The 288,358-nt window shown below is 40.4% G+C and overlaps 1 protein-coding gene and 1 long non-coding RNA gene across 2 annotated transcripts; one reads left to right on the plus strand and one right to left on the minus strand.

Moving 5' to 3' along the window:
* Positions 1-35,412: 35,412 nt before the first annotated feature.
* LOC103185964 (myelin transcription factor 1-like protein) lies at positions 35,413-214,208 on the minus strand. Its single transcript, XM_042333467.1, has 22 exons — positions 214,109-214,208; positions 183,503-183,557; positions 183,288-183,321; positions 182,934-182,996; positions 154,522-154,823; positions 151,504-152,481; positions 147,628-147,762; positions 140,556-140,646; positions 139,121-139,228; positions 111,753-111,964; positions 98,570-98,820; positions 89,676-89,924; positions 78,898-79,022; positions 78,467-78,529; positions 77,756-77,824; positions 75,825-75,887; positions 62,295-62,378; positions 58,497-58,718; positions 57,016-57,107; positions 47,919-48,022; positions 46,648-46,791; positions 35,413-35,680 (listed from the first exon to the last, which is right to left on the minus strand). The coding sequence occupies exons 2-22, from the start codon at positions 183,555-183,557 to the stop codon at positions 35,540-35,542; spliced, it is 3,585 nt and encodes a 1,194-aa protein (XP_042189401.1). The 5' UTR covers positions 214,109-214,208; the 3' UTR covers positions 35,413-35,539.
* Positions 77,799-89,730, plus strand: LOC103185963. Its single transcript, XR_488698.2, has 3 exons — positions 77,799-77,848; positions 78,993-79,040; positions 89,670-89,730. It is a non-coding gene; the product is annotated as an uncharacterized LOC103185963 (long non-coding RNA).
* Positions 214,209-288,358: the final 74,150 nt, after the last annotated feature.

Below are 288,358 nucleotides of genomic sequence, written 5' to 3' on the forward strand. Positions count from 1 at the left end.
TTCTGAGTATGATTTTTGAAATTAGGATTCCATGTAAATTATGTAGACATTAAAGGACAGAAACAGGCCATCCCCACCTAATCCATGCCGGTGTTTTTACTCCACATGAGCCTCCACCCCTTCTTAACCCTCCCATAACCTTCTCTTTCCTTCTCTGTCAGATATGAGGGGAATTAATTCTTTGTTTGTTTTTAAAACATAAATATATTTCTTTTGCCTGTAAATTATCTAAAGGACTTGTGTATGTTTGTTCTTTTTGATTGTTCTTCATCTTTGACCAGAAGTGGTCCATTGATGTCATTGGTTGAAGTTCCCCTTAACATAAAATGCACCATTTCCTGAATGGAAAAAAAGCAAATATTTTCTCACATTTCAACGGGAAGTGCTTCACTCATTCACAGAGATGCCAGGAATGTGCACTTGGAGCAAGCATTTCACATAGTATAAGTGGGAAGGTCAGCAGTTCTGGAATCATATGCCTGAAATGGAATTTTGTTAAATTGGGATATGTATTCCAAGGATTTAAGATATGTACAGAAAAAGAGATTGGACTCTGCATGAGGTTGAAATTTTGTGCAAATGTTGGTAGCAATTTGAATCTAATTTTGCAGATATCTTTGAGGAGGGGGTGGAATGCAATGCAAAAATACTTAGATGCTATTTATTTTTAAATGAATGGCTCACTGTTAGTGTACAAACCCATTGCTAGCTGGTATATACCAGTTATTAATTTCCAGTTCTTTGTATAGACTCTCAATTCTATAATAATCCTTAATAAAGCATCTGATATAACCTTTCACATCAGTGTGAACATCTCAAATGCACTTCATGGGATTTACAGGCCCGCTGTACAACTTACAAACTTGTAAATGGTAAATGTTGTTTCAGTGATTTATAATAAAACATCATTGCATTGCATGAAATGTTTTGTTTCATTATCGGGGTGTTTGGGTGGGTTGGTGTGAGCTTCTTTGTATCGTGCTCCCATTTAATGATATTGCAGCCACTCAATGACTAAGGGAAGGGAAGATTATTAAGGAATTTCTTTACACATAGGCTGGTGAGAATGTGGAACTCGCTGCCAGAAACTGTGGCTAAAGCAGAAAGCATCATTGCATTTATGAGAAAATTGATGCATACATAAGAGAGAAGAGAAAACAGTGGAAAAGGAGAGAGGATTAGGAGTGGAGGCTCATCTGGAGTATGAACAACAGCATGACTAGTTAGTTCGAATGGCCTGTTTCTGTCCTGTTCTATGCATCTCTAAATACTCTGTAATTGGGAAACAGTCAGGAAACTACAAATTCTTCGATATCCTGGGCTAGAGGTAGAAGAATTTGACAGTATTCCCACTTGATTGCAATCCAAACACATTAGCTAGAGATGCACATGCGGGACTTCAAGTGAAAGCAGGAATTGGCTCAGTTGTGATATCTCCTCCAGTTGAGTAGCTAACACTCACAGCAAAGGTTCACATGTGAATAATTACTGGAAGATACCAGTGGACAGTGGAAGAAACAAGTAATCCTTTGGAATATTAACTATTGTCTTCCCATTGCAGTATAAAGCCTATTACTTGGTTGAATTCATTGTTCTGGGCTAAACTACTCTTCCTGGGAATCTGTTCCAGCTGTTGTTAGCACTGTAAAATGAACACTTCTTGGTGTCTCTTCCAAACTTGCTCTTCACAACTTGCTCATGTCTCATTGCTTTGGTGCCTCCCTTATATTGTGGTGTACAAGACTCTATGTAGTAGTCCAGGTGTGACCTGACCATAGTGCTATAAAGCTTCAGCATGATGACTCCTTGGTAAGTTACCTCAACAACAACAACAACAAGATTCCATTTATAAAGCGCCTTTCACGTCAGGAGAACATCCCAAGGCGCTGAAATCACCTCAGTGATTTGGCAATGCAACCCAACAGGCTATTTGTTTTGTTTATTGTTGCTTCGCACTGTTTGGATGAGTCAACTAATGCTCTCTTTGAATTTCCCCTGTGGTAAATTCTATGCCCCCTATTTGTACTTCCAGTGTGCAGTAACCATGTCAGAGCATGATTTAGACTAAATGTCTTAAAGTGTAAGGAACTGTTCCTTCCCCAAAAAAATCTGTATTACGCATTTTGCAAACCACCAGCATAGTTTTGCTGTTAAACTATTTAATTTTAAATTATTTGCATTTGCCTATCATCTGGAAAAATAATGCTTTAATTAGGCACATCACGCCCCTGTGTTTGTAGAATTCAAGCTCTAACACTGCTTTACACAGAAATGCAACAGACACATTGTGATTGGTATGTTGGCTGTTTGTTCAAGCTGGTCTCCAGAGAATATCCTTGCTCAAGATGTTTGTTTGTCTATGGATATACACAGGAATGCCAGGAAAATACCTGCAAGGAAGATTGGTGAATATAAGGAAGTGGGGAAAGGAAGGACAAGAGGGCCACCCCATCCTTCTCTCACTTTAATCTGAAAGATGTAGGAGGCTAGAGTGGCCACCATTCTAGGTGGGCCTTCAGCCTCTCTGCCCCCACCCTCTTGAACTGCATCCCACAGTCCCTCCGTCTTGCTCCCTCCCTTGCCTCCTTTAAGACCCGTCTCAAGAATTTGTACTGCTTCCTCTTCTTCCGTGCCTTTGGTCACTCTCCTACCCCTACCCTCCCTGCCTTCCACCTCTCCTGATCCCAACCACCAGATTGGGTGCAGATCCCTGACTGTCCAATGCCTTGGGACACACTCCTGATGTAAAAGGTGCAATACAAATGCGATAAAAGGTGAAAGGTGTGGATTGCATGCAAGAGGAAAATGGCTAACCTTGTGATACCTTTCTCCAGGTTTTATACCTTCAAAGTCTGTCTCTCTCAAGGCTGATGCTGATGCCCACTCCCTTTCATTTACCAGTTTTCTGTGGATGCCATTGCTAAACACAGTTCGATAAACAATTTTTTTTTGAGATTTTGAGAACAAGACACCACTAAGTACAACAAGTCACATACCTTGATGGAATCAGATCCAAAGTTGTATGTAGTCGGGCCTGTTTCAGCAAGTTCCCTCTACATATATAGCCAAGCAAAGGATTTCATTTAAATAAATACTTGTTCTGTGCACTGCAGAGTAATCCATCGTTAAATCATATACTTTTTTTTAAAAAAGCACAACATGTAAGCAAGGCTGTTCAATGTAATTACCTGCATTGCCATAAAAATAACATGTGAGAAAATTGTTGTAGCTTACTTTATTTAAAATATTTATATGCTGTAATATGCAGGAACAAGCTGATACATTGCCAATTCATGCTAAAACTTCAATACATGCTAAGGTAATTAGATCATAACATATAGCGCCCCTGGTGTTACCATTTGATGTTTCTGTCCCCTGTTGCTAAGTAAATCATGCCATAAATGGTCTTCATTCTCTCACTAAATGCAATGGGTGTGATGTTTGGAATAACACACATTTGGTTATTGTGGTAACATTTATTATTTTTACCTAAATGGATTTGGAAGCTATGCTACTTGCAAACAACAACAACTTGCATTTATAAAGCACCCTTCACATTAGGATAACATCTCAATGGCTTCACAGGACCAGGACAAAACAAAAGAAAACAAATAAGTTCAGCTCAGGCGGACCATAAACATCTAATACCATTGTTTCTACTGTCCTGGATTCTAAAGGTGTATTGAAGTTCTTATATCATTAGTGAGGTAACTACAGCCAAATACAGTAAACTCCTGATATAGCAACACTCAAAGGGGAAATAGCTCAGTGATTCAATATTCGGGGTAACTATGTAGGCATGAGTCCTCTAGGACCACCAGAGGAGGCTGTGGCCAAGAGGACTTACACCAACACACAGTGTGCAGTTTTTATGCTGCACTCAGTTATCAAATACCAGGTAGCACATGCAATAAATACAACAACAACTTGCACATATATAGCGCCTGCCACACAGGGTCACGCTTCAGAGTCTTTAACAATGGTGGAGCCTGACTCCAAACCGAGGGGGGGCAGGGGGGCGGAGGTGACCGTAAGGATGGTTGAAAATGAAAGTTTTAAGACGGACAATGGGAGAGTGGGAGGAAGGCGGAGGGTTTGAGGGAGAGTGTTCCAAAGTTTTGGGGCGTAGTGGCTGAAAGCGTGACATCTAATGGTGAAGCAGAGGGTGCGAGGGATGAGTAGGAGGCCGGTGCTAGTCGAGCTGAGGCACAGAGTGGTGGATTGGGGAGTGAGGAGATTGGAGAGGTAGGGAGGTGCCAGGGAGTGAAGGGATTTGAAGATCTTAAAATCGATTTGTTCGGTGATGAGGAGCCAGAGGAGCCTGGTCAGAACTAGTGAGATGTGGGTACGGGGTTAGGTCCGGGTCATTATGTAGGCAGCAGAGTTCTGAATGAGTTGGATTTTTTTTGAATAGTGGAGCTGGGGAGACTGGCGACGAGTGTGTTTGAGTACTCCAGGTGGGAGGTGACAAATGCATGCATGAGGGTTTCGGCTACATTTGGGGTAAGGTACGGTCAGAGGCAGGCAATGTGGCGGAGGTGGAAGAAGGCGGCCCTGGTCAGGGACTGGATGTGGAGGAAGAAGGACAGCTGGGGGTCGAACCGGGTCGAAGCCTAGATTGCGAACTGGTTTGGTGAGTCTGAGGGAGAGCCCAGGAAGATTGAGGAGTTTAGATCCACAGGAGTGAAGACGTTGACGGGAGCCAAAGAGTATGGCTTCTATCTTGTCCGCGTTCACCTGCAGGAAGTTTACACTCATCCAGGCCTTGATGTCTGCCAGACAAGCTGATAGAACATTGGCGGACCTGGAATCAATACTGGAGGAGACAAAGTAGATTTGTGTGTTATCTGCATACATGTGGAAGTTTACCCCATGTTAACACTTGCCATTTCATTCTATGTTTGTCACAGATTTAGATTTTATCTCACTTCCTTCTGGAGACTTATGACTAGGACTTTGTCATGGTGGAAAAAATGTCACAGATATCACAATTTTTTCTCTGTCCATGACAAAACCCATTATCCCATATGTTTCCCTCAAATAACTTGAGACATTTTGCATGAGAAGCGGTCAGGATACTGATGGCATGTTGATATAAGCCATGTGATGATATAAGCCAATGTTTTATTATCAACAGTTCACTGTACTTGCAGACACTTCCATAGGATTAGTATCCTCAAGCTGTTAGAATAAAATGCTGGGGCAGGGATTCTTCCCACTCAGCTCCTGGTATCTCTGCATGTCAAAGCTCTTAAAGGTTGTGTGGTCCTAGCTAGACAAGCAATGGTGATCTCATCAGACAGTGCTCTTTCAAGCTAGGTGGTTTTATGTGATTAAACTCCAGAAATACGCCAACCACATTCTGCGGTCAGCAAACTTGATTGAAGGGTCAAATATTTTAGTCTAGGACACGGACAAGTTTGAACATAATAGGAAAGAAGACAAAATAAATCATTCAAGATTTTATCTTTAAACAAATCATGTGTCATTGATGGAATTTATCTCACTTTCAGTGCTATTACCACTTCACAAATCTCGATTTGAGCTGAACTGTCTTTCAAGTTACTACTGTTTTGCCCAGAAGTAGCCTCTGAGTAATTGAGTACTTAATGTATGTCTATTGTTGCATACCTAAATTCATCACTGTACGTGTTGTAATTCATTTGCTGTTCAAAAAATTTTCTGGCAAATTCATAATAAAATTGCATTAATGCAGTGTCAGCCTGGCTCATTTGGAAGCAATCTGGGTCAGAAGATTTTTGCTTCAAGCCCCAGATCAGGAGCTCATAGTCTATGTTGACACTCCAATCTAGTGCTGGGGGAATGCACATTGACAGAGGTGCTGTTCTTTATGCGAGTCTTTAAACTGAGATCCCATCATCTGCTCAAGTGCATGTTACAGGTTCCATGAAACAAATTGTTTTAAAACCTAGTCTGCCCTTTTGCATCTAGACTGAGAGCGCCCAGTTACCTTGATAGTTGTATCCGCTCATTACTGGTAACATCCCAGTAAATCTACACTGCGCTCCCCCAAAATGCTACAAAATCTTGCTTTGTTTGCATGTTACTCAGAATGTGTGTCTTCTTGAAATATATAAGTTTTAATTGCAGCAGTACAGGAACGAAATGCATGCTCGTGCAAATGGTTCTTCAAGAAATTAGTTTTAAAAATGATGCTGCACTTGAAAATTAGCGTGAGAAAATAAAAATGAAAACCTTGGGGTGTATTGTCTAAACATTTTATGTTTGAAAAAGATAACAAAACATAACAATTGACAAAGAAAGCAAAGTTGTTGGAAACTTTTCTTCTGTCGTATAATGCAAAATGTTTGAATTCTGATTGAACTCGAGTCATTCTGTGCACTGTGTCATTTAAAAGGAATTTGTTCCAATTACAGGCAAATACTTCTGGAAGATTAATCTCAAGGGACAAAAGTAATGTAAAACCTAATGCTGTGTTTAAACTAATTGGAAGATGAATGAACTTAATTAATGAAGTCACTGTACTGGTATGTCAATTGGAAAGTTAGAATGCTGATTAAGGCTAATTGAGAAACACACAAAAGAGCAAAATAAGAGAAACAAATTCTGAGATATGATCTTAACGCCTTGGGGCGACCTCCCGACGTGAAATGTGCTATACAAATGTTATTTTGTATTGTATTAATACCTCCAATTATTGTAATTACACCTTTTTCAAATTAAGAATACCAAACACCTAAAGATAGTAATGTGGAAATATCTGGTGATCACAAGATTAGTTTAGATAAAGAAGGCCCTTCAGCCCGTTTTATTTTAACCCTCCAGAAAACCCACACCACCATTCTCCCATCACAGCATCAAACTGCTTTTTGAATGAATCCAATGTCCTGGCCTTAACCACCCTTCCTGACAGTCATTAATTGGCCTTTGAGTAAAGAAAACATTCCTGGTAGCTGTCTGAAATTACCCTTTGCACCTCAAATCTACGTCCTTTTATATTCTGCTATGTTGCAAAATATTGTTCTGGGTTCACTTTCTTTTAAAAAATACACCGTTTCCACTGGTTGAGGATTCCATATCCAGGTGCACAAGTCTACGAAAGAGAAACTTGGGGGAATTGTTTTGCGCAGAGGGTAGTGAGATTGTGGAACTCACTGCCTGGAACAGAGGTACAAACAGATAGTTTAGAAGATTTAAGAGGAAGCTACACCTTCACATGAGGGAGTGGGGAATAGAAGGAAATGGGAGGGAGTAAGGAGTGGGTGAAGACTCATGAGACACATTTTGAGTATAAACACTATCCCTCTTAGGTTCAGAGAGAGAGAGGGAGATTGTGAAAAAAGAAATAATAATAATCCTTGCCTTTGATAAAGCACCTTATCATGTTTTCAAGACAACAACGACTTGCATTATGTAGCACCCTTCACGCCTGACCGCTTCCCAGAGTGTTTAAAGACATCTCAAAGCACTGCACAGAAGATACTGTAAAGTGAATTGACTGTATAATTTGTGAGAGAAACACAGCAGCCAATGGTGCACAGCAGTGTCCCACAAACGCCCGAGATTGGGCCCGAAAATGGGCCCGAGGGCGTGCCCGAGGGCAACTCATCAAGAGAAAAAAAGCGTTTAAGGCCAATGAAGGAAAACGGCACAGAGTTTCATCAGATTCAATACCAGAAGACATACCAGGACTGTTGAAAAAAATAGGAATCAGAATGGCATAGAAAACTTTGAATTGAACATGGCAAGAGATGTGAAGGACAATAACAAAAAGTTTTTCAGTACTTCAAAAGAAAAAGAAAACAAATAATGGAATATGGTCACTGAAGGTGGAACCATAAAAGGACATGGCAAATATTGCTGCACAGGCTCCAATAGAGCACAATAAGTTCTTTGTTTCTGTTTTTACTGAGGAGCAGACAGGTAATCAATCTGATCTGGTAAGCGAACTCAAAGTTATCACAGAGCAAAGTTGCAATGCTATTCTTATCACTAACAGCATGGCTGCCAAACAGCCATACAAACTTAAAGTTGATACATCTCAAGGGCCAGATAAATTGCATCCAAGAATCCTTAAGGAACTGAGGGAGTAAGATGCAGAAACGCTGGTACAAATCCCTGATCACTGGAGCATGCCGAGAGACTGGAAAAAGGCAGATGTTACTCCTATTTTTAAGAAAGGTAACAAAAGTGACCCAGGATATAAGACCAGTAAATTTGACATCCACTGTGCGTATAATTATGGAGACTCTTATTAAGGCCTAAAATCAAAGAGCTGTTTAACATCTCACACAAAGGACACCACCCACAGCACTGCATTGAATGTCAGGCTCCATGGCTTCCACGACCCAATGTGTGGATTCAACTCACAATCTTAAGACCCAGAGGTGCAAGTGGTACCAACTGAGCCAGCCTGACACACAATGCCAATGTAACGCATTCATTGTGATATCTTATTGCTGTGACAATTTAGATCACATTTAAGAATCACCAATATCATTCTAGAATATAAGCAAGGATCTCAAATCATTCTTACTTCTTGTTCCTCATGGTGCTGCACACATACTGTATATAAGTCAAATATACTTGTGCCAGGGTCCATACCTACTCTCTAAACAGAGGCACACTTCAAAAAGCATTCCAACCCTCTCACACCATAGACCTAGCCAAAGATCTGTTTAAGACTATAACAGTACAAATAAATTGACAGTTACTTTCCAACGAGAGGGATAGAGTTTAGCAGAAAGTCAACACAATAGATTCCCAAAGTGGAGACACCTCCTAATTTGCGGAGCAACACTGCCCCCTGTTGAGTACTTGAAGGCAAATGTTGCTAAAGTATTTGGCACAGATGAGAGAGATTGAAATATCTTAATGACTGGCAACATAAAAATCAGTTGCAAGCTAAAAATTCAATAAGGCTATTCAACAACAACAACTTGCATTTGTATAGCATCCTTCATGCATATAGACATACAAAGTTTTCTATGTCATTCTGATTCCCTTTTCTTTACAGTCCTGGCATGTCTTCTGGTATTGAATCTGACGTAACTCTGTGCCATTTTCCTTCATTGGCCTTAAATGCTTTTTCCTTTTGATGAGTTGCTCTGTAGCCCCATCCAACCAGGCAGGAGTGCCTTTAATCATGATACTTTTGCTTCCCATGTGCACACATTGTTCCATTACCTTCAGAATGTCCTGACCCCAGGAGAAACTCCCTTGTCTTTTTCAGGTTGTGGCAAACAGGCAGATTGGACCTCAATTGAACGTCTCATTCAAGAATGCAAAACACTTGCACCACTGCACTGGAGTATTATCTTAGACTATGTGAGTTCAAGTCCCGGCAAGGGAGATCTCAGTTTGTGAGATCAAGTCCCTTGCCGGGACTTGAACTTACAAGCTTCTGAATCAGAGGCAAGAGTGCTACCAACTGAGCCAGCCTGACACACAGTTATGGGGACTCTTATTAAAGATTGAGGTTGATTTTAGCAAGGGAGCTCTACCTCTGCACATCCAGCTTCTCCAGACTTTCCTCTCATACGCCCAAGCCCCCAGCTTTATACTGGCACTAATTATCCATGAGAGCTGGTGCCCAATTATCACAAAACTTGTTAGCTCCCTTTAACATAGGTTGATCATCAATGACCATAAAAGACAGTGACAGGGTTTATCCTCCTATCACACTGTCATTTATTGGGCTATTTTCGTACAGATAATCTTCCAGTACGCTTTAATGCATTTTGCATTTAAGATCAGACCAATATGTCTATAGTTGACAGATATACCTTTTACAGCTCTCTTGGAATGAAACATCCACATTTACTTGATTCCAGTCTATTGGTTGAAATTCTGGTGGACAAATATTGAAATAATTATTGTCATTTAGTTTTTGTTTTCCTGCCAGATCAGTTGCATTCACAATGTCCGTAGAACCATCTAGCAATTGGTAATTGGTGCAGCTAATCACAGCCTGGCAAGCTCAAACCCGTTCACAACAACTACTTGTATTTATATAATACCCTTCATATGGGATAGCACCTTGGAGTGTTTTGGAGAAACGTTTGCATAGTTAGTAGCCCAATCGCGGAACGAGGGAAATGATCGTAGATATGGTCGAAGAGAAAGGTCTTTAAGGTAGTTAGGGAAGTCAACAATGTCAAAAATTTCAAAGTACTGTTTTTGATGAGATGAGCTGACTTTGACTGTAAAGCAGGTAAGCTGATCTCGACCCAAAGCCAATTTTCTTAAAAATGGCCTGCACAATCACTTGTCAGCTATAAATCAGCGTTGATCTTAACTGGTGAACCAAGGTGAGGATCAGGAATAGGAGGCAGTTTGGGAGGCAAGGGGATCAAGGGCGTTGAGTGTGGTGGAGATGGTGCTGTGGAGGAGAGTAAATGCAGAGGATGGGTTGGTGAGGGAGGTGAGCCAGAAGGGGACAAGTTCAGAGGACTCCAGCTCAGCGTAGAGGGATTGCAGGGAGATCTTCTTCCAGGGACGGTAGGAGATGGTGGTAAGTTTGGAGGCAGTGGGGAGAGGGATTTAGGAGTTGAAGGAGATGAAATGGTGGTCAGAGATGGCCTTGTCGGTGATGGTGACATCCAAGACGTTGAGGCCCCGGGTGATCATCAGGTCGAGCAGGTGGTCGTGAACATGGGTAGCAAAGTGGATGTGGAGGGAAAGGTTGAGAGAAGAGAGGAGAACGGAGAGGTCTGAGGAGGTAGAGCAAGAGGGGGTGAAGTGGAGTTTGAAGTCGCCTAAGATGATGAGGCGGTCAGAGGAGAGGCAAAGGGCAGCTAGAAGGGTGGAAATGACAGAGGTGAAGGTGGGGGAGGATTTCGGGGGGGCGGTAAATTAGGAGGATTTTTAATGAGAGATGGGAGGGATGGCAGAGGATAAGGTGTTCAAAGAAGGGGAATGAGCCAGTGGAGTAGGGGGATAGGGCAAGTGATGCCCTGGAGATGAGGGCCACCCTACCGCCATGACGGTTGGGGCGTGGGGCATGGTGGTAGGTGTAGCCGGGTGGTGAGGCCTCGGTGAGGGGCAGTGTGTCACCTGGGGTGATCCAGGTTTCCGTGAAAGCCATAATATCAACGTTCTCATCAAGGATGAGAACATTGACGGCCAGGGTTTTATTGCAGATGGTTTTATTGCGAACGTTTTGAAGGCCGATGCGGAGTGGACAGTTGGCAGGGGGATGTGTGGGATGGGAGGGAGTAGTGGATTGGTTGGCAGGGAGGGTGGTGGCAAACGCTGAGTGCCACGATGAGCCTGGCAAAGGATTCCCAGGCTGGAGCAGAGGGAGGCAGTGGAGGGGGGGGTCGAAATAATAATAATAATCCTGCATTTGATATAGCGCTTTTCACATCTTTCAGACGTCTCAAAGCGCTTCACAGAATATGCCGTAAAGTGAATATTTGTGGGCGAAACGCGGCAGCCAATTGCGCACACCAGTGTCCCACGAACAGTCGTTGATTGAAAATGACCAATTTATTGTTAGTTTTGTCTTTGGAGGGATTATCATAAGATGTGTGGAGTAAGGAAACTTGCCCAAGGTTTCCCTGTCTGGAATTGAACCCAGGTGTCTTGCCTGCAAAGTGAGTGCTCTAACCACTGAGCTACAGGACTCCATAGAGAGAGGGTCAAGCAGAGATAGGAGGCGAGGATGGCGGAGGGAGAGCAGGACGAAGCGGGAGAGTTGCAGGGAGGGGGTCATTTTGAGGGAGGGCCAGCTCAGGTGGGGGGGGGGGCAGCCAAGATGCATACTCTGGGACGAGAGGCAGCGGATTAGTGGGACATTGTCAGCCTGCAGGAGACTGCAGGGGCTAGAGGTGGTGCAGAGGTGGGAGGGCGCTCATTGTGGTTAGCAATGAGCAGCCTGCAGTGGAAGGACAGGCGAGGGAGACACAGAGGATGGGAGGGAGGGAGACACTGGTATAAGTTATACTGTACCTGCTACCAGGGTTTCAAACCTGGCGGGCGGAAGTGACATCAGGCAGAATGGCGGGGCAATCTGAAAGTTCAAAATGGCGTCTCCCCCTAACCAGGTACCAGCGGCCACTCGATCCCCGAGACCTCGGCCCCGAGGCACCCACCCCACCTCAGGGTCCACGAGATCCCGGCCCAGCCTGCAGCTACTGGCCGGCCCGTGCCTCTGGCTAATGGCGGTCCCGATCCCCAGGACCCCGATCCCTGCCTCGAGCTATTGCCGGCCCCAATCCCCGAGACACTGGCCCTAGCGGAGCTGTTGCCGACCCAGCCCCCCCCTCTGGCTGCCTCCGGTCCCGATCCCCGGGAAATCAGCTCTATGACTCCCTGCTGCTGCCTGACTTAACTTCTGTGAGTCCTGCTCGGTTTACATGGGTTTTCGCTGGCTCGTAAACACCGTTGCTACTAAAAGTAGCAACGCAGGTTAATAAAGCCATAAAAAGGCAAACCAGGCATTGGGGTTCATTTCTAGAGGGATAGAAATGAAAAGCAGGGAATTTACAGGAAACTTCTATAGAACCTTGGTTAGACCACACTTAGATACTGTGCGCAGTTCTGGTCCCCACATAATAGAAGGGATGTAGAGATGCTGGAGAGGATGCAAAGGAGATTCACAAGGATGATCCCAGAACTGAGAGGTTACACCTATCAGGAAAGGTTGAACATGCTTGGACTCTTTTCTCTTGAAAAAGGAGGGTAAGGGATGACCTGAAAAAGGTCTTTAAAATGATGAAAGGTTTTGATAGGGTAGACATAGGGAAGATGTCTCCACTTGTGGAGGAGACCAAAACCAGGGGCCATCAATATAAAATAGTCACAAATAGATTAAAATAGGTAAGTTAGAAGAAATGTCTTTACACAAAGAGAAGTGGGAATGTGGAATATGCTACCACAAGTAGTTGTTGAGGTAAATAGCATAGATGTATTTAAGGGGAAGCTACATAGTTACCTGAGGTAGAAAGGAATAGAAGGTTATGCTTGAAGGCTTAGTTGAGGAAGGGCAGGAGGACGCTCATGTGGAGCATAAACACCGCATAGACCATTTGGGCTGAATGGTCTGTTTCTGTGCTGTATATTTTAATGTATTCTAATTGCTTTCTGTAATAAACTCTCTCATTCCTGGCATAAGGCCATGTCATGCAATAAAACCTTCTGGAATAAGTCAACCCTACAGCAAAGACAGCCAGGGTGCTATTAGCGGGGAGGGGAAATTGGGGATTTATGACCATCCAGGGAAGCCATGTGGGGTTGCAGCTATTTTATTGGTGCTTTCCTGATTTCAGGTAAGTTTCCAGTGAATATCTTATCGTTATTGGGAGGTGGGGATAGTAATGGATTTATCAATGTGTATGTGTGTATATGTGTTATGGGAGTGGTGTAAGTGTGTAAGTTGTGTTTAAAAAAAGAAAGGAGGAAAATATGCAACAAACTTAACTTAAAATTAAGGTCAAGGAGCAGTCATTGATCTGGGAGTTGCCCTATTTAAATGCAGAAGTGAAATTGTAGATTAGAAAGAGTATGTTTGAGGCCTAAATAAATAAGGAACCAAAGGCTTTGGCCATACACCACCACAATCACCATAATTGAAATGCAGCACCACGGAACTGTACAGATCGACATTGGGTATTGCTTTGCCCAAACTGGCTGCTGCATTTGCCTAAAAATACTACACGTTACAGTATATCCTGTGACGTGCTCTGACGTGAAAGGCCAGTATATCAAATGCAAGTATTATTATTGTTATTTCTTATTATTATTAAAAGCTATTGGGCCCTTCGCAGCTGGTGCTCTGAAAGCAAATCCGCTGTCTTTCCTCATGGTTCTGAATTAGACAGAGGAATGGATGTGTATGTTTGGGCCTTTTCTCGACCAAGAAAGCCCTATAGCCACAATACTAATCAAGCTTAAATTTGATGTAGTGCCGTTTACATTGGGAAGATGCTTCACAGGATTTAATGTCAAGTGTAGTGACTGTATTTTGTAAGCGGTAGCCAATTTGTGCACATCAATGCCCCACAAATAACAACAATCGACATTTATATAGCTCCCTTCATGCAGGGTAGCGTCCCGGAGCACTTGACAATGGCAGAGTCTGACACCGAGCTGGGGGAGAGAGAAGGGGGAGGTGACCGTGAGCACGATCAAAGAGGGAGGTCTTTAGGCGGGATTTGAAAGTGTGGAGGGGACAAGGGTGAAGGATTGAGGGAGAGAGCAGGTCGGATAAGTAGGGAGATGCGAAGGCATTTGAAAGCAAGTGAAAAAATCTTGAAGTTGATCCGTTTGGAAATTGGGAGCCAGTGGAGCCTGGTAACGACTGGTGTGATCGGGGTACGAAGTTTTGTGCGGGTGAGTATCCGGGTGGCAGAGTTTTGAATTAATTTAATTTTGTGTATGGTGGGGCAGAGGTGACAGTGTGAGGGCATTGGATTAGTACAGCAGGGAGGTGACGAAGGCACGGATGAGGGTTTCGGCTGCGCTCGTTGTGAGGTTCGGATAGAGGTGGACTCTGTGACGGAGGTGGAACAAAGTGGTCCTGGTCAGGGAACGGATGTTTGGTAGAAAGAAAAGCTGGGGATCGAACCTGACGCCTAAGTTGCACATGGATTCGGTGAGTCTGAGGGAGAGCCCGGGGATGTTGAGGAGTTCAGACCCGTAGGAGAGAAGATGGTGACGGGAGCCAAAGACTATGGCTTCCATCTTGCTGACATTCAGCTGTAGGAAATGTGTGCTCATCCAGGCCTTGATGTCTGTCAAACAAGCTGACAGCTCACCAGCGGATTGGGATTCACGGCTGGAGGCAAAGAAGTAGATTTGGATGTCATCTTGCATACATATGGAAGTTGACCCCTTGTCTGCGGATGACATTGCCAAGAGGGAGCATGTAGATAAGGAAAAGAATGGGGCCAAGGATGGAGCCTTGGGGAACCCCACAGGTGACTGGGCGTAGGGAGAAAACATTTGCAGAAATGTACTGTTGCCTGTTTGTTAAGTAGGACTCAAACCATGAGAGTGTGTGGTCCCACTGAGGTGGATAAGGGAGGAGAGATGTGGAGTAGGATGGGTTGATCAACTGTGTTGAACGCGGTGGAGAGGTCCAGAAGAACAAGGAGGCAGGGGAGCCATGGTCATCGAGAGAGGGGACATTATTTGTCATTTTGATGAGCGCTGTCTCTGTACTGTGGGTTGGGCGAAAACCAAACTGGAGGGGTTTGAGTAGGGAGTGGAGGGAGAAGTTGATTGGCAACGCTGCATTTCAAAACTTTGGCCAGGAAGAGTAGGTTTGAGATGGATCTGATGTTTGTGAGATTAGAAGGATTGAGGTTACTTTTTTTTAAGAAGAGAAGTGATGACAACAACAACAAATTACACTTGTATAGTGGGAGGGGGGTGGTGAGTTGTAGGGATTGCGGGATAGAGTTACAGAGTTTGGAGGGAGAGATGCTGAATGCCCGACCACCAATGGTGGGGTTATAAGTGCGGTGAACCTGAAGCAGGCCAGTGTCCACCAAGCGGAGTGAGCAGACAGGCTGATATGGGGTTATGAGGTCGGAGAGATAGGGGGGAGCAAGACTATGGAGGGCCTTGAAGGAAAGAAGGTTTTGTACTTGATTCTCTGAGGAATGAAACCAGTGAAGTCAGGGAAGAACAGGGGTGATAGGTTCCCGGAACTTGGGGCGGGAGAGGACATGAGCTGCGGAGTTTTGAATAATTTGTTGGCGTAGTCAAGCCGAGACATGATGAAAGCATGGATCAGGGTCCTGAGGGATGTAAGGATGACCGAAAGGGAATTGTTTAGAAGGGTGACTGAGGAGGGTAGGTCATTGCAGGAGGAGGGCCAGATGGGTAGGAGTTCAGATGCCTCCAGGGCAGCGGAAGGCATGGAGGGGGATTTTTCTGCAGGTGTGATAGGAAATGCACTTGGAGTAGGTGGCAGGGAGGGTTAACCAAGGAGTTAAGGGAGATGAAATAGTGATCTAAAATGTCATTGTCAGTGATGGTGACATCAGACGGTAAAGCCCCAGGTGATTACCAGGTTTAGTGGGTGATCATGGATGTGAGTGGTGGGGTTTTGACAGTGGTTTTGAATGGGAATGGGACAGAGACTGAGGAGAGGGACTAGTTGATTGTGTCAGACAGCAGTGGGCAGAGAAGGGAGAGTTGGATGACCAGAAGTTGGGTGGAGTGTGTTGAGGCAACAGTTGGTGGGCTTCATCTGGGAGATGGTGGGGGAAAGGGAAGAGGAAGACTTGGGAGCAATGGAGTGTAGTATGGGGCCATGATATGAGCCGTGGTTGGAATGGTGGTAGGAGGATAGGGAGATGGAAGGCATGGGGCGGGGTGGTAGGTGACATGGGTGGGGGGGAAGTAGGAGGAGGCAGCTAGGCGGATGTTCTCTGTTGTAGTGATAAAGTCCAGGACCTCTTCACACTTGGCATCAGAAGTGAGGATCGAGGTTGCTTGGGAGCGGATGTGGATGAGGTGGTGGATTGTGGACAACAAGATTTGGGGGTTTGTTTTTGGCCTTGACAATGACCTGTGAGTAGAAAGCGATTTTAGCTTGAGAGAGGGTGCTGTTGTAGGTATGAAGATGCTTGAGCCACGGTTGGTGGTGACTGTGAGGCCAGTTTTACACCATCTGCGCTCGGGTTGACTGTTGCACCAGGAAAAGCGGGTAGGCTTAGAGGTGAACCATTTGGTTACCACTTGGTATATTTCTTTTTCTCCCAAATTGTAGCACGTCTCACACTATTCGGTCTTAATTTTCATCCATTGTCTTTCTACCCAATGCAGAAACCTAGTTGTGCTGATCTTATTGTTCAGTTCCACTGTTACACAGCTTATCACAAGAGACCACTTAGTAGTTTTATATATCTGTTTGAAACACTTGGAAGATGAACTCTGTGTGAATACCAAGATAACATTCTTCAAAATGTGTTGTAGACGTTTCCTGAATTGTCATTATAATAATAGTAATAATAATTTTATATAGAGCCTGATCACATCTTTGAGACATCTCAAAGCGCTTCACACAATATATACGGTAAAGTGAATTTACTGTATATTTTGTGGGTGAAACGCAGCAGCATTGACTTGTGACTTCACATACAGACTCCTTTCTCATTCGACTCATTTTAAAGTTGCTTTATCTGCCTTGACAATCGAGCATCCAAATCAAAATAAATTTCCCTTCTATTATTATTATTATTATTTGCAGTTTACATTGAAAGTTTAATAAGCATTTTGCATTGTGCCAGCTGCACTCAACTTTGTGAAGGTTAAATTAAAGAATTCTACAGGACTGCAAATGGTCTTTGTGTTGTGTATCTGTAATAACACTCGAGGGAAACCACAGCTTGTTGTTTATTGCAACATATTCAATGGATATCTGACTAAAAGGAATAAATGTGTATTAACTTGTGGTTTACAATAGTCATAGTTATTCAATGTTTCCACAGCAGATGTAGGGCTCCTCAATTCTGAAGTGGTTTACCTTTGGACTTTACTCAGTGCTGCCAGTTGGAATGTTAAAATACTGGGAACACATACAGTCTGTTTGTGTCGTTATTAGCTCACCAGCATCAATAGAAATCCTCCAAAAATTCCAGGAAGCATGTGCAATACCAAATCACTAAATCTCAAAAGCTGGTGAAGGAACACCACAATACGTAAAAACTCCCGCATCAGTAATTGTTCTGCTAGGTCACAGCTTTCTCGGTGATCACAAGTGGCTTGGATTACAACAGCGGTTAAGCCATAAAGCCATTTTAAGCAAAAATATTTTAAGGAAGTCTTTCATTTTAATCCTGCCACACTGTGGGTCTATTTATAAATTATTTGGGGGGGGGAGGGGTCAGCCAGGTGTCTGACACATGCGGAAACCCATCACCATGCTTGGAAGTATCCAAGCCAAGCTGAGACTCCATGTATCCCACCTACACATAGAAATTTCAGAGATAGATTGTTGGAATGGAATACGTACTCTCTCCCTGGAGGGAGGCATCATGCTTACCCAATTCTGGAAAGTATTAGGCGTAGGTTGGCAAGAGCCAAGGCTTGGGGATCACAGAGTGTGTGTTGGGGTAAATGCTGGAGCCTAACCAACTAAAACCACATAGCTTGCCATTGATATTGTTATCTGGCGAGGTTTCCTGTTGCTTGTTCAGCTTGGACCACTCTACCCGTTAGGGCTTTGGCTTGCAGGGGTAACAGGATGACTCCCTGCCCCCAGTGACTGGTCTACCCTTCCAGGTCCTGCTGATGATAATAATCATAATAATAATAATCCTTGCCTGTGATATAGCGCCTTATCATGCCTTCGAGACGTCTCAAAGGGCTTCACAGAATTGAATGTAAAGTAAATTGACGCTAATTGCACATCTCAGTGTCCCACAAACAGTCATGGATTGAGTGACCAAATTATTATTTTATTTGTTTTGAAGCGATCTGCCAATCGACTAACAACCGGGTTTCTACTTACTGCTAGGTAAACCAAGGTATGTGAAGCAGAGGAATTTGCCCAATGTTTTGCCCTCCCTGGAAATTCGCCAACCCAGGGCCTCCCACTTGTCAGATGAGTGCTCTAACCACGAAGCTACAGGACTCCACAATGAGGCAGGCTGACTGCGCTGTCATCATCTATTTACATTTCATGCAGGAGCTTCACACAGCAAAATACAGTGTTAAGTTGTTCAGTAACTTCCAGAAATGTTCTTTGATCCTGCTAACAGCAATTTAATGATACAGTATAGTACAAAATTTACATTTATATAAGCATCTTTGATATGGGGAGAATGTTCCAAGACACTTTGACAGTTCTGGCTTGGCACTGGAGCTTGGGGTGGGAGCTGAGAGGCGGTGGGGAAGGGAAAAATGAATGAGGACACGGTCAAAGAGGAAGGCCTTAAGACAGACTTTGAACCCATTACTTTCTGGTGGGTGAGGGAGGGTGTGAGTCAGAGGGCCTTTGGGATAGAGTTCCAGAGAGTGAGATCAGGATATGATGAAAAAGCATAGTTGGCATAATTCTTGTTTGGGATGTCGCCTTAAACAAAAGTCTGTAGTTAATAAGACAAGATTGATACCTTCTGCAACTGTGTTGACTGTCATTTATTAGGTTATTTCCACTGCTAGTAATCTTCCATTTCCTTCTGATGATGCTTCTATCAGTTACCAAAAAGGTGTTGGCCATGCTTGGTTCGTATCGCTCTCGTTTCTGAGTCAGAAGGTGGTTGGTTCAAGTCCCATGTGGGGCCTTTGAGTTCCCAAGTTTAGGATAACAACAACAACAACAACAACAACAACAAGATTCCATTTATAGAGCGCCTTTCACGTCAGGAGGACGTCCCAAGGCGCTGCACAGTTGGGTCATGACCCGAGCAGGGGGGAAATGGTCAGGGTGAGGGAAGGGAGGGAGTAGGGAGGGGGGAAATGGTCAGGGTGAGGGGAAGGAAGGGAGGAGCGAGGAGGGGGAAATGGTCAGGGTGAGGGGAGGGAAGGGAGGGAGCGAGGAGGGGGTAGAGAGTTGAGAGGGGAGCTGAAGGCACGGTCAAAGAGAAAGGTTTTGAGACACAATGCTTTATCAGAGTTGCTGTTCTTCAGATGAAATGTTAAACCAAGGTTCCGTCCACCTGTTCACATGGATCTTAAAGATACCGTAGCACTATTCAAAAAGAGTTCTGGCCATCAATCATCCAAATACAATTGGTCATTTACTTCATGGCTGTTTGTGGGGCATTGCTGCGCGGAAATGATTACTATGTCGCCTACAAATACACAATCACCGAACTTCACTGAAATCCTTTGAAGTGCTTTGAGTCGTTTCAGTGAAGTAATAAGGCAGTATATTAAATGCAAGGAATATTAATTATTAAATAAAACACACTGAAATCTAAATTTTCTATTGCTTCATAATCTCAAACACTTCTGTTAAGTCTTGTTGGGAAAAGAGGGAGAAGAGGCAAGCTCGCTCTGTTCATTCTTTAAAGAGAAGCTACCAGACAGACAGGAAGCCCTTCCTACTTTCACTGTGCCACTCCCTTTCCTATCTTTCCCCTTAAATCCCAACAGACTCTCACTCCTTCAGACTTTTGAGAAAATAAAAGTTTTCAGCTTGTTACAAACTGCATCTGCTGCTAGCTCTATTGTGTTGTGAATGGCAAATCAGTTCTGAGTGCACATCAGGGTTAGTTGGTTGATTGTAGGAATGAATCCTCACCCATGCTGAGACATTGAAAACTTGCAAAGTCCCCATTTCAATCCCCACCTTGTGTTCAGGTGGCTGATCTCAAATAGCAACAAGTCCTGTTTCGGTTTCTGAGCTCTATATACTGCCCCTTATTAAGAGTGCAAGTGAAAACCGGCTCACTGTACACTCAGGGGTTCAAGCCTGTGTCGGGACTTTAAACTCATATGGCCTAGGCTGACACTCCAATGCAGTGTGGAGGGAGTATTGTATTGTTGGAGATGTTGTCCTTTGTTTCAGATACTAAATAAAAAGAGGTCCCATCTGCCACTTCAGGTGGATATTGAAAAATCCCAATGCATTATTTAAAAAGAAAAGAGAGTTTCTCCCAGTGTTCTGGCCCTACCAACCTGCCCACTCCTGCTGTTCAGCGGGCTCCGGCCTGCTCCATGTCTCCCGCCCGACCCGCCCTACCATCGGTCACCATCGGAGTCCTGTAGCTCAGTGGTTAGAGCACTCACTTTGCAAGTGAAAGACCTGAGTTCAATTCCAGGCAGGGCGAAACCTTGGGCAAGTTTCCTTACTCCACACGCCTAATAATAATCCCTCCAAAAAACCAAAAACAATAATTAAATTGGTCATTTTCAATCTACGACTGTTTGTGGGACATTGCTGTGCGCAATTGGCTGCCGCGTTCGCCCACAAATATACAGTCAATTCACTTTACAGTGTGTTCTGTGAAGCGCTTTGGGACGTCCTCCTGACGTGAAAAGCGCTATATCAAATGCAAGGATTATTATTATTATTATTATTACCTCACTTCCACCCTTGCCTCCTTCAAGGCTGATCTCAAGACCCTCCTCTTTGATCGTGGTTTCGGTCGTCCTCCCACGTCTCTGCCTTCCCTCTCCCCTACCCCACTTCTTCCCCATGCTTGGGTCCTGACTCCTGATTGTCCAAAACCTTGGGACGTCCTCCTGACCTGAAAGGCGCTCTATAAATGTAATTTTGTTGTTGTTGTACATTCTCCTAGATAAAATTGGTCATTCACATCATGGCTGTTTTGTGGGATATTTATCTGCACAAATTGATGGCTGCGTTCATCTACAAAATACACATTCATTACACTTCATAGTAAATACTGGGAACGAATTTGAGACATCTTCCCAATGTGAAAAAGGCGACATCAAATGCAAGAATTATTAAAATGAATAATGATCTTCATTGCTATTCAATTTCTATTTTTCTCCAGTTTCAGTGTCGATCCAGGAAGTATATACAGAATACGGAATTGTGAACCAGAATGTATCTTTCTCTTTTAAGAGTCCCAAAGGTACAATGGAAATAGTCTGAAATTTTGGTGATGACAAGATCGTGGACTGATCAGATCTGTCCAAAGAGCCTGTATATTATCAGCCGCATAGAGGAAGAACTGCGAGTAACAAAAACACTTTATCAATCAATGAGTTAAGGAAAGAAAATGCAGGTACTTACACACTGGTATACACATTTGATGATGGCAATATTGAAGAAAATAAATACAACCTAATGATACCTGGTAAGTTATTGTTTTCTAGATAACCTGCCTCTTCTTTCTAATAATTTGCTTTTCTTTTCTGATAACCTGCTCCTTGGAAATTAACCAGCGCTGATCGTGAAAATTACTGGTCAAGAAAATTACATTGTAAATGATTCCTTGCCTACAAAAGTAGATTGGAGGTAAAAAAGTGCTGAGGTGTGCTGCATTGTCAGAAGCGCCGTCCTTCAGGTAAGACGTTAAACTGAGATGCTGTCCATTTGTTCAAGTGGATATTAAAGATCTCATGGCACTGCTCAAAAGGAGATGGGAGTTTGTCCTAGTGTCCTGGCCATTCACTTCATGTGTGTTTGTGAGACATTGCTGTGTGTAAATTAGCTGCTGTATTAGCCAAAAATCAGACACTACTTTTACAGTAAACCCTGTGAAAAGAGGATTTGATGATGATGAGGTATAGGGTTCCTGACATTTCTGCTCAGTTAACCTCAAAGCCAGTCTCAGTGACCATATGCCTTTTCAAAGTTGGGGAGTGAAACAAAAGATTGTTAGTCTCTGTGATATCTTATGGAAGCCAGTTTTCTTACACAACTTCTTAAGATTAAGTCTTTCCTTACAGTCCTTAATTTCACTTACCTTATAAAGGTGTCATATCAAATGCAGGGATTATTATAGTATTGTTCTTAATACGTGGTTAAAACAGATTTGTTTCTGGGATTTTTGTTTTGCAGACCCACTTTCAAAACCAAAGATTACGTGCAGCGGGAGTCTTTCTGTTGTTTATATGATTTGCAACAAAAATGTTACTTCAAATGAAGACTTAGATAAAATCAAGTGGATATACAATAGCATGCTACAGGACAATGATCCCGTTACTGACCATTTACTGGTAGTAAAAGATCTCCTAAATAACAAGGGAGCGTATGTTTGTATTTTAAACCAACCAGGAAATAGTGAAGAAAGTGATCCTTTTCAAATGGAGGATTGTTGAAGGTGAGTTTTTTTCGTACAATTGATTATTTATCTATATGAGCTCAAACCCTGTCCTGCTTTCACTCTTTCAATCTTTTTGATCTTTTACATTTTGCAAAGCAGTACACAAGACTATTATGAAGAAATATGCTTCCCTGAAGAAGGCTGATTTGCTTCTGAATGTTGCACAACCTGACAAACTTCAGACCCACCTCAAACAACAACAACAACAACAAGATTTCATTTATAGAGCGCCTTTCACGTCGGGAGGACATCCCAAGGCTCTGTACAGTTGGGTCAGGACCCGAGCAGTGGGGAAATGGTCAGGGTGAGGGGAGGGGAGGGAGCGAGGAGGGAGTAGAGAGTCGAGAGGGGAGCTGAAGGCACGGTTGAAGAGAAAGGTCTTGAGACCGGCCTTGAAGGAGGAAAGGGAGGAAGCGGCAAAGGCACTGGGGGATAGAGTTCCAGAGCCTGGGGGCTGAGAGGCTGAAGGCCCGACCACCGATGGTAGGGTGGTTGGGGCGGGGGACGTGGAGCAGACCGGAGCCAGAGGAACGGAGGGTACGTGCAGGTAAGTAGGGGGATAGTAGGTCGGAGAGGTAGGAGGGAGCAAGGCCGTGAATGGCCTTGTAGGTGAGGATGAGGATCTTGAATTCGATCCTCTGGGGATGGGGAGCCAGTGGAGGCGAGCGAGGGTGGGAGTGATGTGGTCCCGAAGCCTGGTGCGGGACAGTACACGAGCTGCAGAGTCCTGAATGACCCGCAGCTTGTGGAGGGAGGTGGCGGGAAGGCCGACAAGGAGAGAGTTCCCATAGTCCAGCCTTGAGGTGATAAAGGCGTGGACCAGAGCTTCAGCCGCGTGAGGGGTGAGGTAGTGCCGTAGTCTGGCGATATTTCAGAGGTGATGGAAGGCAGTGCCAGTTGTGGCGCTGATATGAAGAAGAAAGGACAGCTCAGGGTCGAACAGAACGCCGAGGGTCCTGACTGGCTTTGAGAGGTGGAGAGTGCAGTCTTAGATGCTGATGCTGTCAGCGCCTGAGGAGCGGAGACGCTGACGCGAGCCAATCAGGAGGGCTCAGTTTATCGCACGTTGAGCTGAAGAAAGTTGTCTCTCATCCAGGAGCCTGCTGTTCCTGGCCAAAGTTTTATAACGCGATGTTGGAAATCAACTTCACCTCCACCTCTCCCTTCACTCCCTACTCAAACCCCTCCAGTCTGGTTTTGCCCTGCCCACAGAACAGAGACAGCGCTCGACAAAGTAACAAATGACATCCTCTCTCTGTGACCTGGGCTCCTTGTCCTCCTAGACCAGGGGTAGGCAAAAGACGGCCCTCGGGCCATATCTGGCCCGCCAAATGATTCTATCCGGCCCGTCATTGTGTCCAGCAATAGAAAAAATTATAGTTTGTTCAGTCCCAGAAAGTCGCACAGATTTCACATTTGAATCAGATTGGGAACATCAGCCAATCAGACTGCTCAGTTGTGCGCACGCTCCCTTAAGTGTTGAATCAGGCTGACGTCATAAATGTACGGAACGGCAAATTTTCAAACACTTGCGTGGCAATACTTTTCACTGTAGAGGACGTTAATTCGAAATGAGTTTATCAAAGAAGCGGAAAGTGGACGTTGAAGCCTCAATATTCCACAAAGAATGGACTTCTAAATATGTTTTTACCAGTGTGGGTGGAAAATAAAACAAATAAAATGAATACAATAAGAATAAATTAAAAAATAAAATCAATAAAGGAAATAAAAACAGTGTGCAGTTACAAAATAAAGTAAGCAATTTTGCATGTTTTTCACTGGCACTCGATGAGAATTGCGATGTCAAAGACACAGCCCAGTTGATAATTTTTATTCGAGGTATCACCAAACATTTTGAGCTCATAGAAGAATTGACATCAATGCAGTCAATGAAAGATACGACAACTGGAAAAGACTTTGGAGGCCGTAAATAAGTGTGTCTTAAAATTAGGAGTGGAGTGGAAAAAATTGGTGAATGTGACAACTGATGGAAACCTGAATCTGACAGGCAAAAATGTTGGGTTACTGAAAAGAATTCAAGATCAAGTCAAAGAAACAAATCCAGAACAGAATATTGTTTTTCTACACTGCATTATCTACCAAGAAGTGCTCTGTAAGAGTGTTCTAAAACTAAGCAATGTCGTGGACACAGTTACGAAATTGGTCAACTACATACGAGCAAGAGGATTAAACCACAGGCAATTTGTAGCTCTGCTTGATGAATTGGAATCCGAACACACGGATATTCTGTATCACACGAATGTAAGATGGCTTGGTTTAGGAAAGGTCTTGAAAAGAGTGTGGGAACTGAGAACAGAGAACAGAGATTGATTCATTTTTGGACATGACATGTGGAGTCCTGTGGCTCAGTGGTTAGAGCACTCGCTTTGCAAGTGAGAGACCTGAGTTCAATTCCAGGCAGGTCGAAACCTTGGTCATAAAAATTGGTCTTTTTTAATCCATATGACTGTTTGTGGGACATTGCTCTGCGCAATTGGCTGCCGCGTTCGCCCACAAATATGCAGTCAATTCACTTTAGAGTGTATTCTGTGAAGCGCTTTGGGACGTTCTCGCGACGTGAAAAGCGCTATATCAAATGCAAGGATTATTATTATTATTATTATGAAACAAAAAGATTCGGATTTCCCACAGCTAAATGATGCGAATGGGCTCTCTGATTTCGCATTTGGCGTTGATACCATGGGCCACATGAATGAACTGAATTTAAAACTGCAACGGAAGGGGGCCTTTATGCACGATTTGTATTGCAGCGTCAAGTCATTTATGACAAAACCATTTCTTTTATCGCGTCAGATAGAAAACAGGCTGTTCGCCCACTTTCCAACTTTGCAGCAGATTACTGTTTGCAATGAAAGCCTTAAAAATTATATTTTGTCTCTATTTGACTTACATGCCGAATTTTCTCGCCGATTCCAGGATTTCAATTTGATTGATTTTTGGTATGTGGTCTCTTCACCTTTCTCATTTGATGTTGATAAAGCCCCATTTGACCTCCAACTCTAGCTTATTGACACTCATTGTGATCCATTGCTCGCAGAGCAATTCAAATCAGTTCTGCTTCCCAGTTTTTACGCTCTCTTAATGAATATACCTTTCCAAAAATAAAGGCTCATGCCTGGAGGATGCTTGTGCTGTTTGGATCAACATACATATGCGAGGAGACATTTTCTGTGATGAAATTCAATAAATCAACACATAGATCTGTGATGACTGATGACCATCTTGCAGCAGTGCTCTGCATTGCAACAACGGAGACAATACCTGACTTCAATTGTCTGGTTAACACACATCAGCACTTTCGCTCTTACCATTGAGTGAGCTTCTCACATTCTCATCAAAATGTGAATAAATGAATAAATGTCGAATAAATGTCTGCTCAATGAGTTGTTTATATTTAACCTAATTTTAATGAATGTCAATTATATAGACTTTATTTTATGTATATACAAGTGTAAGACTTGATTTTGAGCTATTATTAAGCATTTAGGGAAGCTTAGCTATGAGGACAGGCTGGAAAAGTTAGGACTTTTTACATTAGAGTAGAGAAGGTTACGCGGGGACCTGATAGAGGTCTTCAAGATCATGAAAGGTTTCGACAGGCTAGATAGGGAAAAGCTGTTTCCGCTGGTAGGTGTGTCTGTGACTTGTGGTCACAGTCTTAAGATATCTACCAAAAGAAGCAGAGGGGAGGTTAGAAGAAATTTGTTCACTCAGCGAGTTGTTCGAATTTGGAATGATCTGCCCGAAAGGGCCGTGAAGTCCGATTCGATAACAGCTTTTAAGAGAGAACTGGATAGGTATCTGGAGAAGACAGGTTTGCAGGGCTATGGGGAGAAAGCTGGTGAGTGGGGTTAATAAAAGTCAGTGGCTCTGTGAAAGAGCCGACACAGACTTGATGGGCCGAATGGACTCCTTCTGTGCCGTAACATTCTATGATTCTATGATTCTATGATTTGCATCTATATTAAGTATGTGGCCCGCGAAGCTTATCAAAATTCGTGAAGTGGCCCGCGAGCCAAAATAATTGCCCACCCCTGTCCTAGACTGCTCTGCTGTGTTCGACACAATCGATCGCACCATCCTCCTCCACTGTCTCTTCCCTCATCCACCTTAATGGAACTGCACTCGTATGGTTCGAGTCCAACTTAACAAACCACCAACAATACATCTCGGCAAATGATTTTTCCTCCCACCCCCACCGAGTCACCTGCAGGGTACCCTAGGCGCCATCCTAGCCCCCTTTTCCTTATCTACATGTTCCCTCTCGGCGATGTCATCTGCAGACATGCTGTCAACTTCCACATGTATGCGGATGATGCCCAAATCTATTTCTCCTCCTCCAGCTGCGACTCCCAGTCCGCTGATGCATTATCAGCTTGTTTGACAGACATCAAGGCCTGGATGAGCGCAAATTTCCTGCAGATGAATATTGGCTATACTCTTTGGCTCCTGTCAACATCTTCTCTCCTGAGGGTCTAAACTCCTCAACCTCCCCGGGCTCTCCGTCAGATTCACCAAACCCGCGTGCAACGTAGACGTCAGATTCGATCCCCAGCTTTCCTTTCTACCACACATGCGTTCCCTTACCAGGATCTGCTTTTTTCCACCTCCGTCTCATTGCCCGCCTCTGTCCATACCTCACAACCAATGCAGCTGAAACCCTCGTCCACACCTTCGTCACTTCCCAGCTGGACTATTCGAATGCCTTCATTGTTGGTCTCCCCAGTTCCACCATTCACAAAATTAAACTATTTCAAAATTCTCCTGTTGCTTGCTTCACCTGCACAAAACTCTATACCCCCACCACACCAGTCCTTGCCAGGCTCCACTAGTTCCATATTATTGATCGGATCAATTTCAAGATCCTCTCACTCGTTTTTAAACCACTTCATTCCCTCGCACCTCCCTAACTATCACTTTTCCGGGGGTGATAATTCCTTCAAAAAAATAATAATAATGTGATCGCTCGATCCACGACCGTTTTTGGGACACTGCTATTTGCAATTGGCTGCCGAGTTTCGGCCACAAAAATACACAGTCAATTCACTTTACAGTATATTCTGTGAAGTGCTTTGAGACGTCTCAAAGACGTTATAAGGCGCTATATCAAATGCAAGGTATTATTATTACATCCTATTCTACCACACGCTGCCTCGGCTCAGCTGGCTCTGGCCTCCTGTTTGTTCCTCGTCCCCATTTAATTGTGTTAACCATCCTTCCTATAAAGGCTTTGTCTTCTTGAAAAAGTTCCTCCTCTGTTATCTACATACTCAATTTCCTCTCGCACAAACAATTTTCTAAATTAGTCATTGAAGTTGATTGTGCTGCTCATTCTTTCCACAGTCTCAGATACATGCCATCAGACTGGTCAAGAATAACAACTTCCTGTTTTTCACAATATTCGTCTCTCTAACCTTAGTGGCGCAATCATTAGTTTAACCCTAAGGATATTAAGCCTATTTAACTCTGGAACTCCTTTCTATTCAGCACTCTGGGGCATATCCTGTTGAAATTGAATGAGGTGGACGTGTTCAGCAAACAAACATGTACTTAAATAGAATTCCATTCCATTGGTCCTTAAAATCCCACATTAAACCTCACCCTTAAAACCAATGTCTCAACAGAATTTTGAACCTTTCTTCAATTCAATCTTAAATTTCAGCACTCAGTTAACAAACACTTCTTTGACTGCATCTTCAAGTCATCTCCCTCCGATTTCCATCTCTTACCCTGCTCAGCTTCTCATTATGTCTCTGTAAAGCACTCTGTAGAGTTTAACTATGTGAAAGGTGCTACATAAATGTAACTTGTAGGCGTAATTGGAAACCAATTCTTTTTAAGATGTCAAGCCTCTTGTCTGTTCAAGAAATTTACAGGTTCCACTCAATGGCACAGTGTATGTTCAGGAAAACTATTTGTATTTTATTCATAACTGCTTCAGTCTTTGTTTGCAGAAACCCATTCACTACCCTCTACAGTATATTCTGCGAAACGCTTTGAGACTTTTCGACAATGTGATAAGGCGCAGTATCAAATCCATGGATTGTTATTATTATTATAATTTTATTCTAACAAAAGTACACCCTGACCGCCTTTAGCCAGTTAAATAATCTGATTTGTTCATCCACAGCAATTATAATATAATTATTACATTTAGTATAGTGTTTATCACATTGAAACATCTCAAATCAATTCACACAGTTTTTTGTAAAGTTCAGTGACTGAATATTAGTAGGTGAGAAAGCAGCTGCCAATTTGAGCACAGCAAAGTACTACAAATAGCCACAAAGTGACTGAAGGAATGTTGGCCAGGAATGTGGGAGAAATAGTGCCACAGGACCTTTAACGACCACCTGAACAGCCAGTCAGAGCTCTTGGTTCAATGTCTGATCTGAAGGGCAATGCAGTATTCCCCAGCATTGCACTGGTGTCAGCCGAGGCTGAGCTCAGTGTCCCAATGTGGGCTTAAACTGACAATCTTCTGATTCAAGGGTGAGAGTCCTACCAACTGAGCCAGGCGGTCACATTTAGCACATACTTTTTTCATTTATGCACAGCAAGCCAAAAAGTATTCTGGAAGATGATCTGCAAGAAAAGTCCTAATATAAAGTCCTAGAAAAACCTAAAATGAGGAATGTGAAGTATAGACGTTACTCTGGTCAAAAGCACTGTGCAGTATAAGGTGATAGCCTAGACGCAGTCCATTTAGCTTGGTTACTTAAAAGTAACATCTGGTTTAGCTTATTACTGTACTACTTGCTTGTCGCCGCCATCTAGTGGGTACAATTTTGTTTCAGAATGTTTTGGGGTGTCATTTGCTACCATCTAGTGGTGACTTTGTTCATAGTACTACATTGGTGTACATCTTAAATCGTGTTAAATCGTCACTGGGAAATCCAGCTGGAATCAAAATATCCAAAAAGCTACTTAGATATATCAGATATTAGAGTGCTTTTTTCGACCCCTGATGACACATTATGACTTTAAAGTTAGTACCTTGAAAGCAAATAGGATGCTTGGCTGTACTGAATTGCCAAATCAATTGAGTTCAGATGCCTCAAAGTCATGCTCAAGTTGTACAGTGCTCTGATGAGGCCAAACCTAGAGTCATGCATAAAGTCTGATTGCTGTGACATAAGGGAACTAGCCAGGCTCTCGTGGCAGTGTGGAGGATAATCCCCAATTTTGCATAAATGAGCTATGAGTAACGATGAGACAAGTTAGGGTTCTTCATCCTTGAAAAGAGATGTCTCAGAGGGGACCTTGACTGTATATAATATTGTAAATAAGATTCAGAAAGTAAACTCAGGACAATACTTTCAGATATTAGTCAAGGCAACAGAACAAGAGACATAGGTTCAGGTTTGCCAAAAGCAGTTTCCGGATAGACTCCAGGAAATATTTCTTTACTCAGAGGGTAATTAACAGCTGGAATGTGGAATAGAAGGGTATGGGAGGGAATATAAAATGGGTGGAGATTCATGTGGAGTATAAACACCGGCACAGACTGGGGCGAGTGGCCTGTTTCCGTGGTGTACATTGTTTGTAAATCTTTAGTAAACTGTTCGTCATCTAAGCTGACATGTCTTTTCTTTCTGGCATCACACTTCAGTTCATTGGTGACAGCAGTCAAAATGAGCAGGAAAACACACCCAAAAAAAACAAAAAAAATTGAAGCTGTCCAGATCTGAGAGATTAACAAGGGAATGGGAAAAGTAGGTGGAGATTAGAGAGAGCTCTATGCCTGGAGTGAACATACATTGAAAGAGTGTGGAAGATTATGTCAAAGGTAATTAAACATTCTCCCTTGTGGCTACCTGTGGGAATATACAGTGGATAAAATCGCTGTTGTGATTCCTCAAAAAAAACAGTGACTACATTTCCCAGTACTTAGTTTAAAGCACTTTGATATAAAAACTTTGATATAAAATCTTTCATATAAAAAGGTCCTTGGGACATTCTCCTGACGTGAAAGGCGCTATACAAATGTAATTTTGTTGTTATTGTTGTTTGAGATTCTTCAACATCATGAAATACCATAAAAATGGTAGTTCAAAAACAAAAAGAATTTGCATTTCACATGCATTCAAGTAGAGAGAAAGTCTGAAAGCGTTTTGGAAAAACCAAGCAAGAGCCTACCATGGGATGAAATTCCTTCTTTAATGAAGTAATACAATTATGTTGTTTACTTAAAGGTGATCATACTTATAAAAAAAATGGTCCAATTGATACTACATCAGTTCCTCCTCTATGGCCCTTATACCTTTCTCTAAATCTCCACTGATTCCTTCCTCAACCCACTTGGAATCATATAGTCTAAGCTGACACTCCAGTGCAATGCTGAGAATAATAATAAAACTAAGAATAATTCTTGCATTTGATATAGATTTTTATTATGTATTCGAGATGTCTCAAAGCGCTACACAGATTATATTATTGAGTTAATTGACTGTATATTTTGTGGGCGAAACACAGCAGCCAATTGCGCCCAGCAGTGTTCCAAAAACAGTCATGGATTGAGTGACTAAATTATTATTATTATTTAGTTATTTCTTTATTTTTGAAGGGATTATTACCCCCGGAAAAGCGATCCGTCAATCGACCAAGAACTGGTTTCCTACTTACTGATAGGTAAACAGAAGATTGTGGCGTAAGCAAACTTGCCTAAGGTTTCGCCCAGCCCGGGAATCAAACTAGCGTCCTCTCACTTGCCAAGCGAGTACTCTACCCATTATGCTACAGGACTCCAGGGATGTATTGATTGTCAGAGATGCCGTCCTTCAGATGAGATATCAAAACAAGGTCCTATCAAACTGTTCAGGTGGACATTAACGATTTCAGGGCACTATTGGAAAAGAGAAGGGAGACTCTCCCAGTGGCTGTTCGTGGGACATTGCTGTGTGTAACTGGCTACCGCGTTTCGCCTATAAAATATACAGTCACTCCATCTTACAGTATACCCTGTGAAACATTTTGACATGTCTCGACAAATGACAAGTCGCTATTTCAAATTCAAAGATTATTATTATTATCATCATGCCACCATCTGTTACAAAGCCATTGATAGCTGTTATTCTTGGCTGTGTATAAGAGTAAATATCTACTGGCAATACTGGCAGTCTGGGTATCTGACATATGACATCCACAGAAATCTATCATCATACTTAAGAATCTCCAAATCAACCGGATGAGAGTTCCACATGTTGCTTCCATTCACCCGGAAAGAGCAGAAGAAGAGGGAAGTTTTAAGATGGTAATTGAAAATGGGGAAAGAGGTGGCAAGTGGAGGGAGAATGGGCAGAATCGCTGAAAACTCACCTACTGTTGGTGGAATGGATAAAACGAGGGATTGCTTGCTGAACAGAAGGAATGCCCAGAGCAATAGGGTCACAAAGAGATCGCAGAGAGAGGGTGTGTCAAGGGGCAAGGCTCTGGAGGGAATTAAACATGAGGAAAAGGATCTTGGATTCAATCCGCTGGGGAATGCGGAGCCAGTGAAGTCGAGTGAGGATGTGAATGATAGGCTGGCAGAGTCCTGTGAGAGAGAGGAAACTGGCTGCAGAGTTCTGGATGGTCGGAAAGTTTGTGTAGGGAGGAGCTGGGCAGTCTGGCGAGTAGGGCATTCGAATTGTCGAGGCAGTACATTATAAGATCCTCCTTCATGAAGAACTCAATAACTATAAAAGTGTCAACTGTGATTTGCAACTAACATCATCACTTTCTGTTCAATATCCAGGATGATCTGAATCTCAATAGGTCCCAGTTGAGAGGATGGATTCTCGAGAAGTTGTCCGCACACCTTTGACCAGATAGTTAACAACGTTAGTTTGGGTGAGTCACTTTGTGCATTACAGGCATAACAACACATGGCTCTGGTAAGTCAATAGACAAATACAAATAAAAACCTTGCAGGTTCAACAGTGAAAAGTTAAAAGACAGAAGCCATATAGACATCAGTAGCCATTTAACAATGGGTTCGGTCACATACGCAAAGCTTCACAGACTGAGTCCAATATTTGACATCTTGAAGTTTTCTTCGGAGTATATCACATATTAACTCCAGTAATCTCTTTATAGATCGATAAATAAATAATTAAACACAACATTATTTTCATCAAACAAATGTTGACTTGAGATAAATTTATAAAATGAGAATATTTAGCATTTTCTTTGGTACTGGCCGACTACAGTTCAGGACACACACACACACACACACACAAAAAGACAAAGCTGGACTCAGGGCTATGTCCGTACTATAATATGAAGCAATTATATGATGTGCTGGACACTAAAGCCACCTGCTGAGTCAGCAGGAGAGCAGCTACTTACTGGGAGATTTATTTAATTGAATTTTTGCCTGAAAGAGAGGTTACTGTCAAGCCAAATTAGATCATTTCCATTGTAGCGTTTGCTGTTTTTCTTACAATTTAAAGTGTTACAGCCTGCCACCGATTTCTGTGTCCTTGTACCTTGAGCTTTGTCAAGGGCACAATTCTCCAAAAGACTGAAGTGCCTATGGCATGGCCCAACATGACACAAATGCATGCATAAATGAAGTTCATGCCTGCTAAGACCTGCCATGCAAATGTACGACAATAAAAGGGCAGAGTTCGTGAAACGCTTATTATATTAGCTGAATATTTATTTGCCACAGCTGCCAGTACATACAATAAAGTTAAAATGTTAACACTGATCAGAGAACCACTGTGCTACAAATGTGGCAACACGATTTTATTTATAGTAAGATGTGTCAACATCCAGCATGACAAAATTGTACAAAGTTCACAATTTAAAAATGAATCATCACAGCAACTTTGTGATTTCACACATTTATAGCAAAATTAAAATGTCAACAAATCCATGCTGTGTCGTACAAAAATAAATCAAAATTCAGTCCACAGAGATCACAATAAATAGTTTATACAAAATCCTGTCTTAATAAATGAATATCACTTAAATTAACTTAGAAATGAATATGAACAATAAGTTAATATAAATAAACTCTGATGAATCTGCAATAATCCTTATGAAATGTTAGCATTCTAATATGTGACACGTCTGTGTTCACTAATGTAATAGTCACAGGTACATTTTGATTTGATATTATGTACCAACATTGGATGAGCAGCAGATTTGTGCTTAAAATCCCTTTTCCATTTACATAGGTGAGAACAGTAATAATCCAAAAGTCAAACTAGCTCTTACTCTATTAAAAGCATTACTATATTGGCATAGAAGCTGCAGACACAATGCAGTGGAAAAAAGGCATATGCAGTCATGAAGAACAAAGCCCTAAAAGAGGCTAGGGCAAGTATATATGTATATATATGGCATAAGGTGAAAGACAAGCACCTTGCTTTAGCTCTCAAAAGGCAATTCTGAACATGGCGGCTACAACTATTAGCACAACAGAAAGTGGGCACTGTGCTGGCTCAATGGCACACAGTCCCAGAGTAATTACAGAATCTTTTCCCAGCTAGTTAAGAATTTGTCCATTGGGAAAACTTTGCAAGTTTTGCACAACGACTATGAATAAAGTGCTGCTGGGATTACGTATCAACGTTGAACATTGATTCACGTTTCCTGTTATGACACCATTGTTTCATTGTAGCTCTCATCGGAACAGTAGCCACGGTGGCTTTCGTGTTTCACTTGTTCAGACCGACGCATCTCATGTCAAGTGACCAATGACGTCAGCAATTGCACACCTTATTACATTGTGGATATAGGACAAGGTAAGTGCAAAATAGAACTGGCAGGTTATAGGGACAGCGACCCTGTAATTTCCAGTCAGATGAAATTATTAATAAGGTATAAAACCCAGACTTCATCTACAGAGACTCATAGTACAGATATGCGTGTACTGTAAACTGCAAGACACGTTAACTTTACAGAAGGTGTGCTGTGGCGTTCAACTGCCATCCTATGTTCAATGAAATGCATTGCAGTAAGCATCCTTATGGCCTAGAAGGCTGCTGAAGTCACAGCACCAGTCAGTGCAGTGTGTAAGTTATCCCTTCTGTTAAGTTACCTTGTCTTGGAGTCTAGCCCTTGGCCCTCACTGGGTTACTTATTTCACCACAAACCCCATTATTGTTTAGAAGTGATGCAGGATAGTGAGGGCGAGGGCTATTCGCCAAACCTTAACTAAAACAATCGTAAAGCTACTCATATTTCATTCACGTTCTAAAATCCCGAAACAATAATTTCATTTGAGTGTCCCCACCTAATCGCATCATTTTAAAACTAAAGCACATAATATTTTAAAGCGTTGTTCAAAACTAGAGCATTTTCGCTACCAACCCTTGTCTAGTAAACAATGTGCACATAAATCTTTCGTCTTTTTTTAAATTCTGTAAAACGCAATCTCTCATGAGACACAAAATCAGTGTCCAAGTGGTAGCTATACACAGTACTGTAACATCACAGCTCACATGCTCCCAATCTTTCAATATCCATCGAATTCAATTGCTAATATTAAATCCTTCCTTTTGTAAAGCATCTAAAAGAATTCAGTTCCTATTCATTTTGTTCCGTCAACCATTCAAGAGTATACACTCAAAAAATGTGCATACATCGGTAGCTATAAACATTACATGGCATATTACACTATGTCATCTCATATGAAAACGTACAAAATGTGAATGTTTTTAAAAACTATATATTAAATGCAATTACTATTTTCAAAGCAGGACATAAAATCATTATGAAGTCTCCTAAGCATAACACTTTTTTGTAACAGAAATAAAGTTTCGATATTTAACACTGTCTGGTAAATTAGAGCAGCAAGACGTGAGGCATCCCAGCAAAATCTCTCTAAAAGTGGACGCAGGCCTTTAGACCTGAATCCCTTTTACAGCTTGCTTTATGTTTTCCAGCAAGGCTTTGTTTTCTGGGCTCTGATAGCGATCTTGATTTGTATACATGTCCGTTAAAGTCGTCACGTAGGCATCAAAGTTCTGTTCGTTTATTGGATCCTGGACAATAAAAAGTATACAGTGTTAGGCACTTATACGAAAAAGTATTGTTTAGCATTTTTGTTACACACAAACTATATCATAATAACAATGCAATATAGAACATATGGACAGGTACACGCAATATCATCATAATAATAATAATTATAATAATAATTACCATAAAGATAGACACTCCAGCTTTTAAAGTTTTCAATCTATTTTGTTATATTTTTTCTCCATATTAAAACCTTTACATCCCACATATCTGTCTATACACCTCCGTTTTACCAACAGCAATTGCATCTATACCAGTTATCACTTCCCGAAGCAGTGAAATCCACAAACTCACAACACTTTGTGTGAAGAAATGTTTTCTGGTTTCATTTTTAATCAGTTTGGCCCTAACTTTAACATTACATAACCTTGTTCTAGATTAATTTGCAGGAACAAAGGTTAATTCCCTATCTACCCTGGTTATCTCACTTTATTACTTGAAACACCCTCAATTCTCAAATCCAGAAAATATAATTTATTTACCCAGCCAATCATCGTAACTATTCTAAATTCCTTCTTCCTGGTGAATTGGTACGAGATTTTCTCGAAGGCTGGTGTCCCTCCTAGGTAATGTTTTCCACACTCTTTATAACCTTAGTGGTACATATTGCTTTTATATTCTAGATCTTTTATGATAAAACCAAGCATTCCATTAGCATTCTGGTTATATTCTGTACCTAAAATTAGCTTGTTGTGATTTATATCTAAATCTCTTTGCTAATCTCCCTCACTTGTGCTTCCATATATAGGGTGCATTCTTGTGTATATCTTGACTGACTTCGTAATTAAAAAGTCAGAGTGGGGACTACTTTTGATAACCGGAAGTGTGTCTCACACATGTGTCCAATGCAAGGGAATTAGTTGATTTGGAGGTGCATTTTTATGAATCTGTATCACACATTTTTTGGATTTCTTTATTGTGAAATATCCCCAAATCTGTCTTTTAGAATGTCTTTCCATTTCTCATTCTTGTGCCCAAAGTGTACTATCATGCCCTACACCCTTTTGACAAGTCTTGTTCTCTTCACAGTTTTACTGTCGGTCTTAGATTAATATTATCTGAAAACTATGACACATTCCCTTTTAATCCCATGTCCAAGTTATTTATCTACCAAATGAAGAGCTGGTCTCTGGTGACAATCTCTGGAGATACCATTTGTCACTGCCCATCACTCAGATGAAGACTGCCCCTTTTAATCTGACTTTCTACTTCCCAAATTTAAACAGCTGTCCCAGATATACTACCAAGTTGTCTCCAATTCCATGCACCTTGTGCAGGTATTCTGTTGTCTGAAATCTTATCAATGGTTTATGAAACTCCATGTACAAGACAGCCATTCATTCTCTGTTATCTACTCCATCAGCATTTCTGTTAAATAATTCTATTAATTTAGTTAGATTAGAACCAAAAAAGACTCTGACATTTGAATCTATCAATTCTTGCAATAAAGATACTAAGATTACTGGGGTGTAGGAGTAAAAATGCTACGTGTGATGTGCTAATTATTACTGGTAATAATTATAACATGGTCAAAAAACTTAGTCCAGTTTCTGGACACTGCTGTGCACAGTTGACTGTACGTTTCGCCCACAAAATACGCATTCAATTCACTTCACAATATATTATGTGAAGCACTTTGAGATGTCTCAAAGATGTGATAAGGCATCAAATGCAAGGATTATTATCAAATGCGAGGATATTATTATTGAATTGAGTGGAAATCTGATTGTACCTCCCTGTAGTTAAGGGAATCTCAAATATCAAGTTAAGAATTACTGTATCATTCACCAGTCTGGCTGATAACAGATCACAATCATACCTACCTTGCTCTCATATGACAGATTATACCTACCTGTGCATGATGTTTATGTTAAAATAAATGATCTGCCATGGACAGCTTGTCTTGCTCTTATTGTTATACAACAATCTCTTCCATTGTCCATTCCCAAAGTCTTAATTCATTATTCTCTTTAGTCAAAATACTTAGCCAAAGAAGGTATTCTGTTATCTGAAATCTTATTTTGGCGTTTGGCATTTAGTCAAATATATATGTCAGCCTAGCTCAGTGGTAGCACTCTCGGCTCTGAGTCAGCAGATTGTGGGTTCAAGACCCACGTTGGGACTTGGAATCACATAGTCTAAGCTGACACTCTAATGCAGTACTGGGGGAGTGTTGCATTGTCGGAGGTGCCGTCCTTCAGAGATGTTAAACTGAGGTCCAGTTTGCATGTTCACGTGAACGGTAAAGATCCCATGGCAATATTCAAAAAGAGAAGGAAGTTTCTCTCTCCTGGTGTCCTGGCCAACAATCCCCCAAATAAAATTGGTCACTCACTCCATGGCTGTGCGCAACTGGCTACCGCATTTCACCCACAAAATACACAGTCACTCCACTTTACTGTATATCCTGCAAACCGTTTTGAGATGTCTTGATGACGTGATAAGGCGCTACATCAAATGCAAGGATTATTATTATGAATAAATATATGTAATAGAAAAAACAATGACAAAGATGGTAGTTTCAAATAATTTATTGCTGTATTGCAATGTCAGCTTGTGTTCCTGACATGTATATTAAGTGACCATCATCCAGTGACCTTCACCCACAAAACACATATCACTCCACTTTATAGTATATCCTCTGAAGCTCTTTGAGACGTCTCGATGACGTTAGGCAAGGATTATTATTATTGTTATTATGAAACCTGATGAGGCCCTCTCTCTATTTTTCTGCTGACAACAGGTGTCTCAGCAATTAAAGGCTTTTAGATTGTTCTTCAGGGGACACAGTCTCACTGGTTGATGCATTTTTGATCAATGTGGTCATGATGCTTCATTCCTGGAACTCTGATGCTTTTTAATGCAATCCCAGTGCTGTTGCTATTCCATCCATTGAGGACTGCAGGGCAACTAAACATTTCCAAAACATTATCAATGTTAAAAACGGAGGAACGCAACTTGAAGATCACTTCTGAACCAGATGTCCCCCATTCATAATAATAATCCTTGCATTTGATATTGGCCCTTTTCACGTCATTGAGACATCTCAAAGTGCTTCACAGGATATACTGTAAAATGGATTTACTATGTAATTTGTGGGCAAACCGTAGCAGCCACTTGTGCTCAACAATGTCCCACAAACAGCCATGGAGTGAGTGACCAAATTGATTTGGGAGATTGTTGGTTAGAACACTGAGAATAACCCCTTTTTCTATTCGAATAGTCCCATAGGATCTTTAACATCCACCTGAACAGGCAGACAGTACTTTGGTTTAATGTCTCATCCGAAGGACGGCACCTACGACAATGCAACACCCCCCAGCACTGCATTGGAGTGTCAGCTTAGACTATTTGATTCCAAGACCTGATGTGGGGCTTGAACCCGCAACCTTCTGAATCAGAATTGAGAGTGCTACCATTGAGCCAGGCTGATACACTCGTCTCATCTCTGTCCTCTTTACTGTAGTATGCATGATAATCATGTCATTGTGTATATGTTGCTGGTGTTCAAACGACCTTACTTTGAAGGCAATTCACTGCACTCCGCACATCCGCCAGGCGTCCGCCTGGCTCAGTTGTTTTTTGGGGTCATCTGGGTATCTGACACATGTGGAAACTCATTACTATGCTCAAGAGTATCCAAACCAGATAGAGTTCCAAATATGTAGACTACCTAACACATTGAAACTTCCCTGTGTTGGTATGTAATGTACACGCTCTCCCCAGAGGGACACATCTGGCCAAGGGTGACAAGACCCAAGGCTTGGGGAACCCAGAGTGCATTGAGGTTCTGGATGGAGTTTAACCAATTAAACCATTTCAAGCACTGTCTAGCAAGCTTCTTGCTACTTGTCCAGCTAGGTCCACCCAAGCTATTAGGGCTTTGGTTTGCAGGTTTAACAGGAGCTGATTGGGAAAAAATTCCTACCTTCAGTGACTCTTCCAAATCCTGCTGACGAGACCAAACTGTCTGGCCTGTCAGCACCAGTGACCTGGAGTACTGTGGAACTGCCAGGCCTCAGGAACTAGACTACCAAGACTGCCACAGAGGACAGTCATTCCATTACCATTCAATTGGTAGCACTCTCGCCTCTGAATCAGAAGATTGTGGGTTCAAACCCCACATCAGGACTTGGAATCACATAGTCTAAGCTGGGGATGTGTTGCATTGTCGGAGGTGTCATCCTTCGGATAGGACATTAAACTAAGGTCCTGTCTAGCTATTCTGGTGAATATTAAGAACCTATGGCACTACTCAAAAAGAGGTGGGAGGTTTCTCCCAATGTCCTGGCCAACATTTCTCCTGATAAAATTGCTCATTTACCGCATGGGTGTTTGTAGGACAATGCTGTGCGCAAATGGGCTGCTTTGTTCGCCTACAAATACAGTCACTACAAATCCTATGAAGCACTTTGAGACATCCTCCTGACACGAATGGCGCTGCAACAAATACAAGGATTAGTATTTTTAACACTTCTTGTGTGTGGGACTTTGGTCTTGGGTGGCTGTGATTCTTCATTAGCCTCTCCAAAGCACCCTTAATCTGCAGAAGTACTATTTTCTCCATGCTGGGTACGTGTTCCTTGGCTAGTAATTCACCAACAAGTGTACGTACAGGTGGGTTGACTGGTACCTACTCCAGTAATGGTAGTACTGTAAGTGACTTGTGCAACAGTGTTGGTTTAAGCTATTCTGTGGAGAAAGAAAAGGATAGATATTATTAGGGTATTGTGGGATATCACAGTGCAAAGTATTCCACGTGTTTAATGTGGAAACTTGTATACAAAATACATGTATAATGGGAGTCTATATGTAGTATATCATAACAGGATAATGAATGCAATTAGAAATCTTGTCATTCTGTGGGAATGTCACGCCAGAAGTGGATTGTGTGGTCCCAAAATGCTGCAGATACTGGACGTAGATTGTGTGGAGTTGGGTTCTCCCGTTTAGTATTGTATTTTGCCCACAAATATACAGTCACTACATTTTACAGTATACTGTGAAGCGCTTTGAGATGTCTTGAAGATGTGATAAGGCACTATATCAAATGCAAGGATTATTATCATTATTTAAGCCCTCAAGGACATTACCCTGCATGAAGGGCACTACATTAATGCAAGTTATTATTGTTATTGTTGATGTGTTTTTGCATGATTTAGATTTGTTATTGAGGAATCCCATTAAGAATGAGCATAATTTAGATCCACTGTTATTTATGAAAGAAGCAACCATAGGTGACAACACCTTTTTCTAATTCTCATCCAGACCACAATTCCTATCTATTAAGGACCATAGTACAACATAATATAGAAGAGAAGAAACTTACCAGAGTCATTGCTTGTCGTTTTGACTTCTGTCACCCTCTCCAGACTTCACAGGCCAAACACTTCTATAGTTGCGTCTCCAGAGGTGTCAGCACACCAATCCTGTGGCCAACCATACAGTCTAATGTGCTTGGTAATTAAAAGCTTGTCTCTTTTCTTGGCATTTTGAAAACATTTACAAATCTCCTGCTAGGTGTTATAGGTGGAAGATTTGGGATTTATGCTTGCTCTGGTTTATTTCCAAATCTGCTTACTGATATTTGTATCAGGGGACTTGTTGCCTGCCCCCAAAATGGCATTGCTCCTGGAAATCAAGCATGCTTTTCTTGTAGATTTATTTAACACTAATACAAGGTTTCCAATCAGTAAATCAGTACTGGCAATTGAGTTTTTTTTGTTATGCTGGGATCAAGTAGCTCATTCCATGCTTGTTAACATTCTGCACTGCAAAAATAATGTGTCTATTCTGATCAATTCACTAAAATGTGCAGGCTGTGAGCATTTGAGAGAAATCTGCACTATTCTCATTCATTAGTATGCTCTTTACAGTGCTTGACCAATTGCTCTGTTCAACACTTAACAAATTACACCCAGAAGCTCATCTCGCTCCCCTGGCTCATGCTAGCTATTATTCATTGAACTACAATGGATTTTGCACATTATATATGTTAAGATTCTTTCCTAAGTTATGTTTATACACAGTCAATTCACTTTACAGTATATTTTGTGAAGTGCTTTGAGATGTCTCAACAATGTGCTAAGGTGCTATATCAAATGCAAGTGTTACTATTATTTCTGTATTTCTCCCAGATTTGTGTCTATCATAGTGTGCCTAGTAACCATGACATTGATGGTATCCTTTAGGTGGTCCAACACACTCACTTTTAAAGAAAATCTACCAGCCTTCATTCTTTCCTGTGTCCAATTTGAGTTTATAAGGTCAAGGATGCCTGTGGACTTCTCCAATGGTCAACAATGGACATTGTACACCCTGTGTGGGTTGGTGAGCTTTGGTTATATCTAGTTATTCACTAACTTGTTGAGGTGCAGGTAGCTCTGTATCTGTGCTGCTGCCAGGAATATTGATGACAGTTGTGTATAATCGCTGGTACATTGGTTTATCTGTGGAGAGAAAAAGTAATGTAGGTACCATAGAAGTGGTATGTATTATGTATTATTTATATGTAGGTATCGAAAAGCAAATATTGTTGTATATAAAGCAGGTAATGAAAGGTAATATCACGGGCTATGTTTTATATCAGTTAATATGTGGAGCCAAAATCAATTGGGAGGGAAACACTTACCAGATTCATGGAAGATATATTCATTTCCACTGAGGTCAGACTCTCAAAGACAAAGATTTCCACCAGAGGTTTCTATAGATCTGCTAACTAAGTCCTGTAGCCTTCTACTGGTGGGATTTACGGCATTTGTAGTTGAAGTTTTTGTTGGTCTTCTTAACTGCACAGAGTTGATCCATCACCTCTTGCCCAGATCTTCAGTTGATGGAAATGGCATTCAAGTGCTTCGTCATTTCTTCCCAGACAAGCTTCCTGGGTATTAAAGAGGTGCACTCACATGACAAAGATCAGCGCCCTGGACAAGATCCCTTGGTCCACAAAGGATACTCCGATGTCCATAAGACATATCTTTTCTTGGGTTCAAAACCACAGTTAGCAAATTTCTCAAACTGCGCATCTGGATCAGTGGATAGATTGTGCATTATGATGGTCACGAGACTGATTTTCTGCTTATTAATCTGTGAATTGTGACTATCCGTAGCTAATCTGAGTATTTAATTTTATGCAAATGGTTATATGCTGCTGCCTGGTAATGTGATCATAAATTGCGCACCAACTATTTCTTCTCAGCTGCCTGTACTTCCTCCAAAAACCCTTGACTCCCTCATCCTCACTTCTTCATCTGTTTTCATCTTCATATTGCTGCCTCCATCTGACTCTCATCTCTCTGCTTTCTCATTTATTGCATCAATCTAATTTCCTGCTCCTTTTAACTCCCACTTGGTCCAGTCATTGAATAAGTCCAGTTTTATTTTCCCCGCATTGTTTATCTCTATCCCTACCTCTGCGCAATTGGCTGCCAATTGGCTTCCATGTTTCGCCTACAAAATGCACAGTCAATCCACTTTACAATATATTCTATGAAGTGCTTTGAGATAGTTCAATGATATTCAAGTGTATCAAATGTAGGAATATTATTATAACCTCATCATTAATGTAGCCAAAGTCCTCAACCATGATTTTGTCATTTCCATGTACATTTCTCCAATACCTTCCTTGCTGCTCTTCTCAACTCTCCATTAATTACAGATCCTCTTCAATATCTACACGCTCCCTCTTGGTGACATTATCCGCAGACATGGGGTCAACTTCCATATGTATGCGGGTGACACCCAACTCTATCTCTCTGCCTCCATCCTCGACTCCAGAACCACTGATGCCTGACAGAATGTCTGTTGGACATCAAGTCCTGGATGAGAGCTAACTTTCTCCTGTTGAAAGTCAACAAGGCCAAGGCTCTCCTGATTGGCTCCCGTGAGTGTCTTCACACCTCAGGCACTGGCAGCATCACCATCCATGGATGCACACTCCATCTTACGAAGCCAATCCGGAACTTTGGGGTCTTGTTTGACCCTCAACTGTTGTTTCCACTACACATCCGTGCCATGACCCGGCTCCCCCACTGCCTCACCCCACAGGCCACTGAAACCTCATTCATGCATTGATCACATCTGACTCGACTATGGCAACTCCCTGCTTGTCGGTCTTGTGAAATCTTCCCTCCAAAGGCTGCAGATCATCCAGAGCTCTGCAGCTCGTGTCCTCTCCCACTCCGTGACCCCTTCATCCCCACCCTCGCCCAGCTCCCCTGGCTCCCCATCCCCCAGAGGATAGAGTTTAAAATCCTCTTCCTCGCCTTCAAGGTCCCCCACAGCCTAGTTGCTTCGTACCTCTGGGACCAGCTGAACCCCATATCAACTTGTCTGCTCCCTTCACTCAGCAGGCTCCAGCCTGCTCCACATCCCTCGCCTGGCCTGCCCCAACATCTGCGGTTGGATCTTCAGCCTCTCTGCCCCCACCCTGTCCAGCGTCTTGGGACGTCCCCTCAACGTGAAAGGTGCTATACAAATGTAATTTTGTATTGTATCATCCAGAACTCCACAAGCCATATTGTTTGTGCTAATGTCTTCCATGAGCACATCATCCAGATCGTCACCAGGCTCCAAAGGCTCCCAATTCTACAATAGGCTGATCCTAAGATCCTCAAACTAACTTTACAATGCCTCCATGCCTCTGACTCTCCCCAGAATACCGTTTGCCCTTTTATGTAGTTCTTACCTTCTTGCATTTAACAAACTATGCATTTGTACATCCTGATCCCTATGTTTCACCACTTCATTGAGAGTTCTACTACACAGGGTCATAATTTCCCTCCCTATTATTTATTTCAAAATGAGCCACTTCACATTTTCTACATTGAATTTGCTACATAAATTTGCCCTTTCCACTTCTATGGTTAAGATGGCAACTCACTAACCAATTCAGTTTATGAGCTAAAAATCCAACATAGTTTCTTGTCTTAAAAACTGAGAATGAGATGGTCAACTCTGGATTTAGTTTCCTACTTCAATGAAATTTGGTTGCCCCAATGATGGCATGCTGATGTACCCTATTAGAATATCAACATGTGGTGTCATAACAGTATGTATGTGTTCACTGAGTAGGACAGCCAGTTTCAGCTTTCCTTTAATACTCAATCACCAATCTCAATCATTTTGTTCCGTCAAGTGGAAGGCAGGCAGTCACATTTTCACAGTGGAGAGGAAAAATCAGAGGGAGCCGCGAGCTCTTTGCCCTTCTCACGGACTTCCTATCTGCTGATTTCAAAATCAAGATTACAGAAGGGTTATGAGCATGTTGCCCACCTCGCCGTCTCCATCAAGGGTCTAAGGTGACGAAAAACATAATGAAGCCAACATCATATAATGGTTGTAGGGATACTGCATATGTGGTGCTTACTATTGGATGGTGTAATAATATTTTTGTTGAGTGACCGTGTATTTGTATTGGCCCACAAAATACACAGTCAATTCACTGTACAATATATTCTGTGAAGCGCTTCAAGATATGTCAACGATATAAGGCGCTATATCAAATGCAAGGAATATTATTATCTGTTCCAGCTATAGCTGCGTCCAGCTTCACTTGTTCTGTTATTTAATATAAAGAAGTTGCCAGTGCAGTACTTATGTCAATTCACACACTGTTATTTGTAAATCTTGATCTTAATCTGATGGTGCAAATGCTTTCCTCTTACCCACTCGTTAAACTGGCTGTACACAGAATGTTCCTAACTAAAGTGTGGATGATCAGGCAGGATAGATGTAAAGAATACAATAAACATTTCATGCTAAGAAATGTTTCATGCTAAGAAATCAACATACAGTGCAATCAAGTTAAATTTCCTCTCATTTGCAATAAATAGCTTATTAGACTAGACACCTTGGTATCTAATTTGACTAGTATGTCTTTAATAAAAATGTGGAATTATTGATTTTTTAAAACATTAAATGTGCTGAAGAATGCTTTTAGTAATCAACACATTCAGTGTTTTAGAAATTTGATAATTACAAATTTCTTAAAAGGGACCCTTATAAAATATCACAATTTAGTACAGACACACACACACACCTTCCTGACAACGCCATCTCAAATGCAACTATGATTTAAGTGGGTGAATATATAAAGGGACAGCCACTTTGGCTGCTATAAGCTTGTTTGTTGGAGGGCTCACAAAGATCATTAGGAGCAAAGATGCTTATGAAGCATCTTTGCTCCTTTGTTGGATTTTATCCACAAATTGGTGTATGATACATTAAAAATAGCAATCATTTTCATTATGGCTAACACATAATTTTATTAACCCTGAAAAGATGAAGAGTTGAGTGGATCAGCCAAGATTTAAACCAAAATGCTTCCCATCTGATGCTCAGTTGACTGAACTAGGGGCGTGATATTAGCTGATGTACTCAGAAGTAAGAAAGATTGTGATAGATTTTTAGGTTACAAGAAGTAGGTAGACACACAGCAATATCATCTTTCATAGTTACTGATTGTGTAAGTCCTCAAAAATCATTTACATTGGAAACATTTATTTGTAAATAGCTTTATGTCCAATTTGTTCATTTGGACTGAAGTAGTTAAGATGATGCAGAGGTTACAGAGCAGCAATTTAGGAGAAGGTAAGGAAGGAATACGAAATGCAGTACAGGGCAGCACATTGGAGTTACTCACTCTGATTAGACTAAAATCAAATCTTTTTCTAGTTTTAGAAATATCTGAGAGAATCTGCCAAGGTCAATTTTTTCTGACAAAAAGCATTTTCTTTGACAACTAAGAATTTGTTTTAAGATGGCCTCGATGTATTAGTTTGTAGAATTTAAATAGATTTAAAGAAATATGGCACAAGAATGCATCCTGATACTTTATTATATATGTACATTTGTAAACTTACTGTAGCTTTCTTATTGTCATAATTTTGATAATTCATGATAGAAACCACATTTTTAATTTAGACCTTACCATATGTGGTAATTGGATGTTAGCCAAGCTATGGATAAGGGACTGACTGAGGTTAGCCAACTCGTGCAGAAGGGACTCGTTCTGTTGTTCAATTGCTTTGTTTTCTTCTTCTATCGTTTTTAGGTTATTCTCCATTGTTGTAATCTGAGCAACAAAGCATACAATATCAATTAGTTACCTACACCACAAAACATACAACATCAATCGGAGTACAGCAACATGAATTCATACAGACAGAAATTAGAGACAAATATCAAATCAAGTCGAGAACCCAAAGTGATCCATTAACTGGGCAATTTGAAGTTAATTCATGAATTCTTGCCTTTTGCCCATTTGGCTTTGACTGACCTCTCACTTAAAAATTGGCCCATGTATTTATGCACCATTTGTGTGCATGTGGCCATCAGTTTTCCGTGATAATAGTGCTTAACAGGGTAGCGTTTACTGTATTCGGCTCAGTTAATGGAGGGCATTCATTTCTGATAGCCTAGTATTGGAATCTAATCAGTGGCAGCCATACAAATCAACCTGTCCCATTCAAGGTTATTTAGTGGTCAGTATGCATTCACATCCTCTGGCTATGTTGACAATCTGATCAGTCACGGGATGTCTGGAGCTAGACCCTGATCCTTTATAGAGGTGTTTTGCATGTTTTCTGTTAACAGTATAGCAAAGGTCATCGGCGAGTAAGGACAGAAAGACGAATGTTCCTCACTATTCCTAGCTAGTCTAGAAAGTATCACACCTTGCCAAATAGAATTATCCTGGACAATAACCTTGTAAATAAAGACTTGGAAATACAGTCATATAACATTTTTATTTTACTTTAGCAAATTTTGTAATACATATAAGAATATTTATTAGATTAGCTGGTGACACTGTGGGCTGGTTTCTAAATGCATCGAATGAGAGGACGTGGGTTGATACCCCGTGTGGCAGCTTCTTGATCTCACCCAGAGGAACTAAGGGAAACTGCTGAGCTGAGAGCATAAGCTTCCTCAAAGGGTCAGAGAGAAAATCATCAGGCAAGTCAGCCTGGGACACTCTGAAACAGCTTCAAGAAGCCTGTTACAAAGTGGCAAAGGCAGCAAATATCACCTACTCACCCTTTCAGTCAGGGAATGCTGCATGGTTTGGGGGACCTAAGGGAGGGGAGAAATATAAATAAATAAATGTCCTCTATGATCTTGAGGAATATCTAATGTGCCAGAAGAACTTTATAATAGAGAATTTCAGCTGAAGAATACTGTGAGACTTAAAGGAAACACCACCTGGGTTCTAAGCTTGATCATGTCCGCTTCCATCTGGGAATTCGATTCATTTAATTCCTTAATTTCTTCATCAAGCTGCTTGATTTCTTCATCGTTCTCTATCCCTACGGAAGAAAATGGAAGTTGAAATCCAAGGATAATTGACGATTCCTCCTTGGCACACAGTAGGCTCTATTTGGAATTCAAATTTTACTCAGAAAGATATTAGCTGCGGATGTAATCCATCATTTCGATGTTTTGCCTTTGTTTTAAATAAATTAAAATATCAGCCTGATGTTTTGCTCTTTATTCACAGCACTGCACTGGTTTAGATTTGTGCTTATAAAAATGTTAATATTGGCTAAACTTCAACAGACATTCATGGCTTGAGGAAATTACTGATAGATTAGTGTTAGCTTTGGTATTGAATTTGCATACATTTTTTAACATATTCAGTTTTGGTCACATAATATACCTGTATGATCCTGGTATTATCGATTAAAAGGAAACCGTGCTATTAGATTTTGAGATATATTCATGAAAAGAAATTGTGTGGGAAATTGGATGTGAGATGGACCAATGGTCTTTCACTATATCTGAAATTGGTATTAAGTTATTATTCAAAAAATGACAGAAGAGAAAGTGTGAAAATTAGAATTAACAGCTTGGACATTGGTTTATTTTAACTGTTTTATTTCCTATGTTTTTTTTTAACATTATCCTTTCTTGCAGTATCCTCTATAGGACTGGACATGCATTTCAATGGGCATCAACACAGAATTATCTCCTGCCTCTTTTCTTCTAGTTTACTCCCATTCATGCTCTATTTGAACTGCACAGTTAGCATTAATTGAGCACTGTCCTTGCATTAATTCAATGCTAAAAGTGCAATAACAATCAGGTTTAAAACTGAGTCATTTAGATTCTAAGCCTTGCTCCCAAAGCCACCTCTGGAGGCAATTTCAAGAATTAATAATAATAATCCTTGCATTTGATATAGCGCTTTTCACGTCGGGAGGACATCCCAAAGCGCTTCACAGAATAGACTGTAAAGTGAATTGACTGTATATTTGTGGGCGAACGCGGCAGCCAATTGCGCACAGCAATGCCCCACAAACAGTCGTAGATTGAAAATGACCAATTTATTATTGTTTTGTTTTGGAGGGATTATTATTAGGCGTGTGGAGTAAGGAAACTTGCCCAAGGTTTCGCCCTGCCTGGAATTGAACTCAGGTCTCTCACTTGCAAAGCGAGTGCTCTAACCACTGAGCTACAGGACTCCACGAATTGAATCAATTAGTTAGTTGCCTGCAGTATAAATCAGATCTGTATTGCAGTCAACCTTAAAATAGGGTTAAAAATGTTGGATCGTTTGGTGGACCACTGTCAAGCTTTCTAATATCATTAAGATTTGATTGCACTCCAGGATCATTAATGGCATTAAACACATTAACTTTTTTGGTGCATGTACTTAGTCGCTTGAAGATAACAGCAATTTTTCAGTGAGAAATACAAATCGTATTTCCCGCTCTGAACAACCTCTAGCTGCAAAAATGAGGCATTCGATGCTTTGTAGATGTATCTTTTCAAATTTCCTAGCTCATCTTCTTTAGCAATAGAAAAATAAAGCCTCTGGGAAAACTGTAAACATCTCTGCTCCATCTGAGTTGAACACAGCGCATGCGGAAAGTCAGAAATAGGAAATTAGCCATAAAGTGTTCAAGGATGATACAGTGATAATAATCTTTCCATTTGCTATAGCGCTTTTCATGTTGAGAGGGCAACAACAACAAATGGTGCCTATATAGCACCTTTAACATCAGGAGGACATCCCAAGGTGCTGGACAGTCACGGGTTCGCACCCAAGCTAGGGTTTGGATTTGGGGGAGGGGAGGGGGCAGCGCCAAATTCGGGTGTGGGTGTCGGGGAAAGATGACCAAAGGCACGGTCAAAGATGAAGGTCTTGAGATGGACCTTGAAGAAGGCGAGGGAAGGGGCCAGGCGAAGGGACTCCAGGATGGAGTTCCAGAATCACGTTGTAACTGTGCAGTTGAAATTAAGTATGAAACTGATGTCAGTAAATTGGAGGAAAAGAGCCAGGCACAGGATTCTGCGTTACCCATTAAAGTGCATGTCTAGTCCTAAAAGAGAATACTGCAAGAAAGGATAATGTTAATTAAAAAAACACATAGGCAATAAAGCAGCTGTAACTAAAAAATAAAGGTGTGAAAGAGAGTCTCGCCTAGGTAATATCTGAATAAAAATTGTAATTCATATATACATGACATATATTTGGTTCTTTCTCCTTTTCTCTACAGGTAGATTACTCGGTTTATCTTTTACACATCTGTTCTCTCAAAGCACTTAAGAGGAACATGGATCTAGTCTCATAGAAGTATGGCAGCAGGTAAAACAGCTTTGCCAAACTGCAATTCCGTGTTTTGAGTCAAATGCAAAAATGACTACACATTACTATCCATTAAATGTCCCTGAATCCTATAAGTTTAAAACTACTGTGGATACTACTCTTGTACCATAGATCTTAGCTCCACTAGGACATTCTATCTTGCCAGCTGCTAACTAAAATATAGATTACTAACCAACAAGCTATTGGTGACAGACTGATCAAAATTCTTAATAATCCTTGCATTTGATAATAATAATTCTTGCATTTGATATAACACGTTATCACATCTTCAATACGTCTCAACGCTTCACAGAATATACTGTAAAGTGTAGTGATTGTGTAGTTTGTGGGTGAAACGCGGCAGCCAATTGCACACAGCAGTGTCCCACAAACAGTCGTGGATTGAGTGACCAAATAATAATATTTTTTCGAGGGATTATTACTCCCGGAAAGCGATACACCAATCAACAACCAGTAGGTATTTTTTTATCGCTTTGGTATGTATAATAACAACTAAACTTTCTCATAATGTTGTCCATGCCTCATTTTTAGCCCTCCTTCCTTTCATTGATGACCTTTGGCAGCCTTGATGCTTCAGTGCTTTTGTAATCTCTAATCACGAGCTGCCTAGCACTGAGTTCATGTCAAGCCTGGGATTCCACCTTTCCTTTCCTTCTCTGCTGCCAAGTAAATGAAAACAAAGACATTCTATTTAGAGACAAAGTTACCAAAGATAAGATGAACGTGCTCTATTAAAACTAATAGGGCATGTAGTCTTAATGGAACTAGTTATATATTATCCTTCCTGCACAAAAACTGATTGTCTTCCGGGACATTAGGTTGTCGCTGATGTGTGCGGAGAAAGCCACCAGCTTCACAACACACACCCTAACCAACTCACTCCAGTAAATTTGGTTGAACACAGCAACAATACACACCTAACATGCTTGAAACCGGTTAGGTTATGTATGGTATGTAACCAAACCTACTACCACGAGCTGGTTATGTTATGTTATGCAGTGACACAACATACTTGCAGTGCAGGACGTCCCCAATGCACCTGTCTTCTAAGCACACGAGTACTACAAACAAAGCACTTTATAATGGAGGTGCAATCCAATTGCATTGTTGATCTCTTTTTGGAATTGTAGTTTTCNTTTTTACATATATTAATTTGCTTCACAACAGATGCAGACATAAATGACTGTGATATGACCAGATATCACACAATACTGACTGTGGTACCTGCAAGGCATAGAAAGACCTAATAATAATAATAATAATAATCCTTGCATTTAATATAGCACCTTATCACATTGTTGAGACTTCACAGAATATAGTGTAGAGTGAATTGACTGTATTGACATGGAGAAATTGTCTTGGGTTACTAACAGATAACAGATTTGTGACAGTTTAATGCATGGTTCAGCAACTCTGATTGAATGGTTAAAACGTGTGTACATGAAGCACATTCACAGATGTCAACACTGTATGGGATAGAGTTCCAAAAGTAGAAAAAGTAATGTGTGAAATTTGCCTGCTGGCATGCTATGTCAACCCATTTGACTGGCAAAGAATGTTGCTGTTGAGCTACAGAAGCTCTTTTGTGCCTGGCACAAACATTAAGGTGTGGATTAAATGTTAGCAACATTTGCTCACAAAATATACAGTCAATTCTCTTTACAATATATTCAATGAAGTGTTTTGAGATGTCTCCAGGTCTGGCCTTCTCCTTGTCCCCCGAGTCTTCCGCTCCACCCTCGGCAGCCTTGCCTTCAGCCACTACGCCCCGAGGCTCTGGAACTCCCTTCTTCACTCCCTTCGCCTCGCCCCCTCTCTTCCTATTTTCAGGTCTCTGCTGAAGACCTTTCTTTTTGACCGCACCTTTGGTCACCTTCCTCCCCCTCCCCCTGGGTCGGCCCCGGGATCCGTTACTGTGAAGCGCCCGGCGTGGAGGGCGCTATATAAATCCAAGTTGTTCTTGTTGTCTCAACTACATGATAAGGCGCTATATCAAATGCAAGTATTATTATTATAACTCTTCTAGTGTAGTTGCATGATATAATTATGCATAAGTCTCACAAACCAGTAATGTAGTTTCATGTTTGAAGAGAATGGATCCTGGCAAGGAGCAGGACATCCTCCTCATGTTCACTGATCTTTAATAGTTTTGGACCTTACTCAATAAGATGCAACAAAAGTGTTTTGTCTGATTGCAAAGCCATAATTCATCAAATGTTATCAGGGTAACTTCATAGTCGATTACGGAGACACATTTTGTGCAGTTGGTGTAGATTTGAATTTTTAGGAATGACCGAATGACCTAAATCGGCAATTTGAGGAATGTTTTGGATTGGTACGCATATACACATTGAAGTCAGCCTGGATGGCGCTGGATGGAGGCAACGGGCATGTGAAGCCTGATGTGGGAAAGAATACAAGTACAGAGTTAAAGATAAGCTGCATGTTTGAGCAATCAGGCTAGCTCTTGAGCTCGTCACGAGTGCACCCAAAACTGACTGAAGTAAGGGTACAGAAGGACACTTGAGATGTAACCAAAGAGTGTCCCGAAAATGTATTACGGTAAACATGTGCGGGTCGGTGCACATCGGGGCACTCCCGAAAGTGGCAAGTGCGCCTTATCAGGGTATGTGCGGGCGTACACATGGATGTGGTGTACACAGGGGCGAGACTCCCCACTGTGTTAAAGGGAGCGTCCAGAAAACTGTGTGCACAACCTTCGTGCGGGGAAGGAATGTACCGTAAACAACGGAATGTTTTTTGTATTGAGAAAAGGAGGAAAAATTGTAACAAAAGATGTTTGTTTTTGTGTTTGGGATTCCTGTTGTACTAAATATTATATTTATAAATAACATTTTCAAAAAAAATGTCAGCTCAGCTTTGTCACTTCTAGGTCAGAAAACAAGACCCACATTAAGCTTATTGTGTGATAAATGAATAATTCAGATGTACAGTATTATATAGTATTAAACAAGATCATCCTGCCTCAGTCTAGGAGGATTAACCATTGCAACACCGTAGTTACCATGGCTTTTCATAGAATCATAGAAATATACGGCAATGAAGGAGGCCATTCAGCCCATCATGTCTGTGCTGACTCTTTGAGAAGAGCTACCCAAATCAATTGCACTCCCCCGCTCTCTCCCCATAGCCCTGTAAACTTGTCCTCCCCAAATAGTTATTTTCTTCTCTCTTAAAAGTTGTTATCGAGTCAGTTTCCACCACTCTTTCTGGCAATGCATTCCAGATCCGAACAACTTGCTGTGTGAAAAAAATTCTCCTCACCTCCCCTCTGTTACTTTTAACAACTATTTTACATCAGTGTCCTCGGGTTACCGACCCACCCGCCAGTGGAAATAATTTCTCCTTGTTCACCCTTTCGAATCCCCTCATAATTTTGAAAACTTCTATTAAATTTCCTCTTAACCTTCTCTGCTCCAAGGAGAATAATCCTAGCTTCTCTAGCCTCTTCTGATAACTGAAGTCCCTCATTCCTGGTACCATCCTGGTAAATCTCCTTTACAAGCTCTCCAATGCCTTGGCATCCTTCCTAAAGTGTGGTGCCCAGAACTTTTTATTACTACCATAATAGGATTTTACTATTTGCAGAATAAAATATTTTCTGTAGCATACCTAGTGCTACTTCATATAAATATTGTTGAATACCATGCATTTTAATAAACTCCTCCACCGTTTAGTTATTTTCTTCCTGCTAGAAGGTCATCGAGACCATAACAGATCAGGTTAAATGGTATGCATTAGACTTGCTTGTGTACCACCTAATATTGGCGTTTAAATGTTTACTCGGGAGATGTGTTAAGCCTGTAAACTGGTGATTTTTGCTACATGTGCTTTGTGCTCACACTTAGTGTATTCTGACAAAAAAGAAAAGTACACCTGCAGCCACCTCCCTGCTCATCTCATGCGGCCAGTGACCTCGAGCAGGCTGTTATTCCATGAGAAAAAGGATTGATAAAAAGAGAGAAGCTTTGAAGGATTTGGTCCGCAGCCTGCGTGTTTTTCAGACTTGAGAAAGGGGAATATTATGCTATCAGACACAGATGTCATTTAGAAGCACGATTGTCACAGGGGTCTTGATAAGGGGTTCAAAAGGTAAAACAGAGATAAAGAACCAGCATGAACTGGTCATGAGCAGTTTCTGTAACAAAGCAAGACAAGATCTGAGGCTGGCATGAGATTACAGTTTAAAAGTGTTGAACACAATACACCAATAAGGAGAGCAAGATGTCACCACTGAATGAGAAAGATTATCCATCTACACAGGATCAACGTATGCTAAAGCGGTCACCATCTCTCAAACTACACATCTCGGTTTTATGTACAGAATAACATCTTATCGATGTCACTTTGATCGAATAAAATACTGACATCATTTTGCGATCCTGCTGGTTAGTCTCACTGTATTACATTGTGAGGAACTCTAAAACTTATAACCTGATGGAAGGGGAGGAGTAAAAAATAAATAAGAAAGAAGTAACTGAGTTATTGGAGGAGGAAGTGACCTCCTCTTAGTCTCCTCTCTCCAGATCCTCAAGCTAAAATTAGGAAGTTGGTGTTTGGCAGAGCGAGGGGAGGGAGGAGGGGGAAGAGGAAATCCATTCTTTACTATTTGGTAGCACATTGGTCGGCCAGCGTGTTTGTGGAGTCCTGTAGCAAAGTGGTTAGTGCGCTCGCCTCGCAAGTGAGAGGACCTGGGTTCATTTCCCGGGCCGGGTGAAGCCTTAAGCAAGTTTCCTTACTCCACAAGCCTCTGTTTACCTAGCAGTGGGTAGGAACCCGATCAGTAGTCGATTGGTGGATTGCTTTCCCGGGGAAATAATCCCTGCAAAAATAAATAAATAAATAAATTTGGTCACTAAATCCACGACTGTCTGTGGGACACTGCTATGTACAACAGGCTGCCACATTTTGCCCACAAAGTACACAGTCAATCCATTTTACAATATATTCTATGAAGTGTTTTGAGATGTCTCAACGACGTAATAAGGTACTATATCAAATGCAAGGATTACTATTATTATTATGTGCCAATGAGCCACTATTTTTCATTTAATATATGAATTATTCAGACCTCTGAAGCCTGAAACATGCTGTGAGGAAGTCGGTTGCTGAAAGATGAAAGGTATTCATAAGATTCATAGAAGTTTGATCTGCTTTCACTCATTCCAGTCAAAATTGAGTTAGTGCCTTCAAATCTTACAGTGCTCTACTGGATTATTTACTTATTATTTTCCATTTTCTTTTGATGTTACCACCTAACTCAATTTGATGCCCTTTCTATTAGCTTACAGTGCAATGCCTCTTTCAATGGATAGTTGATGTGATCTGTTACTTATTGCTGAATCTATTATACCCAATTACCCTATTGCCTTAGTAATGTTGCTAAATCCAATGTTGTTTTTCACAGTTGTCTCAACACTTACAAAATACACTATACCCACACTTGGAACTCAGTGCAACCTGAGCTCACAGTAGGCTAAAATCCAATGTAGTGCTGAGGAGCATTACATTGTCAGAGGTACAGTCTTTCTGATGAGACGTTAAACCAAGGTCCCATCTGCCTGTTCAGGTGGATATTAAAGATTACATGACACAATTCCAAAATGAAGGGAGGTTCTCCGAGTTGCCTTGATCAATAATTACCCAGATTAATTTGCCATTCGCCTCGTGGCTGTTTCCAAATAGACTGCCAGATTTGACTACACAGTAACTACACTTGGCAGGAATTACTTTGGAAGCACTTAGAGAAGTTTTGACATTATAGGTCCTATTTATTGGATTATTCATAAGGAATCTTCTTATAGCCTTTTGAAGATTGATTTCAGATGGCACGCAAGATGTGTGTGGAATCATACAGAATACACAATAGATCACAGAGATAACTTAACATTTAGTGCATTTCTAAATGAATTTCACCATTTTGCTCTGATTAATTCAGAGATAGTCACATTCTTTCTCTGCTGAAATATTTTTTTACAACAATAATAATCTTCTCTTCATCGGTGAGACATCTCAAAGTGCTTCACAGGTCAATTGACTTTGTATTTTATGGGTGAAACACAGCAGCCAGTTTGCGCACAGCAATGTCACGCAAAAAACAAGGAGTGAGTGACAAATTTTATTTGGGGAATCATACCCAATGCAGCTGAAACCCTCATCTACTCCTTCGTCACCTCACGGAGACATCCTTACCTCTTCCCAAGAGGAGCTTTTTCCCCCATTAAACATTGTACTCCTTTATTCATCTCAAAAAAAGGTGACGAAAATACTTGGAATTTCAACTTAAAAAACTTTTGGATATTGTGTGCGATGTGAACCAACTGAGTTTCCAGGATATTTTTCTGTTATTGCTAGAATGCACCCAGTCCAAACTAAACAACTTACTACCTGTAAGATTCCTAAAACGGACTACTCTGTCCATCAGGACTAGCGCTCTGGGACGCTACCCTGCATGAGGGGTGCTATATAAATGCAAGTTGCTATTGTTGTTGACTTTCATGGTTGTCAAGTGTACATTGTTCACAAGGTTTTGCCTACAAGTGCACAGTCACCACACTTTACAGTGGAATCCTGTGAAGAGTTTTGAGATGTTTCGACAATGTGATAAGGGGCCCCATCAAATGTAACAAATATTATTATTTCTTATTAAGGTAAGTAAAGTGGGTTTACCATTACTGGCCCGCTGCTTTATTGTTAACATCTCTTCTCCTGATAACCTTGCCTTCTTCATCGCAGAAGTAGCTCTCGGGCATCCTGACAAGCTGAGACCATGAAAATGTAGAAAAATTAAATTAATCCGATTAGCCAAATGATATTAGTGGGGACTGAAATACTTTTTGCAGCGCAAATGTTTGTACAAATCCAAGTGTTAAAAATTTAATTTGTCATGATTTAACAATACGCTGACATATCATAATGCATAAAATCTATGATAATTGCCACAGATCATTATTTCTTAACATCATAAAACACAACAATTAAAATAATCATGATGGACATTTCTGCTAAATTCTGATATTACTGTTAATGATTTATTAAAGGCTAGATAAGTTTTACTAATAATATTGGGAACAAAACATGTAATTATTGTACATTATTATATATATTAAAATAGTTACTACCCAATATCTGTCACATAAGATGAAACTGTTGATGACATTGGTCAGTTGACATACTATATCACACATTTTAACCTCACACAACTACATGACAAGAATGCCTTGAATAAAGAATATCACCCAACCTGGTCCCCTTTAAATAAGTGCAAGTTGCTGACCTCAGATACTTCCTGGTGACTTGTTCCAGCTGTTGATTACCATATATATCAATAAATATATCCTGGTGCCTGTCCTAAAGTGGCCCTTAAAAACCGTAAACCTGTGAGCTCTTGTCCTGCCTACCTAGCCTGTCACACTGCGCTCCAGTTATTGTTAGTGTGAATGTGATTCTTATGTCAAACTGCTTCCTGTACCAATATCAACAACATAATCCCATCAGCCTCGTGAATAGGTTCTGAGTTAATAATGATTGCATGACCAAATTTTTAAAAATTACACTGCAATATTCCAAAACATGCTACTCTCATCCACATAGTCACAAATTTCACTCGTATGGATTAAGTAAATGCCTAGATAGAAATCACTTTTGGCTGAATATTTTCTTTCTTCTACGTGTGAAAACTGGATGCATACCGTCTTTATCTATGAGAACACAGACCATTGTAACTAGCTCCTAGGCACAAAAAAAGCAGCGTGGAGCGACCACAGAGAACCTCTAATGTTCCTCTCTCTGGAGTGGAAGTGCTGGCCTCCGCTCTGTGCTCCATCTCACCCTGACAACCTGGCTGAGTTTCAAAATGTCCCAGAATTGTACTACTGGGCAGTTGGAACCCACAAATACCAGTAAACTTCATAAAGTTTGCATTTTCTTTGTCAACACCCGGCACATCAAGAATTTCAAGCCCCCACCCCCACCCAGTCAGTGTCACCCGGAGAGGAAAAAACAATGAAAAAGGGGAAGAAAACAGGCTCACAGTAATTCAAGCCTTTCTGTATGCTTCATTGATAACATCTTTGGAATCAGAATCTCCGTAACCATTGCAGCCTTAACTTCGAGATAGTAGTTTCAAGAACGGTCCCCTAATTTCTTACCTGCGATGGGTAAGAAAACTGCCGCTTACATGTCCTGAGCCATCACACCCTGGGGTTGGGCAAGTCATTCCTTCTGTTTTCCCACACTTCCATGAGAACTGGGAGCCATTGAGGTAACCGTCCTTTTGCCTCTTTGCAGCGAGAGGGCACCCTGATGCACTGCGATGTGATGCGTACTTTCCAGTCACATGTCCTTGACCGTCACACCCAGGAACCGGACATCTTAAATAAAAAGAAACACTCCTCTGTTTAACTAGAAATAAGTAGTAATAGAACAACAAGATTACATTTGTACAGCACCTTTCATGTCGGGAGGACGTCCCAAGGAGCTGGACAGTGTACAGCATTTCAGACCCAAGCTGGAGTCAGGGGGGAGAAGGGAGAAGAGGGGAAGGGGGGTGACCAATGGCATGGTCGAAGAGGAGGGTCTTGAGGCGGGACTTGAAGGAGGCTAAGGAAGGGCGAGGCAGAGTGATTGGGGGATGGAATTCCAGAGGTTGGGGACAGAATGGCTGAAGGCTCTCCCGCCAATGGTGGGGCGGGTGGGTCGGGGGACGTGGAGCAGCCAGAGCCGGCTGAGCGGAGGGAGTGGGCGGGTTGGTAGGGGATTAGGAGGTTGCAGAGGTAGGGTGGGGCGAGGCCGTGGAGGGCTTTGTAGGTGAGGACCAGAATCTTGAACTGGATCATCTGAAGGATAGGGAGCCATTGAAGTTGGGCGAAAGTGGGGGAGATGGGGTCATGGAGTTTGGTGCAGGAGAGGACGCGGGCTGCAGAGTTTTGGATTATCTGCAGCCTGTGGAGGGAGGAGTTGGGAAGGCCGACAAGTTTGCATAGTCGAGCCTGGGTTGTTAATACGGTTGTTAGTCATTTGGCGTCTCGCTTTCTGGGAGTAATTATCCCTCAAAAAAAATATTTAAGTCACTCAATCCACGACTGTTTGTGGGACACTGCTGTGCACAAGTGGTTTCCATGTTTTGCCCCAAAAAGCAGTCAATTCACTTTACAGTATATTCTGTGAAGTGCTTTGAAACATCTCAATGACGTGATATATAAATGCAAGTATAGGAAAAGAAACTAACCCATGGAATATGAAAGGATGTTTCAATTACAATTGTTACTGTGATTTTAAAAACAATATCCCAAATGTCTGATGGATTTTTGCCTTTATCTGAGAAGGTAATATTTGTTTCCTAAACCGATGTTTAACTTTTATGTGTTTTCATGAACAAGGCTGGTTATGAATTAATATGTTTGTGTAAAACGAAATAAATGTTTGAACCTCACTATTTGAAGATCTTATGTAAAAATTGTTTGGTGCTGAGTCAACCCACCTCCCAGTTGATGTTGACCACAGCTCAAAACTATTCAAATTGAAACTCTTTTGTCGGTATCACTCAGATACCTCACCAAGAATGTTTGCTTTGGAAAATGGGAAAGAATCATTCTAAAGGCCTGGTTATCCAGGCAGGGCGAAACCTTGGGCAAGTTTCCTTACTCCACACGCCTAATAATAATCCCTCCAAAACCAAAAACAATAATAAATTGGTCATTTTCAATCTACGACTGTTTGTGGGACATTGCTGTGCGCAATTGGCTGCCGCGTTCGCCCACAAATATACAGTCAATTTACTTTACAGTATGTTCTGTGAAGCGCTTTGGGACGTCCTCCCGACGTGAAAAGCGCTATATCAAATGCAAGGATTATTATTATTATCACTCCGAGTCATTATGCTACATAAAGGACCCTATATGAATGCCGGTGTTTGTTCGGGCAGATTAATAAAAATAATCATCCTTGCATTTGATATATGCCTTATCACATTATCAAGATTGAGGTCGAATATGGGGTTATTTCTAAAAGGATTGCTTACTAAGGAAACAGGAAGAGCTTCATGCCATTCTCAAGGAATGTCTGCTCCAATGCAATCTACTTTAAGTGCTCTGGGATGCTGCCCTGTGTGAAGAGCGCTATATAAATGCAAGTTGTTGTACTTTCAGATTATAGTTCCCCCCCATAGGGAAGGAGGGAATGACAGGAGAGTGCAAATAACTGACAACAGAAACCAGGTCAAATTAATCCAAAAAAGAGAAAGAAGAGTACAATAAATATATAAGATTAGAAAACTAATGATTACAAATAATTGGAAGCGTGGACAGGAAGAACAGGAGTCATCGTGCTCAGCTGAACAATTAATTGACTAGACCAGGGGTTCTCCGTAACATCTGGGACTGCGACAGAAATGTGAAGCCATATCCTGACCACGCACAGTATAGCTGGCAGCACTCGGAGTCCCAGTGTCCCATCTAGACCTCAGTAAGATTGATGACTGAGGTAGGTGCACCTCATCTGACTATAATTGGGAACCCCCAGGGCAGAGCAAAAGAAAGCTAGCTTTGCCAAGATTGCCTGTTACTGATTTCTGGGTGACCAAATTCTATTCCATTGCTCAGTGTTACCTTTCCACCTTGATCTGCAGAGGTTTTTTTTTCGAAATATCACAGAAACGACCTGGTGAAAAGTGTAATTTTTCTGTGGAAAATTATTTATGTTTGAAAATAGGCTCACTTGTTTTTTAAAAAAAAGAAATTCTCTCTAACTGAGCTATTACTTTCTAAACACGTTCCAGGTTTGTGAGGTAAATCAACCTGAGAGTAGTTTGGCATGACATTCATAATGAGGGCAATATTGCCTGTTATGTTACCAGCAATATCCTCTGACACATTATCAAGAAATAAATACTCCGGCTGATTACAGTGAATCCCAGTACTTGCAGGTCGCCTACGTATCTATTTGCATACTGCTCTGTGACCTCTGTGATCTGCTAACCCCATACCGGCCTGTTCACTCCCTCCATTTGGCAGACTCTTGCCTGCTCCACATCCCGTGCCCTGGCCACCCCACAATCAGCAGTCAGCCTTTCTGCCTCCACCCTTTGGAACTCTATCCCACACTCTTTGCCTTGCCCCCTCCCTTCCCTCCTTCAAGGCCCATCTCAATACCTTTCTCTTCGACCGGGCCTTCGGTCACCCTCCTACTCCAACCTTCCCTGCCCTCCACCCCTCCTGATCCCAACCCCCAGCTCGGGTGCACATCCTTGACTGGGGAGCGCTTTGGGATGTCCTCCCAACGTAAAAAGAGTTTCACAAATGTAATTTGTTGTTGCTGTTGTTATTGCTGTTCTTTTGCTGGTGTCTTATGAGTACAGTGATGAGCAGATATGTTCTCGCAGATGATGGATTCCACTCTCCTGGAGCAGTCTCCCTTTTTGTGGTGCAAGGGATAGGGCCCGGTTGTGACATTTCAAGCTGACCTTTGATTATGTGTACCTAGGTTTCTGGTGATATTGCTCTTTTGAATTAACAATGTAAATTTTGTTATGACTAAATAGCATTGAGGCAAGAGATTATAATTTGCACCCCGTTCTTCTGTGCTGTGTTTATTTTACAGCTTGACTTGGGTTGTGTTTGTGTTTGGCCAGGAACTCCTATGAAGCTTAGCCAGGACATTGTCTATTAATATCTTCACTAAATAAATAGCAATCTCTAATACCATTTCACAACAAACAGGCCTAGCTTTTACTGTGTTTGCTGAAATTATTAGAAAATTATATTTACAGCGAATCACTATAAATGCACATGAATGCAATATTTTGGTTGACGTGTTCTGTTCAACAATATTGTATTCTAGGTCAGGTTCTTTTTCTTACTTACAACTAACACATGATCCATCATATTTCTTTTTTAATTAAATATTTCTGTGCTGAATTTGCTGTTAACGTGAAGAGTACCTGTACTTACTTGATAGGTTCTTGATCTTCTTTGTCATCCTTGCTTTGAGCTATTTTGATTCCACTTTTCTTTGCTCGGGGGCAGCCTGAAAGGCTATAGAAATATATATATTTAAACTATGGTCATTGCTCTTTTTCGCTCCCATATATGTCAATTTGGGGGTCAAATCTGTGGTATCACTTCTCAGATTTCTTAAAAAGAAATAGGTACTTATGACATTCTAAAACATGGAATGTGCATTTGATGTCTCAGAAAATAAGAATGACACATTTCTTATGAACAAATCTGATAAGAAATATTGCAAATTAGACCGCAGTATGAAATAAAATAATAAATAAAGCTACATGCACCACCACAAATATGTCAAACAATCACTCATGTGAATTTAGAACTTTCATATCACGTTTTTTTCGTTAATTTACCCTTATTCCTGACTCCAACATTAAAGATACCAGCAGGTTTTTTTCACTTGAATAGTCAAGTATTAGATTTTTCCACAGCTCTATGAGGTCCCCTCTTCTCTCAAGACTGAAGAGCCCTAGCTTGTCTAATCATTTGCCAAAGCGCACAACATTTTCAAGAAGGATGAGCTGTGGTTCGCAATGAGGGCTTTCCTCACTCTTGACTTTCTCTAGCGTCCTTAACAAAATACTTTAATGATCTGCACATTGGCTGGGTTACACTTGCAGACCAGTGTTCACACAAAGCAGAAAGATTAAGTGCGTTTCTCATGTAGCCAGCAGGTGGTGCTGAAAACAAAGTAAAACTAGAAAATTGTCCCAAGGACACCATTTCCCCAGAATCACAGCAGGAGCTGGTATTTAAACATCCATTTAGTGAACAAGAAATATTTGGGATGGGTAGACATTTCGTAGGTATTTTCCCCCAAATCTCGTCAGACACAGAGCTTAAATATTTTCATTCTCTGAATAAAATTTTAGTTTTTTTTGGAATTGATAAAAAATACTTGATCATGAATTATTGTATGTAATTAATAGGCATTTTCCCCTTAAAAAAAACTCAAACATTCCAGCTTTCTTTGTTTTCTGTTTGTTTATTCTATATGTATTTCTCTCCCCCTCTTTAGACAGCCCTTTAACATTTCCTCACTGGTGAAGCGCTTTGAGGCGTCCTCCCAACATGAAAGTGCAATGTAAATATAAATTTCCCTTTTGAGTTGTTGTAAATAGGCAGCTCCTACACCCTAGCAATGCCACTGTAGATTTTTTTCTGCACGGGAACAGTCAGTGCCTTTTTCCTACATGACACAAATGGGGTCGAGAACCCAACACATAAGGAATATGAAATACACTGCACTTTAGAAAGTGCAAGAGTGAGAAAGAATATTGCAGTCCATCTGGCTGAAACCTCAAAGTCAAAAGCTATATTGCATCAAGGCAGAGCTATCAGGCAGGGCAGTTTAATAAGTTCAAGTAAACAGTGATCTCCGAATAAGATCATTGGCAATTTGTTTAGCTTCAAGGCTGATTAGGAAACATTTTTTTTAGAAAAGCCCCTTTGTCGGTGTTGTCAGTTCACAGCATTTTCTTTTGAAAGTGTGAGTGGGCTCTTTCAGCTGTTCTCCTGAACTCCGAAAGAGGATGCAAGAAAATAGTTGTCGTCTGACAGATGATCCTTCTCTCATCTCTGGCTCTCAACCTCTTTCTCCTTCAAACCTTTCTTCTCTTTCTGTATCAATAAAATATGAATTTGTGTCTCTTGTTTCTCCTTATCTTCATATATTCTGAACTTTGCAACTCTTCCTCCCATTCTCACGATGACCCCACACTCTTACTTTAATGTAGTATCGGGTCACGAGGATGTTACCAGAGATTAAATAATAATAATAATAATAATCCTTGCATTCGATATAGCACCTTATCACATCTTCAGTATGTCTCAAAGTGCTTCACAGATTGTACGGTAAAGTGGAAAACACGACACCCAATTGCACACAGTGGTGTCCCACAAAGAGTCATGGATTGAGTGACCAAATTATAATTTATTTTTTAAAAATTCAGACAGAGCAAATGAGAGCTATAAGGAGAGGCTGGAGAGGTTTGGAATCTTTTCGTAGGAACAGAGAAAGTTCATATGATAGAGGTGTCTAAGATAATGGAAATACTATGTATTATTTACTTGAAGTGATACTGTATGCAAAGGCCTTTAGATTGGAAAGACGTCTCCTTCCTGTGATGCTGGCATATTTCGCCTCTGTTTCCTTGAGCTGTATCGTACTGAATAACCAGAAGCCCTGCTGGCTCTAGTGTGAGATAAAGAAATCATCATCATCATCATCATCATCTGTCTTGGCGTCATGGGAAGGTAAGTGGTGACCCTAAAGCAGAAGATCGAAATGTAAGAAGTCTCTGGTAACTTCATGCCTTTCTTCGCAACAATCATGGTCCCCTTCTTCTTAATCACATGATAGGGAGTTATGAACTTGTGCGGTTGTAGATTGTTTGCAAGCAGAGTATCCCCAACTTGAGGTGAGAGTCCTTTGACACTCTTGTGTCCATTGGGGTATCTTTTCATCTTCTCTTCTGCAGTTCCTCTGTCACTCTGATAGATCTCTCTTCTCCCTTTGGGCGGAGTGTGAATTCTATTAAACAATGTCATTGCTGATGGAGCACCAGTACACTGCTCTGTGAAGTCATTTGGTAGTTTCTCAGAAACATATAATTTCTGACAGAGAGCTTTCACTTCTACCGAAGTGTAAAGAACTTTGTTCAATTTTTTTCATCAATTTCTACTCAAGATGATAAGAGAGATTGGGATCAAATAGGGCCAAATACTCACTTAATTTCTTCTTTCCAGATAACCCACCCTTATATCATCCCATAGTGGTATTAAGTGTCTTCGCCTCAATCATTCTTCCCAGTAACCTATCCCAGCTGTTGATTACCCTGTGGAAAAGATGTAAACTCATAAAGAAAAACTTTATTTTGTTTGTTTGTCCTAAAATGCAAACTTTTGACCATCCAGCGTCTTGGGATGAAGTCCCGATATGAAAGGCACTATATAAATGCAATTTGTTGTTGTTGTAAAATTGCCCTTCAGCACCCTGAACCCATTCCTTCTTGTCCTGCTTGTCTTGGTGTAGCCCAAACTATTATTCCGTGTTTCCTTTCTTGACTTTGCCATTGCCTGCGACCAATGCTGAATTATCTTACTATCCTCGAAACAGAGCAGTCAGCAAACAAGGCAAGCAGGTGCCCATTGCAAGGTGAGCCGTTAGCACTTTTATCGATCATTGGAATGACTTGCGCTGACCAAAGGATTTTATGGAGTTCTTTCATGACAGGAGTAGCTGAGACTGTTGTCTGTGTCTTAAGTTCTGGAAAGCTCAACTATTCATCGATTGGAAAGTATCCACTAATAGTGAGGCCACAGAAATTGATAGTCAGTTGTAGTTCTATCTCCTGTAGTTCTGGTTTGCAATAGTCAATCATTAGAGGTTGGCAGGGGAGATACTTCTAACTTTTACATAGCTGTCAGCATTGAGGAACCATAATTACCTGGATTTAACTACATCTTGGGATCCTTTATGGGCTGGGGCAATGGTGCAGCAAGTATAACCTCTTTGAAATTGTCAGTTTGCTGCCACATAGGAATAAGTCACTCCATTCAGGTGCAGTTGGCTTGTCTTTCACACAATAAAATGCATGTTTTGATGCTATATTTTCTGAAAACATCTGTGGTGCTTGTTTTAATAACTGCATCTAAAGTCTATCTCAGACTTTTTGTAGTACTACCTGGAGACAGAGTTGTGTTCATTAACGCATCCAATCTGTTAAGGTACAATGTCATTTCCAGTCACTAACTAAAGACTAGCCGTGGACGTGAAACCTTTCCCCATACTGCGTTCAGAACAATGCTTGGTCCCAAAGCCGATCAGAACATTTTTGTTGCTAAAGCCACCCATGGTCACTTGTGGAATGTCATTTAAGTGCCGTAAATTCCGGCATCAACTTGGTCTTCCAGGGGATTTGCTTGAATTACATTAGTATTGTATGCTAAGCCTTGGTTTGACACCTTAGCTGCTCAAGCTGATCATGGAATAAAGGATGTGTGTTGTCATTATCTGAGTGATGCATGAAAAGTATTATACATTTGCTGACCCATATAATCAAGTGTGGAATGTTTTGTAGTCAAGTTTTTCAGATCAATGGCTCCAGGTTGGATTTCCAATCTCAATGGTCTTTTCTCACTGTGGTTTGAATGGTGATTCTCAAAAGCAGCAAATGAAAGCAGGTCATAAGAGTCATTGTCAGACCTGATTCTAATGGAACACTTTTCTTTTAATCTTGCATTCTCTTTCTCTGCTGGCTGTGTTTTGCCTGAGTTCACCAGACTATTTTTTCTTTCTTTTGCTCGTTGGCTTTGTGATGTGGTCTCAGTTGCTAAGGTGCTACATCTCAGGAGTCTTTTCTCATCGACTTTATGATCTCTTAGTCTGTATAAGAAAACTACGTGAGGGCTTTAAGCTTTGAAGGATACATTCTTTACTCCCTGCATCCACACTCTTAATCTCCTCTGTATATTGCTGGAAGCGACTCATTAGAGCAATTCAGAGAGGGAGGCCTGATTTATGTTTGCTGCACCAAAATCACATTGGTCAAGAGAGGGGGTGGAAGGTGAATACCTCTGGGGAGCTCTGAACATTAGCAGCAAAGCACATATGCAGAGTGTCATTAACCTGTGTGTCAAATGACAAATCTGGTATGTGACTGGCCCTTTAATAATATGTAAAACAATCCCTTAAATTGTTGTTTTAAGGCACCATTTTTGAGCAGGAGCCAAATTGATTTGCACCTCCTGCATGTACACTGCAAATCATTGTCCAGACTAAAACACCTCTGAAATTGTATTGCAGTCGACCTCTAGTGCAAAATGTCTCGAGTGTGACTTTATACCGTGTTTTTCCAACAATTAGGCACAACTTTCATATGGAATCAACATGTAAATTGAAGTATAAGAAAATTGAGGCAGTCAAAGGCAGATAATCTCCTGTAATGTACATTCCTAACTGCATCCACATTTAAGTTGGAAAAACTATTGCAGAATTTTAAAGCAACAGTACCAATATGCCAGGCATTTACTCTCATCATTCCCAAGGCATTCCAAGGCACTGGTACTTTCAGTTTTCAAATTCTGCTTCAAGTCAGAAATGCACAAAGTGTCATAAATTGATGTTATAATTCTATTTATTGTTGTTTCACACAAAGTACAAAGCAAATACATTTTGAAATAGCAGCATTTAAATATGTCATGTGTATTAACAAACTTCAGAAATACTGCACAACTAATAACAAAATCCAACACTACGAATGCAAAAAACTTTTGATTTCAGACATAAGCTGTTCATCCTGTATTTCTTCATTGAAATATATTTTTGAACAACTGCAAGTTATGGAGATATAAGGATATCTGATTGAGAACTCGAGTCTCCACAAGTTGTTCATTTGAATTAAAATGACACAGAAATCGAATATTAGATTTTAAATAAGAAACCCTGTTTTGTCACTAGAATCTATCTGCGTGAAATAGAAATAAACCATGGTGAAAAACGTTATAATAATAATCCTTGTCTTTGATATAGCGCCTTTTCACGTCCACGAGACATCCCAAATCACTTCACAGGAAAAAGTGAAATGATTGTACATTTTGTGGGCAAAACGCAACAGCCAAATGCACACAGCGGTATTCCACAAACAGTTGTGGATTGAGTGACCAAATTATTGTTATTTTTATATTTATTTTTTTGAAGGATTTATTATCCCCGGAAAAGCGATCTGCCAATCGACTAACACCCCGAGTTGCTACTTACTGCTTAGTAAACAAGGGGTAAGTGTGGAGTAAGGAAACTTGTCTAAGGCTTTCCCCCGTTACTAGGTTAAAGAGAAAACTTTGCTGACATTTGGACAGAAATTCCCACCTGGGTCTAGATTTACTCCATTAACATAGCATTTCAGAGCATTTGTCAAATTCTTAAATGCAGTCTAATTTTGAAGGCAGTTTTCTGCAAATTATTTTCACAACAATAGAAAATAGACTTCAAAGCTAAACTGAATTTAACAATTTACCAAATTCTGCATATTCTAAACAGCTACATTAATTGAGTAAATAATTGCTTAGGCAGTGGTTGGATAGCACTTTTGCTGTCATGCAAAAGTATTATTGGTGGTTTACAAAGATTAAGGATGAGAGTGATTCAAACTGCAAAGAATCAAAGTACTGAATTGCATCTCAAGGGCATTTGACAATAAACTAAAAGAAGTTATTCCAGCCGCATATAGTTCTCTAGTGAGACCATATTTGGAAGTGGATTCCTGTAGCTCAGTGGTTAAGAGCACTCGCCTCGCAAGCAAGAGACATGGGTTCCATTCCTGGCAGGGCAAAACCTTGGGCAAGTTTCCTTACTCCACATGCCTGATAATAATCCCTCAAGAAAAAAAACAATAATAAATTGGTAACTTCGATCCACGAACGTTTGTGGGACACTGCTGTGCACAATTGGATGTTGTGTTTCTCCCACAAATACGCAGTTAATTTCCTTCACAATGTATTTTGTGATGTACTTTGAGACATCTAGAAGACGTGAAAAGCGCTATATCAAATGCTAGGATTATTACTATTAAGGTTCAATTTGAACCCATGTTCAAAATAGCCAGCTTGTGTTAACCATGGTCAATACATGGGCAGAGGTGCCATCTTTCAGATGAGATGTTAAACTGAGGTTCCGTCTGCCTGCTCAAGTGGCCCATAAAGATCCCATGGCACTATATGAAAAGAGAAAAAAATCTAGAAAGTACATGATCAGTCTTCGAAACAATGAATGTTTTGAAGAATAGATGATGTGGAGGCTATTTAACTTGGATTGTCAATGTAGAAAAAGGGGACGTGACTATAAAAGTAATACATCATTGAGAATGATGAATATTTGGAGCAGGCTCTTGGCAAAAGCTTTTAATAATATTCCTTGTATTTGATATAGCATCTTATCATAGTGTCAAAACATCTCAAAGTGCATCACAGGATTTACTGTGAACTGCTGTAACTGTATATTTTGCAGGCGAACAAAGTATATTAACTCTTTCAAAATATTAATTCGATAAATATCTGGTTGGAATAGGATGAAAGGTTACAGAGATGTATTTGATTAAATCAATCTATCTTTGAATACAATATTCATGTGCTGCTATGGGTAGCTGAGTGGAATCTGTGCAAAGAAACAGCCAACATTGATTATTAGAGATGTAGTGATATCTAAATATTATAGATTTTGCTTCATTATAATAGTCACTACACTTTACAGGATATTCTGTGAAGCGCTTTGAGACATCTTGCCAACCTGCGCCCAATACCCTTCAGAATTAGATAAGCAGGAATGCTTCCCTCCATGGAGAGAGTACGCATTCCATTCCATTAAGTAACTGTGGGATTTCCATGTGTAGGTGGAATGCTATCCAGAACCTCATCAAATGCAAGGATGCACTACACCAAATGCAAGGATTGTTATTATTATTTTCTTGGGGAGAAGGGAAAGTGGGAAGTCAGGCAGAAATTTGCAGAACTTTACAACGGAAATTAAGTAATATGGGATAGAATTTATATTTTGGTAGGTTTATGGCCTTTCCTTATTCCATGCTTTCCTATGTTCTTAAAGTGATGAAAATTTATGAAAAGTAAAACTACGACTGTTCAGCTGATTTCAACCAGGGCAGGAATTGAGATGCTAAAATTGGATCCCATGCAGCTCCTGTTAACTTTGCAAGCCAGAGCCCTAACCGGTAAGGTGGTTCGAGCTAGACAAGTATAGGGAAATGCTTTCAATAATAAACAATAGTGTAAACTTTTACAATACAAAATACAATTCAAAATTGCAGTTGTAGAACACCTTTCACGTCGGTAGGACGTCCCAAGGGCCCGATCTGCCCTACCATCGGTGGCCGGGCTTTCAGCCTCTCTGCCCCCACATTCTGGAACATCCCATGATCCCTTTGCCTCGCTTCCTCCCTTGCCTCTTTCAAGGCTGGTCTCAAGACCCTTCTCCTCGATTGTGCCTTTGGTCGCCCTCCCACCTGTCTGCCTTCCCTCAACCCTACACCACTCTTCCCCCATGCTCGGGCCCCGACACCTGACTGATCAGCTCTTTGGGACGTCCTCCCGACGTGAAAGGCGCTCTATAAATGTAATTTTGTTGTTGTTTAGCTGGTTAGACTCCAGCAGTACCCCAACGCACACTTTGGGATCTGCAAGCCTTGGCTCTTGCCAACCTGTGCCCAATACCCTCCAGAATTAGCTAAGCAGGAATGCTTCCCTCCATGGAGAGAGTGAGCATTCCATTCCATTAAGTAACTGTGGGATTTCCATGTGTAGATGGGATGCTATCCAGAAAATCACACAAGAACATGAGTCTTGGCTGCAATGCTGCTCCCCTTTCCCTTCCCCCCATGGCTTACTGGTGAATGATCTTATTAGTCACCTCTCACTTTCATTTCAAGAGAAATAAATTACCCACTGACGCTGTTGCTGAAGGTCATCGGGGAAGATATTGGTACAGGATGTTGAAATCTGGTGCTAATATTATATCCGATGACTTCTCTAGAACAATAAATCCTTTTGCAAATATATACCAGCTAAGTTTTATTACTAGTCATCTATGAAATACAGCAAATCTGAGCCAGACCTTATATATAAAAATATGGGTGAGCAGGTGTCTAACACATAATGAAATCCACCATGCTTAAGAGTATTCAAACCAGCCTGAGAATTCCACATATGTATGCCACCTACCCATGGAAATTTCTCTGTGCCTGGAATGGTGTGCACGCTCTCACCCTATCAGGATGCAACCTGCTTACCTAATTCCAGAGAGTATTAGGCACAGGTTGGCAAGAGCCAACACTTGGGGACCCCAAAATATGCGTTCAGATGCTGCTGGAGTTTAACGACCAAAAACCCTACAACGTTGATATTGTTATCCGGCAAGCTTTCCCGCTATTTTTACTTTGAAGGCTCTTTCGTCAGAGATTGAACAGTTGATGAGAATTGTCTGCTGATAGTGTGGCAGGTGAGTCCTACCTGCTGGTGCTGGAAGAGCCCTAACTAGCAGCAGTTGTCCAACTATGCCAAGAGTTGGACAAGCCTTGTGCTATTTGCAATCCTTCTTCCCTTCACCTGTAGCTCTCAGCAGGCTTGCTGTTCTTTGTGTTTCTAAACGTCTATTCATGTCTTGTCTATTCATTCATCTCCATTTATGTCTTGTTTAAGTGCTCTGAGACGCTACCCTGCATGGAGGGTGGTATATAAGTGCAAGTTGTTGTTGTCTATTGTCAAATATTAACAGAACTGAAATTCAGCGCTGTACTCTCTGATTTCCTTGCTCGACAACAAAAGAGGTCAAAAGGGGAAGGCAAGCCTATGGAGGCTTGGCTATGTGTGCAGTGTATTGAAGCTTTCCTGAGTCTGGCTATTAAAAAAGGCATTGGTGGCATTTGTGGCATTCAACAAAAACTTGTGAGTAATTTGTTACTGTTTTAAGAGGATTGTCACTCTCTTAAGAGATGGTGGAATCTCTTTCTGAGGAGCATGGTGGGACATGATAAAATATAAAAATAATCCTTGCATTTGATATATAACACCTTATCACGTCTTCAGATGTGTCAAAATGCTTCTCAACACATACTGTAAGGTGAATTGACTATATTTTGTAGACAAAACTCAGCAGCCAATTGCACACCGCAGTGTCCCACAAACAGTTGTGGATTGAGTGACCAAATTATTATTATTATTTATTCATTTTGAAGGGATTATTACCCCCATAAAAGCGATCCGCCAATCAACTAATAATCAAGTTCCTACTCACTGCAAGGTGAACAGGGGCGTGTGGAGTAAGGAAACTGGCCCAACTTTTCGTCCTACCCGGGAATCAAACTCAGGTCTTCTCGCTTACGAGTGCTCTAACTACTGAACTACAGGACTCATACAGGATATGATTAGACTCTACACTGAGACAAGCCACTGTGGAGATGGAAAGGATCCATTCTCCTTTCGAGTTCGAGGAACATCAGACATGTGCCTCTTTGCCTGGTACTTGTGAATGCTTGTGTGCAGGCTTCCCCACGGTCTGCTCCCCTTAATTCTTGAAATGAAATACCAAGACCCTAATGCACATGTGAGGGCTCTATTCAAATCTTCTCCTTTGTGGTCACTCAGAGTTTTGCTCATGCAGTGTCTTCTGGTGAAGTTTTATCTCCACAAGGCACCATTCTGTTTGTTCCATTGTAGTCTTGCAGGACATGTTGATGGAGGAAGTCATGGCTCTCTGTGGATAAGACCCAATTAACTATTACTATATAGTCAAGTGACATTCATTACAATCATCTAATAGCACATAAGAAACAGGAAGCTGGAGTACTAAATTGGGCACTGTTTGCCCTAGGTCCTGGCCAACTAACCTAAAGTTTGTTATTGCACCAGAATTCTGCTGAAGGATTTGGCATGTGGTTCCTTTATTATAGATACAATGGCAAAGTGTAACCATTATTACCATGGGATTTATAGCATTTCATAATGTGATATCACATCTAACCCATTACAAAATCCTGCACATTTCATGCCAATATAAATAATTCTTGCCAATTTAAAACATTAATGCTTAGAGAAGTATACTTGAAATTTTTCAAACCACTGTAAATAGTTTACAGAAATACTGGAGAAAAACACCATGAATATGTCTATTCTGTTTGACCTAATGAAAACACTGGATCATGAAGTAGCATTGTAAACAACAGAACGAAAGCTTACCATTTCATGCATTTCCAGATGTGCCTTTGCCTCCCACATCCAGTTCTCTCAGGCTAGTTACATCTTTCAGGACAAACAGCTGGGAGGATATCTTCTGTCTTCATTAACTTCTCCACCTGAGGAACCTTCTCCTTCTGAGAACCCCTTTATTCTGTCCAGTTTATCTGACACTGATTCCAATTCCCTTTGTAGTCTGAGGTTACAATGTACATTTAGATCATGTCTTATCATGCCTGCTCAGCTTTCTATGAGGATGGAATATTCTTTTGTTGCCCAAACCTTATATTTTTATATACCACAATAACTCTCCCAAGTCAACTTGGTATGCACTTGATGAAATGCTTCTTTCTCTTTCTATTCCTTTTGCACTTCACATAACTACACAGCACAGTGCACATATATTACAATCAGTCTCATTTCAAACTTATGTTGTGGCACATTTGCAAAAATTTCTGATAGACAGCATCAATTTCCCCAAATGAAAATCAGACACAACCATCAAACAACACAAGAGGAATGTTCATATGACATTGCACACACACACACACACACACACACACTGGAGGAGACGAGACCAGAGACACTTGTCAGATTGTTCAAGGAAAAGGTTGTACAATGCTTGATTACATCTTTGATTTGCTTTCTCAGAATTCCTGTTGGTTAAAAATTACTCACTGAATTAAAACGTTGATACTTATAAGAAACTTCAGGGATGAGAAAAGGTCATTGAGCCCTCTGAAGGTTATCTCTGCATGGCAATAGCTCTCCTGTCAGGCACCTTACTGTATTTTGAAATAAGCTCCATGTTTTTGACTTTGTCACCTTGCATTGTACGTTATTTTAAATTATGTTCTTCCTGATATCTGTTTTAAATTTACTTTTGAATAATTTACTTTCTCAGCTTAATTTGAAGTGCCTGATTTAATATTTCATATATCTGAATGCAATTCCTTCCCTCTTAAATGCCTTTTTAAGATTGTTCAATTTAAGCTTCTCCAACTGTTTTCAAAGTTCATCCTTTCATAATTAGGCAAAAAATCTTTCAGAAAATGCTTTGTATATCTTCCTTTTTTTTCTTCAGTTCCCTTTTTATTTTCCTATTGATCCATTTTGATATATTTTTGGTTACTTTGCATCTGCTGCATCCCCTTTGTTCCCCAATTTTTTTTTACAGGTTGATCCATTTACCTTAAATTGATTTATCCTTAAGTAATGTCTCCCAGTCTATGTCTTTCAGCTCAGCCTTCATAACCCTGAAGTTGGCCCACCTAAAGTTGTAAACAAGAGTGTGCTTATGCTGTTTCCCAAGTCAAATTGAATGTTATTAAGCTACGGTCACTGTCACCTCATTGAAATATGTGCATTCAGATATGTACGAGGTATATGGAAAATCGGGATATTTCCTGAATGCCCCGTGAATGCTTCCCGATGCTTACTATCCAGTGTAGCCTAGTTCAGAAGTTCCATTTAAGCCCCACAAAGTTTTTAAACACCACATTTACGCTACAAATGTTTTATGTTATGAATCAACTCTTCCTCATGAGTTATTGCCTCCACTGTACATGCCAATTCCGAGCCCTTTTGGAAAGTCAATCTGCCACTGGATATGTGAAATATCAACTGCTCCCTGAATAGCTTGGGTCACTGACACAGTATTGCACTACATTTACAAGCTCAGAGTCCTTCCCACTTGGCCATTCCCAGTTTATGTTGGGATGATTGAAGTGCTCCATGGGATCTTTCTGTTACACAACTTGGTAGAGAAATATGAAATTAAAATCTGTCAATCAAGCCTCCTTCAAAGACTCTTGGGAGTTGGAGTATGTTTGCAGTAGGTGTTGTTTTGAGGCAAATGAGCACGGACCCAGTACTGACCGTGTAAACATCTCCTTCACTGTGTAAAAGAATACATCCACCTGGGAATTCACTTCGTAGTTGTTTTCTGCATATTCATAGTTTTGATTATGGCTACTCTAATCATCAAGTTTTAACAGCAGTAATCTGTGCCCTGGCACACTGTCATACTGGTGCATGGTATTTGAGTCCCGTTGAAACATAATTCCATTTGAAGTTCATTCTATTTATGGTTTAACAGACGGTGGCCTGAGAGGAGTCAGGCAAACACTAGGTCTTGCTACCAGGTAACGTGTCTTGTTTTTACCAGTTACACAACAGATCAGATGTGGTCTGGTTTACATACAACACAAGCAACAAGCTGTTTCTTGACGTCAGTACTCTATTCATGTAGCACACTGCTGTTTAAGCTGACATTGAGCACAAAATGTACTCGATCATTTATCCGGCTGACAATCATATGTTGAGCTACAACCATGTTTCACTGTGTGCTTGATACTGGTGACATGACTAAAAATAGTCAACAGATGTTTGTGTTTTTCTCTGTGGAAGTTCAGCATTAATTTAGATAAAAGTGACACGAGATGCAAAATTGATCTTTTTTTAGCTGGAAGAAAATCCTACCTGGTGGAAGCTCTGGATGTTCTGAGACCATTTATATACAGTTTGCCAGTGCAGAACTGATGCTGTTCCACAAGTTAATATTGTCAACAACATGTGTATTTGTCAATGAAATAACACAAGTTCAGAAATTCAAAGACAAAGAAAAATACCAAAATAGACAATTTACTGTCCCTGCATCTATCACAAAAGAAAGCACATTCATTGTTAATGAAAGGAAATGATGACTATAGTGAATAGTTACCCGCCTACCTCCTATGAGAAGCATAGTTTCCAGTAATATGCCCAGATCCATCACACCCAGGGGTCGGACACCTGTCAATGGAAATGCAGTACATTGATTAGAAATGCCAAAGAACAAACATTTTACAAATCAAATTATACAGAATCACATAGAATGATATAGTACGGAAACAAGTCATTCAGCCCAACTGTGTCCGTGCTGGTGTGTGTGCACCTCAGGAGCCTTCACCCCTCTTAATCCACTCTCCTATAGCCCTCTATTACCTTCTCACTTGTGTTTGCATCAAGTTTCCTCTTAAATATGTTCTTTATTTTTTGCTTCAACTCACAGTAGTGAGTTGCACATTTTCACCGACCTGTGTGCGAGAGACCTGAGTTCAATTCCAGGCAGGGCGAAACCTTGGGCAAGTTTCCTTACTCTACACACAGCTTAATAATAATCCCTCCAAAACCAAAAACAATAATAAATTGGTCATTTTCAATCTACGACTGTTTGTGGGACATTGCTGTGCGCAATTGGCTGCCACATTCGCCCACAAATATACAGTCAATTCACTTTACAGTGTGTTCTGTGAAGTGCTTTGGGACATCCTCCCGACATGAAAAGTGCTATATCAAATGCAAGGATTATTATTACTATTATTATTAAAAGAAGTTCCTCCGAAATTCCCTTTTAGATGGTGAACAGAAGATTGAAAGAGTCACTTCGATACCTAATTACTATATGCAAACTTTCAGAATTATTTTCTACAAGATTAAACCTTACATTGGGTGTTTTTTTTCTTACATGCATAACAGATATTGTATTTAATTGAGATGACCAAATATATGTAATTATTTTTTAAAACAAGAAGTTTAAAATTAATTAAGCAAACCAGGCTAGTCAGCAGGTAGAATTTGGATTCAGACACCTCCCTTTAATATATGGAAGACTTATTCATCAGCAAAACCAATCTGTGAATTTAGCTGCAAATATTAAAGTGATATAATTGCAATAACTGTATTTATAACAAAGAAAACTTATATCAAACTCTCCCATCATGTTCTTTGGAGCTAACAGGATAAAACATTTCCTTCAGAGAGCAAGGACAGACATTATGAGTGAACGTCCTCTTGTGTTGTAAATTTCTATAATAGCTTTATATGGTTCCTTTAATTAACAGTATCTCTCTTTAGAACCACTGCTATTTCGCCCACAAAATACACAATCAATCCACTTTTCAATACATTCTGTGATGCGCTTTGAGACGTCTCAAAGATGTGATAAGACACCATATCAAATTCAAAGATTATTATTATTATCTTGTTTCCTTTGGGTCGGGAGTGTGAGCAGATGAGCTTTAGAAGACACTACCTGCGTGAAGGGTGCTATGTACATTTAAGTTGATGTAGAAAGGATTCTTATACCAGTGTCCCTTTTGAAAGGAAGAAAGAAACAAAGAAAGAAACAAAGGAAGAAATCTAAGGATTGTAAACATCGTTGTATTTTGAGAAGATGTTTAGTTGGAGTGTTGTTCATGAAAGCAGGCTGGATATTGTACATAAAATAATAAAGTAATTCACAATCTTGAAGGAAATCCTGCAGAACCACTCATCTAATGTCACACACAAACAATTAACACCATTTAAACACCGCACAGCAGCAAAATAGTTTCCGTAAAATTGTGGCGGCAAAACCTAGTTGAAAGAAAATGAAATTACTACCACCGCAGAAGTGTGGTGATATTGACACCAAATTGGAACCACACATGTCAATGAAACACGCCACATTAATGCATCAGGTTTCAATGCACATGTGAGTCACTGCACACTGCATGTGAAACAGTGTATCAGCACATCTCACACGTTACATAAGCAGAAAAAATGCAAACAAAAGTACAAATGGAGTCAATGACGGAACATAAACTTCAGCACACATAATAATGCCTTCTCATTCTTACTTGAGTTCTTGAGAGCTGGTAGCCATCATACTTCGAATACTTTTGTCAGCCAGTGGACAGCCGGAGAGACTGTAAGATATGCAAGGCACCCAAGTAAGTTCATGGCAATTCAATCCAAACTCTCATATACACATTTGACACAACCCGACAAAAGCAGAGAAGTAATAGATTCAGTGCTGAATTGACAATTATTTCATGCTAATTGTTAAGCTTTGAATATTTAAGGTCCATTTTTTTCGCTCAACTAACGTAGCTATGATAGCTTATTGCTTATGCATTGCTCTACCTTTTTTTGTGGGGTATTATTTTACCATAAAAAGCTATTTAGGCCAGAAACAAATTTCTACATTACAAAAGAAGCACAAACTTTTTTGGGCAGCACAATCTCAGCCATTTTGCACGGCTTAAACATTGAAACGTCTCATCACTAAATACAACACAGTGGGAAATGTTTACGATTTGTCCATAGAAAATTAACAGCAAGTAAATATTATTTATTTTCTATAGTACTCTTACTCTTCATTGCATTCACCGGCAATATTTTACTTGTTTATCATAAAGAATTATGTGGCACACATGCTGCAAAATGTCAGTTCTGAAAGGGTTAACATAAGGATTTTTGGGGGGCATTTCACTTGACAGCATTTGTTCAGGTAAGCTGAAAACAATAAATTGCAAAGATAGTATCCAGCATGAAAAAGGAAGTCACACCTTCTATGTGAGGCGTAATTACCCGTGACATGACCACTCGCATCACACCCTGGTGTTGGACATCTGTCACCAAACAAAAAAACAGCCAAAAATAGTAATTATGTTTTTGAAAACTTTTGATTTGATATTTCATTGTTTCCAGTTTAGCTTCACTGCCTTGCAACGGCTGGCTAAAGCATCCGAAGGAAAGACTGCAAAGTGAAGCAATTAAACAAAATGGCTTTTACTTATTTTAAAATCCAACATAGTTCAATCCCGAAACTTTCATTCGTTAACAGAGCAAACAATTCCGTGGGGGAAAACGGAGATTACAAAAAATTAAATGTTGCGTATGTAGCATGCTCGAAAATGTATAAAGGGAGCACGCATATTCAGAAGAAACAAAATTAACAACGTTTCAATAAGTAGCTCACACCACACTACTTGCTTACGTTATCAGATCTTTTTTGTTGTTGTCCTTGCATTGCCCATATTTAAGCTTGGGACTGGGTATTGTGACCTCACCGGGATACCTTCGTTCTTCCAGGCTTTCCTGAAATGGATCCATGTCATCCGGCTGTGGGAAAATGCAGAGGTATTTCTACATGTCATTTTAGGGTTTTGTTTGTTTCACGCACTGCTCTTATCAGTCGAGTTTATCAACAACAACAACAACTTGACCTTACATAGCACGCTTCACGCGGGTTGGGTCTCGGAGTGCTTATCAGCAACACTTAAACATTACATAAAGGACCATATGTCAAGCACTGAATGACTGATTGATGTATGAAGTCCATCATTTTGTGAATGGAAAACCTTTGCACTGTAAGTGCAAGGTGTTATCTGACCTCTGTTCCAGGCCAGTGCCCTCTGGCTTCCACAGCGCTCAATGCTCCAGATAAATCTACATACATTCGTACTCATTACCATCTATTTCACCCATAAAATATACCATGTTGAAGACAGAGGAGGAGGTGACAGATTCAAAGGTGTGGAAAGAGGGATGAGTAACTGTCGGATGGGTAATTGTGTGGGGTGGGGGTAGGGAGGAGGTGGAAGTTGGGAGGGCAGTGGCAGCTGAAGTCCCTCATTTCTGGTACCATCCTGGTAAATCGCCTTTGCACCCTCTCCAAAGCCTTGACATCCTTAATAAAGTGTGGTGCAGAATTGAACACAGTACTCTATCTGAGGCCTAACCACTGTTTTATAAAGAAAGGTTCATCATAACTTCCTGACTTTTGTATTCAATGCCCCTATTTATAAAGCCTAGTACCTGTATACTTTTCTAACAGCATTATCTACCTGTCCTGCCACCTTCAAAGATTTACTTATACGAACACCCAGATCTCTCTGTTCCTTCACCCCTTTAAGACTGTACCATTATATTGCCTCTCTTCATTCTTCCTCCCAAAATTCATCATTTCGCATTTCTCCACATAAAACTTCATCTGCCACGTGTCTGCCCATTTTACTGGTCTGTTCTATGTCCCCTTGCATTCTGCTACTATCTTCCTCACTGTTTATTACTTTTTCTAGCTTCGTTTCACCCGCAAACTTGGAAATTGTACTCCCTATAAATTGTACTCCCTAAGTCCTATAATTTCCCGTTTACTGCTCTATTTTTGCAAACTATGAATGCTGCAGCCTAGGAGATGTTTCTGATTCCACTGACCGCACTGTAGACAAAACATTAGCGCACCACTGAAGTAACACCACTAGACCGTGAATAAGCATTTGTAACATCTTTTAAATCTTCAATCAAGGAAGAAATTTTCCAGAAGACATGCCTCACAGACAACCTGATATTGCAAGGCATTGATGCATGTGTACATTTTCTGATCTACTGACTTACCACAGGAAATAGAAAAGAAAAAATAATTGTTGTGAGAACAAGGCACCTCCTATCACACACCGTATCTGCAAGATTCATTATACGGCAGGATGGAGCTGTAGGCTCTTTCACTCTAATCGCACCAACCACCAGCTTAAGGATTTCAGACCTAAATGTGTGCCAAGCTTAGGCAGACCACAGAAACTGTGGTCAAAAATTAAATGCAACTGCATGGCAAGAACACATCACAATTGTACTGATCAGGCTACAGAACATGAAACAAGCAGCACCCTTCGGCAGGACTGAGCATCAGATTGGAACGTCATTTCATCCACAAAATATACAGTCAATTCCCTTTATAGTATATTCTATGAAGCACTTTGAGACGTCTCGAAGACGTGATAAGTTGATATATTTAATGCAAGGATTATTATTATTATTAAGCAGAAACTTCAAGGATTTTTCCAAGACAAATGCTTTCATAACTGACATACTTTAAACATATGAAATGTAAATTGAAAAAGAAAATCAAACTACATATTTCTTCTTGTGATATTGTTTTTGTGCTGAAAACAACAGTTTTGAAGAACTTTAGGTATCAACCTGGCTCAGATGGCAGCAGTTTCATCATTGAGTCAGAAGGTTGTAAGTGCAAGGCCCACATTAGGAATTTGACCTCATTGTGTAACCTGACATTACAAACCACAATAAAAAATTACATTTGTAAAGTGCCTTTCATGTTGGGAGGATATTCTAATGTAGTGCTGGGACAGTGCTGTATTGTTGAAGGTGCCGTTCTTTGGATAAGATGCTGAACTGTCTGCCTGTTCAGGTGGATATTAAAGATCCCATGGAACTATTCGAAAAGAGAATTAAATTATCTTGGTCATCCTGACTAATAATTGTTCAGATAGAATTGGTCGTCCATTACATGGCTGTTTGTGGGACATCGCGTTTGCCTGCAAAATGTAGGCACCAAACTGTTTTCTGGTGTCCTGTGAAATGCTTTAAGAAATCTTCCTGACATCAAATGCAATAATTGTTTACTATTCTTTATTAATGAGAGATGGAAAACCTGATTAATTCCATCCTATTCTGCAATGGAGAGCTAACTTGCCATTTATATTTATTGGCTAAATGCCAGGAGAGGCTGATAGAAGTATTGTACTTTAGAAAAAGGCCATATTGCAGGGAACTTATTGCCTTGTTAAATATATGTGCCCCACGAGCAAGTCATGAATACTATCTTCATATGGAAGGAACAGTGCTCTTTGGAGGAAACTTTAACTGTGTTTTGTTCCCACCCACCATAGAGATAAACAGTACAGAGGTAAAAATAAATTGAATCACTCGCTAAGGAAACGTCAAGAACTATGTTGAATCATATTGTTTGGCTTATAAGATTTGCGACGAATACATTCCACAGGTTTTGAATTGTCTTCATTCTCATAAATGACATAAAACTCATCCAGTGTTAATAAATAAAATAACAATGGTTATATTTGGTGTACAGTAGGGAGGACATCCAAAGCGCTTCACATCACATACTGTAGAGTGACTGTGTGTTCAGTGGGCAAACATAGTGTAGTGTCATAGAATGTAGAAGTCCTGGTACGTCCATGCTTTTTCCCCATGTAGAAGACCTACACAACTTAGCTTGCAACATGACACATTTCCCATTTCTACGGGGTGAATGAAATGGCTCTCCATGGAAAATAAAGCATAGAAATTTAAAACACAGAAGGCCATTCGGCCATTGTATCTGTGCTGCCTCTTTTAAGGAGCAATCCAGTCAGTCCCATTTAATTGCCTTTTCCCAGTACTTCTAGTAGCATTGCTCGAAACAGTACGGGTTGGTAAGCGCCAAGGCTTGGGCACACCAGAGTGTGGGTTAGAGGTCAGAAAGGCAAAGTTTTCACCAGGATTCACTAACAGCAATTTAGAATTGGTCATGGGGAGTCTTGTGAAGCACTTTGGTCAGACATTCTCCCAATATCAAACTCCCTTCGTAAAAGGTGCATTATATACTGTATATCTTGTAATGTATTTGTTAATCTCTTTTTTGTTATTTCCTGACTAATATTTGTGAAACGCTTTTCTCTCACTCTTCATCCTACTGCTGTGCGCAATTGGCTGCCGCGTTTCGCCCACAAAATGCACAGTCAATCGATTTTACAGTATATTCTGTGAAGCGCTTTCACACGTCTCATTGACATGATTAGGCGCTATATCAAATGCAAGGATTATTATTATTATTACTCACACGCAAAAAGAAACTACTAGTTTTTGAATTGTGCAACACTTTCTCAGTAGTTCAGGGAGGGGATTCAGTGTACAATATAGCAATGTGTTGAACGCTGATACCATTTTAGAGAGATGTGATGGAAAAGGACAAGAAAGGAAAGTGTGCTATGAGGGACCCAAAGGGACAGATGGCCTGGAAAGAAGGGTCTATTGAGAGAGATCTGCACTATGGCAAGAGGTGGTGGCGTATGTAGGCATTTTAAAACAAAAATTGTACAATTATGAATTTTGAGTTGGTTGAGCCTTATGGAAATGGGTTCAATTTATAAACTTTCTATTTAAGAGTTTGAGAAATCTACACACCTTCATCCGGTAGTTTAGTCGATTGGCAGATCGATTTTCCAGGGGTAAAAATCCCTTAAAAATAAATTAAATAAATAGTAATAATAATTTGGTTACTCAATCCACAACTGTTTGTGGGACACTCTGTGCGCAATTGACAGCTGTGTTTTGCCCCCAAAATATACATTCAATTCACTTTACAGAATATTCTGTGAAGCGCTTTGAAATGTTTCAACAACATCATAAGGCACTGTATCAAATGCAAGGATTATTATTATTATGATCATCGACCGAGAATGCAAATGAGGATGAGGATTCATTGCAATAGGTCATAGGCAAGTTGCAAGAAAGCATCAATGAGCAATAAACTGTAAATAAAGCTAAATCAGTGGGTGGATACTTGTGAGCACATTATACTGCCTGCATTGAGTTGCCACTTAATCCACGCTCAGTAGATCTGGATCCACTTGGAACAAATTGCAATCATTTTTATCTGCTCATTGAGTAATCAAGGAGGAAGCTTTGCTATATACTGTATGAATCATTTGACAAGGAAATACATAATAATAATAATAATAATAATAATACTTGATATAGTGCATTATCAGATCATTGAGACATCTGAAAGCGCTTCACAAAATTTATTGTAAAGTGGAATGACTGTATATTTTTGTGGGCGACATGTGACAGCCAATTGCGCACAGCAGGGTCCCACAAAGTCTTGTGGATTGAGTGACCAATTTTTTTTTTGGAGTGATTATTACCCCCGGAAACCAATCCGCGAATCGTCTAACAACCGGGTTCGTACTTGCTGTTAGGTAAGCAGAGGCATGTGGAGTAAGGAAACTTGAATTTTGCTCCACCTGGGAATCGAACCCAGGTCCTCTCATTTGTAAGGCGAGCGCATTAACTACTGCACCACGAGACTCCACATTGACCTCTGTTGTAGCTGAGTCATAGTCTGGACCAGACTCAATAAGGGAATTGAGTAGAATGCAGGAGTCATGGACCAGCGCATCTCTGATGATATACCAGGAAAGGGTACCAGATGCANTTTTTTCCTGATTGGGCTGTCTTCCAAAGCATTCAAACCCAGACAGATTGTGATGGTAGTTCTGTCATTTGTGAGAAAGGCATTATAGCACCCCACAAAGCACAAGGGAATGAGTGTAATTGATTTTAACCCCAGCTCAGAAGCTTTGTTAAGCGCTTTGACATGTCCCCCTGATGCGCAATGCACTATATAAATGTAAATTGTTTTGTTAAGTGGGGAGGGAGAGGTAAATGTATACAGAAATTGGTAGGAAGTAAACTAAAAGTAATTGTCATATGCTACATTTGTTAGTTTTTTGTGCTATCAATATAAGGAAATAAGACTCAACAATAATAATATAATAATAATCGTTGCATTTGATATAGCGCTTTATCATGTCATTGAGACATCTCAAAGCACTTCGCAGAACATACTGTAAAGTGGATTGACTGTATTTTATGGGTGAAATACGGCATCCAATTGCACACAACAGTGTCCCACAAACAGTTGCTACGTTATCAGTGTGCTAGTCCATTAAACAACGTTATTGATCATTATTTGTGTGCTTTTGTGGATTTTTACTTTTATTCACAAGGGACTTTTACATGCTTCTCTTGGTGATGGATGGCACTGTAAATGAAACCGTTATATTGCAACCTGCTAGCACAAAGTACTCGTAACTTTCATGCTATTTACCCAGCTAGGATAAGCTATCAATAGGGCTTTGGCTCATCAAGTGGAGGTCATGCTTGCAAACATAACATAACATGTAGGAGCAGGAGTAGGCCATTCGGCCCTTCGAGCCTGCCCCGCCATTCAATCATGGCTGATCTTCTAATCTAACTCCAGCTAATAACCTGACCCTGCCTTATCCCCATATCCCTTAATCCCTTTTGCAATAAGAAATCTATCTATCTCAGTCTTGAATATGTTCAAGGACTGAGCGCCAACAACCCTTTGGGGTAGTGAGTTCCATACATTCACCACCTTTTGAGTGGAGAAGTTCTTCCTCAACTCAGTGCTGAGAGGACTGGCCTCTGATTTTAAGGTTGTGACCCCTGGTTTTAGTTTCTCCAACCCGGGGAAACAATCTCCCACTATCTACTCTATCATGCCCTTTGATGATCTTATAGGTTTCTATAAGATCCACTCTAATTCTTCTATATTCTAGAGATTGTAGGCCCAAATTGGTCAGCCTGTCTTCGTAACTCAACCCCTTCATCCCTGATACTAACCTAATAAATCTACGCTGCACCTCCTCCAAGGCAAGTACATCCTTCCTTAAATGAGGAGACCAAAACTGGACACAGTTTTCCAGGTGTGGTCTCACCAGGGCCCTATACAGTTGCAGCAAGACTTCCCTACTCTTATACTCTAATCCTTTCATAATAAATGGTAACGTACCGTTTGCCTTCCTAATTGCTGCTGCACCTGCAGACTAACTTTCTGTGATTGGTGTACAAGGACACCCAAGTCCCTCTGGACGCTAACACATTCCAATCTCTCCCCTTCTAAAAAATAACCCACTCTACTGTTTTTGCTACCTAGGTGGATGACTTCGCACTTCCCCACATTATACTTCATCTGCCACCTACCTGCCCAATTTTTTACTTTCTCCTAGTTTTGTGTCATCTGCAAATTTAGATATATTAATTTTGATGTCCTCATCTAGATCGTTGATGTAGATGGTAAATAGCTGAGGCGCAAGGACTGATCCTTGTGGCACTCCACTAGTCACATCCCGCCAATCTGAAAAGGACCCATTTATCCCTACTCTTTGTTTCCTACCCGTTAACCATTCCCCGATCCACGTTAATATGCTCCCCCCAATTCCATGGGCCCTTATCTTTTGGACTAACCTTTAATCAGCAGCTTATCGAATGGCTTCTGGAAGTCCAAATAGACCACGTCCACTGATTCACCCTTATCTAGTTTACTGGAAATATCCTCAGAAAACTCTATGAGATTCTTCAAACATGACTTCCCTTTTGTAAAGCCATGTTGACTTGGCCTAATTATATTGTGCTACCACCGCACTACCACATCCTTATTCAATGATTCTAAAAGCCTTGCAAGCCTTATCAATAAGCCAGACAAGTTGTTCCAACAAGTCTCAGATGAAGAAAACACTTCAGCCCATTTAATATTATCTTTCCAGAAAACGCAACCTATTATTCTTTTCTTACTGTATCAAGCCAGTGTCCAGACCTCAATCACCCTCACAGTGGCCTTTGTGGAAAGAAATATTTATTGTGATCTGTCTTAAATTTGCTTTTCGCATCCCTGAACAAGTTCCTGCTGCTGTACCATATCTGAAAAATTGTGCTGGGCTTATTCTCTCTATCCTACCAGAATCCTGTCTGCCTGTTCAGGTGGGATATAAAGAACCAATGACACTATTTGAAAAGAGAAGAAAAGTTCTCATAGTATCCTGGTCAATTAATACCCCAAATAAAATTGGTCATTTTCTTAATGAGTGTTTGTGGGACACTGCTGTGTACAAATTAGCTGCTGTGTTCACCTACAAAATACACAGTCAGTCTTCTTTACAGTATATTGCGTGAAGCGCTTTGAGACGTATTCCTGATGTGAAAGGCACTATATAAATGCAAGGATTTTTTAAATTTAATATCTTGGCTTCTCAAATCAAACCATCTCAAGTGCTTTCCCACCACCTTCCCTCTTGTGTCTGACCGAATCCGAGATACTACTCTACGAATAGGAACTTTTATGAAGACAAGTTGTTGTTGCTGTTTATGCAATGAGTTACTTTGCTATTCAGTGACAATTATCTAGGCAGTCGCAGCAGTTAATCTGCACCAGCAAAGTCCCACAAACTGAAATCAAATAACAATTAATATGTGGTTTTGTAAATTTGGTTGAGAGTGGGAATTACATTTACTGGGATAAGCAACTCTACATTGAAAAATTTTCATTGTTTTTTAACTATTGTCTGAACTACCAGACAATCAGATGGGACCTCAGTTTAACGTCTCATCCAAAGGACACTCCAGGGCAATATCTAGCGAGCACTGCATTGCCTCCAGCACTGCAGTGCTTCTGGGTACCGCACTAGAGTGTCAGCCTGGATTATAGCTCAGTGACAAAACTAATCATATTACAGGTCTTGCAATGATATATTTTTCCAGCTGCAACAGGAAATTATGCAGCAATTCCTCTCTACATTCCTAACCTACTCCAATGTGTGATATTGAGGATGATGCTAAAGAAATGACTGAATTATTGAATATCAGATTCTTCAGGATGATTCATATCTATTTTTCTGCTATAATCCTTCCCACACTAAGATCCAGTGTCAGAGTTTTAGTGTGGGGAAAAAAGAGAAAAGTTAAAGAGTTAAAGATTTCAACTATTTTTAGAATGAGCACTGGTGGGGGAGGGGGCTCAATGACTCCTCTTAGTTAGTTCTCCGATTCTGTTCCTAAAACAACAACAACAAGATTACATTTGTATAGCGCCTTTCACATCGGGAGGATGTCCCAAGGCCTTGGACAGAGAACAGCATTTCAGACCTGAGCTGGGATTGGGGGGTGAAGGGACGGGAGGGGAAGGGGAATGGCCGATGGAATTCCAGAGGCTGGGGGCAGAGTGGCTGAAGACTCTTCCGCCAATGGTGGGGCGGGTGGGTCGGGGGATGTGGAGCAGGCCAGAGGCAGCTGAGTGGAGGGAACCGGCAGGTTCAATACTTATATAAATCATTTTTACAAACAAAAATAATAATAATCGTTGCACATGATTTAGCGCTGTGTCATGTCGTTAAGACATCTCAAAGCACTTCATTGAATATATCGTAAAGTGGATTGACTGTGTATCTTGTGGACAAAACTTACCCCCTAATTGTGTGCACCATAAACAGTTGTGGATTGAGTGACCAATTTCTTTTTGAGGGATGGAAAGCCATCCACCAATTGACTAACAACTGGGTTCCTAATTACTGCGAGGTAAACAGAGATGTGTTTATGTGTTTGTTTGTTTGCTTGTTTGTTTAATGAAAAACAAATACCGAAAGAATGCCCAAATAAAATATTTTGGAGCCGTTTAAAATTCTTAAATTCTTCTTCGTGACCACATCACTCCCACCCGCGCTCGCCTCCACTGGCTTCCCATCCGCCAGAGGATCGAATTCAAGATTCTCATCCTCACCTACAAGGCCATTCACGGCCTCGCTCCCTCCTACCTCTCCGATCTACTATCCCCCTAGCTACCTGCCCGAACCCTCCGTTCCTCTGGCTCCGGTCTACTCCACATTCCCCCGCCCCAACTGCCCTACCATCGGTGGTCAGGTCTTCAGCCTCTCAGCCCCCAGGCTCTGGAACTCTATCCCCCAGTGCCTTCGCCGCCTCCTCCCTTTCCTCCTTCAAGGCCGGTCTCAAGACCTTTCTCTTTGACCGTGCCTTCAGCTCCCCTCTCAACTCTCTACCCCCTCCTCGTCCCCTCCCTTCCCTCCCCTCACCCTGACCATTTCCCCCTTCCTCGCACCCTCCCTTCCCTCCCCTCACCCTGACCATTTCCCCCCTGCTCGGGTCCTGACCCAACTGTCCAGTGCTTTGGGACGTCCTCCCGACGTGAAAGGCACTCTATAAATGAAATCTTGTTGTTGTTGTTGTTGTTGTTTTGAACAGCATGAGTGAAGATTTATTCAGGTTATTAATTTTACCATTAAAGATTCTCAAAGACCATTAAATAATCCATAAAATTAAATTAAATAAGCGTGGAGTCCTGTAGCTCAGTGGTTAGAGCACTCACTTTGCAAGCAAGAGACCTGAGTTCAATTCCAGGCAGAGGGCGAAACCTTGGGCAAGTTTGATTACTCCACACAGAGCCTAATAATAATCCCTCCAAAACCAAAGACAATAATAAATTGGTCATTTTTAATCTACGACTGTTTGTGGGACATTGCTGTGCGCAATTGGCTGCCGCGTTTGCCCACAAGTATACAGTCAATTCACTTTACAGTGTGTTCTGTGAAGCGCTTTGGGACGTCCTCCCGACGTGAAAAGCGCTATATCAAATGCAAGGATTATTATTATTATTATTATTATAAATATTCTGACTCATCAGAAGTCATGGGCATGTCAAGAATATGATAGTGAGGAGCTACTATATGTGTCTTTTTTGACATAGAATTACATAGAATCTGTAACACTGAAACAGGCCTTTCAGCCCAGCTAGTGTGTGCTAATTTTTATATTCCATATGAGCCCTCCACTCCTCCTAATCCCTCTCTCCCCAGCCTCTATTCCCTTCTCCCTCATGTATGGTAATTCAGTTTCCTCATACAGTGGGGCTCAGCGACTCCAACTGACGGCCTGCAGGCCGTATCCAGCCCGGGGATAATTTCATCCAGTCCACCCACTCCCTCCGTAACCTGTAAATGTTATGTTTCTGGAAGTGAAACACACAAATATTGCTTATGCAACCCATTTCTCAAACAGGGTATCCGGTCCTCAGCAGACAAAAGGTTGGACCGTCCCCCGAGTCTAAGCCATTCCCCCAATTTATTTCACTAGAATCCAACACTTGAATAATCTTTTTTAAATGAAGAAATTACAGAAAGATTTGCCCCACTCCAAAAAAAAGCTGTCCAAATGTTCTTAATTCATTGCAAGTGTTTCATTTTTTTTTAGAAAAGGAGCTCTGATGGTGAAACCCTCTCCTTAAATTCCTCATTTGAACCACATGAATATGCACATTCAATATAACTCAGATGCTATTCCTTCTACTTGCTAATGCCTTTTAACTCTGCCTTTCAGGAATACCTCTTTGAGATCCTCCTCGTCCATCGTCCGAGGTTTCATTCTGGTGTAGTCTACCGGCAAGTCCCAGCAATCACTCTCGTTCATTGGATAGCACTTGTTGACCATCATGTTCTGCCGTTGTGGGGACATTGGTTCTAATGGAGTCAGCAAACCAGTACTGCTGTTGCTGCCACAGCTGCCATCCATGTGCCTCTGTTTGTTCATGCTCAGATCTAGGGTTCCATTCTCATCCACCTCGATCTCAGGGTTCTGCATAATAAAGATCATCCCTTTTAAACTGTCTTTGCACTGCATACCAGCTGCTTGTATTTCCAGTTTCATACATTACGTTGAGGCCTCAGCAATTTTATACAAACAGGGTTAAACCTCCAAAGCTGCGTGAAACACTCTGACAGAGGTGGGGGACTTTGAGAGGCTTCAGAAACTCTGATATACTGCAACCTTACTGAAAATCATCAGTTCTGTATTATTTTTGATTGAAAACCTTGCCTTTTATTAGGTCCAGAAGCTTCAATCTTTCTTTGACTGGCACACAGTGAGGTGGGTGGGAAAAGCAATAAAAATACACAGAGAGCATTCCCTTCTCATATCCCAGCCCCAGAACCAAACGTAACATACTTTCTATATTTGATTTCTGAAGGCAAGGGAATCGCCTTTTGTGATTTTTCCCAATTAGCTTTTTACCTCGGGCAAAATTCATGTATCAATAAGACGTTATGAGAATGTGGGAGAAATTGGAAAGCAGATGTTGAAACTTTGATTTTTTTTATATAGGAGGGGAGAGGGGGTCCATTTTAAAGTGATCTAAGTCTGGTCTCACAACTGATGATCTCATCGTTAAATTAATGTGTAATTATAGAATGGGCACGCCATACGCAGAAGTTATGCAGTTTTCAATGAATGGTGAATTTCTCACGTTTCACACATTGTAACACACCCTACATCCAACGGTACTGTTTAAAGACATCACTTGCTGAATTATGTTAATGCTGTACCACAAGACAAAATCAAAAGCAGAGGTGAACAGACGCTAGGAGGTATTTCTTTATATGCATTTTAATAAGTAACTGGAATGGGTTACCAAGAAGGTGGATTAAACCAGAATTCTTAATAAACAGCTTGATGCCATAATGGGAAGATGGAAGGGTCGGTATTCAGAAATGATGAGGGCAAATGGATTGAAGAGCTTTCTTTATCCTAATCGCTCATGTAGTCTTGTGGGGAAAAAAATCTCAGAAAGCAACTTCAGCTCATCAGTGTCACAGAAAACTGGAGAATTTAATTTTCAGCCACTGCTCCTAGTGAGGCTGACTGCTGGGATGACTGGGAACCAAGTTGATACTAATCGATTCTATGACAAATGATCCATCATTGTCCGATATTGTTTCTTTCTCTTTCAAACTTTCCAAGACTCAGATGTCTCAGGTATATTCATCTCTCCCTGCCCACCATGGACTCTATGACCCAGATGGCAACAGCTGATTTCCTCAATGAACAATCTACATTGGGCCTTCCGCCACTCTGAATCCACCCTCTGGAACTCCATCCCGCAGTCCCTCCGTCTAGCCCCCTCCCTTACCACTTTCAAGACCCACCTTAAGACCCTCCTCTTTGACCATACTTTCGATCTCCCTGCATCCCCCCTGCCGTTTCCCCTCCCCCACCCCGACCCTCAACTCGGGTCCATAACTCTGTCTGTCCAGCGCCTTGGGACATCCTCCCTCGTGAAAGGCACTATACAAATGTAATTTTGTTGTTGCTGTTGTTGTACATCAATTTCAACACTAGCTTTTCATATATTTTCCAACATTCGCCTACAAAAATTATACTTTCACTGCACTTGATAGTAAAATCCTGTGAAATGCTTTGAGACCTTCTCCCAATGTGAAAGGCGCTACGTCAACTGCATGCATTATTATTATTAATTGTATCTGCCAACAAATGATTTAAGTCTTTTTAAATTCTGTCTCCTTTCCTTTTTTACTGCTTCCCTCCAATTGATATTCCAGTGCTGTATTCTTCCTTAAACAGATATCACAACTCTCTGGTTAACACATCCAGGACAATTCGATGTTGCATATCTGATATATCAAAGCTTCTTGTCTATACATTCATGCCTTGCTTAAATCCATCCTTAGTTAAAATTAATTTGTAATTGTTTTTGTATTTTTTTCCAATTGTCACAGTGACATCAGTGAACCTACTGAGGCAAACAGAAGTTGCTGGTAAGGGATTAAGACAAGCGGGCGTTAAATCTGAGAGACATTGTTATAGGGTCCATCATAGCACCACTGTTGAGCCAGAAATAAAGGCTAAAATGAAACAAATTCAAGGCCAGAAAGATGAAGAAAGCTTCAGCAGAGAGGTAAAAGGCGTTGAGTCTCAATTGATAGCCAATGCTACAGCTGAGTACACCTGAAATCAAGGCCTAGAAAGTTGAGCTCAAACCTCGATGGGAAAGCAAAATCAATTAGAGAAGTCAGACAAAAGTGAGGGAGGGAATAACACTGGAGAGTTTTAATAGCTGTTCAATTCCAAAGTTTCAGATGGTGTCGATAGTGTGTACTTTTCATCCAAAGCAATCTACTCGATTTCTTCTTTGTGACTTTAGAGGGATCTAATTTTCATTATTTCTCAATGGAATTCCTTAATAATGAACCAAGTTGCACAAATGAGGGTTTCTTCCAATGACTGATCATTGTCATGCTGCTCCAAGGAAACTCTGTTGGGTTGGCAGAAATTCTAACAGGATTCCTTATTAAAGAATCAAGGAGAGATGCCATGACCTCAATCTTTGCTTGTTTTGGATTCTTTTCCTTCAAATATTACTCCAGTGTGACTCGTCTTTGCCTGCTCTCCTGTCAGAGGAAATGAATGGCGACACTGGCAATTGCTCTAGTACTTCACTCAAGTGGACCTTCACCTTAAGTGTGACAGTAACCTCTTTAAAAACTTTAGTTCATGGTGTTTTTAATCCAATCACTGGAGATTTTTGAATGTGTCCCAATGTAACCTGTCCTTTTTCACTCTTCTCGGTTGGGAGAAGGTGACGTGGAGTCCTATAGCTCAGTGGTTACGAACCCTGGTCTCTCGCCTCACAAGTGAGACACCAAGATTTGTTTCCCTGCAGGGCGAAATGTTGGGCAAGTTTCCTTACTCCACATGCCTGTTTACCTAACAGTAAGTAGGAACCCGGTTATTAGTCACTTTTCTGGGGGTAATAATTCCTTCAAAAAATATAATAAATTGGTCACTTAAACCATGACTGTTTGTGGGACACTGCTGTGCGCAATTGGCTGCCATGTTTCTCCCACAAAATATACAATCAATTCACTTTACAGTATATTCTGTGAAGCGCTTTGAGACGTCTCGAAGACGTGATAAGCCGCTACATCAAATGCAAGGATTGCTATTATTATTATTCACCACATGTGCACCTACACGATGGTCCATTTTCCCCCTCACTCTAAAATAAGGACCCGAATCCCAGCTTCCTCGATTTGCCACATGCCCACTATCATCACTGACTTTGCATTGGGGCTTTCAGCACATGATCTAGGCCAATGGTGGCCAATCCATGGCCTACAGGCAGAAAGTTGCCCATGGGGGCCATCAACAAGTGGCCCGCCAAACATTTGTGCAAGTCTATGTAAGTTTGTTTGAAATCAATGTTTTGTTTCCATTTTTTTCTTGATTTATGGCATAAGTGAGCAGTGTTCACTCCAAGAACATGAGTTTAGCAGCTGGAATCAAATAGCATCTCGTATTGATGCTAATGGAATCAAGTCAAACTAAACGTAGAGCTTGGGACTGTGTAAGAGCTGAACTTTAATAATAATAACAATAATCCTTGCAGTTGATATAGCACCTTATCATGTCATTGAGATGTCTCAAACACTTCACAGAATATACACTAAAGTGAATTGACTGTATATGTTGTGGGCAAAATGAGTTTGATTAGCGATTGTAGAATGATGGAAAACAACAAACTAAAGAAGAAAGTATTTCAGAGAGAACTGTGAATGTTTTAATTCAATGGTCTGAACAATAGGTCCCAATGTTCCACTTATTTGTAGCATCTTTCAAATGGTTTTGAATTAATACCTAGACATCAAGTACCTGCTTCACTTCTGCAGTGAAATATTTGACTGTAGAGTCCATTATAACTAAACTGATCCTCATTTGAAGCTCCAATTTGCTGGTGATCTTAGTCTTAAAATCGAAGCATGCGCAAAAATTTGGAAAAATTCTTAAATTAGCTCTTAATTTAGAAGCTTATTTTCCGTAATTTTTCTTTCAGCAAATCTCACAATCCGATATTCTCAAACCCAAGTCACAATTAACATAACATATCCAATTTGCAATTATTTCTCATTAAATCTCAATGGGCTTTAAGTGGTTTGAGTACTCCACAGGACTTGTTAGTAAGCCAGTTGTGCGCCTGAGCAGTTAATGTGACTATGTTATAACTGAAATTGCACAATAATGAAGCTCTTATGCAGTCTACATGTTATTCTGCTTGATTCCATTGGCCCTTCACATAGGATAAGCTCTCAGAGTGCTGAAGTGATGTCAGTGGTGATCTGATATCCCAGAAGTCACCCACTTTTTAACACCGATTAACGCAGAGTGTGAACAACTAGACTCAGTCAACTATGCTATAATAACGTTCCTCTGCCCTATGTTTTTTCCACATTCCTGCCCCTTTTAAATTTTTATAAATGTCATCACTCTTGTGTCTCCCCCTTGCCTGCTCCATGTTTCCGTCTCTTCTCCATCACATGTTCTATCTGTGTCCATTGTTCATTTGCTCCCTCCCTCTCCTTCATACTAATTACTGTGATTACTGCCCTTGTGTTCCTGCCCAGTGACATACACATATCGTCCAAACCTTCGCAAAGCACTCAAGTGATCTCCGATCCATCGCAAAGCTGTTTCAATTTTCAACTGTGCAGGCTTCCGCCAGATTGAGCTTCCTGTCACTCGGTCCATCTGCATAGAATAAGACCCAATTCCCACAGGTTCCATTGATTCCATTGGAGCCTCAAGGGGAAAGTCACACTCTACCCACACATGGGCACCCCAGCGAAAAAATGTTTAATTCCCACCAACTGACTCACACGGTGGAGAGATTCAAGCAGACATCTGTTGGACTTATTTTAAATGGATTTTGTAGTGACCAGACTCTGACCCTGGCTCTGACTCAATCCTACCCTCTTGGGACTCCAATAAAATTGGCCCCTCACGTTTAACTCCTGCTCAAACTCAACAAAGCATTTCATCATCATCTAAACTTCTTTTTATCACATTTTCGAGATGTCTCAAAGTGCTTCACGGAATATACTGTAAAGTGAAAGGACTGTATTTTGTGGGCGAAAGATGAACTCATTCAGACAGTAATTACCATCTGAAAAATTACTTTAAATAAAATCCTCTACATCAAGGTTTATATGCATTTTAATGTACTTTTTATACTACCAAGAAAAAATTGCTCCACATAGTAGCAGTGTGCAGCAGTAAATATGATTTATCTTTCCACTTCATGACCTGAAAAAACTAATGCCTCAATTTTCACGTACTTCACATGGCAATTTGGCAAATGCACAAAACACTGACTATTCACCTGGGTCTAGATTTATTCTATTTACGTAGCATTTCAAACCAGACCTTCCAGAATTAGCAAATTGTTGAATTCAGTCTTAACTTTGAAGTCAGTTTTCTGTAGTTTCTTAAAATAATTTACAGGAAAATGGGCCTCCAAATAAGTGTGTAATAAGAATAAGCCAGAATCTGCACACGTTAAAATAATAGCTAAACTTGCATTTGATATAGCACCTTATCATGTCTTCTTCAATCACATTGATGACGTTCTGGCTCGAGCTTGGTAAGCTGCCAATTGGCTGAACTATAAGCTATGAATGTATCACTTGGGAGTGAGCTCAGATGGTGTCTGGACCAGGGTTCCAGTGTGATTCACACTGCCTCAGCACACCCTTTATACCACACACTTGGCAATGACTCATCACAACTTTAGTGTGCAACATAAAGTAGCCTGATAGCATGCCTCTCTATATATAAATTATTTATATATCCTATATTACCACAATACAGAACATATGGCATCAACAAGATGACAAGACTGGAATTACGCCAAAAACAAAATTCTGTCGGTCCTACATAGTTCATTCACCCTTTTGAATCGTATCTCACTCCTGAGCTGTCTATTTTGTGGTAGTCAACTGGTTTTCACATATGCTCCTCGTATCTTTTTCTTCCTTAATATCTTCAGCTTTTTTCATTTTAGCACATCTCTACTTTAAACCCTGTCTTTAAACCCAGAGAATGCACAGACATTTTCCAATTATGAAGTCTAATATGCGACAATTTCGAAGAAGATTCTTCAGTAAACAACAACTTTGGTTTATAGAATGCCCTTCACGCAGGATAGTGTCTCGGAGCACTGCACAGTGGCGGAGTTGGATACTGACTGAGCGAGGGATAAGGAGGAGATGAAGATGACCATAGGTACAGGTCAAAGAAGTAGGTGTTCAGGTGGGATAATTAATTAATTAATTGACTCCTCATCTATTTGTTATTTGGCGATGCTCTGTGCTAGCCTATATAACTTTCACTTTCATTTCTAACTAATTTTAACTTGTGAAGTGTTTTGAGATCTCTATTTTACTTGAAAGATGCTATATGAATGCAAGTTATTATGCCTCTATCCCTTTGCCTCAAGTTACCTCAATGAGCTCCTACAATTTAATAACCCCCTTTCCCACCACCACCACACACACTCTTGACAACTCAGATCTGCTTTACTAACCATGGGTTACCTTTGAATCATTTTCCCTTGCCCTCTGGAACTGTCTCCCCAAATCGTACTGCCTCATACTCCTTTCGAAACCCTTCTACCTTTTTGACTGCATGTTCAGTGATCACCTTCTTGTCCCCACTAACCCCCACTCATCCACTATCTCCCACCCTGTTTGGAATCCCACTCGGACTCATAGACATTTGCCTATGTGAAAGGCATTGTATAAGTGCGAGCAGTTGTGAAACAAAGATATCGGAACTGCATCATACCATCCAGCAAAATCTATGCCCCTCTGTGATCTCTCTCAGGGGAATATTGTGCGAGTTAGAGTTGGAGTGATGTGCATGTCATATTTCCAGTTACTAGAAAGAGTCCTCACTCACATTCCTTATTAAAAAATCCAATGAAAATTGCCACCATATTAGACCCCAATGTTATTTTACAAAGGGGAGATAGCTAATATGAACTCATAAGTTACAAGGATGCCTGAGGAGGATTATTAAATATGAAAGTTTCAGGGAGACTAGATGGTGCAACGGGTTTGCAGATTTCTACCTTATCTAGGAGCTGGCTTTTATTTTCATCAGCCCAGATTGATGTAATGAAAGTCTCTCTCTGCTGACTGGAAGGGTCCTGAGTGACCAAAGCTATATTGCTTCCAACAGTAGGGCAATGCAGAGGGGAAAGCCTGTATTATTCTTCCCACTCCTTGTCACAATGACTCAAAGCTGTTAAAAAATAAATGCAACTTGATTTTAAAGTTTTACTGTAAACTGGAGTGACTGTGTATTTTATAGGTGAACGCAGCAGCCAACTTTGCTCCCAGGAAATGCTCCAGAACCAGCTAAAGTTTAAAATATTGCATACACGCTGATTTGCAACGCAAGTCTCAAAACCGGATTCCAGTTTTACAATGCTATCGAAGAGCCGGTCACTTTAAATAAGAATGAAAAATGGTCCCTTTAAAGTTTGTGGACTAATCACATGAGATCAGAGATGCAATCTATTCACACCCACTGTGCTTAAGCAACAACTCAGCTGAGTAAATTGCTCATGGTTGTTTGTGATGGGTACTACAGTGAGCAAAATTGGGTACTGGGTTCACCTATAAAACATACAGTCACTACAATTTACAGTAAATCGTATGAAACGCTTTGAGACTTCCTCTTAATGTGAATTAAATTTCCTTTTAAATCAGCCCCGATTTATACTGCAGCTTTCATCAAGACTATCTGCCACAAGTGCAATTGAAACAGCTTAAGAGATTTTCATCTTGATGCGCATCAGAAACATAAGTTTAAGAGAGAAATTTAAAATCTCATGATTACCTGCAGCTCCTGGGATCTGAACAGCAGTATTTCTTACCTGACTTGCTTGTGCTTATGCTTGTCTGCCTAAGAAATGCGTACCTTTTCAATTTCTGGAAACATCGAATGTGCTAAAAGGAATGGATTCGTCAGCACATTCGACGTTTTAGAAATTTAATTTGAATTTAAAATTTGAATTTAAAATTTGGTTTCATTCCCTTCAAAGTAACAGCATGAATTAGATCCCAAAAGCAAACAGAAATGAAGGATGGATGGTTGGTCCTGTGATGAATAAATAAACGGTTTCAAAATCCTATTAAAATAAAGGACTATTTTTTTAAAAAATCTGATAAAATACAAGATGATGGGGATAATTCAAACAATAGCACATGGTTTGTCTTACTGAATTTCAATAATCTAAGCAGCGACAATGGGTCAGTCTTTCTCGGGTGTTCCTTCTGCTTAGGCCTGTACACATGAAACAACAACAACTTGCATTTATATAGTGCCCTTCACGTGGAATAGCACCCGGATCGCTTGACAGTGGCAGAGTCTAATCCCGATACAGGGGGAGAGGGAGGGTGGGGGGGGAGGTGACCATAATCAAAAAGGAAGGTCTTTAGGCAGGATTTGAAAGTGAGGAGGGAAGAAGGGAGTGAAGGGGCAAAGTGGAGGGCACTCATCAGTGAAATGTTAAAACCAAAAGTCTTGTCATTTATGCTTGCAAATCAATATGAACTTAAAAGGAGGGGAGGAGGAATATCACTTACTCTAGCACATATATCCTGAGGTTTTGTTGAGAGGTTTTGGGGCATCTCTCGGCACCTGGTGGACAGATTGAGAATGGCCGTGGCTGCCATGTGAGCCGCCTCCATGTCGTGTGTGTAGTCGAAGCTGCTCTTGCTAGAGGTGCTGCTGGCACTGCTGCCTCCCCCGCAGCTGATGCTGCTGCTGCTGCTGCTGGGGGCGTAACTGCTCGTGGTGCTGCTGGCCGAACTGGAGTTCTTGCAAAAGCGCTTCGCTGCAAGGACAAGCAAGAAGAATACATGAGCACTCGGCACAACACAACTTGCATTGATATCGCGCCCTTCACGAGGAGTAGAGTCCCGGAGAGCTCCATTAACCGAAGATCAGCTGCAAGTTTTGTTGGCGTTTTTTTTAAGAGAAAAAAAATCGCAAACAGATCTCTGCATCGTGGTAAAATTGTAACCCTGTGATAACAAACTATTGCAAGTGGAGTTTAAAGTGTGTGTGTTTGTTTGTGTGTGGTGTGTCTCTTTCTGTAATATCTCACGTAGAAAGAGTGATGTCCAAAGAGTGGCTCCACATAGTCAAAGGGCACAGAAGTATTCTGTACACACTGTATTGTCTTACCCTACATTCAGAAGAGGCAATCCTATTTGACAGCCTGTAAAGCTATAGCAGTCTCAAAATAGGAATTCCTTGAACATATTCAAGACTGGGATAGATAGATTTCTTATTGCAAAAGGGATTAAGGGATATGGGGATAAGGCAGGGTCAGGTTATTAGCTGGAGTTAGATTAGAAGATCAGCCATGATTGAATGGCGGGGCAGGCTCGAAGGGCCGAATGGCCTACTCCTGCTCCTACATGTTATGTTAGTACAGAAGGAGGCCATTCAGCCCGTTGAGTGCTAACTCCTTCACGGGAGCTTAGTACTCTAAGCCCATTTATGTTGTTCGTTTCTGTAAAGATGTTATTGATTTGAAGCATTAAGTCATCAGTTTATTCAATTTCTTTTTATGTAAGAAATGGTACAATCCCAATGAATAAGTCTCTTGAACTGAACAATGAAGTATATAGTTGACATTTCCTACTTAGAATGCAGTGGAAGCACATTTCCTTTTCCCCCGGCAGAGGGAGCTATTTGCCTCCGACAATTATTGATTTCCCCCTCTCAGGGATACCAATCTTTATTCAAAAGAAACATTTATATTTTGCTGCCTCTCCGTAAGTGGTGGTTGCTACTGCTCAGAATCTACAATCATTGCCATATCAACTTCTTTCTCAGTTCTCCGCCCCACCTCTCCACTACCACCATCATGGAATCAGGAAGCCATTGATAACCTCTTTGAGAAAAGTAACTTAATAACAACGTGCTATATATCTTTATATAGCGCCCTTGATATAGGATTATGTCTATGCTTCACAGTGGCAGTGCCAGACAGGGAGAAGGAGAAGGTGATCATAGGTGCTATGAAAGAGGTGGGTTTTAAAGCGGGATTTAAAGAAAAATAAAAAGATGTTGAGGTGGAGAGGTAGATGAAGGGAGTTCCAGGAATTAGTGGCATACTAACTGAAGGCTCACGCCCCCTAACCCCTCCCCCCGCAATGGCGACACACAGAAGGCCTTAGTTAGCCTAGCAGAGAGTGTGAAAGGGAAGTGAAGTAGAAGAACATCAGAGAGGTGTTCAGGCTTGAAGGAAGTTATAGGTGAGGGTGAGGACCTTGAAGTTAGACAACACACAAATGTCACTGTTCCTTATTAGCTGTTCCAATTTGATAGTCTTATTGTCCAGAGATGAATATATTCCTTCAAATATTACTGCGGCAGAAGAGACTTAGAATCAGGCCTGAAATTCCTCATGCTCTTAACTTTAGTTCTAAAATAAAAAAGAGATGTTAAACCGGGGTCCTAGCTGCCTGGTCAGGAGGACGTTAAAGTTTGAAGAGAAGTGTCCTGTATGAATTAAAATTGAATTCAAGAGTTTTTTCAAAATTATGCTAAACTTAACATTTTAAGACAATGGTCTAAAGCCTAATTTCTTAACTAAGACGTCCATTAAGATTATAAGAAAAGAATAATCCGAGAGGATCTGGAATGCATGGCCTGAAAGGGTGTTGGAAGCTGATTCGATAACAACTTTTAAGAGAGAAGTAGACAATTATTTGGGGAGGACAAGTTTGCAGGGCTATGGGGAGAAAGCGGGATTGATTTGGATACCTCTTTTCAAAGAGCCGGCACAGAAACAATGGGCTGAATGGCCTCCTTCTGTGCTGTATAATTCTATGATTGTATGATTCTATGATTACTGCAAAATGTTTTTTTTATTTCTGTCAGTTTGAATTTGACCACCATTTGATAGCAAAGGTGCCCTCCACAATGACAAGTTCCTCTCACTCCTCCTCACACAACAGCAGTAACTTGTATACCAGCCACAACTCTCAGTGACACTCAGCACCATCTCTACAGTGTGTCCCACAAATGTTAGCAGGAATGGGAAGAAAGGTTCGGTTGCAAAGGTTAAGAACATGAGATATTCCAAGTCTTGGGAGGATTGAATTATTGTTACAATGTCATCAACAATAATATTAAAATGGTTCAAACCAGGCACTCAATACAGAAGGTTCCACTGTAACTTTTATCCCAATGTCTTCCCTAATCACTGAAGTTTGAATGAAGACAAACAAGACTTATTTGATGCACAGGACCCAGCATTCAGTAGCTGAAAGGATGCTATCTGACTATTGATGGGGAAAGGGCCCAACTGAATGATTGACATCCTCAGGCACAATTCTTTTTTTTAAACCGACACATAGAGATAAGAAACACACAGCATAATCTTTCAATAAACATTCTTAAACCATTATTTTATTGTAATTTTTGAATTTCAAAATTTTATAATAATAATCCTTGCCTTTGGTATAATGTCTTCCATGTCAGGAGGACGTCTCAAAGCACTTCACAGGATTGTCTGTAAAGTGTAGTGACTGAGGATTTTGTAGGTATCTTTCTTTGTTTGAATTATTTTAGTAGGGTACTGGAAGGATGAGATCAAGTGGGACAAAGGGACTCCTTCATCTGTACCTATCGTATCATTTTTGGTCTTTTGCAGTCTGTCTGATTGATTTTTCACTGTCTTGTTCATTTGTTTTTCCTCAATTGTTTTCAGTAACTCTCTGGGGGTCAATTTACAAGTATTTCTTAATGGGTGATTTGATAAAAAAATGCAAGTGAGTATCCTTCCGGAAATTCTTTCCAGATTGTGCACGTGACTCCAACTCAAGGGAACTCTACTCTGAAAATAGATTGAGTTGGAGTGATGTTTGGTGGAATCAGCATCAGAAGCTGTCCTATTTCTTAATTATGAAATCTGTTCATACCACAAATCAAATCTTACAGTTCTCTCTTTTCTCTCTCACAGTTTGAATTGTCATCAGCCTTGCTCTATGTCAGAAGATTACGGGTTCAAACCCCACGCTGGGACTTTGAGCGCACAATCTAACAGGTGCTGGAGATGCACTGCATTGTTGGAGGTGCCATCCTTCAAATGTGATGGTATGTTAAAGGTCCTGTCTGCCTTTTCAGGACATTAAAGTTCACATGCACTATTTGAAAAGAGAAGGGAATCCCTTCCAGTATACTGGCAAACAATTCTCCAGATAAAATTGGTTACTCACTTCATGGCTCTTTAGGGGACACTGATGTTTGAAAATTAGCTGCCTCATTTGCCTGCAAAATATATAGTCACTACACTTTATAATATATCTTGTGAAGCACTTTGAGACTTTTCACTTTTCAGAAACTTTGAGATGATCTTAGATGCAGGTGCTATTTCAAATGCAAGGTTTATCAGTAGTATTATTATTTGACCCTAATTCGAAAATCCTCCCCCCACCCCCCCAACCACCATCACCCTCTCATACATAAGGAGTGATTTGTACAGTGTTTTCCACTAAAGTTATCAGGATTGGGTAAAAAAGGTCGGCATAGACTGACTTGGGATTGCACCACCATCAATTTTATGTGGTTCATTAATTTTTGTCGTCCGGGTGTCTGCCACACGCGGAAACCTATCACTACATTTACAATAATCCAAATCAGGCTGAGAGTTCCACATAGGTGTGCCAACTACACATGAAATTTTCCCTGTGTGGAATTGAATGCAAACTCTCTCTCTGGAGGGTCGTACCCTGCCTATCTAATTCCAGAGAGTATTAGACACAAGTTGGCAAGAGCCAAGTCTTGGGATACAGCTGGAGTTTAACCAGCTAAAACTGTATCGTTTGCCATTGAAAATACTGTCTGGCAAGCTTCTCACTGCTTGTCCACCTTGGGGCACCGTACCCAATATGTTTTTGGCTTGCAAGGGTTAATGTGAATTGAGTGGGAAGAATCTCACTTTGGCTGCCATTGTGAAGAGAACAGGCACTGATCTAACACTGGCTTTTAGTTTAAATCCTACCACAAAATCCGAGGAGATATTAGGAAACACGATTGTGGGAATGGGAGTTGAGGCAATATTGTTCACTGTCTTGCAGAATATTTTACTGCTAGGCTGCTCTTGTCTTGACTTACCACTGAGGCACACCATTTTTCTACGTATACTCAGCATCATAATGCTGTCCATGGCACATTGCTGCTTTCCGCTTTGCTGTTTCTCTGCTTTTAATATTATCAGTAGGGTGCCGATAGCATGACCCACATTCTCCAAGAAGATCAATCCCCAAATTGATTCCTGCTCCCATTCCTAAAGTTATTGGTACAGAAGTGTCACATACTGAGTTCAGTGAAACTATTGGATCTGAAGTGTGCAGCGGTCAGTATTCAGCCCACTGACTAAATGGGTGACCTATCTAATTTTGAGGGACACAATTCTTTTTTTTTCACTCTGGACATAATCAGAATACATCAAATGAAACTGTATTGTTGTTTTCACTTGGGTTCCTTGGTGGCAGCTTAGTTATTTCCCTGTTGCTTGAACAATAAAAACAAATTATATTTGTATGGCATATTGGGAGGACATCCCAAGGTGCTGGACAGTCAAGGATTTGCACCCCAGCTGGGAGTTGGGATCAGCAGAGGTGGAGGGCAGGGAAGGTGAGGGTAAGAGGGTAACCGATGGCGCAGTCGAAGCAGAATGTCTTGAGATGGGCCTTGAAGGAGGTAAGGGAGGGGGCAAGGTGAAGGGACTGTGGGATGGAGTTCAAAACGGTGAGGGCAGGGGACGTGGAGGCAGCCGGAGTCCACCGAGTGGAGACACAAGAGCTTTTTCATCTCCTTTAGGTAGAAATGTTTGAGTGGGTTGAAAGTTTGAATCAGAAGTTTCATTTGAATAGTCCAAGTATAGATAGTGCAGTCATCACCTATGACCCTTCCCACATTCATGAGTTTTTTTTAAAGTTTATTTCGGCTTTTGTTGCATTGGGGTTCATTTGCAAAGTCATCCTGGACTAAAGAGGGAGTCAGTTCCACACACAGTCTTTAGGAATGGATAGAAAAATGTTTTGTTTCAAAACAGATTCAAAGTGATAACTCTATAATTCCGTCAAAAAAAGTAATAATAAATTGGTCGCTCAATCCACGACTTTTTGTGGGACACTGCTTTATGCAATTGGCTGCTGCATTTCTCCCACAAAATATACAATCAATTCACTTTATAAGATATTCTTTGAGACGTCTCGAAGACGTGATAAGGCGCTATGTCAAATGCAAGGATTATTATTATTATTATATGATAGCTATCACAGAATGTTTTATGAAATGTCCCACTTTTCACCCCAAAAGTATCAGTGAATAGGTGCTCCGATCAACAGTGAGCTCTGCGTTGCACATAAATACATCCACTGAATGCACTTTACTTTTAACAGCCTGTTAAAATTTCTGAATAAAACATTATAAAAATGCCAAAGCTTCAAATGAATAGCATATCCGGCCAGCACATACTTAATTAATCTCCGGCATCCTGTGTTTTCTACAGTGGAGTAATTCTGACAGTCCAGGAGTATTATTTCTTCGTTCAAATGTGTAATTTTGGCAGCAACAGGATAGCGAGCAAACTCCAGGGACTGTGAGATGCTTAATTGTGATATTCTCTTCTCCAGACATGGCCAGAAGAAAACGTCCTCAAAGACTGCCAGGATGGCTTGCCCTGAGTTCAGTGACAATGATTGCCAGTTCAGTTTAATTGAAGGTTCTCATAATTATCTCAATCTATATCATCATTGTCAGAAATATGTGTTCTGACAAAGCTTCAGGTGCATTTCCTAAATTAGCCCCCATTAATATTGATTCCCCCTCCCTTCTCTATTATTTGGACGTAATAATAATAATAAAGCTTGCATTTGATATAACGCCTTATCACATCTTTGAGATGCCTCAAAGTGCTTCACAGAATATACTATAAAGTGAATTGACTGTATATTTTGTGGGTGAAACACAGCAGCCAATTGCGAACAGCAGTGTCCCACAAATAGTCATGGATTGAGTGTCCAAATTATTTTTTACTTATTGTGAAGGAATTATTACTCCGGAAAAGCGATCCGCTAATCAACTAACAACCAGGCTCCTACGTACTGCTAGGTAAACAGAGACGTATCGAGTAAGGAACGTTTCACCCTGCCAGGAATCAAACCCAGGTTCTCCCACTTGCAAGGCGAGTGCTCTAACCACTAAGCTACAGGACTCCACGCATACAAATAGTAGAGGAAAATGTGCTATATGATGTGAGATTTATCATTAGTAGTGGCAATTCTTAGCAGCGCTAGTTATCATATTGCCAAACATTATGAAGTGAAACCGTCTTCAATTATTTACTAGAGCCAGATTAAAAGGTCAAGTTTTTAAAAATGCTGAGGAAAGTAAGTGGGGTCGATTTGGGGCTAAGATGTCTCCAAGGTAACATGCCTGGTGATGGAATATCTGAATCAAGTTGATGCTCTGTGGCGTACTCTCAGTAGTTGAGTTCCTGAACCAGGATGGTCTGCAGCATTCCGAGATCCTGTTGATGATGGATCAGACAACCAGACTTGTTGACAGGACCCAGAGGAACATACCAGTTACAGGAATTCATCCAATTTGGTTCCTGTTAGTCCTTCAAGAAAAACTCAAATGATTCGCGAGGCTTGCTTGTCAGGGTTGCTTGTCAGGGCAAGCTGCAGTTCTAGTTGATTAAACTCCAGCAATTAACAAAAGCATATTCCAAGTCACAATTCTTGGCTCTTCCGAAACAACTCCTAATATTTTCTAAGATAAGGTAGCCAGTCGTGTATTTTCTGGGTGAAACACAGCAGCCAGTTTGCGCACAGAAATGTCCCATAAAGAGCCAAGTACTGAGGGACCAATTTTATTGAGGGATTGTTGGCCACGAACTGGGAGAAACTCCCTTCTCTTTTCAGATAGTGCTATGGAATCTATAACAAACACAGAACAGGCAGACACAACTTTGGTTTAACGTTTCATCCAAAGGACGGCACCTCCAACAATGTAACACACCCCTGCACTGCACTGGAGTGTCAGCTTAGACTATATAATTCCAAGTCCAGCCATGGGGCTTGCTGATTCAGAGGCAAGAGACGTGAAAGGTGCTATACAAATGTAATTTTGTTGTTCTGGCATTGAGGCAGGTTGAAACATGGATGATACCAGGGATAAGAGGTTATACTTATGATGCCAGGCTTAAAAAAAAGGTCTATTTCCACTGGAACAGCAAAGGTTATGTGGGCATTACACAAAAGTCAGCAAAATTCAGAAACATTTTGAGAGGATACAGAGTGAAAGATTATTCTTACGGCCAGTGAATCGGTAACAAGGGAGCATAAGATCTCCCATAATATGAGTGGAATGGATCAGGAAGTTGGACAAAACTTTTTCACACAGAGGGTTGCTTAACTACAGAATGATTCACCGCAAATAGTTGTTGAGCTTGAGACCATGTAGCGTTTAAAATGAAATTGAACACATTTTGGAAGGCAAACAATATAAAAAGGAATGGGAAAGTAGAAGGGAATTGATATTAGAGTGTTTAGCTCTAGTGGAGTATCTACCATCAAGAGAGGTTCAAAGGGCCAAATGTTTTTCTTCTGTGCTGCAATTTCTATGATTTTATGTTTCAGGAGATGAAAGGTACTCTGGAAAATACTGCATGAAAGGTGCTGTATAAATTGTCACTGGCTGTCAGATGTGGACCACAGCATTAATAGTCCAAAGATGTAGAAGCCAACAAAGTCTACTTGAATAAGATAGAACTTAGCGTTTTAATTTTTTAAGGAAAATGCATTTTGTATTGAACCAATTTGCATATGAAATCAGAGTTAATTAACATACTTAATTCTTATGCTCATTTCAATGCCATGAATACATCCTTTAACCACCCAAAAGACAGGACTTATGAAGTACTATATTTGGATTGCAGGTGAAAATCTGTCTATTAATTAACCTGATGTTCTTATGGAAATTACACCAAATTGACAATAATATGTTCTTGTTTTAATATAATTAGTATACCTCCAATGTATTAAGGTAAATAGAGATTTGTGAGAAAAGTTTATTTACTAATTATCCTATTTACCATTGCTAATAGTGCGAAATGGTGTAATTTATTTACTATATTTGATTATCATTGTGATTATATTCTCCATGTTATGTGAAGGAATGGACCTAAACTATGGACTTCTTACTTATAAGCTGCTAACATCAAGAATACAATTTCTTATTCTGTGCATTGCCATACAGCTTAGACACAGAGAAAAAGATTTTCATCGTAAAGTGGGACTGAACTTACTATCTCAAAATGCCAGCAATCTAATTTTAGGATAAGCCAAGTTCCGATCCAAATTGGAATGAACTTCCACAAATGAGAAATGCATTTAAAAGGGTTTTGGTGCAGCTGTAGAGTGCCTGGGATGTATAAGAAGGGAATGTGATTTTAGGTGCCTTAAAGTGGCAATTATGAGAGATGCAGTTTTGGAGGCAAAGTTTGCAATGTTGTGCTGTGTTAATTAACCTATGTCACTATACTGGAGGTGAGGGTTAGGTTTTAAGTTGCTGGGATATTTTAACACGACTTGTGTTACTGGTGCTTCCAGATACTGCTGCTGTAATTTACCTTTGACTACTACTACTGAACATAGTCTTGAAATAATAATAATATTAAGCCTTGCATTTGATATAACACCTTATCATATCTTTGAGATGTCTCAAAGTGCTTCACAGAATATACTGTAAAGTGAATTGACTATATATTTTGTGGGTAAAATGCAGCAGCCAATTGCGGATAGCAGTGTCCTACAAACAGTCAAGGATCAAGTGACCAAATTATTATTTTTTTTAAGAGATTATTAACCCCAGAAAAGATAACTGCCAATCAATTGACACCTAGGTTCCTACTTACTGCTAGCTAAACAACAGCGTGTGGAGTAAGGAAACTTGCCCAACCTTTTACCTGGGAATTGAACCCAGGTCCTTTCGCTTGTGAGGCGAGTGTTCTCACCACTAAGCTACAAGATCAGTTGTATTGAAGGTTTTTAAAAGAAAATTTAGATTTTAATTTGCTTAGGGCAGCAAAAACTTTTAATTTCATTTAGATTAAGTGGCTTGAGGATTCCTAAGTATTGTGTGTGGCACAGGATTACCAGGTAGCAAGACACCAGCTTTACTAAACAACATTGGTGACCAAATTAGTTTTCAGGTTATGAAACTCTAAATGCTACTACCTCAACGGAGACTAAATTGGGTCTCACCTTCTGCTTGGCTGCTCTGTTGCTGTCATAGGGTCACTGATTCAAACTAGCCTGAGTGCATGTTCTGGAGAAACTCGTTTGAAAGAAGTGGAGGACATAAATGTTGATCCAAGCTATGGGATATCATAGGTTGACTGGGGATACAGAGTACCCAACTTATAGTGTAGTTTCCTGGGATTCTTATGGATCTCGATTAGATCACAGGTGGGTTTGATGTAGCCCCATTTGTTTTGGAGCAACTCTGCGTCATGAATCCAATTAAAAACTGAATTTAGCACTTCGAGCTTTTAAACAAATCAAAATGATCCAAGTTGTGTTACACGGGTGTTAAAAAAAATTGGCCATTCTTCTACAAAATACAGTTATTATTGTACACCACCCTGCAATAAATCCTGTGAAATACTTTGAGATGTTTCGACACTGTAAGAAGGTGCAATATCAAATATTACATTTGGCCATCTCAAGTCACAGAAAACATGTGACTACACTGAACATCTCCATCCACTAATCTATCAGCTCACATAGCATTTTTTTCTTAAGTCCACCATTTGCACAAAAGAAAGCTTTAAAATATGCTCCTGAATCTATGGAGCCTCTTCTTAAAACAATTGTATCCACAAATAGATATTTTTCACAAAGAGCATTTTTGGAAACATACATCATTCAAAACAGTAGAATTGTGAAAGTGGCAGTCAGCCACAGGTTTTATTGCTTGTTGATATTAAAGATTCACCTGAAACATTTTAATGTGATATCGTATTCACTAAACCTCGGGGGATCTGCAAATTGCAACCTGGTGAACATTTCAGCTGCAGAAACCTTTGAAGCTGCAGTTATTTAGCTGAAGCCATTACCGTGTTGCACTGAAGCAGATTAATTTCTTAAACTCTGACACTTCTTCCCTCAGCAGCCACCGGGCAACATTGATCACGAACAAGTGAGACCCCTGGTGCAGAGATGGTGACATGTCCCAGAGTAACTTTCCACATTTGGATGGGAGCCTGACTCATTGGGAGGTGCATGTTTAATAAGCATGCAGTGTGGGGGATCCCAACCATTTAGCCATCATGTCATGTCGTGTGTGACAGATGTTCTCAGGCGAGCGTATCTCAATATAAGGGTAGTGAGTGACAGCAACAAGCTGACATGACTTCAATTAAACAGCAGGCTTTTCAAACGTCTTGAATCCTATTGTTTGCGCATATGTGGCTCCCAGATCGCTTTTCCCTAATTAGGACACGTGTCAGAAAATAAGTTCCAGATACCTTGTGCTGTCATGTATGAGAATCATCTCTCCATTCTCACTTGTAATATGAGGGACAAGGAGTTCTTGACCTTCAGCCATTATTTGGGGATATCTTCAGGGCAGGTGTTTTGTTTTTCCTGCCCTTGCTGACCTGGCCACAGTTACACCATCTTTTCCTTTATACGCCACGTTAAACTACCGGCTTGATAGTGGGGTCTAAAATGTGGCGATTTCAAACATGATTCCTTAATTAAGCAATCAATCCAGAAGAACTCACTTGTGGGAGCGCTGCCCGAAGCAAGCTACTTTTGGAGCAGAGTTGGCGTGACGTACTTTCAGCTATTGGAAGAACTCTCCCACTTGCATTCATTAATTGAGGAATTATTATAAAATTGATGTGTTTTGGACCCCATTGACTTTGGGGCCACTTGTTTGTGTTAATTGAGGAAGGTGATTGTCCAAATTTTATACCACTTTTCCCATCCAAATGGCCATAGTCAAACCATTAGACCTGGAGCTGCTGGGCTCAAACATTTATATTTCATGTTCAAATGCATTTTATTTATCTGCTGTAATAATAATAATCCTTGTATTTGATATAGCGCCTTATCACGTCTTCGAGACATCTCAAAGTGCTTCACAATATATAATGTGAAGTTAATTCACTGTATATTTTGTGGGTGAAACACGGCAGCCAATTGCACACAGCAATGTCCCACAAACAGTCGTGGAATGAGTGACCAAATTATCATTATTATTATTTTTTGAAGAAATTATTACCCCCGGAAAAGCAATCTGCCAAGTACCCCAAGAGTGCAACACAGCACTGTTGAAAGTAGCAAATGAAAGACCATAGAAGTGTTTCCACAAGCAGAGCCAGTCAACTCTCATGCACTAAAGCATACACAAGCCAAGATCAAAGCGGGTAAAAAGTACAGCTTCGTTAGTTTGCAGGCTCCTGTCCTTTGGCTAACCATCCTTCCCACTGCAGTTTGGCACTTAATAACAGGGGTGTCTTTGTAACAACGCAAGCATTTTTCACAGTACTGTATATAACGTTCACAATGTAATGCTGTGATGCTGATGTTCATATCATAATTCAGAAAATTACCAAAAGAGCAAAGAAAGAGATTAAGAAATGGAACGTGGAATGCCCTATCCTGAGGCAGAATTCATAGTAGTTATAGGAGGGAATTAGATAAACATCTGAAAAGGAGAAATATTAAATTGGGAGAAAGGCAGGAAACGGGACTAAATGGATAGCTCTTTCAGGGAGTCAGGAAAGACATGACAGACCATATGGCCTCCTTTTGTGCTGTACAGTTCTATGGTTCTATGTGAAATGCAATGTCGGAAAAAGAACAGCAAGATTTTTAAGTGCACATCTTTGTAAATGTAAATGACATCAACAACAAGATTCCATTTATAGAGCGCCTTTCACGTCGGGAGAACGTCCCAAGGCGCTGAAATGATTGAATGTAAACAAAATGTAACATTGGGACCAACAACGCACCATCCATAAACTAGAAGTCCATTGTGAACTAGGCTGCGACCAAAATTAGTGATTCACCAACGAATTCAATGAAAATCATGTGATCCCAATTGAAGGTTTCCTGATCAGAGTGGATCTCAATATCAAATGCAAGGATTATTATCTCAGTGATCCTCAGTTTTCAATCGGGCCAAAGAAATTGCTGACTTAGAGTTTCTTTGCCAAACGCTGGCCATAAGACATTTTAGAAGTAAAATATTGAAGCTCATAAACTGTTCTAGCAATCTAGGATTCAAAACCTCAACTCTTGCGTAAACATTCTCACGAGACTTGCTGGCCATATTGACTGAGTGACACCCAAGAGAAAAATCCTTGATCTGAAGTTAAGAGTTGTTCAGTCTCAAACATCGAGTGAAACACAGTTTATAAAGCACAGTTTTAACCACAATTTCATGCCATTCCTTAAATACTGACAGCAATAATTAAAGAACATTAATTGCTAATTTAGCAATTCTGTCTTTCTACTGTGATGTTGTATAGAACTCTCAGTTGCCATTGTGTTTGGTCAACCAGATCCCTGTTATCTGCAGCTGCCCAAGTTTGGTATCAAGCTAATTTAGCTATAGCTTGCTTTATGTCCCCAATCCATAGTGGCATTCCATTAGACATGGCTTTTTTTACAACTATATTTTACAAGTATCGCATAATGTTAGTAAAAGCACAACGTCTCTCACCATCATATCCTTTGGGAGATGCCTCCCTGGTCTGTACTTTGGGGGCAATGGCGCGTTTTCCAAAAACATGGTTGTCATAGTTGTTGTATTCGAATGTTGTCTTGGAATATTTCTCCAGCTCTTTGGCCAAGTTAGAACGAGGTGTGGTGGTGGACACATTGTGCCTGTAGCCATACTGTGGGATCTCGAGCTGCTTAACAAAACACATAGGCCTAAAATGAAAGAGAGATTCATAAATTAGTAGATCTGTGTCTCTTACACAAAATAAAAATAAATAAATAATGAATCTGGCACTTCGTACAGTTCCTTTTACATTATAAAGACACTTTACAGGATTTACTGTAAGTTGAGGAAAAGGAGAGGGCGGACAGGGTCGAGGATAAAGCCACCAGTTACTCCGTAGGCGACCATCTGAGGCGGGGGAATAAGAGGTAAGGTAAGATCAGCTCTTCACTGGTGACTGTTGGAAAGTACCTGTGGATGTTGGATGGGGTCAGTATCAGCTCGGAGAGGGTAAAACTGAACAACACACAGTTGTGGAAGCCAACTGGGGAAGAAGTCAGAAGACTGGCCCTCTCTGGAGCAAATCCAGCCTCTCTACCTCCAGGAAAAGAAGACAGAGAATTGGAGGGTGGGTCTCATGTAATCGTGCCAGCTCGGGTGGAAACCCTGGCCTATCCAGCACCTTGGGATGTCCTTCCGATGTGAAAGGTGCTATTTAAATGTCAATTTCTACTGTTTTGATACCTAAAAATAAGTACAGAGGTAATTGAGCCTCTGGCCAATACTATTCCATGAACAATAGAACTGTACCAGAATACACCAAATGGTATCCTTTTGTTCCAAAAAAAAGAGTGAGCCATGAACCTGAGGCGAAAATTGTTTGAGAGGATTATATGGATGCTATCAATTCCCAAATAGTAGCTGAATTGCATTGACTGACTAACTGATTAACACCTTCAAAAAAAGAACTAATTAAACATCTGCTTAGAACAGTTTGTAGGTTACAGGTTATGTGCAGACTGAAACAAACTAGTACTCCACAGGACATGTTTGCGTCTGTAATGTTGGGAGGGCTGAATATGTTAAATGCAGATTTTGTTTGACTCCCTTTTGGGGATCTTGAAATATCGACTAAGAACAATTCATCATGACATGATCAGATAGAAGTACTTGCATCTGGTAGAACACCTTATCATGACAAAAAAAACATCTTAAAGCACTTCAAACTATGAGTTGGTCTGATGTGACTGCTGTTTACAGTGAGCTAATGTGCACCAGGAACAGTCCACAAACATAAAAAGACCTATGACCAGTAGGTCTATTCATACGGTGAATTTGGATGAATGGCTAAAATACTGATTGAACCGTCCACACACCCCTTCCCTTTGAAGTCGGATTTTTAACATCAACCTGAAGTTCCAGAAGCTTTAAGGAACACTATCTTCTTACTGGTGAGGGTATGAATCTCTTAAGAATCATGGGAATTTGGACCCTATTGTTTGAATTTGCAAAATTACTGCATGACAAATAAACTGAATTTGACAACTGACAAAATCCATGGCACCTTCTTCATGAATATGTTAACAGCAAGATCCAGAGCAACTATCTTCTATACTAATAAAACAACAATGTCTGTCTGTCTGTCTGCACTTCAAGAAGGATCTCAATAACTGATTGACATAGAGACATGATTTATACCTCATCGGAAATGTCTTGCACCTGAGAGTGACATGTGCATATTTATTTTCAGGTATCTCTTACTGTTCATGAGTTATGACCTAAAATGTATTTCAGTTTTGCGTTTTTCGCTGCAGTTACAACTGGTGGCTATGCTGGCTGACCGTGGAGTTGTGGCATCCTGTGTCACAGAGCACGCACGTAGCCAAGCGATGGTGGGAACAAAATAAAGAACACACACGAAGCTAAGCCGCGGCAAAAACAACAAAATTGTTTTTTTAAAGCGCCTTTCACTTCAGGAGTATGTGCCAGTGAATATAAATTATACATTACATTGATCATTATAAAGGTGCCTAAGCGAAAATCAAACCTTTCAAGGATAAGTTAGTGTGCCTGTCTGTGTGTCAATCTACATTCCATATTGGATCCTCTGGTTGCATGCGTAGCTGCAATGGGTACAGCTAGTATGATATAAAAGCATATGATGAAAGAGGACTGAAATTGAAAGTGGGTTGGCAGCTTCAGTGGTGGCATTGGCACAGCCCAAGTACAATGGGCCGAATGGCCTTCTTCTGTACTGAAACGGTTATAAATATTTGTAGAAGAATGTTTTGGAAACCATGAGGTTTTCATCCAAATACACAGTCTACCAATATAGTCACTATACTTCACACTTCACACAAAATTCCATGAAGCACTTTGAAATGTTTTGATGACATGATCAGGTGCTATAACTAATGCAAGGATTATTCTAACTGGGTAATGCTGTAGACTATTCAATCTCTATATGCAATGCAAGTAGAAGAACTGCATGGGAGGAAGCGATGAAACAAGTCAAGTGACTAGATTAACATTATCAATTAAATAAATAATGCTTTCTTATTTTCTAACATAATGTTCATCTGAAAATACACAGCCATTATGCCATATCAAATACAAGGATTATTTTTATGTAGTTTACTTCATTCGATAAATACAAATAAAAAGGTGAAACAAAAATGTAGAACATGTCTGCATTGATGTTATTGAGTCAGTCTTGTTGACTTGTGTGAACATATACAATATACATGAAACTCAACCCTGGCTTAACTTGTCACTACCCCTTAGGTCATCATGCTGTCAATATCCTGGCTGCTGTTATTTATGTATTTACATGCCACTCCGGATAACTCGTCACTGAGGTTATTTCTCTTGGAATAACAAGTTTTCAGGAGTTTACTGTATGCTACAATAGAAGATAAATAATGGTGTTCTGCACAAATGATGTTGAGCAAATTTTCATGTTGTAAATTGAAATATATGTACTATTTTTATTTACAGATATATTAAGAGACTGGTTACCAAGATTTGTGAGGACCCATAGCTCAAAGATTCCTCCATGCATTAAGAATTAGAGTCATAAAGAATTGGATCCTGAATCCAGAAGGTCAAAGGAACGCTGAATGGCAAGTTGCTAAAGCTTTAAAGAGATATTCCATTGACTTCTGACTAAACTTGTAGGCTGATTGATGAATGAGCCATCCGGTTTTGTCAATATGTCTAGGCGAATGCATGGACATGTCACTATCGTATCTTACTATATAGAGACCGTACAGTAGCACAGATGTATTGCACTGGTTTGTGAAGCAAGCAAACAAATGATCTCCTGCTGCCTACCATGTGTTTGTTGCTGGGATCTTGCAGATATAGCACCTGTCAACTGCAAATGATCTTTTGTTGTAAGGCACAATTTAGATAAAGTCTTTTGGAAATTTGAGCCACCAGGCTTCACCAAACTCCCAATCAATCTCTGAAAGTCTAAAATACCATTCTCAATGCACTCAGTGTAAAGAAAAGTGCCTATTTAGTCTATTAAACTGACAAAGCTAAGGGTTTGCATTGCAAGCAGTCTGCCTAACGACTGAACAAATACCCTTTCACTCCAGTGACAATCAATTACGATAGCGCATTTCATGTGGGTACCGGTTGAAAGGGACACATAATTTCTTTTTGTTTATAGAAAACTAAAATGTTTAGAAACAAGTTCTACACAGATGCATTTCCATATTTATCCACATCAGGGCTGTAACACTGGCAAAAACAACTGGAGAACCCCATCATAATCTCAGTGCGCAAATGACTCTAGCAGCAACCTGATGACCCAAAGGTTGGTCATTCTGTAGCACTTGGAAGGCAACTAGTCAAGAACCAGAAATATCCTGTGCTTCCAGTTATTGCAGCTCCGCAGCATAGGAAACCCCCCATTCTTAGTGAGGCAGTGCTTTATATCGAAGATCTTTTTAAAAAAATTGTCGATCTGGAGAAAAAGGAGTGACAAATGTGGATTGTGTTTCTGATAATTATAAATCTTCAATGTTGAATCTTCAAGAGTTTCAAGAAAAACATAGGGTGTGTTCCTCCCCAAAGTATTGCTAAGGAAAAGTTTTAACTGCATTTTCTACCCTTAAGGTAATTATCACCAGTAACAACGATAATAATATAATAATAATCCTTACCACATCTTTGAGACGTCTCAAAGCGCTTCACAGAATATACTGTAAAGTGAATTGACTGTATATTCACTACACATACTGCTTCCCTCTCCTTATACATTACATTCAAAAGGAAAGCCACTTCCACATCCTCCCCCAAAGAAAATGTTCAGGACATCCCAATCTCTTATTAGTTCTGAAATTTAACCCAAAGAGGGAACTGTGAGAAGAAAAATAGAGTCAAAGCTTCCTGTCTTATGTTTTTAGACATTCTTTTTACATTAAAAAAACACACAGATGTAATAATATCCAGTACCTGCTTCTAAATATCTCTGCATTTGCACATTATTTTTTATCCTCCGGGACTGTCTGACTCCAGAAAAAAAACTCTTGACTGGCTGAGTGCTGCTGTGCACTCAACCGCACAAGTCTTCTCAGGGGTGGGTGACTCTTGATCAGCCCAAACCAGTCTGAAGTGCCGACTCCCATTAAAGTCAATGAAACAGCTCTAGGATGTGCACATGCCTTCCCTCTAAGCTGCCACATTGGAAACAGCTCTGAAGGGAAGGCTGAAATGTCAGTTCCACAAGAGTAAAAATTATATATGAATATATGTATAATAATAATCCTTGCATTTGATATAGCGCCTTATCACGTCTTCTAGACATTTCAAAGCGCTTTACAGAATATACTGTAAAGTGAATGGACTATATTTGTGGGCGAAACATGGCGCTAATTGTGCACAGCAGAGGTCCACATACAGTCATGGATTGAGTGACCAAATTCTTCTTATTCTTATTTATAACCAAATATTAGATACTATTTTATTTTAAATGTTCTGGATAGCGAAACAGCTTCAGACCCAAACTAAAAAAAGAATACCATCCCACTGTTTCCAGTAAAAAAAGGTGATTTCTGCAGCTCTATTCATATTGTACCTTCCTTGCCTTTCAAAGAGATGAGAAATTAATAAGATAATAACCAGTATTTACACAAATCCTATGGTTAATAGAACTGACACAGACTCTCCCGATATTACTTTTTAAAAGCTGTTAATGGGTTTAAAGACACAGGAACACCCAGAGTTGTCAGGGGCTATCCTTGGGGAGCCCTCCCTTAAGCTACAGTGGGTTAAAGTAACCTTTCTGGTGATAACAAGCATTCAGAAGTCAGTAGTTAGACACGTTCTGGTAATCCTCCATGACCAAGTAACCATGAACAAAGCAATTCCCATTTGACATTGTCAAAAGTTTCTGTTTCTGCAACCATTAGTCAATGTTATCTGCATGTTATCTGAAGCCAGTTCCCAACAAAATACAATATAATTTACATTTATCGATCGCCTTTCTCTTCGGGTGTCAAAGAGCTTGGTACTGCTGGCTGGGCACCCAAAGAGCGTAGAGAGGGAAAGCTGTCTGAAAGCGCAATCAGAGAGATACATCTTGAGGCATGCCTTGAATATGAAATCTTGTACAGATAGCGTTACAATGCACTCCAACCAAAAATTGTACAAAAATTAGTGCTTATTAAAGCGATGGGTCTGCGGCTTCCAAACCCTTTATCTTATAATACCAATAATAATCCTTGCATTTGATATAGCGATTTTCAAGTCTTCTTTCACCTTCCATTGAAAGGAAACTATTAAAGAGTAAATCTTTCCACTGACAACTTTTATGTACTCTCGATAGGAATGATATATCAAACAAACATTTCTTTCATAAGACCCAGCACGAAACAACAAAAAACAAGAAGCCCGGGAAATGGGGTGTGAAGATCTAACAGCGCTCAACATATTATTTCAATTCCTTTGTTCTCAAAACATGGAAACTCTGGTCTATGAAAAAAAATCTTACAAATAGATTCTCAAAAAAATTATTCTTACTTTACAATATATTCTGTGAAACACTTTGTCATGTCTGAATGACGTAATAAAGCACTGTATCAATTATTATTATTTTGAAGAAAAACAAAGCTTGTTTTAAAACTTTCTAAATTTTTTATTATGTCTCTAGGTTTTGTGGTAACTGATCTGTTTTATTTTCTAATTCCTAGAATAAGTCACCTCTAATCATCCTCACGGCATTCACTAAAGCATATCTATCCATGCTTTAATTGTCAAACCTTTGAGACTAGGTATTGCAAATTCTGGTTGTGAGAACGTCTATTTGAGAATCAGAGAGAAATTTTACCCATTTATGAATTTAAACGGCTGGTATACTGAGCCAGTGATATCAAAATTAAGAAAAAATCGGATTCTCAAAAATTTATACAAGATTTGGAGGGGCAAACGATTCTTCCCACTCAGCTGCTCTTAACCCTGCAAGACAAAGCCCTAATGGGTAGGGTAGACCTAGCTGGGCAAACAGCAGGAAGCTTGCCATACAGTGCTTTGAATGACAAGCGATGTGTTTTTTGCTGTTTAGATTCAAGCAATACCCAAACACTCTGGGGTCCTCAAGCCTTGAGTCTTGCCAACTTACATCTAATGCTGTCTTGAATTAGGTAAGCAAGATGCATCCCTGCAGAGAGAGAGTATGCATTCCATTCCAGACACAGATATTTCCATCTGTATATGGTACACATGGAAATCCCCAGTCAGATAGATAATGGGTTTCCACACGTATCAGATACCTGACTGACCAAATAAATACAAGACATTGATTAGGGTCATCTGGAATACTGCATGCAGTTATAGATGTAGATTTCAGGATCAGAGCCATAGAATGAATACATCTTAGATTCACACAGATTCAGAGAAACTAGTTGTGAATATAAGATTGAATATCGAAAGCTAATTTAGAAGTTGGTGAAGTTAGAAGGGTAACAGGGAGCTTCAAAATTCTGAAAATTTTAAGGGGAAAAACAACAAAAGACTTTACTTCTGTTGGTTGATAAACTGGTAACAAAAGAGCATAAACTCAGGATCATCTCAAAGATTTTTTTTCACAAGGAAAGTTAGAACATTGGAAAGCTTTGTCACAAGTGGCTACTGAAGCCAAGAATATAACAATATTGATGAGGGAACATTTGAAGAAGTGCAATAATAAAAGGTACAAGGAGAGAACAGACAACTGGGATTCGAATACAATTGTGTCATGCGATGTGTTAATCAACACTGGCCATATTTAACATTGGTGTCATTTCTTGTGTCAATAACTAAGGGCACTGACTAGTCTGCATCCCTCCCAATCCTATCATGGTTATTGGACTAGAAGCCAACCTATGGAGAGTGATTAAATTAGAGTATCGGTTTATGGGATACCGGCATTACATTGATTTTCTTGTTCAGTAAAGTTGATATGACACAAAGTAGTGTGTAATGCTACAATGGGGCAAGTTCACTCAGCTTTGCAGGTCAGCTTTAGATCCAATAACTGAGAGGTAGTTGGGTGGGGAGGAGATGGGAGGGGAAACACATACCCATATACCATCCAATGTCTTTAGTTATTGACAAGGTGGATTTTTTCAAACATGTGATAATTAACTGCTATGCTAAATCGCATAATACAGATCACAGTTTTCACCACAACAGCTAAACCGGAGGACCTTACACTAGTATCGGCTCAATGGAAAAATGTCTTTCTTCTTTATAGAAGAAAGTCTCATTTTATATGATTCAAAGACTATCCACTGAGTAAACAAGTTAAAAACAAGCACCTCCATTGAGTACGTGCGTACAGTGCTCTGAGACGCTGTCCTCCGCGAAGGACACTATAAAAAGTTAAGTTGTTGTTTTTAGCACTGTGAAAATTAATCAATAAAATGAACTATTCATATAACCAGACTAAACATAAGAGAGCTCGAGCCGCATGGCTCCACCAATCAGATGTGTCCTCACTCGCACATAGCTGGCCAACTGACCAAATCGCCAGCAACTTCTCTGGGGAGTGAGGCGAGGGGGCGAGGGGGAAGGAGGAGAGGATGCCAATGACAATCATGTTGTATTGCAGAAGGTGGTGATTTGGGATGATGTGCTTATCTGGACTCAGATTAATTGGTTTTATATGAACGGTCATGGGGAAAATTATTAAATAAACTAAATTATTCATATATCTAGTAATCAATTAACCGATCTATATTCTTAGATAAGGCGCGCAAATAGTTTGGGATTTCTAAATTCTGTTCAATAAACTGAACGATTCAAAAATCCGATATTCAATTACTCGAATTTCACTGTACAACTGCTCCCTTTGTCTAAGAATGATAAAGAGGACAAGTATGGGTTGATTTCTAAAGATAATCCGCAATAAGGAATCTAAATGGGACCATCGCACAACATTTCACACTTACATCTTAGGAGAACATCCCAAGATGTAAGTGTATGTCCAAAGAGGTAGGTTAGGTCTTCAGGTGGGATTTAAAAGTAGAGAAAGAGAGAGCGAGAGGGAGGTGGGTAAAGAGGGTAAAGCAGAGAGTTCCAGAGGGAGGGGGCAAAGTGGTTGAATACTCGCCCACCTATAGTGGGGTGAAGCAGGCCGGAGATGGAGGATCAGAAGGAGAGGCCGGAGGAATAAGGTCACAGGAATTATAGAATTGCAGAGAATTAAATAGAATGTTACAAGCCATTCGGCCAAATTAGTCCGTGCTGGTGTTTATACTCCACACGACCCTTCACCCCACCTAATTTCCTCTCTTGCTTTCTCCCTCATGTATGGATGATAGGGTCATGCAAGGCAATGAGGGCATTTAAAGTGAGGACATGGATCTTAACCCTCCATCACGCCCCCTACCAAGACCCTCCTCTTCAACCTTGCCTTCTTTCACCCAGCTTCCCCCCTTGCCCTACACCCTCCCCGAACCCCAACCCCCAGGTTGGGTCCGAAACTCTGTCTGTCCAGCGCCTTGGGATGTCCTCCCAACATGAAAAGTGCTATACAAATGTAATTTTGTTGTTGTTGTTAACATTGATCCACTAACAGATAAGGAGTCAGTGGAGTTGGGAGAGGATATTAGATGCATATCAGACTCCAACCAGGACAAAGTATGAAATATTAAGTTGGGATTTTATCTAATGCTGCCACGTAATAAACATGGAGAATGAAGTTAAAGTAGGTATGACTTAATCTACTACATCTTAAATCCAAATACTGAACTCCCTGTTGGAGTCTCAAGCCTCATCATTGAGATTAAAGTTCTAGTTCAGCTCCCAGATGGATTTGAACACAAAGCTATTTTGGTTGTTTGCATTTTTTAAAATAAAATATCCCATTAGTGTTTGTGCAGCAGTTATTATTATTTATTATAAACTGACCTATGGGGCTCAGAAATCAGCTTAACCTGTCATTAACATTAGATGTGACACAAAATGCAAATCTGTGCCATACTATTGAATAATAATTAAATGTCATGGTCTCCGACTGTTTTTACCACTGCCATCTACCCAGTGCCAAACGAAACCCACACTTATTGGGTGTCTAATGACCAACTAGTCACTGTCACTTAGTATAGATCCCTCCAGGGAGAGCGTGTGCATTCCATTCCAGATACAGAGAATTTTCCATGTAGATGACATGCATATGTGGTAGACTCTGTCTGGTTTTCACACTCTTAAGCACAGTGATGAATTTCTACATGTGTCAGAAACACAGATCACCAAAGAAAAATTAGCACTGTTTTGAAAGTGCTGGTGGAATTTAGATGATCAAAGTATATATTTTTCATGAATGTAATCCGCAGCAATGAAACTAGATGAGGATTAGTTCACATTGAAAAAAGGTGACAATCACAATGGAAGTTTAATATACTGTCGCAATATGATAGGATTATTTTCATTACAGAGTAGTTAGGATATGGAATGAAAGTGTTGGTTAAGGCAGAATCCATATTAGCTTTCAAAGGGGAACTAGATAGATATCGAGGAAGGAGTAAATTGCAGGAAAAGACAGGTAAATGGGACTGAAGGGATTTCTGTTTGGAAAAGCCAGGACAGATATGATGGATCAAATGGCCTTCTTCTGGGTTGTACATATCTATGGTTCTAAGATGGAGAAGAAGACTGATAAGAAGTTTTCACATGTAGACATGTGATAAACAGGTGTTGGAGACCATCTTACTGAATTAGGATGCAACATTAGACCCACAAACATACCTTGACTCTAAAAACCAAAATGAATATTTGATTAAGTCAAATCATAAAATAATAATAAATAAATAAATAATTCTTGCATTTGATATAGCACCTTTCATGTAGGGAGGATGTCTCAAAATGCTTCACAGGATTTACTGTAAAATGGAGTGACTTTGTATTTTGTGGGGAAATCATAGAATGTTGCAGCACAGAGATAAGTCATTTGGCCCATCAAGTCTGGTCTGTTTTTCATCACATGAGCCACCTAGTTTAATGTCACTCTATCAAGTCGCTCCCTGTAACCTTCAACGATCTTCTCATTCTCTATCCAATTCTCTTTAGAAAGAATTCATGAACTCTACTCCAAATCAACAAATTCTGCTCATCAGCTACTGAAAGAGCCTGTTGGATATCCTCAAACACAATGTTTTCTTTATGATGGTACCACCAGCCATCAACACTAGGAAAAGAAAGACACGCTACCACCTAATATCTGCACACCCACGAGGAGAGGCAATGGGTAAATAAATGGACTGCCACCTTCAGTCTTGATGCATATTGTGAACGTTTGATTATATTTGTTGATGTACCTTAATATGTTGCTATTTCCTTCAAAAAGGAAAGCATAAATATACTGCACTGACTCGTAGGAACTTTGGTCCAATGCAAACTTCTTTCAGAGCAAATTTTCCAAAGGTCAGAATGCTGTGCTTCTACTTAATAGACCAATTCCATTAGAAATTGATAGTTATTGGGATTGGGCATTTGGCAACGGCACCTATGGCAATAGTTGGGATCCTACCTTACCAATATAAAAGGTCACCTTCCCTACCCCAAGTCTTTAGCAAGGGGGAGAGAGATAAAGAGAACTGGCGGAAGAATATCAATAACTGTGTGTCTTGGACATAACAGCCATGGCTACATATACGGCCCTATTCTTGCTCATCCACTTCCAGTCTATAGAGATAACTCGTTCTTCAGTTTGCAAGCGTTCATCTCCTTGTCTTGGTAATCAGAACATTGCTGAAGCAAATAAGTGGTGCGATTGCTCGGTTGGTGTTAAGGGTCATAATTGAACCGTGTTTGGGTAGTTTCAATCCATTTCCCTGTGGGAGTCACCTTACAGTATAAACAGTATAGCACAGCCATAATTTGCCACTAATTGGCAGTTCCACTCAGAGAGGTCATGATGGAGTCTCGTGCTGGAATTGCAAATGTCAATTTGGTATAGTAGCCTAATTCATGTTTTATCTGTGATCCTGGCACTGACATTAGTTGCAAAACAGACCTATGAAAAGAAAGTTGTGGCAAACAAATTTATTGGAATTCTCTGGATATGTAACAAGGTCAGTAGATGAGGATAAGGTGGCAGCTACATATATTATGACATCCAGAAAGCATTCGATAAACTGCCTCAGCTAAGAAAAGAGACAGCTCCAAGATTAAGTTGTAAATTAGATTATTAATTGTCTTGGTAATATGAAACTGCAAGGAGCTCTACCTCATGCAGTCTCCAGAGATCTGTCCTGGGACCCATGCTGTTCAAATTTATTAATGACCTTAGTGAAGGTGCTCCAAATAAAATGTTAAATGTATAAATTATGCAGCAAACTAGATTGGTCTGAGTAGAGGGATGTCAATAATGTTGCCTTTATACTGCTGGGAGCAATTGGCCTGGCAGCATAGTGATGTGCAGCAGAAAACCCAATTTATATATACATCTTTTGAGCATGTATAGAACAGAAAAATCAGGTATTCAATGTTAACATCAACTCGGAATCCTATTTGCCTATTCAGGTAGATGGTAAATATCCTATGACATGATTCAAAAAGGGAAAGGAGCAACTTGGGAGATGTTGTCTACAAATACATAGTCACTACATTTTACAGTATACTCTGTGAAGCATTTTGAGCTCCTGGTGTGAAACATGCTATAATAATAATAAAAACAATAAACCATGCATTTGATATAGCACTTTATCAAGTCATCAAGACTCTCAAAGGGCTTCACAGGATATACCATAAAATGGTTTTGACTGTGTATTTTGGTGGGCGAAACATAGCCCAGCCATTTGTGCATATGGAGCTGTCAATTTGTGTACAGCTAATAAACAGTTATGAAGCGAATAAACAATTTTAGCTAGGGAATTGTTGGCCAGGATACCAAGGGGTTGGTTATCCTATTAGTTAAACATGGAAAGTATTAACACAGTGCATAGCACCGTTCTCAAGTTGTATGAGGGAGTGGGAATGCACCTAGTCATCTCCCTCTTCCCCATCTTCTTCCTTTGTTCAGTGTCGACATTTTGTGAACCCTAACCCTAAGCCAAGACATTATCCGAAATGACGGGTACTATATACATTCAAAATATTGTTCTAAAATTAGACCCAAAGAGAATGATATTCTGTGTGCCAGAATATGTTGTAACTTTGAAAATACTGTAGATGATAATAATGAGAAATCTTAATAATTGCAAACATCATCAAAATGCACTAAACCTACTGGCACACGGATCATTACCCCCATTAAGTTGACACCAAGGTAGGTTAGGGATAGAAATGAACTGTGCAGTTCTTGAATATGAATCTTAGATAGAGAAGATATGTTCTAAGGAGTCAGTCTATACGGGGAGAGGGTGAACCGTTGGAAGGTCAGAAAATATAAGACACAGTCTTCCTTTAGGAAGTACATTGAACAAGGTTCGGCATAACAAACTTATATAAGATGAAACGGGCTTGATCCATTCAACCTGTGAGGTCTTCCCAAAAATAGTCAACCTTCTCAATAAATCTTCCATTTATGATGAACTATACAACTCTGTTCTATTTATGATGAACAATTCTACTGCACAAAATATATTGTAAATAGGGCTTTGTGGGCTGTATATTTTACCCACAAAACACACAGTCAATAAACTTTGCAATATAATCTGTGAAGCACTTTGAGACGATTCAACGATGTGATAAAGGGCTATATTAAATGCAAGGATTATTATTACTCTCACAATAATGGCTGATTCTTCTTGGAGGTTTAAACTCAATTCAATATATGAAATGGACATTCCAAAAACATTACTTAAATTTAATATGTACAATTATTTCTCTAATTTTCTCCCCATTGGCATATCTCTCTCTATCCCTGTTCCCCAGGTTTTATTTTGTTGGGGGTAGATTCCACAAGCACTGATAGCCATAAACCATCTAAGAGGGCATTTTCTATGTATATGCCACTAAACGTGTACACCTTTAGGCTACATACTAGGAATTATTGCTTCATATAGGGTTTAATCAATGCTTAGTTGGATTACTGGGAAAGTTAGTGGATGTCTGCATAGTAGTTCAATTAAGAAACAGCTGAAAGTTATAATGAGAAGATGCAATGGTTTGTATTTTGGAAAGATGAGAACAGATGGGCTGAAGGGCCTGCTTCATCCAAAGCTCTCTGTGATCTATGATTAACAGTTGTAGATTTTGGCACAGTCAGTGATCTGCTTGCCTATCTCAAACACTGCACATTTAGTTTTTATTGTCTTGGACAGCTCCGAAGTCTTCAACAGAGTTTGTCATTGTGTACTTCCAAAGAAGTTTTAATGTTGTCTTCTTCCAATGTTCATGGCTATGTAGCTTCCACTCAAATGACTGTATCTGCAATCCTTATCATCTGACTTTTTAATCTTTGAGCTCAGAGTTTCCCAAGGCATTGTTCTCTTGTCCACTTTGTTTTCTCTTCACATCAGTGCCTCCATCCAATCATCGTGCAGCCGCATTCACCCTCTTGCTGATGATTCCAATCTACATTCATCAACTTCATGATAATGAGCACAGTCCTTCCAGCTATTCTCCACTGGCACAGGCACCGGTGACTCAACAAATCCCTTCTATATGACGTGTAGCTTGTAGAACTCATCGGCAAACAGCTGCCTTTTCTCCTGCAAGCAAACTGCAATCATCTTGCTTTTGGATAGATGTTTTTTTTTTGGATAGATAGAAAAGAAAAAGAAAAACCCTTCACGTGCTGTGCATGCACTGCTGGCTCTTTGGTCGGGTGGGGGCAGGAGGATGGAGGAGGGCCTCCAGTTCCACATCAACAACATCTAGCACTTATATAGATTGTCTCGTGTTTTGAAGTTCTAAACAGCTATGATTGAGTACCGAACAGGGAAAGTTAGGAGGTTGCCTAAAAGCACAGGCATTAAAATACGATGTTTTGGGAGGGTTTTGCAACAGTCCCATTAGAAATTCATCGGTCATGTACTTGTGCCATTCACTGATGGTTTATTTACCTTGTCATTGATCCCACAACTGGCCCTGTCAAGATGGTTTTGAGACAATTAGGCTGGGCTAATAATCATGGGATCTATTATGGAAGTGACACAAACTCACAAAACAATTATTCTGGGATAACATTGGTTATGCCTTAGCTAGATTGGTCCCCATTCCAGTCCAATATTCAGTTCTGGGCACCACACTTTAGGAAGGATGGCATTGGAGAGGGTGCAAAGGAGATTTACCAGGTTGATACCAGGAATGAGGGACTTCAGTTATCAGGAGAAGCTAGAAAAGCTAGGATTATTCTCCTTGGACCAGAGAAGGTTAAGAGGAGACTTAATAGAAGTTTTCCAAATTATGAGGGGATTCGATAGGGTGAACAAGGAGAAATTATTTCCACTGGCATTTGGTCGGTAACCTGAGGACACCGACTTAAAATAGTTATTAAAAGAAACAGAGCAGAGCTGAGGAGAAATTTTTTCACTCAGCGAGTTGTTCGGATCTGGAATGCATTACCTGAAAGGGTGGTGTAAGCTAATTCGATAACAACTTTTAAGAGAGAAGTAGATAATTATTTGGAGAGGACAATTTTGAAGGGCTTTGGGAAGAGAGCGGAGGAGTGGAATTGAATAGCTCTTTTTTCAAAGATTTGGCACAGGCATGATGGGCCGAATGGCCTCCTTCTGTGCTGTATAATGCTGTATAACTCTGGTTTCCATTTGAAAATAATAAAAATACAATGGGAGCTGACTTTAACCAGACATAAATTAATCCCGGACACCAGGTAAATCGGACAAGGGGGCAGAATAATGGGGAAGAAACAAGGGATGGAATGGGAGGAGTCAAATCGCGACTGATTGACAGTTGGAGCAGCTTGTGAATGGGTGGAGCCCCCAACCATTCACAAGTGGTTTCAGGCTGTCAATCAGCTGGGAGCCAACGCTAATTGGTCCCCCTCCCAGTCCAATATGAACAGCAATGGGAGGGAGAAGCCACTGCCGTTCCTCAGTTGGGTGGAAAGAGGTAAGAGAAGTTTGGTGAACCTCGGACACCACTTAAGCTGGATAACACTCCTGGCCTCGAAGTGGCCGGCTTAACCGGCTTCCACTGTGATCTTTGCATTTGATATTGTCACGTCAAGAGAATTTCTCATAGTGCTTCACAGGATTCATCACAAAGCATAGTGACTGTATTTTTTGTAGGCAAATGCAGCAGCCCATTTCCACATAACAAAGTCCCGTGAACAGCCATGAAGTGAATGCACAATTTTATTTGGGGGCCAGGATACCCAGAAAAAACTCCCTTGTCTTTTCAATTAGCGCCATGGGATCTTTAACATTCATCAGGCTGACAGGACTGCAATTCAACATCTCAACCAGAGAAAAACACTTCCAAAAAATCCATTGCACCCCGGCAATGTACTGAAGTGTCAATTTAGACTGTGAGTTTAAAGTCCCAATGTGGAGCTTGAACTCACCTGAGTCATGCTGACATCTAAATTATGTTTAAATTATCCTGACACCTAATGTTATTTGATATGAATCTGGAATATGCCTTTTCAAACATTATCTGTCTGCATTCTACATTCATGGCAAAATTAATTTTTACAAGCAAAAGGTCAAAGATACTCAACATAGCTCTCATGCCCATATTACCATTTAACAAACAAAATATTAACAGAAAATAAAATAAGTGGTGTTTCATAAAGTATTCCTTATCACAAGAAACAAGTTTTGAAATGCCACGTATGAAATGAGTTTTGCAAATCTGTCTTAGAAAGGAATTGTTTTTGTAACAGATGTCTGCATGCGCCAGTGAAAGATATTGAACTGTGTGAAATTCGTGGTGTTTTATACAATTTAATTCTTAGAAACAAGCAAACATTATGAGACATCACTGATTTCATATTTCTCACTTATAAATCTCATTCTATCCCAACTCAACTTCCTTTAGATGCCTGTCGCCACTCTGTTTCACGAATGTCAGTACAATCTTTGATTTTCTCGCTTTTGTTTTGCTGAAATATGTTAAATTTGAGCAAATTTGAGTTTAACAGTAGAGTAAACCGATTTGATTTTTTTAAAACAAAACAAACTTTGCCTTTGATATAGCACCTTTCATGTCAGGAGGACGTCTCAATCGCTCCAAAGGATTTACAGTGTAATGTAAGTATAATGACTCTGTATTTTTCTAGGCTAGCATGACAGCCAATTTGAACACAGCAATGTCCCATAAACAGCCATGAAGTGAATGTCCAATTTTATTTCTCACCAGGACACCAAGAGAAACAGTAGGGATCCACTTCTGCTGCACTCAATGCTGATATTTGGCAATTTTTGAAAACAGCGATACCCTTGAACATAATTGCTACATTGTGCCAAGGTCAGCAAGGGAAAAATTTGTGGGAATTCATCCCTCAAATTCAGGCTCCAGGGAGTGGCAAATACAAACAAGGGGAGACAATTCACAGTGTCTTTCAGAAGATTGGGTGCCAATAACAATAGACCAAGTTGTTCTCTCTACTTCAGCATCACTTTTCCAACTACTGTAGTAGTTTCACTGTTGTCTCATCAAAGGTATTGATAAAAAGAATCATTTTACTTTAAGGCGAACAATCAATTCAGTCATCTGATGCTGAATGGATAAAAATATTAGCAACAACAACTTGCATTTATACAGCTATCCTCATGCAGGCTAGTGTCCCAAAGAGTTTGGCAGTGACCGACCACAATGCCAAGCCGGGGGGAAGGGGGATGACTGTAGATACAATTTAATAGGAAGGTCTTCAGGCACTATCTGAAGATGGGTAAGGAAGGGGCAAGGCAGAGGTATCGAAGAAGAGTGTTCAAGAGTTTTGGAGCGTAGTATCATGTGAAGAGAACTTCACATAAATGCACCCAGTCAGAGAGATCTTGGGTTCAGTATTTGTGCAGAGTTATCAGGGTAGTAGTATATTATCCCAATTGCCCAGGATCCTCAGGCTCAGAAGATTGGCCAGAGTTCATGTTCCTGATCATTCTTCACTGGATCACTTCACTTCACCTCCGATGGGAAAGGCGCTATATAAATGTAATTTTGTTGTTGTTGTTGTTGGATGTTCACATGTAAAGATGTAGTTTCAGGACATGGTTGGCTGTCTTGATCCCATGGTCCACTATCTCCCTGACAAGCATCATATATGAAGAATAGTCACTTGGGCAATGTAACAAAGAACTTGTACATTGCATATGAAACTGAAATTATATATTTATGTGATACCACAGGATGTGATGTGTACTCCAATATGAGTTGCTATTTTGGGAGAGGGGTTAGAGCCAAGGGCAAAAAAGGAGGTAGGAAATGATTTAGTTTTTTTTATTTTTGGTCAGCAAGGTGTGTGACACATACAGAAACTCATTGCTATCTCCAAACTAGTTTCAGGGTTTCACCTATACATGGACGTTTCTGGGTCTGGAATGGAATGTGCACCGTCTCCCTGGAGGTACACATTTTGCATTCCTAATTACAGAAAGTAATAGATGGAGATTGGCAAGAACCAAAGCTTGGGACCCCAGAGCTGGGTTACTGCTGGAAGTTTGATGAGCTAAAACTCTTGGCTATCATGGAAAGCACTTCTGGCAAGCTTCCTGCTGCTTGTCCAGCTTGGACCACCCTACCCATTGTTTTGCAGTTAAAAAGATCTGAGTGAGAAGAATACTTGCCCCCAAGTGACCTGTCTGATTTTACAATTGCTGGTGACAAGCCTGGTTGGCTGCCTTATCATCAACAGAGCCTTGACGAGTTTTCTGGCTCCGTTACAGGACGATCTGCAACGCCACAGAGAGTTGACTCAATTCTGATATTCCGTTGCCAAGCTTGTCACCTTGGAGTCAGTTCAGATGCAAGGAGATCCTGCTAACCACTCCCCCACCCCCACACATTATGGCCATTTGACATCCAAGAAGTACAGGTTTGAGCCCTCATTAGCAGGATCGCAGTTCCCAGGAACTCCCTGCGAGCTTCCTGTTGAGCAGCAGAACTCAGCACGAAATGTGTGAAGGCATTGCTATCGTCCTCCTGCCCACAGCTCGGACACACATCCGAGAAAAAACAAGGAGAATTATTTTATAAAGCTATAAGGAGCTGGGCCTCAAAGGAAGAAAATAATCAAATAGCCCAAAAGATCATTAATTTCATTAGGTTTATCAATCATTTAAATTTTCTTCTAGAGCTCGAGGAGGTTTAAATCATTAAGAAAGCAATCTTTAACGTACCTTCAGGCAAGTCTTATTGTGAATTATAAAGCAATTCATAAAAAGCTGTGAGCTAAGCATTACTTTCCTCAGTTTCATCTAGTTTCTTAATTACATAGATTAATTTGATCATCCTTTTTAATGGTGTGAGTCAATGGCTTGCTACCTTTTTCAGTATGTTCCAAGTACAACGTTATTCTAACCTGGTAGAGATCACTGATGAGGTTACACTTGGAATACATTGCAGCTGTACACTTGAATGCCATTGGTGCATTAGAAAGTGTTCAGAGAAGAGAGACAAGCATCATTCCAGGATGAAAGTGCTTTGAGGAGACTTCCAGTGCTCAACCTTTTTTAAGGTACACTTTTTTTTAAAATACTGAGGTACATAACAGGCAATTTCAGTGACACTGTTTATATTGTGCTACTCACTCCAAATCTCAGTATTATTTTCACTTCTATTTACCATGTCAGAGACGGTATGAATTGCAGTTGCAAAGCACAGTTTGGAAATATTCCAGGTTGGACCCTTGCTGCTGCAGTGATAGCTCTCGAGAAAGCTTTCTCAATTTGCAGTTACTGCAACATAAAAGCGGTGGGTGATAACAAATAATGGCCATGCTCTGAAATAGTTCCTTAAAACATTCTTCGGTGGTACACTGAAAGTGGTCAATTATGTGAAAAGCTTTGACAAGTTTTGATGTAATAAGGCGCTATACCAAACACAAATATTTTTGTTATGACGACTTTAAAGCTGGCGTAGGCACCCATAACCATTTGCCCAAATATTGATGGTTTCAATTTGTTATTTTACATCCCTGCCATTTTTATTATTATTATTTTTAGTAACCTTTTTTTCTGTTCTGAGGAATACAAATTTAGTTTCCCAATCCATACTACATTTGCTACATCTAGAGAGTCACATCACTAACTTTTTGAGTGTCGCTTATTTAGAAATAAGACTGTGGCTCTCCTGAATAATTGCCCCCTCCCTATCAATCAATCTAATGGAGTTTCCAGCAGATTTAACAAGTAAATCATGATCATGTGACTTGAAGAGAATAACCCAAAGCAAATATCACAGACATAGACTTCAACTCACTTACTCTTACTGCAGCCAAAAAAACTTCCATATACTTGAATGATCAAATGATGTATTAACTACATACTTTTTTTTGCATGGAGCAAAAAATGGCACTCTGTTTCACTAGCCACCATACTCATAGCATTGGGTTACATCCATATATTTTTTCCAATAACTACTACAAAGAATAACAGGGAAAGGGAACAGGACCCTCGGTCTGAGATTTTAATTATTTATGGGCTTGGATCCCGAAATTCCTGTCCTAATCTGCTCTCCTCATTTTTTCCCCATTTAGAACATGTTCCCATTCAATATTCATCAAATATTTTATTGTGTTAAAATGTAATCTGCCTCGTTCCACCCATTCGTTTAATCTTTCTATATCCTCTTGCAATTTTCTGTTGTCCCTTTTCACAAATTACGATATCTCCCAGTTAACGCAACACACTTAGAATATCCACATATATTCCTATACCCTCATCATTTATACATTGGGTGAAAAGCTGGGGCCCTGGCACTGATCCCTGGGGAACACCACTCGTCACTGCCTGCCGATCAAAGAATGTCCCTTTTATCCCAACCCTGCTTGCTGTCTCACAACTAATTTCCTGTCCATATCACACTATCACCCTCAATTCCACATGCTTTCATTTTGGTTTGTAATCTCTTATGTGCCACTTTATCAAATGCCTTCTGAAAATCCATATAAATGATATATATCAATCTTCCTTTATCTATCAACTCAGTAATTCTGTCAAAGTATTCCATTAGGTTGGTAAGACACGATCCTACCGTTCAGGAAATTACGCTGTTTTCTCTCAGATTTGAACATGTTTATCCAGATGCTCAGTTACCTTGTCCCCGATGATGGAGTCCAGTAATTTGCCCACAACTGGTGTTAAACTGACAGGCTTAAAGTTTCTTGGTTTGTCCCTTCCTCGCTGCTCGAATAATGGCCTGACAATCACTACCTTCCTATCATCTGATGTAATTCCCAAATCCAGTGAACTGTGAAGGATTATAACTACAATTATGATCAAATCTGTAGCCAGTTTTGTGTAGAACCAAAAAAAACCTTTCACTCTCAATTCCTCCAATCCAGGGCAAATACTGAGGCTACATTTTTATAGTGGAAGCTCAGTATGTTACATTGAACAGTTGGCAGAGGTTATTAATAATATATTAGACTCACACTAATCCTGTTTATTCTGGCTCCAGAATGCTGGGAGGACTTTTCTTCATGTCCTTGCCTGGCCTTTTAGCTAAAATGTTATCAGCAGCATTATGTAAAGACTTCAGTTGATAGGCTTCCCATGTAACTTTTGTGATGACTGAACACTGTATTAAAATCCTCTCCAGACAGTGGAGAAAATGTGAACACAAATAATTTTGATACAGAGGATACAGTTCATGATCCTGGTCCTCACGTTCAAAGCCCTCCAAGGCCTTGCTCTCGCCTTCCTCTGCAACCTCCTAACCCCCTACCAACCTACCCACTCACTACGCTCAGCGGGCTCCAGCCTGCTTCACGTCCCCCGCCTTGCATGTCCCCCACCTCGCCCACCCCACCATTGACGGGCGGGTCTTCGCCCCCTCTGCCCCCACCCTCTGGAACTCCATCCTGCAGTTCTTCTGCATCACTTCCTCCCTTGCCTCCTTCAAGACCCATCTCAAGACTCTCCTCTTCGACCGTGCCTTCAGTCTCCTTCCTACCCCCCTGTCCTCCACCCACCCGATCCCAACCCCCAGCTCGGGTCCAAAACAATGAATGTTCAGCACCTTGGGACGTTCTCCCAACATGAAAGACGCTGTACAAATGTAATTTTTTTTTGCTGTTGTTGATTACTCAGATAAAAATATTATAAAACTTAAACGGAAACCATTTGGATTTTGAGAACTTTAGAGTGAATATTTTTTCAGGGAGCTTCTGTCATATCAACCAAAGAGGATCGTAAATCAGTCAACGAGGTCTGAGGTAGAAGAACAGAGTTAAGGTAGAAACACTAACAACAACTTAAGCGTATTTCACATAGCATGAATGTCACAATGCGCTTCACAAAGACAATGAAGATTATCAAGCAGAGAGGAAAAGAGGGGGATCTTGAGGTCACCGATCAAGGGACAATCAAAGAGATTTTTTTTAAAGACAGAAAGAGAAGGTACGAGTCATAGAGATTTGAGGAGAACAGTCCAGACAGCAGGGTATATTTTCTAAAGGCTCAGCCACCGATGATAAAGAGGGAAGGAGAAATAAGCAGTAGTTCAGAGTCGGAAGAATGAAGGGTAGCAATAGATCACCTCCAGCTCAGCACACCAGAATTCAAATGCATGTGCTATCTGAATACTAAGTATCACCCCACATATTGCATTTACCCATTGAGCTAGTGAGAGCCTAATTTTAACAAAATAACATTTTAAAAGGTTAAAAGGGAAACAGACAGATTCAAAGCCAAATGCAACTGCCACCTTAAGGTAGTAAAATGACACTACACATAGACCATCTTAAGATGTAGCAGTTTGCACCTCTGTCGCGGTAAATTCTGAACACCTGGGAGAGAATGAAATGTTAATAAAAAATGTTTTATTTTTGAGAGTGTTTTGTATCTATTGTTCCAGATGTTCTAATAATAATAAATCGTTGATATAGTTGATATAATTGATATAGTTCCTTATCACGTTGTCTCAAAATGCTTCACAGAATATACTGTAAAATGAATTGACTGTATATTTTGTAGGCGAAATGCGGCAGCGCACAGCAGTGTCCCATAAACAGTAAACATGAGCATGTAACTAATCTCCAGTGTCTTGCAGATTTTCTTTCCCATTCAAACCATGTCTCTTGTTAATTTCCTATTCTGGCTGTATATGTGAGCTTAGAATCGGATCCCCCAAAACACTGCCTGTAAAAATTCATGTATAAAAGTCATTCTGAAGTGTTGCATGGTCTACACACATGGCTACTGTATTTGTGGATTACAATAATCCTGGATTCATCCATTTCAAATATCTTCCTTTTAAGATGTCCATGAATAGAAATGAATCTTGCATAGATTTAATACGAATAGTTTTTAAAACCTGTCTCTTAAACCTCACAAGAGGGATCCTGTTCATTTGGAATTACTCTCTAATGCACTGTGCTGTGTGGGGTTTTTTTGCAGTTCAATGAATGGAATAACCAGCCCTGCAAAATAGTACAGCAAAGCACACAGCAGATTTAGACACAAAATACATTAGGCCTGGTCATACCCAGAGGAATCCCTACATTACCTTCCACGTGTGAGGCTTGGGATTGTGCGCGTTTATTTCAGTGAGTGGGGAATGCCAGAGACGTGCCTAGCAACCATTTTCCAATAAGCTACCTCCGTGTTGCTTGGCAAGGTCTGAGTAGCAATAACAGTATCTGGACCTGATGCATCACACTGTGCCTGGGGAAGTTCCAAGTCGCACAACACTTAATCTCTCTCTCTAATACTCCCTGTATGTGTTGTGGCTTCTTGCTCAAGCTTTCAATGTTGAAGACATTGGTGGTTATTTTACACTGATCACTAAGAATAGCAATCTTTTTGCTACTGAGTCGTGATAATAGGAATTCCTATTATAAAAACGTAGTGACAAGATTGCTATTTTTAGCAACCAGCAGGGATAGAAACCATTATATAACCGTGGTGCACACAGCATAGTAATCTTATAATCAGAAGTCACGTTTTGCAACAATAGTCACTAGTTAACTTTGCACGTATCATAGAAGCATAGAAATTACAGAGCAGAAATAGAGACTATTTGGCCCATTGAGCTTACGCATAGCTTATACATATGCACCACCTTTCATGTTGAGAGGACATCTCAAAGCACTTCACACAGATGACTAGGATTCCAGGGAGAAGGGGAAAAGAGCTCAAGGCCACAGCTTGCACATTGGCAGGACTTGGAAGGGCAGACCAGTCATTGTGGGCAGGGAATCCTCTCATGCAGCTCCTGTTAACCCTACCAGCCCTAACAGTTAGGATGGTCCCAGATTGACAAGCAGCAGGAAACCTTGCCCAACAGAAGAGCTCAAAGGGGTGGACGGGGAAGGAAAGCTGACTGAAAATGTGGGCAAAATGACAGTTCTTAATCCGAGTTTTAAAGATTGGTGGGGGGTGGGAGGAGGGGGCGATGAGGCAGAGGGATTCAGTTCCAGTGAGGAGCAGCAGAATGGCTGAAATCTCAGCCTCCGGTGGTGGGAACACGAAGCAGGCTACGACAATTGTATTTTTCTTGATTTTATGCTTCACATAATAAACATAACAAGCAACCATTGCTCATATTCATATTGAGGGAATAATATTTGGTGCGTGAAATGATATTTAATCACAAGGATAGAAAAGGTGATCAAAATGCCGACCTCTTTGCTTTTAGTTAGCGTGCATTTTGAAAGTGTTTATTAACTTTTAATTTTATCCTTCAATCTTAATTTCTAGACAATTATTTGGTGAATCAGAGTTAAATCGCTGACCCAACCCCCAGTCAGAAATAATTTCTGCCCCTGATTTCGTCCTTTTGCTAAAACTCAATGGGGATCTTAGGGGATCTCATTTTTGCCTTTAGAAAATAGTCACTACACTAAACCGTAAGTACTATAAAGCTCTTTGAGCATTTCGACCTGATAGGGCATTATAAACATGCAAGTTCTTTATTTCTATTGTATTTAAGTTAGTAATAATAGCAACTGCAAGATGATTATTTTGCGGTTGACGGCAATGCTGGTTATCATCAGATTAAGATAAATTAGGGAGCTAGAGGCAGCTCGATGGAATTATCCATTTGCTCCAAATCTTCAGTATTTTCCCCCAATGTTAATTGTGCAAAGCCCAGTCAGAACCTGGATGATTTGCATTAAATTCTCCACAACCACAAGAAGGACAGAGGTTGACCTTAACATCACAAAATATTTTATTTTTTTCCAGGACTTCACTCTGACAAAGCTGGACTCTTAAAAGATACATTACTGAAAATACAAATAATTAGATACAGCTACGGGAGAAGCATAGAACAGAAAAGAATAAACCAGTGTAGACAAGAAGGGAGGTAATGGAGGGGTAAAGTAAAATAATATACAGTATATGTATGTATATGTATATATATATATATAACCTCAAATCTAGAACAGAAAACAAAGAGGATTATAAGCGTAAAGTAAATGGGGGCAAGAGATAGATTAAGATTAAGGGAATACGAGAAGGGAAGAGCAGGGAATATAGAAGGCTTTTATAAAATATCTATGGTAAACAGATATTAAGGAAACATGGGGACCCCAATGGTTCTCCAAAGGTGTTGTTACATGGCTAATATCAGATTCCAGATATGATTGAAGTGAATTCTTTGTATCTGTGTTCATGGAGGAAAATTGCCTTCCCACGGTAAAAGTGGAATTTCCAGGACATGAGAAAGACATTCTTAAAATGATACATATTTTGGACAAAATAGGTGACTGACATAATAATAATAGAATAATCCTTGGGTTTGATATATCATGTCATTGAGACGTCTCAAAGTGCTTTCCAGAATATACTGTGAAGTGTAGTGACTGTGTATTTTGTGGGTGAAACATGGCAGCCAGTTGCATACAGCAATGTCCCAAACACAGTCGTGAAGTGAATGACTAATTATTTTGGGGGGAGTTGTTGGCCAGGACACCAGGAAAAACTCTCTTCCCTTTTCGAATAGCGCCATCGGATCTATAATATCCACCTGAACAGCAGGTGGGACCTCAGTTTAATGTCTCATCCGAAATACAGCACCTCTGACAATCAACACATCCCCAGCACTGCATTGGAGTGTCAGCTTAGGCTTTGTGATTTCAAGTCCCGACACAGGGCTTAAATTTACAACCTTCTGACTCAGAGGCGAGAGTGCTACGTCTGCGCCAGGCTGACATGTTAAAGATATGGAAGGTCAGGGCACCAGGTGTGTAAAATTCTGCACTGTATTAGCCTATAAGACCATTTTGTCTAACAAGGTAATATTGAACAGAATCCTTTAACAACTGTGGAAAACTTTTGTAAATTAAGTCTGAATTTAAGAATTTTCAACAATTTTGCACCATCTAAAACCAAGACTGAGAGGTCATTGGTGGAACTGTACTTAACAGGGAACAGACTGAACAAACACAAATCTGGGTAAATAAGAGTGTTGGGCTGTTAAGTGATGAATGCAATTGAATGTAAGTAATAATAATAATAATAATCCTTGTATTTGATAAAGCACCTTATCACATCGTCCAGATGTCATAAAGAGCTTCACAGGATTTTACTGTGAAGTGAGTGACTGTGTATTTGTAGGCTATTTGTAGATAAATGAGACGGGAAAAGAATAAACAGTGAGAATATTGGGAATTGGATTATTAATTAAAAATTTGCAGGGCTATGGGATGAAAGCAGGAGATTGGGATAAGTTGATAGCTTTGGCACAGACACAATGGGCCGAATGGCCTCCTTCTGAGCTGTAAGATTCTATGAATATAAGCTGGATAGCATTATTCCACAGGATATGAGATATAAGAGAGATTTGGCAGTCCTGTGGCTCAGTGGTTAGAGCACTCGCTTTGCAAGTGAGAGACCTGAGTTCAATTCCAGGCAGGACGAAACCTTGGGCAAGTTTCCTTACTCCACACGCCTAACAATAATCCCTCCAAAACAAAACAATAATAAATTGGTCATTTTCAATCCATATGACTGTTTGTGGGACATTGCTGTGTGCAATTAGCTGCCGCGTTCGCCCACAAATGTACAGTCAATTCACTTTACAGTGTGTTCTGTGAAGCGCTTTGGGACATCCTCCCGACGTGAAAAGCGCTATATCAAATGCAAGGATTATTATTATTATTATTATTATTACTAATGGATAGATGACTTGAACCATCAGTGCAGCGGTACAGCAGCAACAAAAAAAGCAAACAGGATCTTGGGGTTTACATCTAAAGAGATAATGTATAATCTCAGGAAGTTTATACAGAACTTGTTAACTGGTCTGACTTCAACATAGAGGGTATTGTACAATTCTGTTTGCCATATTACAGTAAGAATATCTAATCATTGAAGGAGATGAAGTGAAAGGCAACTTGATGCTTAACTAAAGATGAGACAGGCTCAGGAGAGATCTTACTGAAGGAATTAAGATGCTGATAGACTAAGCCCTTAAAATATATTTGATATGGCCAACAAATCTAGAACTAGGGGACATGAGCTCAAGCTGGAAAGAATTGAGGCAGTTCAGAATTGAATTATTTTACACAGAGAATGGTGAATATAATAACAATACTTTGCATTTGATGTAACGCTTCACAATATATATTGTAAAGTAAATTGACTGTATATTTTGTGGGTGTGAGTGAGTTAAATATTCACTGAAACTGATGCAGTTGAATGTCAATGTGACTTACGAGAAACGTTGGAAACATCCTGAGGATAGAGCAAATTAACATAACCGTCTTACTTCAAATCACTGTTCAACTTTGCTGGACTAAATATAAAAATCTAGTGTATTTAGGCACTGCAGTAAATATATCGCGCAGATTTTCCCCTTACCTTAATACACGGTCTGACCCCTGGTTGGATTTTGCTGCTTCATTGCTGTGATGCTTTTCTTGAGCCTTAGCCAGCTTCTCTGCGGCAGCGATGGGACATCCAGAGAGACTGCAGGAACAGATAAGCAATTAAATACTCATGCAGCAGTCAGAATGGTACCACGAGACCAAGCAATATGGAATCAGAGGCACACGGCTCATTGCTCTTAAGCTGTAACAAACATCAGGAAAGAAGCACGTAAAGCACTGACACTATGTTGTTTTGTGGGCAAAATAACAATAAGCCTTTGGTCCACACAAATAAAATCAATGCACTCATTTACACATTTACTTTTGTGCCTGATTTTTATTACTTTTATCGAAAAACTTTGTTCAATTGGAGGGAGGAGAGGATTAACAGATTTTTCTTTAAAGATAATTTGCAATATAGTTTCCTTATGTACTTTACAGAGTTTTGGTAAAAATCCTGACCCTTAAATTTCTGTGACGAAACAGCCTAAATAGCATTGCTTTAAATGTTACTATTTTATTCAACATCGAGAAATTGCAAAATAAAGGTTCATGAAAAGTCTCAGGCAACCTCTGGGAACCGATCAACAGGAAAAAACGTGAGGAGAAAAAGAAAAGGAGAGCAGTAAGATCCAAGAAGATAAGAGTTGTTTTACAGTGCAAGCAGAGGAATTTTTACTATAATGCGCAAACTAAAGCATGGGATGAACAGAAATTTTCTATACAGAGAATCTTTGCAAGAAAACTGATACTCTTTAAAGCAGGATTAAGATGAAGACAGAGATAAATGGGAATTGGAACATTTTCCACTTTGTATTTTAGGACAGTACTAAAGCACTTTGGTAGAGTTTGTAGCACAAAACAGCAGATATGTTGAGATCAAAAGAAAAATTGTTGGTGAAAGGTCACACCCCAATCTTTAGATTTTTATTCATCCGATTCTGCTTAACCGGCTGAGTTCCTGCTTTTCTTACAACAGGAAATGTTTGCGTGTTTTCTTTAAAGATTGTACATCATCCTGGAATTTAGGACAACTCCCATTCTCTCTGTTTCCCTTCCCTCTCATGCACATAAGCTCTGCACCAGGATCATTACATCTATTCACCACACTGTCAGCCATGTGTCTCTGAGCACTGAGGCTACTGGATTAAATATTGATTGCAAAGGAGGGGAGAAGGAAGAGGAGTTGGATGTTTGGGAGTTGAATCCAGAATAATATATACTTCAATTGACAGAATACTCAACTGAAATTCCCTCACTTGTCTTATCACCTTTACAACTATAAGCAAACTGACTTCAGTAAAGTGCCTTTGTTATTTGTGTTATTGTTGATTGAGCCATGAATGGCATATCGCTAGTCTTTCAAACCATGAATGTAGCCTTTCTACTTTTATGTCCTTACTATAGTAGAGTAAATCCTTGCTTACCTTCTGTGAGAATTCCTGTTGCTATTTACATGGCCTCTCCCAGTGCAGCCTGGTGTAGGACACTTAAGCACATTTTCATGCATGGCAAGAACTTGACAGAAAAAAGAGTGGAAGCTATTAGTAAAGAATGACCACAGGTAAAACAGGTAAGGAAAGGAATGAGTTCAGTAAGAGATGTAGTAATTGTATTACATTTGTTCTAAATTAGGTGCCGCCCATTTTGTAGTTTTGCAAGAAATACTTTATTTACCATTGAATAACATCAGCCTGAAATAGTAATGAAGTCAGAAGGTTATTATCATTCATGCTTGGAATTTATTATCCTTAATAATTTAAGTAAAATGTATTGTGTTAATTTTGCAATGCAACTATATTAGGATTGCAATATAACTATATTAGAAAACATGCAATACCTTTTAAAAAAAAATGTTCCATGAAAATTATTGGGCTTTCCAATTGGCTGCTTGAGAGCTTTCAAGGGATCATAAGGAGCAGAGCTATTTTACACTTGCGGTGTTTATACATCAACAATGCAAATTTCAACCTGAAACTTATTGTATGTTATAAGTATCAACCTTCTCTAGACTTGGTTTTATAACCATTGACAAACTTAATCAGTACCAACACATTGGTCGTCTTCAATGTCAAAGGAGTTGGATTACCCACATCAGAAGTAACCTTATTAGATATCTGCTCACTGTCAGTTGATAATGAGTCAGTCTATATCCTAGTTTGAAGCATATTGTTTCAGAAATGACCTCAATGTCCAAGTGGAAGATATCCACTGGACTACTAGGATTGAAAATTGACCAGTTAAACCTGAAGAATTATTTCCAGGTATTATGATGCTTCTGGCTTGTTTCCTTCCCACTTCCCACAAGGAGATGACCTTCTGGGTTCAAGAAGGCTCAGACAGGCCCTGCATATGTTATGTTTCAATGATAGACAGAATAGGCATTGGAAACTTCCATTGAAGGAGGTGAAAGCGTATTTGCTCACAGTACATTATTTGAATCAGGAAGGCAAATACATTTTTCAAAAAAAATCGAACTATCTTGACAACAGGGATTACAATTGAATAAACCCAGGAGGAGCACATATTTTTTATATAGTGTTGAGGACTGAAGTGCAACATAACATGCAAGATTTATTTGAAATGGTCTTCAAAGTGAGGATACTCCTTCAAACATTTTGGTGTCTTGCAATCAGTGGGTTTTAATCTAACTAGGCTGCAGGATTAGTGTGAAAACAACGGTCTCTGCCACACTATATCACGTAAAATCAGCAAGGTGCTTATTTGGCTGTTTGGCTTTATTTGGTCAATAGTCAATTTAATTTATAGGATCTGGCAGGTCACTTTGAGTCTCCAGTCCGAGAATAAAGTTTAACAGGAATACCTTTCATTTATTATGATAGCGTTCAAAACAAAGTATATCTCTAAATATGATATTTTTTGGGGGTCAGCCGGGTGTCTGACACATGCGGAAACCCATCACTGTGCTTAAGAGTATCCAAACCAAGCTGAGAATTCCATGCATCCCACCTACACATGGAAATCTCAGAGATAAAATTGTTGGAATCGAATGAGCACTAACTGAACAGAAATCAAAGTTGATCAGCAATTAAAAACCTAAATGATACTCTCCAATTAACTGAGCGCTGTGCACGGCACAAAAATTAACTGAATTTTTGGATCAATCAGGTGGGTAGAGATTTATTTCAGTTTCACTGCACCGAAAAAATCATCAGAATTTTTTATATCAATTTTTAAATGACAAAATCTATATACTTCATACAAAATATTTTTTAAGTTGTTGTGTTAGGGCACAATTTCTTGTATGTTATCTGCCGCATTATGTTCTGTATATGGTGAGGAATATTGTGGGATAGAAAAATGCTTCATAAATGTTTTATTTTCAAAACTGATGACAGATTGAAATATGGAGCTAGATTGCAACCAGTAAGAATCCCTTTTAAAAGTCAGTTTTAAAAAAGTGACAAACTTACATAATCCTTTTCATGCTCATTTCTTTTGAAATTTAAAAAATGCTTTTTGGTTGAACAAAATGCGAGCACTAGTGGCTGGTGAGATAAACTGGTTCAAAGGAACCACGGAGCTCGATAGAGCAAGGGAGCTGCATTAGCATACATCCAACTAAAATGGCATGATTACTGAAGCACCCAGGGTTAATGACTGTAATCTAGTGATATTAATGAAGTTCCTTCATACTGCCAGTGCTCTGTAACTCATCCAAGCAAGTTCCCTATGATGCCATCAGCACTTACATGTTTTTTAATTTAAAATAAATTGATCCTCCCTCGATGGCTCAGCTGATAAAGCCGCTACATAATGTGCAACTGAGAGTCACAGGTTTGATCCTGGTCTATGCTGAGTCAGCTGGGACAGCTATGGGATTCCTGCAATTGATCTTAGTGATTCAAGGTTAGGAAAGGGGAGGCAAATCAGCCAGGATTCCTTCCCATAATCGCTATCCAGCGACGTTGACTGAATACAGGATTAGGCTCAGCTGTGGTGCCACTCACGGATGAATAGCTTGCCAACACTCACTGTCCAAGCTCACACATGAAGAATGTGCACTTGGACAGGTACCAAAAGCAAGCTCTCGACAATAAATCTGTATCCAAGCTCAAGCCAGCATCTTTTGCTAGAGAGAAGAGATTTTAAATAAAACATTTTTTTTGTCATTGATTTTTAAAGGGGATTTTGGTGGCATGTTTTCCTCTTCCGGAATAAGCATAGTTCCAAAGGCTGAAAATATCAAAATGCCACACAATGCAATTTATTCTTTCCATGAACAATAACATCAACAGCAAATTGCATTTTTATATAGAATCTTTTGGACGATGTCCCAAGGTGCTGGAGAGTCAAGGATTTACACCCAAGCTGGGGTTTAGAAATTGGTTGGGGTAGAGACCAAGGAGATGGGGTTGGGAAGATGACCAATTTTGTGGTCAAAGAGGAAGGTCTTGAGATGGACCTTGAAGAAGGCGTGGGAAGGAGTGAGGTGAAGGGACTGCGAGATGGAGTTCCAGATAGTGGGCGCAGAGAGGGTGAAATCTCAACCTCTGATGGCAAGGTGGTGCCGAGTGGAGGGAGCGGGCGGGTTGGTAGGGTTTTAGAAGGTCACACAGATAAGGTGGGGCAAGACCATGTAGGGATTTAAACGTGTGAAGATCTTGAACTCAATCCTCTGGGGGATGGGGAGCCAGGGGTGCCGGGCAAGAATGGAGGTGACAGGCATCATAATTTTCATGCAGCGAGTTGTTCGTCTGGAATACATTGCCTGAAAAGGTGATCGAGGCCGATTCGCTAACTATGTTTAAAAACGCGGTGGACGGTATTTGAGGAGGACGGGTTTGCAGGGCTATGGGGAAAGGCTGGGGAGTGGGATTGACTGCTCTATTCAAAGAGCTGGCACAAACTTGATGGGCCGAATGGCCTCTTTTTGTGCTGTACAATTCTATGATCCTATGATTCTATGCTCTAGTGCAGGAGAGGGCACGAGCTGCAGAGTGCTGAATGGTCTACAGCCTGTGGAGGGAAAAGTTGGGAAGTCTAGCAAGTAGTTGTGCATTGATCATCAATATTTTAACTATATTAGAATCCTGACTAGCCAGATTAAGTGAAATGCTGAGTCAGCTGGGACATTTACCGTTTTTTTTTCGCTGCTGGCTTTTTTCAGTGCTCAAAAATGATGGTAAATGCTGGTACCAGTATTGTAATTGGTTGAATCCCGCAAGCAGAAGATAGCAAATAAATTATCTTCTGTTCGCGAGATTCAAGCTCAATAAAAGTCAAGATCACTGGCTACTGAAGGCTAGCAAGGATGGTGAGGTGGGGTAGTGTTCTAGGAAAGCAGGAATCTACATGAGGAAATTTTCAGAATTTTTTCCATTTCGGCCCCTCGTTCAGCTAGGTCCAAATTACGGATACCTAGAGTCTGGTAAGCCAGGGGTTTACTGTATATCTTTTTTGTTTTTAAACTCATTCACTCAGTTTTACTGTTACTAAATCTTGCATCTCTGTATGGAATCTAAAATGCAAGTGGGGTTTATTGCCCACGGGCTATTTATGTTCAAGTACAATGCAAGAATCCTTAACTATAAATAATTACCAATAGAAATGATTACAAGAGGTTGTGTAATGCTTTTGCTACATTATTTATTCGATCTCAGTTCAATTCACATCTCAGAACCCAAGGATTGACTTATGGTTTTATTTTCAGCCCTGTTGCCTTTTTGGTTTTGTACTTTTGCAGAGGTAACATTGTTTATTTCTGTCTCGCACCAGCCACCAAATGCACTTAACAAGGTGGCCACCTTTCTCTTGATGTCCCTCTGAAGGTGAACACTGCCTCTTGTACTTGTACCAGAATTGCCCAAAGATGCCTCTTCCTGTGAGGAAGATCTAGCTTCCACTATGAATCTCCACACTGTATAAAGTGGGCTCCAACATTCCATGGCTAGTGCATTGGTGTATTAATACTGGGGCTTAACTCAGTTGGTTGAACACTTATCTTAGGACCAGAAATTTTAGTAAGTCCATTCAGCTTCCTCAAGATCACTAAAATAAGTATCGCATCTAATATATCTTTGCAGTGTAAAGATAGCCAGGTATCCTTGGAATAAAACAGGGCACTGTTGAGCAGGTTTTCAGGTTAATTATCGAGAAGGGAGAAGTGATATATATGATTCTGATCAGAGAAAAACAGCAGTCTTTTGCACTATCGTTATAATAGACAATCTATCACAAAGACATAACAAAAACATCACTGTTTTTCAGCAATAACTGTAAGATAAGCACTTTGGAATGTAGACATGTCATTAATGCAGCCAAAGCCCGAATAATAATCCTTGCATTTGATACTAAGCTTTTCATGTCAACATGAGACCTCAAAGCGCTTTAAATCACAGGATTTACTGTAAAGTGTAGTAACTGTATTTTGTAGGCAAACGCGATAGCCAATATGTGCACAGTGGTGTCCCACAAACAGCCACAAAGTGAATGATTGATTTTATATGGGGTATGGATGGCCAGAACACTGGGATAAAGTTTCTTTTCTGCTCAAGTATTGCCATGAGATCTTCAATATCCACTTAAATAGGCAGGAGGACGTCGCTTTTAACATAGGAAGAAACATAGAAACAGGAGTAGGTCATTCAGCCCCTCAAGTCTGTTCCGCCATTCTGTAAGATCATGACTGATCTGTACCTCATGTCCAATTACCCGTCCTTGCCCTGTGTCCCTTAAATCCCTGATCTCACAAATATCTATCCACCTCAGTCTTAAAGATGTGAATGGATCCAGCATCCACAGCCTTTCAGTGGAAAGAGTTCCAGATTTCAATATCTCATCAAAAAGACAATGCAGCATACCTCCAGGACTTTATTGCAATGTCAACCTGGACTGTAAATTCAAAGACCCAATGTGGAGCTTAAACCCACAACTTTCTAATTCAGAGGTGAGAGTGCTGCCAACTGAGCCAGACGAAAACCTAACAGGTAGAAAAACCCAAATGGACAATTACCATGACACTTAACAGTCATCTGTAGTGGCACACTGCACGGTTACCACAGTTCTGTGTCAACTCATTATTTTTATATTAACCTGTCTCTTGATTCGGATTTTAGCTTTATACCTCTCTTACTACTTCTCCTTGTTCCTTTCATTTCTACTCTTTCCTCTGTTTTTCTTCCCCTCAATTCTTCCCCATTTGTTTTTGAAATGACTGACAATTTTACTGGGTTTGTGTTCTCTGTGCCTAAATAAGGTGAACGAAGACACAAACGTCCCATAAATAATCTCGCAACATCACTGATGGCAGAGCTGATTATAAATTGGCAACCAGTGCTGATACATTCTGTTACTCTAGACTCTCAGAGCAGGAGGTGGACCTTGTGGTGTAGGAGACCACTGCCAGATGGGCAAACAATGTTGTCACTGGAATTAATCCACCAGATCCAAGGAGCAGGAGGGAAACTTGGGAGGAGGTTGCTTGCCAGTTGAATGCAATCTGCCACAATGAAAGAGCTTGGCATCAAGTCCACAACATTTTAATGAGGTTAAGGAAACCAGGAAAGAAAAAAAAATCAGGTTGCGCCAAATAAGCAAGGAGAATAAGTGGGGGAGGGTACAAGGAAGATCAAGTGCTGTTGAGTCTGCACGGAGCCCAGAAACCCATTTTTACAGTTTTAAAAACTTGTATGAGGGCTGAAAAAGTTGAGGCACAAGCCTCTATAACAGGCTTGGCAAATCCTCCTCAGTGTATGTGGCTCTTTGTAGAAATGATATTAAACGTACATTGATTCTGTGTTAATATAATAATAATCCTTGCATTTGATATAGCGCCTTATCACGTCGTTGGGACGTCTCAAAGCGCTTCACAGATTATTGTAAAGTGGATTGACTGTCTATTTTGTGGTAATATGAGATTAACATGGGACAAAAGCACAGACAATTCATGTTTTGCCTCATTAGCTTCCTGTTAGCTTGATAGCTGATATGATTATAAAGGTGTTGTGATGAACTCTTAATTCACTACTTTTCTTTGCTCTTCAGACTGTCTAGAGTTGAGCAGGTAACAGCATGAGAAATGCAACACATGCACAAGTCCCATTCTGACAAGTACCATTGCAGAGGTTATGAAACGTGAGGCAATGAAAGTACAAACACTGACACTTGTGGAGGAAAACAGACTGGAGGAATCAACTTTAGGCCAAAGGCTGCACGCCCGAAGAACAGGTAGAGATGGCAATTAGTAGATATGGCCTCAAAAAATGCCTGTGTTTTATGTTGTAAAGTATAACACAGTCCAGGGGTCTATCAGATTCTACTTGCAAAAACTAGCCAACATTTTATCATATTTAGAATAGGATTTTTCCATTAGATATACATATGGAAAGTATCACTGGTGTGATAGACCCCTTTGTATATTGAGATTTGATGAGTGGGAATAAAACCAGCCAGAAAATATTAGGAAACGACAGTCCATTAACAGCACCTTGCAAAAGTTACGACAAGTTGGTAGTGTAAATCAGTTGTTTCACTTACTTTCTGGGGGAACCCTGTCTTTGTGTGGGCAGCCTGACAAGCTGCGATGGTGGGGATAAAGGCCAGTGACGTGACCAGTTCCATCACACCCAGGTGTCGGACACTTGCTTTCTTTCTTTTCAGGCCTTGACGAGTCTGTAAAATTCAGTGAATTTTCTTTTGTCAGGTTACGGTTAAGTAAACTAACACAACAAAATATTACTACAGTACAGACAACAGGATCTAATATGTGACAGTTTTTAACCAATATTCCCTAGTAAGGAATCCAGGTGGAGAGAACTTCAGGTAACTAGAAGTACATCAGCCATTATCACGCCGACTCTCAGGAACTCTACTCCAAGATTAGATGATGGAGGAACAGAATTCGTTGGCTTGACGTATTTCCAATTCCCTTGTTAAAGAATGGTGTTAAGAAATTGTAGCATATTAGACTCTATACCTATTAAAGTCATATCTCATTTGGTTGTAACAGTGGACTAGAAAATCAGACTGAACTGTTTTGGATGAAGAAAATAATACATGACATGAGAAAATGAACCAAATCTGAGTGTCACTAATTACACTTAAAATTGCTTGAATGAACAGACTTTTAATTAAATGAAACTTGAGTGTATAGTATGTATTGCTGTACACAGAAAGTTTCACCCAAAGTAACACCTCCTAGTACTGCTTGGTATTGAAAGTATTTTCATGTAATTAAATGTGTAGTATTACACGTCGTCAATGCAAGCTGGAGGCAAGCAAGTTGCCAGCATAAACATTAGAAAAAAAGAGCTAATTCTGTTGCTAACCTTTAAACACGTTTACTGACAGCAAACAGACAATAATACCGTATGAGCATTGTTCCCAAGTAGTAAGAGTGGTCAATGTCCCTTGAGACTAGGTTTAAATGTGTAATACGGCCTGCGAGTGAAGTGGGGATAAATTCTGAACAAATCTGTGGAAACACTACTTCAGTGAGCAAGTAGTAAACGTATGGAACAGGCTTCTTAAGGAGATGGTGGAAGCAGAAAGTGTTGATTCATTCAAGAATAAATTAGATAGATTTCTGTTAGGAAATAATATCTCAGAATACAGCATATAGTTTGGGACATGGCTCGTGACTGCCAGGATGGTGGAAGGCGAACTGGATGGACCTTGGTCTTCTTTCGCCTAGCAAATTCTTATGTTCTTATTAATAGAGGAAAAACTAGGAGTCTGCTGTAATGTAATAACAAAGAGGTTCAGATGCCATTCACTCTCAGTCTATGAACACCATCTGAGCCCCAAGAGTGAGTTGTGTCCTTTGAACATATTTTCCAATTTTTTCTCTTTTTAAATAATTGACGCAGGTTTTCCCATTTATTTCACGAGCAAGTTCTTCTGCTTAAGTTTTGCCAAGAGAGTTTATTGTTTTCCATGAGTATGGCTATTTTTTTTCCTTACCATCATTAACTGCTACCATTACAACCAACACATTTTTGCCAGGCAGCTTCATGTTCTTCGACAGAAAGGGTTGAGTTTAGCAGGTTTATGAAGCTAGATCAAGGTTATAATACCGCAAGAGTTTTACTGAAAAAGAATACATACTCTTACTGGTTCAGAATACTCACAGACAAGTTGCATATCTTTAAATGGTGAAGTTTGTGAGTTGGTACAATGTTACTTTTTGAAACTTTTTTCGGGCAGATTATTCATAACAAAGGTCAGTTACGTTTTTATGGTAAAGGAAGTGCTAAACAGGTCAAAAAAAGCTGCTTATGGTTCAGTTATCTAATGATAGGGAGATAATGCGACACCTGATGTAATTATCACATCACGTCACATTTTTTCGCCCCTTAGATGCAAATAAATATTTATAAGTACAATATAATTCACATTTGATTCTTGTTTGTTTCATTGCCAGAATATATTTTATCTGTTTAATTTATTTTCCACTATCATCTGTCTTGTTTTGAAGGAGCTGGTCATGTTGTTTCGAATCTATGAGGTCCATCAACATTGCCTATTAATCCTTCCTGCACCACGACTGAATTATCTTGCCTGGGTGTGATTTTTCTGCCAGTGCTACAGATCAGTTAACTGATGGTTCAAAACACATCAAAGATCAATCTGGCCACAAAGTTGACCTAACCAGATACATTTTTGCAGTTCTGTTACCCAATGGTAGTAAAACTGGCCTTGAGTGACATTTTTTATATAATCAGAGGATATTAGTTTGCAAATTATTGCCAGCTCAAAAACCTGGGGAAAATAAGACAAGGGAAGGGCTTTGAAGCTATATTTTTAACTGCAGAAAAGGCGAGGTGTGTTTTTCACTATAAAAATAAAATTAAAATAATGAAAACAATAGACAGAAAGGGAAAGCAAAATGGAGTGGTGGAAAAATGAAAGACATGGTGAGCACAAGTAACGTGTTTATTTTTATTTAAGTATTTAATTTGCTTTTGCAGGATTAATATTAAAGTAATGACTGTTTACTCTGTTTTTGTTTCAATCTCGCTCTTATCCCACTAATCAGCCAATGCCTTGTGTGGGCCAGCTTGTGGCACAACAATTAAAAGTGTTGTTGGGTTAGTGTCTACCGCCAGCACAGCAGGACTTGTCCATGTGTCAATTATCACAAGGTTGCTTTTTCAAATCCTGTTAATTATACCAGTGGTGCGAATTTACATCTTGTACAGTTCCATTTTTTTTACCTTAAAGTTTCAAAATTAGAATATGTAACATTTGATATAGCACCTGATCATATCAAAGTGTCTAAAAGTGCTTTACAGATCTTTCTATTAAGTGTAGTGACTGTGCAATTGTAGGCAAACTTGACAGATGATTTCCACACATCGATGCCCCACAGCCACAAAGTGAATGACCAATTTTTTCTCTGGAGGATTGTTGGCTGGTTCATCAGAATCGTATCAAGGGATATTTAATGTCCACATTTCCAGACTGATGGAGCCTTGGTTTAATATCTCAACCAAAGGAGGATAATTAACAACTGGAACAGGTTGCCAGGAAGGGATAGGGGTGAGGCCGGGACACAGTTTGATTCTGTGATGGGAGGTGGGTATTTGGAAGGATGAGATCAGATGGGCCAAAGGGCCTTCTTCATCTGAGCCAATCCTGTGTTAGCATCTCCAACAATACAGTGCTCCCCCAGAGTGTCAGCATAGACTTTTAGCTGAAAGTCCATATGTGAGGGTTGAGCTCACAAATGTCTGACTCTGAGGCAAGGCGGACTGAGCCAGGCTGACACAGAATACAGAGATATTTAAATTTTAGAAATGAACAATCCTTTGGGATGCTGTTTTGGTTGAATCTGTATAATAGGAGCTATCAAGTCCATGTTCCTAATGACATTTTGGCAAAATTATCCTTTATCATAGATGACATCTTGTGTGACTCTGTCAGATATGTTCTTCCAACAAACAAATGGTGAGCAAGTAAATACCAAAGGGAAAAAATATATAATAGCAAATTAAGTGCAAAACAAAACAATATTAATGCAACAATTAACACAATAAAATGATAGTACAAAAATTGTGATATTTTTTGGCAGCAATTTCTGTATTGTTTAGTAACTATTATAACCAAATGTTTCTTTCCCACCCTCTTTTGCATGTGTCTTCACTGTGAATCTGCAAAGGATGAAGTGGAATGGGAATTAAAAAGAGATAGTTATTGATTTAGCCCCAGTCCGTTTATACCTTGCTTGGTAGATGGTTTCCATTCCCTCACCTTGTTAACATAATTAATGTGCAGTCAAGGTTCCTTTCTTTTGTTATCGGTCATTCTCATACTGTTCAATTGCTATCTGGCAACTTAAACATTTAAACACAAGGGAGTTTCATCAATAACTGCCATCCATTGATTATTTTATACACTTTTTTTTTAAAGTACCTTTAGGATAGTATGGCTTTTTAACATGACCATCAGAAGATCTAGATTTCTTCTCATCTCCAACATGATGCCTTGGAATCTGATCTGAATTGTCTCTCTTTGCAGCTTCCATTGCCATTTTGTCTCTCATTGCCTTTGCCCTTTCAGTTTCCAGTGCAATTGCCTTTTCTAATAGCGTCAAGTTTCCTTTTGTCATATCAAACACTTCCTCAGAACGGTCAGACTTGACCGAGGCCGTGTCGTCATCTCTGTCACGAGAGTCTTCTTCCTTAACGCCAGAAGCAAAGGCTCGGGACCGAGGACTAAGTTGTTCCTCAAGCTTCATCAAGTTCACCATATCTGAATAGTTCCGATCTGACATTTTTCTTGTAATGTCATCATCAGGTCTGTTCTGTTGACAATCGCTAAAATGATGTTGCTGATTTCTTTCTTCATGCTGACTTTCACTTAGCTTCCTGGCCAAGTCAAAACATTGGTTCCTTAAGCACTCCAAACTGCTCAGGCAAACAGCCTCGTCACTCTCATCAGCATGTTTTTCTACACCATCAATGGTGGATTTGCATGATCCTAAGGTCGCATTTCTACCTTCATTCTGTATTAACCCATCTACATAGCCCCTAACATTTGTGTTATCTGAAAGTACCACCCCATGTCCTTGTGCGAGTAATTTAAGGGAGTCCACTGTTTCCCTAACAACATCACTGTCCACATCCAAACTCAACTGGCTGGAATCACCTTTATTTGCTTTTCTACCCCTGCTCCCATTATTGTCACTTTCGTCCTCCAGGTCACGTGCTGTACTGTCACTCATTTCAGACTCAGTCATAGCCCTGAAGGCAGCATCTTCAGCTATCTTGCCCAGGTTTAACAATGACTTTGCAACAAGCTCATCATAATTGTCATATTCATCATTGTTGTTATCATCTTTCTCATTGTCCTGGTTTCTCCTGATATTGTCAGGTACGTCTTGAAGGTCTTCTAATAGAAAACAAGAAAGAAAATGTTCATTATTTTTGTCTCCCGATTGTCTTTCAGATTCTTTTTCTCAATGGTGATGATATTTCTTTCTCCAAGTTCTCCCTTTTTTCTCTTACAAACAGTAAAAACTTGCAGTACGATTCCATAGACATTGGCAGCTCTTCCGTCCCTCACACAAATTGCCGTTCTCCTAGTGTGAGTTTAGACAATGAATACATTGGAAGCTATTTAACTTTATGTATGTGCACATGGGGTGCATCATTTGTTCTTGCCCTTAGCTGATATCTGTACATGCACATCTTCTAGGATTGAAATTATAATACAAAGATTAAGGATGTATATCCTGGCACAGAGAAACCAATGTCAGTTCTATTGTGTCCACTGGTATCCTGGCTAAGATCAACCAACACATCACAAACTAGGGACTGAATCTGGAATCTGTATAATCTATAACACTCAATACCACACTACACACCCAATCCTTCATGAAAAGAATCTCAATAGTTATGTTATAAATGCAAGCATATCACCAGCTCTTACTTCATATCTAACACCCTGAGAAGCTCAGTTGGTTGAGTTGCATACTTTAATCGAATACTTCTTTGTTTGTATCGTCATGCTCAATTCAACTCTTTCCCCCCTTTTGAGATCAATAAAATGAACCTTATCTCTTACAAAAAATCCTCCTTCAGTGGAATGTAAGCAGGTTCTCTTCAAAGTTGAACTGATTCCAAGAAGATAAAACTGACAGAGACAGGTACTGTGGGTTCAAAATAATCTAAGGCATCGTTGACCAGTTACCAGAAGTTCTCTCTTTTATGTTATAAACTCCTTCAGGAAAAAAATGATTATTCACAAAACATTGCTACGTAATTGAATTTTAATAGTAAGAACATTAATAATGCATGGTTCCCACATTCTGATCAGTACCCACTTGCCCATCATCCCTGTCCTCACCAGCCTCCACTGGCTTCCTGCAAATCGAATTCAAGGTCCTCACCCTCATCCACAAATCCATCTACCCTCTGGCAACCCCTTATCTAACCAATCTCTTCCTACGCAACTCTGCCATTCACCCACTCCGCTCAGTAATCTTGGGCTTCCAGCATGTCTCCTGCCCTCTCCGTACCTTCAGTTGCTATCCTCCAATCTCTGGAACTCCCTTCCTCTTACACTCCGTCTCACCCCTCTCTCCTACATCTTTGAATGTGCCTTCGGTCACCTCCCAGTGCCCCCTCCCTTTCTTGGTGACCAACCCCATCTCTGTAATGCACTCCTGGATATTACCCCACTGAAGGGTGCTATATAAATGCAAGTTGTTGTTGTTTAGTGGAGTGGTGGCTTTTTTTTAATTGAGTTACTGTCAGGAAAAATATTCAAAATATCTTTGCTTCGACCACAAATAATGTACTAAGCATTCAAGAGTCAAACAAATCAAATGCAAAGTCATGTGCTGAATGTTTCTAATTATTGTAAATTTGAATAATACACTTGCTTAACTCACATTCTAACCATCATAATTCCAATATTAACGTTCATGAACAAGTTCTGGTATAAACAGTAATTATTATTGTTTCTAAGTCATTATTCAGATTTAATTGGAGTTCACCTGGGTGACAAGTCTTGGAAATGACTAGCATTTGGTCTGTGATGGTACAGAGGTGTGTGGGATTTGCTAGTACGATTGTCAAGTTGGAATACTGGGGCAATTTCTTGTTAAATGTTCTGATGGATTTGTGCGATCAGTTGATCTGAATTAATTGTTGTATTTGAATGAAATAATATGGTTTATGTTGCAAGCAAACATCATAGGGTTATATTTAATATAATTTAAAATAAGAACAAGCTGCAATTGTTTCACTTAGCCCCATGAACAGATATATTTCCATCCCAAATGTTACTCCATGCCAACACTAATACGATGCTGGGTTTAAGAATCATAAATCAAAAGTGAAGATAGCCTCGTGGGTAAAATTTCTTTACACTGTTGTTAAAATGTCCAACATAATTTTTAGGTCATCCTTATGTAACATTTTGTACCTTGTTCATTACTTTGATCTTCTTCGTCCTCTTCGTCCTCCTCTTCTTCCTCTTCGAGCTCTTCTTCATCCTCCTCTTCTGCTTCCACATCCTCCTCCTCTTCCTCATCTTCCTCACGCTCGTCATTGTCATCAGAGTATTCCTCATCATTCTCATCCAACTCTTCAGTCCCATCGGTCTCACAGCACTCGTCTACAGAGGAATTGTCCGTTCTCACCAGGAACGGTTTTCTCTTGGGGGCCGGTTCACTTGGTTGCCTGTCTTGTATTTTTCGTTTTTTAGCCAATGGACAACCATAGACACTAAAACAGGGAAGGAGAAATATTCATGTGGTAGGAAGAATTATTGCAGAAAGAGAATATCATTTGGGATATCTCAAAGACATGATAAGGCGCTATATCAAATGCAAGGATTACTATTATATATTATAATTTAGAATGGAAAAATGTGGAGCTCTGATTTGTGGTATTTTTTAATTGTATTCCTTAACAGGGAATAACTTTAGAGTTCCCATCGACTCCTGGGACTATACTCAAGAGGTAGATCACATCAAAGTGGACTTTCCCTAGGTTGTTGTGATATACCTCCAATTACCAGAAGTAATGCACATTTGTGCCACTCAAATTCCTTATTGAGGTGTCTGGTTAAGAAATACCGCATATTGAATCACACAAATTTGGACTGGGATAGAGTATGCCCTGATCACAGTCAAAACTAACACAGAACAATCACTTTAGGTATTTATTATTTCTTGCTGGAATGTCACACAGTGACGTTTTGCAATTTAGCAATGCAAAGGTATTTTCATTCCCTTTGTACCAATACATTGAAATGTCTGCAAATGCAATTTTGGATGCCCAAAAGTTAAACTCCATTGCCAATATGTTACAAGGTTATGTGTTCGTACTATAATAAATGCTTTATGCAAAGAAGATTCAATTTCCAATTTGCTCCCACATGTTTTAATTTTCGACTTTATTTGTTTATGAAAACTTTCAAGTGAGGATTTTCAACAATTGTAGAATGAGATGTTGATGAACAGAAGATATAGGAAAAAAACATCCAGATGAAAGACGTACAAATTTAGTTGTTTGTATAAAACTGACTAAATGCTCCACACCACTTACTTTGGATACTAATTTAAAGATTTTTGGGGGTCACTCAAGTGTCTGACACATTGGGAAAACCACCACCATGCTTAAGAATATCTAAACCAAACCGAGAGTTTAGTCAGCTAGAATTGTATAACTTGTCACTGACAGCACTATCTCACTGCCTGTCCAGCTAGGACCTTCCTCACTCTTTTTTTCTGGGGGGTGGGTGTGGGGGGGAGGTGGGCAGCCGGGTGTCTGACACATGCGGAGACCCATCACCATGCTTAAGAGTATCCAAACTGAACTGAGAATTCCATGGATCCCATCCACCAATGGAAATTCCAGAGATATTTATTCGAATGGAATGCGCACTCGCTCCTTGGTTTCTATTAACAACTATTTTAAATCGGTGTCCTCAGGTTACCGACCCATCCACCAGTGGAAATAGTTTCTCCTTGTTCACCCTATCGAATCCCCTCATAATTTTGAAAACTTGTATTTAGTCTCCTTTTAATCTTCTCTGCTCCAAGGAGAATAATCCTAGCTTCTCTAGCCTCTCCTGATAACGGAAGTCCCTCATTCCTGGTACCATCCTGGTGAATCTCCTTTGCACCCTCTCCAATGCCTTGACATCCTTCCTAAAGTGTGGTGCCTAGAACTGAACACAGTCTCTCGCTGAGGTCCAACCAGTGTTTTATAAAGGTTCATCGTAACTTCCTGACTTTTGTATTCTAGGCCCTTATTTATAATGCCTAGTATCCTGTAAACTTTTTTTAAACAGCTTTATCTACCTGTCCTGCCACCTTCAAAGATTTACTTATATGAACCCCAGGTCTCTCTGCTCCTTCACCCCCTTTAAGATTGTACCATCAGCTTATATTGCCTCTCCTCATTCTTCCTCCCAAAATGAATCACTTTGCATTTATCCACATTAAACTTCATCTGCCACGTGTCTGCCCAATTTATCAGTCTGTCTATGTCTTCTTGCAGTCTGCTACTATCCTCCTCACTGTTTACTATATTTTTCTAAGTGAAAATCTATTTTGTCCCAAATTATAATCTCCAGAAATTTCCCCACTACTGACATTATGGTAACTGGCCTGTAGTTGATCCTTCTGCCCCTTTTTATACAGTGAAATAACATTTGCAACCCTCCAGTCCTCTGGCACCACCCCGGTGTCCAAGGAGGATTGAAGGATTGTGGTCACAGCCTCCATTATTTCCACTCTTACTTCCCTCAGTAACTTAGGATGGATTCCATCTGGGCCGGTTGATTTATCTACCTTGAGCACCGACAACCTTTTTAGTATCTCCTCTTGATTTATTCGTGTCTTATCCAATTTCTCTATCCTCTCCTCCGATACTGTGGCATTGGCTGCAACCTCTTCTTTTGTGAAGACAGATGCAAAGTACTTATTCAGTATGTCAGCCATGCCCTCTGCCTCCACAAGAAGATTTCCTCTTTGATCCCTAATTGGGCCCACCCTACCTTTGACTAACCTTTTATTCTTGATATGCTTATAAAATACCTTAGGGTTCCCTTTTACGTTCTCCGCTAATGGTTGAGGTCGGCTAACTCTGTATAAAATAAGAATTGAACCTGGAGCCATGCTAATCTGTGTAGCTCAGTACGACCTCAGGTAATAAGTTCACCCACTGAAAGAACCAGAGAGCCTCTGCATAGATTTTCTTCTTACAGGTATTATCCATGTGAGGTCCATAGATACTAGCTTTCATAAATAAAGCAATTTAAGCTCAAATAAAATTGTGGGGATAATATCTTTAATGCAGCAGAGGGTGACATATCAGATCTGAGGAAGCAAGGTGACTGTACTTGCACAAAGTGTCTGACTACTCATGTCAGGCACCCTGACATAATTGGAACTGCTTGCTTCACACCTCAATGACCCAGATGTTTGAATCCCACTGGTAGCTGACACTCATAGTCATTTAACCAGAAATAGCTATGATGTGTCCTAAAAGCTTTTAGTTCAATTTGGAGGGAGGAACAAGAGGAATTTCCTTGACACTTCTACCTTCAAGCAATAGTCCCCCATGTCAGCCAAACTACGGAGCAGATGTTGTGAAAGTCACAGCAATCTAATTTGCTGTTTGGGTTAACAACTCATGTACAAAATTTGTGGGTTATGCTAACCATGTGCAGACACGTGTGTATTGTAGGAATTACAAGTGTCCTTATTTATGTAAATAAATGTAATTTATTAAAAGGTTTACATGCAAGTCTATGATTCTTTTTTTTTAAATGCATTGCATTTGATACAGCACTTTTAATGTGGGGAAGATGTCTCAAAGTGCTTCACAAGATTTACTGTAAAGTGTAGTCATAATAATAAATATATAATAGTCATTATTATTATTAGTAGTGACTTCACAGGATTTACTCTCAAGATATTTATGAAATACGTATTTATTTATTATTTAGTATTGTTTATTCATCATAGAGTTGTGATGAAAATAATAATAAATATTTTTATTAGTGATTGTGTATTTTGTAGGCAACTTTACATCAATTGTTAGTTACAATTAATGGCATCTATTATCTGTCTGCACCTCATTAACTGATGTACATTTTAGACCCAATTTGGGATGTATATACCAATAGTGAATCCATTTTACAAACAAGCCTTTTTTTTATTACCTGTGTAACAGAAATTAGATAAACAGAATATTTTAGACGCCAGCGAATTATATCTAGGGCTAAATCAAATAATTTTTTTGCAATCAAATATTCTCTTGATTACAGAAATGTTAGCTCAAATATTTACACATAATAATCATGAAATAGTCCCACTAGGTTATTAAAAAAGTGGTTATGTTGCATAGTAATGTGCTAACATTATGCTGAGTGGCCCTGGTGTATTTGCATTATTTTTTAAGCTCAAGATGCTAACTGCTTAGCTAATGAACTTACTATAAAAATGGAACTGTATTAGTAATTTCTCTTATTGTTACAATGTCAGTTTTCTGAAGAACATGGTCTGACCCGATAATCATGTGCATACAACACTATGTCATATTAATTACAGTTGGCTTCATAACAGGGCTATTAGCTGTTGATTTTATGTCAATTAAAACTCTTGTTATATGTGTAATAGGACTTGTGGCTTTGAGGCTAAGGCATCATTTAATTTGTGTCCTTTAGCAGCTGTTAATGATAGATAACCTTCATCAATATATTCCTCAAATGGGTTTGAGCTTCAATGTCCAGCAGTGCATTGCTATATTGTTGTGCTCTATCTTGAACTGTCCATTTCAGTATTACTTCACAGGAATATTTTGAGAAATCTAGCTGAGGGCCATTGTACAAGACACTAAGGTAGAAAAAGATAGATGAAAAGTCAAGATAAATCAAGGAATAGTGGTTCTTGAATTCAAAGTTTTTATTTCAAGAGCCTTTTGATTGTGCAAAGGGAGAAAATTCTGAGAAAGGTAAATAAATTCCAGAATTTTAAGCTAATGGGAAAGAAGGAGTTGAGTAGGAGATTTGATATGAACAGAGTAAGGATGCTGGGAAGAGAATGAAAGAGAAAACATAATAATGTTTGCATTTGATTTAGCACCTTTCATGTCGTTGAGACATCTCAAAGCCCTTCACAGGATATACTGTATAGTGGATTGACTGTGTATTTTGTGGCTAAATATTTGGAGCTTGGGAGAAACAATAGTGGAAGACTCAAAAAAGTAATACCAGAGAAACATCAATAAATAACAGAAAGACATAAAAAGTTGCAACAGAACAATAGATTTAGAGAAGTTGAGAGAAGAATCAACTAATCAATCTATTTTATCCATATACCCATCAGCCCAGTCCTCGCCAGACTCCAGTGGCTCCCTGTCTCTCAGCAGATCGATTTCAAGCACCTCCCTATCACTTCATCACTTTAACCTCCTCCTATCCCACTCCTCTGCTCATCCTTTTCTGCTCAGCAAACTTGGGCTTGCTTGAGTGCCCCGCCCAACTCATGCCACCATCAGTGACCCAGCTTTCCAATTCTATGGCCCTAGCCTCTGGAACTCCCTCCCTCAACCTCTCCATTTTGCCCCCCATATTTCTATCTTCAAATCCCAACTTAAAATGCACCTCCCCTCGGCGCCCGTGTTCGGTGTCTGTCCCCATCACTGTGAAGTGCTACAAGACTTCATTTTACGTGAATGGCGCTATATAAGTGCAAGTTGCATTTTGTATAATTATTAATTTTAATACATTTAATTATGATCTTGTTTATGTGTTGTGCCATGCAACAAGCCACTCACTTTACAATATAGTTTGTCAACACGCAACTGATTTGAAGCTATTAACACTCAAAATCAGTGAAATGGGATTCTACCATTTGTAAAAACAAGGTTGTCTTTTACTCCTACCAATCTCAAGCTCCAGTTTGTAGACATTGAAAGTGGTTTTATACAAGTATTGGGTAAAAGATGCGACATGAATTAATACCGGAGATAATTATCACATGGTTTAAAACTGCAGTCAAACCAGTCAATAACTACAGATTGAAAATCCTCGCACCCCCAGGTTTCAGCACAAGGTTTCAGCTCAAAGCTGCTGGAGTATTGTGTAATGTTGTGTTTCAGTGTCACATCATAAGATACTGGCTTTACTCAGATTGTGCTCAAGTCGGGGCACAAATTGTCAAATCTTTAGTTATTGACTGATTTCACTATAACAATTATCGACCAACAAAATTTATCACATATTCAACCCATGTCTTGAACAGCAATTTGTGGTTCTTATTATCAGTGATAACAACAATTTGCCCTTTTTTTTGGTCAGTCGGATTTCTGGCACAAATGGAAACTCATCGCTATGCTTAAGAGTATCCAACAAAAAGAAATTACATTTGTACAGTATCTTTCACATCTAAAGGCATAAAAAAAAGTTTTCCAATCAAAAAGAGAATTCCGTGTATCCCGCCTACACGTGGAAATTCCAGAGGTAGATTGTTGGAATGGATTGCGCACTCTCTCCCTGGAGGGATGCATCCTGCTTACCTAATTCTGGAACTTGGCAGGAGCCAAGCCTTGGGGACCCCAGAGTGTGGCTGGTCTAACCAGCTAAAGCCGCATAGGTTGCCATTGATATCGGTGTCTGGCAAGCATTCCCACTGCTTTGCCCAGCTTGAATCAACCTATCCGTCCAGCCTTTGGCTTGCAAGGTTAACAAGAACAGAGTGGGAAGAGTCCCTGCCCCCATAGACTGGTCTGCACTTCCAAGTCCTGCTGATGAGCCAGGCTGGCGGGGCTGTCATCAGCAGTGCCCTGGAATACTGTGGTCCTGCCTGGCTCAGGAACTGGACTACCAAGACACCACCAAGAGTGGGTTTGATTCTGCCATTCCGTTGCAAAATATAACACTTACCCCTGCCGCCACCCCAGCCCCCAGCCCCCCACCAGGATAATCAGCAGTTGATAATTTAACATCTGACAAACGTGGGTTTGAACCCTCACTAGATCATGTCAATCCAATGGGACTTTTCCCTTTCAAGAATAAAATCAAAAACAGCCGTTTTATTTATGAAATGTCTCACGTATCAAGTAGACAATCTCTAACAGAAAGACTCAACGTACACTTATATAGCACCTTTCAACTATGAAGAAGATTCCCACCCTAAGGCTCTCAGCTTGAATCTCAGTCATGACAATCATTTAAAAAAGAATCTTTGAAAGGAAAATAGTCCATTCATGGATTAGTCCATTCAACATAAACAATCCTTTGTCCATGGCACAAGGTGTTGAAATCTCAGCTCCAAAGAGATCTTGAGTCAAGCTAAGACTCTGTGTGCCATTATAGGAGTTTCTAGTGGAGAAAACGCAATTTATATTGGAGGGGCTTTTGCCAGCAATCAGACAACGCTTTTTTTACCGCGCCCCCACCCCCCCAACTGATTCACAATTACAAAAGTAACTTTAACCTGCATCTAACCTGTGGCACAACTGAACTGAGAGCACTAGCTGATGCTCACACTGGGTGGGAGAAGTACAATCATGTGTTTGTTTCCCAATGCTGGCATCTCTCATGTTCATGAGCATAGAATTTTCACCCATAAAAAAGGTCTGCTTTAGCAATTTTAGAATGAGTACAGGCTTTCATAATTTGAAGCACCTGCCATTTACCTGCTGTAACCCCTTTGGAGGAAAGTACTTTATTTTATTAAATACAAACAGATTTGATATTCCACTAGCTCCCAGTTCTTAAGAGTTTACGGAGATCCTACCTTGATCAAGGGTCCCAAACACAAGATGTCTGCAGTCTTAGATTGTGTGCTGTTGCCTTGCAAAGCCGCTCTCTGCAGGTGGAAAAGCCAGCAAGAGACCAGTTTTAACAGGTGGCGTAAAGATCTGGACAATTTTGAAAGGACTGAGTATAATTTTGTAAGGAGCGTGAAAGACAGAGCTTTACGTTGCATTCATAAATTTGGCAATTATTTCAGCAAGCTTTAATCTTGACGAAGATAGGTTGTAAGAGGCATTAATATATCACTGTGCTTCATTGGTATATACCAATTGGTATATATATTGGTTACAGATAGAAAGACAGATCAGAATTGTTGGTAAATTGATTCTTCTTAAACAGTCCTTGCAAAATTTTATTCAGTATATGTGGCTGTACAGCTTTCATCCTCTCTTCAGTTCCCCTCCTCAATGCCATAACCCTTTTTGAGGCCACACATTAACGAGAGTGGGAATAGGATGGGATAAGCTATGAACATAGTCACTATTCCCATCCATGTTATATAATCATCCTATAAGGAACTTGGCATATCATCTTAACTAAATGATGGATTTCTTCCACATAATCTCATTCCCACTCCCCTACATATCTCCCTCCTCCCGAACCAAGATGTAATGCTCTATTTCCACATAATATCCACAAAATAGTCTGTCTGTGAACCAACATGAATGTAATTGACCCTGAAACCATTGCAAACGAGCATCAGGAAGAGCTGACTTGCAACCCCACAACCTCCTGGTCAAAGAGTCAGCCATTGAGTTATTATCACCTTATAGCTGCAATTGAACTTTACTTTAAAATTTGATCAAAACTCCCAGTAGCTTCTATTAGAGTTTTTAAATCTCACAAATATACAACTCCTAATAAGAAATTACACCAGAATGAATGTGGTATGCCTGCTGCTTGGTTAATGCTGGCTGCTCGGTTTAAAATAGAACAAAGGCCAAAATAAAATAAAAAGTGTGCAATCATGAGTTTGAATATGACAGTGACACTGAGGTGAAGCAAAGCAAAAGCATTGGATTTATGAAACGGGAACAATGGTAAACATTCAGTTGTCTGTTTACCTGATCATGATTTGTGAGCCAATATGTGAAATGGTACTCATCATCAAAATATTTTTATTTTGTTTTGTGAAGATTACTTGTATTTTAGGTTAAACAAAAACATGCTACAAAAACAGTAAGCTAAAAAATCTTGAGTAACAATTGATCAGTCAGTCTGCACCATTAAAATAGCTACCTTTCAGCACACTACTGGCAATATTTCTTCTATATCATATTCTCTTCCCCTCCACTTCCCGAAGGTGAGATACTATTCCTGGATTAAACATTATTTTGTACTTTATCATCTAGTTGACCTTCACTTTCTTACTCAATTACTGTATTTGTAGTTAAAAATGTGCCTGGATGCACATTTGACATTTGCCTGCGTGTTGCGATAATTGGCTCTGATTGAAAATTTACCAGGAGTTCCGTGTGACGTTCTTCTGTCCCCAAGCTGTCTCCGAATGGAACATTTACGTGCAGGAAGGTGTTCAATTCTTAAAAATCCATAACATGTTGTCGCTTAATTATCCTCCTTAACAAGTTTTCAGTGAAACTGTCCCTGACTGTGAGGTGCTTTAGCTTTTCGATTTTATTGACTACTGAGAAATATCTAACTGCAAGGTATTTTATTGTATTATAACCTTTGAGAAGTTTTTATGCAACATTACACCACAGAATAACACACTCAAGCTTATGTTCTTTGCACGTATATCGATCTGCAAAATTGAAACAATTTTCTTGTTTGCAGGTAAAAATAAGACTTTATAATTGTTTTCATTGTTTACAAATCCATACAATCTCTCTATAAAACCTCTTTTTATGTGCTTGATTAAGACTATGAAATGTCATATAGTAAATTTCAGTTGTAAAAAAAAATGATTTCCTTAACTTTCTTACTTTAAAACAGACTGATGTGTTAATTTTCATGAACATGAAAGACATGGATGGGCTTTTATCCCTATATGTTTTTCAAACGTTACTGGTAATGTTGCAGCTTAGCCATAAAATGTCTCAAAGCTGAGTTGGCAAAACTTGTGCTGTTCCATGTATACTATTAAACTACTGAAAATAATCTCTGTGCATCTCCTAGAAACACTCCGATAGAGTACATATAATTCCAAGTTGGTCATTTATTACTGCACAGCACAATACATCTAGGACCACCTTAGGGCTTTGGCTTACAGAGTTCAGAATAGGTTTGTATTTTCAAGACTTGTTGTCACGCAACCTACTTGAATGCTATCAGTGAGAATCTGCCTGCCTTTCTCAAACATGGCTCCCCAGATTCAGTTCAGCCCCAAGCAGCCCTACAACGAACAATAAAATTACATTTGTATAGCGCCTTTCATGTCAGGAGGACATCCCAAGGCGCTGGACAATCAATGTTTTGGACGTAAGCTGGGGGTTGGATCAGGGAGGGTGGAGGACAGGATGGGGAAGGACGGTGAAAGAAGGCACGGTTGAAGAGGAGGGTCTTGAGACGGGTCTTGAATGAGGCAAGAGAGGGGCGAGCAGGAGGTACTGCGGGATGATTACAAGATTTAAGCCCTAGTTACATCTTAGCAGCTCAAGTACTCAAAGGAATGATGGGCTGAGTGGACTCACCACTATTCTAAACCACACTTTCTGACCCAAATTCCACTGCTTGATTGACTAAACTACCCAGGACAGTCAATAGGCACATTAATATCCAAACTAAATGCATAAGTGCTGATATGCGATAGATATATCAATATTTAGGGTAACGCTGTGTGACTTAGTATGGTTTTTCACTGAAAGTGGATGAGATTTCCATTGAAAATACACTACAATCAAAGTGTGTTGACCCAAACTTGGTTTAAGAAAACCTTCAAGTTTTATATTTTATTCCATGCATTGGGCATGTGGAATGCTATGCTTAACGCAAGGTACTGAAATGGGTTTCCTTGCCCTCATAATAATAATAAAAATAATAATCCTTGCATTTGCATCTCATCCAAAGGACAGCACCTCTGACAATATAATAACCCATGAGCACCGCATTGGAGTGTCAGCTTAGACTAAGTGATTCCAAGTTGCGATGGGGGGCTTGAACCCACAACCTTCTGACTCAGAGGCGCGAGTTCTACAGCCTAGCCAGGCTGATACACAAGCAACAACAACAACAAGATTTCATTTATAGAGCGACTTTCACGCAACCTACGTCAGGAGGATGTCCCAAGGCGCTGGACTGTTGGGTCGGGACCCGAGCAGGGGGGAAATGGTCAGTGTGAGGGGAGGGAAGGGAGGGAGCGAGGAGGGGGTAGAGAGTCGAGAGGGAAGCTGAAGGCACGGTCGAAGAGAAAGGTCTTGAGATCGGCCTTGAAGGAGGAAAGGGAGGAAGCAAGGCGAAGACACTGGGGGATGGAGTTCCAGAGCTGAGGGGCTGAGAGGCTGAAGGCCCAGCACCGATGGAAGGGCGGTTAAGGCGGGGGATGTGGAGCAGACCGGAGCCAGAGGAACGGAGGGTATGGGCAGGTAGGTAGGGGGATAGTAGGTCAGAGAGGTAAGAGGGAGCAAGGCCGTGAATGGCCTTGTAGGTGACGATGAGGAACGAATAAAGGCAGCTTTGATCCATTAGATCTGATTCCTTCCAGAATATCCCTTGCATTACTTTATCTTCCCATTACTGCATTAAACTCTACATCAAGCGCTCTGAGATGCTATCCTGTGTGGAGGGCAAGTTGTTGTTGTTAAACTGTTTTTTAATGGGTTCAGCTGTTAATTAGATTTTGGGTAAAGAAATATCCATAGTGTCCGTTTTAAAATTCCCCTTCAAAACTCAGACCCTATGCCCAAGATTTCTGCTGTCATAGCATATCTGCAAGTATTCTCCCAGGTTTACTGTCTTTATCTCATTTAGCATCTTACATACCTTTGAGATAAAGCTTTCCAAGACTGAAGAGCCCTTGCTTATCCAGTTATTGCTCATAGTTCATATAACAATAATAATAATAATCATCCTTGCATTTGATACAGTGCTTTTCACGTCTTCGAGACGTCTCAAAGCGTTTCATAGAATATACTGCAAAGTGAATTGACTGTACACTTGTGGGCAAAACGCATCAGCCAATTGTCCCACAAACAGTCGTGGATTGAAGTGATCAATGTATTATTGTTTTTTTGATACTAGGTTCATTTAATTTTATGACTTATTTGGTCCCCTTTTCTCATGCGATAAGTTCCATGTTCAGTAGGTTGTTGTTAAGTAACAGAACGACATGCACTGAATTGTTAAACATACTAAGTTGTCCTTATCCATTTAGAAAGAGTATACAGAGTATACTATGATTTCACTGTATCTCATATTTTAGATAGCAATATACTGACTTACAATTACTATTCTGCAAGGCATCTCATATACTGTTGCATTGTTTTAATCAGTCAAATCTTTTATTCTGTAAATTATTTCTTTAATTCAAATCACGAATCAAACTATTACATTTCTGATGTTTTATGTCTCCAGAGGTAAACCATTGTCAATACTTTTCATGTTGCCAATTTGAGGATTAACTTGTTGGGGATTTCTTGCATATGTTAAATGATTATCAGATCAGGCTAACATTTATCTGCTTTTTAGTAATCATTTCTTATAGATAGGCTATGACACTAGGTGCATTTTAATACATAACACAACACCACTTCTGAATAACTCTAATATTGATACAGCTGACTATTATTAATAATATTACCTCAGTTCTTGCCAGACTACACTGGCTGCCTGTCCCAGAGAGGATCGGCTTCAAGATCCTCACTCTTGTCTTCAAATCCTTCCACTCCTCTGCACCCCACTACCTCTCTGATCTCCTCTCTCCTCACAACAGTGCCAGTTGCCTTCGCTCCACAGGCTCTGGCCTCATCCTTGTTCCCCGAATCCTTCGCTCCACCCTCGGCGGCCATGCCTTCAGCCACTGCGCCCCGAGGCTCTGGAACTCCCTTCCTCACTCCCTTCGCCTCGTCCCCTCTCTTCCTATTTTCAGGTCTCGGCTGAAGACCGACAGCACCTTTGGTCTCCTTCCTCCCCTTCGCTCAGCCCCGAGATCCATTACTGTGAAGTGCTCTGAGACGCCGTCTGGCGTGGAGGGCACTATATAAATCCAAGTTGTTGTTGATATATTTTCCATTTGATGTAGCACCTTATCGCATCATTGAAACATCTCAAAGCAGTTCAAAGGATTTTACTGTAGAGTGTAGTGACTTATGTGTTTTGCATGTTGAACTGGAACTGGAACTGGAACTCCATCCCCCAGTGCCTTCGCCTTGCTTCCTCCCTTTCCTCCTTCAAGGCCGGTCTCAAAACCTTTCTCTTTGACCGTGCCTTCAGCTCCCCTCTCGACTCTCTTCCTCCTCCTCGCTCCCTCCCTTCCCTCCCCTCACCCTGACCATTTCCCCCCTCCTCTCTCCCTCCCTTCCCTCCCCTCACCCTGACCATTTCCCCCCTGCTCGGGTCATGACCCAACTGTGCAGCGCCTTGGGACGTCCTCCTGACGTGAAAGGCGCTCTATAAATGGAATCTTGTTGTTGTTGTTGTTGTTGTTGTTGCATGTGAATATGGTAGCCAACTTGAACACAACAATGTCCCACAAACAGCCATGAAGTTAATGACCAATTTTATTCGTGGGATTATGGGCCAGGACACTGGGAGCTCTGGATTGGCTTGTCAGTTCAGACTATGTGAGTTCAAGTCCTGATGTAGGACTTGAACCCACAACCGTCTGACTCAGAGTGTGCTACCACTGAGCCAAGCTGACACTTAATGACAAAACAGAAAACAGTTTATCAATATAATGCCACTGCCCTCATCAATCATTAGTTCAATATTTTTTTTCTGTCCTGACACTAATTTCACTCATTTGTGGCCATCTCAAACACATTACTGGAAGGAGCACAACACAGAAGGAATGGAGTAGAGAGTAGGGCCCTCCCGCCCCCCACCACACACACACACATATACACACTCTGGCAACTGTGTGATTTCTAACCAACTGGTGGTATTTATTACATCACATACTGCATTTTCCTTCCAATTTCCAAATAAATAATCAATGCAGATAAGATCTGTGTTGAAGATCACAATCAAAGGAGTTAGAGCGCTTTAAGCAAGTGGGACATAACCCTGCCTCATTAGAAAAAAACAAGATCCGTGCATAGGTTGGCAGAAGTATTTTCAGGTACAGAGTTTTGTGCTTGAAAACCTGTTGCAAATATTTTTTTTTATTTCTCGCCACGTCTTTAGACTCTCCCACATAACATGGTAGCTCCGGACAAGCCCAAGACTGTGCTAGATTGTAACTGGCCACTAGGTGGTGAACTACAGTATCATGGGGAGGGCCATATTAATGCCAATTACTATCAGTCACAATTTCTGTAGAATGGGATATCCTATTATAAATTGGGGCGAAAGGACACTATTTTTAGAGATCAATTTATGTTAACCCTCATTGAGTCTCCCACTGATTCTTCAACTATCTCCATTAGGAAATATTTCAAAGTTGAGGGTCTGGTAGTATTTGACAACTTTGCCTCTGATTTACTGATGGGATGTCCGTAACTCTTCATGTTTGGGAATTCTGTTCAATCTCAGGACATTGATGCGTCAGTTACCTTGCTATATTTAAACTGGTATATTTCCGATTGGTGAGCATTTAGTGATTTAAAAGGTTGAGATTTTATTTTTAATGGCCATCTGGTTTTAGAATAATAGAAATTTCAGCACAGAAAGAAGGTTTGAGATGGCCCAACTTGCTGCACTAGATTAGAGTCAACCATGACACTTTGAAAGGAATTAGATAAACACATAAAGGTTTTTTTTTCTTTTAGTCAGCCGGGCATCTGATACACACAGAAACTCATCACCATTCTTAGGAGTATCCAAACCACATGAACAATGTTGATTTAAACAACAACTTGCATTTATATAATTCCGTTCACACATGATAGCATTTTGGAGCGCTACTTTTAAAAGATTGTGGGGAAAATTTAAAGCAGCAATGAGGATGAAGTTTGACGTTATCTGCTTCCGAATCAAAGTTATGAGTATATAATAATAATATCTCCATTATTGACATTCTTCTAGTGGCAGACAGGGGGCAGGCTTCTCCCTCACTGGAGTTACTTGCTCTAATCCTATTTCCCTGCTCTTTCTCCGTATCCTTCTACACCTTCAGTTCCTCTAATTCCCTTTTAGATGTTGGTACTGAATCAATCTTCAATACAAAAAAAAGTCTCTCTTAGTATGCATATGTTTGCATTTGCCTGTATTGTGTGTGTGTGTGTGGGGTGGTGGTGGGGGGCGGGGGGATGGCATTAGGGAGGGGACAGGGAAAAAAAGAGGATAGGTCCAATATCTGGCTGTCCAGCATAGGGAAAGAACAATGGTTAAATCCCTGGAGCTATTGTGGAAGCATGAACCTAAGGTTACTGACAGATATCAGAGGCTTTCCCCATTTGCAAACCATCTTATTGAAGCATGAACTTCATTCAGCTTCAAATTAATAAGTTTTGAAACCCTTTAATTTGAATTTCCAAAAGCATCTTTCTGTTCAACTTCGGTCACCCACAGCTACTGGTAAACAATTTAAAGCTCATTTTAAAACTAATGTTCCTAAAGGACACTGTTTATTGCCATAAGCAAATCATTTGCTCATTTGCCATAGTTGACCAGTTTTGTATCTGCTACAAGAGGCTATGCATTTCTGGAATTTCTCTCTTTTCATTGTGGTCGAAGATACTAATTTTTTCCTTCGGAAATCGGTGCTGACTCTTGACTCCCTCCCCCTCCCTCACAATTCCTTTCAGCAAATATGCTTTTAAAAACAATACAATGACCATATCCCTCATTTAGTATTACATTTGCCAATCCCATGTTGCTTATCATTTTCATTTCCTAGTTACCACAAGCATTACGGTAAAGGAGGCAAAGGCAAACATCACAGACTGATTTGAAATACCAAATTGTATCTAATACAAAGCGTTCCGTGCATCATTATATTCAAAACCAGAGATGGCTGTCTGCACAACATTACTACTTCATGCATCAGAAATATCCATTCCTTTTTTTATTAAAATAAAATCCTCATTTGCTGCTCTGTGGATCGCGTCTCATCAGCAGCTGGGAGAGTGAGACAGCGTGGGCAGCAGATTTCCCCGCAGTTACTACAATGCTGTCTGCGATCAGCCAGCAGGAGGCGGGGCTGTAGTGAGGCAAGACAGACAATAGGGTCTAACACGGGGAGGTTTATAGCGCAGTTTGTGGTACTGCATTAAACAAAGCGCATTAAGGCGTGTTGGTCATTCGCAAGGGTTAACAGAAAAGAATTAAAAAGCACAGCTCTGAAATTGGGGTTAAAATAAAGGGCCAGTGAACACAAATCCAATCTGCTTTCTAAGCCTGGCAAGGGCTTGTTAACTCAGCTGTGTTCAAATTCACAGCATAACGATCCGCTTTTTAGTTAATACAGAACTCTAATGCACAATTAGAGTCTGTCGACAATGTGAAGGTGCCAGTCCCCAATGTCAGCGTTTCCTTGAAATGCACTGCTTCTGTGTGATGCTCCAATTGCGACCCACTCCCCCCGCCCCCACCCACCCCCCGGTCTATATCTGACAAAACTCACCAGACTGCTGCACGCACAGTTTGAGTGACAGGCCTCCAGGGCTTGAACCAGTGACCTCCTGGTTGGGAATCAAAGTGTCCAACCAGTTGAGCGGCGAATTCCTGATTCATTTTCCAGATACTTCCTCGTTGAGTGCTACTTAAATGGATAAACTAACTCCCAATTTTAAAATAAAATAAAGAAGACTGAAATAGTAATTAAGGAAAATGCAAAAGAATTCTGTTTAACATTTGTTCACATTTCCCTACCTTGAAGGGCAAAGTTCAGACTTATACATCCGTAATTAACCTTAGGTCGGAAGCATCCTTTAAGGGGTGAACTGGATTTGATGCCAATTCTAAACCACTTTCTTCTGACTTAAGAACTACTCTGTAATAATTAATAATAATACTTGCATTTTATACAGCGCCTTATCACGTCTTTGAGATGTCCCAAAGCGCTTCACAGAACATACTGTTAAGTGAATTGACTCTATTATATGGGCGAAATTACATTGTAATGTGATGAAATATACATTTTATCATACATTATGATCAATATTATATTCTTTATGCAAACAGTGGTGAGGCAGTAGAAGTCACTGCCCAGGTGTTACAGCTGAAGCAAAAAGCATCAACATATTTAAGAGGAAACATGATGATTGCAAGAGGGACAAGGGATCAGAAGGGGTATTGGAGTTGGCGGAGGCTTGTGTGGAGCAATAAACACCAGTATGGACTGGTAAGGCAGAATGGCCTGTTTTCATGTTGTAATGATCTATGTAAATCTATGTAATAGAGGAAACTTGAAACAAAATAAGTCGATTTTGTTGATGGATTGGGAAGGAATATGCAGCATCCTTTCTCACCCAAAATTGCTTATGTTCACAAAAATAAAACGGAACCTCCCACGAGGCATCGCTGTGTTTTTGACAGTTGCAAACCACAGCCTCCAAACAGAATTCAATATTAATAAAATACTCACAGGTTTTATTAAAAAAACAATAGTGAAATGATTGTCTTTCTCTCCCGCAGCATTGAAAACAATGGAGTCTGCAATAACATCAACCTAAAAATCATACTAGGTTGGAAGAATCCAACCTCACCCAGGCTGCAGCTGAAGTAGGCTTAGGCTGGTAAAACCCATATTAAGGAAAGAATATACCGATGCCAAAAGCAGCATTAGCAAAGTCATACATCACATTATGTGCTGAAAGTGACTGGATGCACTGTGTGTTCAGAATTTTATACATCCTTAATTAACCTGCAAACTTTTGTCTTCAAAAACAAGTTTAAAAAAAATTGTGTTAGAGGTTGTAATAATTAATACACACGCGTACAAATTATCTTTAGTCTGTGGCTAGAAGAGAAATTGAATATTTAATATTCAGATACTCGTTCTTTCCGAACCATAATGATGGCAAATTTAAAATTATATTATTGCAAAACTGGAGGAAAAGTGAAAAAAAATCTTTTAAACCAGCCATGGGTACAAGCCCTGCATTTCTAATAAATATCTCACAGTGAATTCTCTGTACAGCAGCCATACATTAATTAGTAAATCCAGTGACACTGCATTCTGTTTTATGCATTCATGTGAATCTTCATTTTTCATTTGTGGCGACTTACTAATTAAACATAAGCCTTGCAATTAAATGTAGAAAATTGTGTTAAAATCTTAATCCATGCATGCTGGAACCTTTTTTAAAAAAAACACAATTTTGCACTTATTTGCTGAATGCAAATAGGATTTCTATCATAGTAACGTAGCTATGGTAGTGAAGCAGCTTTCCTTTTGTAGATGATACCCTTAGTAGCAAGGTGCAATGTTCCAGTATCTCTCTGCCAGTACCTGGCCCTAGTCCAATGCTTTTAGTGAGTGCTATCTGTCAAGGCATGAATAATACAGCCCCTAGGCTGTCGACTGAATCCAAATGAGGCATACATCACGAAGAAAGCACTCGACTTTAGCTCCAGAACATGCTCCCGCTAAGACAGGCAATTATTCACCCACTGCAGCAGCCATGGCAATCAAACTGGTGGGTGAAAAGGTATACAGAATGAAAAGAGAATATGAATAAAATACAGTAAAATAGGCCAGAGAAGATTCAATAATTTGCTATGAAAAGAGAGCTATGGCTATTTTTAAACATATATATATATATATAAAACATATTTATACATATATTTTGCATCATTAAGTTGCATGATTGTATCAGGCACTATTTATAAAATGTCATTTCCTTAGATTAGCCAAAAAACAAAAACAAATAAATTACACACCAAAATCTTATAAGAAGATTTTTGTGCAAAATACAATATAAGATTTTGTTTTCAAAAGGGATCAGTACATTGGCTAAACATTATAACTGTTGATTGAAAGTATATTTTTAAGTAGTTAATACATAGTATTAATGAACAATGAATTTCAAAGCTATATTTTCACAGACATGAATGCATAAAATCAAACAGCACTGTAACCTCTCATATAATATTAGCCTCCCGTTGACAATCCTGCTTTCCCTCCTCACCTCCCCCATCACACCCTATGTCTACACAGACACTCAAGAAAAAAAGAGACAGAGGTTTTGGCTGAGATCCATGAAGCACTAAATGTAGTTAGCATGACAATAAGATAGAAATAAATCCTGGGTACCTATAATGTATTATCTAGACAAGGTGTGAACGCACCTTATAAGAAGTTTCCCCCATAAGGCAAAGTAATTATTATTTACAGAGTATCATAGATTCTCGTGATTTTTGGTACACAACATTAAATCAAATTAAGGTGTTGTGTATTTTTGCACAAAATCAGAGGGATGAAAATTGTGGCAATCCTGAACACATTGCTTAATCGCTACTGGGTTGCTTAAGGAAGGTAAAGAAATAGTAACACATCTGTAAATTCTGTCCTTAAAAAAACAGGTTTGGGATGATCCCCTTCCCCCATCCCTTTCAGGCATATGGTTTCTTTCACAATTTCACAATCCAAACAGAAGCCTTTTTTATTGTCCAGTCAATAAAGAGTTGTTTAATTAAAGAATGGATTATGGTTAGGAATATCGCAATCCCTCTCCCCCACAGAGTCATAGAATTTTATAATTTTACACAGAAAAAGCTCTTTCAATCTCTTCAGTCTGTTCACATGCCTTTCTCCACCTAATCTAATCCCACTCTCTTGCTTCTCCTTCACATTCATGCTAATCAATGCACTGAACAAATATGACTTTCCAAATAAAGTATGGAAACACCAAAAGCATTCCACATTGACAAAACAACACACTGAGCACTAGGTAAGACATACCTTTAAGAGTATGAGCAAGTCGATTTAATATAATATTACATGAATTACTGTATGTAGCTGTATACAATGCTCTAAATTGCATCCCGCATGGTGTGCCATCTAAATGTAAGTTGTTGTTGTAACTATCTTAATAATATAATAATAATCCTTGCATTTGATATAGTACCTTATCACTTTGTCGAGCCATCTCAAAGCACTTCACAGAATATACTGAATTGATTGTATATTTTGTGGGCAAAGCATGGCAGCGAATTACACAGTGTCCCACAAACAGTCAATTTTTTTTTTTTTTTTGAAGGGATTATTACCCCTAAAAAATTGATCCACCAGTCGACGAACAACCAGGTTCCTACTTACTGCTAGGTAAACAGAGGCATGTGGAATAAGGAGAGTTGCCTAAGGTTTCACCCCGCCCGGGAATCAAACCTCAGGTCCTCTTGTATGCGAGGCGAGTGCTCTAATCTATATGCTACAGGATTCCATAATTATTCTCCAATTAGTTGCAAAAAATCTAAACAACAACAACAAGATTACATTTGTATAGCGCCTTTCACGCCGGGAGGATGTCCCAAGGTGCTGGACAGAGAACAGTGTTTCAGACCCGAGCTGGGGTTGGTGGGGGGGGAAGGGAGGGGAAGGGGGGTGGCCGATGGCATGGTCAAAGAGGAGGGTCTTGAGGCAGGACTTGAAGGAGGCTAAGGAGGGGCCGAGGCGGAGTGACTGGGGATGGAATTTCAGAGTTTATTAATTAATTAATTTTAAAGACTTGATAAGAAGGATGTCTGGGCTATAAGCAAAGTAAATAGCACAGCCTTATTTTTAATTCATTTTAAGAATGTTTGTCTATTTCAACAAACATTATCTTAGTTGCCAAGGATTAGCAATGGTTCAATGGTGGGAGCGGAGAATGAGCAATGTGTCCGCACTATCCTTTATCACTGGCTTTCAATTCAGTGGAGAGAATGGGAACTTCTCTCTTGCATGGCTTTTAAGGTCATAAGAAAATTGCCACATGTGTTGTCCTAATATGGTGCTAATCGTCACCCGCATTTGAAAATAGTGACCTTGGGATAATTAATACATTGTTTTGATTTGAAATGTACTGAACACACACTCCATCCTCCTCCCTGGCACCCTTTGCAATGCTCATGCCAAGACGAAGGCCACACAAACAAAGGCTTCTATTCCCAGGTCCTTGATTTCAGACTCACAGCAATTCAGTTTGTGGGTTACAATAATAATAATAATCCTTCTTTTGATATTGCGCCTTACCACGTCTTCAAGATGTTTCAAAGTGCTTCACAGAATATACTGTAAAGTGAGTTGACTGTATATTTTGTGGGCGAAACGTGTCAGCCAATTGCGCACAGCAGTGTCCCACAAACAGTCATGGATTGAGTGACTAAATTATTATAATATATATATTTTTTAATTTTGAAGGGGTTATACCCCCAGAAAGCAATCTGCCAATCGATTAACAACCGAGTTCCTACTTACTCCTAGGTAAACAGAGGCGTGTTTGATAAGGAAACTTGCCTAAGGTTTCTACCTGCCGGGAATCGAACCCAGGTCCTTTCGCTTGCGAGGCAAGTGCTCTAACCAGTACACTACATGACTATTGGCTGCTCTTTAATTTTTCACCTAGTTATCCTAATCCTTGCATTTTGTACACACTGAAACACTGACTGGGGGGAGGGGAGATCTGGTCTGGCAAGCCAGAATTTCCGGCTGACTGTAGTAAGAATGCCAGTACCTGTCAGTATTCACCAGCATATTTGGGTGCCGGCGTTTTTCAGTCCCAAAAATGCTGATAAATGCCAGGACCGTCATTGTAACTGTCTGAATCCCACGAACAGAAGATAACAAATAAGGTACTTTCTGCTTGCAGGATTCAAACTGAGTTAAAGTTGACCTCCCTGGCCCCCAAAGGCCAACAAGGATGGCAAGGTGGGGTTGCTCACTAGCAGAGTGGTTCTCCAAGAGTCTACATTCAGGCCTATGGGGAAAAAAAATTAATTCGCTTTCAGGTCCTGTCTGGGTAGATACAAATTCTGGACACCTGGAGTCCATCCGGTAAGCCAAGTGTTTACTGTAATAGCTTTCAAGTAAGGAAGACGTCCCAAAGCGCTTAACAGGATGTATTGTAAAGTAATGTGACTGTGTGACACATCAGCCAATTTGCATACAGCAATGTCTCACAAACAGCCATGGAGTGAATAATCAATTTTATTTGGGTGATTGTTGGCCAGGACAACAAATGTTTAGCCGAGAATCCTGCTGCGATTCTAATTGCTATGATTCATGAGCTGAAGGTACAATGTGTGATGTGACCAGCTTCTCAACACAATTATTGAGATAGATACGGGAGAGGAGCTGTCTCCAGCATACCCAATGATCAGTTGATGTATTAAATATGACCTGGTCATTTTTTCAATGCGTGCGATAATTAGCATAATAGTTGTTAATTAGCATTTCACAATATTCAACCCTGGAGTTCCAAGAAGATTGACCAAATCATCAATGCACATTGAGGTAATGGCAAGTACTCTGATCTCCTCTGAGCTTTGCAATGCTTCTCACAGCCACCAGACCGCAAGAACAAAACCAAAAACAATGGATTCATTATTGTTTTATCTCCTGTACTCAGTCACTTTAATTCGCAAAATAGGCTTCATATACAGGGTGACCAAAAAGCCACGAGAATGTTGAATAAGTCTTAAAGAAATTATGATTTTTTTTAGACAATAGGGTAGTTATCACAACTTTTTGGTCACCCTGTAGAACATAATGTCAACCAAATAGTCACTGAAACTGAAATAAACTGGTTACTTAAGAACATACAGTAAACATAAAACAGGAAAGTTAATTTAGTCCATCAAGCCTTCTCCTTTTACATAATTTGTACAAACTATATGTAGGAAATCCAACTTAATTTGGGGGGGTGATTCTCTGATCATCAGTACATTTATTGGCAATGGAGTCAATACCATACTGATTGCTAAAAACAGTTTGGTACGTCAATGGTGGTAAATAGTATTGTAAAGATACTGGGTTGAAAAACGTGGCATTTCGTAATAACTAAATAACTATCAAATGTAATACTGAATTATATTTTGGGTGGTCCCAGCTGAACAAGCAGCGAGAAAGCTTGCCAGGCAGTGCTATCAATGACAAGTTATGCGGTTGTAGCTGGTTAGACTCCAGAAGTACCCGAACGCACACTCTGGGATTACCAAGCCTTGGCTTTTGCCAACCTGGCCTAATACTCTCTCGAAATAGATAAGCAGGATGCAGCCTTTCAAGGATGCAATCGTCCAGGGCAGAAAATGTGCAGGCACAGAGATATTTCCATGTCAGATAGGTGACATACATATGTTGAACTCTCAATCTGGATATTCTGAAGCATGGGGATAGGTTTCTGTATACGTCAGAGACAGACAGTCATTTTTCCATCTATAGAGTCCAAAGCTAGTTCTAAAATTTCTCCTATACCATCTTGAGTTGCCACAGTCAACACCACTCTTGTTCTTGATTCCAACATTTCAGAGCTGCTTCACAGGACATCAAAACAATGGCATTGCAATATCTCATTTTTCATCCCATAGCATAAGAAACATATTTTTTCAGATATAAGCATTTATATTCTTAAAGTAGGATTTTCTCATTTTAAGTTCACACCACCAGGGTCAGTAAATTTACTAAGCAGTGGGTAATCTGATGAGCTTGCCCACTATAGTTAGTAAATACACAGAAATTTATTTTCCCTGAAGAATATTTCCAGTCAAACATTTCATGACCACCAAAGGTTATCAAGCATAACTACAGAATATTGATCCATTACCATATTTCCCCACATTCAATCCTGGTACACCAACTTGACCCCAACAGCCTACGAACTATCATTCCCTTAAAGTAGGCAGCTATCAAACATGTAAGTACATTGATTATAGTATACATGGTACATGAATTAGAGGAAAGAAAATTGTATAAAGCATTTGGTGAGCCAGTTCTATCAACTCAAGCTCCCGTGTTTTAGTCTGGAACCTACAATAACTATAATAATCCTTGCATTTGATAAAGTGCCTTATCATATTGTCGAGACGTCGCAAAGCGTTTCACAGGATACACTGTATAGTAGATTGACTGTGTATTTTGTGGGCGATTTGAGACATTTCGATAATGTGTTATGGCATTATAACAAATGCAAGAATTATTATTATTTATTATATTATTATTATGCAAGTTTAGATACTGCATCTATTTAAAAATGGGCATAAATAATGTTTCGATAGCAAATAGATTATATTGTGTACAATTATTACAATTTGTTATTATGAACAGCCCATTCGCAGAGTTACTTGCACCAGTGATATAGCGTGGTGGGATTCATGTCCATGCCAGGAATCAAAATAATAATAATTCTTGCATTTGTTAGAATGCTTTAACACATTGTCAGAATGTTTCAAATAGCTTCACAGGAATTTACTATAAAGTGCTGTGAATGCATATTTGTATACGAATGCAGCAGCCAATTTAGTACAACAATGCCACGCAAACTGCTATGGAGTGAATGGCCAATTTTTATTTGGAAGATTGTTGGTCAGGACACTGGGAGAAACACCCAACTCTCTTTCTGAATAATACCATGAGATCAATATCCACCTGTTTTTTTTTGAACATCATGCATAAAAGAATCCAAACCAAACTGAGAGTGTATGCATCCCACCTACATATGGAAATTCCTATATTTGAATGCAATATCCAATCTCCGTGGGATGCACTTTGCTCATCTAATTCCAGAAAGTATTAGATACAAGTTGACAAGAGCCAAGCCAGAGGATGCAATGAGGTATTCCCGGAGTCAAACCAGATAAAAACTGCATAGCTGGCCATTGAAAGCACTGCTTGTCAACAGGACTTCAGTTGAGCTTCTCCTCCGACAGACAACCGTCTGATATTGTACCATTCCCCAGACATGTATTGTGGTGTCGGCCTAAAGAAAGAAGTCAAAGTTCCAACATGGAGCTTGAACCCACAATCTGCATACCCAGAGAATGGAGGGGATCAACTAAGCCAAACTAACATTACACAGAACTGGTGATGACCAAGCAATCGTGGGCCTCCAATAATAATAATATTAATCTCAGGATCTTGGTTTCAAAAGTGAACCTGGACCATTTTGAAAATAATAATAATCTTTGCATTTGACATAGAGCCTCATCACGTCATTGAGACATCTCAAAACACTTCACAAAATATACTATAAAGTGAATTGACTGCATATTTTGTGGGTGAAAGGTGGCAGACAATTGTGCACAGCAGTGTCCCACAAACAGTCGTCGATTGAGTGACTAAATTATTATTATTTATTTATTTTTTAAAGGGATTATTACCCCCAAAAAAGCAATAGACTAACAACAGGGTTCCTACTTACTGCTGGGTAAACAGAGGCGTGTGGAATAAGGAAACATCTAAGGTTTTGCCCTTCCCTGGAACAAACCTGGGTCCTCCTATTTGAGAGTCAAGGGCACTAACACTATTCCCGATCAAATATTAATCAGAAACATTTGGTTCTAAGAAAAATTCTCTGTGAAGATAGTCAGTTTTTTAATCAATAGTGACTACAATGGTAAGTTTAATCATGTATGAAATGTAATTGCCATGTTTAGTCTAATCCTAGAATCATAGAATGGGCACAGTTCAGAAGAAGACAATTTGGTCCATCATGTAATGCTGGTGTTCATTCCACCATTGAAGCTAACTACTCTAATCCTATTTGTCTGCTCTTTATCCATATTCTTTAATATTTTTCCTCAGTTATTTATCCAATTCTAATATGCAGGAAATGATTAAAAGTTGCAGGAGAATAGAAATGTGAAGGATCATGGTTTTAATTCATTCTCTTCAGAAGCTGAGTGAAGGGCTGAATCCCATAGTAACGAACACCACCAAGGTTGAAAAGAGTAGCAGAGACAAGTGACAAGTCAAGAGGTGGTGAAGTGATGCAAACTTTGGCTTTAAAAGCTCAATTCATTTTGTACATGATTAAACCTACATAGTCAAGCACAAGAAAAAAGGTTCCAGAGGAGTGAGAGAAAAGAAGCCAAAGGTGAAGGAAGGATCGCCTATTCAATATGTTTTCTTGTATCCTGTCCAAGAGTACATCAGAGATGTTAGATGGGGTTCCCCAAATATGGGAGTAGTATTGAAGGCTTAGATGAACTTGGGCTTTGTGAAGAAGCAAGAGTCAGTGATGGATAAAGAAATGCTTAACACAAAGGAGGAAACTGAGCTACTCGGAAGCTGTGAGAATGTAATTTGAGTTCAGATGAAATAGTGAGGTTCAGAATGTCAATAGAGAAATAAAGATGAAAAGAATGGTAAGAGGTGATAAGAATGGGTATTGATTAGACATACAAGTGACATACACGTAAGTGACACCAACAAACTGTGTCTTTCAATGAATTAACAGAAAGAAGTTATGAGTACCTTTCCTCTCCCACTAAATGCATAGAGAAGAACAAGGAGAGTAAGGTTTAGTAACTTGCACAGTGAGAGGAGTGAAACTTGTGTGCAACCGGAAGGAAGTTGATACATGTAGATTGGAATTACCGACAAAAGAGTAGAAATGGTTGGATGTTGAATGGACGAGGTCACTGATGTAGAGAGAGTGTAGGAGTAGGAGAGAGAACAGAGCCTTGGGGAACCCCCGATTTGACTAAAAATGAATCAGAAGATGCATTGTCAAGTACAGCACAGACAGAGCGACTTGAGATGAAATTAGATAGCCAAGAGCATGGCTTTGGTGGAAGACTATGAAAGATGTCTTATTTAAAAGTGCACAGTGCCAGACTGTATCAAGGGCTTTGGAGATGGACAAAGTGATGATAAATGAGTCACCAAAGTGTTCAAGAGAAGAGTTCTAGAGGCACTGGCAAAACACCTATGCCATAAACTATACTAGTGATCAGGCAGCTTTCATTGTGCTGAATAATTTTGAGCGGTTCTTTTTCTCACCGATTTTCTCCTCTCTTCAGGAGAAAAAGTAGTATGTTTGACTCCATCTTCCTTCCACTAGGAAATAGTTCCAAATGAAGCCAGTCAACTTCATCCAGTGAACCTCCAAGAGCTTTTAAGTGAACATTTGTGAGTAGAAGCCAAATTGATTCACACTGCCTGGCTTTACACTTAAACAGTGTCATTTGATGTCCTGATGATAATAGTGGTCTCCCAACTGAGCGTGAATCACTTCCCAATCACTCTGAAAAGCATTATAATAATAATAATAATCCTTGCATTTGATATAGCGCTTTTCACGTTGGGAGGACGTCCCAAAGCGCTTCAGAGAACACACTGTAAAGTGAATTGACTGTATACTTGTGGGCGAACGCGGCAGCCAATTGCACACAGCAATGTCCCACAAACAGTCGTAGATTGAAAATGACCAATTTATTATTGTTTTTGGTTTTGGAGGGATTATTATTAGGTGTGTGGAGTAAGGAAACTTGCCCAAGGTTTCGCCCTGCCTGAAATTCAACTCAGGCCCCTCGCTTGCAAAGCGAGTGCTCTAACCACTGAGCTACAGGACTCCACGCATTGTACAAACTTGGAATGAGTAAAATCTATCCATTAAGATACAGTGGAGCCCCGTAGCTCAGGGTTAGAGCAGTCGCCTCACAAGCGACACACCTGGGTTCAATTCCCAGCAGGGCAAAATGTTGGGCAAGTTTCCTTACTCCACACGACTCTGTTCACCTTACGAGGTAAGCAGGAAACTGGTTGTTAGTCAATTGGTGGATCACTTTTCCAGGGGTAATAATTCGTTCAAAAAAAATAATAAATTAGTCACTTCAATCCACGATTGTTTGTGGGACACTGTTGTGCGCTATTGGCTGCCGGGTTTCACCATCAATTAACTTTACAGTACATTCTGTGAAGCGCTTTGAGATGTCTCAAAGACATGATAAGGCGATATATCAAATGCAAGGATTATTATTATTATTAAGATAGGCAGCTATGTAATCAAAACTGACTAAAACTTTAATCATACATGAAATGAGTTTGGCACTTTTAGTCTAACACTCAGGAAAGAGTGATTGAAGAAAAAAACATGATGGCCTATGGCAAATGTGATAAATATGCCATGTTTATTGTACACAGTATATCCAAATGCAGGGAGATCAGCATCCGATGTCTTTGAGAAAATGATAAATTATTAACCTTAAATGTAAATGCATTCTCCACAACTTTGAATTAGTGAGTTCCCAACTTTGATATAAAATCAGTTCAACTATATGTTATCAAAAGACATTGCTGTTCAGGAATAAATTTCAGAAATTGCAACACACAATTTAAAGAATAATTTCTACTTATTTCAGATTATTTTGGATTTTGAGATGATTATTTAAAAACCATAGAGCACTTATTTTAAAATTCTTACTTACAGTTTCACATTCTCAGAGAAACATTTGCAAAGATGCCTCATTGCTTTCAAAATCATGTATTTCATTATTTTATGTGAGGATGTGTAGTATCCTCACATGAAAGATATGTACAAACAAATATAAAATCTCTTTCATCTACCATCATCTCCTGAGCTTGATTTAGTCAGGCATTCCTCTCAAATTAAATATTGCTACTGGCGTCAGTAAGAAATGCTTCTGAGATAGTATTACAACAACAAAATTACATTTGTATAGTTCCTTTCACGTCGGTAGGACATCCCAAGGCGCTGGACAAAGTTACGGACCCGAGCTGAGGTTCGGGGTGGGGGAGGAGGGAGGACTGGTGGGGGGAAACAGAGAGATCGAAAGCATGGTTGAAGAGGAGGATCTTGAGGTGGGTTTTGAAGGTGGCGAGGGAGGGTTGAGATGGAGGAACTGCGGGATGGAGTTCCAGAGGGTGGGTGCAGAGTGGCGGATTCACAAGTTTGTTCTGTTTCTGTGGTTTACGCGTTATAAAGGTAAAGCAACTGTTCAGAGCAGTTAGTAAGTTCAACAAACTACTCACAGCCATCAGTTCAGAAACCATACTTCAAATGAATTTTCCTCACTTCAATATTCACAAACAAGAGATTAAATATGAACAGACAAATTACCTTCTGTGCCTTGCGTATTTGCCACTAACATGACCTGTGCCATCACAACCAGGAGTTGGACAACTGAAGAAAAAGAGAAAAGCTGGGTTGTGACAATTAGCTTTGATAACGGTGTGCATGTTTGTGTGAATGTGTGCATGCTTTTGCATGTGTGGAGTGGGAGAGACTGTGAGAAGGATAGGAAGAACAGAATGCTGGATGCATTTTTATTAGCAAGTCTCAGGGGAATTAATTTCTTCAGTCCAGCCAAGCATGAGCCCACCACCAATGCAAGTGACAATGTGTTTTACCCATTAAAAGGAATACAGTTTCAAAATTGCTATTGTACTGAAATTTTCTGCAATGAGCACTCACCTGAACAGTTCTTGGATTACTGGTTCTATGGGGACTGGGGAGAAATGAAAACAACATGGATTTATCATCTCTTATAATTACCTTTTTCTTCATATATAACAGCCAATAAGTTCCCAATGAACACTACAGTCAGGATGAGACACTCAAAGAGGTTGTGGTGCATGAAGGTCACCCTGAGTAGCGGTTTGAGTGATTTACTGAACCAATAGACTTACCTCGGATACCTTTGGAGCGTGTTCGGTGTCGTTTCTGGTCTGCATCCGCCTCCATCTGCAAAGAGATTAGCAGGCGTTCAGTGTCCTTATCCCGCACACGCAGACCTTCACCACACAGCATGTCAAATTATGTGTCACAGGATTTATTAACTCCACTCTTCCTCCTCTCTAATATATATATTTGATGCAGGAAACCAATACGTTTCTAACTCAAACGTTCTCCTTTTATGAATACAATAATAATTTTGCAGCTTAGAACAGAATGAACAAAATAATTGGGTAAACATATTTTGGGAACTGCTGTGTTTTGTGCACTCCACGCAGCACATATAAGGATGTGGGTTAAGTTCTGCTGGGAAGAAGAAACTTGCATATTATAGCAGTCTTTATAAATTATGATCAAATGCTCCAAAGTGATTCACAGTAATTATTATTAAATACAATTGCCTTTTTTGTAGGCAAACGTGGCAACTTTTTCATGCACAAAAAGATCCTGATAACAGGTGAAGTGAGTAACTGATTTTATCAGGAGGAATGCTAGGCAAGACAAAGGGAAAATTCTCCCTTTTGTTTTGGAATTGTGTCAGGGAATTTTCAACATCGAAATATTTTCCATTCGGTAAATTTCACAAATTTCTCCCCATCTGCTTAACAACAGTAGTTTTCAAGTGTGGCAAATTAAAAAGGCATTCTAAAATAAATCATTATAAACACAATGAGTGGACACGGTTTTAGACAAAATTGTAATTGCACACTGAGGCATTAAGAAATTTGAGGATTAACCAGATTTTTGCTGAATTCCTTTTGGCACATTTGGGTCTCACAGTTCCACTGGTCATTAACAGAACCAACCTTGGCAGTCTGCCCTTATTATGGACCTTCCCCAGCAAGATTGGTAACTTTAATGAGCTGTGGAATTTCACCTCTAGTCGTCCTCACAGTAGAGAAACAATCAAAAGGATCCAGATAAGAGATGCAGCTAAAGTACTTAATAGTCAAATCTTTTTAAGATGATGGAAGGGGATAATTTTTGTATTAATGAGGTAACCTGGAGAATGGGGGATATTTTATGCTTAAAGCTCAAAATAGTGTTTTGTTATGATTTTCTGATGGAAACTACAGTATAAGATCACAATGGAAGTTCGCCATTTTAGTTGATCGATATTAAAGAGACCCAATATCTTGCATTTGGAAACTATTTCAATATGTATACAATCACAACAATACACAAAGGTTTTCTAATTACCAATTATGTTTTGATACAGAAAACCATAAATTATAAAAGTAGAATGTCTCGTTGGAATGGGTAAATATGACATGAATGTCTCATGTTTATGTCAGTCTACTCAGGGGGTCATGAAAGATTGCATGGTCCTGTTCAAAAAGAAAAATGGGATTCTCGCAGTACTATTTTTTGGTCAGCCAGGTGTCTGACACATGCAGAAGGAAACCCATCACCATGCTTCAGAGTATCCAAACCAAGCTGAGATTTCCATGCATCACACCTACACATGGAAATCCCAGAGGTAGATTGTTTGAATGGAATGTACACTCTCTCCTTGGAGGGACACATCCTGCTCACCTAATTCTGGAAAGTATTAGGCGCAGGTTGGCAAGAGCCAAGGCTTGGGGACCCCAGAGTGTGTGTACATTGGGTACTGCTGGAGTCTAACCAGCTAAAACCACATAGCTTGCCATTGATATTGCTGTCTGGCCAGCTTTCACACTGCTTGTCCAGCGAGGATCACCCTACCCATTAGGGCTTTGGCTTACAAGGTTAAAAGGAGCTGAGTGGGAGGATTCCACGGCCCCAATGACTGCTCTGTCCTTCCAAGTCCTGCTGATGAGCCAGGTTGGCTGTGCTACCACCACAGCCAGCCTGACTGCCTTCTCCCACCTCTGCATTATCGCCCGGCTCCACCAGTGCCTCACCCCTCAGGCCACCGAAACCCTCATCCACACATTTATCACATCTAGACTCGACTACGTCAACTCTCTGCTTGTCGGCCTTCCCAATTTTTCCCTCCACAAGCTTCAGATTATCCAGAACTCTGCAGCTCGTGTCCTCTCCCGCACCAGGTTCCTTGACCCCATCGCCCCCACCATCGCCCGGCTCCACTGGCTCCCCATCCCCCAGAGGGTAGAGTTCAAAATCCTTGTCCTGACTTTCAAGGCCCTCCACAGGCTCCTACCTCTACGACCTGTTGACCTCATATCAACCTGTCCCCTCTGTCTGCTCAGCAGGCTCCGGCCTGCCCCACATCTCCCACCCAAACTGCCCCACCATTTGTGGTCAGGCTTTCAGCCTTTTTGCTCCCATCCTGTGGAACTCCATCCACATTCCCTTTGCATTGCTCCTTCCTTTGATTCCTTCAAGGCGCGTCTCAAAACCTTTCTCTTCGACCGTGCCTTCAGCCACCCTCCTACCCTCACTACCCTCCAACCTCCCCGATCGCCAGCTTGGGTCCAACTCCCTGACTGTCCAGTGCCTTGGGACGTCCTCCTGATGTGAAAGGCGCTATACAAATGTAATTTTGTATTGCATTTTGTGTTATATTAGCAGTGCACTGGAACACTGCGGACCCATCTGACTCAGGAACCATACTACCGAGACTGCCACAAAGAGGTGGCTCGATTCCGACATTCCATTGCCAAGCATGTCACCCTGAAGCCAGTAAAGCTCCAAGGAGACCCTGCTTACCTCCCCCCCTCAACCAAGGAGGATAGTCACCCTGGTACTGACCCATCAACTAATCACCCAACTGCCCCTCCTCTGCCCCCTGCTGGTGGCCACAGACAACTTGTCCCTCTCCTCCAGCACTGTCCTGCTTTGATTCAAAACCACTGTCATTACCCGACTCCTCAAAACAAAAAGACCCTCATTTCATAAGTTATGTGACGATGGAAGCCGGGCCCCGGGCAGGCAGACCAGCTGGGCCAGTGTTTGACCTGGGGCGTTCCTCCCACTCCCCCAATGACAATGTGCTTGGGTGAGGAGGCAGCCCGGGAGGGGTTGAGAGCGGCGTTCATTCTATCGCTCGTTCTGCGTGGTCGGCCTCCACTCAGCTTATTCTCGGCTGAGACCACGAGATTGTTTTTGTGTGGTAACGCTCTCACGCAGGGGGGGTCCAGGATGAGTAGACGGGGCCGAGGGGTTTCTCTAATGATGTGGGACCTGCACACCCCGGTGGTAACAATGTGACTACCTTGTCTGCCTGGCGCCTCACTGTCTCCATTATTCACATGACCAAAGGTATAAGTACTGGGTGTTTGAGACAGGCAGGCACAGATGTACTTTGGAGCAACTTCTAGTAAAACATTGGTCAGCTCATCTGTCCCGCTCAATCCGTAAGTGCTTTTATGTATTATGACTCTGATTTAATTGAAGGCTTTAGGGTGTCGTCAATTGCTTGCTTGTAGCCAATATGTGGTTTGACTGAACTTTTTTGAGTTGTCGTATTTTACTCTTTAATGTGAAGGGGATACTGGTTTTCTCCTCCTGACTCGAAAAGCCCTTTCTCTTCCCACCCCAGCACAGTCACCTGCAGCATATCCTAAGGCTGTATCCTTGTCCCCCTCCTTTTTCTCATATATCCCTCTCGGTGATATCATCTGTAGACAGGGGACCAACTTCCAAATGTTTGCAAATGAAACCAACAAGCAATTTCTCCTCCTCTAGCCACGACCCCAGGTTCAATCATCTTCTGTCCACTTGTTTGTCAGACATTAAGGCCTGGATGAGTGCCAACTTTCTACAGCTGAATTTGGACAAGATAGAAGCCATTCTCCTTGGCTCCTGTCAACGAGTTCTTTCCTGCGACTCCGACCTCCTTAACCTCCCTCAGAAGTACTGAACATGTGTGTAACCTAGGCATCCAGTGCAATCCCAATTGTCCTTCCTACCCCATATCCTGTCCATAACCAGGATTGCTTTCCTCCATTTCTACCACATCGCCTGCCTCCGTCCATACCTTACACAGTTGAAATGCTTATCCACTCAATCAGCATCTTCCTCCTCATCTCACCGCTCTCCCCAGATCCACCATTCTTAAAATCCAACTGATTCAAAACTACGTCGCCCGTGTCCTCAGCCGCACTAAACTCAACTCCCCCATTATTCCAGGCCTTGCCAGACTCCACGGGCTTCCTATTGTGGAGTCCTGTAGCTCAGTGGTTACAGCATTAGCTTTGCAAGCGAGAGACCTGGGTTTGATTCCCAGCAGGGTGAAACCTTGGGCAAGTTTCCTTACTCCACATGTCTGATAATAATCACTCAAGAAAAAAACCAATAGAAATTTGGTCACTCAATCCACGCCTGACATTGCTGTGCGCATTTGGCTGCCGTGTTTCGCCCACAAAAAATATACAGTCAATTCACTTTACAGTATATTCTGTGAAGCGCTTTGAGACGTCTTGAAGATGTGAAAAGTGCTATATCAAATGCAAGGATTACTATTATTATTATTGCAGAACGGATCAATTTCAAGATCTTCACACTCACTTACAAATCAATTGATGTCCTAGCACCTTCTTACCTCTCCTATCTGTTCATGTCCCACTCTTCTACACACACCCTTCACTCAGCTAGGTTTTGCACATTCATCATTCCCTCCGCTCCACAATCTGCGGCCATGCTTTTAAAAACTCTGTAGTTGCCTGACTCAATCCTTCCTGACCCGAGCTGGGGAGGGTGGAGGGGAGGGAGGGTAGCCAAAGCTTTGATCAAAAAGGAGGATTTTGAGATCCGCCTTGGAGGAGACAAGGGAGGGAGCGAGGCAAAGGGAATGAGGGATGGAGTTCCATAGGGTGGAGGCAGAAAGGTTGATGGTGGAACGGCCCGGGCATGGGACGTGGAGCAGGCCACAGCCTACTGAGCAGAGGGAGCAGACAGGTTGTTATGGAGTCAGCAGGTCTCAGAGGTAGGGAGGGACAAGGCCGTGGAGGGCCTTGAAGGCGAGGACAAGTATTTTGAACTCTAACCTCTGGGAGATGGGGAAACAGTGGAGCCAGGCGAGGATGGGTTGATGGGGTCACGGAGTCTGGTGCAGGGAAAGGCACGAGCTGCAGAGTTCTGGATGATCTGCAGCTTGAGGAGGGAAGACTTCAGAAGGCCGACAAGTTGGCGTAGTCAAGCCTCAATGTTCTGAACGCGTGTATCAGGGTTTCGAGCCTGCGGTGTGAGACAGTGGCAGAGCCGGGCAATGTTGCGGAGGTGGGAGAAGGCAGTCAGGCTGGCTGAGATGGAAGCACAGCCAGCCTGGCTCATCAGCAGGACATGGAAGGACAGAGCTAGAGGAGACACCAAGAGAAACTCTCTTCACTTGACAGCAATTAACTAATAATAATAACAATCCTTGCATTTGATATAGCGCCTTATCATGTCTTTGAGATGTCTCAAATTGCTTCAGAGAATATACTGTAAATGGAATTGACTAATATTTTTTGTGGGCGAAATGCAGCAGCCAATTACGCACAGCAGTATCCCACAAATATTCGTAGATTGAAGTGACCAATTCATTATTATTATTTTTTCAAGGAATTATTACTCCCAAAAAAGCGATCTGACAATTGACTAACAACTGGGTTCCTCCTTACTACTAGGTAAACAGAGGCGTGTGAGGGCAAGTTGGGCAATGTTGGGCAAGTAAATGTTGGGCAACTATGGAAACTTGCCAACATTTCGCCCTTCTGGGTATCAAACCCAGGTCTCTCTTGTGAGACGAGTGCTCTAACGACTGAGCTACAGGACTCCACGGTGATTGTGAAGCGCTTTGACACATTTAAATATGATAGCTATGGGAAACACAAGTTCTTTCTATGTATCCAATAATAATTTTTAAGCCAAAATGCAAAAGAGCAACGATAACTGCGCATTTATGGAGTGGGGGTGGGGGGAATTCTGCTCCAGATGCTCCATATAGAGCATTCAATTTATGGATCTCTGATCGACAAAAATTTTAACCTTTTCATTATAACGTGACAACAGAGTTGCTCATTGGAAAGTAGAGGCAGAAACAACACAATTTTAGTGATCAGCATGAAATAATCCCCATTTATCCAGATTACCTAGTAAACAGGAAAATCTAAGGATTAGGAAGTCTATAAGCATCTGCAAGACTAGAGGATGGTGGAGGGATGATCTCTTCAGCTGCTTGCCAAAGATTAAGGTTTTCTGGGAGCAGGGAAGATAAGCAAAAATTAGGCTCTAAAATGCTATGTTAACCAACACGAGTAATCTTTTGAGGAATGCAAACTTTAACAATAATAATACATTTTTTTATAATAATAATAATAATTCTTGCACTTGTTATAGCGCTTTTTCACATCTTCTAGATGTCTCAAAGCGCTTCACAGAATAGACTGTAAAGTGAATTGACTGTATGTTTGTGAGCGAAACGCAGCAGCCAATTGCGCACAGCAGTGTCCCACAAACAGTTGTGGACTGAAGTGACCAATTTTATTATTGATTTTTTTTTGCAGGATTATTATCAAGCGTGTGGAGTAAGAAAACTTGCCCAAGGTTTCGCCCTGCCAGGAATCGAACTTTCGAGGCATGGTAGACTCCACTCTTTACTGTCTTGTGGAAGCATAACAAGGCAGTGTGATCGAGCGCTGCCTCTTTTGCATTTTGCGATTTTATGTCTTCAAACGGTTATTAGTTTGCATTGACCTCCTCTCCCTCACTTCTCTTTATGCTGTTTCCCCTCAAGGGAACACTTGAGCTGAGGTCTGGCAAAATTAGGTTGCATACAGTTTTGCCAAGAAAACAGGTCAAGTTTTAAAATAGATCCAGTCCATTAAAAACAAGGCATGCACATCTTAGAACTATCAGGTGACCTGCAATCAGATAAATAGAGACAGCGAAGAAGTGAATAATGCATTTAGAGAGCACAAACTGAGAGAAACCCCCAAAAAAGAAACTTATTTGTTTGCATTTAAAAATTCAGCACGTATCTGTGATTTACATTTTTTTAAAAATGTATTCAATAATTTATTTTCATGCCGTTTTCCCATTTTTTAAAAAATGATAAGCGGTTATTTGTGAGCTCATTTTCATTGACGAGCTGCACAGCTGGAGACTGATGGTACAGAGAATTAGAACAATGTCCTGTGGGACCTGGGCTTGAATCTACCCCAAACTGTTAGGATAGCGTCTTCTCTTTCTACTGGCTGTAACAGACGCAAGTCAAATTAATTTTCTCAGTTGAAAGTTAGTTCCAAGTGGGCACACGTCGACAGCACAAAACTGCTTCTACCTTCCCACCAATTAGCAAACGATTGGCACTGTATAGTAGCAGTGAGTAGGAAACACTGACACCTCTACCAAAATGTAGACCAATTATAAATCGACAAATGTTATGAATAAACTCTCAGGACTGAAGGAGCTTTTTTTTTAGAATATCTCAGTAAATGTTTACTGTAGGTAATAATCGTTGCATTTGGTGTAGTGCCTTATCATGTTTGAAGCATGTCTCAAAGTGCTTCACAGGTTTTACTGTGGAATGAAGTGACTGTGTTTTTGCAGGCAAACATGGCAGCACAATTGTGCGGAGCAATGTCCCGCAAACAGCCAAGAAGTTAATGACCAATTTTATTTGGAGAATTGTCGGCCATGACACCAGGAGAAACTCCCTTCCCTTATCAAAACGTGCCAAGGGATCCTTAACATCCACCTGAAAACACAGTTGGGACCTCGGTTTAAGGTCTCACCTGAAGGATCTCACCTCTGACATTGCAATACACTCACATTGGAATGTCAGCTTAGATTGTGAGTTCAAGTCCCGAAAAGTAATTATAATGATAAAAATAATCCTTGCATTTCTTATGACGCCTTTTCATGTCAGCAAAACATCTCAAAAAGCTTCACAGGATAGACTGTAAAGTGGATTGACTGTGTATTTTGTGGGCAAAATGAATGACTATTATTATTATTAAATGGTAGCCAATTGTGCACGACAGTGCCCCACAAACTGGTATGAATGAGTGACCGATTTTATTTGAGGGATTGTTGGCTAGGACATTGAAAGGAACTCCCTTCTCTTTTTACTAACAAGTAAGTTTCTTTCGTAAAAGTTTTTTAAAAATCTGATGGACAAAACCTTCTTTCAGTGGCTGTAACTCTGTAACTCTGGCTCTCGACTGGGAACAACAGAAGCAAGCATTTGAAAGAAAACTGGGGGAAATTATGACTTATTTAAAACTGGCATTTATTTTTCTCTTAGGATTCCCCATCTGATGAAGAGGATGGGCAGGAAACCTGCTCTCAGGTTTCCGTCAATGTAGCTCTTTAACCAGGTGCAAGGAAATACCTGAGGACGTGGAGCTGTAGTTCAGTGGTTAGAGCACTCAACTCGCAAGCAAGAGACCTGGGTTCGATTCCCAGCAGGGTGAAATGTTGGATAAGTTTCCTTACTCCACACGCCTCTGTTTACCTAGTAGTAAGTAGGAACCCGGTTGTTAGTCGATTGGTGGATCATTTTTCCAGGGATAATAATTCCTTAAAAAAAACTAATAATTTATTGGTCACTTCAATCTACGACTGTTTGTGGGACACTGCTGTGTGCAATTGGCTGCCGCATTTCGCCAACAAAATATGCAGTCAATTCACTTTACAGTACATTCTGTGAAGTGCTTTGAGATGTCTCGAAGATGTGATAAGGCACTATATCAAATCAAGGATTACTATTATGAGACCTCCGAAGCTTTCGTGTGTCATGCAGTGAAGAGAACAGCCTGGCTCAGTGGTAGCACTCTCGCCTGTGAGTCAGAAGGTTGTGGCTTCATGGTTCAAGTCCCATTTCGGTGTTTGGAATCATATAGTCTAAGATGATACAACGATGTAGCACTGGGGGATGTTGCAACGTCGGAGGTTCCGTCCTTCGTATGAGATGTTAAAATGAGTCCCGCCTGCCCGTTGAGGTGGATGTTAAAGATCCCATGGCACTATTCAAATAGGGAGTTTATCCCAGTGTCCTGGTCAACAAATCCCCCAAATAAAATTGGTCATTCACTCTATGGCCGTTTGCGGTATACTGTTGAGCGAAACTGGCTGGCGCGCTTCACCCACAAAATACAGTCAATCAATCCACTTTGCAGTATATCCTGTGAAGTGTGTTGTAACGTAGCGACGATGTGATGAGGTGTTATATCAAATGCAAAGATTATTATTATATTTGGTTTACCATTTACATTGTTAGCTCAATGACATTAGTTTAAAGATATTTACTGTTGGCATTACATATTCTTTATCACAATTCAAAGACCCATTGCATACAGTCATATTTAAGTTAAGTTAATGAAAAAATGTTTCCAAATTATCTTGAAATAAATTTTAAGAAAATAAAAAAATAACAAAACAGTCTCAGTGAACCGCAGTCTTCCAGCCTTTTGTACAATATTTTCCTCCTGTCTGGCCACAATGCCACAGTATTTGCCTCCTGTTTGGGTACATTTCTTTCTTATAGGTACTAATGACCTTGTTACCAATTCATTATGATTCCATTTAATACTTCAGAATGCCTTTTACTGATTGGCCATTCTAAGTTTATGTACTGCAGACACTGGGCCTGAAGGTTATGGATGCTCAGACGATATCCTGTCCAATCCTGTCTGTGGAAACTGCCCCAATTTATTCTCTCCCTAACTCTTTTCCAAATGCACCTAACAACCAGGAAGGAGGAAATAATTGTCCCCCTCCCCACCCCACCCGTGGTATCACTGAAATCTACATTCCATATTGGATCCATATTGGATATTGGTTGCAAGTGTAGCTGTAACGGGTACAGCTAGTATACTATACAGTGAATTGATTGTATATTTGTGAGCAAAATGTGACAGCCATTTGCACACAGCAGTGTCCAACAAATAGTCGTGGATTGAATGAACCCCAAAAATACTTTGTTGAGGGATTATTACTCCCGGAAACTAGCAGTCGGGTTCCTACTTACTGCCAAGTAAACAAAGGCGTATGGAGTAGGGAAACTTGCCCAACGTTTCACCCTGCCGGGAATCAAACCCAGGCCCTCTCGCTTGTGAGGCGAGTGCTCTGATGAAAGATATCATAAATTTATGGGATGCTTTTACAATAAAAGATTGGAATTTCGCTATGTTATCAGCGGATGGGGTAGGGAGACAAAGTTGTCTCTCATATCATAGTAAGAATAATGTCATCAATTTAAGATAATTAGCATAGAAGCAACAACAACAACAACTTGGATTTATATAGCGTCCTCCACGCCGGACGGCGTCTCAGAGCGCTTCACAGTAACGGATCCTGGGACCGAGCCAGGGGGAGGGGGAGGAAGGGGATCAAAGGCGCGGTCGAAAAGAATGGTATTCAGCAGAGACCTGAAAATAGGAAGGGAGGGAGTGAGGCAAAGGGAGTGAGGAAGGCAGTTCCAGAGCCTCAGGTTATAGTGGCTGAAGGCACGGCCGCCGAGGGTGGAGCGGAGGACTCGGGGGACGAAGAGGACGCCAGAGCCGGAAGAACAAAGGCAAGGGATACTGTTTTGAGGAGAGAGGAGGTCAGAGAGGTAGGGGGGTGCAGAGGAGTACAGGGACTTGAATACAATGGTGAGGATCTTGAGATCGATCCTCTCTGGGATAGGCAGCCAGTGCAGTCTGGCAAGGACTGGGGTGATCGGGGAGCGGAGTTTCGTGTGGGTGAGAATGTGAGCGGCAGAGTTTTGAATGATTTGAATTTTATGGATGGTAGTGGAGGGGAGGCCGGCGAGGAGGGCGTTAGAATAGTCCAGCTGAGAGGTGACAAAGGCATGGACCAGGGTTTCAGTGGCTTTTGGGGAGAGGTATTGGCGGAGACAGGCGATGCGTCGGAGGTGGAAGAAAATAGTGGTGGTGAGGGACCAGATGGGGGGGGAGGAAGGATAATTGGGGATCGAACCTGACGCCTAGATTGCATACGGGTTCGGAGAGTTTTCGGAGGAGCTCGGGTAGGTGGAGGAGGTGAGAGCCGTGAGATTTTAGACGTTGACGGAGCCAAAGAGTATGGCTTTCGTCTTGTCAACGTTCAGCTGAAGTAAGTTTGCACTCATCCAGTCCCTGAGATTTGACTGGCAGGCTGACAGAATATCAGGGGACTGGGGGGTCGCAAAGAGAGGTGGAAAAATAGAGTTGGGTGTCATCTGCATACATGTGGAAATGTACCCCATGTCTGAGGATGACATCCCCAAGAGGGAGCATGTAGATCAGAAAGAGGAGGGGGCCAAGGATGGATCCTTGGGGTACCCCGCAGGTGACCGGGTGAGAGCAGGAGGAGAAGCCGTTTGTGCAGATGTACTGCTGGCGGTTTGTGAGGTAGGACTCGAACCAGGCGAGTGTGGTCCCACTGAGGTGGATGACGGAGGAAAGGCGGTGGAGGAGGATGGTGTGATTGACTGTGTCGAACGCGGGGGAGAAATTGAGGAGCACAAAGGGGCAGAGGGAGCCCTGGTCACAGATAGAGAGGATGTCGTTTGTGACTTTCACAAGCACAGTCTCTGTACTGTGGGCAGGGCGGAAACTGGACTGGAGGGCTTCGAAGAAGGAGTGGGAGGAGAGGTGTGCGCGAAGTTGGCAACAACTCATTCTAGAACTTTTGAGAGGAAGGGCTGGTTAGAAATAGGGTGGTAATGGCTGGGGTTTGCGGGATCTAGAGAGGGTTTTTTCAGGAGGGGGGTGATGACAGCAGTTTTGAGGGAGGCAGGGACTGATCCAGAGGAGAGGGATTGGTTGATGATGTCAGCCAGTAGTGAGCAGAGGAGGGGGAGCTGGGTGACCAGTAAGTTGGTGGGGAGAGGGTCGAGGCAACAGGTTGTGCGTTTCATGGAGGTGATGGTGGGTGAGAGGGAGGTGGGAGAGATGGGGAGGAAGGAATGTAGAATGGGGATGGTGGTAGGAGCAGATGATAAGGAAGGTGAGGGGAACAGAGAGGGTGTGGTGTGGGGGCAGGTGGATGAGGCTGCCTGGCGGATTTTAAGTATTTTAGCTGAAAAGAAGTCCATGACCTCCTCACACTTGGCATTTGATACGAAGATTGAGGAGGCTGAGGGGGGGGGGGGGGGGGGGGGCACGGAGGAGGTAGTAGGTGGTGGAAGAAAGGATTTTAGGGTTGTGTTTAGCCTCCAAGATGATGTTGGAGTAGAATGCCATTTTTGCACATGTCAAAGAATGGTGGTAGCTGTGGAGATGCTCGAGCCACAGTTGGCGGTGAACTGTCAAAGGGGAAGATTCAGATTTTTTTCCACAGAGTTGTTATGAGGGCAATGTCCTGCCTGGTAACATTCTCACCTTTGAGTTAACAGATTATGAGCTCAAGTTCCATGTTAGTTCCATGTTATTCGCACAGTCTGGACTGACACTCCAATGCAGTACTGTAATAGATTGTTGGCGATGCCGTCCTTCAGATGAGACATTAACCAAAGTCATGTCTGCCTGTTTAGGGGGACGTTAAATATCCTGTAGCGCTATTCAAAAAGAGAAGGGGCGTTCTCCTGGTGTCTTGATCAACAATCCCCCAAATCAAATTGGTCACTCACTTTATGGCCATTTGTGGGATTTGCTGTGTGTGAATTGGCTGGTGTGGTCACCTACAAAATGGTTGGTCACTATACTTTAAGAGATATCCTTTGAAGCACTCTGAGATGTCCTTCCAACATGAAAGATGCTATTTCTAATATAAGTATTATTATTGGATTGATATCTAAAAAGGAATCATTTGGGGAAAAGATATGGGGAAAAGACAGGTAAATGAGGTTGAATGGATTGTTCTTTCAAAGGGCTGAATCTGCTATACAAAAACACTTGAAGAAATCTTGTTCGAAATGTTACTGGTCTTACTGCAGTAAGTGCTATAACTTTCTCCCATGGTCAGGGGAACTAGAACACGTTGTTTAAAAAAGAAATGGACAAATACTATGTTGTTAAACGCTATATTGTTGAGAAATATCAACAAACACTATATTGTTGAGACCCTGACTGTTACTCTGGGATGAACATGGCATTTAATAAATGTGCTACATCCCTGTGTTTCTCCGTTATAAGCACATCATTACTATTTGAAAGTACTTGTGCTTTGAAGTATTACGTCAAACATTGTAAAGATACTTAATGGAATGTAGTAACCATTTGCACTGCTAAAGTTCCACAAAGAGTAGTAAGGCTAATGATCAATTGCTAAGGATTAATTGGCCAAAATACCAGGAGAAACTCCATTCTCTTTTTGAATAGTTTAATGCGGTATGATCTTTAACGTCCATCTGACCAGACGGACAGATCCTCTGCATAAAATCTCCCCAGACAGCGCTAACCGTCAGCCTGGACTATTGGCTGAAATACCGTGGGATGTGATCCCACAACCTCTGATGCAAAAAAACTATCGAGCTACTGACTGAGTAAAGCAGGTATAAACGACAACACTGGGCTGAGATAGGGGGATTTCCTGTTCCTCCCTAGATTAACAATTACATAAAGTTGGCTACGTGGTTCTTCAGACAACTTTAATGAAGTGTTAATCCAGGCTCAGCATTTTGTGTACAGTGAGTGGCTGTCCCTTTTGATCTACTTATGTTGACCACACAGTTTACCAGTGTGAGACTCAGCTGTGATTCCCCCTATGGTCAAAATAGCCTGCCAACACTCATTATCAAGTCTCACACATAAATAATGACTACTTGGGCAAGATACCTGAAGGTGACTGATGACCTTAGAATTATACCATGGTAGATGGTAGGACTGAATCATATTTAGGAAAGGAGGGGAGAAAATTGGTGGGAACAAAAGTACGCGGAAAAAAACGTTGCAATGAAAAAATTTAAATCTTTGCTATCATCCTCAACTCATTCTACTCTACATTCGCTGACCTGAAATCTATACATTATAATAATAATCCTTGCATTTGATATGGTGCCTTATCATGTCATTGAGACAACAACAACAACAAAATTACATTTATATAGCGCCTTTCACGTCGGAAGGACATCCCAAGGCACTGGACAGACAGAGTTATGAACCCGAACCTAGGGTGGGGGAGGGGGGAGGGCAAGGGGGGAAGCAGGGAGATTGAAAGCACGGTCGAAGAGGCGGGTCTTGAAGGAGACGTCTCAAAGCGCTTCACAAAATATATTGAAAGTGGATTGACCGTGTATTTTGTAGGTGAAACGTTGCTTTAATCTATGGCATACTATTTTCATTGACAATGTTCTCCTGACGACTCAGTGAGTAAATACTGGAGTGATACTGCTTGGCACACACCAGGATGATCACAGGTATGATACCATTGGTGGGCAGGAGGGAGATGAAGCCTCTCTGCCCCCACCTTCTGGAACTCCATTCCACAGTCCCTCCACCTCCCTTGCCTCCTTCAAGACCCACCTCAAGACCCTCCTCTTTGATCGTGCTTCCAGGCACCCTCTTATCCCTAACCTCCCCACCTTCCTAATCCCAACCACCAGCTCGGATGTGGTTCCCTGACTGTCCAGCACTTTGGGAAGTCCTCCTGACGTGAAAGGCGTTATATAAATTGTGGAGTCCTGTAGCTCAGTGGTTGAGCACTCGCTTTGCAAGCTAGAGACCTGAGTTCAATTCCAGGCAGGGCGAAACCTTGGGCAAGTTTCCTTACTCCACACGTCTAATAATAATCCCTCCAAAACCAAAAACAATAATAAATTGGTCATTTTCAATCCATGACTGTTTGTGGGACATTGCTGTGCCCAATTGGCTGCCGCGTTCGCCCACAAATATACAGTCAATTCACTTTACAGTGTGTTCTGTGAAGTGCTTTGGGACGTCCTCCCGACGTGAAAAGCGCTATATCAAATGCAAGGATTATTATTATTATTATAAATTGTAATTTGTTGTTGTTGATACAAGAAAATGGTAGCCATTTGCACTGCTAAAGTCCCCAAAGAATAAAAAGGTGAATGATCAATTGATAAGGATTATTGGCCAAAGTGCCAGTAGAAACTCCATTTTCTTTTTCAATAGTTTCTTTAACTTCCATCTGAGCAGGCGGATAGATGCTCTGGATAAAATCTCATCTGAAAGATGGCAACTCTTGTGGGCTAATGGGGAGAATGTAATAATAATAATCCTGGCATTTGACATAGTGTCTTATCACGTTGTTGCGACATCTCAAAGCTCTTCACAGAATATAGTGTAAAGTGAATATTTTGTGGGCAAAACACCACAGCCAATTGCACATAGCAGTGTCCCAGATTGAATGACAAAATTATTATTATAATATAATAATACTTGCATTTGATATTGCACCTTATCAGGTAGTCGAGACACCTCAACGCATTCACAGAATATACTGTAAAGTGTAGTGACTGTGTATTTTGCACACAGCAGTGGCTCACAAATATTCATGGATTGGACTGAAATTTTCTTTTTGAGTGATTATTTTTTTTTGACTGACAACTGGGTTCCTACTTACTGCAGGTAAATAGAGGCAAGTGGAGTAAGGTTTCGCCCTGCTCGGGAACCAAACCCAGGTCCTCTCGCTTGTGCTAACCAATACGCTACAGAACTCCAATATCATAGAATTTCAAAGATTTCATAGAACCCTAAATGTTTTAGTTTCAATGGAAGAAACTAAACATTTCTAATTAGATCAAACACAGTGTTAGTTTTGTTTGAAGTTGCTTCTTGGGGGGGACTGTGTTGTTAACATACTTTTTTCACCTCCGGATCCCAAGTTTATATCTTGCTGCTGGGATGAAAATCTCCTCACTTTGTTGACTTGAGCACTGCTATGTGAAATTAGTTTGGGTACTTTCTACTCTGTTCCTTGAGTGTGTAGGCTCATAGCACAAATAATAATAATAATCCTTGCATTCGATATAGCGCCTTATCATGTCATCGGCAGCCACTTGTGCACAGCAATGGCCCACAAACCGCCACGGAGTGAGCGACTGATTTTATTTGGGGGATTGTTGGCCAGGACACTGGAAGAAAATCCCTTCTCTTTTCAAATACTGTAGTGCCATGGGATCTTTAACATCCACTTGAACAGGCAGACAGACCTCAGTTTAACTTCTCATCCAAAGGGCAGCATCTCCGACTATAGCACACACACACACAACCCTCCCCACTCCAGCACTGCATTGGAATGTCAGCTTAGACTATGTGATTCCAAGACTCGACAGGGGGCTTGAACCCACAACCTTCTGACTCAGAACCAAGAGTGCTACCACTGCACCAGGATGACACACAAATTTCTCTTAATTCAGCAATCAAATTGGTAATGTGATTCAGGACAGTGCGGGCGTAGGGGGGGAGGGGCGGGTGGGGAGAAGAGGTCACATGTTGTCTGGTTTGAGAAATGGAAAATGTCAAGCTAATGCCAGTAGGGGGCCTTTTCCTGAGTTTGAGGCTGAGTCACATTGTAGGACAGCTGAAGCTCCTCACTTCCAACTGGTGGAACCGATGAGTAGCCGTGTGAGGAGGATGACGGCAATACTCTTCCTGTATTTCTGGCTGAATTATAATATCATTAATGCAAAAAAAGATTGTTTGATAAGTTCATTAGTACTTGTCTGTCAAAATGCAACAAGGTCTGGCTATTCCATTTAACACTACACAAAACGTTAACCCATATAGAAGTATTAAAGGGAATGGAGATTCTACCTTCAATAAACTGACAAGATACAAAGAGAAGCAAAAGGATCACACTTCCAACCTAGAATGCTGTAATCTGATTTGACATATCTGATTCTCCTGCAAATTGCACTTTAAGGGAACATTTTATTAGGTTACTTGGATAATAATCATCCTTGCATTTGATTTAGAACTTCATCAAGTCTTCAAAGCGATTCACAAGATTTTAAGTCTTGACTATAGCTTTGAAGGCTGATGTGGCAGCCAAATTTGAGCACAAGAATATCCCACAAACTACCATGAAACATATGACCAATGTTAGCTCAGGCACTGTTGGCCAGGGCATCCAAAGAAACTTTCTTGTTTTCCAATAGCTCCATGGGATCTTTGAAGTTCATCTGAACAGGCTAACAGAACCTCAGTTTATTGTCTCATTTAAAGTAAGGCACCTCCTCAATGCAGTACACTCCCCAGTACTGCACTGGAGTCTCAGCCTGGGCTGGGATGTCGTGAGTGAAAACGGTTTCATCTATTGGACTTCACTTTCTCTCAGGCAACCAAACTTAATTCTTCTCACATACACCAGCGATGTATCAATCCACATTGCAATATAATGCAAATTTACATTTATATAGCGCCTTTCACTTTTGGAGGCTGTCCCAAAGTGCTTGAAGGAGTCGTTACTCCCATCATAAAACCATTACTGAGGGATACACATATATAATTAAAGCTCTTTTGATCACTAAATTTAGCAGAAAGATTTACAATTTTAAGCATCAATGATTTGTTTATAAGCACGTAAGAACATAAGAAGTGCTCGACGAAAAAAGACCCAGGTCCATCTAGTTTGTCATCCACCTTCCTGGCGGTCACATGCACATATGTTCCAAACTACCTATGTATTAGATCCCATTATGTTATTTCCTAAAAGCAAACTATCTAATCTGTGTTTGAAAGAAGCAACACTTCCTACTTCAACTGTCTGCCTACGGAGTCTGTTCCACAGGTTCACTATTCGCTCACTGAAATAGCGTTTGCATAGATTCATTCTGCATTTACCCCCTTCAATCGCAGGCCATATCTTCTTTCATGATCTATATAGTCTTGCCCCTTTAGAATACTAAAGACAGCAATCATGTCGCCTATCAATCTTCTCTTTTCCAGCGTGAACATGCCCAATTGACTTAGTCGCTCCTCATAGTCCAGTCCTTCCATTCCGTCAATCATTTTGGTTGCCCTCCTCGGGATCTTCTTGATTTCTCCAATATCCCTTTTGTACTGCGGCGACCTGTGGTCTCATCAATGGTTTATCATCATCAATCAGGTCAAGAAATGTTCTTTGATCAGCCAGGTGTCTGACACATGCACAAACCAAACCATCGTGTTTCCATGAGGAACACAACCAGAATAAATGAAAATGCTTTACTTTACAAAGCTCATGGAAAGTGCTATTCGAAACTGCTTCAAAATACAGATTGACACTATGTAAACGTACAGATCGAAAGTGTAAATGTACTGATCTAAACGGTGTCTAAGAGGGAATTAAGCTTCAAGATTTGAGATGGCGTATGTCACAACATGATACATACAGCAAATCTTGGCACTCGTTCTCATGTGTGATAACCACAGATGAACACAGACATGTGTTTGTCCTCCATCCTGCTGTGTTCAGATACATAGTTTCTTCTTCATGATTCCCTAATTTGTTTTGTACAAGTGTATACAAATGGAGTCCTGTAGCGGATTGGTTAGAGCACATGCCTCCAAAGCGAGAGGACCCAGGTTTGTTTCCCTGGCAGAGCAAAACGTTGTGCAAGTTTCCTTGCTCCACACACCTCTGTTACCTAGCGGTAAGTAGAAACCCGGTTGTTAGTCGATTGTCAGATCATTTTTCCGGTGGATAATAATCCCTTAAAAAAGCATATATAATAATAATAATAATTTGGTCACCTAATCACAACTGTTTGTGGGACACTGCTGCACTCAATAGGCTACCAAGTTTCACCCACAAAATATACAGTCAATTCACTTTACAGTGTGTTCTGTGAAGCGCTTTGGGACGTCCTTCCGACGTGAAAAGTGCTATATCAAATGCAAGGATTATTATTATCCTGTGAAGCGCTTTGAGACGCTTCAAAGACATGATAAGGTGCTATATCAAATGCAAGGCTTATTATTATTAAACAGTCCCAACGCTTTTCTCATAGGAACATAGGAATTAGGACCAGGAGTAGGCCATTCGGCCCCTCGAGCCTGCCCCACCATTCAATAAGATCATGGCTGATCTTCTAACCTAACTCCATCTGCCCGCCTTATCCCCATATCTCTTAATCCCTCTATCCTTTAGAAAACTATCAATCTCAGTCTTGAATATTTTCAAGGACTGAGCATCTACAGCCTTCTGGGGGAGATAATTCCATAAATTCACTGCCCTCTGAGTGAAGAAGTGCTTCCTCAACTCAGTCCGAAAGGGCTGTCCCTTAATCTTAAAACTGTGACCCCTAGTTCTAGATTTTCCTACCAGGGTAAACAGTCTCACACTGTCTACTCTATCAAGCCCCAATTGTAACATGTTGTTGTAAAACATTTGAAGAATAATGGATTTCTAGAATGTTTGTAGTACAAGAAGGAGGCATTGTGCCGATAATGCACTGGTGCGAATTCCCCCAATGAAGCTCTACTCAGTGCTACACCTTTTCAAGACTGAGATAGATAGATTTCTTATTGCAAAAGGGATTAAGGGATATGGTGATAAGGCAGGGTCAGGTTATTAGCTGGAGTTAGATTAGAAGATTAGCCATGATTGAATGGTGGGGTAGGCTTGAAGGGCCGAATGGCCTACTCCTATTCCTACATGTTATGTTATGATATGTTAATATATTTGTTGTGTTGACTAAATTCTCTTTTATTTGTGATTTTATCTGGGGGATTGTTGACCAGAACATTGGGAGATACTCCTTTCATTTTTTGAATTGTGCCTTGGGATCTTTAACATATACCTCAACAGGCAGATAGGATTTTGATTTAACATCTCATCCAAATCACGTCATCTCCACACTCCCCCAGGACTGTATCGGAATGTCATTCTAGACTATGAGCTCAAAGTCCTGACATTGGGGCTTTATAATAATAATACTACTTACATTTGATACAGTGCCTTATCAAGTCATTGAGATGTCTCAAAGAGCTTCACAGGATAAACTGTAAAGTGATGTGACTGTTTGTATTTTCTGTGCAAGCGCACCAGCAAATTTGCATATGGCAAAGTCCCAAACACAGCCAATTATATTTGAGGGATTGTTGGCCAGGACACCAGGAGAAACTCCCTTCTTCCTCATCTTTTAACCCACAACATTCTGACTCAGAGACAAGATTGCTACCCACGATACCAGGCACCATGAAACATTCTATGGTCTCAGAAAGAATATTAAAATCTTTATTTTTTTTTAAAAGTCAGAGTAACAATAAAGATTCATGTTTAACATATTTTATGTTATTTTTCCATATTGCTATTGACTAATTTGAAGATTTGCATTTATGTTTTCTGATGACAATATTTGCATTTATTTTCTGGTGTTTTCTGGTGACAAAGATTTACTGAACATGAAGAGAGTAGAGATTAAGGCACAGTTACAATGATAGGATTACCATAACATCTCAGATATGATAACTGCTTGCTCATGTTAACTCAGTTCCCTTGCACCATCAGGTCACTCAGTCAATTATCTGGACCAGTCCTTTGATGATATCATCAACACTGCACAAATTTGTAAGGAGACAGATAATGAAAGTTTTTTTTTCTGAAACTGATTTTCCTCATATTGGATGCAAATTAATGATCACTGCAACTAAGGTAATCTCTTGCCACTGCATCCTTCAACTGGATTGAAATTAGGTACAGGACCAAAGGTGAAAATCTTTGATCTTTATTTATTTCAAACAGTGATTCCGTTCAAATTAACTGGAGTGAACAACTGTATCTGTGTCTCCGCCCCATAATTCTGAAAATGGTGATTCATGCTGGGGTGTGGGTCAATGGGCACTGGAGCTCCCCTCATACCTTGCTCCAGGCCATTCCCAGAGTGAAAGTTCTTAAGTTATTAAGGAAACTGGGGGGGTGGGGATTCATCACACCTGAACCCCACCCTGTTTTCACAAGTCCACAGAGGTGCACTTTCTAGAAGGGTAACTGAAGAATATTCAGGAGGAGTTTTCCCCCTCCCTAAGGACACTGAGCGTTCCGGGATGCTACCCTACGTGAAGGGCTCCATATAAATGTAAGTTGTTGCTGTTGTCGGCACTGAGGACATCGCCACCTTAGATGATGATCACCTAACTCAGCACAGGCCAGAAAATGAGCCTCATACCTCCTCGTCTTTTATGGTTTTTTACCTGTGGAAAACAGGTTTCCAAAACAAGACTGAAATAAAGACATTTCCAAAAACCTGCACAATCATAAGGCTAAGATCGATAGATATTTTGGGACAAAGGTGCCTGCCAACCAGCCATTGAAAGAAATAATTTTGATATAAGTATTTTTATTAGGAACATATGAAGAAAACAAACAAACAAACAAACAAACAATAACATCAAGACTACAATATAGATTATTTAATAGGCAAAACTCATTGTCATAGTTAGGATCGATCAATACTCTCTATCCATGGCATTGTGTGCCAGATATTGATCTTTGATCACATACTTATGAGAAAGTCAGATGAACTATGTTGGGCCACCTGATTTCAAGATGTTAGGCTGGATCAGTTGATAGCACTCTCTGAGTCAGAAAGATGTGGATTTAACCCCATTTCCAGACTTTGAACTCGCTGTGTAGTGCTGAGGAGTCCCTGCATTGTTTGAGTTGCCCTTGCTGTGTTAAACTGGGGTCCTGTCTGCCTGTTTAGATGGATGTTAAAGAACCCAAGGCATCTTTGAAAAAGCAAGGAGTTTCTCGTAGTGCCACGGTCAACAATAAAATGTGTGTCTCCTGACCCCGCTAGGTCACAATCCGTCAGCCACTATGCCCCAATCTCTGCCTCTATCTATCTTTATATCCCACCTGAAAACCTACCTCTTCGACTGCAACTATGATCATCTGCCCCTCTCTCTTGCTCAGCGTCGAATCCCCCCAAGATATACAATGCTCTAAGATACTATCCTATATGACGGCCACTGAATGAAAGCTACTTGTTGCTGTGGTAAAATCCTTTGGAGTGTTTTGAAATGTCCTCCCAATGTGAAAGGCGCAATATCATATGTAAGGATTATTATTATTATAAATTAAATTCTGCATGTCAAAGCAACAAGTATAAATTACCAATGGGGAGATTCATAAACGATGCGGCCTCAGTAAGATCTTTCAAACTAGCAATGTCATAAGAATCCTTGCATTTGATGTGGCGCTTTATCACGTCTTTGAGACGTCTCAAAGCATTTCACAAAATATATTGCAAAGTGAATTGACTGTATATTTTTGGGGTGAAATGCAGCAGCCAATTGCGCACAGCAGCCAATTGCACACAGCAGTGTCCGACAAACAGTCGTGGATTTATGACCAAATTATTATTAGTATATATTTTTTGAAGGGATTATTTTTGATGACAACACATGCAAAAGAATTAATAATACATATACACAATAGAATGCAGAATTATGCAAGTGCCAAGCCTCAAGAACCTCCTGTGCTGTGGACAAATTATCACATGGAGTAAAAATCCTTGAGGATTACTGCAATTGGCCACTCTCCCAGCCAAACTGAGGGATTTAAGCATCTCTTTTCTGAGCATTGTGTTCAGCTATCACAATGAAATCCCCTTCTAGCCTGTTCAAACCTGCTGGATAACATCCAAGCTACCCAAATGAACTGCATTGTATATCTCCCTCTCACCCCACACTTTCCCCATTCAAATTGATATCACACTGCTATGCATCCTTGCCTCTCATTCTCACCTGAAGGATCGGACTGACTGGTTATGGTTTCCCTTGATAACTTCACCCAAGTTGACATAATTCATGTGTCAGAGCAAAAAGCAAACTATTCAACCATTGGTAGGATCACAATCCAGCCTGGTTCTGTCACTGCCCAAAGTTCACAAACGTTAATATAAAATCATTCGAGGTGTTCAAAAGGGAGGGAAGCAGACAGACACACACACACACAACACACACTTAATAGGTATTGTGAAATTTCATTTTAGACACATACGAGGCAAGTGGAAATATTCTTTGGATGGGCTATAAAACTTTGTTAAAGGTCGGTCCCATTTAAGACCGATGCAGCCTCCATGCCAGCGCCTGCTCTCTCCTCCTCCCACCGCCTTTGTTCAGACATAAAGCTTGATGGACTGAATTGTAATGGGCTACAAAACACGCATTACCTATTATCACCAATGGACGACCAACCACTGTATAAGATTTCACATAACTATGGCCAGCAACATTGAACATAATCTATTTGTGATAGTAAGTGGTTCTGGATTGGATTAAAATGCCTGTGTGTCAAAATGCAGGATTTTGATTCTCTTTGGGGATGTTTCACCTGTTGTTGTGGGATTAGCCTTAAAATTAATTTTTCGAAATTTAAGATTATGTAGAATTTTGAAAAAAATCTCTTAAATTCAGTTTTAGTTCAGAAGCCACTTTTCAACAGTTCCCAAAATAGAAAAATCTGATTCCAGGTTAAGATCAAATTCAAGAATATTTTAAAATGTTCACCAATTGTGAACTTTAAGGCAATGCTAAGGCTGAGACCATTAGAAATCTATGGTCTTGGGCCTCTTGTGAACTAACAAGTACCTAGGAGGATGAGAGCTGGCCAGTGTTGGCGATAACCTTCAACATTCCTGTGAACATCCTCCCCACCCGAAAAGCGCTGCATAAATGCAATTTATTGTTGTTGTTGAACCAGGGCTAACTCTTGCAGTGAGTAAGTTCCTGCAGTAATTTCCCAACTCTGGAGCAGTGTGAAGTGGAGTGCAGAAACCCAAGCAGATCTCATCCAACAACACAGCATGCTGGAAGGCTAAGCACCACCAATAACAGATGTGGTCATCAGTCACTTGTGAAGGCCCAGGAGCACTTCACACAAGGCTTAAAACCTATTAATATATTCATGTCTATTAACACTTGAATGAAGTTTTAGGTGTGTGTGTGTGTATGTGTGTGTGTGGGGGGGGGGGGGGGGGGCAGTAGACGACAGTTACTGTAATGCAGATAAAACAATCTGATGTTCGACAAAGCACAAACTGTCAAGGGATTATTACCCCTGGAAAAGCAATTCCCCAATCGAATAACAACCAGGTTCCTGCTTACTGTTAGGTAAACAGGGGCGTGTGGAATAAGGAAATCTGCCCAACGTTTCGCCTTGCCCAGGAATAATAATGACCTTTAGCACACACAGTACCCCTTAAATCTAAGCAAAGCGATGGTCATCCAGTTGAAAGTATAATCATTCTCAACAAATCTCTTACCTTTATAATCAGATTTACAGTAACCTTTTAACCACTACATTGAAAACAATTTTAAGAAACCCCCACACATTCTCTTCCAAATAACTATAAACTCAAAAAATCATAGAAGTCATTTTAGGTTAGCTCACTAAAAAAAAAATCAGTTCCAATCCCTTCCTGGTTTTCCTTTGTACTCTGAGGCTATCTAAGGTCAAACTCAGTGTTAGACATACATTATTGATAGCCAATTACCCCCGACAATGAACCAACCCCACTGCCCACTGCAGCGATGGTGATATTGGCCACCTAACATCTGTAAACATGGTGTGCAAGCAGAGAAATGGGAAATAATGTTCTGATATTCACGGTTACCAAAAGCTATGTAATTTATGCCATTTGTATATATGTATGTTATGCTACATAATCACTGAAAGGGCTTCATTGTTCTTAAGACTAGGTGCTCATGCTAAATAACAATAAAATTGCTCCTTTAAAACAGGCATAGGTGCTTTAGATAGAATATTTTATTTGGGGGGGAATTAAGTAAATCCAAGAAAAAATAATGAAGCAGACAGCAATAGTCTAATTTTAGATGCCATGCAAGAGTTTTTTTTTCACCACGACTTGCTCATGATTTTTTTTATATAGCGAAGAAGATTCCTAGCCGAGATGAGACACAAAGCTGCTAAAGTGTCTGTACCAGAAACATGATAAGTTACATTATTGTTTGGGAAATAATTAGGTGTTACACAGTACATTCGCAATATAGAGTGCTCTCTAACCAGTCCCTCTCTTCTTTGCAGGTAGAACAATTCTCTCCAAAAACAACAATCATGCCCATTTTGTTCAGTTAATTTTATTGTGAAAATGCAGGAAACTTTGGACAATCTTTTAGCTTTTGGCTTAATGCAAAACACTCATAATGGTACAGAAAATCTGCACATCATTGGACAATGTTTAAACTGAAACATTCATTATTTTGCCTCACTATTGATTTTAGTTCTTTTTGAAATTCTTGAGATCTCTCTCTATCACATAACACCAACCCCTGCATTTGATATAGCGCCATATCATGTCGTTGATACATCTTAAAGTGCTTCACAGAATATATTGTAAAGTGAATTGACTGGATATTTTGTGGGCAAAAATGGTGACCAATTGCACACAGCAGTGTCCCACAAACATTTTGGGTATGCAATCTGCTCCTGGTGTGTTGCAGATCTCATTCTACACTGACTTTTGAGAGTTGAATGAGAGCAACTTAGATTCAGTCCCAATCAACAGGTTTTGCCTTCCATTGTAATAATAATAATTATTATAATCTTTGCATTTGATATAATGTCTTTCACAACAGGAAGATGTCTCAAAGGACTTCAAAGAATTTAATACCAAGTGGAGTGACTGGGAACTTTGTAGGCAAATGCAACAGCCGATTTGCACACACGGCAATGTCACACAAATATGAATAATTAATTTTATCTGAAGGATTGTTGGCCAGAATTCTGTGAGAAACTCCCTTCTCTTTTCGAATAGTGCCATAGGATCTTTAACGTCCACATGAAAGATGGGACCTTAGTTTAATGTCTCTTCCAAAAGAAGGCATCTCCAACAACACAGTGCCTTCTTCTTTGCTAATTATCATTACAATTCTAGTGAAGTACTCCTGGTTCTGAAGGAATGCATGGGAGTAAATTTCTGCCCTCATTCCACTAACTTCCAATGTTAATTAAACCACATTAGATGACGACAGAGACAAACACATTAGGTGACTGCACTGAGGTCATGGAAGTATTTATTTGAATGAAAGTTTAAGTTTAAAGTGCACGCAGAGGATGAGAGTGCATGCAACCAAAGAACTTAGGTACCTGAATATTTTTTATATAAAAAAATGCTATTTGGACATTAGTTCACTCATTGAGTTTTCAAAACTTTGTTTTGTGCTACAACAGCTCCAATGCCAGCATTAATTACTCTAAAGATGAAGTCTTGTGGTGGGTGTTGTGAGTACTGACTCACAGAACCAGGATGCAGGTTTGATCTGCCACACTGCTGAGCTCCCATCTGAAATGTGGGAGATAGGGAGCAGAACCAAACACCAATTTGTATTTATATTGCATTCCTCACATAGGATAACGTCTTGAGGCACTGCACAGTAGCAGGGCTGGACGCTGAGCAAGGAAGATGGGGAAGGGGGAGGTAAAACAATAATAATAATAATCCTTGCATTCAATATAGTGTCTTATCACGTCATTGAGATATCTCAAAGAGCTTCACAGGTTATTCTGCAAAGTAAATTGACTGTATATTTTGTGGGAGAAGAAGAGAGGTAACCATAGATATGATCGAAGAGATAGGTTTTCAGGTGGGTGAGCCGGAGGATTTAAGGCAAGGAGCTCCAGAAATTAGAGGCATAGTGGCTGAAGATGGTGACGTGGAAGAGTCGAGGATATACTGCAGGCCTATGTCAGCTAAATGAAGGGGATGGGCAGAGGAGTAGATGATGAGGTCAGAGAGGTAGGGAGGTGCTAAGAGATTTGTATGTGAGAGTAAGGATCTTAAAGTTGATTGATTCAGAGACAGACAGCCAATGGGGCCTGGTGAGGAGATATTGGTGGGAGCCAAGAAGGATGGCTTCTGTCTTGTCCATTTTAAGCTGCAGAAAGTTGGTGTTCATCCAGGCCTTGGTGTCTGACAGGCAGGTGGACAGAACACCACAACTAGAAGAAAGAAAGTAGATTTGGGTGTCATCTGCATACATGTGGAAGTTGACCCCATGCCTGCAGAAGATGTCTCCAAGAGGAAGCATGTGGAAGAGGTTAAGGAGGAGGCTGAGGAGAGAGCACTGAGGGACACCACTGATGACCGTACGAGGGCAGAAGAAGAACCCCTGGAGGAAACAAAGTGGAGCCGATCAAGGAAGATGAAATGATGTTGAAAGCCGCAGAGAGGTGTTGAAAACCACAGATGGGTTAAGAAGGACAAGGAAGCAGAGAGAGCTCTGGTCACAGAGACATAGTGGTTATGATATTCGACAGATGGTAGACAGCCATTTTCCAAATAGGGAAAGGGGGAAAATTTAGAGATGTCAAAATGACGCCTTTCTCCGGGCCTCACTCTTACCCCTCCTAGATTCTGAACAAAGAACAGTGTCTTAGGAGAATCCTCAGAGGTGAACGAGTGGTGTAAGTACCATAACATGTTACTCCACATGGGGCATCACGTCTCATCCCACTCTCCTGCCCATTCCCCATAGCCTTCAATATTCCTTTTGTTTTCAAGGATCTACCTAATTCCTTTTTTTTTTAAATCGACTTAAGCACATGTCGCCTTATCAATAGTTCGCGCAGAAAATTCCTGATTCCAACCATCTTAGCGGGAGGAGAGAAAATATGGCAGAAATATTGGTCGGATCTGAAATTAAAATTGGAATCGTTTTAAACGTGCTAGTGATCGGTGTTAGGGCACTGGTTTAAAATCTAGGAGTCCCAAATTAGTGGGAGTTCTGATCTGGAATGTGCTACCACAGTGATGTGCTGAGCAGACACAGGTGTTTCCCCACAGGAAGGGAAGAAATTAGACCCTCATTAATCCCAGGATTCTCTCGTACACTGACTGCAGCAGGCGATGGAGCAGCATTTGCATGGAGGAACCTGGTCTCCTCTCTATCCTCTCAGCGAAGCAATGTACTCAGTGTAAGGAAAACAAATCTGAGAAGGGAAATAGGGCAACAAAATAAAAAAAAGTATTAAAAAACAGGGAAGGTGCACTTGCTGAGAGTGTTCTTCTCTGGCAGCCTGTCGGAGCTCACACTGCTGCACAGTGCCTCGCTTTGCCCGGAGGCAATATTTTACCTATTTTATTCAGCAGTGCAAAGTGCAGTTTTTGTGCTGCCAGATAAATATTCATCGTGCATTTTAAATCTATTTCTGTCACCCTTTCACGTCGGTGCGCCAGAGTTTTCAACGAGCCTTCTGGGAGAGAATCATCTCATGTGTACATTGCAAATTCATTGATCATATCTTCTTCCCCAAGAAATACGGGCGAAGGGGGTGGTTGAGGAGCTGGGGACTTTTGAGAGACATGAGCCATCAGCTTTAAGTTTATTTATATTCAAAACAGTTTTTTACTTCTTTAACCTTAAACAGTTGTTCCTATATTTTTCTCCAACTGGCTCCTTGATCCTGAAAGCTGCAAATGGGATTCATGTCGTTGAGACGTCTCAACGCGCTTCATAGGATATACTGTGTATTTTGTGGGCGAATAAATAACTATTAACTCTTCACGTGTGCTGGCAGGTAGCTGATTGCTTGTGGCCTTTCAGCAGGCATTAGCGTGGAGTCCTGTAGCTCAGTGTTTAGAGCACTTGCCTCGCAAGTGAGAGACCTGGGTTCAATTCTCGGCAGGGCGAATCGTTGGGCAAATTTCCTTACTCCACATCCCTCTGTTACCTAGCAGTAAGTAGTAACCCGGTTGTTAGTCGATTGGAGGATCACTTTTCCAGAGCTAGTAACTCCTTCAAAAAATAAAATAATAACAAATTGGTGACTCAATCTACGACTGTTTGTGGGACACTGCTGTGCACAATTGGCTGCCGCATTTCACCCACAAAATATACAATCAATTCACTTTACATTCTGTGAACCCCTTTGAGACAACTCGAACACATGATAAGCGCTATATCAAATGCGAGGATTATTATTATTATTAATTAATAGCACCCACTCTGCTGAAGGATCACATCCAAACACGTTAACTGAGTCATTTATTTCAGACCTTGATTGGCTCGCTGTGCATTTCCACCTGTGTTATTGTTGAGCTGCAACTGGGAACAGAAACCCTGATCAATTATCCCCTCACCACTCCCTGCTTCTTTATTCCAAAGGTGCTGAGATTTGGTGGCGCTCGAACTACCATTCAAATTGAGAGTGGTTGAATCAACATAACTGGAACATGGGACTTTCCTGTATTTGCTTGGCTCAGTACCATACTGTGCAGGGGATTTACCCACGTAGCCATCACAGGATGCCTGCTAAAAATATTCAATCTCACAGAATACACTAGACCCCCATTGAGCTAAAGAGTAGTCTCTTTTTTAAAAAAACTGAAAATATATCAGTGTGAGTATATTAGGCAATGCATTATTATTTCCATCCTTTTTTTGAACAGTTCAACTGAAAATGTACAACAGAAAGTGGGAGAGAGAGAGAGAGAGAGACTGAGAAACAGACAGAGTGATCGAGAAGCAGAGACAGAGGGATGGACAGATCAATGACGATGCATTCACTTTTAGAAAATACACAGCAAATATATTTTTGTTGTACCACATATGAAAGAGACTTCAACTTCAGTGCATGTATGTCTTATAATTGTTTTGTAATAATTTTTTATAATCATTTTGTTATTTGGCAATTCAATCCACGGCTGTTTGTGGGACACAGCTATGCACAATTCACTGCCGCATTTCGCACACAAAATACAGTCAATTAACTTTACAATATGTTCTGTGAAGCGCTTTGAGACGTCTCAACGATGTGTTAAGGCGCTATATCAAATACAAGGGTTATTATTATATTATTATGTAGAGAAGCCCTTTCTGCAATGCTCTTGATGTCCTGGGTCACAGCAAATAATTTATTCAGATCACGTGCAGTCCCTCTTTCCTCTATCCTTCTTTTCAATGCAATTTGGTAATGTTTTAATATTACAGACATTATTTACATTGCAAGAATGCCTGTGCAACTGCCCCACTATGCAGTATTGCTTGGGATTTTCCTGTCTACCAACAGAAATGTTACATTGCTTTTTCATACATAAGCCTGTGTGATTTCTGTTAACCGTTTGACTGCTGATCTGCCAATGAATTTGAATATTGCACTTTTTCGGGCTTTTGGCTTTAGTTTTTTTCCTCAAGATTGTTTGCAATGCTGCATCAGAGGCATCAATTCAGCTAACTTTTAGAGGGGGGGGCGGGGGCGGGGGAATGAACAATCAATTCAAATTTCTGCCAAAGAAATCCTAACTAAAATAATCCTAGCAACCTCAGACCAAAGATCTGTTTCTGAACAAAAAAAAGATATAGGTACACCAACTGCATCTGGAAACAGACAGTCTGTGTCTGTGGTCAATTTTTTAATATTNAAAAAAACACTTCAATGGGAGGCATACGGTTTATCCCCTCCTCATCTTATTCTGGTTGAACGATTTAGCTTTCCTCCCTTTCTTACTAAATGCTGCATGGCTCTCTCTGCAAAGGCTCATTCTGATTAGAGGTGTGTGATTTTGTAACAAACAGAGAACCAGATGCATCACCTAATCGAACTGCAAATGGGCCATTTTTTACCCATAAATCATCGGATGACAGCGAATGCAAAACAACACAGATCCTGACTGCTTTGAATACTTCAGGAAAGAGGGTGCAGATCATAGCGCTGCTGTTCAAAATCATTAAAAAAAAAATCATGAAAGAACTGAAGAAGGTAAAGATTATATCCCCCCTCCCCACCTGCCCACCTCCCCCACATCGCCCAACGTCTCCAAATTAAACCTTAATTTGGAGGTTCTGTACCTGAAATGGTTTGGTGATGTGATTATTCTTTGGTCCACACTTTGCTCTTCTGAGCTTGTCACAGAAGCTGTTGGCGCTGGCCTGCCGGTTCACCAATTTTCTTTTGAATTCATTTTCTGTGGAAAGTGTGAGAAGATCACATCTAAAACAGGGGGGAAACATAGAAGCCAAACAGGAAAGGGGATACTCAAAAAATAAAAAATAAATATTTTGCTACCAGTTAAAAGGGATGGTGGCAAAAGTAATAACATTTTTGTGTTTTTTTAAATATATATATAGATACAGTATATTCACTGGATTATTTCTACGTCAAGCTCCACATTCAATGATACTAATTAAAATTGGTATATTGCAATAACAGACAAAGTGTTAATGGGGCAGCAGTCAAGTGTGTCAGGAAAATGAAGGGATCCTTGGGGCCCTGGCACAGTGTTTATAATCAGCTAAAATCAGCATCCACTGGAGAGCCTCTCTACCATAACTCTCCTAATAGCTAACACAGAACCATTGCAGATTCGGAGAGAGAGAGAGAGAGAGAGAGACAGACAGACAGAGAGAGAGAGTCAGTTGCCTGCAAAAGTAATTTTACTTTGTTTGGTATGCACAATGAAATACAAACACAAGATATTCTCTGAAGTAATCAGTAAAATTATATTACGCTGCATTTTTTAAAAAATTAAACATTCAATTCTTATCATAATTAACATTTACCAAAAGCATATTTACATTTTACATTCTGTCACCTAAACATCTTTTTTTTCTGTGTGTAACATTTGAACATCCTTTTCTTCAAATTTTGCACAGAACTGCACATTTGTTCCATCAGCTAAATAGTTGTATCCAAACCAACAACCTTCCTCTTGAAAACCGGTTCTTTTTAAAAAAAAATCCTGCAGATTATTAGAAAAACCTATTTTCTATGTTTAAGATAAAACTACGGTCCATTTTCTGTCTAATTTATTTTTGCACAATTCAGCTGCTAAAACACGACTTCTTCCACTGCTTCTCTCGAATGAACACACATATTTTCAGCACCAAGGCCAGCAACCACAGCCTCTTCAGTCAGACGACACAGTGTACACCACAACGGCAAACTGACAGGTATTATTTAGTTTGTGCACTGTCTTCAAGGAAACGAGACAAATGAAACTTTAGCTCAGATCCGCATAAATTAGCTTCTTCGCTCAAAACCCTTTTTTTTCACTGAAGTTTCAAGGATTGGCAATATTTTACACTGTTAACCAGGCAAAGCAATTTCAACACATTTGACTATTTTTCTTTCTATCTACCAAAACAATGGTTTGTGGCCTGACAGAATAATCGTATAAATTGCCATGATGAAAGTACCACACTTGCTAAATGTTAGTTCACAACAATTATTATCGATTCGCAGAAAACGAAAAAGAGAGTAAAACAAACAAGTTAATTGGATTCATGTTTTTCGAGTGAAGGTTTGGTGGAAAATGCTAGCATTTGTCTAGGTTCTCTCCAGCTTTTTTTTAAAAAAACAGGCATTTTTAAATCCATGTTCCGTGTTTGATGAGCTTCCCAGACAAATATTCCGTAAATTCCCTTTGGAATAGTGGGGAGTGTGCTTTGTGAAAATGTCATCTGCCTGTACTGCAATTACTCACACTTCAGCAATCATGTTCACAATGCAGAATGGGTCGAATTCAGGTGAGTAGTGGAACCAGCAATCATTCTCCAGAATGAGAACAAGGCCATTTTCTTTCATTTGCCATCAACAGAACTATCAAGGCCTTAATTACAAGGCAAGTGTCAGGCCTGGCTGGTGAAAGGCTTATTATTATACAGCTCAGCGTCAAATCAGTTTTGTATTGATGAACAGCAGAAATGAGAAAGCCAGATTTAGGGCCCATGTAAAAGAGGGAACAGCTTCTGGACAGAGAGAAAAAAAATGTAAAATGCTTTAGTCTATTGGGTCAATTCAACTTACAAAGCCACAATATTTTCATTACAAACCCCTGCACTAATGTAACAAAAGACGAAAAGCAAATGGGAAAGAAATACAGCAAAAAATACCCCTAAAATATCCCAATTATTTTTAATATATGTACTGGTTATTTTTTTTAAAAAAAACTCATAATCAACACATTGATATTTTTTAACTGGTAACAGAATAAGAAAATCAAGTGAGTTTTAATTATACTTTGAATCTGCCTTTGTTGCACAGTAGTTTGCCAGAGAAATTCTATTCTATTAAACCGCTTCATTTGATATTTGTGGCCCTTTCTCCGGAACAAGGAAGTGGTATTTCTGTACAAAAGGGTCCATATTTCAAGCGAACAATAATAATAATAATCCTCTTCTTAAAAAATAAATGCAAGTTGTTGTTGTCTTTGACATAATGCCTTTCACATCCCAAGAACGTCTCAAAGCGCTTCACAGGATAATAATAGCAATCCTTGCATTTGATATAGCATCTTATCATTGAGACGTCTCAAAGCACTTCACAGGATATACTGTAAAGTGAATTGACTGTATAGTTTGTGGGCGAAACGCAGCAGCCAATTGTGGGCAGCAGTGTCCCACAAAAAGTCGTGGATTGGAGTGACCAAATTATTTTTTTGAAGGAATTATAAAGGAATTTGAAGGATAATAAAGAAGGTATGTGGGGGGTGGTGGGGAGGGGCAGCAGGAGGGGGATAGGACGAACTGAGCGGAGAGCTCTTTCAGAGAGGGACAGTGAGCTAAATGGCTTCTGTAAATATAAATATATAATATAAAGGATATACTGTAAAGTGCAGTGACTGCATATTGTGTAGACTAATGTGGCAGCCAATTTGCATACAGCAATCCCACAGAAACAACCATGAAGTCAATGACCAATTTTATCTGAGTGACTGTTGGCCAGGACACAGGGAGAAACTCCTTTACCTTTTTGAATAGTACTCAAAAATCACAAATCGTACTCAAAAATAGTACTCAAAAATCACAAATATTTTTACTGAATATACAAACATGAGATCTGAAATACATAAATTTAAATTTAAGGAATCCAGAAGTGGATCAGGCCGTTGCATGGGAACTCCATCTGGCACAATTTATTTTGAGCAAACTTCCTGCATCACATATTTCCGGTTACCAAAAGATCTCCTGATTGAAATTCCCATGCTTTACACCCCTCCCACTGCTTCACTAACACTCCTTGTGTAGCACAATTCATATACCTCAGCTTGCTACTTATTATCACAGTATTAAATATTCTAACTTTCAGGCACATTTCTTCATTACATATAACAGGAACAGGAGTATACAACAACATAGAATTACATAGAATATACAGCACAGAAATAGGCCATTCAGCCCAACTGCTCTATACTGGCATTTATGTTCCACGTGAGCCTCCTCCTGCCCTTCCTCAACTAAGCCTATCAGCATAACCTACTATTCCTTCTCCCTCGTGTACTTATCGGCTTCCCCTTAAATGCATCTATGCTGTTTGCCTCAACTGCTCCTTGTGATAGCAAGTTCCACATTCCCACCAATCTCTGGGTAAAGAAGTTTCTTCTGACTTCCCTATTTGAATTATTGGTGACTATTTTATATTTATGGCCCCTGGTTTTGGTCTCCCCCACAAGTGGAAACATCTTCTTTATGTATATCCTATCAAAACCTTTCATAATTTTAAAGATCTTTATTAGATCACCCTCCTGTTTTCAAGAGAAAAGAGTTCAGGCTTGTTCAGCCTTTCCTGATAGGTAACAACAAACAACAAAAGTAAATTTGTAAAGCACCTTTCACATCGGAAGGACTTATACATCTATATGCTATGTACAATGCTCTAATATAATATCATGCATGAACATAGGAACAGGAGTAGGCCATTTAGCCCTGTTCCACCATTCTTTGAGATCATGCCTGATCTGTACCTCAACTCCAATTACCCGCCTTTGCCACATATCCCTTGATATCTTTACCAAACAAAAATCTATCCATTTCAGTGCTGAAAATTTGAATGGATCCAGCATTCACAGCCTAATGGGGGAGAGAGCCCGAGATTTCCACTACCTTTTGCATGAAGAAATGCTACCCGATTTCACTCCTAAATATACATCCACCTGCATCTATATATCAAATGGTATTTTTCTCTGCATCCAGCTTTTTTGTTTTAGATTTATGCTGCTTCCTATCATAACATCTCGAACAGGCAAAGTACAAAACAAGGAAATTTAGCCCATCAAGCCCACTTCTTCCAACATATCTTGCAAAATTTGTACTGCTGTGGATTCCTCTCAGTTTATAATCGCTTCAGGAGAGTAAATAATTGTGGGTAAATTTGCTAACTTTGGAGGAAACTATGAAATGTCACCAATTTCTAAAGTTGATCAATTCACTTAGCAGGGAAAGACTTTTGCCCATGTAAAAAATAATCATTATATAGTACTCCGTCTCATACTCCCCCAGCAATTTCTTCGCTAAACAGATAACTAATTCCGGGCTGAATTTGCTGACACATTCTGCCCCTACTGGGTAGACACATTTATTCACCACTCTTCATGTGAAATAATTATATCTAAACTGTCTGTGTACCTTCTGAACTTAGGCCCATGTCCATTTTTGAGTTTCAATAAGTACTGCAAATTAAATGATTTTGAAATGGAGTCCCAACAGGACTTGAGTCACAGTATCAATGGAACATTTTCACTTGCACCATCAATCTCATTTTTAAACCAGATATTAATCTGCCTCATTTTAAGTGAGTTAGTTAATGTAGCTTTGATTACTTTTGATGGGAGTCTATCTAGGATACAAACTATTCCTTGAGGAAAAATCACTTCAGAGGGTGAGATGATTTTACAAGACCACAAGACTAGTTTGGATGAAGATGGACCTGTGCAACATTTGATCTCAACCCTCCAGAACACCCACCCTACTGACTTCCCATCAAAGCATCAAGCCATGTTATTTTTAAATTAATCCAATGTCCTGGCTGACACCACCCTTCCTGGCAACCTGTTCCAGCTGTTAATTACCTTCGCGTGGAACGAAACGCATCCTGGTATCTGTCCTGAAATTGCCATTTCCAACTCTAATCCTATCTCCTCATTTTCTACTGTCTTGATGCATTCTAAAGTATTGACCTGGGTTTACTTTGGCAATTCCATTTAAAATGTTAGACACCTTTATAAAATCTCTCTGAGACATCTTCCCTCAAAACTGAAGAGCTCTAGCTTGTCTAATCATTACTCATAGCTCATTCCTAACACTGGGGATCATTCTCATTGCTCTCCTCTGCACTGCCTCTAGGGCCTGAGCACCCTGCTTATGTGGCACTGAACAGAGCTATTTAACACACAGCTTTCTCAATGCTTACCATTCATGCTGCAAGTTTGCTTCTGTGGACATAAATGTTTCTTTTCCTTTCTACTCCCTCCAGCCCAAAAAATCCCAGATAACGTACCCACCACCATTCGGTGTGCTATTTGGTAAACTGGAGCTAAGAACTGCTAAAGCATAGTTAATGAAATTGGATGATTTTCAGTATTGGTCAACTTCCATTTTCTTTTCAGTTCAAAAACTATTGACCTACATTTAAAGCTGTCTGGCTGCACAAGCCAGTCATATATCTACCCCATATCATGGCTTCACCTAGTCTAAGCTGACACTCCAATGCAGAGCTGGGGTGAATTGCATCATTGGAGGTGCCGTCCTTCAGATTAGATGTTAAACCAAGCCCCCGTCTGCCTTTTCCAGTGTACATTAAAGATCCTATGGGACTATTCGAAATGAGAAGGGAGATTCTCTCAGTCTCTTGGCCAACAAACCCCAAGTAAAAATTGGTCATTTGGTCATTCACTCTGCAGTAAATTCTGTGAATCGCTTTGGGACATCCTCTTGACATGAAGGTTGCAGTACCAAATGTACGAACTATTATTATTAGCTCCTGCAACTATTATTATTAGCTCCTGCAACAAAAAAATTGCATTTATATAGTGCCTTTCATGATGGGAAGACGTCCCAAAGCACAGGACAATTGAGGATTTGCCTCCGAGCTGGGGTTGGAATCAGGAGGGGCTGAGGCCAAGGAGGGGGCAGGGATAGGTTTGGATGTTGACCGAAGGCGAACTCAAAGAGGAAGGTCTTCAGATAGAACTTGAAGGAGGTAAGCAAAGGGGAGAGGTGAAGGGACTCTGGGAAAGAGTTCCAGAGAGTGGGGGTAGAAAGGCTGAAGCCTTGATAGCAGGACAACAGGGCAGGGGATCATGAAACAGGCCAGTGCTTGCTGAGCAAGGGGAGCAAGCAGGTTGGCTTTAAAAGCGAGGATGAGGATCTTGAATTCAATCCTCCGGAGCCAGGAATGTGGGCGAGGATGGGGTGATAGGCTCGCAGTGAGCGAGAGGAAACGAACTACAGAGTTCTAGATGGTCTGCAGCTTGTGATAGAGAGAAGTGGGTTGGTTAAATGCAGAATCTTTCAACAGTAGGCTATACATATCTTAAAGGGCAACACATACTCAGAATCTAGTTAACCCTGCTAACACCCCTCTACAATTCCTGTACTCACTTGTGATCTGGTCCTCTCAGCCTGGTACACTATCCTTAATACCAAATTGCCAATTAGTGACTTACCATTTGTAGATTAATGAAAGGTTCTACAAACCTAAGACAGTCAGTCAATTAGTGAGTCTCTTGTGTGATCCAGTCACCAGGTTTTCTCTGCCTTACAGCATCTTTTCTCTTACACCACTAACTCTTCGCAAATATTCGGTTTCTCTAAAAGCAGGCTGTTAACAATTGGACTATTTTTCTGCAACGTACCATTTTCTGTCTCCAAAACCATCCTTACAAGTTTGAAACCTCCAAAATAAATAGTAATTTCTCTCTGCCTGTCTATAAGTTCCTGCTTTCCCTCCAGACAGATTCCTGGTTGCAGCAATATTTTTAAGTGGACTGACTTATTCTCCACATGCAGTTGTGTTACTCCACACACTTTTTAATGAACCAGGCAACAAAGAAAACCCATGTAGAAAATGATCATCTTTAAAACTTCACAATAAAAAATAATTAATATCGTTCATTATGGGGATAAAAAAATCATCAAAAGGCACAACACCTGCGCCTCTTCAAAATATAAACTCAATCAGAACGACTCTTTCAAGAATTAGTATAGACTGTTGTGCATGCATTATTCATCAGCCAGCTCACACTTAATACCTCTATACACAAGCATGCATACACTGACCACAAACATGCACAGCAGCAGCGCAAACTGCAGCATGCAGTCGCCGCCTATTTAAATATTCACATCAACATATATACATAGGATATACGCAACCGCTGACGTACTGTCATACCCAGATCAGCAGAGAAATACAAAAGAAATACATAAGGAATTGGCTATTCCTTGTATTTAATTTTATTTTTAAATAAATATTGTTTGCTAGTTTCCTTATTCAATCTGGGCTGAAATTTTTTATTGAATTTTAATCTATGTTTACTCTGTTTTGTTTTCCAATCATTTAAATAATATCATCATGCCTATCTATATATGTTATAGCTTCCCATTAACCATTCATCCTTCACAAATTGTTTTCTTCATTTCTTCTGCTTTCCCTTTATGGTGGCAGAAATTTGCCACTTTCTTTTTTTTCATTCTTCCATTTTATTCTACTGTCATTATTTCCCTCGGATTTTCGCATGTGTATCTCACTGTTGTACTCATAGGACGGAAAGGCGAGAAGGCAGTGAATGGAAAGTATCTGAGTGATTGGGGCATCAGGAAAGTGGAATGGAGATTGGTGAGGTGAAAGGCAAAATAATAATAATAATCCTTGCATTTGATATAGCGCCTTATCACGTCTTCGAGACATCTCAAAACGCTTCACAGAATATACTGTAAAGTGAATTGACTGTATATTTTGTGAGTGAAACATGGCAGTCAATTACACACAGCAGTGTCCCACAAGTTGTGGATTGAGTGACCAAATTATTATTTTATTAAAGAAAACGTTGAAGGGATTATTACCTCTGGAATAGCAATTCACCAATCAATTAACGACCAAGTTCCTACTTACTCATGATAAACAGAGGCGTGTGGAGTAAGGAAACTTGCTTAAGGTTTCGCCTGCCCAGGAATCAAAGGCAGAGAACGGCAATGAAAGAAATATAAACAAAATAAACAGCAGAAGAGAGGAAAGATGAGTAAGGAGCAAAACTGCAGTGGAAACAGCAGGAGACACAGGAAACATAGAAAAACAGCATAGAAGCACAACAGCAAGAACCGGTGAAGACTGAGGATAGCAAAGTGACAGATGACAATAAGAGAAGGAAATGGGTAAAGGACAGACTGGAAAAGGCTTTGCAACACACACATTAGAATAACAACCAGTACAAACCCAAATTTACTATTATATTGTTCCTTATTGAATTCATATGTCCAATTTCATTAATCCTGTTTATTCTACAAAACAAATCAAACCAGTGTACAGTTAACTAAACAAAACCTTAACTTGTAAAAAGTACTTATGCCATAAGGTTAAAGACCTGTCCTCTCACCTCTGGAGCTTGAATTTAAATCCAGCCCGAACTAATGGGATGAAACCTTTCTCTTTCTGAAGGCAGTAAGAAACCTAATTGAAATAAATGTTATCAATCCAGCGGATTAATCCATGGAACAGAGCACAGAGTGGCACTAAATCAGTAATCTCACCCTGGAAGGACCACACTACAATAAAAGCTGATGTGGGCAATCAAAATGTCAAATTGTGGGAGTAAGGAGTGGACTTGCGAGGTTGGGCCAGAATATAGGGACTGTTAGTCTAGTGGAGTCCTGAAGTGTAGTGGTTGTTGTACTCGCCTCGCAAGAGAGAGGACACGATTCCTGGGCGGGGTGAAATCTTAGGCAAGTTTCCTTAGTCCCCACGCTTCTGTTTATCGAGCAGTAAGTAGGAACCCAGTTGTTAATCGACTGGCAGATCGCTTTCTTGGGGTAATAATCCCTCAAAAAAAAATGGGTCACTCAATCCACGATGAAAAGACACTGCTGTGTGCAACTGCCTGCCAAGCTTCGCCCACAAAATACACAGTTAATCCACTTTGCAATATATTCTGTGAAGCTCTTTATCATCGACATGATAAGGCGCTATAACAAATGCAAGGATTATCATTATTATTATTATAAATATGCCCCATGTTACATCTGATCTGAAATTGCTCCATGCTGACAAATGCTTTTCTATTCTCTGGCACCCACAGAGCTCAAATCATAAATTTCTCCAACCAGCAAAAGAAAATCTTTTTAATATTTAAAAATAAGCAACCGATTGGGAAGACAGAGGCTTGAAATTCCCTCAGAATCTGAGCTGATGATTGCGTTCTTAATATTTTCGGAGGATTTTTGAAAATTCTGAATGTACAATCTTAATTTCGAAGCCTGTTTTCCACAGCTTTTATTTAAATAAAAAAAACTTCAATAAAAAACAGCTTCCAATTTGAAACTGAATTTTCCGAAATTCTGTGTATAATTTTTAAGGGGATACGAATTGTCTCAAGGCTAAGAACACGAGAATCTTCAGATCTCTGAATTTAATCACTGAACTATCTTGTCACAAAATTATATTTCTCTGCTCACTCCTAATGTCAATAGAATCAGGTCTAGCCACATAGAGACAACCAACAGGATTACAAATAAGATTTATTTAAAGCAGGCTCACAAACCAGAGATTTGTTTTGATTTTCCATTGTGCATTATTAACAAGAATAACAGTAACCACAACAATAATTTACATTTACGCTGCAACTTTTCACGTCAGGAGAGCGTCTCAGAGTTCTGCACACAGCTGACTGTGCAGTGGAGTTGAGGAGGGTGGCGTGAGGAAGGAAAGGTGGCCACAGGTGATGTCGAAAAGGAATTCTTAATGTGAACTTTAAAAGTAGGAAGGGATGGGGTGACTTGGAGGGACTGACTTCAGAATAGATTTCCAGAGAATGGGGAGAGAATGGCTGAAAATTCATTCAACAATCATGGGACAGGGTGGCAAGAAGACAGAGGAGAAGCCAGCAAGGATGGAGGTAAAGAGCTTGTGGAGCCTTGAGCTACAGACCCTGGATTATAACCTATACAGATCTTGTAGAGCGCACAAAATGAATAATTAGGCAAAAAAAATCAGCTCTTTTTGCAATCCAGGCAGTAAGTTTCAAGTAAAAATGGTTTTACTGTTGTTAATTTGTTTTTTCTGTTCCAAATAAAAGAACTGCACTAAAGAGAAATTGTTGCAAAGAATAATTTGTTAGAGGATATTGAGACATAATAATAATCCTTGTATTCGAAACAGTGCCTTATCACGTCTTTGAGATGTCTCAAAAGCGCTTCACATTTTCTGTAAAGAAGTGTTCCACAAATAGTCATCGATTGAATGACCAAATAGTTTTTTAAGGGATCATTACCCCGGAAAAGCTGCAGTATATTTCTATCCTTCTACAAACAGCAACAGCCTGCATTTGTATAGCGGTCTTCATGTGGTATAGGTCTCAGAGCACTTAACAGTGGCTGTGTTTGGGAGCGAGGGAGCTGATCATGGCCACAGTCCAAGTGGAAGGTCTTCAGATGTGTGAACAAAGGAGAAAGAACGGGGAATTCAAATCAAACTCTTCAAAAATAAACATTCCAAGTCCAAATCTCAAATGCGTGACTTTTAAAAAACCGTTTGAGGCAACAAACAAGCATCAAGAAACAAAAACAGAAGTCGCTGGGAACACTCAGCAGGTCAGGCAGCATCCATGGAGAAAGGAAAGTGAGTCAACATTTCGGGTCCACGACCCTTCATCAGAACAGAGCATCAAGATTTAGGTGCACCACATTCAGATCTTGTGTCAAGTCTACAAGGCATGCAGGTGTCAGCCTGACTCAGTTGGTAGCACTCTTGCTTCTGAGTCATAAGGTTGCACGTTCAAGCCTCCTGTCAGGGTTTTGAACTCACAGGCTTGGCTGATTCCAATGCAGTGCTAGGAGAATGCTGCATCATCAGAGGTCCCGTAGATTGGATGAGGCATGAAACCACAATCCATTTGGCTGATCAGGTTGCTGTTAAAGATCCTGTGGCTGTTTGTGGCTACGCAAATTGCTATGCGCAAATTGACAGCCACATTCGCCTTCAAAATAATAATATTGTAATAATAATCCTTGTAATTTGATATAGCACCTTATCATGTTGTTGAGACGTCTCAAAGCTCTTCATAGAATATATTGTGAAGTGGATTTTGTGGCCGAAACAAGGCGGTCATTCGGCACAGCAATTCACAGTCACTGTACTTTACAGTAAAATCCAACAAAGCACCTTGAAACATTTCAACAATGTGATAATGCACAATATGTAATGCAAAAATATCACTAATAGAGACCTTTCATGAGTTCCAGGTGGATCTTAAGAAATCAATGTGAGAAAACAAATTGGATCACTGAAAATAAATTCCATGGGCTCAATTTTGCAGCATTTCTTAATTGGGTTATCTCGGTTAAGAAATCTGAGGGAGGGATTCCTTCTCACGATTTAGCGTGTCACACACTTAATTTAAGAAATCCCATTAAAAAAATATTGCAAAGTTATCTCTAAGATTGTGGTCTTAGATAAGGATATTTTTCATCTTACTAACATTCAATCTCAGCGAGAATTTGATAAGAAAAGTTATGGCCTGCATTCCATCTGACATTCAGCTTTTGTGTGCCAGTGATATCACCCTGAAAATGTCCTGAAATAGAAAACTCTTCTTCCCATACATCAAGTGTCTCAAAGATTATACTCATGGCTGTGTGTGACTACTGTTGTGCGCCTTGTACATTCTCCAGCTATGTGGAAAAGGCTGACAATCCTTAAATGGTGAGCACTGCCTCCACTTAATGTTCGAGCGCTCATGTTCTGTGAAGTGAATCAAAGGCATTGCCCTGGGAACTCTGTCATACTGGTAATATGGTGTCAAGCCTGGGACATGCTGGACTGCTATTTTTGAAGACATCTGCAAGAAAGTTGTCACAAATTGTGCTGTTCAGTCTAGGAATTGTTCTGGTCTGTGTAGTTATCTTAAATCCAGTGAAATCACTGTAAGGACCTCTTAGAGGCTTGTATGGAACAGCTATTCAGGGCAGATTTAATCGTTTTACTGACAATGGATCATTTCAATTGATTCTAATAGTAATAATCCTTACATTTGATTTAGCACCTCCCACATCAAGAGGCGCTTCTCAAGCATGTTTAGTGACTGTGTACAATTTCAGGCAAGTACAGCAGCCAATTTGTGCACAGCAATGTCTCACAAACAACCATGAAGTGAGTTACCAATTTTGATTAGGGATTTTTGTCCTCGCTTCTCACTTCTCTTTTCAAACAGTGCCGTGGGATCTTTAAAGTCACCAGATCGGGCAGGCGGGACTTTGGTTTAATGTCTCTTCTAAAGAAAAGCACCTTTAACAATGCAGTGCTCCCCCAACATTGCACAGGAGCATCAGCTTGGACTGTGAGTTGAAAGTTCTGAATGAACCCACAACCTTCTGATTCAGAGTTGAATCTACTAACTGAGTCAGGCTGCCAACAAGGTACTGAAGTACCGAGATTCTTTTTAGGTAATACGCCTGATAATAATCCCTCCCCCCAAAAAAATTGGTCATTTCAATCTACGACTGTTTGTGGGACACTGCTGTGCGCAATTGGCTGCTGCATTTTGCCCTCAAATATATACAGTCAATTCACTTTACAGTCTATTCTGTGAACCCTGCGAGACGTCTAGAAGACGGGAAAAGCGCTCAAATGCAAGGATTATTATTATCATTATTATTATTAGGTAAGATCTGCAAATTCCAATTTCTGAATGATCTTGGACATATCACCTTCTAGCTCTAGTGAGTTGAGAAAAAGAAAGCTCCTTACTAGTTTGCTCATAGCTTCTGTGTGGTTATCCAATCTTTCACTGCTTTACGTGCCTTTTCGCTCCATGAGGTCTTTTATGGCCTGTGGTAGCTTTTCTCGAAGCTACTGCCTCATCCTTCATATGTATCTATTTTATACGTTTTGCCCACAAAATACATGTTTTACCCACAAAATACAGTCAATCCACTTGAGAATATATTCTGTGAAGAGCTTTGAGATGTCTGAATGACGAGATAAGGCGCAATATCAAAGGCAAGGATTATTATTTTTATTATGATTATTCATTTTTAAAATCAATTGTTACCTGCTAAGTTAACTAATATTGCTTTGGTAAAAGTTCATTCAGATCAATTGAGATAAAGTCCAATTCATCAAGAGATGAGGCACATTTAACATTTTGTGGCTTCTGTATTGGACTTTACGTATGGATATTTTAAGACCCAGAAATACAAAATCTCCATCACGTTTAGTTCAGGGATAATGCACACTTGGAATATATTGCATTACTCTAGCAAGCTTCAGGTCAGTGGCAACCTGTCATAGGAGACAAAGAGGGCTGACCAATCCTCTCCCAAATTTTGTTTTGAAAAATAAAGTTGTGTCTTTAAAAGGTTTAAAAATATATTAATCTCTTTGCTTACTAAATGGGGATGATCACACACTATGGTACCCAAATGTAGGTGTCCCCACATTAAAAAAAAACACTGGCTGTTGCAGCATAATAATAATCCTTGCAATCAATATATTTCCTTATTACAACGTTGAGATGTCTGAAAGTGCTTCACAGAATATATTGTAAAGTGGATTGACTGTATATTTTGCAGGCGAAACAAGGCTGCCAATTGCGTAAAGCATGTTCTCTGAGGTCAGCTTCCATACGCCCACGTTTGCCATACACACCAAAAGAAGTTTAACTATGTATACATTGGCAATTGTGACGGAATTAGATTATTCTTCCTTTCCCCCCCACCCTACGACATTTATTGAAGGCAGGTACCACTTTTGCTTGAGGGGATTGCCAAAAAGAGTGTAATTAATGACTGGAATGGGTTACCAGGAAAGGTGATTGAAGCCAGGGTTCCAGACTCATTTAAGAAACAGCTTGATGCTGTGATGGGAGGAAAGGTAGGATAGGTATTCTGTGGAGAGATGAGATCAAATGGACCAAAGGGCCTTTTTCATCTAAATCCTCTTATTTTGTGAATATAACCTGCAAAAATGCTTCAAAGTGACTCAGTTGCACATGTCACCATTTTATAGTTACTTTGCAATCATTTTGGGATACCTTGTGCAATGGAACGCTACCTTGTGTGAGGGGCGCTATATTGTTGTTGTACACCTATTGAAATCTGAAACATTTGGACAACTTGTGTTTCCTCATCAATAACCAGACAAGCTAACAGAAATCAAGACTAAAATGTTCTGAATCAAAAGGTCCCACTGATAGCAAATGATCACTGTTCACAGCTGCAATCATGAATGACAACTGAAAATAGTTGCTAATGAATTGAGCTAAACACAGGAACTTACAGGCTTTCACTTCTTGCATGACCTCCTATGGTTACTCATTTTTCAACTTTAAAAAAGTTTACAGATTTCAAAATATAAATGGGTTCAACTATTTCATATTGAAAGCTAACAATTTTTGCATTTGTAGCGCCTTATTACAGCATTGAAAAGTCTCAAAGATCTTCACAGGATTTACTGTAAAGTGAATTGCGTGACTGCATTTTGTAGGCGAAAACCGAAAAATAACAAGTACATATGTTTCTATTGTTGGCTTGACTGGTAATTATTAGGTTTATGGTGTGATCACTGAGCATTATTCCATTCCTACTGTTTATTTTAAATTATCATTCCTAAATTTGGAGTTTAAATATGTACAGCAATTATTGTTCATAATTCCAAATAATAATAATAATAATCCTTGCATTTGATATAGCGCTTTTCACGTCGGGAGGACGACCCAAAGCGCTTCACAGAACACACTGTAAAGTGAATTGACTGTATATTTGTGGGCGAACGCGGCAGCCAATTGCGCACAGCAATGTCCCACAAACAGTCGTAGATTGAAAATGACCAATTTATTATTGTTTTTGGCTTTGGAGGGATTATTATTAAGCGTGTGGAGTAAGGAAACTTGCCCAAGGTTTCGCCCTGCCTGGAATTGAACTCAGGTCTCTCACTTTTTTATAATAATGCTAACTCTCATACAATAGGATGTAGGCAGGATATACAGGCCTGCCCTGCTATAATGTGGTTGACATGGTCAAATAACTCAGACCTTACATTTAAAATGAAACACAGAAAAGTAGCTGAATTCAAGGTCGCTGGTGACATCACCTCCTGTGCTTTAGCACCTGCTTTCCATGCAAAAAATGGCCAACTTCTGGGGCATGGAATCACCATTGGCATGTGGTGCAGGGACAGGAAGAGCCCCTGATATCATATCCTTCATCAAATGAAATCAGTAGTGCTTTCCACAAACATGATAATAAAAATCCTTACGTTTGATGTAGCGCTTTATCACATCTTCGAGACGTCTCAAAGCGCTTCACAGAATATACTGTAAAGTGTAGTGACTGTATATTTTATGTATATGCTGTATATGTGCAGCAACCTGATGACCCAGAAGCCGGTCATTTTTAAGCAATGGAAAGCAGCTGGTCCAAGCAGGAACCCACTTTTTAGGCAAACTCATAATAGGTTATCACTAAGAAATACAAAAAGCTGTCTTAAAAATTCCATTTTAATGAAAGTAACACAATGTAGCCTTGCTTTCTTAAAGTGTCTGGAAGCTTACTCTACGTCCTTGTCCTTTGTGGATCAAAGAAAGTTTATTTCTATTATGCCATGACTAAAAATAGTATTTTTATTTTACCATTTTACCATGTCTATTCACAAGTAAAATCTCCTATTTCTTTCTTCCTGTTATAAACAGCGGATTTGTTGCCTCCCTTTTCAGCCAAATCCTGTCTCGTAACGTGAGGAATGCAAATTTGGACCATGGAAGAATTGTTTTCTCTTCTTCCCCCTCCCCCACACATCGTTCTCCTCACTTGGCCCAAGTCTACATGACCATTCTTCACAGGTGAGCTTAGACAGTGAGTGTTGGCAAACTAATCAACCATGGGGGAATCACAGCTGAGCCTGACGCTGCCCTCAACCAACCTTCACACGTGCATTCTTTCCAGCTGTGGGTCATGAATAATGATCAAGAGCAGGAACTCTGATCGCCTCTCCCCCTCCTTATTCCCAGGAACATTGAGGCCAATTCAGCCTAGATGTGATTACCTGACAGCACAGACCAGGGATCAAACTTGGATCTCACTGGTTCGTGTGGTTCAGTAGCCTGCTGCACAGTGCATCTGAGGAATTCTTGTGTAACAGAATACTTGAAATAATGATTTCCAGATATTTACATACAGGACAGCACCCCCAATTGATAGTGTGAATTGACCATTATCATACCTACTGTGGTTGGTAATAATTAAATATTTGCTGCATTTCCACAGTCATCAATAATGGCATAACCCAACAGTCTGCAAAGGGAAACCTTAATTCCTCAAGTGAGGCTGAAGAGGTAACTAAGAATAAGGGAGTTATGTGTGAGCCAGTCAACCCTCTATGTCGATCTTGATAGTTTAGTTCCTAAGCCAGGTAAGCCAGGCACTGCTGATGACAGACCAGCCAGCCCGAATCATCTTCAGGACTTGAAAGGGCAGACCAGTCACTGGGGGCAGGAATTTTTCCTGTTCGGTTCCTGTTAACCATGCAAGTCAAAGCCTTAATGCATTGTGTCGTTACAGGTGGGCAAAGCAGCAGGAAGCAGCTCTTGGGACGTCTTCCTGATAATGAAAGGCACTATATGGAAGGCTCTTGGGACATGAAAAGCTCTATGGAAATGTTATTTGTTGTTATATTATTGTAAATGTGTTGCATTGTTGTTCATTTTCACCCACAAAACACACAGTCACAATACTTTACAGTATATCCTGTGCTTTGAGATGTCTTGATGACAGATAGGTAGGGTGCTGCCTCCAGGGAGAGTGTGTGTATTCCATTTACAGACACAGGGACATGTAGGTGGCATACATATGTGGAAGTCTAGGTTGGATACATTTAAGCATTGTGAAGGGTGTTCACATGTGTGAGACACCCAGCTGAGCAAAACAAGAGTGTGGTAGATTCAGCCTCAGGAATGAACATAATTCCAGACAGGCACTGAATATCGAGTATTTTTTCACAAATATGAAAAGAACATAATTCAGATAACAAGAGATACCAAGGTTCTTTCTTGCCCAGGCTCATGAAAGAATAGGAGCAGATACTCTGATCATCAGTAAATTTTCCCAATCTTGAATATGGAAATAAGAAAATACAATTTTTTCTTATCAATATTCTCCTCCTCTTCACTCCTGAAGGTATTTGATTCCCTCCTGCTAAACAGATATCATAAACCTCTCTTTGTCCAGCATCTTGGGACGTCTTCTTGATATGAAAGGCACTATATGAAAGGCACTTGGGACATGAAAAGCTCTATACAAATGTTATTTGTTGTTATATCATTGTAAATTTGTTTGCGTTGTTGTTGATTTTCACCCACGAAACACAGTCACCACACTTTACAGTATATCCTGTGCTTTGAGACATCTCGATGACTTGATAAGCTGCTACATCAAATGCATGGATTATTATTATATTGATTCTCTTTTTCTTCAACCAGGGAAGGGTTCCACAGGTTGACTCCGGCTCCAAGAGTCTCAACAGTGAGTGTGTGACAGCACAAGGAGAGGGGCAAAACAGACAAGCTCAAACCTGTTCATATATGACATCCACTTACTTGCACTTTTCAGTGAGCTGAAATTCCAGTCGGCATTATGTATAGTGCCTTTGGCAATGCTCAATTAGTACAGGTAAAACCCACCAGAGCTGATATCACCAGTTGAACTACAATACCGATTCAAATTTTAGCCTACAGGTGGGCTTACTATACAGCAATCATAAGGGGGAATTAGATGGGTATTTGAAAAGGAAAAATTTGCAAGGCTGTGTGAAAAGAGCAGGGGTGTGGGACTGATTGGATAGCTCTTCCAAAGAGCCAGCACAGGCACGATGAGCCGAATGGCCTCCTTCTGTGCTGTAATATTCTATGTTTTCAAATGGGAACCCTGGTTGATTTCCCCTCTCCCCCCAGGGGCATTAAGGCCAATTGTAATATCCTAACCAAGATCAGTTAGCTCAGCACAGACCAATAATCAAAACTGTCTATCTGGTCTCTATAATTTAGTGTCTTAACCCATCAGTTAGTGGAGAGCTCAAAAATCCCATTACTAGCTCAATAAATATACCAACTGGTAGAGAATTACAATGAACTCACCTGCCAATGTTAGAACATTTAATGATCAGCATAGAAATTGCCCCCTCCCCCCCCCCCCACACACACACACACAATACAGAACAACCATAGTTTGTCAACCAGTTGGCAGGAAAGTGGTATGAGTTGAGAATATCCATCATAACTTGTACTGCCAGTGCAAGCAGAAAAAAATGTGATCATTGGTAGGAGCAGCAACAAACTAAGAACTTACCTCTTCCTGAACCTCAGACAGAAATAACCTATTTCTAACTAGAAGGGTGAGAAAAATAGCAGGCTTGGCACTAAAGGTACCAGCATTACTAACAACCCATGCCACTAGCTTTTGATGCATTGGACATACTCAGGTACATCACTAAAACATAAAAGTTGCCTATTTTTAGTAGTTGAATAAAACACAAAGGGCATACCTGTTTTATCCAGTTTTACATTTCTTTTCCAGCACTTTATTTTAATAGTTTATTGCAGAGTGCTGTAGCGTATTGCTTAGAGCAGTCGCCTGGTAAGTGAGAGGACCCGGGTTCAATTCCCGGGCAAGGCAAGACCTCAGGTAAGTTTAATACTCCACATGCTTCTGTTTACCTAGCAGTTAATCAGGACGCTGGTTGTTAGTCGATTGGCAGATCTCTTTCCGGGGGTAATAATCCCTTAAAAAAAATTGGTCTCTCAATCCACGACTGTTTGTGGGATGCTGTACACAATTGGCTGCCTCATTTTGCCCACAAAATATAGTTAATTCACTTTACAGTATATTCTGTGAAGCGCTTTGAGATGTCTCGATGACATAATACGGCGCTATATCAAATGCAAGGATTATTCTTAGAAGTAGTATAATACAATATTAGGAAGCAAAATTAGCAGAAGTGTCTACAGTTTCTAAGTATCATGATAAAAAAAGTGAAGACTTCATTGTCAATTGTATCTTACCACATCAGGCTTTTTGGTTGCTTGCTAATTTAATATATTTTAAAGAAAAAAACCTGCAATATATAAGTAAATAGGCTTTTGCCCACAATATACACAGTCAATTCACTTTACAATATATTCTGTGAAGCGCTTTGAGACGACTCAATGACGTGATAAGGCTCTCTATCAAATGCAAATGTAAATAATGAATATGCAAAACTAACTTAAAAGGAACATTTTGTATAAAGTTGAAGTTTTGTGCAATCTTTAACATAAGTAAAATAGAAATATTTTGGGGTGGTTGGATCGTACAGTAGTTTTGAATAGTCGGATTGATCGATGAGATGAAGGTCTCCTCTCACTGTCAGCTGTAAGCAACCAAACTGGAATTAATTTCTGAAACCTGAATCCAGTTCCTGCTAGTTACAAATCCACAGCACAAAAAAATCCATAATTTGATAATAGGATCTAATTTGTGTTATTTGCAACAGGATGGGAAGTGCTAATTGTAACTTCTGTTGGTGATATTAGCCAAATGACTAATTACATTTTTTTCTCTCCATTCTTTTTTCGTACCTTGCCGGCTTTCGGAAATCAGAAGTCAGCTGTTTTGCAAACATCACAAGTTAGAAGCCTTCCGACATTTACAAACGGATGCTGCAATCCCATTTGTGAATATCACAAATTAGATCCCAATGGTGAGTACTAAATTAGGAGAGTGATTGTCCTCCTTGGGGGGGAAGAGGGAGGTATTTCCTTGGAGATGAACTAACTCCAATGTGACATTTTCAGCAATGTAATGTCAGAATCGAGTCAATCCTGTGTGGCATTCTCAGTTTTCAGATTTCTGAGCCAGGTGGGTCCGCAGTATATCAAGGCGCTGCTAAGGACAGACCTGCATGCCTGGCTCATTGGCAGGACTTGGAGGGGCAGAAGATGGGGTATGGATTCTTCCCACTCAGCTACTGTTAATCCTCCAAGCCAAAGCCCTCATGGTTAAGGTGGTCCTAGCTGGAAAAGCAGCAGAACGTTTGTCAGACAGTGCTTTCAATGGCAAGCTATATAGTTTTAGCTAATTTAACTCCAGCAGTACCCCAACACACACCCTGGAGTCCCCGAACCTCAGCTCTTACCAACCACTGCTTAATCTCTCCAGAATTAACCCAATAAACTATTGGGGAGCTCTCTGGTGAACATCCTCCATTCTAGAGATGGGAATTTCCACATTTAGGTGGCATTCGTGGAACTCTCAGTCTGATTTGGATACCTTTAATCATGGTTTGCACATCTGTCAGACACCCGGGCAGACCAAATGTAATGTTGTATTGTAATTTTGTATTATAAACAGTCGTGGATTGAGTGACCAAATTATTATTGTTATTTTTGATAAGGGCTTATTACCCCTGGAAAAGTGATCCACAATCGACTAACAACCAGGTTTCTGCTTATTGCTAGGTAAACAGAGGAGTGTGGAGTAAGGAAACTTGTCTAAGGTTTCGCCCTAGGCAAGTTTCCTTACTCAACAGTGCTATGATGCTCCACAAAATGCTATCTTGTGATAATGGTTAAAAATGTTGAGGCAGAAGGAACGTTACACTGCAGGCTCCCATGGTCTACTTAAGCTGAGAATGTTTGATGCTGAGAAAATGTTCCAAAAATGAAAAAGCGAATATTTTCCCTTACAACAGGGTATACCTCAAACCGCATAAAATTCAACTACCTGTATTTCTTCAGGATAGATACTCAAGGCCTAGGTGCATTATGTCTTTGAAAACCGATGAATAAAATATACTGTGTGATTGACAATATGAGATGTTTGGCTTTATGGTTTTAAGATAAACTATGAAGTATCATTGTTCACTCTTTATCTTTGGACGTGCAATGCAGTCTAATGTTGAGTGGTGATTTTGAAAATTTATGGGTACTGACAATTCATTCCATGGGAGGGTAGCAATGACTATTGGTGCCTTGGGTAGAGTAATGGCTGTATGGTGAGAGAACTGCGTGGGAGGGAATGTGACAGGAGGATGCTAACAGCCTTATCTGATCAGAATTAGCTGCCTCAGTAGTTACCTCATGCGCCAGCAGAAATCTGCAGCAGTATTTTTTTCTGTAAGCCATAAACCTGCGTTTTTATAATTACAGTTTACATTTGTGTACAACCTTTCACATCAAAAGGACATCTCAAAGTGCTTCACATGACTGACTGGGAGCCCGAGGGTAGAGGTGGGGGAGGGGGCAAAAGAGCAGAGGAGGGGAGGGGAAAAGTAGCTGAAAGCACGGTTGAAAGGACAGGTCATAAGGCAACTTTTGAAGGGGGTTGGATTTCAAAGTGACGAAGATGATCTTGAATTAGATCTGCTGGGCGATGTTGAGGTAGTGGAGCCGAACGGTGCAGGAGAGGACACAACAAAATTCTCGGTATGCTGCAGCTTGTGAAGGAAGGAGCTAGCTAATTCGGCAAGTAAACTGAATAATCATGCCTGGACATGATGAAGATATAGGTGAGGGTCTCGGCAGCTCTGGGAGAGCTGAATCGAGTGAACGAGAGCCCAGATGTAGGATTTAAAGGATAGATGGAGCCAAACAACACATCAATGTTCTGCATGACTCCATTGAGGTGGAGTGAGCATCTACGCAGATCAATGTGGTGAGTGCCTGATGAGAGCCAAGCAGGAGAGTCTTGGTCTAGTAGACATTGATCTGCAGAAAGTTAGGACTCAGCAGGACTAGATGTCTGACAGGCAATAAATCAGAACAGCATTGGTGCTGGAATCTAGGCTAAAGGCAGAGAGAGTTGGGTGTCATTGGTGTACATGTGGAAGTGGACCCCTCACCTATGGATGATATCACCAAGGGGGAGCATATAAATGGTGAAAAGGAGGGGACAGAGGATAAAGCCCTGAGGAATGCCCCATGTGATTGTGTAGTCCGGAACCTTGGCGTCTTGTTTGACCCTCAACTATCCTTTCTACTTCACATCTGCACAATGACCCGTTCTGCCTTCCCCACCTCAGCAATATCACCTGGCTCCGCCACTGTCTCACACCATACATACTTTCATTACATCGAGGATCAACTGTGCAAACTCATTGCTTGTCGGCCTCCACAACTAGTACCTCCATAGGCTGGAGATCATCCAGAGCTCTGCAGTTGAAGTCCTCTCCCACACTAGGCTCCGTGACCTTATCATCCCCATCTTCACCCAACTCAACTGGCTTCCCATCACACAGAGGATACAGGTCAAGATCCTGGTCCTCACCTTCAAGGCCCTCCATGGTCTTGCTACCCCCCCATCTCTGCGACCTCCTAACCCCCTACCATCCTGCTCCTAACCCCCTACCATCCCGCTCAACGGCTCTGGCCTGCTTCATATCCCCCGCCTTGCTCATCCAACTATTGGCGGGCGGGTCTTCTGCCACTCTGCCCCCACCCTCTGGAACTCCATCCCACAGTCCTTCCACCTCGCCCCCTCCCTTGCCACCTTCAAGACCCATCTCAACGACCATGCTTTCGATCTCCCTGCTCCCCACCTGCCCTTCACCCTCCCCGACCCCGACCCCCAGCTCGGGTCCAAAACTCTGTCTGTCCAGCGCCTTGGGATGTCCTCCCGAAGTGAAAAGCCCTTTACAAATGTACTTTTGTTTTTGTTGTTGTTGTTGTGGGAGTAGAGAGGAGAAACCATTGGAAAAGATTAAATGGATTACACAATTGCAATATAAGTTCTTGCATTCCAAAACCCACTTGATGTTACTATGGAAACAAAAATGTAGGGGTTGGTAGTGGAATTCACTAATGGAGAGTTGCTCAGGGGGAATTCTATAGGTAACCTGCAGGAATATTGTGTCAAAAATCTTGTATGCAGAAATAGAGTAGCTTATTCGAATTCATCTCCAGCAACACACCAAATATCTAGGGTTAGCTGAGCAAGGTGCATGACCTGGTCCAATCCAGGTGTTGAAGGAGATTAGGGGGAAACCAAATTAATTGATTTTTTTGGGTTCGTTAAAATAGTACCCCACTAACCAACAATTAAATGCTGTGACCCAGACATCCAATGCAGGACACAGTCAAGCTGGAGTCTAGGCTTAACCAGTGTGCGGAAGAATTATCCACCTTCAGCATAACAGACCTGCAGACCAGATGATAATTAACACATCGCTTCTTTCACTAATGTGTTCACTATCAGTGTTTTCACAATTTTCGCCCATTACAGAGAATGGTATGTCACAATGGATTAGAGTACTTAGAGTACTGCCCTTTCTGTTCGGATATAGAATATGAATCTACGTAATTTGAATGAGTCTTACTTTTCCTGCAGCCTAAGAATCATACAGGAAATTAATCTGAGTATCAACCCCAAGATCTCAGCGCAAAATCCCTATTTGCAACTTGGATCTTGTAATACCTCAGAAAGATCCTCAGTGCAGCTGATAGAAAAACACTGATCTTTTGGCTGTGTGAAGTGCTTTGAGATGTCCTCCCCTGGATGTCCTGGAAGATGCTATATATTTTTTGGGTCAGCTGGGAGTCTGGCACATGTGGAAACCCATCACCATGCTTACGAGTATACAAATCAGATCGAGAGTTCAACATACGTATGCCACCTATACCTTATTATGTATACCTAATCTCCCAGTGACTAGTCAGAAGGACAAAACCAGTATTCTGTTTATATTAACGAGTACAATACAAAGAACACAAAAAGAGTTCAACCAAACTATTTATTGGTCACAAGCATGCAATTGACGACTACTTAAAGACTTACATTAAGTCAGAGTCATAATAGTCATAAAGGTAAAACAATGCACTTCCAGGTTGATCCCGGCGGGCAAACTAATCAACTTCATATTAGAAGTTCCTCCAAGGTACAGCTGTGCTTGCCTGTCTCAAATATCCAGTATTTATACCTTTGGTCATGTGCTCTCCCACTCACATAAAGTGCGTGAATAATTGAGACAGTGAGGCGCCATGCAGACAAGATAGTTAGATTCTTACCGCGCGCTTCTGTGTCTCAAGAATCTTTAAAACAAGCAGATGTCACAGAGCATGTGTTATGGAGAAATTATTAAAGCTCTAAAAGGCAGCAGAAGCAGATAAAATACACCCTATGATCTTCAACAAAAAGAGAGGAAATAGGTGACACTTTGTTTAATATTTTAAAATCTTATAAATACTGGAGCTCTACCTGAACACTGAAGGTTAATAATAAATAATTCTTGCATTTGATGTAAGGATTGTCTCATCTTTAACATCGTTGAGATGTCTCAAAGTGCTTCACAGATTTTAATGTGAAATGCAGGGACTGTATTTGTAGGCGAATGGGGCAGCCAATTTATACACAGCAATGTCTTACAAACAGCCGTGAAGTGAGTGAACTATTTTATTTGGGCGGGGGGGGGGGGGGGGGGGTCATTGGCCAGGACACCAGCAGAAACTACCTTCTCTTTCCAAATAGTACCATGGGATCTTTAGTGTTCACCTGAACAGACAGACAGGATCTCAGTTTAATGTCTCATCCAAAGAACAGCACCTCCAACAATAATAGTAATAATAATAATCCTATAATAATATAGCGCCATCGTGGCCAAGTCAGAGAGAGGTTTCACATTTGTTGCCAGTCAGAAACTGACTGCAATTTTGGATGATATCATCATTTATAATAATACTTCCATTTGAAGACCACTCAAAGCGCTTCACAGAATATACTGTAATGTGAATTGATTGCATATTTTGTGGGTGAAACGCGGCAACCAATTGCACACAAACAGTCGTGGATTGTCATGGATTGTGGATTCCTGTAGCTCAGTGGTTAGAGCACTCACTTTGCAAGCAAGAGACCTGAGTTCAATTCCAGGCAGGGAGAAACCTTGAGCAAGTTTCCTTACTCCACACGCCTGATAATAATCCCTCCAAAAAACAAAACAATAATAAATTGGTCATTTTCAATCCATGACTATTTGTGGGACACTGCTGTGCGCAATTGGCTGCCGCGCTTCGTCCACAAATATACAGTCAATTCACTTTACAGTATATTCTGTGAAGCGCTTTGAGACGTCTAGAAGACGTGAAAAGCGCTATGCAAGAATTATTATTATTATTATTATTGAGTGGCCAATTTATTATTGTTAATTTTTTTGGAATTATTGACCCCAGAAAAGCGATCCGCCAATCGACTAACAAATGGGTTCCTATTCACTGCTAGGTAAGCAGAGGTGTGTGGAGTAAGGAAACTTGCTTAAATTTCACCCTGCTGGGAATCAAACCCAAGTCTCTCGCTTGTGAGGCGAGTGCTCTAACCACTGAGCCACCCCGAGGACATCCCCAGCATTTCACTGGATTGTCATCTTAGAATGCGAGTTCTAAGTCCTGACATGGGCTTGAACCTTAAGATTTTGTTTTAGGACACATGCAGAAACACATCATTGTGCTTAAAAATAAACAAACTAAACTGAGGATTACATGCATCCCACCAACACATGGCAATTCCAGAGATAGATTGTTTCACCTGAAAGCGCAATCTCATTTGCAGCCTTTGCATCCGCTTACCTAATTCCAGAGAGTATTAGACGTAGGTTGGCAAAGCCAAGGCTTGGGGACTCCAGAGTGTGCGTTGAGGTACTGCTGAAGTCTAACCAGCTAAAACCGTATAGCTTGCCATAGATATTGCTGTCGAGCAAGTTTCTCGCTGCTTGTCCAGCTTTGAATGAGTATTGGTAACATGGTATATAAATGTCCTCATTTATTTTCCCCACAGCGCATAATAGATTGCTTGGTCACCGGACCACCAAGATCGCTACAGAGGGTTGGCTCAATTTCAAGATTCCATTGCTCAGCATATCATCTTAGAGCTAGCTCAGCTTCAAGGAGGCCCTACTTACCTTCAGAGTACTGACCCATTGGGGCTTTGCCTTCCAGGGCTAACGGGAGCTGAGTGGGATGATTCCCTGCCCCCAGTGACTGGTCCACCCTTCCAAGTCTAGCTGATAAGCTAGGCCAGCTATGCTGTCATCCGCAGTGCCTTGAAATACTGTGGACCCACCTGGCTAAGGAACCAGACTACTGAGACCCCCACAGAGGACTGGTTCGAGATTCTGACATCTCAGATTGAAGGGATGGAATACATATTACCATTCCATTGCCAAGCATGTCACCCTGGAGCCAGTTTAGCTCCAAGGAGACCCCGATTCCCTTCAGAGGCGAGCACAAATATAGCAAATATTATCCTGCTATTCAAAAAAAACAAGGGACATGAACCTCAAAAACAATGACCAAGTAACCTTTGATGTGTTGTGGGGAAAACGTGCGAGGACATTTATGTGCCGTGCTGTCAATACTCATTCAAAGCACTCAGAAGTTATAATAATCAATGTGGATTTAGAAGCAGTTTTTCGAACCTCTGCTTTAATTATTTTGGATGACTTATTTTTTTCTCCATAGGAAGGGAGGGGAATATTATAGCAGCTCTCAGGTCACTTTCTTACTCACGCTCTCTCTAGTGGAAAGTTCCAGGCTGCTGGATTGTTGAAGGCCTGGAAACAGGTTTCCCTGCTGCCTTCGACCTTCAAAATGAGAAGCATCACAGTCAAAGATAGCTGGCATGTTATCCCAGCATTAATCTGTAACATTAAGCATTTTGCATTTTCATAATACTATATTCACAACATCAACACATACATACACATATATTGCATTTAGACTGCATTTACACACTATGTAAGGAGGAGGCCTAAGTACATTATTCTCATGCAGTATAGAACTCATCTATAAAACTGTAGTTGTGGAGTATATCAGCAACAATACAATGGAACCTGTTTACAATTAAACACGTGAGGTATAGATGACTGCTCTGGAACTTTTCCTTGGTTGAATTTTGGGATCAAGAACTGTCTGTGGAATTTTCCCTTGGGAGATTGAGGGGATGGAATACATTACATTTTACATGATGTCTGGAAAGAGCAAAATAGTAATTACTTCTTCCTTGCTTTCTCATATTCTTTTTCCAGCTAATCTTTCCATTCATTCTTTAATGATTAAAGTTCAAAGCAAAATTTAACTGTTGACAACAAAGTACTTGAGAGAAAAAAAATGCAAATGTCTAAAAATGTTACATTTACTTGAGGTTTTTTGAATAACTTTTCATAATAGTTGTAAGACTGTCAAATCATTGCTGTTTTCTGTTATTTTAAACCCTCAATGGTAACAGATATTACCTATCATTATTAGGAGAGTGAAATCATTAAACTGCCTTGTTGAGGCTGAGGAGCGAATGTAATGGAAGTCTAAATGTGAACTTGTTATCCACATTAACTTGGCTCTGCACTATTTGCTGTGATAAAGAGGATACAACAATATGGGTCAAAACTCAGCAGCCAATGAGCAAATGACAAGCGCAAGAGAAGACAACAACAGCAACTTGCATTTATATAGCGCCTTCACACGAGGTAGCGTCCCGGAGCACTTCAAGACATTACAACAGAATCCAACTCGGATCAGCCATATTTTTCTAGTCCCCAGTTGCTTTGTGTAATTTGAATCGATGTTAATTTATCAATCACCCTTGGGATAAAAGACTTGATGTTACCTTTCTTTGTTAAGGAATTAAGCTTTTAAAATTTTGCACTGAATATGAAACTCATAGGGATCTGATGTGCAGTATTTCTTAATAAGAAATGTGTAATCGTCAAATCTCTCAAATGTGCTGAAGAACACATTATCGAATTTCTGAAACATCGGATGTGCTGAAGATTGCATTCTCATCAACACGGTTTGAAGAGTTTCCGATGCACTGATTCAAAGATAAATAATCACAACAATAATAATCCTTACATTTGATACAGTGCATTTCATGTTGAAGGGATGTTTCAAAGAGATTCACTGCAAACTCCTCAGGATTCACTGCTAACTCTTAATGAATATGTGTTTTTTGGAGGCAAATGCACAAAGCAATATCCCCCAAACAGCTAAAACAACCATCATTTTTATGTGCAGGAATATTGGCCAGAACACCGTAAGAAACTCCCTTTTCTTGTTGAATAGTGCCGCGTGGGATGGTTAATGTCTACCTGAGTGTATGTTACAGAAAATAGTAGGTGTTGTGAAGACTTAAGAGTCTGTGATTAAATCCCAATATTTTGCCATTGTTCACAAACTATTTGATTTGCGTTCATGTCACCATCAGACTTGTAAACCCTTTCCCCAAACCAATTACTTGTTATGGATTTTGCTAGGAAATAGTTTCTCAATAACACCTTTGTAAAAAGAGCTGGAGAAATATCTAGTGCATGCACAATGGGGTCAAACCTACAATAGTAATTGTATAGATAAAGAGAGCTGAATGTTCCAAGAAACATTGTGTTTTCTGAGTTGCTGGGACACGAATTGCCAAGCAGAAGAAAAGCGACTGGCCAAAGAAGTTAAGTAAAGTAGAAGTGCTCATTAGATTTATATAATTAACAACAATCACAACAGGTGAGTTACTCGAGGGCCACTCTCACAAATTCACACAAAGGAAATATCAAACCACAAAACTCTCATGATCTTATTGTTTAAAACCTGAGATTGTGTAAAATGTTGTAAAGTTCTTACATTCAGTCATCATTTGGTAGCTATATTTATGCAGTTCTTAAAAAAAAACAAGGAAAAATGAAACGGCCTTATCTGTGAACTTGCCACCTTCCCTCTAAGTAGGAGTATCACATATTCTGGGTAATGTTGTCTACCACATCTTAATTAATATGAAACCAAAGCTACAATACTGATTGTAAAACATGCTATTATTTATAATTGCGTGCCTTATGTACATTATCAGTCTTTCAGTACCTAGCTACGAGAAATAATGTTGATTATGGTATCGTGCTAGTACAGTATTTATCTTTTACCCACTATAAAAGAACCAGACTGTAGAGTACCACTGAACCAGACACACCACCTACACAACTGCCACAAATGTATCAGAGACCAACACAGACAAGCAACCACCTGCATTGCATCTCAACGAGCAGTGAGTCACCAGCACCTGAGCCCTCAGCCAGCCACGAGAATGTTGAGAGAAGGGCAGAGCCCATCACCCCTCTATACAACCATACTGTCATTCAGTCTGCAGTAAGGTATAATAATAATAATTCTTGCATTTAATATAGGGTCTTATTATGTCGTCAGTGCGTCTCAGAGCACTTCACAGGATACACTCTTAAAGTGGATTGACTGGAAATTTTGTGGGCGAAATGCGTCAGCCAGTTGCGCACAGCAACGTCCCACAACCAGCCATGGAGTGTGTGACCAAGTTTATTTGATGGATTGTTGGCCAGGACACCAGGAGAAACTCCCTTCCCTTTTTGAATAGTGTCGAAGGATGGATGAGACATTAAACCAAGGTCCCATCTGCCTGTTCAGAGGAACGTTAAAGTACATGCCTGCCCAGCCCCGCCTTGGACTAAATCCAATCTCGACTGTTTTGGGGAACTGAAAAGTTTAGACCTCTTCTGAAACGAACCAGAAGCACCTTATCATGTCATTCAACGTCTCAAAAGTGCTTCATAGGAGTATCTGTAAAATGTAGTGATTGTATATTTGTAGGCAAATGCGACAAACAATTTGTGCAAAAGCAAACATGAAGTGAATGACCAATTCTATTTGGAGGATTGTTGGCCCGTCAGTGGGAGAAACTCCCTTCTCTTTTCGAGCAGTGCCATGGGATTTTTGAGATCCATCTGAAAAGTCAGTCGAGACCTTGATTTAACATCTCATCCGAAGGATGACAGCTCTAACAATGCAGGTTCTCCCAGCGCTGCCTTGGAGGGTCAGCCTCGACTCTAAACATATTGTGTTGAACAAGAAAAGTGGAAAATATAAAAAAATCCATCTCAGAACTGAAAACCTCCAGCTCTGCCATTCATTAGTTAATGATTAATGGCACTGAAGTTCAAACTTCAAACAACGTACCATGACTTTCAATGGAAACCTCAGTGACCGAGTGATTAAACAATATGGGGGATCTCTCCAAAGTCTTTTGACTTTAATGGAATCTATTATCCAGGAGTCCGGCAGTCAAGGCTGAATAGTTGTTGAGAGAGTATCCAGTGAACATGAAGAAAGGTTTCTCTTACCTCGTAGCACATACAATAGTCTGTTCTAATAGTCTGTTCTCAGGAAGAACAGTAATATTCTCCAAGTTAAAATCGAGACTCATCGTACTTTGACTCACTTGCTCTCACTCATTGTTTCTGAGGGGAATGGAAGTCAATGGAGTTCCTTATTTCCTCTTATAATAGTAGTATTATGTTGATAATCCTCGTATTTGATATAGCACCTTCTTCGAGACGAATCAAAGCACTTCACAAGATTTAATATACAGTGTAGTGACTGTGTATTTGTAGGCACACATGGCAGCCGATTTACCCCAAAATAGCCATGAAGTGGATGACCAATTTTATCTGCGGAATTGTTGGTCACAACACTGGGAGAAACTCGCTTCTCTTAAAGGGAGTCATCCTTCCTTCGACAATTTATAGGCTTTTGAACCAAAGATTTATATTACCTAACTACTCCTTATGACAGAACAATAGAATTATAGAATGATACAACACAGAAAAAAAACATACAGCCCATTAAGTCTGCATTGTTCTTGCCTCCACATGAGACATCTAATCTAATCCTACTCTTATGCTTGTTTAATCCACAAAATATAGTCAATTCATTTACAACAATCCCCCTATGAAGCACTTTGAGACGTCTCAAAGACATGATAAGGCACTATATCAAATGCAAGGATTATCATTTATTATTATGCTCAACAACAACAATAAAATTACATTTGTACAGCACCTTTCATGTCAGGAGGACATCCCATACTCACTCCCTAATATTTCATTTACCGAATAATTTCCTCTCTTTCATCCATATTGGTGTTTTGCACTATGGATTTTGGCCCCTCACCTAGATTTCTTCATAAAAGGAAGACCACAAGTATGTAAAAAAAAACAGGTGACAGCCTAGCCTATCACCTCTGAGACAGAAGGTTGTGTCACGAATTTGAACTCACAATCTAGGATGACACTCATTTCGGTTGAGATGTTAAACCAAGCTCCCATCTGCCTGTTTAGGTGGATGTTAAGGATCGCATGGCACTATTCAAAAAGAGGAGGGAGTTTCTCACGTTGACCTGGCCAACATCCCCCACTTCATGGCTGCATGTGAGGCATTGCTGTGTGCAAATGGTGTGCTGCGTTCACATACAAAAGCAAAGTAACTACATTCACAGGAAAAATCATGCTTTAAGATATCTCAACAACGTGATAAGGCAAATCCAAAGATTATTAAAATAGAATCATAGAATATAACTGTATGCAAACAGGCCATTCCACCAGTAGCCACCAATTCCTCCAGCTCATTTTACAGAGGGAAAACTACAGAGATGCAGGGCATTGGAACAGGGCTGTGCGCTTTTAGCTATTTAGACTCCAGCAGTACCTAATTCACACTCTGGGGTCCTCAAGTCTTGACTCTTGCCAACTTCCGCCTAATACTGTCCGGAATTAGGCAAGCAGGATGCATCCCTCCAGGGAGAGAGTGTACATTCCACTCCAACAATCTATCTCTGGTATTTCCATGTGTAGGTGGGATGCATGGAAATATCAGCTTGGTTTGGATACCCTTAAGTACGGTGATAGGTTTCCGCATGTGTCACACACCCGGTTGACCAAAAAAAAAGAACAAAATTCTGACTCCTGTCCCAAATGTCAGAACCCCAACCTTGTATTTTCAGTTTCCCACTCAAAGAAGAAATCTCCCTGGCAACTGTTCAGTGTATTCTATACTCTTATACTATCTATCAATTCCTAATGCAATCTGAGAGTCTCCTCTCTCTCCATTTGAACAAGTAACTTTCCATCAGCAGTGCTACTGCAAAAGGCACCACAACAGGGACAGGGTGAGTAAAACATGCAAGTGTCATTGGGAGAGATTCATCCGCATGGAGAGATTCCTGACATTTTAAAATAAACCATTAGATTGTTTCAAATCACCATGTCACACCCAATTCTGTTCTACTTAACTTCAACCAGGGTTACAGGCAGAACAGGTTCGCTAATGGGAATGGATCCCAGTGTAATAGGAAAAAGACATAATGATGTCCTATGGCAGATCATTCATTTCATCCTGCAATAATTATGTGTAATATTTACAGTGACCTGGCCTCCACTACCTTTCCTGGCAACCCGTTCCAGTCGCTGATTACCCTCAGCGTAAAAACAAGTTCTTGATATTTGTTCTGAAATAGTCCTTTAAAACTCTAGACATATTTACTCTTGTTCTACTGTTTGATGTATCCTAAAGTATTGATCTGAGTTTACCTTCCAAATCCCATTTTTGTGGAGTCCTGTAGCTCAGTGGTTAGAGCACTCGCCTCACAAGCAAGAGACCTGGATTCTATTCCCAGCAGAACAAAACGTCGGGCAAGTTTCATTAGTCCACATGCCTCTGGTTACCTAGCAGGAAGTAGGAACCCGGTTGTTATTCGATTGGTAGATTCCGGGGGTAATAATCCCTCAAAAAAAAAACAATAATAATTTGGTCACTCAATCCATGACTGTTTGTGGGACACTGCTGTGCACAATTGGCTGCCACATTTCACCCACAAAATATACAGTCAATTCACTTTACAATATATTCTGTGAAGCGCTTTGGGATGTCTCGAGACGTGATAAGGAGCTGTATCAAACGCAAAGATTATTATTATTATTACACTCTACGAGGTCTGATGTCTGCATCAACATGATGACCCAAAAGTCTGCCATTTTTCAGCACGGGAAGCTGGCTGGCTTTGAGCAGTGATGTTGTTTGTCTTATAACGCAATGGCATGTTACAATGCATAGGCACTGATCAGAGACCACACCAGTTATAAGACAGATTGGAATTTTATGGACTCAACAAACAAAGGAGCTACGAAGGAGTCCTACAGTAGCTGCCTTCCAAACACTTTGAGGAAACCTTGGCTATCGTTTTGAACCCATGTCAGAAACGAGGAATTGTTTTTCCTGGGTGTCAATAGGCTATTGGCAAAACTACCGATACATAGAAACTTGACCTATGCATTTGGGTCTACGTATTGTGTAAATCTTGTGTCACACCAGAGATCTGCGTGGAATCCTTGAAGTTATATTTTAAGTTATATTTAATAGAAATGAGCTCATTACGGAAATTCTCTGACACGTATGAAAGCCCCATAAATCACAAATGCTGCAAGTGTGAGTTATGATGAATTTACACGCATGAAAGAATGTCCATAATGTGTTGTCAGTGATGCGATGTTTTATTTATTATGCAGTTTTGCCTTTAAGTGTCTTTTGGAATGAACCATGCAGGGCAAACTCTTAAGTGATAATTAACTGCAGTTAATCCTCATTTTTATTTTCACTGCAGCTAATTATCTCGTTCCAGAATTTTGGAATTATTACAAACACCCATAAGACAAAACAAAAAAAAATCCCACTAACCAACACACCACAGAATTCAAGAAGAATTTTCTGTCCACATTTTCATTAATTTTACAATATACATGCAAAATAAAAACCCACAATACAAAATGACATTTATAGTTTGTGCACATAATAATCTGTGGGGGAAAGTAAAGATTGTCGAGGGGAGAAGATCAGAACTCAATAATACATACACAGTGATTGATGAATATTCTGGTATCAGTCAGGTTCAGTTTTTAAATCTCCCTTCTTGGCCAGAAGATGGTGAGTTCAATCCCCATGTCAGAACTGCAGATCACAGTCTAGACTGATACGCCAATGTGGTGCTGGGCGAGCTAAGCAATACTTGATTCTCCCTCAGATGGTACAGTAAACATACTTCCTGTTCTTAAGAGAGATTTTAGATATCCCATGATACTATCATAAAACACAACATAAGTGCACACGCACTGTTCACACTGTGCTTCGACGTGGAAACTGTGATACTAACAAAAAAAAGCATTGTGCGAGAGGTTCTCAGAGCACAATTCAACTGCACAGTGAGACTGTGAACCAGAAGCATGAAGCTAAATGTTTATTTAGTAATCTGTTACACGTTCGGTGGTTAGAAATTAGAAAAAAGTCAGAAATAGAAAGATAGGGAAAGTCAGACTGAAAAAAACTCAGAGAGAGACAAACGAGGGAGAAAGATGGTTTCTAATAGACAGAGACAGACAGGCAGACAGACTGGCTGAGGAAACAACCTGTACAGTGTGGTATTATAATGACAGTATAAGAATTTTTTGGTTAGTACTGAAACTATTTAATACTTTGCATGAATACCAATTATCCACATTATTTATTTATTCACGATGGACTGGTCTCAATTAATGTGGATAAGAGACTCTCTACTGTATTTAAAAATAGAAGGGAGTTTCTCCCAGTGTCTTTGCCAGATTAATTGATCATTCACCTCATGGCTGTTCTGGGGCTTTGCTGTGTGCAAAATAACCTCTGCATTGGCCGACAAAGCCAATCATTACACTCGAAAGTAATTACTGCAAACGCTTTGAAACGTTTTGACAAAAAGCACCATAAAAATGCAAGCTGCTTCTATCTAAGTACTGAAGTATAGTAATCGAAGAATTATTTGGGATTAAGTACTATTTCACTCAAGGTCATTGTTTTGGCCTTTTATTTTCAAAATGGCCATAAAGGTGCCATGGTCCTACATGTTGTTATATTGATTCAACAAATGAATCCCTGGTATTTACTCTGTATGTTTCAAGCTGAAGTAAGAAACAGCAGAACATTTCAATCTAACTGTGTACATCTCAAGACATGCTCACCAACAGCATAAACAAGTATGTCTGACACCGAACCCTGACACAGACTACAAACAATCCAGAACTCTTCAGTTCGTGTCACTCTTGCATCAGGCTCCTTAAGTCTATCACCTCCTCCTCGCTCATTTCCTCTGGCTTCCCTTCCCCCAGTGGATAGAGATTAAGATCCTGATTCTCACATTCAAATCCCTCCATGGTCTTGCCCCACCTTACCTCTGCGTCCTCCTTCAGTCATACCTATCCGGTCACTCCCTTTGCTCAGCAAAAACTGGCCTGTTGCACGTGCCCCACTCTATCATTCCATCATTTGCCCCACACTCTGATACTCCACCCCAGAGGCCCTCCAACTAGCTCCTTCGCTCATCTCATTCAAAGCCTGTCTCAAAACTTACCTTTTTAACAGTGCTTTTGGTCATCTTTCCCCTACGCACCTCTCTCAGCTCCCACACCCAGCTGGGATGCCTAGCCAGCATTATCAAGCACTCTGAGATTTCCACCTTAGGTGAAAGATGCTTTGTAAATGTAAAATTCCGTAGTGTAGTGGCTAGCATGCTCACCTTGCAAATGAGAAGACCCGGGTTCGATTGTCCAACGGGGCAAAAACTTAGACAAGTTTCCTTATTGCACACACCTCTAGCCGTAAGTAGGAACTCGGTTGTTAGTCAATTGCCTGATCGCTTTCCGGGGGTATTAATCTCTTTCCAAAAAATAATAATAAATTGGTCACTTCAATCCATGACTGTTTCTAGAACACTGCTGTGCTAAATAGTCTGCCGAGTTTCAAGTAATAATAATAATAATAATCCTTGCATTTGATAAAGCGCTTTATCACGTCTTTGAGACGTCTCAAAGCTCTTCACAGAATATACTGTAAATTGAATTGATTGTATATTTTGTGAGCAAAACACAGTAGCCAATTGCAAACAGCAGTGTCCGACAAACGGTCCTGGTTTGAGTGACCAAATTATTATTTTTTTGAGGGGATTATTACCCCCGGAAAAGCGAGCCACCCATCAACTCATAATCGGGTTCCTACTTACCTGCTAGGTAAACAGAGGTGTGTCTGAAATGCTGTACACCGTCCAGCGCCTTGGGACGTCCTCCCGATCTGAAAGGCGCTATACAAATGTAATCTTCTTGTTTTGTTGTGTGCGAAGTAAGGAAACTTGGCCAACGTTTCGCTCTGCCTGGAATTGAATCTAGGTCCACTCGCTTGCAAGGCAAGTGCTCTAACCACTAAGCTACAGGACCTCCATTTTCACTGGTGATTGTTACTTCACATGTTGCATTTGTAACCCCATTGAATACTAAACATGAAACGATAAGCCTGAGTGAGTGTCCTGGATCCATGTAGGACGGTGACAAAAAACAGCAGACACAAATTACAGTCAGTTCTGTATTGATCTCATACAGCGCTGAGGAAAGGTAAAGCAGACATATCTGCATGCAGACAGTTTCACTAACCAGCTCCTCTATCACTTTAAAGTCAGTGTACAACAACAACAAATTTACATGTGTATAGCGCCTTTTACGTCGGGAGGACATCCCAAGGCGCTGGACAATCAGTGCTTTGGACCTGAGCTGGGGGTCAGGATCGGGGAGGGTGGAGGGCAGGGGGTGAAGGAGGGTGACCGAAGGCACGGTTGAAGAGGAGGGTCTTGAGACAGGTCTTGAAGGAGGCAAACGAGGGGGGGAGACGGAGGGACTGTGGGATGGAGTTCCAGAGCGTGGGGGCAGAGTGGCAGAAGGGCTGCCGGCCAATGGTGAAGCGGGCAAGGCGAGTGACGTGAAGTAGGCCGGAACCTGTTGAATAGAGGGAGCGGATAGGGCGGTAGGGGTTGCAGAGGTGGGAGGAGCGAGGCCATGGTGGGCTTTGAAAGTGAGGATCAGGATCTTGAACTGTACCCTCTGTGTGATGGGAGGCCAATGGAGTCGGGCGAGGATGGGGGTGATAGGTCGCGGAGCCTGGTGTGAGAGAGGACGCAGGCTGCAGAGTTCTGGATAATCTGCAGCCTATGGAGGGAGGTGTTGGGGAGGGCGACAAGCAGAGAGTTTGGGTAGTCGAGCCTGGATGTTATGCATGCGTGTATGGAGATCTCGGGCGGCATGCAGTGTGAGACAGTGGCGGAGTCGGACAATGTTGCGGACGTGGGGGAAGGCAGAGCGGGTCATGGCACGGATGTGGGGTAGGAAGGATAGTTGAGGGTCAACCAAGAACCCAAGGTTCCCTGGCCTAGTAAGGTGGAATGTACATCCACGGATGCGGTGCTGTCAGTGCCTGAGGTGTGGAGGCGCTGACGGGAGCCAATAAGGAGGGCCTTGGTCTTGTTGACATTCAACTGTAGAAAGTTAGCTCCCGTCCAGGATGTGAAGAACTGATCACCCTGATGGCTTTCATGTAGCATTAAAAACCCAAAGAACCATGCAGAATTTTGTTTCACATTAAATGATTTGAGTTCAAAAGTTCACTTTGCATTGGCTGCAGTTGCTCTTCATTCGTGCAAAGCTCACAGGATCTTTGAGAATCCAGTTACACCCATGAGTTAATGTCAATTCAATGGTAAAATCCTTTGGCTAAAATGTCAAACTAAGATCCAGTCTGTCAGTTAAGTGTCAGCCTGACTCAGTTGATAGCACTCTCGTCTCTGAGTCAGAGGGTAGTGGGTCCCAGTCAACCCCCCCCATCCACCTCCCCTTGGGATTTTGAGTTCATCACCCAGACTGACAATCAGCCCAACTAATCCATGCCAATAATAATAATAATAATAATAATCCTTGCATTTGATCCTGGTCGCCACTTACAAAGCCCTCCAAGGCCTCGCCCCACCCTACCTCCGCGACCTCCTAACCCCCTACCAACCCGCCCGCTCCCTCTGCTCAGCCGGCTCTGGCCTGCTCCACATCTCCCGCCCCACCATTGGTGGGAGAGCTTTCAGCCACTCTGCCCCCAACCTCTGAAATTCCATCCCCCAGTCACTCCACCTTGCCCCCTCCTTAGCCTCCTTCAAGTTCCACCTCAAGACCCTCCTCTTTGACCATGCCATCAGCCACCCCCTTTCACCGCCCCTCTCCCCCCCGACCCCAGCTCAGATTTGAAATGCTGTACACTATCCAGCGGCTTGGGATGTCGCAAAAGGTGCTATACAAATGTAATCTTGTTGTTATCACGTCTTTGAGACGTCCTAAAGCGCTTCACAGAATATACTGCAAAATGATTGTGTACTCTGTGGGGGAAATGCAGCAGCCAATTGCACACAGGAGAGTCCCACAAAGAGTCGTGGATTGAGTGACCAAATTACCAGCGGGTTCCTATTTACTGCGAAGGTAAACAGAAGCGTATGTGTATGTGGAGTAAGGAAACTTGCTTAAGGTTTTGCCCTGCCCATTCCAGGTACAGAGCAGATTACAATGTTTGTAATCCACATGAGCCTTCATCCCTCCTATATCCTTCTTCGAGCTAGCCCTCTGTGGCGGTCTTGGTAGTCCAGTTCCTGTGCCAGTCGGGTCCACAGTATTCCAGGGCATTGCTGATGACAGCACATTGGCAGGACCTGGCTCACTGGCAGTACTTGGAAAGGCAGACTAGTCACGCGGGTGGGGGGGGCAGGGAATCATTCCTCTATATCCTTAATTTATACAGGAAGCTCGCAGGGAGCAGCTGATTCCTCCCATTCACCTATTGAGGGCTCAAACCTACGTTAGTCAAATGATCAACTGGTGAATATCCTCGTGGGGTAGGGAGGGGTAGGTAAGCAGAATCTCCTTGGAGCTGAACTACTCTCTCATGTATATATAAAAATTGAAAAAGAGAAATGAGTTTCTTCCTATGTCGAGGCTCTCAGATAAAATTGGTCAAGCAATTCATGGCTGTTTATGGGACACTGCTACATGCAAATTGGTTGCTTCGTGCAATCACTACATTTTTGAGAAAGTGCTTCAAATGTTTCAAAGCATTTTTGATGTAGTGAGGTGCTACATGAAGGATTATTTATTTATTCTGTAGTTCAGGTAAAGATCCAGTAGCATTGTTTTGAAGATATCATGGAATTCTCCTGCTTTTCTAGCCAATTTTCCTGCTTCATGCAAATTGATTAAAAAAGATGAATTGCTCACCAAACTCGATCGATGTTTGTTGGACGTTCTGGGTGCAGAATAGTATCCACAAAGCAACAGTTACTACAGTTCAAATTAGCTAATTGCATGAAGCACTTTGAGACGTTGCAATATGATAAATAATTTGAAAGTCATTAAGATTGTTACTTTGGAATTGGGGCACTTGGCCTCGTTCCTGAAGGATGTTAGATTTGATGAGAGTGAGTTGCAAGATAGCAATCATATTTTATATTAAACTGCAAATGCAAAGTTCAGGGCATTGTGGTACCGCCAAAGAGCAAACCCAGAACAATCCACTCCCATGTATTGAAACTGAACTTTCCAGGATTTGTGAATACCCAGCTGATAATGGAAAATGATGCTGTACTTCACAGACCATCAAACTGCTGATTGAAAATGAGAGCTCATAGAATACCAGACGCCAGACATATCTCCTGGTTTTAGCCTTAAGACTATTGCCGTCAAGTTTAACTGCAGAATTTTGAAAAATTCTTGCATTCAGTGTTAACTTGGAAACCCAGTTACTCACACAGAATCACAAGGAGATTATAAGAAGAAATTTGGGGGTAGAAAATTCACAGAGGCTGGTTGCAATGTGGGCTTCACTGCCACAAACCATAGGTGATTTAGTTTAGATCCTCGAAAACCAACAACAATTTGCGCTTACATAGAGCCTTTCACTAACGAGAAATCTCAAGGAATTTACAAAGACTGAGTGGGAGTCTCAGCTTGGAAAGAAATAGGGGTGGGGGCGGGGGAGAGGATGGGGGAGGTGGCCGAAGGCACAGACAAAGAGATAGGTCTTCAGGCAGGTTCTGAAAGCAAAGAGAAAGGGGGTGATGCGGAGGAACGTTATTAGAGGGTTCCAGAAGGTATGGGCGAAGTGGTTGAAAGCTGGTGGGGCGGAGCAGACAAGGGATATGAAGCAGGCCACAGTTGGCGAAGCAGATGGACTGGCCAGTAGAGGTGTGCCACAGCAGATCAACAACAACAATTTACATATAGATATTACTGTTTACGTCAGGCAGGGGTGTTTGAAAGCTGACAAAAGACTGGGAAGGGGAGAGATGGATAAGATGAGGTGGGTAGAGGAGTGGGGAAGGGTGGGGGTAAAAGGTGATTCAAAGCACAGTTGAAGAAATATTTCTTAACAACAACAAATTACACTTGTATAACGTCTTTCACTTTGGAATGGTCAGGGGACAGTGGTCAGGATGGCTGAAAGCTCACTCTCTGATGGTGGGGTGGATTGGGCAGGGAACATGAAGCAGTTCTCTGAGAGAGGGGCTGACGGTGGGTAGGATTGCAGATCAGAGGAAGGGAGGCATAAGACCGTAGAAGATTTGATCTCCTAGAAGATTAAATAAAATCATTCCATTTGTTATAGCACCTTCTACATCAGGAGGACACCTCAAAGCACTTCACAGGATTCACTGTAAATTGTAGTGACTGTATTTTGCAAGCAGATGGGGCAGCCAATTTGTGCACAGCAATGTCTGGGCCCAGGCCTTGCCAGCCTCCACTGGCTCTCAATCACCGAATAGATCAATTTCATGATCCTCTCATTTTCAAATCACTTTATGCCCTCGCTTCATGTCCTACCTATCCTACCAGCTTACCCCCCACTCCACCATCCGCTGCCTCTGATTGGCTCCGGCCTCCTGTCTGTCACTCGTGGCCTTCGTTCCACTATCGGTACCCGTGCTTTCAGCCACTACCCCGCAAAACTCTGGAATTTTCTCCTTCACTGAGCTCAAAGTCTCGATTTGAAGGGGCTTGAACCCACAGCTTCTGAGTCAGAGGTGAGAGTATTACCAAATGGGCCAGTCTGACACCTGAATGGAATGGGAAGCCAATGGAGCTGAGCGAGAATGGCTCATGAGACAGGATCATGGAACCTTGTGCAGGAGAGAGCACCAGCTACAGAGACTATTTCTTCATATCCCTCACCTCTTATGTGTCTTTCTCTATGTACTTCAGCCCAGACTTAATGTTTCTGTTCTGTATTTTTTCATGTACTGTGATTCCAATTATTCATAAAATTACAGATTAATTTCTTTTCCATTGTATAAAGCGTACAACTGTAGCCAGAAAGAGGCTTCAGCAATATCCTAAATGAAATTGGTAGGAAACCTATATTAGTTTTGATTTCTCAAGATCACAGATACATCATACGCGTCACGAAACGTTGGTTTTGCCACTGGTGGGTTTAAGAGCAGTGGGCTTGCAAACAGGAAATCAATCATTCATCAAATCAAAACCTCAGAGCTCTTGTCCGAAACAGTGCGTGCCAAAGAGCATTAGTAATCACTAAACCGAGAGAAGGAACCATCAGAGACACAGAAAGATGTTTCAAAAAGTCAAATTCATTAACCCTTTAAAAAGAGACGACTTTTATTTGTTGGATTGACTGTCTCAAACAAGAGCCAGTCATAATCATTTTTCAATTGAGGACATTATTGGGACAGGGCAAAATGTTGAACAAGTTTCCTTACTCAACACGCCTCTGTTTACCTAGCAGTAAGTAAGAACCCATTTGGTAGTCGTTTGGCGGATCGCTTTTCCAGGGATAATAATCCTTCAAAAAAAACAATAATAATTTGGTCACTCAATCCACAACTGTTTGTGGGACACTGCTGTACGCAATTGGCTGCCATGTTTCGCCCTTGAGCACTTGACAAATATATAGACAATTCACTTTACAGTTTATTCTGTGAGGCGCAATATCAAATACAAGGATTATTATATTATTATTTTGTATATTGGGATATCAAAAGTGATGTGCAAGAAATTCAACAATAATGAATCAGAGTGGCTAATGAGGAATCCTGCCACTAACCTGTAGTACATCACAAACAACTCATGGGAACCCCACAAACTGCTTCTAGCACATCGGAATGGGGATACTGGGAAACATATGGGGTATGAATCTATTTGCAAGATATTTCCAGTACGACCCACAAGCTCATACTGGAAGACATTACTTTGGAAGACATCCCAATTATTCCTTAATTTCTGATTAAATCATGTTATTCTACTTTGAAATAATTCATTTTGATTTCTGTGTTATGGTAGATATCTGTTTATCTAAACTGATCTGACACCATCTTGTTCTGCCTTCTGTCTAACCAATCATCTATTAATGGGATGTAATAATCCTTCCGACATGAAAGGCACTATATAAATGTAAATTTGTTTTTGTTGTTGATGTAGTCGCAAATGTTCACCTACAATATATAGTCACTACACTCAGTAAATGCGGTGAAGTATTTTGAGATGCTTTCTGACATGATCGATGCTACATGAATCATTATTATTATAGCAAGCATCTGAGAGAGAAATTTTACTGAAGAATGTATTAATAGCAGGAAGAAGACAATGAGGTCTAAACATGGTGATCACTAATTCTAGTGATGGTTTCATTACTTGTTTAAAATCTGTAAGATTTTCCAAATGAAGGCATGAGTTACCTAATAGTATTTAATTTTAAAAATCTCTATATTGGTTAAAGCACCTTTCACGTCGGTAGGATTATTGCATAGCAAAGTGCTACACAGATATACTGTAAAGTGTAATGACTCATATCTTTAAAGTGGATGTGGCAGCCAGACAGGACCTTGGTTTAATGTCTCATCCAAAAGACGGCACCTCCAATAATGCAGCACATCTCCAGCAATGCAATGGAGTTGGGACCCCCAACTAAACATTGGTTTAAAATCCAAATGTCAGACTTGAACCCACAACCTTCTGATTCAGAGGCAGAAGTGCTAAAAACTGGGCCAGGCTGTCACACAATATCTCTTTTCTCCTCCCATATTTTATCCTCTTGACTTCCTTCACAATCTCCAAGCTACCCTTGAGCCAGACCAGTTAGATGGACCAGGGCTACGACAACAACTTGCATTTATATAGCGCCCCTCATGCAGGGTAGTGTCCCAGAGCACTTGACAGTGGTGGAGCACAACACTGTGCTCAAGTGACAATGCTTCTCTATTTGAAGTGCAAGAAGCAGAGAGCAAGATAGAATCATTCACTGACAATCTTTCCTCCTCCTAAGACTAAACATGAGCATTCTGCAGCCAACCTAAAACAATCATAACAACAACAAACAACATCGGGAGGATGTCCCAAAGTGCTGGGAAGCCTCATCAATGAAGGCAAGAGGATTGCTGAGCTGAAATGATAAAATAATCCTTGCATTTGATTATGTGCCTGTTATATCAACATTTCTCAAAGGGATTCAAAAGTAATTGGCATCAAGTGTATTGACTGTCTATTTGTAGGCAAATGCAGCATCCAGTTTGTGCAAGGCCCCACAAACAGCCATGAGGTGAATGACCATTTTATTTGGGCGAGACAAACTCGTTTCTCTTTTTGAATAATGTCAAAGGATGTTTAATGTTCACCTGACCTGACTCCACTGTCAGAAGTACCAGATTTTCCTGCTAGACCAATCAGATACATTGCTTGGAAAATCCACCCTGCTGGGTATATCTGCCAAATACAGTACAATTCACGGAAGTCTGATCTGTATAAATCATATAATCGCCTACGTTGTACGTCTGCCCAAGTCCTTTTGAATTTCCTATTATTTACAAGTTTCGCATACTTATACTTTGCATAAGTCATATTAAATGTATGGGCCCAACTGATACGATTTTTGTGAGGATTACTGTATTCCAGCATTCTGCTGTTCTGCTCCTGAACCCTCCATACATGAGTACAAAACAGTTTCAGATCAGCCTCAGAACAAAGAAAAAGCTCAGTCACTAGCACAACCTCTCCACAAGACTGCAATGTTCCTTCAGCTTTAAACCATTCTGAATAGGAGTCCCAGAGTGTTTTACGAGTTAGGTTTTCCACTTTGGTTGCTTCCAGTAATGTAACTTACAACTCTGGTGGAAAGCATTCAGCAAAAGAACAATTTACAATGACATAAATAATTATGAACTAACAAATAAAAGTGCAAATTTACATTCATAACATCAATTTCAGTTAAAGCATTTTTAACAGCATTGTAGCAGATGTCTGCCACATGCAGAAACCCACCATCATTTCTAGTGTATCCAAACCACTGAGAGTTCACGTATGTATGCCATCCACAAATGGATATTTCCCTGTGCCTGGAATGGAATGTACACTCTCTCCCTGTAGGGATACACCCTACTGAGCTAATTCCACACAGTATTAGGTACAGATTGGCAAGAACCAAGGGGTTGGAGACCCCAGAGTGTGCGTTGGGATATTGCTTAACCAGCTAAAACTGCAAAGCTTCCCATTGCTTGCCCAATTGTCCTACCCATTAGGGCTTTGGTTTACATGGCTGAGTACGACACCGTACAATAGATTTGACCCAACAAGACACAGGAATAGCTCAGAATATCAATGTTACAAATACAAATAATAAATACTTCATTCATTTTCCCCCTAACTTATGCAACTCAGAAAAGTCATAACTCAGAATTGTTGTATACTCTATTAACATAGCACTTTACAACATCCAGGATTTGTCTGAAATTTTTAAATATACTCTTCAATTTTGTAACCATGCATTGTCAGTTTCTTTTTAAGCATCGTAGAAGATGAGTTTGACAGTAGAGACAATTTGTCAAATTCTACAGTCTCTGAAATGCTACGTTATTAGAGTAAATCTAGACGAAGGTAGAATTTCTACCTCTTGATTGTGAAAGTCCTTGATTTTTTAAAACAATCTTCAGTTTATTTCTCTTTTCCCTGCGTCAATTGTAATTTTGTTTTCCCTCTTTCCATCTACTATGCCCCACAGCATTTCCCAAATGACAGGTCAGGCTTGTAATCTGCTGGAGGATTAATGCTGCACTGGAGACAGACACGAGGAGGTATGTGATTGTGTGCTGGGTGACTCACTGGGTAAATTTACCTCTCTCACTCCTTGTGGGAAGTGCCTGGTCTCTGTTCAGCACAGACACCTGACAGCATAACCAAAAATAGGAGATCACAGGACAAAGCCTCATTTTAAATTCTCCATGACGCATGTTCAGGGCATGCGATTTGTTTCTGCAAAACTTTTACGAGCTGTGTGCCTTTTTTCTAACCAATACGCCGCAAAAGAAATGCTGAAAAAAACGTCCCGGATGCAATGTGATGGTTGATGTGATGACACAAGTAAACAAAGGTAAATGCACCCAATGGTGTGGTACAGCTTCATGGGACGTCTTGCCGCTATACAAATGTAATTTGTTGTTGTTGTTGTCCAGACCAGGAAAATCCCAGGTTCAATTGCTGGTACACGCTGAGTTAGCATTCTAACCAAGGGTGACAACAAGAGTGTCACAATTGGCCTCATGTTCCTAGAGTGAAAACAATTGGATAGAGCTGCTGCTCCTAATAATAATCCTTACATTTCATACTGGGCCCTAATACATTGTCCAAACATCTCAAAAAATTATTGTCAAGTGTAGTGACTGTGCATTTTGTAGGCCAGCATGTGCAATTAATAGCATAGTGCCTCAGCAAGGACATAATCAAGCTTGGTTGTGTTTCGCCCCCAGTTGAAAACATGACTTCAGAGCTCACAGTGTATAAGGAATAGTTGGCTGATGTCCTACAGAGCTTCAGGCACCTGTGGAAACCTATTCCAGTGAGATCAACTGCTATCAGTATAAAAGTGTAAGGCAGTGAGGGGAAAGAGGGAGAAAATGATGGTGCCCGGCGAAATCGATAACTAAAGTGTACTCCAACAGTTCAACTGAGGCATAGACAGCATTTGCTGTAGGGCAAAGTTTCCCAGGGGTCAATTTGCTGGCTGTGCTTTGGAGCAGCCTGCCATAAACTCCCCCACATTGCGATGAAGCCCCTTTAAATACAGCGAGTCCTGATGATAATTGCTACCTTTGGGGCTGACTGCAGGCAGGCAGGCAGTCAGTCTCTAATCAGAATCATTAAAATGAATACGATAGGAAATATTGTGCAGTCACTATGAATATATTTTTAAAAATAAAGGCAGATTTCAATGAAAACTGCGTGCGATAAATCTGTTGTTCAACATCAAACAAATGTGAACTTTTAAACCAGTACTTAAGGGTGGTCCAAGGTATGATGTACCAACCAACATGGTATCTTGCTAAACTAAATCCGAATGAGTTGACGCGTGCTGGCGCATTGTGCAGCAGAGCACCACAAAACATCTTCAAAGCACATTCGTCAAGATCATATGGCTAAAAAAAGTTTGCAAAATAAGAACACGCCTGCATTTTTATAACCCCATTTCACACCAAAACATCTCAAAGCACTTCACAGCAATTTGCGCACAGCAAGGTCCCACAAACAGGCATGAGGTCAACAACCAATTCATCTGGAGGCATGTGGGCCAGTACAGTGGGAGAAAATGTCCTTTTTTCAAGCTGTGTCATGAGACTTTTAACATCCAACTGAAGAACAGGAAGATGTTTAACTTCTCATCTGAAGGACAACACCACTGACAATGTAGTACTCCCCCAGTATTGCACTGGAACATCAGCCTTGTCTACAATCTCATGTTCTGACACATAGGTTTTTTAAACCAACAACCTCTTGACCGAGAGGTGAGGGAGCTACAAACTGGGCCAAGTTAATACAAGACATTATACAGTATAGTCCTATTAAACGCAATAAATTGAGGTAAGAAAACAGCTGCAATGAGCAAAATTGGGATTTACTATAATTTACGTAAATCAAGATAATCCTAAAAATGTGTTGATATAATAATATACATTGTCATGTGTAATACATGACTGTGATGGATTAAAGGAAGACTCCAGGATTGCTTCTAAAATGCTATTCCCATTTTGTACTGTGCCAAAGAGACTCAGTTACAAATTCAATCCCTGTGCTGTGGATTATTCTGTCTCCAGGTAGGTCAAAAATAGGGGCATCGCCGTTGGCTTCAGTGTGCTTGGGCAGGTGAGGTAATAAGGTTCCTAGAGATCAGTTTCCAGCGACCTTGTCCCTCTCATTTATTGGAAAGTCTCTTGTGTGCTTAGGTGAAGACAGGATCAGGCTCCGCTGTGATCCCCTCCTCCCCACCACCACTATTAAATAACTCATCAGCACTCACTTTCTTGGCTCACACATGAAGATTGGCCACTTGAGGACAGCAACTGGAGTCCTGCCATCATCCACAAAACTAGACTTCAGCATAAGTCACTGCAAGGATAGAGAAAGGGACAAATATTTACCATTAGATTGCTTACTTCCTGCCTTTCCCCAAATCACACCTACTATTCCCAAACCTTTTCTTCACAGTAAAACTACCATTTAATGAGACACGTATTCACAACAAGATGTGTCAATGACCTCCATGCAATGGATTACTCCGAAGTGTAGTGACTTTTGTCATGTTGGCACAAGCGCGACTAATCACCTCCAACAGCATCTTGGAGTGGATGAGGCTGTATATGGTGGAGTTGGGAAGGCCAATGAGGGGGACATTTGAGAAGTTGAGTCTGGCGTTAATGAAGACATGAATGAGAGTTTGAACAGCATTGAGTGTAAAATAGGCCCGAAGATGGATGAAGTGGCAACGATGTAGAAAATTGTGTTGGTCAGGGACTGGAGTTGAGCGAGAAAATTGATCTGAAGACTGAACGTACTGAAGGGAGCTGAGGTTGCACAGTGCTTCAGAGAGTTGGAGAGAAAGTTGAGCGAGTCATTCGGAGGCAAGAGTCAAGGATTTTTTTCTAAGTAAACCAACGTCAAAGCTAAGACTGAATTCAACAATTTGCCGAATTCTGGTCACTCTAAAACGTTAACATAAATAGAGTAAATCTAGTCCCAGGTGGAATTTTCTATTGCCAGATGAAATAACCAAGGGGAGCATGTAAATGAAGAAAAGGAGGAGACCAAGGATAAAGCCCTGAGGCACAGCACAGTTGACCGTGCGAGAGTGTGTGGAGAAACTATATGTGGAAATAAAGTAGAGGCGATGGGTCAAGTAGGATTGAAACCAAGAAAGTGCAATCCCCCAGAGGTGGATGAGAGAGGTTCGAAGTAGATAAGGTAGTTGATAGTATCAAAGACAACAGAGAAGTCGAAGGAGGAAAAAGGGGTACGAGGAGTTTTGATCGCAGAGTGAGCCATTTGTGACTTTGACAAGGGCTGTCTTGGTGTTACGGGAAGGATGGAAACTGGACCAGAACGGCTCATGCAGGAAGTGAAGAGAGAAGCAGAACAAGCTTGGGTAGCAATGATGCTGATGAAATTCCTGCCCTTTTTGAAGATAGTACCGCAGTTACTTTAACATCTCCTGAAACATCAGGCAGAATTCTGGTATTAATGCCTTATTTAAAGGATGGTACCTCCCTTTATGCAGCACTCCTTTAACGGTGCCCTGCAGTGTCAGCCTAGTGTCAGCTCAAGTCATGATGTGGGACTCGATCCTTCAACCTTCTGCTGAGAGGCGAGTCTGCTACCAAGTGAGCAAAAATTGGCACCCTGGCTTCTCAGTCTACAGTGCTGACTCGTGACATTTTGAACACTAACTTCAGGTCACAACTCCTCCTACCGCTCGCCGAAATCAATGCAGAATCATTTAGTCATTAAGAATCATACCAAAACATATTCACAGCGAATAAACCGTTTCATGCAGGAAAACTCCACCCCTATTTTCCAGGCAATTGTCAGCAAAAGATTTAACAAAGGAACAAAAACAACAACTACTTGCAATTACATAGCACCCCACATGCAGGGTAGCGTCTCAGAACGCTTAAGGAAGGAATTCCCTGTATAACTCTTAACGTGTTGAAAAGGTTTTTTCCACGTTGTATCTGTGTAAAAAATCCTGGGTGTTTCCAAATTCTGAACACTTTTCTGCTGGACCTTAATATTTCTGAAAGTTGTCCATACTTTCTTTCAAAAGAATATGGGTGTTGGTATTTCAGTATCCTGTGCTACAAACCCATTCGCAACATCTTACTGAATAATAGCAACAACAATATTACATTTGTACAGAATAACAACAATAACTTGCATTTATATAATGCTCTTCACAAGGGGCAGCATCTCTGAGCCCTAAACAATGGCGGAGCCTGACACTGAGCCTGGAGGAGGGAGGGGTGACCGTAAGTTTGGTCAAGAGGAAGATCTTCAGTCATGATCCAAAGGAGGGGAAGGATGGGGGCAAAGCAAGGAGGGATTGGGGGAAAGAGTTCCAAAACACTTTCAGAGTAGGAAAGAGTGCCTGGAAGAGGCACTGGTCTGTCGTTCTGAAAATGAAAACTTGAAAATGATAATAATATTTGCATTTGATATAGCACCTTATTATCACGTCTTCGAGATGTCTCAAAGTACTTCACAGAATATACTGTAAAGTGTAGTAACTGTATATTTTGTGGGAGAAACGCGGCAGCCAATTGCGCACAGCAGTGTCTCACAAACAGTCGTGGATTGAATGACCAATTTATTATTTTCTTTGAAGGAATTATTTTTTCTTTCTGAATCGATCCGTAACTCAGTTTCATCTGAATCATGAACAAAACACAGTGAAGATTAACATCTATAAAACAAATTTTGTGTTCCTCTTTGCTGAAATATAGAACATGGGTATAAATACTTTTACATAAATATTTTTAAGCAATCAATGTCAAATATGTAGAGTAACAAACATCTGCATCTGAGCCTATGATGCAAAATAATACAAACATTAATAACAGGAGTTTCGTTAATCTAACGTACAAGAAGGATGGTCAAGGTATATAAAGTCATACGAATAGGTGTCTTATGACTTTTCAAAACAAACGTAAACAAAGAAAATATAAAATCATCTTAGAAATGTGAATAACATTTTAAACAGTATATGTGCATAACTAACTCAAAATTTATATATGCAGTAAGTTCAAAGCTGCATTCCTCGTTTAAAAAAAACTAAATATTTCCAGGGTGGACCTCGACAACTCCCTTTTAAGCCTGAAGTTTTCTTTTGTGATACGTACATGTAACAGATAGGTAATCAGACCAATAGAGGCAGACAGAAAGACAGAGAGACACAATGCAGACAGAGACACAGACGGAAAGACAGAGAGATACTGATGTGATTTTTAAAATTTACACGCAAAATATTACTTTTCATTTTCTAAATTTAATTTATTTCTGTAAGTTGAGTGCTAGACAGATTACAGGCAAAAGTACAAATTAATTCTTTTTATCATAAAAAATGACTTTAACCCATTCGGACAGAGCATTCGAAGAAATTACTGCATTTGGAACTCTCAAACGGGAAGAAAATACTGAATAAATTATGCTGGATAGTTTTAATCTTTTCTTTTTCCTGCATCTTAAATAATAGCCACAGCCGCTGTGACAAAAGCAGATGTGGTCTCTACGGGTATGTGCAGAGGCAGCTTGACTCCTTTCACTGTACAGGAAATCCGACACATAGCCGTCGTGACTGAATATTCACTTCAACCTTTATGCAGTACATGCAAGTTTCAGTAGAGTCACAAAAGGCCATGTAGTTTCTCTGCTTATTGCACTTCAGATTCCAGATCACTCAACTTTTTTTTTTAGAATTCATGTTTTTTGTCTCCAGGTAGCATCTCTTGGGTCGGCAGATTTCCTCAGTTGTTTTTTTTTAAATTTTCAGGTTATTTCATAACATGAGCAATGTCCCAAAATACTAAGATGTTTAAACTATGTTTTTACCTCCATTTTTGTATTGCAGCATTCTTTGTTTGTTCTTTGTGCGGTTCATATTCTTGATCTCTTTATAACTAAGGAGGAAATTCAACTAAATAATGTGATGTGCAATTCCATTAATATTTAATTTAAAATATGGTGGAATCCTATTATATGCAATGGGTTAGAATGAGGTGTGGGGGGGGGGGGGGGGTGAGGGAGGGAGAAAGTGCTCTCTATAGCCAGATTTGCATATACCAGGATTCAATATTCCATAATTGTCCAAAAAGGAGAAAAAAAAACTGGGAATCAGCAATAAGATACTCAGCAGGATACTGCCTGGAATTTCCTAATAACAGGGTTCCGAATGCCTTATGTTACAAACCGTAATACGCAAACACGGGTTGCACACTTTAAAGACAGGACTCTAGAGTTGTGGTATTTTAAAATCAATTCTAAGATGCCAAAGACAAGACACTTTGATGTTGTGCTCCTAGTTTAATTAGTGGTCCACGTTCACAGAGCTTAAAATTAATACGAGCTGCCTGGAAATAAGCAAGTGGATTGTTCATCTTTGCACCTCAGCCTTGCAACCACTTGCAAAAGTTTACCAACCAGGCTCATGATCCCTGTATTTCTGCCTTTTGTCTCTGTCTTGCTATTTTTATCATCAGCCCACTTCTGACTGTATCAGCTTTGTTTTGCCTGTGGAAAAGTATGCTGCACTCCTGAAAGTCAAAGCCACTCATCAAGATGCACTTACTGAAACAATAGCCATGATACTCAGCAGATCAGTTTGTAACAATACATTAATTTCTTGCATTTAGAAATATTCAGCTGCACGCATTTCTATCCATCATCAATCTATTTTTAATCCGTAAAAAAAAATCTAAAATTCACAGCTGACACCTTGCATAAAAAAAGATACAATTACAAGAAACTGATGTGATGATGTTTTTCAGAACTTTCACCTTCATTTGTTATGCAACTTTAACACATAACAGCAGTTTTCAAATCTACACGTACACCACATTTTGTTTTTCAAATGCACTCATTGATTCCATGCTGTGAACTGTATGAGAAACCACAATAAAAAAGCCAACAGAAAAATAATAGTTACCTTCTCCTTAGTGTCACACCAAGAACTAGGAGGAAAAGCAGGGATGTCCCTTGCACTGCAGTCAGATTCTGCACCTTTAACTAGGCCCAAATCTACCAAAGAACATTTCAGAAGCACAAATTCACCCTGCCTTCCATGCTGAAGTGTGGAACCCAAAACATCTCTCAACCTGCTGCACAACAATGAAACTCCAGTCATAGCCTCAATCCCCCCACGACTTCTTCTATTTGTCTATTCACACAGTTCACCTGTACGCCTTCCGTCTTTTTTTAAAAAAAACTCCTGAAGAGCATCACTGTTCATCTGTATGCTAATTGCTCTGCCACATGGACAAAAGTGATAACGGTTCGGCTGTAAATATCAACAGGCCTAGATAGAAGCTAAAAATTCATAACAAAAATATCCAACAATAATAAAACAGAGCAAAGAGTAATTGCACGTACTACTCCGTGATGGCTGCTGAATCAAGCACAACCTCAGCTTAAGGGCACCAGACAGACAAGAGACTGCAGAAAGCCTAGCTGTGTTGAATGCATCGAACATGAGCTCCCTTAAGAGACAATCTCGCTGCAGCAGTTTAAAATCTCCAGCATATTGCTGACTTACCTCTTCTCAGCTATTCAGTCTTTCGGCAGTGAAAGTTACATTCCACCTAAATCACAATGTGGAGCCAAAATTTCATGACTATCAGAACAATGGAAGCAAACAAGAGAAGTGTTTTGTAATACTAGCATCAATTCTGAAGTCGATTTTACTAGACCAAGGTTTGGGGTTGCATATCTTGTGCTTCTAATACAGTACTCAGGGGTCCTCGAATCTCCAGAGTAATATGTGCTTAGCACTGTGTGCAATGCTGTATATAATATGGGGAAAGGCTGAATTGATAAGATTGCCACAGAAATTCCATCTTTTGAATTTAAAAATGGAGTATTTCTTGAAGCACTTTATCAAACAAATAAACATATACCTGCTTTTCGGTAAATGACTCTAATTGCAAACAGTATTGTTTTAAAAATGCTATTTCAAAAAGAAAATTAGAGTGTAGAGCTTTAGAGACCAAATCAGATAATAATCTTTTGGTGATCTGTTTCAGATCATTACTTTTTAAATTGGATGAAGTCTGTGAATTATTAGATTAAACCTTTGAGCACAAAATTTCTTTTGCACCTTGCAAAGCACATTATCCATCACCTTTTATCAACTAAACAACACTCTGAAAGTCTGCAGCCAAATCAATTGAAAAACAGCATGAAAAAGGTACAATAATATTCTTCTATTATTTACGTTTAAAAATTGTAAACCTGATTGATATTTTGAAAGTATGCAAAGAAAAAGAAAAACCATAATAACTTTCAAATGTTTCATACAAATAATTTGCACAACTTTATTGCCAACAAAAAAATAAATGAAATTTGTTTATAAACAGCAAATGTAAAGAGACTGTTTTTAAAAATAATTATAATTATTTGTCTTGTTCAAAATGAAAGTGAAATATAATTAGGAAATTGTGATTTGTTTCGATTTGGCTTGAATTAATTTACTTTTAATATTATTCTTAATACGTAAATATTGTTCATATAGAGCATCAATTAGCCGGTGACTTATTATAATTATATCGGACTCGAAAAGTTTAACAAAGTGGAAAAGTTGGTGGAACAGCAATACTTTTTTTCTGCAATTTTAGCACTCAAAATGTTGGAGATCTTGAAATACGATCTGCACCTATCATAACAAGCCACTTGCTAGGTATATATTTCTTCTCCAACACAATGAAACTCACTTAGCCAACAAATCAGCATCAAGTACCATTAAGGTGTAGAGAACGAGTCATTTTTACTCTGCCTCAAAGCCGGTAGGGGGGTCAGTCAAGGCTCAGAATAATAACCATGGACAGCTCCCAGTGCTGACAGGAAACTCAGGCAAACCTCCCAAATGAAGCCACCCTTCAATATCATGAGCAAGTAGAATGATGCAGCAAGTGCACAAACTAAATAGTGGTATCCACAGAACAATGACAGTCAAGTACAAATCCCTGAATAATCACTTTAATTAGATTAATCCGTGAATTAGCAGCAGTCAAATGTCAATTTGCAGGGGGGGGGGAGATAATAGAGGGGGTGTGCAACCTCCCCAAAAGTTTTATTTCTACTTTCTAAAGTCCCCAACATCTGAATGCACATCCAATCACTGCACAAAAGCTTGAAAATGTTCAGCATGTTTCAGAGTGCTAGTGTGGTTTTGTGAAAGAGATGGCAGAAGTTACAATTAGTTTGGGTTTTATCAGGTGAGTTTTGTTTCAAAGATCGAAAGCTTTGTTTAGTTTGGGTAGAAGTTGATCTCAAGTATGTTTGCTTATAGTATTTACTCATTCATTCATTCATCCATTCATGACAAGTTTTACAGACAACTTTGGAGCCTTCAAACTGATTTTGTCAATATCCACATGGGACTCATTTAACTCAACATCTTAAGAGTTATAGGTCGTGTTTCATAGTTTTCATTCGTGACCTGGCTCTGTACAGACAAACCTGACAATTGCCTCCTCTAACAATCCACATATTAAGGGGAAAAATCACCCCATAATGCTTTTTAATTTTTTCTATCTTTCTTTCACACATCACTGTTTCGAACCCAGAAATGCCCCGATTTGTAAACATAGCAACTTTCAGCCACTTTTAGCCTCTGCTCTGATTTCACAACAACTGAATCGGCTGAAAAAAAGCACATAACAGATTCCCCATCAACTTTTTTTTAAAAAAATCACATCATTACAAGCCAAACGGTGGAGAATATAGAAGCAGAAATGGAATATAGGGGCATATCATTTGAAATCAACAAACACAAGTGAAAACTCTGCATTCAGCAAATAAAGTAAAGGTGCATTATGCAACATACCTTTAGAGGTGTACATTTTACAGTTACATTTTATCCACTACCACAAATATAAATCTAGATCTGTGTAATTCCTACTTTCTCTTCCAGACACAGTGATGAAAAACCCGGCATAGACCCATCATTGCTGAACACGGAATTTCACCAAACCCATACATACATATATATATATATATTTTACAAAAAAAAGGTAAAAAGGAGAGAGAAGAGAGAAAAAAAAAACCCACTTGTACAGAAAGCTGACAATTTTTTTTCAGAGAAATCTGGAATAAGAACCAAGCTTCACCCACCACAACAAGGGAGAGGAGGAGAGAAGAAGAAGAAGAAAAAAAAACACACACACACACACTGTTGGCTTGAACCAGACTGCAGGGAAACAGCTCTCTTCGCTGTGCAGAAGCTTAGGTAAAAATGTCGCCTTGGCAAGAATGACAAATGCAGCACGATAGGCTCCCAGGCCTCAGGGATCTGTTATACTTCCACATACATCCACTAATGCACACACTCCCACTCATCCTCTCGATAGGCTTTTTTTTTCACATCTTTTTACCAGCTTCAAATCCCCGGCATATGACCTTCTGTTAAATAGATATAAAAAAAAACGCTTATCAGTCATGCAAATGAGGCTGAATTCATTTTCCACAACAGATGGCCTCATAGATAATGATGATGGAACACAGAAAATTGAATGTCTCTTGCTATGTGGCCATGGCAACCGAGAGCAGAATAATATCAATAATAAGAGTGCTGCATAATAAGGTTGTCAGTTCTGCAAATCATACTCTCTGACTGGAACAGGTAAAATGGGCAAGTTCATTGTTGCACTTGAATTTTGGACTTCTGCAAGTCAGGGAGTGAATAAATAAACACATAAATGAATGAAAGGCTGAATTATGATTTTTTTTGGTGTGTGTGGGGGGGGGAATATGCAAAATGTACAAATGAAACATCTTTTCCATATTCTTTCTTTGGGCTAAAAACTCTTTATTTATTTATGTGTTGGTTTGTTTGTCTGTTTGTTGTGTGTGTGTGTGTGTGTGTGTGTGTGTGTTCTTTATTTTCAGGTCACTGTAGGAGGACGGATTGATTTTAATGCAGGTTTCTAATCCAGACTGGCTGCAGTCTGGCTGATAGGGAATGCTGCAAATGATGCAATGGTGCTTCGCCTCAGGCTTCCACCCAGGTTCTCATGGGGCCATCGTGCAAAATGAATCAGCAGCCGTCCTGATCCAACTGATTAAAATGAAAATGGCAAAGGCACACGTCTGGGAGGAACTACCATTGCTTCAGCGCCTGACTGGCAAAACAGGCTCTCCACAAGCAGCTCTGCCCACTGATGGTCCATTGGCTTTCACGTCTGATAGCCTGACAAGGAATGTGAGCTGTTTCAACCTTTCCCCCTTCAACCCCTGCAAAACAATAAAAAAAAAGGCACGGATTCTGTGGCAAACAAGCAACCAAAAAAAAGACCCTTTTTCCCCCCCCCCCTCTCTCACATCAGCTGTTTGCTGCTTCTCAGGCTCACCCCTTGTGCATTTTAATTCAGGAAATCAATAGAGCTGCTCTAATGGAGGCTTCACTTTGCTGAGCAGCTGCAGAGAAGCCAGTCCTCAAAACAACTAATGACGTCTGTGGAGGTTTTCAGCTGATTGGGCACTGCATCGGATGTTCTGTGAACCAAGGAATAGGAATCATTTACAGTCTGTTAGGAAAAAATGGCAGCTTGGGTTTTTCAGTCCATGAGAGAGAGAGTGAGAGAGAAGGCTGATCTCCCTCCCCCCCCCCTCACACCCCCCTCCACTCCCTGTACACTTGGCTGCACCATTGAGAGGGCACATTCTCCTGAAACATCACTGCCCACAAGCTGTTGCCCCTCACACTGTCAGACAGTGCCCTGATCTCAAAGAATAGGAGAAAACTGAGGACAGCGGTCAATCGTTTCAGAATTATAAAACGACTCCATTTGCACATTATGGGGAAACTGGAGAGAGAGAGAGAGAGAGAGAGATGCAATTTTTTTTTAAAAAATAGAAATGACTTTCTAGCCTATTTCCATGACTTGTGATATTAAATTCACCATCAAGTCCTGAGAGCTGTGTGGTTTCTGTTTCATTTGTAGCCCCCACAAGCAGGTACTGAAAGGTTGTCGCCCTTGACTGCTGCAGAAATGCATTACTGATGCAAAGCACAACATTTTTTTAAATCAAATATGACAATTCTTTAAAGATTTTTTTATTTCCCCATACAGATGCAATAATTATAATTGTCAGTGGGGGTAAGTGAAGTCGTTCTTGTACTTTTAACACTGTGTGATCTTTCGGGGGGGGGGAATCTTATCCTCACTCCAATACAGCCATATATATAAATGTCAATATTATGCATGATTCTCACTGCTGTGAACCTAATTTGTTTCAGAGTAAAATGTTGGAGAACCTTAACTATATTTCCAATGAGCATCAGATCAATGCCCCCAAATATATACAGTGCAGTGGAAAGGAGAGAGGCTAATTCTGACTTTATAATCCAAATAAGTGAGAAGGTTTCATTGTTATTAATTTATTATTATTATCATTATTATCTAGCAGTGTATTGCTCGGGCAAGTAAGCATTCACTGAAGTAAATGATCCAAACAGTAAGATGGTCAAATGAGTAATCACGAAAAGGTCTCTCCCTCTCCTCCTGGAGATGAGTTCTGGACTAATTTTGAAGCCAACTCCACCCTCAGGCCCCCACCCCCCAAAAAAAAATTAACGAGGGGTCACACTGCTGTGAAGCTTTTTTTCCCCTCCAGTATTAAGAAAAAATATTGATACCTCATTTGCAATTGGAGTGCTGGTGCTCAGGGACTTTCACACCTGTAGCCAACAGTGATATTCTGCATTCAATACCACATTGATTAGCTCAGGTGCTAAATTTATATCAGAAGGAACCCAGAGACTGAAAATACACATGCTACGTACTTTGAGTAATTCCAGCCTTTTAGGATGAGAGGTTTTGGGGCATAAGTACTAAGCAGAAAGGTAATATTACGCCTGAACATTATCTTATTTATAAGGTCTTATTGCAGGATTATATAGGGTTTGCATATTCATAACAGAGCAACCAACTTACAAACATCTGATCTATTGATGTTTATAGCAATCACCCTAAAAATCATTTTGAATTATTTTATTTTTAACAGTGAAATATACAAAATCTCTTAATCTGCAGCTCAAATCCAAAGCAGAATATATGACATTATTGGCCGATGTGTAATTGCAAATTAGCTATGACAATCTTAACATTTACTGTTGTATATTTTTTAGCAATTAACATTTTCTGCCAAAGAGACAGGGGTTTTTTTTGCTAATCATGGCAAAACACTATGCCAGATTTTTTTTTTTTGCATTTCATTCGACTTCAGCTGGAATGAACACACAATAAAGTGAGACGCACAGTGGCTTTCACGCTCTCTGGTTGTGAAGCTGCAGAAGCAGATTTATTCCCACATTTGAAAATCTAACATTATGCAATTCGTTAGCTGTAGAGCAAGAAGGATCGTAACATATCCAGGGAGAACCTGTTTCCGTGATAACTGCTTCTGTACCACAGCTCTGCAAATCAGCACAGCCACCCCACCCCCATGTCTCTGCAGGGTTTATGAATGTTCTTATGGGAATCCTCAGTTCTCATATCAGATTTCTTAAATCGGGATCATCCCTTTTAATCACCACTGTCATTTCAGTCCCCTTGTCCTTCAACATCAGCATCAAGAGACGCACAAAAGGAGGAAAGCCTTAATTGATTAGGTCTTTTCCCTGCATATTCCCTGTGCACAGTCCTTTACACTATACATGCAGATATAACATAAACACTGGGGAGTGGCAATATATGCAAAAGTGAACAAAAGGGTTGACATTGGATCACATAACTGTAAGTCTAAAGGACGAATAGGTTATGCAGTCTGTCACTGTGAATTTACTTGGGCATAAATCTCTCCACACTGTCATTTATTTCACTCTTATCACATGGGGCAGTGTCATTAGTCATTTAGAAACAATAATGTATTATTGTCTTTTTTGCTCTGTTCTATGGGGGGTACAGACATTGTTGTGGGGTATTCTTAGAAGAGCTGAAACCCTGGCCTTATTTTCAGTGTGATTGCTACACAGAATAGAAGAGCAGGGATCTGTTAAAGAGAAACTGTCTTGAGGCAAACCCACCACAATGTCACGCAGCAGCGACCAGCTAACATCTCTCATACAGCAATGATATGGTGAGAGAAATGAGATCTATTTTAGTGTTAAAATTTCGTGATGGACGAAAACTGACCATTTCATCTGAAAAACTCCCGACTCTTCATCAAAGAATGCCCTTGAATCTTTAACATCCACCTTAACTGACTTTGGGTTTAACTTCCCGACCAAGGGAGTCATTCTAGGTTAAGAGTACCAGTCTGATTTGGGGCTTCAAACCATGTCCTTCTGCCCCGAGAAGACAATAGTTCCAAATGCACCAATCTATCTGTGTACAGCAGTCCTTTATGATAAACATGATGAAATGTACATGGGAGAATCCATGAAGAAACCACCTAAAAATGGATGAAAATAGGGCTGGGATCATGAGACACATTCCAAGTCCTGATCTAAGAAAGCATAGTGGCACTTAAACAACAACAAAAAATTACATTTATATAGAGCCTTTCAAGTCGGAAGACCGTCACAAGGCACTGGACAGTTAAGGGTATGCACCCTTCTCAAACAGAAGGCAAAATCCATGCGTGCACAGCCATACAAAATGCAAGAGAGAAACAATCTATTAAAAAAGACATGTGAAAGAAGCATTTTACAACTGCCAAGAAGGTGTTTAATACAATTCATTATGCTCCACCAGTAGAATGGCTTGCAGCACTAATGAGGTTTAGAACAGTTCAGAAACAAAGAAAATGATCCTGACCAACACAGCTAAAATTGGAAATGGAATCAAGGGAACGCACCTTTCCAAAAAAAATAAGTGTAGTCCTCGGAGGCAATACCCCCCTCACACATACACACCACATGCATACCACACATACACCACGCCCATACACCACGCACCATACCTCCCACACACAAAATCACACACTAAGCACACACACACCACACGCACACATAACACACAAAAACACCCCACGCCCCACACACACACCCCACTCACACACACCACCACCACCACCAGCAACCCTCAAGGGCTAACAAGGTAGCAACTGCTAATATTAGGTTGAAGTGTTCCTTTACAAAAGAGCTATCGTCTTATAATTTAGAACCAGTAACCACGAATGCCAGTCACAGGAGAAACTGGGCAAAAGTATTCCCACCATCTCATCTGGACCAGTTACCAATGCAACATGTCTACAATTGAACCAGTTGTCAATTAAGGTCAAGATTAAGAACGCTATTAAACAAAAGCAATGTGAAAAAACAAAGTGAATAGAAGAAAGGAAATGATTGAGAAAAAAACTGTGAGGGAGTATCGCAGGTGGGAATTGTTGAAGAATTGAGATCGGAGAAGAGCAAGAATGATAAACAAATATAATCCTTGCATTTAATATAGCACTTTTCATGTCAGGAGGATGTCTCAAAGCATTTCACAGGATTTACTGTAAAGTGTAGTGTCTGGGTATTTTGTAGCCAAAGACAGCCACCAATTTGCACATAACAATATCCAGCAAGCAGCCATAAAGCAAATGACCAATTTTATCTGGGAGATTGCTGGCCAGTCACTCGGAGAAACTCCCTTCACTTTTCCAATAATGCCATGGAATTTTTAACATCCACCTGAAGAGGCAGACATTTAGCTAGACTATGTGAGTTCAAAGTCCTGATGTGGGGCTTGAACCCACAAACTTCTGACTCAGAGGCAAGAGTGCTACCAACTGAGCAGACAGATGTCTAAATGACTGTAATGTGGATTTTATTTCCCCTTTGTATGCAGGTGGCAGTACTGATGTCAACAGATTCTCAGTAGCAGAACTTAAACATACCTTTTGACTGTAGGATACAGAATTGCATAATGCTGATAAATAATAAATATAATTCTGGTACATTTTTTCTGCTGCTGAAGAAAACATGCCCACACAGTTTCAGAATTTAAAACAGTTATTGCACCAGGCCCCTTTTCCCATATGGTAGGGCACATTACAAGAAATCCAAAATCTGGGTGAAAAACAACCAGAAGGCATTTACAAACTACTGTAAAACTCAACTGGAAACACAATCTAAAAGCTTAAAATAAAAGAGAGCACAGATCCAAAAAACTAGAGTTTTCTTCTCTGCTGAAACTTTCCATGTTTTTAAGGGTGAAATTTGCAGTTTCCTAACGTATTCAATAATAATCACATTGAAAGCCTTATGAAATCATGTAAATTTAGAGCCATCCATTTAATATTGGCAGTCATTAAACTTTGTTTTCTGTGCATTCATTTTAACACTGCAAATATAAAAATTCTTTGTTTCCTGCAATGCCCAATCTGAGTTTGATTTTAAACAGACAGCAGGTGACAGATGCTTTATAGGTTACCAAACAAATTAAGTCTGTAACCTGTTTAGCTTCAGTCCAAGACTAATCTTACCCAGAACTTTTACCAGAACGATTTCCACATCAAGAATCATGTGCCCATCACTCCTAGCAGATGGACTTCAAGACCTTTTTTGGATTTTCAATTGCCTCCACTCCCTTGTTTCACCCTACTTGTACAATTCCCTCAGCCCTGCTTCCCCTTGTATTCTGCAAATGTGACTTCATGCATGTCCCCAGCCCCTCTGATCCACAAATGGTAATCACGTTTTCAGCTATTATGCTCTTGCTGTTTGCAACTCCCTCCCAAAGTCCTTCCAATTTGCACCTTCCCTCTCTGCTTTCAAACCCCTTCTGAAAACCTACCTCTTCAACTATCCACCAGCACCAACTCTCATCTACTCCCTCTAGTTGCTCAAGTGTCCACTGCATCTCTGTAAAACACACATAACATGTTACCCTAGGAAAGCACTGTTGTAAGTACAAGTTGTTGTACAGTGGTCATTGCTGGCTCTGAGGCTTACCATCGTGATGGACTTGCCTGTAGTCCAACCCCTTGTTCAGACATTGACAGAGTGGAATTTTCCATGATGTGCTGCACATCACCTCTATATTTGAAAATTAGCCTTAAAAAAAGATTGAGAGAAGTACGGAACAGGAAATATATGAGGGGATTAAAGAATTAAATGATAGATTTTATCTCAGTCCTGATGTTTAAGTAGCTTTACTACTATAGAAATAAGAATGTGTAAAATAAATAAAATGCTACTGCGAGGAGGTGGAAAGAAACAAATAGTGAATTCTTGTTCTAATGTACTTCGTTATTACATGGATTTACTTATGCCACAGTTGTGAATCTGTCCCCCTACATTTACTTACCAAAAATATCAAATGTTAAGGGCCCTCCACATCTTAGTTTTATTTGCCTACAAAAGTGCACAGTCACTACACTTTGAGTGAATCTTGTGAAGTGCTCTGAGATGTCCTTCTGACATGAAAGGCATTATATCAAAGCCAACAATTATTATTATAATGTTATTATTATTTGGGGTAAGTACCATTTTAAGGTCAGTATTCGCGAACCTGCATAGTAACAAAGCGCATTATAACAGAATTCTACTCCTTACCTGGGGACAGGTGTGCCACCTGCTGGTAAATATCAAATGTTTCTTAAATGGGAAAAGGAACACTAAAACTACTGCAAATTTTAGCCCAATGTTTATTTGTAAGTGGTAAACTGCATCAGCTGAAATTCTACAAAAAAGAATCAGCAGAGAGAGACAGGAATTTGCTCAATCATCTAACGGTTAATAATCAGAGATGCAGTGGACACTTGAGCATTAGGAGACCAACTTCAAGATCTTTGTTCCGACTTTCAAATGCCTTCACTCCCTTGTTTCATCCTACTTCTGCAATTGACTGAAATTGTACAAAAAAGAATCAGCACAGAGATAAGAATTTGCTTTGTAGTCGAAGGGTTAACAACCTGCCTTTTTACACTTTTTTTGTAGAATTCTGAAATGTATCTGAGCCATTCATCCAACAGCCTTATTTATCCATCAAAATTAGTTCCCCAGCTAATGTGCTCTGGCCATTAAGTTATAATTAGTATTAATAGTTGAAATTATTCCCCACTCTAGTTTCAAAAGAAACATAGAGAAAAGGAAATTACACACCCAAAAGGCCAGATACAGTTCTGTAAAAGCACTGAGTGTTAGTCAATAAATCAATGATGACATTTTATTTGTTATGAATAATGCACATTGAAGCACTGTTTGTGACATGAATGATGACCTTGTCATTCATATCATGCAACTGGCATGCAATGTCCACCAAAATGTATTGGAAAGAACTGTAAAAGCACCATAATACTATCTTATCACCCTCGAGACCTCACAGTGATGCAATGTTTCAGGATTTGTTTTAACCCAATGAAATTTGCACCCAACTCGGAGCAATACCACCCAGTATTGGGCCATCAGTTAGATCAACAGTGCCTCAGTGTAGGTGTCTGAGATGAGTTTAAAAAAAAGGGCATTTTCACCATGAAATAAGAACACAAAGTTTTTTTTTATGTTGAGGTTAATCAACGACTGGAAGGAAAGGAAAGGTTGCAAAGAAAGCTGGAGGAGACCAGGGTATGAGACTCATTTAAAAAGCATGGATGGGGTTGATGGTAGGTGGGTGTTCTGGAGGAATGAGCCAAAGGGCCTTCTTCATCAGACCAATCATGATCTTGCGAAAGTTTTTTTTTAATGAGTACAATTCTAGTACAAGTCTGCAGTGAAATGCTTTCTCGAGACACATGAGAGACCTGTGCAATTTATACTAGTCAATACTGGTCAAGTTCGTATCTCAGCTCAGACTGAAACTCATGATGCTCTGGTTGGAAGTCCAGCCCTCTGCCTTTGGAGAGCTTAGCACTGAGCTGAGGCTTCGCTTAATTAATACTATAGTATTGCCTGCTTCGCTTGGTGTAGTTGTGGTGACTACTCTATTGATTTTAAAAATTATAATAAAAGGCTACATCTACTGAGATCCAAATATAACACTGACAGTCATGGTGTCAATCAGAGACACAGAAGGAGAACCATCAAGCTTAAGCTGACACTCGGCAAGGTCATATCAAGATTCGGGAAGGAATTACATCGTCAGGGGTGCCATCCTTCAGATAAGACTTAAACCTGAGATCCTGTCTGTCTGTTCAGGTAGATGTTAGAATCACATGGTACTATTTGAAAAGACAAGGGAATTTCTTCAAGCGTCCTGGCCAACAACCCCTAGTTAAAGAAAAATTGGTAATTCATGGCTGTTTTTGCACTCCGGGATGCTACCCGGCGTCAAGGGCACTGTATAAGTGCAAGTTGTTGTTTTGGGATGTTGCTGTGCACAAATTGGCTGCTGTTTTTGCATATAAAATACACAGACACTACACTTTATATAAATCCTGTACCTCACTTTAAGATGTTTCAATGATTTGATACGATTAGACATACATGTGGAGTCCCATAGCATAGCATCCCTTATTGCAAAAGGGATTAAGGGATATGGGGAAAAGGCAGGGTCAGGTTATTAGCTGGAGTTAGATTAGAAGATCAACCATGATTGAATGGCGGGGCAGGCTCGAAGGGCCGAATGGCCTACTCCTGCTCCTACATGTTATGTTATGTTATAGTGCTTAGCGTGCTCGCCTCGCAAGCAGGAGAACCCGGATTCAATTCCAAGGTGGGATGAAATCTTCGGCAAGTTTCCTTACTCCACACGCTTCTGTTTACCTGGCAGTAAGTAGGAACTTGGTTGTTAGTCGATTAGCGGATCACTTTCTGTGGTAATAATTGTTCTCCAAAAAATAATAAATTTGGTCACTCAATCCACGACTTTTTGGGGACACTGTTTTGTGCAATTGGCTGCCAAGTTTCACCCTCCAAAATACACAGTCAATTAAATTTTTATTCTGTGAAGCATTTTGAGACATCTCAACGACATGATAAGGTGCTATACCAAATGCAAGGATTATTATTATTATGAAATGAAATGCAAGTGTTATTATCAACTACCACATGACCAAGCAGAGCTAGAACACCAAATAAAGTGAAACAAGGAAGTTGCAGCAAACATGAACTGCTTCACAAACAACAGAGCTAATCCAGAAATGCCTAAACAGAACAAAATCATGGGCACACTAGCAATGTGAATACAAATCCTGATTGTTGTCCAATGAAAACAAATATCCTAGAAATAAAAGTAGCCGAGACAAATGATGTGCTGTTGACAAAACATAATTAATTAAACCAGAAATAGTTGGTGTAGCTAAAACTATTATGCATCTAAATCAAACAAGAATGATTAAAAATTATAGATCATAATAATAATAATAACCCTTGCATTTCATGATGCACCTTATCATGTCTACCAGACTTCTCAAAGCATTTCACAGAATATACTGTAAAGTGAATTAACTGTATATTTTTTGGGCGAAATGCAGCAACAAATTGCAGAAAGCAGTGTCCAACAAACACTGAGTCACCAATTTTTTTTAAGGGATTATTACACCCGGAAAAGCAATCCACCATTCGACTAACAAGAATTGAACCCAAGTTCTCTCGCTTGCGAGGTGAGCGTTCTAACCAATACACTACAGGATTCTACTTTTCTATTTACCAAAGGGAAAAGCTAAGAAGTACAATTCTACTATAGACAAGAGGTGCCACATCAACTGGCAGGCATTGTAGAATAGAGGATAACAAGCAAGCCAAGTCATGAGAGTTGTACATTAGGTAAATATAAACATGTTATGTAATTTAGGGATCTAATGTGCAGCAATTTTAGATGGGATTTCTTAATTAAGAATCCAAGTGTCGGCTCCTTCCTGTAACAGAGGTATTTTATGCACATTTACTGACCTGTGGGATCTGCACTCAGTAGATCTCATCGGAGGGAGTTCTTGCAAGTCAATGTAATGTACTTGCACTCTCCTTAAGTAATTAAGTAATCCCATTTGAAATTACTGCCTTTTAGATGCCTCTTAGACCATACAGCAGAACTGGTAGATATACAATTTAAATGCTTCAAATGGACTAAAAAATGAAGAATTTTATTCCCCATATAATAACCCACCAAAAGCAGTTGATTGATGTTGTGTCAATCAACTTATTTAAGCAAATAAATGCATAAATATAAATAGGGATTTACTGTGAGAAATCTTACCCTAGGAGACTGAGCGGGTAGTGTGAAGACCAGAGGAGTGAATTATATGATAGTAATGTTTGTGCAGACAGTGGAAGGAGCAGACTTGAGTTACCAACAACAACATCAACTTGCATTTATATATCGACCTTCCCTCCGGGGTAATGTCTTGCAGCATAATTTGGAGTAATGTTAACTCACACCTTTCCAACGGAGGGTTAAGAAAATATGGGATCCATTGTTACAAAGGTCTGCAGAGGCAGAATCAATTAGGATGTTTAATATGAAATAGACACACACCAGCAAAGTGAAAGTTTTAAGGAATGCAGAAAAAAGGTGGTGAAATATGATTAAAAGATCCGCCGTGATCTAATAAACTGGCAGGAACAAAGGAAGATAGCCTTTTTCGTGTTCTTCTAATTCCATCTGGGTCTAAATTTAATCTATTGATGGATCATTTTAGAAAGTCCAGAATTTGGCAAATTGTTGAATTCGCCTTTAACTTTAAAGTCGTTTTTTTCTATAAGTTCTTTAAAAGCAACTTACAGAAAAAGACAGCCTCAAAATTAAAGCTATATTTAAGAATTTGCCGAATTCTGGATGCTCTGAAATATTATGTTAACAAAGTCTAGGTACAGGTGGAATTTCAACTCTATGTTCCTAATTCAGATGCATGATCTGTCCTTATCAAAGACTTGCCACGAAGAACTTACAAAGAAATAAGNAAAAAAATGCTTTTGTGCATTTTAAATTTTATCCTTTATCTTGCCTCCCCAACTCAGACAAGGCAAGGCTTCTGCATGTGGGATGATATGTGAGGGCATCTTCTCTTCATGCATGTAAAAAAATTGAGGCGCATCAATAAAAAGCACATCGGAGCAGATTTAAGTTGGTTAATGAATATTTATTGCGCAGTGCAAAATGGTGCTTCGTGCTGCAGAATAAAACAGCACAAACCAGTGTTTTGAGACACTGCGAGCCATGTTGTGTCAGCACAGGTGCAGAGGCACGAAAGAGCATAAAATTAAGTTCTGTAACTTTGCCATCCACAACTACAGAGAAAGTGAGCACCAAAATCCTGACAGCTTGTCACGGAAGCCATGTTCAGAGTTATTTAATTACCAAAGACCTGAACAGAATGAACAGCAACAGCCGCATGATGAAAAGGATAACAACTTTGAATCCGGATGAGACTCATGGTTATGTATCACTGATCGCTGCTTCAGAATCAAAAATTGAGCGCCAACAGTCTGGAGGCCATCCAGACTCCTTGCTGAGATCAGTACAAGAAACTTAATCAGTTTTGATCTACACAAACCATAGCGAGCTGGCAGAGCTTTCCAGAGAATCAAAGATTTAAATTAGTGCAGTGCAATAGATGCCACATCAGATTGCACTTTTTTTACATTGGTGGAAAATTTATTACCAGATATCAATCAGCCTGTCTGCCGAGTTTCGCCTACACAATGCACAAACAATCCACTTTACAGTATATCCTGTGAAGCGCTTTGAGACGTCTCACCAGCATGACACAACAACTTGCACATTATGTAGCGCATTCAACTCAGGATAGTGTCTCAGACCGCGATAAAGATGCTACATCAAATGCAATGATTATTATTTTCATAGAAGAATATGGGAAGGAGTAAGGAGTGGGTGAAGACTCATAGTGTATAAACAGCATTGACTAATTGATTTGTGTTACCCAAAACGTAAGTAGAAATATACCTGAACAAATACACAACAGTGGATCCTAAGAGACCTGAAAGACATTGGAAAAGATGCGGGAATGTTGCTGATGATCTCGGGACAGGTAGTCATGGAAAAGTGAAGCAAAAGCTGTAATACATGAGTATCCACGAAGATGCTATCCATGTGAAGGATGCTATATAAATGCAATTTGCTGTATCAAGAAAGGCTCCACTTAAGAAACTGGATAGGTGAGTGGATTTCACATTGCACATCACTGATACTAGAATACGAATCCAATCCTGAATGATGGTGAAAAGTTTTTTTCTCTCTCAGTTACGAGGGTCCGAAAATTTTGGTTTCATTCCTGGTGGGTGTGGAATACACAGTGCAAAAACACCCACCGTTCAGCAAAAACTGGCAGCAACTCTGTAATCTCACTCAGGGAAGCCATCTGCCATCTGCCTCAATCAATAGCACTGTCGCCTCTGAGTCAGAAGGTTCATGCTCCAAGTCAGGCCTTGGAACTCATAGTTTAGACGGACACTCCAATACAGTGCTTGGGAAGTGCAGCATTGTTGGAGATGCTATCCTTCAATGAGATATAAAACCAAAGTCTCATCTGCCTTTGCAGATATGCATTAAAAATCTCATGGCACTGTTCGAAAAGAGAAGGGAGCTTCTCCTGGTATACTGACCAACGATCCCCCAAATAAAATTGGCCATTCACTTCATTTCTTTGATCAGCTGGGTGTCTGACACCTGCTAAAACCCATCACCATGTTTAAGAGTATCAAAACTAGACTGAGAGTCCCACATTCACACAGCTGTCTGTGGGACATTGCTCTGCACAAATTGTCATGTTGTTGTACAAAATGCACAGTCACTACTTTTTACAGTAAAACCAGTGAAATGTTTTGAAATGTCTTTCTGACATGAAAGGCACTGTATCAAAGGAAAGGTTATTGGTTGGTTTGGAAAATTAAATAAAGAAGCAGGAGGGCCTCATGCACTAAACCACTTTTTTTGAAGGGGTTAACAGTAATCAGGTAAAGGATGACCAGAGTGACAGCTTCATTGCAGTCCATACTCACACAGGACTGCAATGATACTGTTCATGCTTTACCTGATAAAAACTTAGGCTGATTTACAAACATTTACAAAGAATATATAGCACAAAAACAGGCCATTTAGCCCAATCAGTCAATGCTGTTTATACTCCATGAATCTTCACTCATTCCTATTTCCTTCCCATACTCTTCTTCTATAATAATAATCCTTGCATTTGATATAGCACCTTTATCACATCATTGAGACATTTCAAAGCGCTTCACAGGATATACTGTAAAGTGGATTGACTGTGTATTTTGTAGGCGAAATTCGGCAGCACAGTAATGTCCCACAAACAGTCATGGAGTGAGCGATCAATTTTATTTGGAGGAGTGTTGGCCAGGCCCCTGGGAGAAACTCCCTTCTCTTTTAAAATAGTGCCATGGGATCTTTAACAGTCAACTGAAAAGGCAGACGGAACCTCGGTTTAACATCTCATCTGAAGGATGGATTCTATCCCCTTGTCCCTCGTGACTATATCTAGTTTCTTCTCAAATACATCTCTATTATCTGATTCAACCACTGCTTTGGGCAGTGAGTTGCACATTTCACTACTCTCTATGTGAAGCAGTTTTTCCTAAATTCTCTTTATCCAACTTCATGCAAGTCAATATCTTACATGTGTGTCCCTTGGGTACGAGCTCCCCAGCCAGTGAGAACAGCCTATTTATGCGAACCTATCAAACCCTTTTATAATTTTAAATGCCTCTGTTACAACAACAAACATCACATCACGTTTATATAGAACCGTTCATGTCGGGAGGTCATCCCGAAGTGCTGCAATGTTTCACCGATAAAATCCACTTTACAGTATATCCTGTGAAGCACACTGCTGTTTGTGGGGTATTGCTCTGGACAAATTGGTTGTTATGTTCACATACAAACTACACTTTACAGTAATTCCTGTGAAATGCATTGGGATGTCCTTCCGACGTGAAAGGCACTTTATCAAAGGAAAGGATTATTGGCTGGTACAATTCTGATTGTCTTATTCAGGTGGAAACATCTTGGTTTGAGAGAGGGCACAGTGAAAGGCGACTAAATTAATAGGTGGAAATACCCACGTGCATTACAAGAAGAATCTATAGAACCTGGAAATGTTCACATTGGAGAAAAAGGGAAGCTCAGGGGAGTTTATTAAAATATTCAAGATCCTAAAGGACGCATTTGAGTCCGTGTTCCTCGCTCTATATTTGTGACCTTCAAATAGTCTCAAACATAGAGCGGAGGCATACAAACTCAAATTCAAAAGAGGAAACATGAATCTGCAGTTCAGATTTAATTACTCTACATGGAGAATAGTTAAAAGATGGAGTGGACATCCCAGGGAGGTAGTGGAGGCAGATAGTGTCAGCAAATTCAAGGGAGAAATTAGACAGCTATTTGGTGAGCAAATTTCAAGAGAGTGATTTGATAAATAAGGCAATTCAGGATTTATTTTTATTTGGGACTGTCCAGATGGACCTCAGTGATCTTTCCTGTGTTCTTTATGTTCCTATGACTGCAGCAGTGGTACAAGATTTGTTAGCAATTAAGACTTCTGTACTCTGAAATCTACATATATGCCAGCAACACAAGAGCTGCAACAGCTGCACTTCAGCACTTCTGTTGCCATTCCAGCAATGAATAGCACGAGTTCACATATAAAAGGGAGGGGGAGGGGGGATGCAATATGTGATGTGATAATTACCATCAATGATAAATATCACATCCCCAATTCCACTCCCCCCCCTACCCCCGCCCCCCCCACACACACCCACATCTCACTGTATGTTGCCTCCTCTAACTCCGACTCTTCTACCTGAACGTTTCAAATGTACAGTCAATCATCACTTCCTGAATCAGCAATTATAAGGCTGCTGTGGAAGATCTCTGGCATGCTTGTTCCCATACCCCAGTATAATTTTCTCCAGTTATTTCTGTGCTCTCAGAGGCGACAGTGCTACCAATCTGTGAAACATCTATCCTTGTTACAATCGCATCCAGCTGCATGCTGTTGTTATGCCACCCTAATGTACAAAATTAAAAACTTGGATGTTGACGCCAAGGCCATAACTCCCGCTGCCAAAGCCAGCAACATATCCATGTAGCATTACTAAATCACTAGGCATCTGCAGCATCCACATCACTGAGAATGCCATTCAATCCCGAAGTATTCCCTCTTGTCTTCTCCTGCTGTGTGACCAATAATAAGACTCATATCTTGTCCACTGGGCTTGTGGATTAGATGCTCACATTGCCACTAAACTATCAAGAAACATGCTCATGCCTAGACAGCCTAACAATATGGATAATAACAATCTATTCAAATTTGTTGATATGGTACCTTGTCATGTTCTCCAAATGTTGCAAAGCAATTCACAGGAATCCCTGTAGAGTGTAGTACTGTGTAATCACTGTGTAGGTGAACACAGCAGCCAATTTGCACCCAGCAATGTCCTATAAACAGCCTTGATGAAAATGATTAATTCTGTTTTGGAGATTGCTACCCCAGTCACCAGGCGAAACTCACTTCTCTTTTCAAATCATGCAATGGGATCTTTACCATCCACCTAACAGCCAGTGGGGGCTTTGGTTTAACGTCTCATCTGAAGGAAGGCACAATGCAGTATCCCGAGCATTGCACAGACATGTCAGCCAAGGCTGTGAACTCAAAGTCCTGATGAGGAGCTTTTAACCCAAATCTTCTGATCCAGAGGCGAGAGAGCTACCAACTGAACCAGGCTGACACATGAGGATGCAGCTATTTCTATTATCCTCAATCCACATTGTATGGAAGGGACTGGACACCAATCACAAATCCACAAGGTATACAAATAATAGAATGCAAGGAGGTGAAGGGGGTGTGGAGGGGAAAGATGGCCGGAATCATAGGCAAAGGCTTGAAAGAGGGTGGAGAGTGGGAGCGAGTCAGAGTGACTCTGGGATAGAGTTTAATAAAAACAATTATGATGATAATGAATATAAAATCACCTAATCAAGAACAGGTGAACCCATAACCCACGTTGGGATGAAAACTGCAACATGTAATGTGTTAACTGATTAAGTATCACACTGTTGAAAACTGTCAATAACTAAAAAGGTGAGGCTAATGCATTCTCCATCACCACCCCCACTCCATTTATCATAAGTGGCCCAAAGCTCTTAACACAACAAACAAATCGTAATAAAGCCAGTATCCTGCTAAACTGCACCTAAAATACAAGGATTTGTGGAGTAACAGAATCCAAAAATACCGTTGGCTGGCTCAAAAGCTGCAGTGACCGGCTTTTGGGAAAAATCATTGACAAAATTAGAGAGTCCTTCCACAATTTGGTCTCCTCCAGCAGTAGAATGCTTCACGTTGTTCTAATCAGCACAGTGATGTTTCCCAATAACAACAACAACAATGTGCACTTCACAGCTACCTTCCATCTAGGATTATTATTATTATTATCTAGAGCAATGCCTTAAAGTGCATCACAGAGATAGAATGGAAACCTGAGTTGGTTGCAAATGGTTGGGGTAGAAGGGAGTCAAAGTTGCTTTCTAACAATCAACTTCAAAGCTGGAATCAAAGAAGTTGATTGTTAGAAAGCAGAGAGGAAATGTATGAACCAGGGACTTTGGTGAAAAACTACCAGAGAGCAGGGACATGGTGTCAGAAAGCTTGACTATCAATAGTTAGACATTGAGTAACAAGGACGGTAGCAGTCTTGAGTTTGTGGAGCAGGAGTGGACAGGAGAGTAGCGCTGGAAAAGATTACAGAGACAGGGTGGGGCAAGGACATGGAGAGATGGACATGGACATGCAAAGCTTAGTAGATTTCTGATAGAACCTTGGTTTAACAGCTCATCTGAAGGATGAGATGCCAGGCCGACATCTAATAAAGAATAAAATGCAAACACAATTGATTGGATATCTAGGATAAGGTGATAAATGGAAACCATCACACCAGCTAGTAGTACTGAACTCATAAGTTATACAACAACAAGCCAGTTGTGTAGACTGTACTCATGGCTGTGTAAGCAAACAGGTGGGTGGCACAGTACCAGATCTACAATGACTGAAGTGCACTGAAATTACAAATAGGACTCCTTAATTAAGGAACACAGAACCACATCACATTGACTCACAGGAACACTGTCCAACACACTCTACTCTCAGACTCAAGTTCCTTTGATATGTGACGTGAAAATTGCGGCGTATTAACTCATTAATTATCACACTGTTGAAAATTTGTTAACTAAAATCATTGACTGCTCCACGAGTATGACATTGCTTTCCTCTCATGATGGTTTTCCCAAAACCTTCCTGCAGTGATCTGCACTATGTGATGGAGGGACACCCCACTCAAATTCCTTAATTAAGGAGTCCTGGATGAAACTGCTGCCTTTTATACAACTGTTGTATTTATCTGCCCCAGTAAGTTTTTGAGTTAAAATTAATTAAGCTGCTTCCAGTGTGAGCATTCTCTACAATAAAACCTTCAAAGGATCCAGATTGGGGTTGAGAAAATAATAATACTTGCATTTGTTATAACACCTTATCATGTCTTCGAGACATCTCAAAGTGCTTCACAGGATATACTGTAAAGTGAATTGACCGTATATTTTGTGTGAGAAATACGACAGCAGAAATATGAATGCACAGCCGTGTCCCACAAACAGTTGTGGATTCAGTGACCAAATTATTATATATTTTTTTGAAGAGCGGTAAAGCGATCCGCCAATCGACTAACAACCAAGTTCCTACTTACTGCTTGGTAAACAGAAGCGTGTGGCATAAGGAAACTTGCCCAGCGTTTTGCCCTGCTCAGCAATCAAACCCAGGTCCTCTCACTTGCGAGGTGAGTGCTCTAACCACTAAACTACAGAACTCTCATTTTGCACCAGACTAACACAAAATAAAACAGGTTTAACACAAAATAAAACAGGTTTATTGGCTAAAAAGTGGGGCATGTGATGTGATGATCATCACTCGTGATATCTATCACATCATATATCACATCTTTCTTCCCCTTCCCCCCTACCAATATATTACCTAACCAAGTATACTGTAAATGTGCAGTAAATTATATTCCTATAAATAACTGTACAGCTGCAATCTTGAAAATTTAAGCAAGTCAAAAAGCACAAAATTACAGTAAAATTGAGCATCATTACATTCAAATTATACAAATTTCTATTTACCACAGGAATGAATACATGATATCATTACTGATTAATCAGCTAAAAAACAATTAGAGAGAGGAAATCTATGAGAAAATTTCAATTGCAACATACAGATATTTTCCCTGCGATCAAGCGCTGTTCCTCTACTTATTTCATCTTTCAACTCTTTCTTAATCAACTCTTTAGAAGGCTCTAATTCATAGAGGTTATAGCTCTTCCTCTGAAAGGTTGAAGAAATGTGCAGATGGTTGTTTCACCTGCTTTCATTACCCCATCCAATAACTCTCTTTAAATATAAGCTAATCCTTACAACTGATGGATGGTGGCACACAACTAAGCAAACAGCTGTTCTGC

This window comes from Callorhinchus milii, unplaced genomic scaffold, assembly GCF_018977255.1.
Source record: "Callorhinchus milii isolate IMCB2004 unplaced genomic scaffold, IMCB_Cmil_1.0 Scaffold3, whole genome shotgun sequence".
NCBI classification, from domain to species: Eukaryota; Metazoa; Chordata; class Chondrichthyes; order Chimaeriformes; family Callorhinchidae; genus Callorhinchus; species Callorhinchus milii.

Bases quoted from the DNA above. Each gene is read 5' to 3' on its own strand.
- LOC103185964 (XM_042333467.1), bottom strand. From the start codon at position 183,557: ATGGAGGCGGATGCAGACCAGAAACGACACCGAACACGCTCCAAAGGT. The intron at 77,825-78,466 runs GTGTGACTTCCT...CATATCTTACAG, and splicing joins AATTACGCCTCACATAGAAG to TCTCTCCGGCTGTCCACTGG. The intron at 58,719-62,294 runs GTAAGTACAGGT...TTTTTATTTAAG, and splicing joins GAAGATCAAGAACCTATCAA to ATGTCCGGTTCCTGGGTGTG.